At 45.4% G+C, this 238,130-nt stretch overlaps 3 protein-coding genes across 4 annotated transcripts; 1 reads left to right on the top strand and 2 right to left on the bottom strand.

Annotated features, from left to right (window-relative positions):
• The first annotated feature begins 7,896 nt into the window (after positions 1–7,896).
• Positions 7,897–87,336, top strand: CHSY1 (chondroitin sulfate synthase 1). The gene is made up of 3 exons (XM_059823731.1): positions 7,897–8,162; positions 17,336–17,831; positions 83,755–87,336. Exons 1-3 carry the CDS (start codon positions 7,897–7,899, stop codon positions 85,345–85,347), a joined length of 2,355 nt encoding a protein of 784 aa, XP_059679714.1. The 3' UTR covers positions 85,348–87,336.
• Positions 87,337–97,776: 10,440 nt separating this feature from the next.
• Positions 97,777–174,676, bottom strand: LRRK1 (leucine rich repeat kinase 1). Its single transcript, XM_009807808.2, has 33 exons — positions 174,610–174,676; positions 156,311–156,474; positions 155,255–155,426; positions 152,703–152,882; positions 151,932–152,080; positions 143,077–143,303; positions 142,417–142,544; positions 142,002–142,165; positions 141,162–141,299; positions 137,286–137,398; positions 136,083–136,159; positions 132,599–132,728; positions 131,952–132,064; positions 130,896–131,110; positions 128,702–128,866; positions 126,430–126,602; positions 124,279–124,399; positions 123,865–124,024; positions 122,910–123,186; positions 119,723–119,894; positions 118,116–118,279; positions 116,743–116,882; positions 114,910–115,159; positions 113,302–113,468; positions 111,989–112,186; positions 111,036–111,313; positions 110,655–110,849; positions 109,681–109,832; positions 107,960–108,077; positions 106,515–106,631; positions 100,615–101,450; positions 99,908–100,009; positions 97,777–98,017 (listed from the first exon to the last, which is right to left on the bottom strand). Exons 1-33 carry the CDS (start codon positions 174,674–174,676, stop codon positions 97,840–97,842), a joined length of 6,000 nt encoding a protein of 1,999 aa, XP_009806110.1. The 3' UTR covers positions 97,777–97,839.
• Positions 174,677–181,067: 6,391 nt separating this feature from the next.
• ALDH1A3 (aldehyde dehydrogenase 1 family member A3) lies at positions 181,068–218,195 on the bottom strand. Of its 2 annotated transcripts, XM_059823725.1 has the most exons (13): positions 218,097–218,195; positions 214,414–214,518; positions 208,305–208,445; positions 205,919–206,048; positions 204,172–204,233; positions 201,293–201,421; positions 198,763–198,876; positions 195,561–195,663; positions 194,365–194,549; positions 188,813–188,977; positions 186,440–186,597; positions 185,181–185,255; positions 181,068–183,729 (listed from the first exon to the last, which is right to left on the bottom strand). In XM_059823725.1, the coding sequence occupies exons 1-13, from the start codon at positions 218,193–218,195 to the stop codon at positions 183,657–183,659; spliced, it is 1,539 nt and encodes a 512-aa protein (XP_059679708.1). In that variant the 3' UTR covers positions 181,068–183,656. The 2 variants fall into 2 exon arrangements, with proteins under 2 accessions (XP_059679708.1, XP_059679709.1); XM_059823726.1 differs by lacking the exons at positions 201,293–201,421; positions 204,172–204,233; positions 205,919–206,048.
• Between the last annotated feature and the right edge of the window lie 19,935 nt (positions 218,196–238,130).

Genomic DNA, 238,130 nt, shown 5'->3' with positions numbered 1-238,130 from the left:
TTGGTATGTAAACTTCAATTTCCATTGTTGTAACATAGACCAGCATATGTAACTTCAGGTTTTAATCTTTAATAAGGAAAAAAAAAAAATAGAGGTGGGGAAGGATATTTTGAAGATCTGAAGATTCTTCATCAGTAGAGAGGACTACATTGTTATCTTACTTGTGCCTCAGGGGGACATTTTCCCCTTGTGTTGGGGAAATAGGCAACAGGCTGAGGTGTTGTCTTCAGAAAAACAACTGGGGGAGGTTGTTGTCTTAAAGAAGCAGAATTCCTTGTGTTGATAAAATGGTAAGGATGGGTTGGTTTAATTCAGTAAAAACGTTTTAAGAAATAAAGAAGCAGGTCTGAACTGAGCATATGCTAATCTTTCTCTGTGTCTCAAGACTTGCTTCTGGCTGGGACTGGGGATATGGATTTTTGCCCAATTCTAAGATTTATTAAGACATATCCAGTGAGAATGAAGTGATTTATATATTTCTGGAAACGTCAACCTTCTCTCTCCCTTATTTTTATGATTTTAATCCTCACGTCCCTAAGTTCTTCTTGATCAGACACTTCTAAGTTACTGAACAGGGTGGGAGGAAGAACCTCGGTTTGTAAGACTTCTCTTTTGGCTCCTGCAGCCAAGCAGAGGGAAGACTTTTTCCTCCAACTTCAATTAGAAAGCTCTCCCTTGACCACAAACAAGTATGGAAAGGTGGTTGCTTGTTGCTTTATAGTGTAACAGTGAAGCATGCGGAAGGCATTAGGTGAAAGTGAACTATTTAATGAATCCATTGTTCCTGCTTTGGTATGAATTCTGAAGAACTTGAATTATGAAAGATCATATTAAAAAGCCTTCAGGAGATTTTTTTTTTCCTCCCCACTTACAGCAGTTATGCAAGAAGCCTCTTACTCTAATGATGCAGATGTTCTGGAAATATCTTTATCTGGAAGAAGCTAGCTAACAAACTTAGGGTTCATACAATGCTAATAAACTGCTGTATAAAGTTACTTAGGCACTGAAGAGTAATCTAGTTTGGGTGTTGAAAAATCTTAAATCAAGCAAGTATTCAGAGGCACAAAAAAATCCTGAAAATGTTAGTTGCTCGAGAAATGCAGCTAAGTATTTTTCATTGCCTTTCAGATGATTTATACTCTGGAGGAACAAAGTGTTGTTTTTTTTTTCTTTAAATTGCAGCTGAGGTCTAGTTTATGCATAGTTCTCTTAAGTATTCATCAGGAGATACTGAGCATTGGAATTATAACTGAACAAAAAACAGTGTTCTCACTCTCATAAAATCTATTTGGCTTTATTTATGCCTTTCAAAAACATTGTGAAATGAGGAAAAGCTTTCAAGAATGATATTGCATTGCTTGCTTAGTTGTTTAAAAAAAATACATTTCTTATATGGGAAATTTTTTTAATAATGAACAACAGAAGATGGACTTGAGGGAGTGAGGGCAAACAGGGAATCTGTTAGCAGAGCTGATCCCAGGTGTTCCAGAATTACCCGTGTGCTATTCAAAGACCAACGTGAATGAAAATGATAATTGCACCAATAGCTGCAAGGAACTGCTCTCCTAGCAGAGGCTGAATGCTGGTCTGAAACATTAGTAGTAACCAATACCATCTACTGTGTTTTATACACTTCTGTACTATTTTGACTCAAAACTCAAGGAATTAGGCTGTTCTGCTGTTGCTCTGTGCCCAGTCTGGTTTCATCCTTCAATACTCGGCTCAGGTGTTTGGATTGGATTGTTTTTTCTTGGGTTTTGTGTCTTTTTCCCCTCCCTAGGAAGATGACTAACGAGAGCATTAGCATTCAGAGAGCTCTCTGCACGAGGATGGCATCCAGTGTGAGAGTCTTCCGTACGTTTTACCAGCAGCGCTACGGTTAATGGCTGCGTTTAAACCATCCTAACGCCGTCCTTCATGCCTCCTCTGCTCAGTGAGGCAGTTCCCATCTCTGGCGGTTGTGGTTTTTTTTCAAGCCTGGCTGCACATCAGCACACATCTCTAGATCAGATCAGATCCACCCTTTGGATGCTTTTTTGCTCTTGTACAAGCTAAAAAGTGACACCTTTTCAGGGATCAGGTTAGCCAAGAGTGGGGCACAGCGTGTTTCTGTCCACGCTGTCACTGAACACAAACTATATAATTTCCAGCTGTAGAAAAAGCCGGTCTAGACTTGGATGAGCTGAAGACTTGCGTTTTGGGTTTGTGTTTTTTTTTTCTTCCCCCCTTTTGGAACGAAAGCTTGGCTTTTGGAACAGCTCTGCAACCACAAAGGAAAAGCATACGGCTGCTGGCTGGGTGGTGTCCTGGCCCGCTTGCACCGTTGTAGCTGATTTTTGTGTGAGCTTCCAAGCCAGCTGTTCCAAGCCTGACACACACCCTGCCTGTATTCCCAGCTCCAGAGCCAGCGACTTCAAAAACTTCCATCAGTTTTTATGAAGCAACCAATGGCTGCAATGGAGTAGGTCTCCTCAGCTCAGTTTTGGTGGTGAATATACACATTTTTGTTGCAAATTCCTGTTGCGAGGGGCTGGCAGGTATGCAGCTGCTGCTCTGATGTCTGGGGTTTTTTTATGTGATCATTCGTGTTTTGAACTGCATACCTGCTAAAAGGCATTTTCAGCACGGAGCAAGATCTCCACTGATAAATTAATAATTTCATTCCTCCCTCTGCGTCCACCGTAGTTTACTAATCAAGATTCTTTCTGTGCGCTGCTTACCGAGCTCAGCTTCAGAGCTGGTACCGCGGGTAACATTAACATAGGGAAGGCAAGGAAAAGAACTTTAAAAATTCTGTTTAAAGAGAATGGAAGGAAAATGGATGTCCTGAAATACCTGGCCTTTCAGTCTGGTTCTGGTGCTGCCTGCGTTAAAATGGGGAGCTACTGTTAGGCTGGCCGACAAGATGCACTTTCAAAAAAGAAAAAAACCCCAACCTGGGTGCTAAAGCTTTACTTTGTCACGTACTAGAGGGGTAACGTTCCCCGTCAATTCGGCTCACTGCTTCTTAGGTACTGTAATTGCCACTTCGTTAGCTGTCCTGCTTCTTGGGTATATCGCATCTCCGTGCTCCCTACCGCCAGCCGCCCGCTGAGAACGGGAGGCTTGAGCAGGCGACTGGGGAGCTGTGTGGGGGGCAGGAGGCTTTCCCATCCCCTCCCGGGCCTCCAAAGGCCCCATCGGGTTCCCCGGCCGGGAAGGGCGGGGGCGCCCCGGGGCAGCCCCTCGGCCCCGGCGGGGCGGGCGCTGCACTGCGGGGCCGGGCCGTGGGATGGCGATGTCGGTCTGGCTTTCCAGCCAGGAGCAGCCGGTGACATGTGTTGTCCCTCGAACTGGCATCTTCTGAGTGATTCAGCTGGGAGAAAAGGTGGGGACTGGGCCGTGGCAGGGCCAGAAGAGGATGGGGAGGAAAAAGAAGCGGGTGCTGGAGCTGGGGAAGGAGTTTCTGCATCATTTGGGAAAATGCAGCGGTGCTGGAAATACTGTGACAGAGACAAATGCTGCTGGTTGCCCAGCTAGATTTTTTCCACCGTGAGTCTGTTACCTTGAATATATGAAGTATGTTCATTTTCCAGTGCCTGGGTAGTTTCTAAAGTATCAGCTTAAGCACTGGAACATTCATAATTAAAGTTTCTGGAGCACTTGGGAAGTGGTTCACTTCTTTAATGATTATTTTAAAATAGGGTCAATAATACATACTGCAGAAGGTACATCCTGTAAGTATTGGAGTGGGCTCATCACTGTGGAAAAATTGGAGATCAAAACCGACGGGGAAAAAGAAGTGGCTATAAGGCAAGCTAGTCCTGCTTTCCTCTATAGGGTAGAGTCTCCAATGTGGAAGAAACTTTTTTCTTTCGCTATTAAGCTTCTTTATTCCAAAAGGACGACATCTATTCCATACGCACGCAGAACAGTTCACCGCTTCAAGGACTTGGCTTTTTCATCTTTTAAAAATAGGATTACTGTTTTGTTAATCTGATTATGAATCTGAACTGCGCGGGCCTGTTGAGTGGGCTCTCGCCGGCTGGTCCGAGTGCTAATCTCACTGGAGTGAGTGGGATGGGAGCGCGGAGATGGAGCACACACGACGTGCATCCTCTGCAGATTTTGGAGAGCCCTCAGAACATTTCCTCAAGCAATCCCACGTAGAATAGAAAATATGCTGCATAAAAATGTGTTTATGCTTATGTACAGTGTTAGATGAGAAAAATACCGTGCCTTTTAGTAGCCATAATATATCGTGTCAACTATTTATTGAGACTAAGAGCTATATTAATAGGGGAAGGCACTTAAATGTGATTATGCAGTATGACCTTTCTCTGCCAAGCAGATTGAAAACATTCTCTAGGCAGGTAATGGCAGGGTTATAATTCAGTTGGAAGAACTAAGCCGTGCTCTTCAAGTTTTCCCTTGATTTGCCTTTTTTTTTTCTTTTTTTCCTATAGTGGAAACAGCAACTGCTTTATGCAAGAACAGGGGAGGGGGCAGGAGCAGTAAAAGGGGCATTTGCCCACCTAACACTTTTGAACGTGAGTTTGGCATAATAAATAAAATAAATCGAGGCACTTTGATGTGCTGAGGGAGGTTCTGTGAGCAGCATTCCCAGGTGCTACCCCCTCTTCACAGCTGGACGTCTCTGCCTTATAGCCGGTGGCGTGATCTCGCGTGGCGGCGGTTGGAACTCTGAACGTGCCTCCTCGCCGGGTTAAATCCTGGCACCAAGAAAGCGTCCGTTCCTTCTCCTGCCTCTTCCCCAAGCGCTCTGCTCACCCCCTGCGTGCGGCGAGGTCTGGGACTGTAATGGCTCTGGGAGGTGCAGGGAGGTGGGAGCGTGCCAAACGAGAACTCGGGGCGGTGGAGATCTAACGCGGGAGTGTGCTGCTCCGCTTCATCGTTTCCATGTGTGCTGAAGTCGCATGAAGTTTTCAATTCTGATGACTAACTTCTTTTCTTTATGGGAAGAAGCCAACTGACAGCTCCTCAGCCCCAACCCTTCTCTTTTTTTATTGCCTTTTAACCACGCCAGCTCTGCCTTTTCCTGTAATTCATAGGCCACAGTGGCTTTCCCTTGAATCAGGAGATTTTTATTGCTGATTTGGAGCACGCTGAGAGTAATCCCGTTCCTGCTCATGGACTTGCCACATCTCCATCTTTTGGAAAGGAGTGGCCTTACTTTTTATTTTCCTTGAATGGCTGTCGGTGTCCTGTATTTTAGGACCTGATGATCAGGCTTGAGGGGAGAAGCAGAGTTTGACGAGATCCCTTTTGAAGAAGCTTTTGAAAGCGGAGTAAAAGATCCACATGTGCAGAGTGGCACAGGCTGAGGGTAACTCCAGGCTTCGTAGAAAGGGATCAGGGCGCCAGTAGTTAGAAATAATAGCAGAGCATTGCAACTGCCTGGAAGTCGAAGGGAATTACAGTAGTGGTTTGGGGGGGATTTCCCCATATGGAAGGGATGGAAAGGACGGTATAGCAGAAAAGGTTTTCTTGGTATAAATAGCGGTTTGGGATGTTTTTAACAGGGTGAACTGAGGTGGATCGTGGGTCCCATTCCCTGGGGGAAGGTCCCAGACAGGCAACTTCGCGCTCGCTTTGTCTGAGAAAACGTGGGGCTTCCAGCCAGCCCCAGCAGCCGGGCGCAGCCCTGGGTCTGCCCTGCGCCTCGTGCAGGGACGGGACGTTTGGTCAACCTTTGAGGAGCCCCTTTGGGGATCTTCATCAACCTCTTCTCTGCCTGGTAGCACACATGAAGCTGTTGGGAAACTGCTACCATTCACCGCACCCAGGCTAGTGCTGCGTTTCTAACCCTTCCCCGGTGTTTTGCAGCTCTCGAAGGCACGCAGCCTCGGCCTCAGCAACTCTTCTCGCCTTCCAGCCAGCTTTTGCCAAGCGATGGTGCTCCTGTCCTGCCCTGGCTTTCCCCACCTCCCGACTGTTCCAGCTTGGACTTTTCTTCCTTTCCCTCTCTTTTGCTGTTTAGTTCTTTTCTTCTTCTTCCCGCAAACATACATCTCAATCAATTACTTCTGTGTTCTGCCTGTGGGCAACTGAAAGGAGATCTCCTGCTCTTCTTTCCTGTTACTTGCTTGTATTTCTTCTCTAGTTTCTATTTATATTTAATTTTATTTTTGTTTAATGTCATAAATCATGGTGATACCTCCCTTGTGTTATTTGTTGCTCCTGCCATCACAAGAGTTCATCGGTGCTGACCTCTATATGAGGATTGCACCATCACAAGAGCAATAAAACCCACACAAAAGCATTTTTTTCAAGGCTGAGTTCGTTAGATAAGCAGATTGTGATATTACCTGCTAGTTCCCAGAAGTGTGACAGTTACTTACTGTACAAGGGTTGTAAAAATCTGTCATGTATGGCTCTCTTTGACTTATTCATGTACAGTATTACTGTGGTACAGCGTCCTCTTTTGCAACGATTCTTGCTCAAGAGCAGGCTGCCGTTACGCCGAGACTTTCTCCTTCTCGGCTCGTTGTGGATGACACCATAAATAAATTTTAAAATGGGAAAGACTGGCAATTGGAGATGCAAAAGTGGGTAGGAAATGGAAGAAACCACAACGATAAGCAGGAGGTCAGCGGGTTGTACTAGATACGTCCCTCCTGTAAAGACTGGAGGGGTTTTTTTCTGTAAAATGTCAAGGGTTTGGGGCTGCAGTATTTGAAGCTGAAGCACGCTGTAGATGAAACGCAGGTGGAGAGTTAGTGTGGACAAAGAAAGAAGAAATCTTCACCCGGTACAGCTAACGTCTTCCCTCTGTCGAGCAGTCATTAGAGCCTCCAGATGGAAATAAACTGACCTATTTCTGGTCGGTTTAATTAGCAAGGTGGGAAAAACCAGAGAGCTGCCTGTGCTTTCATTCCCCCTGGCACCAGAGCACGTGCTGCATGAATGCATCAGCACCAGGCCAAACCAGCGCTGGAGGGCTGCTCCCCAGTGCTGTGCGTCCCCCCCCGCTCCGCACGCACCCGCGGGCCGAGGCCGGCCAGCTCTGGGGCTCGGGCAGCTCTGGGGCTCGGGCAGCTCTGGGGCTCGGGCAGCAGGGACCCGACCGCGCAGAGATGGCAATGGTGCATTTCTGGCTGCCCAGGCTGGGCGTGAGCTGTGCTGGGTCTCTGCGGGGATGAGCGATGGACCTCTGCCAGCAGGCATGGGCGCCTGGTGCCTGTCCCGGGTCGGGGTACCAGTCTCCCAGTGCCTTCCCATCCTGGACCGAAGGGCTGGGCTGGAGTCCCAGTCCCGGCTGCTGAGCCAGGGCCCTGTCCTGGGGCCTCGGTGCAGGGCGCTGGGCTGGGGGCCCTGTCCTGGGGCCTGGTCCCCGTCCCTGCATCCCAGCACCCATGCTCTCTCGGGCTCCTGTCCCAGCCTCTTGGTCTGGGCAGCGGTTCTGGGGTGCTGGCGCGGGACGCTGGCTGCGGCGTGGCCCTGGCCCGGGGTGCCGGTCCCTGTCCTGTGGTCCCGCTGCAGGGCGGTGCTTTGGGAGCCGGTCCCCGTCCCGGGGTCACATCCCGCGGCTCGGTGCCCCTCCCTACCTCAGGCTGCAGGCCCCCACCGGGGTCCCTGTCCGGGGTGGGGGCCGGGGGCAGCACGCCCGCCCTCCCCCCGCCCGCGGCGGCCCCGCCACCACCGCCACGGCCGGGCGGGGCCACCGGAGGCGGGCAGCGCGGCGCGGGCCGCACACGGCGCCTGTGCCGAGGGGCAGGGCCGGGGAGGCGGGCGCCCCCCTCCCGCCCCTCCTTCCCTCCCCGCCGCTTCCCGTCCCTGCCCCTTCCCCCATGGCGGCGCTGGGCGACACGGCGCGGCTGGCGGCGGCGGCGCAGCGCGGGGCGGCGGCGCTGTGAGGAGCCGCGCGGGGCCTGCGCGGCGCGGCGCCGGGCGGGCATGGCGGGCCGCGGCCGCCGCGCCTGGCTCAGCGTCCTGCTGGGGCTGGTGCTGGGCTTCGTGCTCGCCTCGCGCCTCGTCCTGCCCCGCGCCTCCGAGCTGGCGGCGGCGGCGCGGCCCCGCCGAGCCCGCCCGCAGGGCTGCCGCCCGCCGCCCGCCGCCGCCGCCCCGCCGCGCCGCCCCGGCCCGCCGGCGCAGAGCTTCCTCTTCGTGGGGGTCATGACGGCGCAGAAGTACCTGCGGAGCCGCGCCGTGGCCGCCCACCGGTGAGCGGGCGGGGGGGGGCGGCTCCGCGCGGCTGCCTTCGGCTGGGCTGGGGTCGGCTGGGCTCGGGTCGGGTCGGCTGGGCTCGGGTCGGGTCGGCTCGGCTGGGCTCGGGTCGGCTCGGCTGGGCTCGGGTCCGGTCGGCTGGGCTCGGGTCCGGTCGGCTGGGCTCGGGTCCGGTCGGCTGGGCTCGGCCGCCTTCGGCTGGGCTCGGCTCTCGGCACGGCCGTTTCTCCTGAGGAGCGGCTGAGGTAAGAGCCCCCGGGCGGGAGCTCTCCCGCGGCGGGGCCCTTGCGGCCGGGATCCCCCCGCCGGCCCGAGGACCGCTCGCCCTTCCCCGGGGTAGGTGTGAGCGAGCCGAAGGGGGCCCCTCAGAGCCGGCTCTCCTCAGAGCCAGCTCTCCTCGCACCAGCCCGGGCGCAGGGTGGGCAGCGCTGGGGCACTGGCCGGGCCAGGGTGCGGGGTGAGGGGAAGAGAGGTGCCCCGAGCTCTCGTCGGCTGCCTGGACCGGTCGGCGGAGGCGAGAGGGGTCGAGTGGAGTGGCCTTGATGCTCCCACACGGTCTGGTTGAGCCGGTGCCTGGCAGACGGACCCAGCGGTCTTGCCTGAGGGTCGGGCAGCTCCTCCGTAGCGAGGGGGCACGTACCGGGGGAGACGCGGTCGTCGAAGTGCTTCCCTCAGTGCTTCTACCTTGGGTATGGCCATGTCACGCTGGTGCAGTCCTTGGCTGCTGCTTCTGAAGACAGCCGACAGCCTAATAATAAAGTTTGGAGACCGCTGTAACCCCCTGGATAGGAAAAATAGACCACTGCGCCAAGACGAGAGCATGTGCTTAGGAATGAGACCCAGAAAATGCGTCTGGGAACAAAGAGTAAAATCGGCTTCTGCTTGCCACATCTGTTGCTAAGGCTGGACCAGGTAGCGAAACAGCTAGAATGGGGAAGGTCGGCTTCCATGAAAGGCTCCTAGCTTTGGGCTGGTGAAGCTAGCACAGGAACCGGGGGCTGCGAGCCACGTGTTTGTTACCCGAGTACACCTATTTTTGGGAGCAGGGGCAACCTTTGTGCTTTGCACCGCGTGCCACTCGCCGTAGCCCGTGGTCCCCAGCCATAGCTGGGTGTTGCCATGAGTGCCGCCTGCTAACGGGACTTCTGTCCAAAGCCTTGGCAGCGTCAGAATAATCATCTCTTCTGTGAGATGTGTCTGTGGCTTTGGAGAAACTCTCCGCTCTGCTGAAATATGCTTATTGCTCCGGCGTTCGTGCCAGCAGGCAGTGCTGAGAGGCTGCTCAGGAAGCCTGCTTGGGAAATCTGAAAGAGTTAAGAGCTAAAATGTCAGCTCGGGTATACCCCAGCTCTGACTGCGCACTGCACAGCCAGTGCCATCAGAGGAGCAGCCAGGAGATCTGGGGCGGCTCTTTCTCTAATAAAACATCCCCTTTAGTCTTGTACTAGAACAAACCCTTCTCTATCTCCTGCCTGCCCAGGTTGAAAAGTACTTGGCCCTATTGGGTGGTAACAACAGGATGGCAAAAACCACGTATGACAGACCATCTGCTCTTCTCCTTGCCCAGCCCTGGTTTTGGGAAAGGGTAGCTCTCTTTACATCAGCATCAAATGCAGTAAAATTGCTTAATTTGGGCAATCTGAAGCATATTGTCCACCAATGATGGTTTTAACGGAAACTTAATTCCTTCTTTCAGCAGTAGACCTGTAATTAAGTTACAGAGTGCGTGATTGATGCTTTGAAATGAGTGAAAGAATCTGTTTCTTCAGGGTTAGGTATTCTTCTTCACCATGTGGGACGGAGCATTTTGGATTGCAAATCTCCGGAGCTGCGTAATTTAAATTTACATACAGAAAGGCTGGAGTCATGTTGGGACATCATGTAACAGGTTTTACGGCAGAATAGTCTGTCTAGCGTCTATCAGATTTTGCGTCAAGTATTCAAGAAAGGGAAATTTATCACAATATTGTCTAGAGATAGGTGTTAGTTGTGGAGCATTTCACTTTGCTGGTGTGGGAAGGATTCTCGTCCCTGCCTTTGCCCATGCTTGCTGAACAGTCCCGTGCTGTGAGAGAGCTGGGTTTACAGAACCAGATCTGCGAAGTCTGCTCACACTACAAAATGGCTAAAGATGCAACTTAACAAATCCAGCTGGTGGAGTCGGGCTCCTTCAGCCCTCAGAAGGAGCTCTGAGTATCGCTTTTTACTGCACTGCTGTTTTGGCTTAACCTGTAGAGATGATGTTGGCTCTCGGAAGGGATGAATAAAGAGACCTCTTAACGTTGCGGTAGGGCTAAATGCATTTTTCTCCCCTCTGTTGGTAAAAGAATCGAGCTAATGTCTTGGTGACAGGAAGACATCTTTGGGAGAAAGTGGGGAGGGGGGGAGAGGAAGACAAACCTGAAATCTTAAATGGCTTTTGATTGCCATGAAGTACTCAAGCAGACAATTGCTGGGATTACTACATTGACAAAGCATCCTGGTGAGCTGAATCGCTGGCACAGCCAGTGAAATGGGAAGCTGCTAGCAAGGCATTCCCGGGGTGGCAGCGTGTGCAGAGCCTTGATACCCGGCTAGCCAGAACACTGAAAGGAATTAGGGATTCAGAGGCTGAATACCTCCAAATTGCTGTGGCTCAAAGGCCATTTACAGACACAGCTAAAAGAGACCGGAGCGGAAAGCATTTGCTGATCCTTGCTGCTGTGAATCCAGATAGGGTCTAACAAGAGGGGAAGCAATCCACTTCCTGAACATCAATCATGAGCAAAATGACCACTGCAAGGCAAAACGGGCCTGCTGGATTTTCAGGAGACGCTGGCTCTTTGAAACAGTCGTGCTTTTGTAGTCTGCGAGGCAGAGAATAAGCTTTAGATCTACGGGTTTTCGGAGGGCAGATTTGTAGCTTCAGCAGTTATTGCATCTGACAGCCAGGTTAGCAGAGCTTCCCTTCCAGGGGGCCGGTGAAGTGCAGCAGCAGAAACTGCGGGGTCACATCAAAGGACAAGAAGTAGTCAGGAAAAGAGCTGTGCAGGAAGGAGTTAAGGTACGGTTGGGGTTCAGGGAAAGTGCAACAAATGCGCTAATGGTTTTGCAGTTGAGGGGAGTTGTCCTAAAAGAGCTGCAGGAAGGAGAGGATGGGAGTAAGCAGGGTCCCAGAAGATTTAAGCCTGCTGTCTCAGGAACAGAAATATCAGGCAGTTAACTTTTTTGTGGGGTGTTTTTTTTTTTTTTTCCGTAGCAACTAGATTTCCTGGGAAACGTGGCAGGATACTAGTATGAATGCTGTTAATGGCGAGATGTCAGAGGTTGGCCTTTGCCAATATCTCTGCAGGAACACGGTCACAGTACTTCTCAGTTTGGACAGTCCCCACGGCACCTTGAAGTGCCATGAGGTGACATATGAGGACTGCGAGAGGTGCCGTTTTGTGGTACTAGTGATGCTGGGGCTTGTGGTAAGCCATCCCGCTCCCGCAGCAGAAGGGTGCCCTTTGGGAGGCTTCGTTCTGAACGTGCTGCCACACTGTTCCTGGTGGCTTATAGGAAACAGACTGCACTGGAATCTAAATACCTGAGTGCTTGGAAAAGCTTAAGTGAAAGGCAGCCAGAAGGATTTGGGGTCTAAAGGAGTTTGTATTATCTGTCTAAGCCTGCACTAGCTGCTGCAGAAATGTAATACAAAACACATTTTTGTGCTTCTTTTAGATTCAGAGCCTAGGTTGAGGCTGTTGGGTGGTACTCGTTTTTGGTCCTTTCTGGTTGCTAGTAAGGTAATACAATGGATTGTGGAGTGTGCACACTTACGTCTTTGGAGGAGGTCGTGGGAAGTGACTCTGAACATCGTGACAGCATGATACGTGTTTTGCCCAACGTATTGATCATACCACAGTATTGCAATAGCGAGACCTCAGTGTGTCCTGCTCTTGTATCCTTTAGCAGAAGTATGACATACTTGGGCTTTCCTATCAGTAAGCAGTTACCTAAAATTTGCAAGAATGTTTATGGAACAGTATGAAACAAATGCAGTGAAAGCAACTGGCTTTGGTGCATGGGGGATAAGGAGAAACTAAGTCACCTACATACCCCAAAATAACCATACGGCCCAAACCTCTGGGGCATTGGGCTTTGATCTTAGTCTGACCCACTGAGTATCGCTGTGCCTATGGATGATGGATCTGTTTCTGTCCCTGTTTCCACAAGGAAGGTGGATGGATATCCATGGGCTGAAAACTGGCATAGCTTTAAATTGGAGGATTTGGATTCAAAGGACTTTAAGGAGCTGTGGAAGCCGCTTGGGTTCTCCATTAAAGCTAGATACCAAGCTGTCCTACAAAAATTTGAAAGGAACTCCTCCTCAAAATCTAAATTCCATAATGCAGATCTTAACTGACAAGCTCTTTTAAACATATCTGGAAATTTAAAAACCCGTTGTTTTTCTGATCTCTCGTGACGGTCATCTGCAGTACCACGTGCAGAAGCAGCGTGCTGGTTTCCGTGCGCAGTTCTTCTGCCTGAGCTGTGGTTCACTGCTTCCCCTGTAGCAAGCGTTGCTGGAAAGATGGGACCTTGAAGAAGGCTTACACAAAACTAGCCCTAATTCAACATGAAATTTAGCTGAACCATGTATTCAAGAAGTCGGTCTTTTAGGTCCGTTATCTTGCTGAGTTCTTCACAAGTTATTATTTTCTTCAGCATAATTATCCAAGATGACTATTTCTCGAAACTTTGAATGGTTTCTCCGATCTCCTCTAAGGGAAGTTCCTAAGCTGCAGACAAAAAACAAATACATTTTTTGTAATCGTCTCCATTTTGGGTCTCTACAAAGGGAGCACTGTCTGAATAATGCCGCTGACTATGCTTCTGCTGAGTCTGCGGAGCTGATGACAAAGCAAGGTAGTACAAATAAATAATAAACACTGGAAACGGAAGATAAAACATTCCAGATCTGTGCTCCTCCTGCTCCAAGCTATGCTTTTTAAACTTCTTTTTAAATGAAGAAATTACTTACAGCAACATTTGGTAACTATAGTAGTGGTCACTTTTTAGCAAATACTGGGGTTTCTCAGCCTCTCTTTGTGCACACAGTTTTCTGTATTGCATGAATACCTGTACCAGCTGTGACAAAATCTTTGCACCAGTTTGCTTGTGACTTGCTCAGATTAGGGTACACATAGGATATCCGGCGTGCAAAACCAGTTAAGGGATGGTGACATTTAGTTGGTAGCCACCAGTACTGGAGCAGTCCTAATGACCTCTACTAAGAGGGTTCTTCTAAGGAAACGTTACCTAATTTTTCTATGTTTGTGTTGGTTTAAATTGCACTTTGATTCCCTTGTCAGCGCTAGCTTCTAGTTTGTTGGAGTTATGTGCCCTGTGCACTGAGAGAAACCAGGTCGCACACCGTCGTGCATGTTTTCAGCGCTGCTCCTGGGGAAGGTAATAGAGAGCCTTGCTGTCCTGATTCATGCACATCCTCCTGTTTAACCAAGCAGATTCAGATTACACAGAAGAGATAAGGTTGGGATCTGTCAGGGCAGTTCAGTTGCCAGGCTTTTAAATGACCGGTTCAGTACATGTATCGGTTGTATTCAGAACCTGATACTTCTCTCTGGACAGAGTTGAGATGGCCTTAAGTTGGCTGAGGCCACCAGCGATCACTGCAGGGGAGGGGGACTCTGCAGGCATAGATACAGGAGTCTGGTGGCAGAAATGTTGTGAACGCATTTCCTTTGAACAGCTGAGGATGACGGGGAGCCCTCATGGCGGGAAGGAAGGTGTCAAGTTTTGGTAAAAATCTTGTCCTTGGGGTTTTTTTTATTATCAAACATACAATTCATTTGCAGATGCAATCTGCAAGTCTTATGTTGGAGAAGTCTTGACAAGAAAGCAATGTCAGGCGGTGGGAGTGGGTGCTGGTGGGGCCACAGGAGTAGGAAGGTGTTGAGGCAAGAGCTCTGTGCCTGAGGAGCTGAAGGGGGCAGGTTGCTGCCCATAACCTGAGAGCAGACACCGTAAACTGGACTGGAGATAGGAGGACGGGCAAGAAACATAGCTGTTAACACACTAATCTGCAGAATCACTTGTGATTGAGCCAGGTCTGATTCTTTGCAATGCCAGATAAAAAAGTTAAAAGTAGCTTTGATCGGAATTCATCCCTGCATTTACCAGTCCTTGGTTCTGCTCAGAGCTGGGGTCAGAAAAATGTACTTACAGTTCATCTTATAGTCTGTGGTTTGGCTTCTTTGGCTGAGCGCAACAACATGTTTCCTGAGCAATTTGTTCTGTATTCTCTCCCCAAAAAGGGGCCGCGTGGAGCAGTGGGCTGTGGCTTAGCCATAAGGAGCAGCATATGGTGACTCCCATTGTTTCAGTCTCTGCCGAACAGCACTTGCGTTGACACAGACACTCAGGCAATTTTTCGATGTGGGAGCGTATTTCATCTGAGTTTGAAGAAACGCTCAAAGCCACAGTCACAAATGACACGGCGAGTCATCTCATCCTAGAAATTGCATTGTTGCAGGAAGTGAACACTTAGTCAAGCTGTGCTGGGGCACAGCTGGCATGAGATCCCGAGGCTGAAGGAATGTTGCACGTCCCACGTATGCAGGGATATTTCTCTGGTTTACTCCTGTTTTAGTATGAAACTTAAATATGGCCTACATCCAAGAAAAGATGGGACCAGACTGGCTTTGAGCTGAGGGGTTTAATGCCGTATGAAGGCTGGAAATCAAACCTGCCGGGGTTTGTGCATGTACATGCATTTTATTCCACCCTCATTGAATGGGAACTCTATCTTGACAATACTTAAGGCTGTCCTGAGGTGAGGGAACCTGGGTAAATTTAAACTGGGAACCAATGGAAGGGATAGTGGTGTAAAAAAGAGAGTTGAAGACTGCTCCTGAAGAGTCCAGAAAGGAGCTAAAGCTTGGAGTGACAGAAGACATCCTGCGTTTTCCATACTTCGTAATCGTTACGAAGGCAGATCTTTCAGGATATCCAGAGCAAGCCTGAAAATTAATTGTTTGCTTTTTAATTAAAAAAGTCAATAAGCAGAAATTTCTGTAAGAGTTTAGCTTATAACTTCACCTGGTGATTGTCTGGGAAGTGTCCTGTGTCTACCCGAAGCTGCATTGGGAAGTGGTCACAGTGGATGCGAGGAGCTGCATTTCTCAGTAGCTTCCTCTGCCTTTTCTTTCTATGAGATTAAAATTTGAATGCATTAAGTACCTTTAATGAAGAAGTCTTTTAAACTTAGATTGGGAGTTGATTGGAAAGAGCAATTTACCGTGTAGTCTTTTCATTCAAGACTTGATGATTTGTACATGGAGTGTGGGTGTCAGAAAATAAACAGCGGAACTTCCTTAATAGTTAGCAAAAGTTCAAGATATGAGCGTGTCTCATTTTAAAACGGGCAGTTTTCCATGCTTTAACAGGATGTGACTTTATAACCAGTAGTACTGTACATTAATCGCATCACTGATGATTAAAGGCCTCATCACCTCTGTTGTGAAGTCAACAGGAATGTTTCCTTTGGCTTTACCCTGTCCTCTTCTGGGAAGCTGGGATCTCAACTTTTCCTATGAAACGCTACCCATGGCAGCAAGAAATCCAGAAGACAAAGCTTTTAAAGTAATTGGGCGATATTCATTACACAAAGCTGAATTAGCATGTGATGGTGTCAAAGTTGATGTTTATTTAGTACTAATTAAATACCTTTGCATTTCCCAGTGGAACTTAAGGAATAAGTTTTTCTGAAATATTTTTACATTTCAGACTTTGTGTGGTAGCTAATTCTGGAGACTTCAAATTTCAGGTGGTCTGTACTGCCCAAAATCTGCTCTGCTTTTGGCAAGAAACCTATCTTGAGAGGCATCTGGTAAAAGTGACAGTGATGCATTGAAGCAATAGTGCGTCCTTTACCTTGAGAGTGCTTTCACTTTCAGTTTTGAATATAGTTTATATTCTGAGCATGGTCACCAAACATAATTAGAAAATATTCTCCCCCATACAAAAAGGGGCAAACCCTCTTGGTTTACCAATGAAAATAGTTTTCCGTGAGTTTCTGTGAAGGATACGTGAACTCTGCTTTTCCCCGGGTAGAATTTGAGAAAATGGTACTGAAAGCTTAAAATTCATCATTTTTAGGGCAAGGCTGTAACAGTTACATGATTGAAAATCCTCCCTGGAGGAGGTTAAGTGTTCTGCAGTCTGCCTTGAGGAATCATCCTACATCTCTTCCTGCAATGTAAGTGACCCAGTTTGCCCACGCAGATGGGTTGGATTTGGCAGAGAGGAGCACGGAAGGTGTGGAGCAGATGTCTCTGTGCTGCTTTGCACAGAAAAGGCTCCTCTTTTGTGATGTTCCTTTGCTGAAATCTGGTTTGAAGTGTGCAGAAAGCTGCTGGAGGTGCGGGTGTTGGTAGCACCAGGTCATCTCTTGGGATTACGTGTTTCGCATGCATGTCTTAGGACTACTTTTCTACTAGTCCTTTGCTGGTATGGGCAGACCCATTTGAGGTTACCGTTGCTACGATGCTCTGTGCTTCTCCGGCTGTCCCAAAGAGGCAGGAGCATTTTATTTCTGTCAAAGCCCTACATGCTTGTCCATGTAGCATCTGGAGAAGTTGCTGTTTGGTTGGTTTCCCACAGGATACTGATTCCTCGCAAGTTCATGTGAAATTTGCATCTATTTGCTCTTTGGAAGTCAGTACTTTTGAACGCACGTTTGAGCTTTTGGGGGGTTTAGAGGGACTGGGAGGTGGATACGATGCTGAATAACTTGCAGGGAAGCTTTGGAGGCATTAAATCCAGTTGTATGTGAATTGTTTGCCCATCTTGGCTCCCTCTGGCTTTGCTCTGCACCTTGTGACCAATAGCTGTTAGACCAATACTAAGTGTGCTTAAGAAAGCCTGCCTGCCACTAGTGAACTACTACTATTGTATTATATTTCTATCAGATACAGCTGCAAAAATGATATTCAGATGCTTGTCATGTCAGAATTTTTTGTGTTATACCAATTGCTTTGTGTGCCATGTGAATGTCCTTCAAGGCATTTAAAAAGAGTATTTTTGAAGCAGATGAGGTGTAGTTCCTTCGAGTGGTTTCTGGTAGCACTCTCTGCCTGCCTTGTTTTGCATACTTAATTAGTCCTTATTGTCTTTTTCAATCTAGAACATGGTCCAAAACCATTCCTGGCAAGGTTGAATTCTTCTCCAGCGAGGGTTCGGACACCTCTATTCCCATCCCCATCGTGCCGCTTCCAGGTGTAGATGATTCTTACCCACCCCAGAAGAAATCTTTCATGATGCTCAAATACATGCATGACCACTACTTGGACAAATATGAATGGTTTATGAGAGCTGATGATGACGTTTACATCAAAGGGGACAAACTGGAGAACTTCCTCAGGAGTTTGAACAGCAGCGAGCCCCTCTTTCTTGGGCAGACTGGCCTTGGCACCACAGAGGAGATGGGGAAGCTGGCGCTGGAACCAGGCGAGAACTTCTGCATGGGGGGACCAGGAGTGATCATGAGCCGGGAGGTCCTGCGGAGAATGGTGCCCCACATTGGCGAGTGCCTGCGAGAGATGTACACCACCCATGAGGACGTGGAAGTAGGAAGATGCGTACGGAGGTTTGCGGGAGTGCAGTGTGTATGGTCCTACGAGGTAAGGACGAGGGTGCAGAGGATGAGATGTGTGTTTTGGGGGAGGTGGAGGAGAGGGTGGGAGAGGCTGGCAGCAGGGGATTGCTGTTGTGCGGCTGTGCAGCAGTTCCTTCAGAGCTCACCTCCCTTTGCAACTCAACCATCCAACTGTACAGTTTCTACGCTTTTTCTTTTCTACAAGCATCACCCTGGGAGACACTTGCACAGATACAGAAGTGCAACAGTAAGGAGGGAAATGGAGCCTGACATTAGGCACGTTGGGGTGAGGAACATTCATAATTGGTAACATGTTTTTATTTAGAGAGAAAGAGAATAAGCTTAAATCAAAACGGCCATGGGTCCCTGCAGTCTTGACTGTCCAAGCCTCTTTTACCTTCTTTAGCTGGGTATGTCATGATGTCAGTGTGGAAAATAGATGATACAATTACTGTGCAACTTGCTGCAGTTGAAATGTGCAAGGCTGACAGATGTTTGCCCTGACAGTGACAGTTTTTTCCCAAACTACAGCCATGGCAGAGATGTCTCGTGGTGGCTGGCACTGTCACCCTCCACGCTGAGCTGCCTCACAGCCTGCCCACAGCCCAAGTCCGCTGCTGCTCAGGGGACTCGCTGGCAGCCCCATCCTGCAGACGCCTGCTGAGCAGGTCCTTGACGTCAGCAGAGACAAGCCACTGCTCTTACACTGAAACTCAGGGTCTGCCCGCACTGATGTGACTGAAATTTGGCATCTTGGGGAAAAAACGACAGAGTCCCCAGCCTGCTTGTGGCAGAGTTTCCTGCTGCTGTTCCTGCTGGATGCTGGGGGCTGGCAGCTTCTCCCAGGGGTGAGGGGTGCTTCTCCTGCCCGGGCACGCTGGGCTCTTTGAAGTGAGTCCTGGGTGTTTACAGACTGTCTGATTGAAAACACCTGCTGGGCGTGAGCTGCAGTTTCTCCTCTAGTACCGGGGAAAATCCTGGTGGGTCTGCCTTAGAAATAAGGGGGAAGTTGAGAGCAGAAGAGAGGGTAAACAGTTTGTCTTTTTACACAAACATTTATGGCTTGTACGCAACTATTGCTTTGTCTTTTTATGAGATGTGGTAAAGATGGGGATTCTTCTGCCTGCGTGACAGAAGAGCTGTGGTCACGGATGACAACAGATACTGCTGCAGACCCGCTCTTTCACTGGCAAAGACCTGTGTTAAACTTTTGACACCGAATTTCTGCCCCCAAAAGCTGTTGCTTCGCTTCAATTCACAGTTCAGTGACAGGAAAGCCTCTGAGGAAGGGGAAGGAGGTTTCCAGCTGCAGTAATTCATTCATATCTTTTGCGCATAAAGACTTTCTGGACTAACAGTAGCTCTCCACATTCCCTGCTTACAGACCTGGAACTAGTTTATGTATTGCCAGCATCGTGGTTAGCCATTCATAACTAGTCAGTAACTTTTTCCACAGTTTTTAGCAGCATAAAATTTTTACTCTAGACATTCTGAGTTGAAATAACTTCTTGTGTGAATGCCTGTACCATGTGGCATTTGATAACTTACTGAAGGTCAGCATTTTGGTCCTACTGAAACTGGCAAAGACCTCCTGAATTCAATGTGATCAAATTTTGGCTTGAAATAGCTAACATTAGCGCAGAACTGTACTAGGAATGCTATCTGACTGAGTTCGATTGGGCTTTTCTCAAAATCAGTTTTGTTTGATCAGCTTCTGTTAAATTATCCATAGTGCTGGATTCTCCCAAGTGCCATGAATTACTTAAAATTGGTTTGTGTGAAGTGTATAAACTGTAAGATGTTCAGAAGTAACCCATGAGTGTGAGATGTTAAGGCTCAGCTGTTTTGGAGAGAAGGAAGAGTTTCAGTGATGAAAGTACGCTGCTTCTACAAGGAATAGTTCCACTCTCATTTAGTTGAGGCTTTTCAATTTAAAAACCTGTCATCTTTTCCTTTTTTTGATCTGGTCCTCTCATTGCCCAGACAACTAGATTAAATGTGCCTGGTATTTTATTTAAGATAAAGGAATAGCTGTGTGAAATAACACAGCTGTTGTTAACGGCTGTGTTAGGAAAGCTTGGTGTAAAAGCGACGTTTTCCACATCTTGTACGTTTGTGAACATCAAGTAACAGGCCACTGTAAGTGAATTGGAAAGTGTTGTATTTCAGTGAGCTTCTGACGGTGCAAAAAGTTTATCTGTGCCTGCTCTGCTGGGGCAGAGCCACCACATTCTTCACAATTCCCGTGGAAAGGGAAGCAGCAACAGCATGAGGCTCAGCAAACAAAACCGCGTTGGCCTCAGAGAACCCAAATCTCAAACTTCTCCTTTGCTTCCTGCACTTCCTATTCTGGAGAGTCTCAAGTGGCAGCACAAACGAGGAGGTTGGGTCTTTGCAGTCACCCCCCAGCTCTTTGATTTTTGTTCTTAGTGTCTCGGACGTGGAATGCCTTGCTGGACCTCAGTGTGGGTGGTTTTTTTCCCCGCACTGTTCTTGCGGTGGGCTCTATGCCCAGAGTCGTTTTACTCATCTCCATGACTGTCACTGCCCCCTTTCTCTGATTTTAGGAGCCCACAATGTCTTTACTGTGCTGCTCATCTTCCCTGCTCTGGCTCTGGTGGTGTGCCCAAATGCGTCTCCAGGCCTGGCTCTGTGTTTTTTTTCTGCTCGCAGCAGTCTGTCTCAAAACCCTTTTTTTTTTTTCCCCTTTCCTGTGTTTCAGTCACTTCGCTGCTCTCTGCGGTGCCTCTTAGACCACTTCATTAGTGGCACCGGTTATTGCCCGTTTCAAGACTTGTAAAGATTTGTTCACGCTCTTCCTGCTGTCAGGAGCTTTTCAGCAAATACAGTAAAGGAATTGACGCCACGGTTCTTTGGACTTCCTGTTTCATCTCACCCCAGAAAAGAGGCAGCAACAGTATGTGCAAGCCTGAGGAGAACTGAAGCTCCCTGGGCTCTGGGGAGCTTTGTCTGATGCACCCAGGCTGCTGCTGCAGGAGCATTTTGCAGCCCGTGATGGATTTTAGGCTCCTGTGACCAGGCTTGTAGCTGTTGCCCTACTTGAGACAGATCAAGTGAGTCACAGATGAGACATGCCTCTTAAAATGTAAGTTCTTTACGGCAAGGATTATCATCGTTGTAAAAACAAAACCGAGACTGTTACTGCTATTTGACAAATAGCTGTAAAACTGAGCCCTCTATAGGGTGGAGCAGCCAAAGCTACGCGTTTTATGCAGCAAACTGGCAGAAAAAAATCATGAGAAGAATGGAGCTGTGAAATCTCTGAAGCTTACAGATGGGAGCTTGACAGTTTATGAAGCGATATAGAGCGCATTCTGTCCTCTTGAAGAGGGCAAAAGGCTTGTACTGAACTTGCTAGGAAGTGATTCTGCATTTCTAGTGAATATTAGTATTTTGGACTTCTGGAACACTGCTGGATGTTTTTCTCAGAAAAAGTTTACATATTTAAGTTCATTTCCTTCTCTCGTTTCCTCCCACCAGTAGTTCTAGTTTGTCTTGCGTGGATCACACAGACATGCTAGTTTTGTTTTCTCATGCACTGCCATGTGGTGCCATGTGCAGTCTTGGCTATTCAGCCTGAGAATGGGTTTCAGCTTTGATGACAAGCTCTCTCATTTGTGATTTAAATGATCCCAACGTATTGTTGATCTCAGTTTTCATTTTGAGTCTAATGTTTCCTTTAAATGCGTCTGAATTACGAAGCCATTGCTCTGTACTTTAGTGTTGTTTCAGCCTTGTTTCGTAGCTGCTGCTGAGTATTGTTCTAATTTGTGTTTAATATCCTCACCTTAAGAGCGCTGGTAACTTTAATACACGCTCTTGGTAGCTGCTAGAAATCAAGGCAGTGCTGATACATATCCCATTATTTTCTTCAGTAACAAAACCTTCTGACACACATTGCTTTCCAGTGATACTAACTGCTTCGTGTCCTACAGTGCAATAGAAACGGCTGGATCCAACGGAGCAGCTCACGCTACCTCTAACTGCTGATGCAAATGCCCAGATATTTTGTCTGTTTTTCCTTCTGTTCTGGTTGAGGTAGTGGGAGAAATTCAGTAAGAAGCAGCAAGTGTGTCTGTGTGGGAGCGGGCTGTGCTTTCCCCCAGACCAGCAACAAGTGCTCTTAAATGTCCTGAAGTGAGACAGGATTTTTTTGTAATACATGGAAAAGAAGCTGTGACAAAGGGAGTGATCACATCAGGAAATGCGGGCGTCAGGGAAGAGTAGGTCCAATCTTTTGGGCGTTGGCGAGGGAAAAAGTAGGGCAGTGGTGACTAGGGATAGCGGGGGGCTTCTGGAAGAAGGGGGGTTTGAATTAACGTGTTGTGTGGTCTTTCATCTAGAGTAATTGAAGATAATTGCTACTCTGAAATTCACTGAAGTTAGGAAAGCCCTTAAAGTGCGCATTATATCTGCCAAGTACATTGGCAGTACCAGAACATACCGTTTCTGGAACAGACTCTCCTATGGGCAAAACTGAAGTTTATGGTTTTCTGTAAGATAACCAGAAGTCAAAAAAAAAAAGTCCTGCAGCAATTGATCACAACTGAAGTACTGGGGACAGATGTAACTCTTAACTGCTAACCTTCAGTTCCCTTGCTTTATCCTCTGAGAAAGAACCTTCCTTCCTTAACGAAAAAGGAGATTCAGCCTGTTCCTAGCTGGCTAGTGTACGAGATACAGCACGCAGTGACTTCAGCAGCAAGAACTGTACACCTCAGAGCAGGACAGGATGGGGTCTGTGAGGAGGTCCTTTGGGCAGGTGCTCTGAAGCATCTCGGCTCACCGCGGTCTGTGCAGAGCAGCAGGGTTGGATTGTGGTGTTTGGTCGCTCTTGCTCTGTGAACCCTTGGACTCCAGGCAGCAAATGTAAGACTCAACTTGTCTTTGTGGTGGGAGCATTCAGCAGCACTTCTGAAATCAGATGCTCTAATATATATGTGTTGTCCCAGCTTCAAAGCTTGTACATTTTTTTTTTTTTAATATTAGAGCATAGAAACTTGGCAAACCCTGATGGCAAAGGATACATGCATCTCTCCATGTGCGTGTAGCCCATTGTGTCTCTCCATTCAAGAAACCTAGGATACAAATTGTGTGTGTGTGCGCGAGAGGAAGGATACAAGCATGCTCAGTGTTTTATGGTGGATGTTTATAAATCAGCTTTTCTTAAGCACTAAGTTTTATCTTTGAAACACTTCAGAGATGTCTGTTTGGCTTCGGAGTAAGTTGAAAGTGGGTGGTCATCTGTTCTGGGGATGGATGGAGACTGAGCCTCATCAAGGAAACCAGGAATGGTATTTTGTCAGAGGACAAACAGATAAGACTAGAGAATAGCATTATCTGGGCAGGGAAGGCGATGCATGGAGCTCAGTGTGAGACTAAAATACGTGACTGATGTGACAGGGAGTCTGTGATGACAGTGGGGGAGGCAGTGTGGTATGACCACTGTGGTCTAATTTTAGTAGCAATGTTTGCTGAGGAGGAGAGCAGAGAGGTCAAAGGAGAGAGCAAAGGCTGCAGTTTGGGTTTGTGAAACCAAGGTGTGGGTTAGGAGGGTTTGGAATAGGAGACAGATATCTCAGATCTGTACTGAAGTCCTGACCTAGCTCTTTCACTTCAGAAAGTAATTAAATATTTGAGATCCAAATATTTCAAAGAGGGAAAACTGACTTGACATCACTAAGTCATTTCTTAGTGACTTCTGAATTCAGGTTGGTAAAGGTTTTTTGTTTGATGTAGAAATCAAGAACCACTTTGTATATAGCTCCGAGTGTTACACCCAAGTCACTTGAGTCTGGATCTCTCTGGCTTTCTGTTGGCCATCATTTTAAAAGAGGAAGGCTATGTGATATGCGCTTACACATACATGCATTTCCAGGCTGTAGAGACTGTTTGAGACTGACCTAGTTTAGTGAGCACACGGTTAATCTGTCCCTAGTTAGCTGGATGACTTGATCTAATGCCTAAGCTGAGGGTTGATGAAATAGGGACTTCGATGGTGGTGTGCAGACCCTAAGGAAGCTTCAGCTGTGAATCCAGCAAACACAAGTATTGCTTTTTTCCCCCAATATTATCATGTCGAAGTGCAGTGATTTGATTAGAAATTAGGATCTGTGCAACCTGTTGAGTTTAGGGGGCCATCAGGATTAGTTGTTATCTTGAGGACGAGTCAGGAAAGGCTAATCCTTCATTGCATGACAGGACAAAGAACTCTAATAAAATAGCTCATCATCCCAGTTTCTTAATTAAGGCACGCAGAAGATACTTGAGTATTTGAGTTTGTTCTGTTAAACAGCAATGGGGCTAGGCAGAGGGAGGTAAATGTAAGACCAGAAGCTTTCTAATGTATTTTTTTCTTCTGAACTGATGGGAAAGCCATCCCTCTTTTGCAGGGTAGAGTCTTACTTTATGGCTTGCTGGAGCTGTGAGACTCAGTACTTGGAGGAAATAATGTGCTGTGATCAGAGCTGCACATTGCACTGCCTCTTGTAGGTGAATCCTACCTGACTGGAGACCTTGGAAGGACATGGTTAAATTCCAAACCTAATCAATATAAACCCCAGTCATACCTGTGTAGTTAGTTATCTCCCATGGGTCAATTATGTCTGACCAAACTTTGAGTTGGCAAGTTTCGTTTTCCATTTTATTTAGTGCTTATCTCTGCGTATAAAAGATGAGGGTGGGAGAATAAACCACTTCATGGCTACCTCTGTATAAACAGAATCTCTGAAATGTCCCACGTGGCTAGACAGTAAAAAAAAAAAAAAAAAAAAAAATTGCCTTTCTCAGCTGAAGTGGACATGAAGTGTCTTCAGCTGGAGCTCTCAATATGGAAGTTTTTAGCTGATCTATATGTAGAGGGTAACTGTGACCTGGATGTTTGGGGGCGGGGGGTGTTAATTGTGTAAATTTGGAAAGAATATTTGCTTTTCTCCCCTCAGTTTATTAGAGCCAAGTTCTATGAGCAGCTTAAAGTGCCAGCAGCATGGAAGTGTCAGAGCCTGTAAGCATGGGAGACAAAAGCCAGACTTGTTTGGTGATGGGAAATAGAAATTAAGTGCTGATGTGGGGAAGGGGCTTAATATAAACTAGCTGAGGTCATTGAAGGGATGGTAAACACATGCAGCTCACATGCTTTCAGTGCTAGCTGTATTATACTTGGAGTATAGTGTTTTGAGAAATAATAGGATTTTTTTAATAAAAACAATTGAGTTATTACAGAGAAGAAACAAAAGGTGAATCTTTTAAATGGATGGATATGATGGGTTTTGGTGTAATATCTAGTTTTTACTTTTCTAAAATCGATTTAATATAAAACATAATTTACTTTTGAACTTTGAATGAATGAACACAGATAATTATCCAGAGTTGCTTTGGACAGTGGTTATAGCCAGCCGTGTCGGTGTGTAGCACTAACCTGCTATGAGGGCTTTTCTTAATGCTTTTGGAGAAGACAGTACATAGCAGGCTAACGCTGCCTTGCCACAGCACTGAACTGGCTGCTCCATGAGCGTTTCCCTGTGCTCTCTGGGCTGACAGTGTACTCGGGCAGTCTCCGAGGATGCGTTTGTGATCTGTACTATTATGTTTTGCCAGTTCACCATGTTTGCAGTCACTGGTCTGGTGCTGGGAGATACTATTGTAAAGAGCTGTTAACAGCAGGTGACTCCTCACATCAGCCCAGGAACTGCCAATACTTCTTTTGCTTCCCAGTTGCCTACTCCTAAATTCACTGTCCTCGATGGGCTGTGTGGTCTCCCAGTGCTGACAAGACAAAAGATGGCATTCAGTGTGCTGCCGTATTTCTTTTTTTATAGCTTGCAGCTGCAATAACTAATGAGAACTGTGTATCTTGTGTCTTCTTGTACCCAAGTGCATTTAACTTATGTCAGGAAGGAGCTTGGCTTTTTAGGCTGTGGTGGTAGAACCGTTGGTTCGTGGATGAACAGGGAAGGTGCAAGATGACAACCTGCGATGCCCAGTCCTTGCAGCAGCCAGGTAGCAGTTTAACTCGGTGCTCTGCGCTGTTGTCTGATGGCTCTGTGGATGGTGTGGGTATGTAATCTGACTGCATGGAGGATTAATTGTCCGGGATTTGCCTCACCTCATTTCCTGTAGACACCTCCCAGCTGAAGAGCTGCTGCTGCTGTTTTGTGTTCTAAACCCATCTGATTTGGAGCAGAGAACTTAGTTCTACTTTGCTGGACTGTTGTGCCATCCTTAATTGATCCTTAAAATGCTTAAAACATTTTAGCGCTAATTTCCTGTGTTAAAAGCTTATCTGGACTCCTGGCGCTGGGAACTTTCATGGTTATCAGCTGGAGACCTCTTAAAATCTTGCCAGAAATCCTGATTGCCTGAAGGGTGGGGATTATCTTCCTGCATGCCTAGACCAAAATGACCTATATGCGTCACATAGAAGTTGGGAACATAATTGGAAGCATTTGGGGAACTAACTGGTTTTGCTTTCTTAAATCCTGAAATTTCAGGCTGGAAGTGTATTTGGGGATCCTTGCAGAGCTGAAAGTTAAGTTCTGGTTATTTCTGGTTAGTTTCTTACATAAAAGTGAATTTCTGCTGGTGTCCTCAGTGAAAGCAAGTTAGATGTCAGTGGTTCTTTCAGATGTGTTTTGAGGTAGTTTAAAATATTACTACAATAATGAAGCAAAAGTAAAAGTTTTGACTGATTTTTTTTTTTTATCAGTGGGTTTCTTGAGTACCAGTTGAACTTCATGCCAGTTACTTGCAGCTTGTGTGGTAATGGTGACTTTAGTAAAAGAGTCAAAGCCTGCATGTAATTTAAATTGCTGTTAGGGACCCAAAGTGTTTTTTAAGACTCTTTGAATTGGAAATGTCTGTTTATCCATTTATACTTTGTCCACACTGCAGTGTTGTACCCTGATGTGGAGTATTGCTGATAAAAGGAAAGCCACTACAGCGAGCTCTCCTTTCCAAGTAAGCACCGCAGCATTTTTTTTGCTTCACAGCAAGCTTTGCAGTCTGTGTAGCACCGTCTTACCTGTGCTGCTCCCAGGGCTGCAGCGTAGATGAAGCTCCAGCGATCAGCTTCTGTGCTTGGTGGTCTGATGTCCTGGGAGCATTGCTAGGGTAGAGCAAACAGCTTCATTTAGCGTCTCTTCTGGCTTATAGCTGAGAGCACAAGTCGGTACAGGGATGGGAGCCCTAAATGTTTATGCAGCGCTGTGAGATGAGGCTCTTAGAGCCAGTGCTTTAGGGTCATTAACTTCGAAAGAGGTTTAGGAAAAGGCGCAACATGCTCTTGTGTAATGAAGAGAGCACAGGTAGGGTCATGCCCAGTGGATCTAAGCTCCATCCAAGTCTCTGGGTTTAATCCTTCCTACTGAATGGCTTTAGGGAGCTCCAGCTGAGTGCTATATTTTTGTTCTTGGAAGCAGCCTTCAGAAGCATCCGGCACTCTTTGTGGATTAAGCACAGGTTCTTAGACAGAGAGAGGCTAGGATTAGCAGTGAAATAAATGGGAACCCATAGTTTGGACTCAACCAGCAGTTCATTAGAAAGCAGAAAAAGGGTAGTAGAAAGCTCTTTGCAATTCCAGAAGTGCTATGGTCCCCTTCTTCCTGCAGCAATAAAGAGAGAAGTACCTTATGAGACACCTCACCTACCTTTGGCTTGCCCCAGCCTCTCTGAGTAGGCAGCCAGCACTTGGATGCTGCTTCCTTGCCCACTGTCCTCTTGGCCATGCTCAGACCTTGTGTCGGTGTGCTTTCTGAAAGGCAGGCACAGGTTTGTTCACGAAAACTTGTTGCCTGCTCTTGTTCATGGTTGCCACTTAAGATTGGTGCAACTGGTTAGAAAAGTGCTCTGAGAATAGCAGCCGAGTATTAATGAAGGTTCCTCTGCTCATAGGCCTTCAATGGGTGTAATTACTTGGCAGTAACTTCTTTAAACCTTATTTGAATTAAAGCTACATGTTTTGGCTGGTTATGTCACCACTGTATTAGTGAGGAATGCAGGAGAGAGTGCTAGTTTGCATTAACTGAGCTGCCTTAATCCTTTGTAACCATACTTCTTAATATGAGTTACTGTCTTACAGAGAGAGAAAACATTTGCCGAAGGGACAGCAGAGTTCACTCCTCAGCATCTCTGCATAAGGGCAATGTTCTTTGTCCTCAATAAGGACTAAGAAAGTTCTTAGTAAGTGGGTGTTGAGAATTAATATTACGTGTAATTCTGCATAAATACTCGATGGGGAACTGTCTGTATCTTAGGTCTGAGTTTTTTATAAATCTTTTTCCCTATAGTCCCCCTCAATGTATGGGTGCAGAGTAGCTTAAATGCTTGACCCGATTTTTTGTAATAGTTTCATACAACCTTCAGACTAGAAGCTTCACTAAAACCAATTTTGTGCGACTAGAGTGACTCCAGAATGTACACCTCTCATGTTCATTGTCCAGGTCAGCAAAAATATTGTTCCCTTGCATGAATATCTTTGCTGTCCTGACAAAAGAGAAATTTGCTTAACCTTATCACAGATGACTTGTCAAGAAACCTTACCCTTACTCTACCTTACCTTGTTTGTTTAACCTTATCACAGATTACTTAACTGACATACTTGGTTTTATATCCTTCTCCTATTGAAGACACTTCCTAACATCTTTGGCCAAGGGGAACATAATTTAAAAAAAAACCAAACAACCAACAACTGAGAGACAATAGCAGATTTAATCTTCATAAAGCAGCAGGGCTTTTGCTTCCCTGGGAATGTTTGCGAGCTGTCGCTTTTCCAGGTTTTCGACAGAGCAATTTTTCTTTGACGTTTTCAGATAATCTTTTTTTCCCCTCTCTGACTCCTTAGAGTTGAAATGTGCACTGTAGCCTCTGCAAGAGCCTTTTGCAGTTGCACTTTGTCTTGCTGCATTTTACTGGGCCCAACTGGAAGCCACCTCTGATCCTGTGGAATAATGTGCTTGCCTGAATCCTGAAGTTTGCCGGTAGCAGCATCGCTGCTGCGTGTGTTTGTACTGAGGAGAAACTGTCCACGTGGTTTCTTATCTTTTCTAGGCCAAAAATAACACCATAGCTCCTGCAGCCTTAAAGAATTAGCCTAATTGCAGAACTGGAAACTAGGGTGAAGATGAAAAGGATATTTCAAAATATATAAAATAGGAGCGGGGTGCCTAAGCATTAGGATGAAGAGCCTTTGTCTGGAGCTCTGGACGGTGAATCAGAAGTGTTTGTGATGATCTTTTGCATGGTCTCTACCGCAGGGATGAGTCTCTGCTGAATTGCAGGTCTGCTCAAATTTAACTCAGGCGGTGCAGTTCTGATAAGAGAACTGCAAGCAAGGAAGATGGAAGGTGAGGGCAATGTCATCTTCCTTCTGGTTGTAATGTGGCTCCCCCAGATCCCTGATGTGGCTCTGCAGAAGCGAGCGGGTCATTTCTCCAGCCCACGGCATCTGCTGTGTGCCATCTGCCCTCGCAGTTCCTGGTGCAGAGGAAGTGTGAAATGTGTAACCCCGTTTATTCTGCTAGGTGGTCAAGGCTGTCTCCTTTACAGAAAATGCCTTGTTTCTGTTCAGCCAGCACAAAGGCTCTTTTATAGCTGCCTGGCTATACATCTGCTGAGGTGCCTCAGACTGTTAGCACTGGTTACTGTTTGAGGTATGCAGGCTCTGAGGCTGTGATGTACAGTGATATGTTGTTTATATGTTGCCTCCTTTTCCTTTTGAGGATAGGGAGCTGTGCTGTGTCCTGCCCTGAACAAAGCTGGTGTTAGTTATGGGATGGAGCGGTAGCCTGGAGATTTTCCCTTTAAAAGCAGGACTGGAATCCTTCTGTTTCACACTTTGAATTAAATGTCTGAATTTGGCAATGTGACTGCAGGACAATAGAACCTTCTCTGGGGAAAAGTGTTTTGAATTTCCACTCCAGAGACAGACCTGGCTTGAAAGACAGTGTGTGCACCAGTGCAGAGGGACCCCTATCCTTCACTTAACGACTGGAAAAAAACCCCTGACTTCCTAAAGTCTTTAAACTTTATTGCAGCCTCTGGATTAATTTCCCTATTTTCTCCACCTCCCCGGCAATATTTTTTCTCCTGCACATGTCCTCATGCTCATTTCACAAAGAGACTGCTGAAACCAGTCCTGCCCAGAAACGCACAGTCATCTTTTGAAATGTAGGGGAGGGAGTGAGAGGAGGCTCTGTAAGCTGACAAAGTCCTGGTGAGTTCTGAATCTCTGATGTTTGTCTCCTTTGGCCTTCAAACATCTTAAGGTTTGCCATCTCCTGGCTCCTGTGTTTGGTTTTCTATGTTGGTTTTCTTTAACCCCACAAAGCCAGATGACGGCTCTGCAGTTCCATTCCCAAATAGCATTCTGATGCTGTCACTGCTGGCTTCTTAACTCAAAGTAGAGCTTGGGTGGAAAAAACAACTTTTCATCAAATTACCATGAGATAGGTCTCATGGGATAAAGGAAGAGAGAGCACAAGAGGGATGTGCCCTGTTTCATGTTAAGGTCTTTTGCTTTGACGTTGGTGTGCTCTTCTGCTCCATTAGTGTGGATGGAGCAGAATATTGAAATCTGGTAGCGGAGTGTGGCAAAAGGTGACTTGGGGCAGGTCCGTGGTATGTTCCACCACCGAGTCCCTGTCCCTCGAGAGCAGCAGCTCTGCCCTGCCCAGGCCCTGGCGTCAGCGCCCAGCTCTGGCTTGCGAACATGTGCCTGTACTTGCTCTCCTCTCTGGGGAGTATTTCTCGTTGAAGATCTGTTTAGGCTTTGAAGATGCATTTAGGCTTTTTGTGGCCTCTTTCACAAGAGGGTGAGAAGTTACTTTTCAACTTAATTTTAGACTGGCTGTCATTCTCGAGCAAGCTTGAAGAAGTGTGGTTTTGACCTTGCTCGCAGGGAAACTTGGAGGAACCTGATTTCCCAGTACATTGAGGGAACTGTTACCTCAGGTCTAGAATTTTGTGCTTCAGCATCAAAGCGCTTTGCAAACCTTTCCCATGTTCCTTCCACCCTGTGGAATGACAGCTCTCCCCTCATGGCACGGGGTTATCCCCAGGGCATGGGAGGAGGTACCGTCAGGGCAAGGTGTAGAGTGTAAGAGGTCCTGCCGCTGTGTCCTGCAGCCAAACCACACCTTCCCTCCCCTCTTTCACCAGTCACTTCAATTAAAATTCCACCATCAGAGCTGAAGTGAGGTGAGGCAGGAGCAGACTTGTTTTCAGGAGGGAGAGGGAGAGCTGAATTTTCTGCCGGAATGGGCCTCTTCCCAGAGTGGGCTCAGGAAACGTCCCCTCCCCACCAGTTAGGTGCAGAAAAGTCACAGGTAGAAATTGCAAAAATAATCATCATTGTCTGCCTCAGTTCCCAGAGGGCATCAAAGAGTGAACAAATTGAGCTGGAAGCGAAGAGCCCTGCAGAGACAAACCTGCGGTTCTCTGTCAGCCTTTCTGAACCATGGCCCAGAGCACTCATTGAAGATGATTTCTTAATAAAGCTTGGGGGAGCCGAGCTAGCAGGCGTGCGGATGAGAGTCTTTGCCAGCACCTGGGAGCAAAGCGGAGGAACGGGGAAGAACCTCCTGAAGGTGAAAGGGAAAGCGAGAGAGCCAGAGTGAAACCCAGGGGGGTCTTATTAGTGTGGTGGACTCCAAGTAATTTCAAATATTCTAAACAGAGGTCCCATGAGTAGAGATACAAGGGAATCAAATTCCTTTGGCATTTGCAATATCAGGCTGGCTAAAGCAACTGCTCTTGTGCAACGCTCTGCTGAGCAGTTACGGAGCAGATGTTGCTCCTTTTATAACTGCTGCTCAAAGGGAACCAGTTTCTCGCCACGAGGGAGAGTCCGGCTGTGTGTGTAAATTGAGGTGCTCACCTTTGCAGTGGGTCAGCACAGTGATAAAAGTTGAGGTCGGAAGTGCTGAGAGTGGAGGAGAAGCAGTCATTTGCAGCTGCTGAAGAAACTGTCTCCTTAAGGAGTGTGAGGACAATGTGAACCTTAAATGTGCTTAACCTTAGTTGTAGGCAATTTCTCTAATGAGAGTATGAGAGCTGGGAGTGTGGTGAGGGTCTAAAATTGGCGGAAATTGGTCTAAAATAAGTGCGAGTAAACAGTAAAATGTTACAAGATGCAAGCTAAGGAACGACCTGCTGTTTTTGCTGTCTCTCACTGTGACATACTCTAATACTTAAAGCCGGAAAACATATCTGATGGGCTACAATAATCTTATTTTTTCTAGACGTAGAACTCCCCTACATCTGTCTCCCCTAGGCAAGGAGGAATACCTGCCAAGAAAACAATGCACTCTGAGACTCAGCTGCTTTGGCATGCCAGCAAAACCATCCTGCACTAAAGTGACAACTGAGATGCTGATGGGACGTGTTCTGGTGTGGCATCCGAGTTAAATCTAAGTGCAAGCGCTCATGCACCTGACTGGTGGCCAACATAGAAAAAAACACTGAGCAGCCTGCATTGTAGCTGGTATAATTTCATGCCTAGTTACCATGCAAAACAGTCAACTCTTCATCCAAAAAACGAGGTTTGAAAGTGACTTCTTAGAGTATGTTTTCTTCCTGTCCAAGCAGAGAGCATGCAATGAAAAACAGTGGCTTGGATTCTGTTTTCTTTTGTAGCCAATATAACGTCACTGGTTGTCTTTGTGTCTGCCTCTCTTTGTGTGGTGGGACAAAAAAGCCGTGTACAGTTTGGGGTTGGTGCCAGTTTTATCAATATGATGATTATATGCAGAAGAAAGGAGCTGCAGTGGTTCTTGTGGTGCCTCGATGGTAATTAATAGTAAAATATGTCCATTTCTTAATATTCTGGTTAGACTCCCGCAATTGCCACACATTGCGTTGGAAAGCACTCCATTTCATGTAACTGTGCATGTTCATGCACTCTGTGGTTAGCTAAAGTAAATGTTCACATCGTTGTGTGTGCTGGAATATAAGAGAATCACTGTAAAATATTCCAGACCTGTTCCTGAGCATTGTCACTTGGATGATGCTACCGCGGGGTTTTTTGTTTTGTTTGTTTTTAATTTTTAAATCCCCAAGTGTTTTGTAGAGTTGCTGCAGTCCTTTCTACCTCAGTCTTTGGGAATAAAACCATAGGTATAACTTTGAAACTTGGAAATATCTGTACAGACTCAGTCCTGCATCTCACACCAGACAATAATGAGCACTGAAAGCTAAACTGAGCCCATTGATATGTTGATGATCAGTACTTTTTTCTTTCTGATTAACATTCAACCTGTGTCTTGTATAATGTTTCAAACAAACCATGGGATTGTCCGTTCTTCTTAGATCCAGTTGCCTGGTGGATTTGAGCCCATCCTGCCAGTAAAGTTGCTGGTGCCATATCCTGTTAGGGCAGTATCCATCTTGGCCCGAGGTGCTGTGGTTATATGTATGATCCAATTGGGATTGTTTTTCAGTCCCTGAGAGTGGTCCTGGGCTGAAGGTGATAGACTGACAGCGTGAAGCGAGTTCCTTCTGCGTTTTACCTGCTGCGATGAGTCTGTAATCCCGTAAGGGTTGCTGTGTCCCTGCTGGGAGTCTGCGTGTTGTGCAGAAAGTGCAGAGGGCTGTGTGCTGCAGCCTTTGCTTTGGAAAGCTCACGTGCCAAGAGATTTAAGAGAGGCGCAGTAAATGCAGGGCACCACACAGTACTGTGGGCAGCATTAAGTGAACAAGAATAGATGGAGGTATTTTTAATGATGTTTTAAGTTAAACTAAGTTCAATTTGGACAAGCAACCTGGTAAAGAGAGAACTTCTTGTCTGTGCTTTAGGGGAGCTTCCTGGCTGCCTTCTTGGTCAAGCTGGCTGCTTTGTGTCCCCCTTAGCTCTGATCTGTCCCATTTGCTTTGTCACCTCCTGTATATGCTCCCATGGAGTGGCCATCTCAGTTCTTGATGGGACCAAGGGTGGGTTCCCTGTAGGAGCTCTGCTGGGGCTGAGCCTGGGCTCACTGGAAACTGCAGCCACAGAAGGAGGCAGGCCCGTGGGCCAGCAGGCTCTCTGGGGTTGGCGATAAGCTGTCCTGTAGCTCTTGGAAGATACTTGCACAAGGCATGTAGCAGGGAAGGCTGGCACCTTCTGTCCCATGCCTTTGCTATAAGTTGCCAGCTTTTGGCAGTTGTCCTTTAGTCTTTGAGAGTGGGGACTCAAATGTACTGGTTAACCAGGCTGGGATGGCAAACCTCCCAGGTGTAAGGTACGGCAAATGTCACACTGGCCTCCCGAAAGGGCAAGAGGAAGGATCTGTGTCAGGTGGTCAAACACACCTTCCCTCCTGCCCCCCCCAGCAATTCAGTTGAAGGTCAAGGCTGAAAGGTCCGCTTTTCGTGCCAGGATAGCCTGGGAAACTCATTGCCATGTAAAGTTAACGGAAGTAGGAAATTCATAATATCTGAAGGGGAATTAAAACATAAGGTCATGCAGAGAGCACTGGGGCCTGCTTTTCTGTGGACTGTATGCTTCAAAACAGAGCTACCACTGCACAGAGCTTCATCTGGTGGGTAACTCCCTGCTTTCCCAAACCACAGCAAATTTAACAGAATAATAGTTTGGAGAGATGATAGATCACTATATTTGTTTCTCTGTCTTCTATTTGTGGGGAAATGCTGGAATGATTAGGGTTTTGCACATGTGCATGTAAGATATATATATCTCTCTCTCTATATATATATATAGATATATGCACCTCTGCACCCTGAAGGGAGAAGGTGCACTGCAGTCGCTGGTGGGGAGGTGTTCTTCCAGCAGTTCTCCTACATCTTGTCCCTGGGAGCTCTCAGGAACTGGAGCTGTTGGGAGGAGTGGGGAAATGAGGAGGGCAAGGGGCAAAAAAATGTGTGAGGCTGATCCAGGCTTTATTTCTCGCCCTTCAATAAAGATGACCTTTGCTGGCTTGATTGATTTAGGTTTGCTGCAAATCCCATCCACTCAGCAAGCTGCTGGAGGAAACTGCTGATAATGTCTCCAGGTAACAGTAATAAAAACCCAAGTGGTTATAATATTATTTCATTTATAACTGAATGAAATACATAGGGGATGGCTGCAACAGAGCTGTTGTATGAAAGGGCAGGCAGGTAGTTCTCTGCTTGGTGGGGGAAGAGCGAAGGCTGGGGAGTGGCTCAGGCTTTCCAGTGTTCTCCATAGGCACAGCTCAGGATGTGTTTTTGTTTGGTCGTTTGTTTTAAAAAGACTTCTAGGAAATGCAAGATGAAGTGGTCTTTGTTTGGACTGGCCATACAATCCCCTCACAAGCAAACACTTTATCATGCCAGTTAGGCTGTGATGGGTGATGTATTACAGTAGCAGGCTTGTTACTCAGTGTAACTGCTGCTGCCTTTATAGCCAGAGAAAACCAGGTGGTGAGCTTGCTTGAAGCAGTTTAACGCTAAATTTGCTGTTAAGGCCCTTTCAGGGGAAATCCTTGTGGCAGAAGGCTTTCACATTTATTAATTGGTCTAATTTCTCTACCTAGTGAAAGAGGTCTTAAATAATTCCAGAAGTAAAGAATCAGGTCCAGGTAAATTTATACTGAATGAGATAACATTATAACGAAAGAGAACACTGTAGCAATACAGAAATGTCTTAGAAATGCCTTTTGTAGTCCTAAAATGGAGTGAAGATACTTTTTTTTTTTTCTCTTGCCTTTTCTCCCCCCGCCTGCCCGCCGCCCTCCCCCAGCAAAACCTTGCTGAACATGTCTGGACAATGAACGTTATTTTGTAGGGATGAACACACAATTTTGGAGGTTAAACTTGCTCTGTAAGGTGTTTGCACTCAGATAAAGCTCTTTTATACATGACATTTCCTGCATTATAGCAACTAGCTTTAAAAAAAGTGATTAAGGAAGACTTAACTTCACATAAGCAAGGCTGTACTTAGCTTGAGCTTCCTTTTTAAAATGTCAGTGTCACTTAACAAAGCCCTTAATGCCTTCCTCGGCATTCCTGCCAGTCCCTTCCCAGACCTGGTGTGTGAATGAGCTTGGTGGGTGCAACTGGGCAATTCTTGCTGTTCTAAGTTTGGGGACTGCCTGTCATGCCTGTGATAAAAGTGTATCTTTATGTACTCCTCAAGTTGTGCGTCGTACCCCTTTGCTACAACAAAGGCCTCTGGTTTGTAACTCTCTGAAGAAGCCTCTCAGTCAAGGAGAACTTCACCTGAGTAGAAACTCAACACAAGGCTTTTCTCAGCCCATCTTTCTCAGGAGGAGCCTATGCATATTGTAATTTTTTTAAGAAATCCTTTTATCTATTCAGGAGTATCACCATTAGGACTTTACCTGCAATGCATGGAGTAGGCACAGTGCAGCATCTCACCCTTTGCTTAACGTGAGCAGCTGTGTGTCTACTTACTGGCTCGAGTCACTCCTCTCCATGCATATAGTTGCTTTTTTTTCTCTTTTTTTTTCTTTTACAGATAGGTTTTGGCCACTGCTTTTAAAATTGTTCAAATTTCCATCTTAACTAGATGAGGCTAACCGCTGAAGCTGTCTTGCTTTTAATGCTATTCAGGATGTGTCTTTTTTTAATCTTTTTTTTTTCTTTCCTTCTTCAGGCAAGTCTACAAAGAATACTCTGTTTTATGTGCTTTATATGTATGATTTCTTCTTAAAGGACGACTCATTTCCTCTACTTCAGAGGTATTTTCTTAAATCTGTCACTTCCTGTCTCTTTCTTGGCTGTCTGATTTGCCAGTTTTTACATTTTTTTGTAACTGTTCTGCTCATTAACTTCTCAAATCCTTTGGGAATTGCGTTTTGCCCAGGCGAGGTGAAACTTCATTTTTATTCTCTGGCAAGAAATATTTGACGATTAATTTAATTGCTAAATTGGCTTCTAAGCAGAAGCAGGCTTGGAAAACTGAAGGGGAATTAATCATGCCTGCTTAACAGAAGGGACTTGAAAACGTGGAGACTGTACGAAAGACGTCAGTGAAAACCGAGGTGCACAGTAGCTAACAAGCTTTTAGTATTTTGTCATACTTTTTTTGATTTCTTGCTGGCTTTCACTGCTTTTTGCCTGCTTTAAGAACAGACCGTTCCCTCCCGAGAAGAGAGCAAAGTCTTCTCATCTCTGGAAAGCACTAACTGGCTGTAAGGGTGAAACCTCTGGGCTTTTGAGTAAGCATCTGAAAATTCACATACCAACACAAAATTCATGCACAGGGACACCCACAGACGGAGACATGCAGGTCCTTGTGCTGCTTTTCAGAAACTAAAAATGTGGTCCACAACCTCTCTATAGGTTTGGAGAGTTAAGACGTATTCCATGAGTTGGTACATGAATGAGCAGCAGGAAAAGCTCTGATCCACTTCTTGTAGCCTCGGTGCTCATGCACAGTACTGAGGCCTTTGTCCTTCACCTGTCCTGCCGCAAAAGAGCTGGTTTTGCGCTCTGGTTCCTTGTGTAAAAAAAACCTCATACTTACAAATGTTTCTCTTGCACCTTCTAAAAATATATACCTCAATCGATTTGGATTGAACTATCTTTAATGTATACGCAATAGGAAATTAATTCTGGTGTAATAAGAGAGCTCAGTTCAAAACAGCAAGCATTTAAGATTTTTTTTTAAATTTATTTATGCTAAAAGTGAAATACAGATGAGTTACAAGAGTTACTTCTAAATAAGACCTGGCGTAAGGTTGAATTTTCCTCTGATGTAAATGGGTGTAACTTGATCAGGTAGCAAGGTTATGCTGAATTACATCAGCTAAATATTAGGCTTAGAAATCTCGTATGTGACTACATACAGGTACTACAAGAAAATAGTAGGGTCTAAAGGATGTTTTTGTTCAGTATTTTATTAAAACAAATTGAGTCTCTTTTGAAAAAGCTTCTGCCTCCAAGACTACATGTCTTAGTTACAGTGAGCTCAACTTTATGGGACTCCAAAGGCATTATTACAACTTCTGTAATTACCCAAAATAGCTGTTCTGTACATAAGATTGGCATGACTTTAAAGCTCAGTGTCTTGGGCTTTTGCAGGACTAGGCTCCAGTAATGACTCTTCCATTATCTACTTCAGAATCTCCCTTTGAAATGCATAAAGCCCTTTATAAATAAGGGGGGTGGGGTGTCAAGCTGTAAAATGACTGATTTTTATTAACTATATAAGATCTGCTGTTGGTAGCAGATGTCAATAAGGTCTTGCATATACTGTGACTTGGGAAGAAATGGAACTTAGGAAGCAAATTTTGTGCTTGGAGAGGTAGGAGAAGCAGTTTTATTGTGGGTTGTTACCTGTTTTGCCTGCTGTCTCCATCAGCAGGGGAAAGATTAGCACTGTTGTGGCAGTATTTGGATATTAGATTTGATGTTTGGAGCTTAAATTATGTGGGGGAAAGAAATGAGGAATTACATGTGTGAAAATGTTCTTACATAGATAAAACCACTGAAGTTATTCCATACATTAATAAATGTCGCTGCCTATAAAATGTTAGAGTCTCCAAGATGACTGCAACTTGAAGAAATAGCTTTCTGCAACCCCTAGGTAAAGACATTGAGGTTTTCTGCATCGTTTGCCGTGTGTTAATTCAGACATGCAAATAATGACTGAAGAACCTTATTTCCTAGTGCAGGAAGTATTTTGTGAAGTACAAGCAACCCGGATTTGTATCAGCATTATATTGCTGATTTGAACATGGACCTGTACTTTGAAAATCCTTTTTTGCTGGATAAACTGGCTCCAACTGCAAATCTAGTTCCTCTACTCAATTTTAATTATTTTTTGCATTCGTTTTTCAGTAAATGTTAATACTCTGAGAACTGCAGTATATTGATCATTTTTCCATTATTTATATAGCAACTTAGCAGAGCCAATATCAACGTAATCAGTTTTGAGCATTGTCATTTTTTAAGTGTATCAGGTGTTACGAGGCAGGTGTAGATGAAAACCCAGCTGTGGTTCATGCAGTCATTCTGTACAACTGATTGGCTTGATACTTACACGATTGAAGAAATTAACAGTTATCTTGTGCACATTGTCATGTAAATTGATATCTAAAATGCCTGAGTTGTAAATATGCATTAATTGTATGCACAAATTTCTGAAATACCGTCCTGCTGAAGTGTTGGTAAAGCATTGGGCGTCTGATATGGGCTCTCACCTACAGATGGGAAAAGTAACAAGAAAAAATAATTATGCTGTAAAATTGAATTTTCCTAAATGGAGTGGGGCAGGGTGTTTTTATAATAGAAAAGAGTAATTGGATTTGAGATGATGTCTGTAAACTTTACTTTTCCTCTCCCTTGAAATCTCAAGGGAGAACCCAAGACTTCCTCCTTGCTAGTCCTGTAAGTGCCGTGTTCTAGACATTTCTGTGCATTTCGACCACTTTTTCAGTGACTTTTTCATTAATCACTTGGGAGATCTGTTTTTTCCCTTTAAGTTATAACCAAATAGTATCTTGTCTTGGGCTCAGGGAAGAATACCTTGTTTACACTGTTAACCGGTCCCTTCACATTTAGATTATTGCTTTACAAATATTTGTAAAACATTTTAGTAGATCATACCTTGGCTCATTTCAAACTAATCACATTACTCTTTTCCTTTGTCCATCTGTCCACAGTCTGCTATATGCTTGGGTAGTTTGTTGCTGTGTTGTTTTTTTCCCTAACTCTTCTAGTTTTGCAGCCAGCTTTCTGGCAGGAACATCTGCAGAAGGTGCAGTATTGGAGTGAATGTATGATTTTTAGCTCCTCGGCCCTGGACGTGGGGATACCATTAGTATATCCCAAAGCAATAGCCTTTTTGCTGCGCTGGTGATTAAATTGCTTTCTAGCTCAAACTGTAAGATGTAAAAACACTACGGCTCTCCTTTTGTGGGAAAGTCTGTCAGGGGCTATTAAACATAATGGTCCAAATGCAATCTCCAGCTCAGGAAACTCTTCGACTGCTGTCTGCTGCAAGCTGGAAAGCAATATGAGGGCAAGGACTATCCTGTATCTGCCCTGCTGCTCGGATGCTTCCCGGAGGAATTCACAACTGCCCGCTGTCAGACAAGACGTTAGCCAGGTGGGCCTTCAATCCAGCACAGCGTGGCTGCTATATGTTTATATTCTTAAGTTCCTTCTGGTGCCGCCTCTGTCTTACTGAGTTGTCCAAATTGTTTGCCAGCTGGCTTGTAAACTCTGGATGAATGTCATCTGGTTTCACGGCGTCAACGGGATGAAATGAGATGAAATACATTCACTGCTCCTCTGACCCTTTTTTTCCAGCACTATGAGCTTCTCTGTTTCATGAGAAATGTGAGTGAAGGCTTTTACCGGCTCGGTGTCACCTTTTGGTTTCTTCCTCCGTATTTGAGTGATGGGCCCCTCTCCAGAGCTTTCCCTCCCCTGGATGGGTTTGTGTCACTGCTGCTCTTTAAACTGTTTGTGATGTCAGTGTCCTAAAGAGCATTGCTCTTTAAAAATTGTACTGCTACTCTGCATCCTGGGGTCGTCTTCTCCCATGTACCTATTTCTCCACCGGTTTTTATTTCTGGTGCTGTTCAATCTTTCCCTGCAACGAAATGACTTGTGTGTCGTTTTCTTTTTGCTCGTAGTCGATGTGCACTGCTTCACCTCTGTGCTGTGCACTGAGAAGTAGCATTCAGTTTACTTCAGCCCGTTTTCCTCCTGTTATTGCCACCTGGAGGATCTTGTGAGCTTGTTTAACAGCCTTCAACCTCTACTATCTACCTGTTAATATTTTTCTTTGGATTCCTACCATCCTCTGGAGCATTGCCTCTTACTAATTGAGAGCTAATGCTCAGTGGGTCAAACATCGTAAAGGACAGCTTTTCCATGAAGAGCCTCTTTAATTGCTCGTGGGAGAGGATTATATCTGTAGTGTTTCCTTTCCCTTTGCCTAATGCAGGTTCAAGTATTGCCCTTCTTGCTGGTACATGAGAACACTTTAATAAAGGTTAGTGCTTTGTATTTGAAGGTAGTGAATAATGAAGTTTTGTGGTATAGGATTATTTTTGGTATTAGGAAAAGAAATGGGCATCTGAATGTTTGTATTCCAGCAGTATCAATCTTAAGTTTATGCAAGCACTTCTGACATGTTGGCGATTTGTTTGCTTTGAGAGAAAAGATTACTCAGAGACAATAGACTGAAGGGACCCTCCTATATTAGGAAATACTAAGAAAGGCCAAGTCAGTGGCTTCAATTCTTACCTGCTCACTGGACTTCAGTGGTTTTGCAAGCAGTATTCTGCATGATTGCCCAAACCTGGTACCAAGCTGTTTGAGTGCATGCTGTCTTCCGATCTTTACCAACAGATCTTGCACTTTCCGCTTCTTCTGTGTCCTGGGAACATGAAGTGTTCAGTGGAAAACTTCCTTGATCAGACTGTGATGCTAATCTTGTCAGTTGAACTTTCAGTTTACAGATGGGGCTGGGTTGCTTTTAGTTAAAATGCATTGTCTTGTTTCTCTCCTCTTCCCTCTCTTTAAATCTGCCCTGTCCTTTACAGCACTCCAAAGGGCACTGCGGCAGAAAGGGAACACCTGAACAATGCAACGTGAAGCCAAAAGCTTTTTAAATTTAATTAAATGAATTTCCTCTCTTAAAGAAATTTGGCTTGGGGCTAGAGGTGTGCAGGTGGGAAAGATGGAAAGACACATCTGCATTTTCTACTGATGTCTAATGGTTTAAGAACAGTGCCTAGATGGTTCGTTTTTTCTGGCGATCAGTAACAGTGATGAATCAGGGTTTCTGGCTCTTAGAGTTTTTGTCAGATTTGTGTTTCTTCTCCCTCCTGCAGGAAACCTTTCCATGTTTTGAATAGAGTCACACGGCTAGTTAAACTGTGCCTAACCCACAGTGCTGGGTTTTGACCCTTGCAGTTAGTCGGAAAACCCCAGCTGGTCTCTGAACAGGCAAGGTGGATGCGGGAGGACAGCACGGCACGCTTGCTGGCTCAGCCCCGCTGGGGGAAGAGCTACCTTCTTGTCCTCGTCACCCCTTGGAAACCCGCTTGCATACAAACTGGCGTCCCTTTTGTGCAAGGGTGATGTTAGACAGCAGCTTAAGGCATTTCTGAAATAGCAGACACATGCGAGGAGTGGAACGAATATCTAGTGTCTCAGAGAAAATGCTTGGTAGTTATCACACAGTGATTAGTTTTCAGCTGGATCACCTCTCTGAGCTGGCTGGTGCCACAGCTTCTTGTGCCAGTGCTAGGAGAAGGAAGATGGGCCCCTTCCAGCAGCATCAGCTGCGTCTTAAATAGGCTCAGGCTGCTCCTGAACCCATCTGAGTGGCCTTTCCCCACTGCTGCACTTGCCCCAAAGCAGCGATGGACCTAACCTGCTGAGCCAATGTATCTTGAAATGGTTGCTCATTAAAAGCTAGGCACCCCTTAAATGCTGGTGTGGCCAGAAAGGCAGGGTGCTTTCCCCTTGGCTCCCTGAAATTTTCATTTGTTCAGAAAGTGATTTCTTTGGTATGAGTCTGTAATAGTATTAACTTTTAAACCAACAGCTTAAATTTAATTAGGCTTTTGACAGAGGCAAAGGCTTTTGTGATTCAAACACTCCTGTAGTAGTTATTAATTTTCAGAGTTTTGTAGACACTTGGATGTCACTTATTTCAGAAGGTAAGGAGTATGTCTTCATGGAGTCTTTTCTACCTCTGATATTGTTCAAAACATCTTATCTTGTCCTTAAAGCTATAGGCATTTCTGAGGAAGTTAGGCTGGTGTTCAGTCCAACTGTGCACTGCTCATTCTGTTTGTGTTGCGGGTTTTGTTCTGTTTCTCGTGTGGAATAAGGGAAGGATTTGGTAGTTCATCCTGTCTATTAAATTGGTGTCACGGAAGTGAATATTTAAATTGAAGGCTTTTTTTGGTGAAAAACAGTTTTGAAAAGTGAACAGCTTAGGAGTTGTTTCCTAAAAATTTGTTGTTAATAATGATTTTTGTAGTTGGAACATGATATCTTTATTGTATTGCCTTGATAATGTCCTTTTTGCTTTGCCTGCAACCTTTAAAATCAATAGTATTACTTTGCCTTATGAAAAGGTAAATAGCAAACCCCACCCCCCCACCCCCCCCAATTTTACTGGTACTTGCATTCCCATAGACTTTTCAAAATGCTGGAAGTTTAAGGACAGAACAAAGTTACTTCTTGTTCTTAATCTTTTTTTCTCTTCAGGACTATAGCTCCCACAACAGAATCAGACATGAAAAAGGGATTTTTGCAGCAGTGCTTTGCCTTTTCTGTATCTTGAGCACAAAGATAAGCATGTTTATGCTTGAACATGACGACACTATGGAAAGTAATTGTTCATCTGATTAGCTCTATTGAGACAGAGCTTGCCTTCCTGTGCTTTATGGGTGTTCATCTGCCCGGGGCAGCGAAGGCTGTGCTACTAAAGCTTCTGCCTCATTTCCATTCTGCAGCTACTCAGAGGATCAACAAGTTTGGACAGCAGACAAAAGGCAAGCCTGCAATAGTCCCTTCTGCACGTCAGACTTTGACAAGGTTGTGTGTTTGAGGAAGCTGGAGGTAATAAAGGCTGAGCCGAAGACACTTCTCAATATCTTTAGGAAGACCCGCATGCTTTTTTTAATGTTGCTTGATTATTTTGTTGTTTTTGTTGTTGTCTTGGCTGATTTTTTTCCTTGAAAAAATGGATTTTTATTTTCACCTCTTTTTCTTTTAATCCAGGCATTCAGGAAACCTGAAATTGAAATTGGCTTGTATTGATGGCTAGATAGAGCTGAGAAGCAGACAACTGGAATTTCTCTCTCAGAAAGCAAGTATTCAGTTAAATCAGTAAATCCCCCTATGACAGTTTAATCCTAAACTGGAGTATGAAGTCTCATGCAATGAAACAAATGTCCACAATGTTAGGGAGGACTCTCAGAAGCCTCATTTAGCTGCTGGAAATAAAGACACGCTAACATGCTGCTCATTCCATAAATATTTCCCAGCTGTAAGCCATAATGGGCACATACATTACCTTTCACCACAGTTGTGATTAAAAATGGTAGGATTGCTAAACCGTCAGCGTACCAAGTCTCTAAGAATGTGCACCCACGTGAGGTGGTGCCTTCCCTCTGCCCTGAATTTTTGCCACAGCTGAAATGCAAAGCTTGGGGCAGTAAAGCATGATATTCTGTCTCTGCAGGGTCAAGCTTAGGAAAATCACTTGTTCTTTACCTGGACTCCGTATTTGCGAACAGCAGTGTTGTGGATGAGGGTTTGTGCTTAACGTATTCAGTCTGCAAGACCACCACATTAAACGATAAAGTATGATGGAAGGATCTGTATTTCCTTGGTTAGATTTAATCTGTTTATTATCAGTCTGTAGCCCCATTTTCTCTCTATGTCCTTTCCAGATGTATGTGTTTGGTTTATTGACACCAGTGCTCTGTGATGCTGAAGTATTACCTCACCTTTTGCTTTGTGCTCTCTGCTCTGCCTGTACTTGCCTGTTGTGTGTCACCTTACTTTTGCTTTGTTAAGTTTGGAGGTCAGAAAGAGGTTGGGGTTTTTTTGTGTTTTCTTGGGTTTTTTCTTTTTTTCTTTTCATATTGTTACCAAGCCTGATGGGTTCTCATCTGGGGTAAGAGAGAGCCTTTGGCCATCCCAAGACTATAAATTATAAACCGAATTGTCTTTAACTTGCAGATTTTGAGCAAATCTTTCTTGGAGTAGCACTGGAGGTGGTGATTAGAGCCGAGGTTGGTTGTCTGATGAGTGTGAAGTTCTCACAGCTGTCTGGCAGAGCTGTCTGCTTCCTGCAAATCCTTGTTGTACAGTTGGCTCGAAATCCATGGTAATAAAGTATCTTTTGACAAGTTCTTTTTCTTTTTTTCTTTCCTTTTTTTAAAATTTTTTTTCTGTTATTTCATCCTTCTCTGACTCTGGCACATGATCTCAGGTCCTGCCTACATGACAATAAAATAGGCCTTTTTTTTCTGACAGTGGGTATTTCTGACTGCTCCCCAAATCTCCTGCTCTCCCACGGGCAGGGAGAGCATGCCTCGTTAGAGATAGCTCTGCCCAATCTCTAATACAGTTTAGACAGTCTTTCATCTGGCTGATTAGATGCATGGGAGAACAGTTTCTTATACCTGTCCAATTTGCATTTCCGATTTCCATTCTATGGAATGGACATTTCCCAAAAGTCATACAGGAATTTTATGGCAAAACCTTGCCTGGAACCTGTTTTGGACAATGGACCTTGTCTTTTAGTTTTCCTCTTTGTAAGGGATTGCTCATAAAATGCTGGAGAGGCTTATTTAAATTCATCCCAGAAGTTTTGCCTGCTGCAGAAATTTCAGATTATTCCAGACACTTATCAGGAAAAAACTTTGGAAATAAAAATGTATGTAATTGGATATGTGCGCAGAGATCCCTGCAGGGTGTGTGTTTCAAAGACTCTTGTCTCTGCTGTTAATAACAGCCCAAAAGATCTCAGGCATCTACATAAGGTTTTTTTACTAAGGGGTACAGCGAAAAACATATATAATGTAATTTAATACAATGTTAAAATACTAGCCAAATGCAAAATTGACCTCTCTTATTTAAGGTACTAGATTAGCCTGTAGGTCCTCATATTTCGACTTAGTTTTGGTTCATATTTTTTAAGGGAGGAGTGAGGGAAGCTGGTGTTTAAAACATCTCAGTTTCTTTTATTCATGGTTGTCTTCCAAGTGTTTAACAGTGGTAAGTCTGACTGCAGATTGTCTTTACCTGGCACAGATTTCCAGTGTCGCTAGCTCTCACTCTTCAGGCCCTTCTGAAGGGTGCATGTGAATATTCTGGTAAGGACCTCAGAAGTGTTTCTTAGAGTTAGGTCTGCTGCAGCCTTGCCTTTTCACAAGGACTGAAGTGCTGCGGTCCTCCTCGCCAGCTTTGTGTGGCACGCAGTCAGGCTGAGTGCCTAACCGTCCGTGTAACGCTGGGCAGCCTCTCTGCGTCTGGGCTTGGAAGCAGAAGCGGCTGCTTGGCAGGGAGATCAAACTCTTTTCTGAGAACTGCATGGGTGTGAGACCAGACACAAGGATGGGCACAGTTCTGGGTTTCCTTCTCTGTCCCTCAGCTGTAGCTCGCTGTGGTCTCTGCTCCTTCATCTGAGAAATCACAGAAGCGGGTTGTCAGAGTGCTGATGTTGTTTTCCTCTTCTTTTTGCTGCTTGAGCTATCCAACCATGCCTAACTGTTGGAGAGGATCTTCTGACAGTACCGTAATTTGTTTTCCTTAGGTAAGGTGACCAAATCCTAGGGGCAGTTGGCCAGGAGGGTGTATCTGTAGTCTTGCCAGTAGAGCATGTCTTCAGTGGTGGTGGCCATAATGTGAAACCCTATCAAACCATTAAAAGTGACCTTTGGTGATACCCTTAGTACAGCTCGTAGAACAGCCACTAGCTGTCCTTTGTGGTGATTAGATTACAGCAACTGAAACGTCTCCAGTGATCAGACATCTGTCTCCTTTAAAAGGCTGTGCCATGTACACAGAATGGCTCATTCAGAAAGCCAGCTGAGATGTTCGCTGCCTTGAGTGCATCTCATGGTCCTGCAGCATTTGCTACGGGAAGGGCACATGGCCGGTATCTGCTCCCGCACACTGCGGTCCCCAGGTGCAGCAACGAAATTCCAGGCTCAGGTACATCACACTGAGGTCGTGTTCCTCCCAGTGCAACTCCAAAATGACATTTTGTTCATTCCCTCTTTCATCCTCTTTGGGGATAGTGGCATGTCCCAGTACGTCATGCATGTGGTGACAAGTTTCGTAAGCGTTGCTTCCCCCCAGCCTAGCTACAAGGCAACGAAAAAAGGGCTCTTTCTGTGAAGCTTTCAAAGAAAAAGTCTGGAGGAGTATGAATCTTCTCGGTGTTCAATGGCTACTTAGCTGAGCAGTGGTTGGCAGTTCAGCATGTGTCCCAAGTCTCAAGCTGTTAACATCTAGTCTAATGTGAGCTGGTGAAGGACATGACGGCTGACATTATGTTGTGGGACAGGGAAGCAAAGGTTGGTGAGAGATGACATTGTACGCTTCCCATAAGTGGATTTAAATTTTCTCATTGTATAAAAAAAGGATTTGCAAACATTTTGGTGTATTCAAATACACTGTCCAGAGGTGTATTCATCATTTAACGAAGTAATGTTGAAGTCTTGACAGTTTAAGGATATAAATGAGGTGAGGTTTAGAGGAGGAGCCAAGTTTTCTAATTTTTTTTGTATTATTTAGTCTGAGCAGAAAGGTTTTCAGGCCAACAGCCCTTCTTCAGGTTGGAAAAGAAGACTTAGATGCCGAAAGCTTGTCAGTGTCTTTGCCCTCCCAGCCCCCGGGCTCCTTGTTTGTATCTGTTTGTCTAATAAAAGATATTACATCTCCTGAAAAATGTTTCCTCACTGAACATTTAAACACACTGGTTTGGATTTGTCAAAACTGTCTAGGCGAATTAGGCAGGTTTCCATAACACTCCTGAACAGCCTTTAAATTATGAGGATGGATTTGGAAATGCTATCCGATTTTTTTAAGTGGGTGGTGAAGTAGTATGGACAATACACAGGCCTTTAATATTTTGGTTATTGAAAACTTCTCTCATTTTGAAGTCTGGATAGAGTCTATTTAAATGCTAGTCCTGCAGCAGGTCCTTGCTTTGCTTTTCTCCCTTTTAATGCAGCTGGGCTTCTCAGTTCCTGGAGCTTCTGCTGCATCATCTAGTGTTACCTGCAGCTCTTGTTACGCATTTCTGCAGAAATCTTTGGTGAATAACAGCACTAAATAAAGCAAACTCCCCAAACTCTTTATTTTCCACCAGATAGCTGTGCGTTGCTGTCTTTTGGAAGCACTGAAACATCATCTTAGCCAGCAGCTCCTAATGTAATATAGCACCAGTTACTCGCCTGCTTTACGAGGTGGTGTGCCCTGATTAGCATTTGCTGCCAGTAGACTTGATAATCCCTCCAGAACAGACACATCAATAAAATTGCTCCCAAAATACCGTGGACATGTTGCAAGGGATGTGAGTCCAGCCTGCGCCAGGCCTGGGGCTGCTCTGGCTCTGTCGTCAGTGGGGAGAAGGGCTGTGCCGAGGTGTTGTGCTGGGGAGGGCGTCCCCTCCTTCCAAACATACAGATACTGTGAAATGTTCAGGTTCTTGGCTATTGGGTTTTTAGTATTGGCTGAGAAATCATATTCTTGACCACTCTTTCTCAAATACTTTCTGCAGGTGAGCCTGGAAGTGCTACTTTAAGGATCATGAAGCCATTAAAATTCTTGTGATAAATTCTGACCTTTAAAAGAAAATGTATTTGGTCATACTCACAACATGCAGGGAATGAAGAATGTGGAAAGGTTAGTGCAGCCCTGAGTTTGTTCCCTTCCACAAGTGCGCTGCAGGAGAACTAACCACCCTGCAAGGAGCTGGTTCTTGCTCTTGCTGCACTGCTTTTTTGCATTAACAAGTAATCTTTGTCAAAGTGACAGTGTACCAGAATCTGTGGTGTATGAGACAGCTCAACTAATCTTTTTTTTAAAATTTATTTTTTTTAACCTGCTGAATGAAGGCATGTATTAGCTGGATCTGGTTATCTGGCATTGTAAAGATCTCTCTTTCAAGCATGTGGTGGTCTGCTTTTCAGTAGCATTACTGTCTTTGAAAATGATGTTGATACTTTGGCGGCCCATTGACAGATCTGATTTTTTTTTCAAAACGTGGGTAGTTACAGGCTCACAGATAATGGCTCCTGTGGGTGCATCTGTAGTGCAGGCTGCAGGGCGGTGTGGAAGTAGGGGCCTATGTAGGAAGGTACAAGAAACAAATGGGCTGTGGCAGTTGCATACATTTGCAGTAAGCTTTCTTCCCTGAGCTAAGGCATTTCAAGTCAGTCTGGGTGTTGCTATGCGAGGCTGTAAATACCCGTACTTGTTCTGCGTGCCTTAGACTTGCATCCCGCCATCAGGGAAAAACACCACACGACTGCAGCGAGTTGCGGTATAAAAGGGTTTGTATTTGAAGAAGCTGAAGGCATCTGATTTTTCTCGTGCTGCTTCTACAGGCCTCCTTTGAGGGCTGCTGTTTTCCAGCAGTAGGTTTGGCCTCGAAAAGGCATTTGCTAGAATTGGTTTTAATTATACTTCTCCCATACTTAGTTGATTTGTTCAGTCTCCAAACCCTAAAGAAGCACACTTAAAACTATCACAGGCATTTCTGTTGCTTGGCTTCTTATGTCCCATTGATTTCCAGTTCCACGCAAGCTTGCAAGTGAAATATAAAGAGTTTTGTAAACTTTATCCAGTATCTCTGAGAAAAATAGAAAGTTAGTAGACTGAATTCAGTGGTGCTGAATATCTGTTTGAAGGTAGAAAATAACAGACTTCCAAAAAGGTGCTCCTTCCTCTTAGACGTCTAGACAGAGTAGGGCGATTTTTAATGGGAATTTGAGAGCAGGGTCCTTCAGACTGTGAGGTTTTTCCTGTGAAATCGTCTTGTATTTTTTTGGTGAGGACAGAGGGCTTAGTCTTTAGTTTCTGAACCTCTTGACCCGGAGGAATTTGGCCTCTTCCCCTGCCCGCAGTGGCCAGTTGCTATCCCATCAGACTGGGAAGACTCCACAGGAGATGGGTAGGACCGTCACTGCTCGCTCCTCTGCTGCCGAGGCAGTTTTTCTGCTAGGATGGCTCTTTTATTTTTTGAGTCCCTGAACTTCTCAGGAAGAAGTGACTGTAGGAGTTCAGTGGAAATGGCAAATTTAATGGTTTCTAAAACTAGCAAGCATCTTACTTCTTCACATCCTACCCTCTGTGGAGGTTTCCTGCTGGTACTGTTGATGACATTTATAGCTGTTGCTAACCGGGAAAGGCAAAAAAAAAAAAAAAAAAGAGACTTGTTATTTTTGCTGTGATAGCAGTATCAGGGCATCAGTTTTAGGAAATTGGAACTGGAGACCTCTCTTACTAGCTATTAGTCTTCTTGTCCTTCCCACACATGTTCCCTCAAACTTCTTCACAGTATTCTGTCACATGAGGTTTTGAAGCACTTGATTATTCACTTTAACCGCACTAATTGATTTAAATGCACTTACCTCTGTAAGAGCTAAAAATCTTATTTCTCTCCTTAAGCAAGCTGTTTTCACCTCTCAAAGCTACCATAGAAACTCCAGAATTCAGATTGTTCAAAGATGCCAGGGAAAAAGAAACCTTCACCTTCTGTTGTGAGTTGAAGGGAGTAAGGTCTTCTGCTCCCTGGCCTGTTCTTTAATATCCAAATGGATGCTTAAAGGCTTTTTCTACTTCTGAGCTGTCTGTGAAGGGACCAGGAGCGCTGTGCTCTTCCCCCACATGGGAGGTATTCCAAATGTTTAAGATGGTTTGAGAATGAATGTAGAAGAAGCCACATAACAGACTGGTAGAGCAGGGAATAAATGTGCAAATGTTTAGAAATGCAGTGTTTGGTGTACAGTTTTCTTTAAAAAAAAAAAAAATCAGTACAAAAGACTGAGGAAAATTGCCAGGCAAAAGGAGACTGAAGATCACAGTTCCTGCGTGGAGTGGTGTTGAAATCTGCAAGCTCTCTTGAAATAATGGGTTTTAAAGGGAGACTTACTCCAGACCCCCACCTTTCTGATGGTTGCGCATGTTGCATGACCCGTATTTTTAGCATGTCACAGCACTTATGTGGGATTTTGTTCTACTGAAAGCAGTCAGGTTCACATAACACCGCTACAAGCAAAATCTCTTCCCTGCCTTTGCCTGCCTCTTGGTTTGAAAGAGAGCTAAGTGAAAGAGAGAGCTGACTAAAACCATGTGCACGCAGCCCTCTGCAGTAGTGGTACAGCTCTTTCTGCACGCACGCTCAGCTGTGTTTCGTCATCTTTGCTGCAGAGGGAACAGTGTCTTTTTAAGGTCTGGCTTCTGTGGCTGTTTGAGGTTTACCCAACTTCTTTTTAGAAGGTGCTGTTCAGACTTGCTATGAAGCAATGATCCGAAGGGGGTGTCTGATATTTCTAATTAAGATACAGTTTAAAATTTGGTCCGACACCTTCCTGCTTTTTTACGACTTGGTATGGTGCCAAACTTTGTCTTTACTCAGAACAACCCTGCAGAATTTGGAAAGGAACTCTTTTCTTCGCATCTCATTGCCTCGTAATTTATATGGTTTGCTTAAGAGTGCTCTGTGTTGTTGGCATGTATTTCTAGAAAGCTGTATAGAAGGGAGTGCGGTTCTGGAGACTTGTGAAAATCTAGGTAGGCTTTGCTACTCACTTGAGAAGATGTCTAGGGGAAGAAAGTGGTTCTGGTTTTGAGCTCACCCTGTCATCCAGACAGCACAATTTCCTTAGGGGTCTCAATCTTTCCTTTTTTTTTTTTTCCCTTTTCTTTTTTTTTTAATTACAATTAGTGCATTGCAGCGGCAAACTGCTAGCACTTTTCCCCCCATCATTTCTTCCAGAGTCTTTGCTTTTGTTCATGCTTTTAAATATTAATATAAGGATTAATTCCTATGGTAACACCATGAAAGTCTTTCTTGGTAATTACTAAAGGTAACACTTCTAGTTTTCTCACTGTGCTGCTCCTGAACCTCTCCCTAATCTCCTTTGACTGAAGTGGAAGGTTGCTACCAAGACCATACCAGGATGAAAAGGCGGGGGGAAGTAGTGGCCCAGCTTTAAAATTTGGTTCTTGCCAGTTTTCAGCCCAAATCCTTCCAGCATGACAAAGGAAGACTGATCTCTTTTGCTGTGTGGGCACAGAAGAATAAAATTCTGTGTTTGAACTTTAAATGGATTTGCTGGCATGCACTTACAAGATGTTAAGGCTTTGACAGAGGGACCTTTAACTGAAAGGAAAAGGAGAGATGTGGTAGTTTGCTTGGCTTCCCTTCCCAATTAGATTTTGGTAAAATTAACTTGATTTCCCCCCTCCCCTTTTAATTTTGTTACATATGCAACTGGAAATCAAATAATGGGCGTGTGCAATTCAATTTCACCGCTGGGACAGCTCCTTCTAGATTTCCTATATTGGTCAGCGTGGTGCTCTGCACTCTGGGTGAAGGAGCATCATTAAGTCCTGGCAGCTTATGACTTTAACTCTTTTGTGTCTAGAATCTGAGATATCTCAGGGAAGAAGTGCTGCTGTGCCGTTCTCTAGATCTCTGGCACGTTTGTAGCAGGGGCCAGCACACTGCCATACCATGTGTGTCCTACTTACTGGTGCAACAGAAGGACCTGAATTTTTAATCACAATAATGTAATTTGTCTTGCTTGCAGAGATCAAAAGGTTCTAATTATCTTGGGGAGAGAGAATGCAAATTTGAAGTGAAACAATTTTAAGATTGTTTGAGGTTTTTTTTTAATATGCTGTCTCAAGCTTTGATTTGACTGGTCCACTCTTTGTTACCTTGCTGTTTCCTTTTAAGTCTGAAAACAGTAATTGCTGTGATAACACTGTCATTACATGTTGTTTTACAGTGTTATTTCCTCATGTGCTCTTCCTGCAATGGTTCAAAGCTCATTTAATTACACCAATTACAATGTGAGGCTGATTTTCTGATCCATATCTGATCTGAGCTTTGTACTTTCCTCACACCAAGAAAAGGACCTTTCAGGTGTCTGCACTGGTGGCCTTTTCTAACAACTCAATGCAATGGGTGAGGCTTTGGGCAGACTTGGGGTTTTGCCATGTGTGTTTGGCGAGTCAGCTGTTTGCATTTCGATTTTTCTGGCTCTGCGAACGCAAATAAGGACTGGGGGGGCGGTGTTTATTGGATGGAAGTCTAGTTTCTTACTGAGTTTATACAGGTAGTAGTTTGGGGACCAACTGGCTGGCAAGCAGCATTGCAGATGAGGGACGTGGGGTCCTGGTGGGCAACGAGTTGCATGTGCAACATCAATATGCCCTTGCTGCAAAGATGGCCAACGGCATCCCAGGATGAGTTGGGCAGAGCATTGCCAGCAGGTCCGAGGGAGGTCATCCTTCCCTTCTGCTCAGCCCTGGTGAGGCACATCTGGAGTGCTGGGTCCAGTGGTGGGCTCCCCAGTACAAGTGAGACACAGACATACTGGAGTGAGTCTAGTGACAGGCCTTGAGAAGGGTGTGAGGACTGGAGTATCTGGTGTGCGGGGAGAGACGGAGAGAGCTGGGGCTGTTCAGCCTGGAGAGAGGAGGCTCAGGGGGATCTCATCAACGTGTATAAATACCTGGTGGGGTGGTAAGGAAGATGAGAGCAGCCTCTTCTCAGTGGTGCTCAGTGGATGAGAGGTAATGGGTCCAAACTGGCATACAGGAAATTACATGTAAACTTAAGATAAAACTTTGTTACTGCGAGGGTGGTCAGACACAGGAACTGGGTGTCCAGAGAGGCTGTGGAGTCTCCATCCTTGGAGACAGTCAACACCCAACTGGGCAGGGTCCTGAGTAACCTGCTTAAGCTGCTCTCCTTTGAGCAGAATGGTGGGACTAGGCGATTTCTAGAGGTCCCTCCCTGCGCCATTCATTCTGTTACAGTTACTGAAGCTTCTTAAATGGCCTTTGGACTGGAGTTTACCATTTGGTAAACCACTGGAAAATGCAACCCTTTCGCAATCCTTTTGCAATCGGCGGTTGCCTGTTGGATGTGCCAACACAACTCCAATTGAAATTGCTCACATGTATCTAAGAGAAGGAGTCCAAGTTGTTGCTCATAAAACATTTGAGACTTAGGGCTGTTGGCTGCAAATTAGGCAATGCATTCAAATTTGGGTTGCATGCGGTAAACCTCTATCTCTGTAATAAAGGGACAGGGAACCTTTTCATTGCTAATGGCCCAGTAAATGTTTTCAACACATTTGACGGGCCACATCTTGACACGCACTTGTTACTGTGTGTATTGTGCTATGCATAATAAACTAAAACAAATAATATGGCTGCGAGCCATATGTTCCCTGTCTTTGGCTTACTACGGCAGAGATTTTCAGAAGAGATTGAAACCTTCGGCGTCCTTGTATGTGTCATCTTGCTCAGTCATCCCTGTTCGTGTCAAGTAAAATTGCACTTGTTCTTGGGGCTTGTGGTCTTGAGATAGAGGCTGAGGCGTTAAAAGTTACAGGTTGTCACTCTTTTAGCACCATTACACACACAATTTTCCCCCATCACGCCTAGTATTTGCGTGTTCTGCACCGACAAGCATCATGCGAGTCCATTAAAACTGATGGTCAGCACATGGACATTGAACATTTGCAGGGGGGAGACCCGAAACCTGTCTTCATTAATTTTAAATATTGCCTCAAAAGCATTCATACACAACTAGAGCAGTACCCGAGGAGTTCATCCTGCCATCCAGGCAAAATTACTGCCTGCGGTAAATAGGACTGATTGTGGGAACTGCCTTTCCTGTAAAGACACATCAGGGTAACAAGCAGCTTGATGGGTAACTTTCCTTTTTTGCCTCCTGCAGTGCTTTGAAAGCCTGGGTGGTCACTTGCAGTGTCAGCATCTTCCTTTTTTTAAAAAAAAAAAAAAGCAGGGGGGGAAAGAACTTTTAAACAGCTGTCAGTCCAAGAGGCCATAAACGAGAACAAAGCACTCACAGTGAGACGTGGCGGTTAGTGCCTGGATCCCGTGCATGGGAGCCCTCAGAGGTGATGTCCTGAGGGCACTGGGGTGAGCTTTGAGTCAAAACACGTCCCTTTGGGGCCTGCCTGCAGCACCACGTGTACTGTACTGCCCAGGGAGGTGTTCCTGTGCTGGGGCCGGCAGTGCAGGGCTGACACAGGGATTTTGCCTGCTGTGGCTTAAGCCTCCCCAGCCCAGTGTCCACTCCCTGGAAGGCAGGATGCGTGCCAGGGCAACAGGGCTACAGACCTCAAGGGCCACCAGCTTCCAGCCTGCAGCTCCCAGCACAGTCTGTACAACTCAGAAATGAGCCTGTTTTGAAGATCATAGGAGAAGCTGCAGAGGAAAACATACAGACATATCTGCATGGTGGAGGAGGGAAAAAGGTGTGTTCTTTCCACCTCCATCCCCTCTTTAATCTTTCCTCTGCAACTGTGGGCTCTCCTGGTTTGGGCGAGCTGATCCATGTGTACATCTGGGCTCTGCTCCTCTCCTCGATAGCCCTTTGTAGAACATCAACTGAAAGTGTTGAGCCGAAAACACGGGATGTGACGTATGGTTGCAGTTGCGTGGTGGGTTGCAGAGGCAGCTCACAACCCTCCCTGTTTTAGTTTTGGGGGTTTACCCCTCCTTTCTCAGCAGATGAAGCAGCCCCTGAGAGCAAAGGGGCTGAGGGGTTACCCGTGTCCTGGCTGTGCTGCTGAGTCTGAAGCCCTCCAGCAACCATACAAAAGAGGGTGTGATGTGGAGCAGTGCCTCTTTACATCCCCTTTAAGGTGAACAACTGTCCTCAAAAGAAGTCCAGTGCCTCTCTTTCCTTTCTTTTCCTAAAGTAATGAAGACTGTAAGGAATACCAGGGCTTCGCTTGCCAAATCTGATCATTTAAGTGGTTTTCCATGATGCCGTGTTTTGTCTTCTGTTGATTAAATGCCTATTTACAGGGGAGAAAACCATTATGGACTAAACTGCCCTGTTTTTTCTCTGATGACATAAAGACTAATTTGTATATAGTCTAAAAGTAAACATGTTCCAAACTGAGCTGTTTATAACCCTTATGATTTAAATATATTTAATACCTTTACAGTTTGTCTTAAGCAGGAAACAACACAGGTTCAGGGGAAGGCACACATGTTGATATTGTCACGTTACTTTTGGCTACCTACCAATAAACTTAACATTACGGGCACCTTCAAGGCAGGGAAGTGCTGTGTTACCCAGATTTGTATGCATGTAACAGTGTGTGTGTGTATTTATCTCTTTTTAAATGGGGAAAGTGAATCACAGAGGAGAAATGCTTCAATCTGGTGTCATAGGATATCGCATGGGGATTTAGTATGTGTGTGGGATCCTTTTAGGCTGAGGAAGGATAGAGGGGATCATACAAAGACGATATTTTGAAGCAGGCTGTTCTCATTTTGCCTAGAGTGTGTGTAGGGCCTTCAGACAGCTCAAGACTGGGCTGACAGAAATGTTGTGGAGTTTAGGAGGAAAAAATGTCAAGTTCTGCACATGGAGTGGAATAACGCCTGTGTCAGTACTGGCTGGAAAGGACCGGGGGTTGTGGTGGGCACTAGGTTGAGTACAAACCCAGAATGCAGTTATCACAAATGAGGGAAAGTGTTCATTATCTTCCTTGGGAGCCTGGCCAGCAGCGTGAGGGAAGTTCTGATCCCCCTCTGCTTGACAGCGGTGAGATGCATCTAAAATGTTATCCTCTCAGCTTAAGAGGGTCAATGAGAAACTGAAAAGGATTTAGCAGAAGGCTGCTAAGATGGCTGGACACCCATGAGTCACAGATGTCCTCCAAAGAGAAGCTGAGGGAGCTGTTTTCTCTGGTGAGGAAGAAGTTAAGGGGTCACCTAACAGCCACCTACAACTACTTGAAAGAGCAGTTGTGAAGATGATGGAACCAAACTCTTTGGTAGTGCCTGACGGTACAAGGATCAATGGCCACGTAATGCAGCTCAAGAGGTTCAAAGCTGTGCCAATAGCCCTGCTTCAAGCAGAAGGCTGGGCTAGAGCCCTTCAGAGGTCCTTCATAGTCAAAGCTTCTGTAATCTTGTGAAGAGCTCACTCAAACTTTAGGGTAAAATGTGCAACAGCTGTCTACCACTGTGGTCTTGAAGCAAACAAAACCTGATCTGGCGAGCCTGAATGTGGCTTTGTTCTGGTGTCTTCTGAGTGACTAATGCCGTGAGGAGGTGGGAGGCAGGCTCAGACAGGGAACATCTGGGTTGTCACTGCATGGCCAAATCGCCTACAACTTCAGTGTTCTGTTTGACCACTTGCACCTATTTAATGTGACTCTGGTTGTGGTGGGTTTAATGTTGCATTTTATTGAAATCTAAATTGTGGTGAGCCTTCTGTAGGTAGGTAGGAGGCTGTTTTAATCCTGATCTGAAAGAATGTCAGGCAGGAGCTGGTGCCTGAGGGATTAGAGCAAGACATGTTCTCTGGGCTTGCCTGCAATGAGGACAGCATTAGGATGCTTTTATCTGGGTTGAATTTTTAGGCAGGAGATGGTGAGGAGGTGAGACAGATCTTGTTTTCACATGCAACATAGATACTCCATCGCAGTCCCAGCAAAAATTCTGTCTCGTGAGTGATACTTAATTCGACCCTCTGTACTACTACTAGGCAGAAGCTCTTGTGTGTATGTCAGGTTAACACCTAACAGCTTTTTAGGTTAACACTTGTGCACGTTTCTCAGCACGCCAGCAATGCATGTGGTAAAGAAAGCATCTACTAAGCATGTGTTTTTGCCCTGTCAGAATATTGCTTAGGGCAAAATAGTTTCGTTTAGGGTTTGTCAGCTGATGTCAGGGTATATGGGGTCTGGTTTCTTTCCTGGGTCAGCTGTACCTTGTCAGGGCAGACTGACAGCTACTTCTCCCCTCTTGGCTCATGGAGTAAATTCTTCCCTCGCAGGATATGACAAATTTTCGTGGACTTCAGTGTGAGTTTGTCATACCCTGTGGGAAGAAGTGGGCCCAGAACAGATACTGCTCCTCTTGAGATTTTCCAGCAAGGATGCGTAAATCTATTTTGTAGCATTTCCACTGTTTGTGGTCTTATCCACGTCATCGTGTGGCTGAAAAGCCTGATTCCCTTACGTAGGAGGTCTGAGCTCGGTTGCATCTTGGATTCTTGGTTGTGTCTTGGGTTTTTGATATGAAACCGGTAAGCTGACCTTCAGGCTGAATATTTTTGGGGAGGGAAGGGGATGCAGAATTACTGTGCAGTTGGTACATCTTGCATTAATTAAAGGTGAAGCTGTGCTTGAAAATACACTATTAAAAGGCGCTAAGGAGAAAATGGCTGCAGGAAGGCAAATCTTGGAGGCTCGCCACACTGCTTCACTGAGCAGTGTTGGTGAATGTCTACGCGCTGTCCGGTATGGTACCGATGGCTTAATTTAAGACTCTGCAAATGCTTGTAAGACCTTCCTGAATGTGAAATGACACAGTGGAGCGACGTTGGCAGTGCTATTCTGCTTTGGCTTTATTTTCGACTGGCTGGCTTAAACTATTCCATCTACCGTCGTGGCTTTTCATGATTCATTTTTAGAAAGTGCAAGCACGGAAAGCTGTCTGTCTGGCTTACTTTACAGATTATGTCCAAGATTTTCAGTAGCTTAGATATGACCACGGTCTTACTTCCTTCTGTCTGAAGGATGGCCGCCAGATTGAGAAGTAGCATGCATCATACCACTGACGCACATCGAGGGAAATCCGGGAGCTGTCTGCTGGAACAGCTGCTTGCCCTTTTTTTTGAAGGAAACTAGAAAAAAAACCAGGACGAAATTGAGCAACAGTGTGCAATACTTGAGCTACCAGCGCATAGACTGATTGTCTCCACCGCCTTCTTAATCAGACATTTGATAAGCAAGTTAGAGCAGCACTTGAGAATTTTGAATATAGTTGAGATGTCCTAGTTTGTGAGGAGTTTCAGGGCTGTGCCTGTGGGCAAATTATTCAGAATAACGATAATTCAGAATTTGAAAATTCCAAATCAGGGAGAAAGGAAAGGAAACCTACTCAGGAGCTGATTTTTTTTTTATTATTTTTAAGTGGAAAAATTCTAGTCAGCATGCTCTTAATTGCAAGTGATGCACTTTAATATGTTTCCTTCAGCTCATGTTGCTGAAGAGAATTATGTCCAATACAGAGAATCCTCTTTATCTCACCGCTTTGTCTGGAAGAAAGGGTTCAGTAGCTGATCTAGTTCATGTTGGAATCCCTTAGCTCTCTTTCCGAGGGGCGGGCAGACAGTAGAAAGCACAGAACGATGAGAGAGCAGCAGCGAGATCCTTTGCAGTGTCGCGGCGAGGGATGCTCAGTGCTGCAGGGAAGCGGGTATGTTAAATGAGTAATGAAGTCCAGCTGCTGTCAGCCCCTCTGACAGCCTGTCCAGCGCTGTGTGGTAATAAAAGTCATTTATGTCAAGACGGTAAAACAGACCGTCCCTATTGCACCATGAGTCAACATAAGGAGAGGTGTTGAAGCATATCCTCTTACGTAGTACAGGCTAAAGCAAGCTAATGAGATGTGCACTCAGCATTGCTTCCCAGCATTAAAGCCAAGGGGGACAACAAAGCCTGATTTCTCCAGGGTTTCTTTTCCCCTACCACATGCTTTTGCTGGACAGTTGTGAAAATATCAGCTTATGAGTATGAACACTGGCACTGGACTTGTTTAAAAAGAAAAAAAAAATAAATCACTCCCTTCTGATTAACCTCTTCTGTTTTCTGCATCACCATTGCTTAATTATTGCTAATGATTATCAGGGAAGTTAAAGGAGAGGCATTCATAGAGTCTGTAATGAAATCTGCAGTTGGACAATAGAGGAATAAAAACTCTAATTATCCAGGCTGGGAATTTAGCTGTGATAGTAAGGCTACGTATTCAGCAGTGATTATATGCAAGATCACATGTCCTTCTGGACAGATCTTTAGCTTAACTGGCTCGGTGGGAGGCATCTGGGATCAAGCTAGAATGCCATAGTATGTAGAGTAATTCGAGCTAGGAATTGCACATGCAAGTTCTAACTATTTTAAAGGGGCATTTTCTGGAGCATTTTGTGGATGGGAGTGTTTGAATTGATGGTCAGCAAGGACATCGCATAGCAGGGAATTCCACTAGGGTTGATGCTACAGAGACACATATATAAAATATTGTAAGTGTATAAAGCATAGCTTGTATGTGTGTTCTAGCATGTGTGCTTTGAAAGGCTTACGGTCCTGGAAGCTGCATCTCAGCTTCTTGAAAGTATAAATTTTCAGGACTACTTCTTCCAGTAAAAAATCAGGTGAGTAGTCTAGACAGAGGTGACGGAGGATTTCCCTCTGAACAGGAACCCAGTAGAAGCTAGAAACTGGAGTGAGTCTAATGGGAGAGGACAGGGGTTGGGCCTCATCTTTTCTTATTTCTTTTTTTTTTAATACTGTAGTTAGCTGGCAGTCCATCCAAAAACAGTTGGCTGTATTAATTCTTCCGAAGTGAAAGCTTTACATGGGTGTAACTCTTTCTTTTCTTTGGCAGCTAAAGCATTTTTATTTCCAAAGGCAGAAAAGTCTGGGTTTCTTTTCTTTTGGTGCCATTTCTAGGTAACGGAGCTTCAGCTAACCCAGCACTTACAAACATTTTAAATGAAATTAAAAAAAAAAGGGGGGGGAAAAGGGACACAAATGCAAACTGGGAAAGTGGGACGAGGGCAGTGCTGCAGCTGGCTGCTCAGCTGGTCGGCACAGAAGGGGCACAGTGGGAGGCGTCGTCATAACGTTTGAGAAGAAACAGGGTTTTAAAACTTCCAAGGGCATGCTTTTTATGTAGCACCCATTAACCCCTAAACCTTGTTGCTGCAACATGCTGATCTGCCAAAGCCCTCCATGGGGTTAGGAAGGATTATGGCCAGATATCAATATTAGCCTTGGCAGCCATGCTACAACAAAAAAATGTGCATCAGTTGTGAGCTTTCCTGTGCTAGGGAATAAGTTAATGAGTCAGTGGGCTTAAGAGTGACTCTTTCAGCATAGGGATGATGCTGAATGGAAGTGCCCATTCTCAGGAATCCCAGATCCAAGGAGATCTGGACCTGTTTGCTACTCGATGCTCCAGATGGGACTCTGCTGCTGATGCCCGTGTCTGTCAAGAGCTGGAAAGCAAGTTTAGTGCATGGGGGAATAAGGCGCATCACAGGAGATGCTGGTTCAGTACAAGCTCACGATCGCCACGGAGACCCCGCAGAAATCGGACAAATCAGCCATGTAATGAGCAGGTACACGTGTCCCATCACTGCCTGTACGACAGCAGTGCAGTGGGGAAATTGTTCACATGGGCTCCTCCTCTCTTTTTTCCCCCATGATTTCTCTCCGAGAGCTCTCCTGGGGCAGAAGAGGCTTTGATACTAAATAATCTCTTCAGATCATGTTTTTTTCCTTGCCAAGGTGGCTGGCGAGGGGTTTTGTCTCCTTTCAGTCACACTGCTCAGGCTCCTGCGTCGAATCTTTCCTGGCATCTTTGCAGTGTAGCTGGGGACATTGCTCAGGTTGATGGGTCCCTACCCAGATTTCCAGAAACTGGCAGTCTCTTTCTCAACTGTGAGATGTAAAAGCCTGGTGTCCCAAGGCAGTGCCAAAACAGCAGATCTCTTCTGAAGCCTTCTGCATCCCAGGGGGGACAGGTTGGTTTGCTCTGTTAAAAATAAGGTCGTGCCAGCTCCGTGGGGAGTGAAGCGTCTGGGTGTGCAAGCTCTCACATGGAAGACCTCGTATAAAATGTGCTTTTTAAGCTGCAGTGTCCTATATTTCTCCTGTCCCCCAATCTAAAAATGTCCTATGGGCTCAGCAGGATGCTTCCTTGTAAAAGAGGACTGGGCGTTTGAATAAGGCTTCACAGTTATGAGGAGGGAAGTGCTGTGGGTTTTGTGTGTTCAGTGTGGAAATCCTCTGATTTTTTTTTTTTTTTTTTTTTTTTTTAAAGTACCTAGAGATCTTGTTAATGCATTTCACCCTCCTTGATGTCCCTAGGAGCTGCAGTGAGTTTCTGCAGGGGCTCGGCCTGTCTGCTGGCTCTGCGGGGTTTTGGTGCTCTTTCTGCGAGGGGTATTGTGTGTGGTCGACGTGTCTGAGATCTGAGAGCTGAAGGAAGTGAAGTCTGTGTTTGTGAGTTGAAATACTTGAGGAGAAATAATTGACCATAATCTGACAGCAGATCTAGCTATGCAGAGGACAGCTCATCACCATGTTAACAGAAACGGGCTTTCTAACGGAAATGGAGCTGATGGATGTTTTCTAATTATTCCCTTGTGTTGCAAATGTTAGAGAGCCAGCTTGAAATCTCTGCCCAGAATTCAGAGCCTTAATTTGTTTGACCTTTCCACTGCTGCAGACACAAGGCTGTATGAATTGCAGTCATCTCCATTAATTTATCTATTGTTCTGGGGATGCAAATAAGCGTGTTCTTCTGCAAATACTGTATGGAAGATGGTGCGATATAGTTTGGCGTTAGGCAATACTACACACTGTGTTTGAGGGGGATGCTGAGCCATGCCTTACTGGAGGGTGATCTTCCAGAAAGGTTGAGGGACGTCCTGGCTGGCTGGAGCTGGAGTTTTGTTCAAATACACTGATGCTGGAGAGGCTTCTCTCCATGTCTTTCCTAGAAATAACCAGATATTCTGGCAGATATATTTCTCAAAGAAGTGCCTTGATTTTTGTCTTTGGACATTTTGGACATCCATTTTGACAAAGAATGGTACATTTCAGATAACATGTCTCAAGGATGTATAATGCTCCAGTATCATTCTCTTGGCTTGAAAATATTATTCCAGCTAATCAGCCTAAAACCCCTTTGAAAGGGCATGTTTGTTTTTCACTAGTTTATCAGGGAGACTTTTTAGGCTGGCCTGCTTTCATGTTTTAATGAACGAAATACATAGCTGCCAGGCATCTGCTAGTTCAGATGGATGTCCTGGTACCAAACGTGTGTGCATGTGTGTCGTTCTCGGTCTGTGAATCACCAGTGGGTGCAGCAGTAATTTTTGGTAACTAGGAGGCAGACGAAATTGCTGGTTATGATTTGAAGTCTTGCCCAAAGCAGAGCAAGCAAAAGGGATGAATTAGGGACAGGAATAGTAGCATAGCCTTTTTTTCTTTTTGTGTGCAGGAAACCTCAAAGCATATAATAAACTATTGCCATTTTTATTACCAAAAAAAAAAACCCACCCCAAAAAACTGAATGCAGAGATAAAATAAGAAAACCTCAAGCTTAATGGTTTTGCCAGTAATAAAAATACATCACAGAACAAAAGGCTGCAGAGTGTTTTTTTTTATCTTGTATTCAGTACGCTGGATTGAAAAGAAATTGGCAAAAGTATATTTTTAAAGTCCCCACCTCACTTCTAGTTTCTTATTTTTGCATGGGAGGAGTGCCTTCGTGGCTATACAAGTCAGCAGCCAGCAAGAATAGTGGTGAGTATGGGAAAAGATATAATTAGGATAGCATTAATTACTTTTATCAGAGGATTTATTTTACAACAGCCTTTTAATTCAAGCTGCCCCACCATAGTTCAGTGCACTCTCCAGCGATGTCTGTTTTCGTCCTGGAAGCTACACAGGGCCTGGCTGGGGACTCACTGAAATCCGCCACTGCTTTTTGACTTCAGTGAAAAAAGAGCCATTAAATTACACGAACGCAAAGCTCCTTCGGGTTGTTCTGCACCGGTGGGACTTGTTTGAATCCTTATAAATACATTGAACTGACGTTGGCACTTTAAGTAAAGCCTTTCATCTCCTTTCTATATAATGAGTATATCCTTGGCCACAGCCAGTAATCTGCTTCCCTTCCCTTCCCCCCTGTTCTGAACCTGCTGCTTCTCATTTATTGAGGCTCATCCCGCTGTCTGCCGAGCTTCCCCACATCGCAGTGCAGCTGAGGCATCATGCGCTGCTGGCAGGTCTTGCAAGAGGGGGGAAAAAAATGGTAGAGAACACTGTTTGTCTCTGGACGCAAATCAGGCTGCATTTTAATGACAGTTTTCTGAGTTTTGGTGCATTGCACTGATACAGATTCTCACTGCGTGTCTTCTGCTATCTGTTGGAAGAGCCCAAAGAGTTCTTTTTCCTTATCCTCTTGCTTTGGGGGTGGGATCACAGCACCTTTCTAGCACTACTGGGATGTGGTGGGGCATGGAGGGAAAAGCTAAAATCTTGAGTCAGCATTCCCTATCCACTGCTCTTTTAAAATCAAACTAGGATTTTTTTGGTCTCCAGCACTGACAAAACTCGGAGGATACAGCAGTACTGCACAGCAAAGTGCCTTTCAGGGATATCTGGACCAGCTGCGGTGCTCCACCCAGAGTAATAGTCTAAGCAAAGCAAAATGCTACTTAATCCCAAGTCACTTTTTGTGCCCACAGCTTAACTTGGAGTTCCTGCTCTCAAATACTAATCCTTTGGGGCTGAGGCTTGGATCGCTTCAAACTGGTGTCATTACCGAAGCGGTATAAAATGTGCAACTGGACTTGCCGGTGTCTGGAGGAATATTGTGTCCTTGCAGGTTCATGGGAGTTGCCCGTCCACGTTGATGGGGAGACTGCGACTGCTTTCAGTTGATTTTTGGCAGCGTTTAACTAATTGGCCTTGCACAGCGTTTGACAATGGTTTTTCCACGAGGTGCGGCATACGGCAGTGCCCGGAGCTGGCTGCTCTTGTGCCGTTACTCATTATGAAACTGGATGCTTGCGGTTGGCACTGCCGCGCCATGCTCCCCATGGCGGGGAGGGAGGGAGAGCAATACTGCGGCTGATACAGATCCACCATGCTGCAGCCTTGGAGCCACAGCTCTAAATTCGCTTTTCCTGCGCGGAGCATAAGCGATTGGAAAAGCAGGCGGTGCTTGCACTTAGAGTCGTAGCTTGCAGAGCGCTTACTCATGTCTCCTCCTAGACTTTGCTCGTTTGATCTTGCGTGCATCCCAGGCTGTTAAGTTTCACCCAGGTATCTCTGTATTAACTCAAGAATTTCAGCTTAATCCAGTTTTGCTCTGGAGAGACAAGAGAGAGGTTAATTCCTGATCTTTTCCACAGACAGATGATTCATTAGACGAGAGGTACTTAAGTGGTCCTAACAGAGAGGCATATCCCACGTTGCAGTAGGAGAGCACTCTGGGGGAAGGATTTATTCTCCCATCTGTCCTGGGATAGGAATTGTTCCTGACAGCAGCTCTCATGACCAACAGTGACCTTCAGCATGGCTAACTAGCCAACCCTCTTAGAAAAAAGGACTGTATCTTATATAGGACTTGGTCTGGTGTGAGATGCTCAGCAACTTTTCAGAGCAAAGCACCCGTGCCCCTCTGATCTCCTTCACTGATATCTTTTGCTACTAGAAATACATTTAACAACACCAGATCTTCCCTGATCCTGGCAGATAACTGCTGAAGCTCTGAAATATCAGATCTAGTAAGAAAGGTTTATTAACAGAGCGCTGTGAGCGGTAGGAACAAACTGAGCAAGATAAAGGCAATTGCGTAAAGTAATGAGTTATATGGAGAATTTGTGGGTTCCAGTCCAGATGGGATGGTCACGTCTAAGCAGCTGGGATCCTCTGTACACAGAGGCCATGCAACAGCTCCCAGAAACTATATTTAAAGTATATTTTTTTAAAAAAAAAGGTTTTACATCTAATTTTGAAGTCTGAGTAGTTGGCCAGTAGTGTATTATCTTGCCCACTTTCTTCATTTTGGTGAAGCTCTTCACAAGTTTAGCCACTTTCACAGTGTAGTGCCCCTGTTTTCAGCTCTTGGATCTTGTTACACCTTTAAATCAATAACGAAACCCCATTTCCATATTGTCGGGTAGTAACTACGCACACCTAGTGTTCAAATGGTGACTTGGCCTTTGTAAATGCTTTTTCTTCTTAAGCTAATGCCCATTCAACTAAAGAAAACGAAGCAAATCCCAGCAGTCTTGCTTGCAACCCTCTCTTTCCCATTCCTGTGCTTTTTAAGAACATCCCACCCCGTTACTCCTGCGTCGTCACAAACCACCCTGCAATGGGCAGTACACGTGGTGACAGTGCTTTTGTGCGCCAGGTACTGAAGCAATGTTGGTCTGTCAAAATGTGCCTTTGAATTTGCTTTGCCCAAGAGAAGTAGGTGTCAACAGCTCCTATTGCAGTTTCTCGCTGTTAGAGTTTTTGTATCGACTAGTTTGTCATTTGCTGTTGCGTTCCCTTGGGTAGCGGAGGCTAATTCTGCCCTCCAGGCCTGTTCTGAGGTAGAAAAAGTGGCATGTTTCTACTGCTGATTCAACGAAACAGTGACACACAGCAGCACTGCTCCGCTTTACGGTCCAAAGTGTGTTTGAAATGGAATAAATCTTGCAATCCTGTTAAAACCATGCCAGAACACTTTTCAGACTTGGTAAATGTTAATAGCAGGCTGACATGAGTTTCTTGCAGGCTGTCATCTCTAGCTTTAGCCACCTTGGGCAGGAGGATCTGCAGGAGGTATATGGCCAAAATCTGTGAGGCTCCTTCTCTCCTTAGGGGGGAAAAGGAACCGATGGTCAGATCTCCAGGATTATGTTTAGTATGGTCCCTGTTTAAGCCACTGATCCAGGAGCAGAAAGTCTGTGTTCCCAGATCTTTTAGAAGAGTCACTTTTACAGGATGAGGTTGCCAGGTCTTCGAAGACTTCAATTATCATGCTGTAATTCCATCTGCGACCTTAATAAAGATGGTATCTTGAGGGGTGATCTGCTTTCGTTCTCCTTTTGCATACTGTGGGCTGATACACGAATGTTTGCATTTTTGGCATTCTTGATTTTTAGGTTTTCTCTTAAAACGAGAAGAGAGGCTGTATGAAAGTCAAAGGAAGTACAGTCAGTCGTCAATGCAGTCGGGGTAGAATTTGCGCAGCTGCCAAAATGAGGTTCAGACATTTTACTGTGTGATACAAAATAAATGTTTAATTCATAGTACATAACACTTTAAATAAATATCACTTGGCCACCCTCTAATGAGGATATGCTTGACCATTGACAGCTCGTATTCTGGGTGTAGTTTCTCTGACTAGTTTTTATGGCAGACTGTACATTTTTAGAAAAATAACGTTCAAAACACAATTCATTTAATCTTGTCTAAAATGAGCCTTCAGTTTAGTAATATCCCTACATTTAAATTGCTGCTTGAAGACAGCCTTCAGGATTAAACCTGGCTTTTATAGAGCAATAAACTGCAATGTCGTATAGTGGGTGGTAGCAACATATAGCTACTGTGTACTTTTAACTAAAGACCTTGATGTTTCTCCTCCATTTTCCTTTCTTGAGAGATGTTTGCTTATTCCCTGCATCCCATGCCATGCTGGTTCCTCCTGCATGCAGGTTCCCTAGGGCTTTACACTCTGCTTAAGGAGGGGAGCAGTTATTAAATTTTTGAGCCTGGCTGCACAAAGGAAACAAAAGTTTGTTTAGTAATTAGTCTGTTTCTTGAGGGAAAGAATAATGCCTGTCTCCCTGCTTTTTGTCCGATAACTAGATCCATCTCTTGGACTAACCAGCCAGAGGTTACATTGATACTGTGCCCTCTCTTTCTGGGAAGACAAGGGAAGAAGGTAGGATTAAATGAAGGAAGATAAGGGGGGAGGCAGTTCTCAACCAGCAGCAAATGTGCTCTGTGGGGCTGTGGCCTCCTGCAGTCCCTCCGACAGCTTTTCATATCAGCTCCCCCTGGTTTTATGTCTGCCGCGGGACCCACACGATGCTGATAACTGTTTGGCTATTTCAGTTTTGCTAAGGAGGGCTTGGCAAGTGATCACACACCTCTCCCAGCCGTCTTCCCGGACTGTATTTACAAAGGGGCTGTAGCTCTTCCATGTAGTTCTTGCGCGGAAAGCGTTGCCCGTTCTGCCGAGGAAACCTGCTCCAGAAGCTCGCTAGCACCACTCCCCCATCTTCAGGCACAGTTGTTTCTGCTGCTTGTGTCGATGCCAGGACTTAAACATCAGGGGAACCAGGATGTTTGAACTGTGAGCTAATCTACTCTTTAAAGATGTTAGATAATGTAATAAAATAGCTCAGCGGTGCATTGCAATTACCTTTCACATTTCGTCATCCTTCTAAAATTTTTGTCTTCTGAAACTAGGACTATATTTTTAGTACAGTGCAATCAAAAATGTCTGGCCAAGAACCTGATATAGTACCTAGGAAAATGGAAGTATTCCTTTAAATGTCTTCCAGAGCTGTGGTTTCCTCTGAGTATTAAACTCCATTTGTTATGTCCTGATTACATACTTTGGTCTGGATTATATATGGCTTGGATTTATAATTCCATATATATAGACAGTTTGATCTCTTCCTTGTTTTTTTAATAGCAGAACGCACAACCTAGACTTTTATTTTAGCATGATGTAAGCATAATTATTTAGTGGGCAAGAGAATAAAGATTACATTCTTTTGTTTGCCACTGAGGCTTACAGATTATTATTGTTTTTTTCTTCATGGTTATGACCAAAAGATTCATGCTATTAAAACTCTAACCATTATGTCAGGGTAATGGTTTCTGTAACTTGCAAGTGAAGAAGGAAACCTAATATAGAGCCGGCTAACTCACCAGTGGAGTGGATTTGGCATCATTCAGCAACGACACGAATTGGTGTATCTCTTACAAACCTGCATCTTGGTGAGTTCACATAGTTCACTCTTTCTGGCATTTTGTAGCACTCAGGGCACAAATTATTAGCAGTAGTCCCAACTACTGTCATAAACTACAACCCCTTACCATCTTCTGCTCTTTTCAAGTCGTCGGTATATCTCTCTTCCTGTAAAGAAATTTCCAGGCTGGCATTTATCACACAACTTGCTATCGAACGTGGTATCTGTGCAGACCTGCTGTATCATCCCCTGCGGCTCATAAAGCTCCAGCTGCCACCTTGAGCAAGTCATTGGCTATCGTTACTGCACACCTTCTCACGCCTGTGAACCATCTGATGCCTGTCTAGTTGCTGTCCTATGGAACATAAAGCAAAAGCAGAGCAGAGCAACTCAGGTAAATGTCCTTTCAAGACAGTTTCCGATCTCAGTACTGAGTGGGAGTTGCCTGAAGGATGAAGATGAGAAGGGTGTTTCGGATAGGGTTGTTTTCTGATGTGTGCTTTTTGATGTTGTGGGATTGTTTTACTCTCCCAATGTATTTCAGCCCTTTGACAAAATGAGAGAAGCTGACGTTTAATGAGTTGCATGGTTTCTTTCCCATTCAAAGTGGACAGGAGGGCTACACCACAGAAAAAAACAACCTACGAGGAGCCCAGGAAGCTGGGCTTTCAGGGCCAGGAAGACTTGCTTTGACCTACTTCTTGACTCGTTGCAAGTAACATGCTACATCTGCTAAGATGACGCTGTTACTCTGCTAGTGGGTCACAAAACCTGGACACTCATCCTTGCTGCCAAAGGGAACAGTGCTTTGCGTAACGGGAAGGCAGCAGCAGGCAGGCACCAAGTGTGCTGGATCTTCAGGTTTGGGCCACGTCACTGCGGTTCCAGCCGTGAAACCTCTTTCTTAGAAATCCTCCAAGTGTGAAATCCCAGACTTCAAGAACAGGCAGTACTTTTGTTGAAAATCAACGTAAAGCAATGAGCAATACAACATGTTTTGTAAATCACATGCGTCTGTCTCCTCACCCGTCCGAAGTAAGGCAAAGAAGTATCCTTTCTGAGTTGATGGATTTAGTGGAGTTTGTATGTGATTTCTTTTAATGTGCTTCAAATTAGTCATGGTGCTTTATTTCCTAGGCTTCATTAAGCTTGTGGTCTGACCACGTTGTGATAGTCACTCCTAGCAGTTTACTGAATACTAGTTTTAATATCCGGATATAGATTTCTTCAATATCCTGCAATGCATTTTTCAGTGCTTTTCTGGATGATGCTAATACCGAACAGTCTGTGATGCACCAGGCCCCCGAGCTACATTTTAAGGTTAGCATAATGCTTTCCATCTTTCATCTTTGCGCAACACAGACTGCTGTTATGTTTTGGGGTTTTTTTAGGACATAAACTACCCGAAAGGAGCATCTTGCTTAAAAAGTACTGTAAGATGACACAATGGTATTGTAAGCTTGCCTTTTCTGGTCTGCCATTGTGCCTTCTCCCTTCTACTCTCCCTCCGTCTTTGCCTATCCTTTCCTCCTCTTTTTTTATCTGTGGGAAATACCATAACGGTGCACTGTTTCCATGGAGAACAAAATGCCCGGGAGATCATCTCTGTATTCTTCTGCCTTAAAGCCCTGTAGAAACAGATGTCATACCAGGGGGAAAAATAAAAGTTCTCTTTTGACAGTTTGCTGAATAAAAAGATGGCACACTGAATAGATTGGACTTGATTTGTCACCTGTGTTCCTGTGGCACTACTGAATTAGCTGTTAAAATTTCTGTGAAGGTAGAAAACAACTATTTTGCAAGTCAAGAGGTCAAACTTCTGTCAGAGGCAGAGGGTTGTTATTCGCTTGTGTGTATTGAAGCAGTTTTGGACCAGGTGTAGATTTGCCTTCTCCAAACAGAAAAAAGCCTTTGAACATATTACCATTGCCTTAAAAATAAAAAAGAAAACTATCCCCTCGGGTGTTTGACAGGAGGCCAGACCTCAGAGGACAGCTGAAGAGAGAGAGACAGGTTTCTAACATCTGTTTCGGGTGGGTGGATTGTATTTGACTTTGGCATTCGCATCAAGGCGAGGCAAAGGCAGCAGAGGCATGGCTTGATAAAAAGCATGGTCCAGCACCCTGCTTGCTACCCCGCTGGCCCTTTCATTGAAAAAAAGCCAAACAGTGACAGGCAAAACAGCCAAGAAATGAGGGGTGAGAATCCTGGGGTACATGTATAGCTCTTTCTGTAGACTTTAGAGAAAAATACTGATAATGCTGGATTTGGCATCCAGAATCAGGTTGTTGCTATAGAGTATGCCCTTGATAGATGTCCTTGAGCGGAGTGAGAGCCTTCCTCCCACCCTGAGCTCTCTGGGTGCCTCTAGGCCCTGCCAGATGAGCTGCGTTTTGTTTTAAGATGCCAAGAGTGTGTCAGTGCCCACCTTGCTTTCTGACACGAAGTGCTGCCCCCAGGGCCGAGTCAGCAATGGGGAACATGTCCTTCTGCCACCAGCTGAGTCTCTTTGCAAAAACTTGCTCTCAGTAGCGGTTTTAAAGCCAGCTGTCGGCTGTGAGTTGCGAGTACACCTATTTGCTCATCGGGTTCACGTCAGAGCCATTATTAGCTCCAGCTCAAAACCACACTGAACTCGGGAACAACCTGCAGTTCAGATGATACAAGTATATCTCAGAAGAGTACTAAGGAAAACGCAGCAGAAAGTAGTCCTGTGTGTCCCTCTGAAAGCCCCATTGAAGGGCTCTGGCTCCCTCGTGGACGTGCCTTTGTGGGACAGCAGAACACAGTCCCCATCCATGCACCCTGCCCTCCTGGGCCAGCGGCCCGCCTGCGTCTGAACCGCGGCGATTTATAACGCCCCGAGGAAACGAGTACCCGTTTCAATGCAGCTTTAAGCTGTCAGGCTGTAAATTGTCTTGTTTCAGGAGCTACTTCAAAGCAGCCCTGCCTTCCTGCAGTAAGGAGAAGGCTTTTTGGCAAACTCAGCCTAAGTCATTTGCTATTCATGAGTCAAATCCCTGAAATGTCCTCGATCAACAACTAAAAATGGGTCATAAAAAGACAAGGCATCGCTGTTTGGTGAACGAAGCTGCTAACTCCACCAGCCTTCTCCATCTGTTGGCTAAAGCTGCTTCTGCTTTCTCAGCAATGGCTCTTCCTCCCTCCCTGCCTTCCTCCGTTGTGCTCAGCAGTGTCGAGCACCCACAAGGTTTCCCAGAGCAATGGGACTTTGACCCGGTGGTCAAACCCGCTCAGATGATCTCCATGTTTCCCTGCTCCTCCCATTGCCCCTGTCTCCCAGATGAGCGAAAAGTGTCGCTGGGATAAGGGGAAGTCACTACTGAAAATGTTAAAGTACCCCCAAGATGACCAGTGTCTGAATCCAGAGGGGCTGCAGCCTTCAAGGGGGAGGGAAGAGAAAGAAAGCTCTAGTTGGGTGCGAGCGGAGGCTTGCAGGCTGCTGGAGGGATGGAAGGACCGAGCAGCAGTGGCTGAAGGTAATGGGCACAAGTTTTGGAGCCAGGTCCGCTCTCCCGAAACTGCACCTGCGGCAGCTTGGTTGCAACCAGCAGAACAAAGGATCTTCCAGGTCGGAAGCAGAGGAACAAAGAAGACCCTAGGAAGGGACCAAAAAGCTCTCCATGTGTGCGTAGCTAATGTTCAAAAGGGCGTTCAGTGTGTTGTGTGAATAGCAAATCCTTCACCAAGCTTGGGAATATTTGAGGCAGTTTTTAATTTTTTTTTTCCTTTACATTTCTAATGGTGGCTAATGCATTTACATTCAGCATAACTGGGTTTATCAGTATCCACATCTCCAGCTTTAATTTAGGGCATTACAAAAGCAGCAGTTGAATATTCTTTTTGTCAAAGCTAGATGATGGATGGTGTACATCAGCGAAGCTTAAACACACCCGCTCAGAGGTGAGGCCGTTGGTTTGACAGACCATGTGTAATGCAAGAGGCACTTGGTTACAGAGTGCTGCAGAATTACACTGCTTGTTACTTTTCCAAACTGTGCCAGACAGCAAACTTCCAGAAAACCTCAGACCATATACAGTTAGCCAGCAACACTATGTGAAATCTTTAACCATATTTGAACGAACGGGCTAACTTGGACACCGCGAGGAGGGAAATGCCAGTCTGCCTGACAGCTCGTTTTAATAATGAGAAAGTTGTTCCACTGACAGGAAGACAATAAAAGCTGTGGCTGCATAGAAAGATGTTGCCTTTCTTCTAGTTCAGAGCATAGATGAAACTGCAGAGGAATGGGCTGGTCCCAAACCTGTGCACGTGCAGCCATGCTTTTCCCTTCGTTCCCTGCTTTTTCCTCCTTTCGCTGCTTTTCTCTTCTTTCCGGGGTGTTGAATCTGCACCCACCCTGCGAATCCTATGCAAATGAGGCTCCAGTTTGCGTTAGTAAATCACTACTTTCTCCTAAAATGTGCCTTATTTGAAATATATTATTCCTTGTGGTTCAGCAAAGCAAATAATAAAAATAGATGACCTTTGTAGTTAGAGCTATTAATGCACAATTTATGGGGCTTTCGATGTACAGGGCATGAAAGTCAAATTCTTGAGAGATCATCAGCCCTCTGAATGGGCAAACTTCCTCTGCTGTTCTCCCCGTTGATGAAGGAGCTGTATCTTTTATAAGCAAACTACTGTGTATTGCACGTATTTTAGATGGCAGAACTCTCTGAGGCGGAGACCTTGTCATTGTCTGGTTTTGGCAGTGCCATGTCTATGCTGGACGGTGTACATATGTTTTTCGGCGATGAGACAAAGGGCAGATTTTGCTTTTAAACTCAGCACAGCATAGTGGGCAGGCTTTAAGTCCTGTGTGGTAATGATACGAGCACAAGAAAAACACTTTCGCAATCATGGCATCTTGCTGTGGAAATTCTGTTACCGCATGATGCTCTTTACCATCGCAGCCTTCTAAAGCTGCGTTATCCCAGGGCCAGGGCTCAGCTGCAGGATCCTCCTGGGCTGACTGAAACATGTGGCTTCTCCACATAAAACAAGGGTTTGTGGCTTTATTTCCCTCCCCTCCTCTGAGCAATTACTAAACAATTCTTTTGGCAAAAAAAAATGTGCACGCGTTTAAAACGCACACTTCAGAACAATGCTGTGTGGCTTTAGTGAACCCTGGAAGCTGTCATCCTGCACAGCTCCCCGTGTGAAACGAGCTGGTGATTGAGTCCAGGCCCTTGTAGACTGTCTTCAAACCAGCTCCAGAAATGGTGGCTCTGGCTGAAAAAACAGATTGAAGATGAAGAACCGATCTGAGCTCGCAGGCTGATGAAAGAGGAGCAGTGAAACCATCCGCCTATGTCACAAACGTTACATCTGTATTGGGCACCGGTACTGCGGGAGTTTGTAAGGAACTCCATAGCTTGTTCTTATTTTCCACCGACAGGAATAAAAGGAGATGTTCTTTTAAATCCAGCTTAATTTAGGAGAAGCAGCCAGAGGATCACAGAGCGAGTTCCAGCTTCATTGCTGGATGCCTTGGAGGGGCGTCCTGCTGACACCGGTCCCGGGCAGGAAACCCAGCGCTGCCTCGTGCTGCCGGCTCCCCTCCCGTTCAGAGCAGGCCAGCCTTCAGCAGCAGCCAGCAAAGGCAGGCAGCCTTGCTGCAGCGAGTGGAGGGAGATCGTGGGCCTCGCTGGGAGGCTTTCTGCTTTTTGGGGGGCTGATATATAGTTAATCGCAGGCCCTGGTGCCTTGTACGCAGCCACAGCGGCTCTTCCTAAGCTTGCTGAGCTGGAGGGGTAGCGGGGACACAGGATGGCCAGTGGCCTTCAAACTGAATTGCTAACAGGGCTGGCTCTCAGATGGGGGGAAGTTTTCATCTGAAAGAAGTCAGCTGAATCCCCATGGAGCTCCCTATCACCTGCAAGCTCGGAGTCACTGCATGTCCTTTTTGCTAAAGGGCTGTGGGTGTTCAGTCACCTTAAGTAATGGGTGTCTTCAGCACGACCCTGGAAAAAGCAGTTAGTGAGCACCATGTTGGAGCGCTCGTTAAACTCCAGGCCTGGAGAGGAGAGGTGGCTGTGCCATCCAGTTAACACCACAGCTACTCAGCCATCACCTTGTCCTTTGTGGCATTGCAAACCAGGCGACACTGGTGAGGTGCGAGCGGAGCCAAGCGTTGATCCAGCGAAGCCAAGTGGATGGAATGAGCCCACTCTCAGAGTTTATTTAAATGCTGGCTTGCTCTGTCTTTCAGACATCCCTGCCAGCATGAGGTGGTGTGCAGCTGCCACCTCCTAGGGACAGGTCACCACCGATTTGGAAGGGGCTATGGTTTCAAGAGTGTGTCCTGAACAACGTCCCTCTTTCCAGCTGCTCACGTGGCAGAGACGCAACGCAGCAGCACCCACGAGAACCGCTGTTGTGGCAGCTGGGAGGAGGGCTCGCTAGCAGAGAAATCAGAAATCTAATATATTCCCAGTTTTCTGTCAATTTTCATTAGCCAATATTGATGCTGCTGGCAGAGAAGTGGTTTTACCACCGGTTGTCAGGAAAGCATAAAACAGACTGATTCCTGAATGCAGTTATGAAAGATGCTCTGTCACTTTGAGGCTGTTGCTGGCACTGCAGGTTCAAAGGGCTGCAGCTTTGACACAGGCAGTTCAGCAGCTGGCCTTGTCTTGAGGATTTTATTCAGCATTCCCAGCTCCCCTCTCACCCCTTTCCAAAAGATCTATTCCTGCCACGAGTCTTTGTGAGGGATCAGAAACAGCAAGCATGGCCTGTTGCCATGTAGAAGGGAGCTGTGTCCCTCCTCATCTAAAATGGTGCTGCTTAAGCTACAAGTGCCAAAAGTCTTGAAAATGAATCTGGTTTTGAAATACACCTCCACTTTTTTACACCCAGGGAAGAACTGCAGCAGTAGCTATTGTGAGGCCAACTCTTTGCCTAATTAAATTCACAATAATCTCCTGTGAAGGCTCAGAGAGATTTAGAGCTTTGCGCTGATGTGACTGCTTCAGTACTGTCCTTCAGCCCGGACCTGTTACCGTGACATCGTCTCCATGTAGGGCACTGTGTACCTACTCAGGGGTGGGGGTTCCTGAAACATCTTGCATTAAAAGAAAGCTGTGCTGGTGATGGGCTGGATCCTGCAGCCAGATCCACTGGGGCTGATCCTTCCTCCAGGGTTCTTGCAGAATCTGGTGTTGGCGGAGACCTGGAGACCTGATCTGGTGTGTGCTACAAAATCACTGCTGTCCCCAGCCAGTCTGGCAGAAAGGCTACACTGCTTTGGCTTTATTTCTGTTGTTGGACCGATGTTGAAATGATGCCTGGGTGCCTAGGCTGCAGCTGAGGTTTCTCCAAGCAGAAGGTTTCTTCTCCACCCCCTGTAAGCAGCAGCTGGTGGTGGCCTTGCCAAGTGTTTGGGGACCAAAAAGGCTTATCATCCATCATGGCTTGCAACTCCTACAAAACCACTGGATGTGGAAAGTAGCTCCCAAATAGGAATCTTTGAATTCCATGGACGAAAGTATTTCTAAGTGATTACATTACTGCCTCTTGAAAACACATGGTGGAAAATCATGCAGCAGTCCAGAAGAGGTCTTCTCTTCTGTAGCCTCTGCGCAGAGGAGGTTGCATCCCTCTAACGCTGTTTCCAGCATCCAAAAAAATATTTGCCAGGGTGTCAGAAGCTTTCTGCTCATCATCTCCATGAAACTACCCTCCAAGGGTCATGTGCGGCTCCTCTGAAATCTTAACACTTTGCATGAGAAAGAGCAGATACCGACTGCCAAGGCTGCGGCTCTTTCTTTCATGGGCCTGTTGAAATTCATAATGAAAACCAAGTTTTTCTTGTACTCTGCCTGTACTGCAGACTCTGAAAGTGTGGAGTTGACAACAAGGAAAAGAAATCCCGAGACGCAGTATATTCGGTGGGCAAGTAATTTGGCATCACCCCTGAGTCTGGCCTTTAAATGAACGAATCAGCGGCGAGTCGCTGTATTCCTGGTTTTGTTTGGATCTGGGACAGAGGCAGTCCCTCTCTGCTGGAGAGGGAGAGCTGAATCATTTGCCCCGTGGGTCAAAGCCTTAACTTGAGCAAGGGAGAGCCATGTGCAGAACAGCAGTTTGCACCAGGACTCGTAATTTGGAAATTATGCTAGAAACAAATTTTGAGCACACTTTCTCAAGAAATAGCAATAATTAGTCATTAGCACCTATGATCTTCTGCTTCTTTAATAGCCGTAGGATAGAACATTTGTTAATATTTAGTGGTGTTTTACTTGTTTTTGTTTCTGTTAAATCAGAACCTTTTGGAAGTACAGCCCGCAATTGCATCCAGCTCTCCTGAGGTTTGCACAGTTAAATCTAAATATCCTAAAAGGGCACGTTCTGTTTTATCTGGTTACTCCTAAGGTACAAAATGCTTTCAGGTTGTATTCTGGTTTATGCTTTAAAAACATGAAGCTGTGTCTCTAGAGAAGCAATTCCAGGCTTTATGGAGTGCACAGTGGCACCTGTGTAGTTTGTGTGTCAGATACACCCAAGGGGAAGGATGTTTCACTAAACGAGCAACTATCTTCTTTTGAGGGTGTTACGTGATTGCGCTAGTCTTTCTTTTCTTTACACAGGAGGTCTGATTCAACTTGTCTCCCTTGTCCAAAATAGGGGAGACCTGAGGAAGGGATCCTTGCTGCATGACGAAGAGGAGACCAGGATCCTGTATCGTCATTTAGACCAGGAAGATGAAGCTCAGTTTAATGCAGGGCCAGGAGGAGGGAAGTTCTCCTCTGCTTTGTAACTGGAGGATCTCAGTTCCCAAGTGCCGTGGATTGCTCCCACGTGTAGGTTTTGGGTAATGAGATTATCAAGCTCAAGGTCGGAGGTGAAATACATGATGCCAGTTTTGAAGGCACATGTATTTTTGCAGGTTTTCTCCTTTCCGTTGCCAAGCTGGGAATACTTTAAAGGCTGCTTGGTTTGAGAAATTGTAAATGAATAAGTAATTCTTAACCTCTTCTTGCTTAAACAAGAAGGGCTTGGGAGAAGGACAGTTGTTTAATTAAACAGCTGCTTGGTATTGTTAACAAAAGATTGAACTCCAGCAGTAACTCTACTAACTCACAGATTCTTTGGGAATTCAATGACCCTGAGTTTGCTGTGCTTGAAACTTGCCTTAGATACTTGGCTTCCTTTCTCGAATACTTTGGAGAGGAGAGCAGTGCAGAAGGCACTGCGAGGCTCTTGAGTGAGACAGGCGCTGTTTCACTTAGTATCATATAAGAAGAGGCAATTGTGTTGTATAAAATAAACTTCTTGCTTCAGAGCATGCCTGGAGTTACTGTACTCAGAGGTCGCAGTATATCACAGCTGGGTCTGCCTCTGCTTCTCTAGCAGTCTGCTATGGAAATTTTGAGTACTGGCTGTTCGGGATGTCCAGCTGATTTTCTTGCCCCTCTTTAATTTATGAAACAAAGCAAATGCAAACCAGTGGTACATGATGAAATCTGTGTGAGAAGTAACTCGTCTGAGAGATCATGTCATTTAATCGTGCTCCAGAGCTCAGGGCTTCGCTTGTCAGCTGATCTCCCAGCGCCGAGTGGTGTTTCCTGCATCCTTTCCTGTAGTGGCAACTGGGGAGGTTAAAGGGATGAATGAGTGGCCAAGTTCACTGGAAATGAGTGTTTATCCATTACTTCCCTGTGTTTGTCTCCGAAGTGGCAAAGCTATGTCAGTGCAGCTACAATTATTTCATACAGTTACTTGGGATGTGGCTGCAAAACATCTTTCATTTCACTTCAGCCAACTGACAGGAACTGCCCCCTTGCACCGCTACGGCTGCATCTCTGGAAGGAGGAGCGAGGAGGAGAGGGGGCGAGCATCCTGCGTAGTTCTGGCAGCAGAGCCGTGGAGCAGCATAAGGGCTGTCCCGGCACCCTCATTGCTCCCATAGGAGAACAGCTCTGCACCAGCTGCAGAGAGGGTCCTGTGTGCTCGTCTCCCAACTGAGGTGCTCACGCGGTAGGTGACGTTAGCCATCTTTCGAGCTTTTAATTAGTTGGGCTTTGTATTTAAAGCACATCTTGGGCATTTCGAGGCCTGCCATACAACATGTCTTGTCCATGATTGCTTTTCATGAGACTTGTGGGGCTGCGTTTTCTGGGCTGTGGTAGTACAATCTGGAGCTGTGAGAGAAAGCCCTTGGGGGCTAATCCATGGCTGCGGGCCAGTTTCTGCATAAACTGGTCTTATTTTTAAAGTCCATTTTCTCCAGTACACTTTTTTTGGCCTGCAAAAGACTTCTTCATTTAAAACGAAGAACATAACACTCTCTCCTTTCAGTTGGTCTTTTGGACACGAGCCAGTAGTGCCCACAACAGCTGTACCACAGTTTAAACATTCAGTCTCTAATGGTTTGGGGAACATTAGGGTTTTTAAGGCTTCAACAGGTCTAGAGTAAATAGTGGTCAATAAAGAGTAGCTCTTCTTTGTATCCCTACACTCTCAGTGCTCTGCGCTAGAATAAAGCATGCTTAGAATATAATCATTGCAAAATTAATATCCATGAAAGGTTCTTTTTTTTGAAAAGAATCATAGAGAAACCTGTTTCACTAAAAGAAGAGTTTGCAAGAGTTCAACTCACAAGAATCTGGTAACAGACATGGGGAAGTTTGCACGTAATGTCTGTTAGAGACGTGCACATTCTGGGCTTGTGACGCTCCCCACGTGTTTAATGGCTGCTACGTGGAAGGAGCAAATACATTACAGGTATTACTTTCTCTGTTGTCTTCTCCCACCCACCTGTTAATGATGTGCACAGGAGGTAATTACGATTTTTTTGTCTTCCTTATGGCATTCCAGTATTGCGTGGAGTCGAAAGCCTGCGTGTGCTGATAGGTAATATTTGGCATAGTGTTTTGGTTCCAAACGAGGTAGAAGCTACCTTACCAGTGATGGGCGATAGTCGGGCTTTGCCCTTGTTAGTCATCAAATCCAATGCCGAGGACTAGCGCTGTCTTAATGATTTAAATGGATTAATGTTGGTGGAGCTGTCAAATTGTATGGAGGGAGCTGCTCATTTCTTTCAAGTTTTGTAGATGTGGCTGAGAAGATGCAATCCACGTGGGGCTCCTTATCGTGAAGGAAAGCCTGTGGGCATCGCAGCACTTCTGCAGCATTGGGTCAGTGTCCGCAGGCACCTCAGCCCAGGAAGGGTTAAATTGCTCTGTTGGCTGCTGGCCACTTGGACTTCATTTACAGCACTTCATGCCACTGTGCAAAAATAGTTTGTAAGTCATTATACTCCCTGTAGGGAATTATTAACCCCCTCCGATACCCTTCCCTGTGTTTCCTACCAGTGTGGGGTGTACCTTGGTCCCTGGATGGGGGATCAGGGCTGCAGGATGCTGGCACGTCCCGTGCCTGCTGCATCTTCACAGAATCACAGAATCACAGAATCACAGAATCACTACGGTTGGAAAAGACCTGTAAGATCATCAAGTCCAACCTGAAAAACAAAAAAACAAAAAACAAAAAAAAAAAAAAACAAAAAAAAAAAAACAAAAACCACACAAACAAGCCACGCAAGCCAACCACCACACAACAACAACAAGGCACAACACACCAAAAACCAACCCACCCAACACCACACAGCACCATGTCCATCAAGCTACATCCCACAATGCCACATCCACACGCTCCTTGAATACCTCCAGGGAGGGTGACTCTACCACGTCCCTGGGCAGCCTATTCCAATGTTTCACTACTCTCTCGGTAAAGTACTTTTTCCTAATATCCAGCCTGAACCTCCCCTGGCGCAACTTGAGGCCATTTCCTCTAGTCCTGTCACTTGTCACTTGGGAGAAGAGACCAACACCCACCTCTCTGCAACCCCCCTTCAGGTAGTTGTAGAGAGCGATAAGGTCTCCCCTCAGCCGCCTCTTCTCCAGACTGAACAACCCCAGTTCCCTCAGCCGCTCCTCATCAGACTTGTGCTCCAGACCCCTCACCAGCTCCGTCGCCCTTCTCTGGACACGCTCCAGCACCTCAATGTCCTTCTTGTAGTGAGGGGCCCAAAACTGAACACAGTATTCGAGGTGCGGCCTCACCAGCGCCGAGTACAGAGGCATGATTACCTCTCTGCTCCTGCTGGCCACACCATTTCTGATGCAAGCCAGGATGCCGTTGGCCTTCTTGGCCACCTGGGCACACTGCGGGCTCATATTCAGCCGGGTGTCGATCAACACCCCCAGGTCCTTTTCTGCGGGGGAACTTTCCAGCCACTCGTCCCCAAGCCTGTAGCGTTGCCTGGGGTTGTTGTGGCCAAAGTGTAGAACCCGGCACTTGGCCTTATTGAACTTCATCCGGTTGGTCTCAGCCCATTGATCCAGCCTGTCCAGATCCCTCTGCAGAGCCTTCCTACCCTCGACCAGATCAACACTCCCTCCCAACTTGGTGTCGTCTGCAAACTTGCTGAGGGAGCACTCTATCCCCTCATCCAGATCATCAATGAAGACATTAAACAAGACCGGTCCCAAAACTGAGCCCTGGGGGACTCCGCTTGTGACCGGCCGCCAGCTGGATTTCACCCCATTCACCACAACCCTCTGGGCTCGGCCATCCAGCCAGTTTTTTACCCAGCGAAGAGTGTACCTGTCTAAACCACGGGCCGCCAGCTTCACTAGGAGAATACTGTGGGGAACAGTGTCAAAGGCTTTACTGAAGTCCAGGTAGACATCTTGCTGAATGCGAGGAGACAAGAGGGACGCTGGAGTAGGAGAGGGGGAGGCTTCATAGGAAGAACAATGGAAGTGCCAGCCTTGCAAGGCATTCTTCTGAAAAACAGGATTATCTAAAAGCCTGGCTACTGGGGTGCTTCTCATTAGTTGCGCTGCAGGGTTGGCCGGAGCGCAGGGTTTGTTACAGTTGTCACCTTTTTGGCTGGAGCAAGGTGGCCGTTAATAGATGTTTCAGTTGTGAATTGCTTTGTGTTGAAGCACCAGTAAAGTCTTGTTTTATTTTCAGTTCAGTTTTTGAAGTTAGCTACTTTTTGGAAGAGGCAAGAAGTAGTCTTAAAAGTTCCGAAGTTAGCCAGCCTAGCTAAGAGGTTACTCCTGCATGACAAGCCAGAGCTTTAAAATACGCTTGTTAATTTTATTTAGGGATGTTTGCTAGGGGTTCATATCTCTCCTTCCGTTGGGAAGTTTTATAATGTTTTCCTACCCATCGGTATTCTATTAAAACTTTGTTGTGTAATCTAAAAGCCTTTCTGCTTCTCATGGTTTCCTCTTGCAGCTAATTCAGAATGCCCTAGATGGCGATTTTGGAATAAATGCATTCAGGCTGCATGGTCTTGATTTTGTTTTCTTATAAATTCAAAACAAGATTTGAAATTAAGTCCTATTGTCAATTTTCGTTTAAATAATAGTTGCCTAATGACATGATTTAAGAATTTTTATCTGATGTCACAATACTCCTGGGAAAGCCTGTGTCTATAGTTGTATTGTAGTTAAAATGTCAGTGAAATCTCCAGCCTGTTACCATATGCATTTAATACTTCTAGTGAGAGATATATATATATATATATATACACACACACAGTGTTAGAGAAGATAGATCAGTGGCGTCAGTAAAAATATACATGTGGGTCCTGCAGTGTTGGACTGGTCTTGTTCTTGCTGTGTGAGCTCTCCGTTGTAATAAATTGTGCTTACAGGACTAACCGTAAGCAGGTGTGATTTGAGGTCTCCTGGAGCCCTTAACAGAAGCAGCGAGGTTCGAAGTGGACAAAAAATAAAGTGTTATTAGTAGAGGAAACAATATAGGGATACAAATGAAGAACAGTCTTTGGGTGAGTGGGAAAAAACATGCTTCTCAGGAAAGCATGAGGTTCATTCAGTTTGGATAACTCTCAGCTGAACGTAGGATTAGACCAACTAACCTCTGCCCGTAGCACTTCTTTAAATCTCTCATGACTTCTAAAGGGATGTACATCTTGACAGGCAGCTGATCTGTGGCTTGCCAAGAGGCCATCGCCAAGATGTTCTCCTTTGGCCGCGTTGCTGTATGGGATCTATCTAATAAGAGGCAGCCTCTGGCCCGAGTTGCTCACAGACAGCATGAAAGCAGCAGGAATCACTTGGGGAAGAACGGGCAAGAAGGTGAACTTGAGCAGGAATGGAGAAGGCGTGGGGGATTGGTGATGACCCATGAGAAAAATGTCCTTTCTTTCTCAGTCTGGCTGACATTCCTCCCTCCCTCCTTTGAAATGAATTACATTTATTCAGATTAAAATCCACGTGAGCAGTTTCAAGCATATGCGGCTTGTTCCTGTGCTGTCCACAGTGATACGCTGAATTTCAGGTTTCAGTATACGCACATCTGGTGTGTTAAGATAGTGGCAATTAAATCCAGGTGTAAGTTTATCCCTTAGATTCAATGTCTGTCCACAATAATGGGAAAAATGCAACTGAAGGCCTAATAAAACAGGACTTCTGCTGGGTCTCAACAGCTGGTAGAAGCATCACTCGCACTGTCTGTTAAAGGGAGGCTTTCGGTGCCTGTGATTTTCTTTCTAGCACTCCCTTTAATTGCCATCATATTTGACTCATTCTCTCTTCCATTTGTCTTTTGGATTTTAGCTCTTTGCTAATCTTTATAGCCGCCTTACATGTGCTTTATTGACTGTATTACCTATAGCAAATTCTGCTGCCAGTAACAGATTGGATCCTATATCAAATGAAGCTGTCATGTCAGCTCCTCTGGCAGGTTGATGACATTTGTGTTGTGACATCGAATCAGCCCGTGATCTTTCTAAATGTCCATTGTCTAGGCTGATATGTAACGAGGGGGTTTCTTTCTCTTGTTTTGTTTTGGGGGTTTTTTTCAGCTTCTTTTCCACTCTATCATCCTGGTTTCCACATGCCTTTCATTATATCAGCTACTGCCTGACCTACTGAAAACTGTAAAGCTGGTTTGCCTGCTTTTCTTAAGTTCTCCGTAAGGCTTCTGAATCTAATCTTAGCTCGCTATCTTCTTGTTTTGAAATAGCAATTTCCACTTTAAGGATGCTTTCATTCTAGTGTACATATGCATCCTGTATTACCTGCCTTCTGGAACTGCTGCTGGGAATCTCAGGTGCATTTGACTTTCTGTTGACATTCTAAAATGACAGGGGAACAGTAGCTTTGCCTTGCAGCACTTGAGATAACATATTTAGCATCTTGACTAAAACATTCTGTAAGCTGGATTTTTAATGCCTGAAGAGCATTTGGGTGTACCGGAGACAGTGTCATCATACTTGCGTACTATGTATATGGCATCCTTTTTTATGTTCTTTATTACTGTTATTCTTAAAGCCCATGGGAGGCAGAAGAGTTTTGTAGTGAACACTTCATGGGGTTTTTTTTCCTGGTGATGCTGTATTGTGAAAAAATGAGCTTACAATCCACTTGCTGCTCAGTTGTTTGGCCGATGGTGATATCTCTAGAATGGGCTGTCATAAATCCCAAATCCATGGTAGATGTTTCTTTTACCAGTTTACAATGAATAATCGTCTTAATTTCCTTGAATAGCAGCTGGTATTGCTACAACCTGTGCCTAAACCCGAGAAGAGCTTATTCAGAAAGCCTTCTAGCCCTGCGATCAAGGAGGAATTTTCTCCCAGTGGGGGCTGCGTGGGCTAACTTTCACAAGGACAACACTGCCGAGACACTAACTTCTCCTTTCTCTCTTCTAGATGCAGCAGCTGTTTTATGAAAATTATGAGCAGAACAAAAAAGGCTATATCCGAGACCTGAGGAACAGCAAAATACACAGAGCTATAACTCTGCACCCGAATAAGAACCCCCCGTACCAGTACAGACTTCACAGCTACATGCTGAGCCGCAAGATAGCAGAGCTGCGCCACCGGACTGTACAGCTGCACCGGGAAATTGTCCTGATGAGCAAATACAGCAATACAGAAATCCACAAAGATGACCTGCAGCTGGGGATGCCACCCTCCTTCATGCGATTCCAGCCCCGCCACCGGGAAGAAATCTTGGAGTGGGAGTTTCTTACCGGCAAGTATTTGTATTCGGGTGCCGACGGGCAGCCCCCTCGGAGAGGAATGGACTCTTCTCAGCGTGAAGCGTTGGATGACATTGTTATGCAGGTCATGGAAATGATCAACGCCAACGCTAAGACCCGGGGGAGGATCATAGATTTCAAGGAAATACAGTATGGCTATCGCAGAGTCAATCCAATGTACGGAGCAGAGTATGTTCTTGACTTGTTGCTTCTGTACAAAAAGCATAAGGGGAAGAAGATGACTGTCCCTGTCAGGAGGCACGCGTACTTGCAGCAGACATTCAGCAAGATCCAGTTTATGGAGCACGAAGAGATGGACGCCAAAGAGCTGGCCAGCAAAATCAACCAGGATTCTGGATCCTTGTCTTTCCTCTCCAACTCACTGAAGATGTTTGTTCCCTTCCAGCTCAGCAGATCAAAAGTAGAGAGGAAGGAACTCAAAGACAAGAAGATCAACATCCTGATTCCTCTCTCCGGACGTTTTGACATGTTCGCAAGGTTCATGGGGAATTTTGAAAAGACATGCCTCATTCCAAACCAGAACGTCAAGCTGGTTGTCCTGCTTTTCAATTCCAACTCCAACCCTGACAAAGCGAAGCAGATCGAGCTGATGAGAGATTACCGCTCCAAATACCCCAAGGCTGACATGCAGGTTTTACCGGTGTCGGGGGAGTTCTCGAGGGCACTGGCTCTGGAAGTCGGATCTTCTCAGTTCCAGAACGAGTCTTTACTTTTCTTCTGTGATGTTGACTTAGTGTTTACCACAGAATTCCTCCAGCGGTGTAGAGCCAATACAGTTTTGGGTCAACAAGTATACTTTCCCATCATTTTCAGCCAGTATGATCCAAAGATTGTTTATAGTGGAAAAGTTCCTAGTGACAATCATTTTGCCTTCACCCAGAAAACAGGTTTCTGGAGGAACTATGGCTTTGGTATTACCTGTATTTACAAAGGTGATCTTCTTCGAGCAGGTGGCTTTGATGTCTCCATCCAAGGTTGGGGCCTTGAAGACGTAGACCTATTTAACAAAGTCATTCAAGCTGGCTTAAAAACTTTCCGAAGCCAAGAAATTGGAGTAGTCCATGTGCATCACCCTGTTTTTTGTGACCCTAATCTTGATCCAAAACAATATAAAATGTGCTTGGGGTCCAAAGCTTCAACTTATGGGTCCACACAACAGCTGGCTGAAATATGGTTTGAAAAAAATGACCCAAATTTTGGGAAAAGCAGCAATACTAATGGCTCAGTGAGGACAGCCTAATGTCCAGCTATGCTGGAAAAGACTTTTTTTTTAATTATCTAATTTATTTTTGGGAAAATGTTTTTTGATAATTCACTTTTAAAAGACCACACAGGATATATTTTAGAAATCATCATTGTTTTCTTACAAAGCGCTCGTTTTGAGAAGAACAAGGCCGTTGGTTTTTTTGTTGTTGTGTTCTTGGTTTTGAACAAAACTGTGATCAATATTTGCCTTCAAACAAAAAAATTGTTTAAGAGTTATCTGACCGATCAGCGGAAATCTGACTTGAATTAGAATTTCCTTATGAACAAAAGATTGTTTCCTACCTTTTCCGTTGCTGTCTTCGTTGCTGGGATTCTGTAAATTGGGACCTGAGCGTGCAAGCCAAGTGACAAAACGCTGTATCTAAATGTTTTGTTGTGACTGCTACCGGGCAAAGATTCTGCTTCTTTTGTTAAGGATAGCCGTTACATTTTAATTTGCGTTAGAACAAAACAAATCAGTGTGGCGATGATAAGGGTATTAATCGCAGGAGGTTTTTTTTCCAAATGGCTGATTGTTTCAGTTTGAAAATACACTTCCACTTATTATGGCCAGGCGACTTCAAGGGAGGGAAGAAAGTAAGCACAACCTGCTGTCCGATTAGTCCTTGTGGCAATTTTTGTCTTTTATATTTGGTCCATATATACGGACGTAATGTTTTAAGAATCCGTGATGGGTTCTGCGTATTATCCTCAACCGCTGTCCTGTCTGGAGCTGAGACGGTGTGATCAAGAAATGCTGAAGCGTAATGAGGGAGGGGAAGAGGACGGGAAGTGCGAATCTCTTGCAGCAAAGCGACAGTACGCAACGAACAATTAGAGATCCCTAACGAGAACTTTGGAAAATCTTCTATACCGAGTGTACTGCACCTGATTGCATTGATTTTGTTCAGTCGGTTACGTGATGTTAATGGGAACAATTATTACATTTGATAACTAGTTTTGTTTTGGGATTATTTTTTTCTGTATCTGATAGACCGTTAATTTATTTAATATCCATTGTTTTAGGTTCTTGACCTTTCCTTGAATATCTGTTAGTCATTTTAATATTTTATATATATATATATGTGTGTGTAAATATATATATATATATTAGGAATGTATTGCATCTTCTCACTGATAAGGTAGTGTACATCATACTTGCAGTAAATGATCTCCAAAGATTACTTTCTAAAATATTTTTTTCATCGATCTTTTTTTCCCAAATTTCTTTAACATTTTTGGAATGACTCCAGTAAGCTTAGGAATTTTTTTTGGTATGCTAAGAGGAACTGGGGATGGGGAGGCCAAATACAAGGAAAGTGTGATCCCTATGAATTAACACCTAGCAAGGTAAGAGAAAAATACACAAAATAAAGTGCCTTAAAGCCAGAAAGGGAACCCTTTACACTGAGACTTAGACAGTGAATGGACATTGTCATTGAAGCAGATGATCTCTTGAGACCCGCCTACCTGTAAATATCTTGCTCAACAGAAACAAAAAAAGAAAAACCAGCGAACAATATATTTTTCTATCGTATCCTCCAGCACCATTTCGTCTCATTGCTCTCAGTTCCACTTTGCCTACTCTTTGGGAAGTGGAGACTAGTGAAGGAATGGAGAAAAACCGATGCTTAGGTTGTTGCCATGTCTGAAGGGATCTTACGGAGTAATTGCTATTCCAGTAGAAGAAATAACCATTGTTTACACGTGTATGGAATATGAACTGCAACTAGTGTAGAGTCGATGTCTTATAATGTTCATCGTTTTTTGGTGACAGTCCCAAGGATGTAGGTACTTGGATGGTTTCAGTGCATGGAAAATCTTTTTTTTTTTTTTTTAAAGACTTGCTTCTAAGATGCAATAAAGATTTTTTATTTGCAATCGGAGCTCCTCATGTCGTCCGCCTCAGTCCGTATCTTTTCATCCAGCATAGGCACAGCCATAAATGTAAAGCAGTTTTGGGAAGTAAGTCCAGATAAAAGGATCTCCCTCTTACAAAGGGTTTTGACCTCTTAAGTTGTGTTTTGGCCCGGGATAAACTTCATGCCACGTACCTTGGGGAAAGGGAAAACAAATCCATTCATCTGACTCTGGTGTACGCTCCCGTTGCTGCCCGCGCTGATGAGCTGTGCCATTCCCTGGGGCAGCTGGTCGCCTCTAACGGAGGTTTCTGACTTTTTCCTTGTGAAAAGATTAAAAGTGCTTGTGCTGTCTGAAAACGTCCGTAACTATACATTTAAAATGCATATGATGACAAGGCGTAATAATTTCATAATGTTTTGTGTATTCAAAAATAATTGTGTTAAGCACTTACTTTTAATAGCGCTGCCAGTTTTATCACAGTTGTTCAATATTGGTGTGAGGCTTTTTTATGTAAAAATTAAGTCCCAAAGCAAAAATCTTAGGGATTACAGAAGTGTTTCTTCACACAAGGGAAAGAAAAAGAAAAGCAACTAGTATTAGTGGCTGCAGAAAAGAGCTTGAAGAATATGAACCCTAAAGAACTGTACCAAAAGATGGGGGCAAAAAAGCCCTGTACTTATACGGTATTTATTCACATTTATGATTATGTAGGACTTTTTTTAGTCCATAACAGCTGGTAAAAGCAGAATGCACGTAAATGGAAAAAGCCATTTAATGAAAAGCACCCATCTGGTATTGGGGTTTTTTTGCTCAGTTGCCGCAGTTCTGATTCAGTTACCAAATCTGTCCAAGCAGCGTTAAAAACGAGTTTCACACCAACCTTGCAGGCAACTCTTGAGGCCCCACATCTTAATTGACCACGTATTTTATGGACTCGCAGCTTAAAAGTAATCCATTTTAAAGTTAAATTTCAAATTATAACCGTCTATGATAAAGTCTAACCTTATAAAACCCATTTTATACTAAAATAAGCGGTATTTGCTGCCCAAATTGTAAGGAGCTTGACCAGGTGGAAGTCATCGACTGGCAAGTGCTAACCCAGCCTCTGACAAAAATCCCCTCTGGGGCTGGAACATTTCATTCGCAGTTTACTCTGGCTGTTTGGTTCGGAGAGAAGTTTACTTCATGCCGAGAAGCCAGTTGGTGTTGGAAAACCCGGGAGGGTTTGCCTCTAGTCCATTAAAAAAAAGGTATGAGAAAATGAGGTGGTGTCATCCTGAAACTGAAGAACGTGGTGACCGAGAGTCGTTTGCTATATATTGAGATGCTTCTCTTCTTCATTAAAACAATTAAAAAACACGAGACACTTCTTTCCCTCGTTCTTCCAGCGTATGTAACGCATGTCAGATGCCGTGCTGGTCGCGGGCATGCTCACCGCAATAGTATCTTTGCAGCCCTTCAACACTTGGGCTTAAACCCTTCCACCTTTTCTGGCCAGCCATGGGTGCGAGCTCTGTCCCGCGCACCCGCACGGAGGATGAACTCTCGAGGCGGAGCTTGGACACGCTTTGCTGTTCTCGTCTTGCTGGGGCTCATGGTGAGAGATGGTGTCACACGGGGGTTCCTCGCCCTCGTTGGCTCCGCTCGCCCTTGCCCATTGCTCGCGCATGGCAGGTCGGTGGCTCGAGGCCCCTCACGTCTGCTGACCAGTGACTGGTGAGGGACCATGTTTGGAAGCACAGATGGGATGACCCATCACCATCCTCACCCTTCAGGTATCTTCGCTCCCCGGTCCCGCATTGCTTGTCAGGGGCTTGATGTCCCCACCCGGGAGCTCCCCAGGGTCTGGTCTCCGGCAGTGACCGTCCCCAGGGCTCGTCCTCCGGCAGTGACCATCCCCAGGGCTCGTCCTCCGGCAGTGACTGTCCCCGGGGCTCGTCCTCCGGCAGTGACCATCCCCAGGGCTCGTCCTCCGGCAGTGACCGTCCCCGGGGCTCGTCCTCCAGCAGCCTGGCAGCTGCTCAGCTCTGGGGTGGGTTATCACCTGCAGAAGATGGAGCTGATGAACAGGAGGGGCTGAGCTGAACATCACAGGGGGGGACCTGCAAAGGACCCTGAAGCCAACCTTGGTCCTTCCTTCTGGGGACGTTTGTGGGGTGGCTTCGGGAGCCCGGCTGTCCCGTGGGCTGTTGGGGAATGGCCAAAATTCACTGTGAGCCTCAGGCTGGGGCGTCTTGAGGCTGCGCTTGGCTCTTTGTTCATGAACGTTCATCAGTCGCTAGAGTTAAATCGCATGTGAAACTTCAGGGAGAGGCAGTGGGGTGGGGGGACACACGCTGGATTTATTACTGCTCTTTTCCAAAAGCACCTCCCTCCCGGCAGCTCAATTCTTTGCTCAAGGGTAAATGATAGTGAAAAGAGGCAAAGGACACCGGGAAAGTGTGGGCCCAGGAAAGGCGGCGTGGTACTTTCGGTGACCGTTGTGCTCAATGCGACTATTTACAGGTTAAATATTTATATGTAAGTTTGCAGAGTCACAGTCCGTGGAAGGATTTCAAGTCCTTTAGGCACAGTGGGGTTTTATTGCCCTGAAAAATCAGTGACCAGCTCCAGCCTCCACGCAGCTTCCCTGGACCTGGCTGCACGGTTCCTTCCAGCAAAATCAGCAATAAAGTCCCGCTGACCCTAAATCTGCTTAGGCTGAGTTTTTGTTGAAGCTCTAACGTTACACTGCAAATTATGAGCCTAAGTCGTTTCGCATGAATACTTGCTAAAAATACTCCGCTTGCGCAGCCAGCCTCACTCGAGAGCTTTTTGGAAAGAAAATCCTTCAGAGGCATTAAAAACGGAGAGCGGGTTAGCGCCTTGCCGGGGGCAGATGCTTCCAGGTCCCACCGGGTTCCTCCTCCTCTGCTCCGCTCCGGGACGTGGGGGTTTCTGGGCTGATGGGACACTGCCCACGCCGGGACCTGTTTAAACAAACGTTTTTGTACGCAGGGCTGCGGTCTCTGCGGAGCGGCGCGCTGGCAGCGCGAGTTGCCGTGCTGACTGGAGCAAATTCGGGGTTTTTTTGGTCCCAATTTGAGCTCGGAGGCCGTCTCCTCCGTGGGGCACGGGCAGCCTTGGCGATGTCCTAGACACCGCGGCCGAGGCACGTTTGGGCTGCAGTGCAGCCGCATCCCATGAGGTTTCCTTCCCCGAGTCTTTTATGGGATTTCACCTGGCTGCTGCTGCCAGAAGCGCTTTTATTCCTCACGTCCAAACCGCTGCCGACGCTTTCCCAGGTGCAAGAAACCCGTCCGCGTCCTTTCCAACCTCCAAAACCCATCTCCCGGCTCTCCTCCAGCCCAGGAATCTCTACCACCTTTTAAATCACATTTATGAGCGGGGTGAAAAAAATTGAATTAACATCAAAAAAATAACAGACCGAATACTGGGCTGGCTGTATTTACTTTCACACTTTAATTCAATAAAAATCTCGACTTTAATTGACCTGAATCGGCTCCAACATTTCCAGCACGCTGGGCTCCAGTGTCTCGGAAATCGGGGGTCCCCGCCGCGCGGCTGGGGGTGCCGGGAGGACTTTGCCCGGGTCCTGCTATGCCTCGCCGACTGTTTTAGAAAAGGAAGACAAAAAAACCCCAACACCTTTGTGCTTTATTGACTTTTCGGTAAGAGGGCTCATACAAAGGGCACAGTTTAAAGCAATTCCGTGATAAAACAAACCTCCAAAGCGATCGCGCTGCGATACGGGGCAGATAAGGGCTGTTTGCTTTGCCGGCGTGGGCTCTGCGGGCAGCGGGTCGGGCGGTTCAGAAATGAAAGGTGGAGCCGGGGGGGTTCCGCGCAGCGCCGCAGGACCGTGATGGCCCTGGGGAACCCGAATTGCCGCAGACGTGCAGCCTCGCGGGGTGGGTACGTGCCCCGGCCGGCCGCCTGTGGCCGAAAATCACTCTTCTGTGATTCCTCTGGTGCTGAGCACCTGCCCCAGGTGAGCTCAGCCCCCATCCCCTCCCCAACCCCATTCCTGACCTCATCCTCATCTTCACCCCAATCCCCATCCGCATCCCCGTACCCGCCCAGGTCCCATCCAGGCTGCAGCCTTCCCACCTCCCCACACGGCTCGCTGCAGCCATAAGGGATAGACCGTCACCACGGTGGAAATCGGAGGGAAACCCCCTTTTCCAGAGGTCAGACCAACACGTCCCTGGGGGGAAGGTTTATTAGGGCCGGAAGATCGCGCTCAAGTGTTTAATAGGATGGAAACCGGCCCAAATCGCCGCTGGTGCAATAACCAGACCCCGGGGTGACAGTGTGTGGGGTTGGGACCCCCATCCTGCACCTGGGGTGGGGGCTCAGCCCCGGAGCCGCGGCCCCGAAGCCGGGACCCGCAACCGGAGTGCGCGCTGGCGGGGGCTTTCCGAGCCTTCCTCAGACCTGCTGTGTAAAAGACCCTATTGTCAAAAAAAGAGGGAAAAAACCCAACAAAAACCCCACAACAGGACTGAACTGTATAGAGGAGCCCCCGACGCCTAAGAGTTTTTATAGGGAGCGGGGCCCCATGGCAGGATGCGGCCGCCTTAACGGTCCTTTCAGCCAACGTGTCCCCACACAGCCCTGTGTGGGGCCCTGGGGGCGAACGGGGACCTGCAGCCGTGCCGGGAGGGCCGGGGACAGCAGGTTTGGCCGGGGACAGCAGGTTTGGCGGCGGTGCCGGGTGTCCCCCGCCCGCGGCAGGAGCCGTTTGTCCTCTGCCGAGTGTGGCCAGGCCACCGCGGCCAAGGGAATTATTTTGGGGGCTGGTTCTTCTTGTCTAACCCTCCGAATAGGGCTGTGCTTTATAATTTTCGAGACAGCAAATGGAGAAGGAAGGGGCAAACGCGTGGCACGGGTTAGTCTGCGGCTCCCGCAGGTACGTGGGGTGCTGAGCTCCTCCCGCTCCCTGCAAAGCACGTGGAGATGGGAGCAGCCAGCCCTTTTTTGATAAAAACTGCAATGGAAACTGAAGGGTGCTGTCACGCCCCGCCGGAACGCAGCAGTTGGGGGCATGCTCTTGTGTGATCGCACAGGGAAGAGGTGGTGGATGGGGGCAGAGCCCTGATGGGATCCAGGCCCTGAGCTCCTCTCTGCCCACCCCACCAGCTCCCTGGGCACACGGCTGCGCTTCCCTATGTCTGTATGTCACCAAAGCCGCTTCCATCCCACCAGACTTCTATCCCTCCACCTCTGCACCCCTCCAAACCCCCATCCCTCCATCCCTGCATGCCTCCATCCGTCCCCAAGCGCTCGCAGGGTGGAGGAGGGTTCGCCCCGTCATGGGCTGTGGGCACCGCAAGTGTCTAACGAAGGGTCGGCCCCGGAGCCAGCCCCTTAGCGGAGCTGCTCTGGCCAGGGAGCAGGCGGAGGGGCAGCGGGATGGTCGCGGCACGCTGCCGGGGCTCGGTGGCACCGTGCGAGCCGGTTCTGTGCCGCGGCTCTGCCAGCGCTGGCCGGGGAAGGGGCAGGGGGGTCACAGTTTGGCATGAAGGAGGAATTAGCAGGAGCCGAAGCGCAGCGGAGCCTGGCCAGGTGCTGCTGTAAACACAAAAGCACAAACAGGGATTCTTGGTGTAATTTTGTTAAGCGTTGGTGACGAAGAGCAGCCACCTGCCCTGGCAGAGCAGCAGCCTTCTCCCGCCCAGGGTAAACCACAGCCAGGGCCCCGGTGCCGGCTAAGCCACCGAAGCCCGACGGTGCTGCCCATCCCACCGCCACGGGTCCGGGGTAAGCCGGGGACAGGCTGGCAGCCTGAAATAGCCACAATATTTCCTGTCCTTTTAACATTTGCTTAAAGAAAACTAATTTCCTCTGTCCTTTCGGCAGCAGAATACAAAACAGCCAGCCCTGCCCCTTTCCCCACGTCCCTTAAAGATCACCTTATTTTGTTTTCCTTACGCTGAAGCCGAGAGCCCTTGGTGTGGTGCGGGATGGGGCAGATTGAGCTGGTGTGTAAATGCCCACCTGCCCCCCACGCTTGTCACTGGGGCATGAGAGGTGAGATTTGCTCTAATATATTAAATAATGGTACTTTTTTTTGCTGCATTTTGAATGTAAGAGAGAAGGGGAAAAAACACTTGAGTCACCCATTGAGCTCTTGGAAAAATGAAGCTGAAAAAATGGCATTTTTAAGCCTCAAAAGCACTACGAGCTGCCTGGTCCTCTCCTCGGGCAGGGACGAGCGCAGACAATTGCCGTGTGGTTTAATGCGTGTGCTGGTCTTCAGCGGCAGCGTGGTGCTACGGCGAGAGCGCAGGGGAGCGGGAGGCAGCCGGGGCAGCAGCCCCCGCGCCTTCGCTGCTCCGGCCGGCTGAAGCCGTGCCCGCGCTGCTGGGACGCTGACCGGGGCAGCCGCCGCAGAGGAGCTGCGGAAGAGCCGGCCTGTTCAAGGGCTGGGGAAATAAAGTCCTGCTTTTAGTTTCTAATCACGCTGCAAGATTAGAAAATACGATCGGATTTGCTGCCCTTCCTACCCGGCTGCCTGATGCCCGGCTGCCGCTCCCGGAGCAGCCCGGCTCCTGCAGAGCTGCTGCTTTTGGGAACCACGGGAGCCGCAGTACGGTTGGAACAGTCGGAGCGACTGGGGCAGCACTGCCCAGGGCACCTATTTTCTGCCAATGGTATTTCATCCAGCCAGGACTGGGGAAATTTCTACCACCATTGAATTGCCCTTCCCCTGGCTTGCTTTGCAGGCAACGCCTGGGTTAGCTGGAGGGATGCGCCCGGTGATGAGACCCGCAGGGTGTAATACCATCAGCCGTGTCCGCGAGCAGCAGGATGGGACCGCGGTGCGGTGCTGCGCTGCTCTGGGAGCTGTCGCAGGCGTTTGGGCCCAATCCTGCACCGCTGCCCGGGGCAGCGTGAGCAATGGCACAAAGAACTGGCCCTTCTTCCCTCTTCTAGCAGAATTAGCTTGAATGATGCCCTGTTTTGTGCGCACGGAGGCGCCGGTTGGCTTTGGACAGCCCCAGGCTGGCAGGGTCGGTGTGCCCGCAGCGCAGGGAGGGTCGTGCTGGGTCCCCAAAATGCCCTGAGCGAGCACCAGTGTGTGGGGCCTCGGCGATCAGGTACAACCAGCAGTTTGCATCCATCACACCTGCCCCCGCCCCAAAAAATGACGTTCGGGCTGTGCCCTGAGCCCCACCAGCACCCAGGTGTTGGGCACGGCAGTCGCTCTCCACGCCAGGGCCTGACCCCGCATCCCACTCACCGCACCGATGCCAGCAAAGAAACAGCTAAAACCAGGCCTAGGGCTCAGTGTGCAGATGGTAATTATTTTTCTTTCTTTTAAAGCGGGTAAAGGACAGCCGAGCACTCCAGGGAGGAAGCCCGGGGTGCAGCGTGCGGCTCCCTGCTCGCGGGAGGCAGCTGGGCGAGGGGACGAGGCCGGGGGGTTTGGGCAGCCGCGGCTGAGCCGGGGCTCCGGCGCTGAACGGCTCAATGAATGCCGGTGGCAGCGGGTGCTGTGCCTCTCACTGCGCCCTTGGCGAGTAATGAATGGCCCCAGCAGCCGCCTCCCTCCCGCTGCCGGTGCGGAGGGTTAATCTCATTTGAGAGCATCCGTTTCCCTCCCAGTGCCGAGCCCTTTCTGTGCGCTCCCGCTGCTCCGAGATGGGCTGGGGGAAACCTGACGTTGACAAAATAGAACTAAGCTGTTTTCTCGTCTCTCCTCGGCCAGCTGAAGGAATAACCCCCTCCAAGGCCCCTGCTCGGGCTTATTTTTCGAAGCTGAAATGAAATAGGAAGGAGTGCGATACACGCAGCTATGCCGGGCCAAGTGCCCGTAACGGGGACTTTTACCACCGGCGTCCAGGCTCAGGCAGCCCCTTGCTCCTGGGTTTTTGGGGTTTTCCTGCCTTTGGCCTTGACCCCATCCCTTTCCCCAGGGATGGATGACAGGGGGATGGATGACGCCCCTCACCTGTACCTGCCATCATCAGTCCCGCCAGGAGCAGAACAGGCTTCACTGGTGGGAGGGTTGGGAAAGAGCACTGAAATCTCACTTAAACTGTCTGAACTAGTGGGGTTTTTTGGGTTTTGTTTTTAACGTCTGTTTATTTTTGCCCCTGGGGATTTGTTCCCACAGCACATGCGATGCTTACTTAATGGAGCCTTGTGCTAACGAGGTTTCAGGTTGGCTGAAGGGGGGGATTTTGTCCTGACTCCAGGGTAGCTGCATTCAGGCTCTCAGTCGCTTTTGGGAACTGACCTCCTGTTCCCAGGAGGTTTCGGGACACACTCACTCCCGTCCCTGTGGCAGGGACCTCTCGTGTCACCATGCAGCGACGTTTGCTTCTCTCCCACCTCCCCTTCCCCACCATCCCGACCCGGCTGGCGAGGATGGCAGCAGGGTTTTCGGAGCAGGAACGTCCCAGTGTGTCTGGGGGAGGGTGTTCGCGATGGCTGCGTGCAATAACAGCTCCAGAGCGCGCGGCGGCGAGCAGAACAAAGCCCCTTTTGTGGCGGGGCCTCGGCCGGTGCCCACCAAAGGCTTGGGAGATGCTCCAGCTGACCCCTGCGGGAGCTGGGGAGCCCGTGGGGGCACGGCCCCATGCTGGCTTTGGAAGCAGCACTGTGCCTGGGATGTTCTGCTCCAGAGAGACGATAAGGGGCAGCTGTGGCTATTCCAGACACTGTTTTCTCAAAGAAAACCTGCAAGGCTGGATAAAGTACAAGCCGGTTTATAGTCCCTGTTAGGGCTTCAAGGATCACAAACCAATACCTGCCTGTAAAAGGGGTCTGGCACCTGGAGAAGGCGACTGTGAGATGGTCAAACCCCAGCCCAGGTGAGGGGTCCGCGCGGCAGGCACGTGCATTTGGACTATGCAGCAGGACGGGAGGTAGGTGACACAGTTTCAGGGAAATGCAGTTAATTAGCCCTGATACAGATACAGCTATTTCACAGCTGAGCCTGAGTCAGGATAAGCTCTCGGGGCAGCTGTGAAAATGCCTGTCAAACCACGGTGGCAGCGAAGGGCTGAGCCACCTCTTCCCCGTGTCTCCGAGACAACGGGCAGGAAAGCTTGTCCTGGCAAGGGAGAGCAAACCAGGGCGCAGCGGTGTTGCCGTACCTGCTTCACGAACCGCTGGAGGAGCCGCAGAGGGAAGGAGACATGTAAGGCCAGGTAAGGAGACTGTACTTGTAAACCCGATCCCAGCTACGCTCATCAGGAGGATGCGCATTTTAATCAGCCGCTGCAAATCCCAAGCACCCTGCAGCTGATGCAGGCATGGGTTGCCAACAAAAACTGCCACCAGTGCAGTGTCATTGTGGGGAGGAATCTGTTTATTTTAAGATACACTGTTTCTGAAGAAGGATATTTTAGCAGCCTGCAACAGAAATGTGAACCAGAGGGTTAACCTGCCCGTTCGGCCTTGGCCAGCCTTGCCGATACTCACACAAGTTTCTTGGGATAGAAAAAAAAAAAGGTCCAAAATTCAAACTGTACACCTTTTTACAGGGTGCTTAGCCGGGCTCACTTTTTACACTGCTGTACATGCTTGGGATAAATAAGTGCAATCGTATTCAGAGCCAATACATCATCCCAGGCCACTAATGAAGGTAAAATAAAAGCTGTGGCGAGCAGAAGCTGCACAGATACACAGGCAAATTAGCTTATTGTGTTGCCGATACTCCAGAGTGTATTTACCAAAAGAAAGAGGAGAGGAGCAAAGACGGTTTATAAGCCTTCCTGATCACAGGGCTCCCTTCTCTTACACCAGGAAGTATCTGTCAAACCGAGCGGCTTTGCTTTGTATCAGCTCTATTTACAATTGACTTTGCAACAGTGCAATTAAATAGCTCACTCATGTACTGAGATTGTGCAGTATTATTGGCAGATTATTTTAGGCTCTCTCACAGTAACACTGTACCACAATAGCATTTAGGAACCAGAAACGCAGTGGCCAGCCAAAGCTTATTGCTGGTTCTTACACCTGGATGTGTCTACACAGCAGTCACAACAGGGGCTACACCTGCAGTAGCCTCTAACAAACTTGCAGGGATGCGGGTCGCAGCCTCGGAGCACAGGGCTTCCAGCAGATGCATTTCCCCCCGGAGCAGGGTGAATTAGCCCACGGGGAACCACACCGCCGGCCAGCAGGCAGTGGGGACTGTAACGTGCTCAGGCTCCCAGGAAAGAGCCCGCTGAGGTTAACGGAGCTCTCCTGGCTGACGATATACACTATAAAAGCAGCAGCAGCAGCCAGGGCATGCTGAAGGTGAGGAAGGAATTTAAAATGGGGAAGAAGAAACTGGAAAAAGAGGCATGAGCAGAACTGCAGCCACCTCTACCTTCTGCTCTCGACTACTGCAGGGGAGCGTGTGACAGAGCAAGAGAGCAGAGAGATGGCCCAGCTCCCGGGCTCGTCCCTGCCCTGCTCACACCGGTTTCTTCTATCTCCAAAAGCCCTGACGGGGCTCCAGCCACAGGAGCCCCGCAGTGCTCATTAGCAGCAAACCAGACGCGCGCTCCCCCCACGCACCCCTCATCCCCTCCCTCTCCGGAGCTGTGTCTCGGAGTCCAGGCGCGCTCAGAGCAGGACGCTTCCGCCTTCCATCGAGCCTCGGTTCCCAGCACCACAAGCACTACCTTCTTTTTCGCATGCAGGTTTCAAGCCTTCCCAGCTCTTCGTAGGCCTGGTAGAAAACGTCAAAGTCTCTGGCACTCCAGCCCCTCCAGACAGCCAGGCACCACTCCATGTTTTCGTTCTCAAAGCAGCACACAACTGTGTCCTTTGCTATGAGAGCAGCATCCACCAGCGTCCTGGGAGAGGAAGAACAGAGCAGAGAGGAGCATTACAGTGGAGAGCAGCTCTGCTAACACAGTGCGCTGCCGCTCATCTGGGAGGCACTGACTCACAAGCTTTCCTTTCCAGCTACCAAATCTCTTTTTATAAGCTGCAAATCCTTGAGAAAGGAGAACGTAACAAAGAGAGGGATCAGAAACTATGTCACGGCAAAAGCAAGCGGCTCAGTGACATGGGAAAAGATTTTTAAAGGGGTTCAGGTGCCTAAACATGCAGGTGGGTGCTTAAATCTGCCGTGACATTCTGAAGTTGCTGTTAATCTCCCAATTTGCTAAATCCACAGACTCTTTTGCCTGCTGCCAGCTGGGCATTTTCAAAACAGCCCGCATCATGCCACAGCTCGCAGGCTGCCCAGAGCCTCCGCAGCCTGAAATGCAGTGTGGAAGTGGGACAGAGCCCAGCTCTGCCTGCTCAGGGTATGAGCCCTGAGTCCAGACCAGCAGGCATGGCTACGGCATCAGCCCAGGGACCCACAAGGTTCGTGCAGAAGTCCTGCGTGACAGCATCGTGTTGCATGTGCTTCCCTTCATGGTCTCTAAGCGTGTTACCTGATCGAACAAGAGCGGTTGACGCTGGCCCTGCAGATACCCCGGAGGGAGGTGGCCAGGCAGATGACACTTGTGTCCTTGCAGGGTTCAAGGGAACCTTGCTGGGCTCTTTCTACCACTCCGACAGCAGATGGGGGAAGACCTGCCCCAAACCGTTTCCCCAGAAAGGCCCCTAGATGGGGAGCACTGGCAACAAGGGCTGTCCTTGGCAGCTGCTATTTAATCACAAATTGCCCCTAAGAAGCCACCTCCCTTCTCTCACCTCCCGGCCCTGCTCTGCACTTGGAGGGGCTTGGAGGAAGCAGGCACTACCAGCTGTTTTTTATCCTTCTGGTAAACCAGACTGAGCCAATGGTCACCGTGCCTGAACCAGCCAGGCTGAAAAACAGCAAAGCAGGACAATTCTGAGACAACTGTGTCACCTCATCTTAACTCCATGCTTAATTTGGGTAAAGCAAAATCAACCTAGGAGTACCTGTGAACAATACAGAGAATACTCCACTCCTAACTAACTGATAAAGACACTCAGTTAGCAAGTAGAGGGAATGGCAGGCACACTTTGATCTCTTGTGTTTGCCCGGTGGTAATAAATGATCATTTATAATCCTTAGCACTGCTTAACCTCCATTTGTTTGGACATAAATAGTACAATCCCAGACTGGTATTTAAGTGATCAGCAGGAACACCCCCATCTCTCCAGCAGCTATTTATTCACTTGGACTCTTGTTCGCTGTATGAAACATTTTAAATTAATGTATATAACTGCTCTCCCCTGTGCTCCAGGAGCCTTGCCCCGGCCCGTCACTGCCGACAGCACAAAGGTGCTCATTTAGAGCCAGAACGTCAACCTGATCCACGTGAATGCAGCCACAGACAAGCACTGCGCTCTGCATAAATACACCTCTTGTTCTTAACGCAGGGCCTGAGTCTGCCAAGCTCCACCGATCTTCTGCCAGGTGCCCTCAGAGCACCGGGAGTCGGCACCAGGCAGGATCAGACCGACGTTTATTGCATTGTGCAAGACAGTCCTGCCTGTCTCATTACGGGGGTACTTGGTCTCTGTGGCTTTTGGAGACCAGACCGTGGTCACAGTGCCTTCCCCTCACCTTCTGCCATGCTGTAAGAGCATGTACGTGCCTCAATGTGCAACCAGCAACCGCGTCTCCTCTGGCTGGGAGCTTCTCAGATGCTGCTGGATGCTGAGAAGAAGCTCCCAAGAGCCCCCGGAGCCTGCAGAGCCACCCAGTCCCCTTGTGCCCCTGGAAACTGGTGTGACGGGCACTGCCCAGTCAGCCTCACCCGTAGGGTGCCAGTTCCCCGGCCTTCAGCACAGCGATCACTCTGCCCCGCTGGGTGCCGGATTCCTTCTCCAGTCCGATAACGATGATATCCCCTCCTCTCCTAGAAAAGAAACGAGGGAGATGTCACATGTACTCAGCAATGGGGACTGCTGACAGCTGAGGAAGAACCGTGTGGGATATCCATCCTCTCTGCTGCAATCCCTCCCCCGGTTACACGACCTTCTGCAGGGAAGGGGGCACTGTGATGCCACCAAGGGGCATCCTGAATCCACTACAGTGAGAACCCCTGTGACAAGCAAAATCAGATTCCCAGTGGTTTCCATCAGCTCAATGGGAGGCAACAGGACTTGCCAGGGTTGCGTCTGAGCAAGGAAGCTGCCTGCTGTTCTTTGTTTCCTCAGTAGCTGGGGAAACAGGGCTTTGAGTCTTACCACCCACATTTCTGTTGAAATCAATCTGGCAAGGCCTTAAATGTGGCCATCCTGCTCAACACTAGGTATCTTTAAAAAGGAGTATAAAATTGATGTACCATTGTACTGGAACAAAATTTCTTATTGGTAACTTGAATGGTTACCATTCAAGGTAACCATGCCAGGTGAATCATACTGAGAATGCAAAAGCTCCTGAATTAGCCTGAGCTAATCTCACATTCAGCCCAGGAGGGATTTTGATGAAGTTGCTTTGGTAAGTGACCCACTTACTTACCTGGGTATCCATATGAGGTCTTTTACTGGAAGAATCTTGACAGCTTGGAGATGCTGCATGTTGTCGCCCGCAGGGATAGCCTCGTGATCCAGGGAAGGCTTCAGCTCATGAAATTTGTCAGACTCCTCAAAATCTGTGGAGAGTGGTGCGCTGGAAGAGCTCATGGGCGAGCTGGGTAGGCTGGAGGGGCATCGGGTTATCCTGTTAGGAGGCGAGGAGGAGTAGGAAGACACAGAGCAATAATCTGTGAGCGAGTCCTGGTGGTTTAGTATCTGGGTGCCAACCTCTGGGCTGTAGATAATGCTCATGTCCCCCAGTGGGTTACTCTCCATCGCTTTGTGGTTTATAGGTGCTGTAGCTGGGATGCCTGCCGAAGGCTGCTGGATTGTAAACATGTCTCTGAGGGGGCTGCAGTCTCCGCAGAAGTAGCGTGCGCAGAGCTGGTAGGTGGTAACATGATACATCACCAGGAAGTTGCTTTTATCGTCCAGACACCACACCACCTCCTCCCCATGACACTCCGAGTTGCAGGCAATGGATGTGATCACCGACGGCGGGCTGAATGGCTCCAGCCTCCTGCTGATCTCCATTGTGGCGCAGTCTATGATGAGGATGCCGGGGCCGTTACTGTACCAGACCTCTGCTCCGCTGTTGGTGATCTCCATGGCCTTCACGGGGTACGGGTTCTGCCGGGGGTCGTCATCAGAAATGTTGAATTTGGACCTGTTTGCCGTGTGGGAGCACAGGTAGGAGCAGCTGTCCCCTGGGATGCCCTGGGACACTGAAAATACTGCTACAAGTCCATCCGACAAGCCGGCCAGCACCACATACGAGTTCTGCAAGAAAGACAGCGGGTTCTCTATCTGGATTCTTTACTTCTCCACAACACAAGAGCTTTCAATCCCAGAGGCTCTGGCTGCCTCTCACAATCCTGCAAGTACACTAGTAACTTACCCCAAATCACTCGGCGATAACAGCAACATAAAAAGAAGTCATTACATAGAAGCTGCTGTGGAGCCATACTCCTCTCACCCAGTATTACCTTTCTCTGTATTGGCAAGGGAGGACAGACGGACCTGGCAGCCTGCCCCAAAGGTTAACAAATTCAAGCTGGAGTATGTTCAGAGACAGCCATCATGATCCTAGGAATCCAGCTGTAGAAACCCGGCTCATTTCCAAAAAGGAGTAAAGCTATTGCTATCGGTGTAGGTAGGAGAGGAATGGAAGAAATGCAGTAAAAACAGAAAGAGAGGGAGACAATCCTCTCGCAAACAAAAGCATACAGTGATCGCTCTGCATCCGATGTCTACTGCTTTGACAGCACCGCTCTTCCCAGAGATGTGCTCTTGGTTGGGGATCCCTGGCAGCTCAGAGACATCCGAGCGGAGGGCACAGACGTAGCAGCAGTTCAGCAAAGTGGCTGCCAAGTATTATGAACAATTCTGCAGGTAGTTAAAAACCTGCCCCTAAACGTATAGATAACTGACTGCAGGAGCCACGGCTGGCGTCGAGCTCCGATGCAGCACTCTGGAGCACTGCTGTGATGGATACTGTCACGTCCCGTGGACGGGAGCCGGTGAGAAGGCCACGGCTCGCCGGTTCTCTGACTCCTCCAGCTCATCACAGCGGCGCAAAATGCTGTTAAACAGACTGGGAAATGGATCTCTTGGGAACAAAACTCCCCATGACCTTGGGTCTGTACCAGAAACTCCCCCATCTGTGAAGCAGATAAAACAATACCTACCTCAAAGGCCTTTCTGTTTCCTCCCTGTGGAGCAATAAATTCTAAAAAAAGACCCTTTGCCCAGGGCTTTTTTGCTGTTGTTACAATCTGGCCGGACTAAAGCAAAGCAAAACGAACAGAACCAGACAGAGCACCGCCAGCTGAACCGACACAACCTCACCCCTCCGCAGCCTGGCTGTGGCGGAAAGCCTTGCCTCCCGGCATGCCGGGATGCCAGTGGCACTGCCCGCCTCTCCAAGATGGAATGGGGACTGGGCGTCACCCCTTGCTGCTCATAAATTAAGGGAAAGCCTGTGTCCTTCCAGCGATCTCAGCTGTGCCAGCCCTGGAAGATAGCTCCCAGGCTGCTTAAGTCCGTAGAGGCCAAAATCAGTATCTTGAATAGCTCCCAGATATCACGGGGCAGATAGCATAGGGGTAAGTATTAGTTTAATTGATAGCACTGTTTGCAAGGCTCATTAAGAGTCTTGGACAAAAAGACACTATCTACATACAAAGTATGAGTAAAACCATGAGTGTGCTGAGCCCATATGACTAATCCAAATCACGGCAGAATTTTACTGTAATGGGAAAAACTAGGGAAGCAAGTGGAAAGTTGTGAAATGGGACTTGGACTTTAACTCAGTCCAGTCCCAATTCTCTAACCACTAATTACAAGAAACCCAAATGGCCTGCAGTGCTCGGTGCCATGTCCCTGCTGCCATGTGGATCTGGTGCAAAGGCTCCTGGATATGGGTTTGCCAGGGAGTTGCATCAATAGGTTGGAACATGGCACGATGCTTTGCACAAGCTGTGTTTTGGGTTACTTTTTCTTTGGAAAGGAGTTCAATTATTTAAAACAGAACAAAACAAAGCAGAACAGCCCACACTTCTCTGGTGAAAATGGTCCAACTTTTTCAGTCCAAAGGACCCTTCACAATAGGTATTTCTTACTAAAACCGGAAAATTTAAATTGAAATGGGAACATCTGAAATTAACTGTAATGTGGGTATGTCTACCTGAACTGCTCCTAGCGTGACACAGGACACTATTAAAGTCTTCAGAGATCTCTATAATTTTGTCTCATTTGATTCAAAAATGCTTAATTATCCAAGCATAGTCTTCATAAACAATATTTTGATTTCTTTGATTAGTGTCAGCTACTGCAGAACAGAATCCAGATTCTCTTTTGGGTTCCATAGGCCAAATTTCCCCAGCCCTGAGCAATCGGCACCATAATCAGGCAGTGATCCCCACCCAGCTTTACCAGTAATACCGACTCTGCCAAATTCTAGCCTGCCTGGAACAGCACAATGGTGGAAGCAAATCTGGAAGATATTTTATGCTTTGGGGCATTTATTACTCACTGCCTTGGCTATCGGGACCTGTTTCTATCCAGCCACTGTTGTTATTGCTCTGTTTAAGACAGAAGGAGTAGGAACACAAATGTTGAGAAATGCCCTCAACCTGCCATCCCTCTCCTGATCGAGACGAGGGAGTGACCCATTTCACAGAAGAACACAGCAAAGGCCACCCACCCTGGCATGCCACCGACTCACCAGACTTTATTAGGTGCTGGTGCAACGAGTCAGGGAGGCAAAACTCTCCAAATCAGGGTATTACAACAGTGACCAAAGGCAGGCAGGGCAGCAGCCTCCAGAAACCTTAAGTAACTTTCTCAGAATTGATTTTCAACATTTGGGCTCCACATAAAGCCAACAAAAACACACAGCAACAAAACTGCATTTGAAGTCTTCGTCCTGCCAGAAGTCCCGCTGTGCCAGCAAGGAAGGCCTCTGAGCAGGGCTGTGACGGTATGTGATGTGCAGGAGATGAGCTGGCTCCAGACGTCCTGTCCTCGCAGCTAAGGACAGTGCGAGTCTCAGCCACTGGGACGGCCGCTGTGAGCAGGTTAAAAAAAAAAATACAGCCCCCAACACCACGGCCTCGGTCACCTCCTCCTCTCTTCCCTGCAGGGTCTGGCACTGCTGGCAGCGAATGCCGCAGCAGGCTGCAGCCGTTAAATACAGCTTTTGTTTTCCTGTGTTCCAGGTTTTTGCAAGAGGCCAGAGGCTCGCACCCATTCAGATTTCTCTCCCCCTCAACATCTCTTTGTAAGAATGCTGCAAACTAATTCAGAAAGCATCTTGTTTTGCTCTTTTTAACCTGTTTGTTTGCTTTTTTTTTTTCTGAAATGAAATTTACTGAAAATTTTACTGTTTGCCAAAAACAATGATACTGGTGACAGAAAGCATGCAACAAAAAAGCTTAAACTGTACAAGACTTTTCCTTGGCGGGCAAGTTTTGGATTCTGGGCCCCTCTCTGCTGCTTTTAAATTTCCATGATGCTTCCTTTGGATGAGAAACCAAGTTTTGGAAACTATTTCTTTTGGATCAGTCTTCCCAAGGCAGTCATAAAGAATTCCCCTTCCCAGCAACATCCCTCGGCAATTCTCTGACTGCTAGTTACCTCACATCTCATCAGCTAAAGGCTTTCTTCCCAGGGAAATGCGAGCAATTCTCTTCTCCGCTGGACAATAATGACTATGTGATAACTCTGACACAGCTTGCTGCGCCGTACAGCGAGTTTGACAAGTGCAAGCTTTCCACTTAGCTTTGTTGGAAGAACTGGCTGTTTCGAAAAATGGTTTAGTTTCTTGCCAACCTGGTCTGCACATCCCTATGGCTGCTGCTCTGGCTATTTCACTGCCAAACTCATTCATAGAAAGGAGAGAGGAAAAAGTAAGTTCAATAAACTAAGGAGTGTGTCAAAGGGATGTGGATTTCTGGAAGGTTGGGTAGGGTCGGGGGAGGAAGGGAGGTGTCTAGACTCAATATTACTATTGTAGGGCCTGGCATTATTTATGACATTTTCTAGGCAAGCCACAAACTGAAAATAGAAACCAGGAGACATAAAGCCACTCGTAACCCCTGAGGAATGGCTTTGCAAGCTGTATGACAGTGGAAAATCTGAAGGTGAAAGACTCGTTCGACTGTCCTGGACAAAACCTCAGGCAGCATGAAAAAGAAATTTGCCCTACACATCAGAAATGAAACTCTACGGCGGAGAAATGCTGCAGGTCTGGGAGCCAAAGAAAGCCGACAGATGCAGCCTCCCGGCGGGTGAAATTCATCCCTGTGCCAACTTTACATCTATGTCCTACTTTAGTCCTACTTACACCATGTTTGGAAGTGAAGCAGTACACCTTACACCAACCATCTGCCTTGGATTCAGTTTGCAGCGATGCAGCAGTCTGGGCAAATGAGCCAGAAATGGACAATAACGCAGAACGGGGATGTGGTATAAACCAGCTCTACTGTCACTTCAAGAGCTGCTCCATATTGAGCTTTTAGACACATACCAGTCTGCTGGCATTTGCAAAAACTACACAGCTACCAATAATGTTGGAACATAATTATATGTTTTTACTTGAGGTGGCTGTAAGCAAACCGGAGGTAATTTAGCTCGAAAACAGTTTTTATACATCTCACAAGACTTGCCCGCAATAGGCAGTCATGTCAGATTTCTCTTGCCAGTTACTGAATGTTAGCAATTCCGGAACTAGACAGATAGCATATAACTTTTGTTATTACTCAGAAGAGTAATTACCCATATTACCCATAAGAGTATTACCCATAAGAGTTGTATTATGTAAGTGTTCTCATTCAAAACCAAAAAAGAAGTGTGGCTGAGCCTAGATAATATTTAAAGAAGATTGTGCGCACAAATGACAGCATCCACACACAGCAGGAAAAGAATGGGTACAAGAGCTGGGATATACCCAAGTCTTGCATTAGCAGTTAACAAATCTCTATTCTAATTATTGTTTCATGTCCTCTCTACTTTGCTTGATCAGCCTAAACCTTGTCTTCCAGTGATGTGGAAACACAGCTGGAAAACTTGCTTGCAGAGGAATTTGATCTATTTTGACTATTTTCCCAGCAGGCTTGGAAGTGCCAGCTTTGATCCCCTGACTCAGGTTCTTGCCCACACCTCTGTCTTCTGGCAGAGGCACAAAGACCTGGAAACCTTCTCCTCGCGCTGCCAAAATGTTCCTGGGCATCGCAAAGTCCTTCAACACTAGCTTGTGACAAGCTGCGCAAACTCTGGCAGCTTGGCCCGGCAGCAGACAGCTTAGTCTCACTAATGCCCTTTTTCCTTTAGGTTCCTCCTTACCTTTTTGACAACCGGCATTACTAGAAAGCAGCTCACAGTAGCAGGAGTGTCTAAACCCTTCTGCGGAGTCTTTAAAGGACACATGCCCTGCAACCCATACACAGAAATCTTCTGGTCCTGTGAAAGAGCACATAAAACTCTGTAAATTTTAATAATCTTCCATGCTTTTCATATTTTGATACCTGAACAAGATCAAATTGGTTCCAAAACCGTTTTTTACCTGTATTTTTCGATACCCAAAGCCTGGATCTCTCTTTGTTTTCCCTGGAGAGCATTTGCCCTGTCTGTGGGTAGAAAGCAGGTACTGCCTTCCCCAGAATGAGCTGTGGGCAATATATGCACTATCCAAAAGCCACCAAAATCACCATTATAGGTGTTTTATCACCACATCTAAAAGTAACATTCGACAACCCTGACTGCACAAATCCCAAATGTGCCAGGACAATTGAAACATGCTGTATGTTATTTTGCATTAATCTGTCAATTCAAGGAAAGCTGGTATTACATTGTATGTGGAATTACACCTGCCCTACACCTCGTAAATCTACTAAACTGACATAGAGCGCTCAGTTTGGGGAATAGCAACACTTTTCATTTTGATCAAAAAGGTGGAAATACAATGCTTCTGAATTATGCTATACTTCCGGTTATGAAAAAATTAGAAATATTTGAACTTTACCTCTATTTGGGAACAGAAAAATTCAAAATATCTTATTTTCCTACAGGGAAAAAAATGATCTATATCTCACTCAGTTTCAGCATTCATGCTAGGGTGGGGCGAATTAACCAACACAAATTATCTATTCGGCAAGTATGGCCTTTTTTCCCCTCTCTGAAACACTGAACTTCAGAAACATTTCAGTTTGTTTCAGCCGATTTTTATTTGGTTTGTGTCAAACGATTGTGTCAGAACCAGCTGACACTTAACACTGCCCTTTTTGATGAGTGGACAGGGGCTCTGAGGGATAAATCAGTCGTGCTCTCTCACTCTTATTTTTTTAGCTGCAGTTTTCCACAGCGGACACAAAACTTGGGTACCCATTTCCCACCAACTTTCAAATCCCTCAGGCCTCTTTCAAAACCCCACCCTTAAACGCATGGTTTCTTTCACTGCTTCCCTTTATCGCTTACAGATAAGGACATTTCCCAGATGAAACCCTGGGTGCAGATAATGCTACAATCTGGAGAGTTTCGCCTCGGAAAGCCGAGGTTCCCACGATCGCTTTGAACACCAGGAGGCACGATTTTAATCTAGGTATCAGCTATATAACAGCTAGAAACAATACACCCGCAGACAGCAGATGCAAAGTCATGCTGCTCATCTGAGACGCCCATTGTCTCAAATACTCTTAGCTTTACTAATTTAATAGGCTCTTTCTCTTCATTTGTGTCTCTTCTAACGAGGCCCCTCTTGAGCGGGGCACTGAAGTGTGGGCAACGCTCACCTCAGTGGCAGCCCAGAGGGCATTCTGAAATTTTAGTTGGCAGCATAGCTTCATTCCTGGGCAGCTCATCCTCTCCACTTCTATGACTCCTTTCTCTGGATTCACCACCGTGTAGTTTCTGAAAAGAGCAAACAACAATTTCCTATAGCCGACATTCAGCCTGCAAACTGCTACAGGACAGTACTCAGCACTTTTGGCCAAGACGTAACACGACTGTCCAGATGTGGATGATGCTGCAAGGATCTACACCCCTCCAAATGGTCATCGTAACGGAAGAGAAATACAGATGTGCCACGACTCTTCCTCAGGGGGCAGATATGCAATTGCTTCTGTGAAGATTTAAACTCAGCTATCTGAGTTTGCACGGAAATGGATTAGGAGAACTTACGTGGTCTGTTACTATAATTCAGCTGTGAGACAAATACCTCCAGCTGAACAGGAGTATTTAATATCTGGGAGGTCTTAGCCCATCTTGCCCATTAGGTTCTCAAGAGAATATGTGCTCGTTCTCCAAGTTCACTGCCTCAGTATTATCTGGCTTCATTACTTATTCTAGTACATAAACAGAAGAGCATGAGTCTTCCAAATTAGAGCAAAGACCTGTAACCCGATAAAATAATTTATAAATATACCTAATTAATCTTTTTGTAACGAAAAGGGTTTTGTTTGTTTGGGATTTGGGGAAGTTTATTGGGCTTGGGTGTATGAACAATAAGTAGATATTCATAATCACATCTGTGAGCCCCAGATGTTTTACCAACTGTGGCACAAGCAATTACACATCCTGAAATCTGTCACATATAAGTAATTTGTTATTCAGCAGTCTCCAGCAACTGGATTGTCCAGTCAGGAAGCAGATTCACTGAGATATATTGCTGTGAATATTTGGACAACATCCATGTATTCAAAATACATCTGTGAGTCCCATGTGTTTCACCAGTTTTAGCAGGAATAGTTATACTGTCTGCACTGAACGACTGACCAGGCACCACAAATAGCAAAGCAAATAGTTCATGAACAAGTCACGTACCTTTCCCATTAGGTTAATGCTTACAAATAATGAACACATTAATATAAATTTCAAATCAGTTTGTGAATCTTTCCAAATAAGATTGGGGCTATAAAAATCAGTAATATCCATAAAAATAAACCTAACTAGCCATGGGTCACATGTGGCTGAGCAAAATACCATCATCTCAGACACAATTTAGTAACATTTAAAGCACATGCCTATTCAGTATAGCACACGTTTTACTGGAAGTATACACTTGGATGCACACACAGCTTCAGGCATGTGGTTAACTCCCGATGATTTCAACAGGATTTAAGCATGTGCTTAATTGCTTTGCAGAACAGAGATGGAACTGCACTCTCAATTAGGAAAGGTTTAGTGTTAAATGGCCTCATTAGGAAAGGCAGAACACGTCTGTTCTCATGTGCAAATGCTTCATCCTCTGTGTGTGAATCATTACACTGCCCTAATCTTCTCCTCATATTAACTGAAGCAGAGTTAAGCTCATTAAATATCCTTTATAAAGCAACCACTGTTCCCAATTAAAAGAGTTTGGGAAAACAGTGTTCACCGTATCCTTGGCATTCACCCAAATTCACTTTCACCTTCTTTACCTCCCTCCCAGAGGCATAAGTGAAGATGCTGAAGGATTTTTATTTAAAAAGAAAAAAAGAAAAAAGAAAGAAATTACTAATATGAGCCGTCTCACCTGGTGTCTTCTTTCCCATCCCAGAACACCACAGTGTACTCCTGTCCTTGGGAGCAGAAGAAGGAAGACTGCTTCCCACAGGATAGCAGGTACATAAATGTTGCAAAGGTAGGATCTTTCATCTGTCCTACCACAGAAATGGCCAGTGGACGCTGTGGGGAAAGGAAAAGAGAAGGACATATGTCACACAAGACAGCTGGAAGTCCAGATGAAATAAAAGAAACATAATAATCATTATTTATTAAGGCTAGAGGGCCAAGAAGTAGGACTTCTTTAATAAACGCTTCTGCTATGTTCTCAAATCTCACCAAATTCTCCTTATAAATCCCACCTCATTGGCTCTTGGTATCCTCTGTATCCCAGACACTGAAGCCAAACATCTTCTGTACTTCCATGGTTTGATGTGTGTTTCTCTTACACATTTTATTGATGTATTTCTTCAGGTTTATGAGTTTTGGAAGCTGGCCCACTGTCATGACAGTGTCTAGCTGTTTGTGAATCAAGCTGACCTCTGAAGGACAGCAGCTCTGAAACGCCAACTTGTAATTAATGAAAAATGTAATGCAGCATAATCCTTTTCTCGTACTTTGAACCCTTTTCTTCCTCATACTGCCTTTTATAATCTGAGGGTCTTTGAAGTCTTTGTAGCTACACTCACAGCATGACACTGTAGCTGTTTCTAGAAATTATGGGTAACGTCTTGCCCTGGTGAAATCAATAGCTTAACTGCCATTGACGTCAAAGGACCTTCATGTCACCGCAGATGTCTAAGGCCACCAATCTGCCATTGTTTCATTCAGAAAACTCTCATTTAAGTCAACAGAAGTTCTGGGCCATATCAGCAGGAAGGGTAAATGGGCAACTGAGTTGTTCTGCTGTACCGAGACAGAGCCTAGCTCTCCTGCGTGAAGAGCGCCGCCAGATCCCTGTAGCTACACAATCAGAAAACACCGGTAATGAGGGTTGTCTTGTACCTTTTCTGGCTTAGTGTCCCAACACTCCATCATGAGTGCCTGCATCCTATATAGTTGCACCTCCTCTGGCTGCCCAAGAACAGGACGGATCCCTTTAGACAGCTTCTTTGCAATCTGGAGCTGGTGTTGTCCTAGCACAGGCCGCTGACCAGACAGCAGCTCATACAGGACCATCCCATATGAGAACATGTCGACCTAAAGCCAGAAACAGTGAGAAGAAAACAGGGCAAACCTCCCTTGGTGGGTGGAGAGCAAGGAAGGCCATGGTGGGAAAGCTAGTGCTGCACACCATGCATGTATAAGGGAATTCAGCCCCGTGCGTGAAGCCAGCAACCCACCGCTGTCACACAGGGGCTGCACCCATTCATACACCACAGTTACCTTCTCGTCATAGACTATGCGAGGCCTGATCTCAGGAGCTTGGTAGCCCGGTGTGCCCTCCACTCCCAGAGCACCTTCGTGGAACGACTGCCGGGAGATTCCATAATCAGAGAGTTTGATATTGACGTGCTCTTTGACGTCCAGGGACCACACCAAAATGTTGTCCGACTTCAGGTCACAGAAGATGATGTTCTTCTTATGCAGGTAGGCAAGGCCTGTTACAATCTGATACGCTATTTTGTGTGTCAGCATATGTCCCAGCGGCACAAAGGAAGACCCTGCCACAAAGAAACAACCTGTCTTCAGTTCTTGTAATTGCAGTAACTGCTTTTTTTTTTTTTTCCCCTTTCTCTTCCTCTTTTAAACTCCAGAGCAATAACAAACAACGTTTTAAAACATCACTCAATGCCATGATTTGAAATGACACTGTTCATGTTACTATACACGTCTGACAGTTCTATTAGATTGTTTTTTTAAACCCTTTCACTTCTAGACCCCTAAATCTTCTGGTGAAAATTAGTGTTTGACTGAAAGTTGACACAAAGCCAAGGTGCCAGGAGGGTCAGATGGCCTCAACCTATCTTGGAATTACTGTCGTTCATTTGACAGCGACAGAAATACAAATAATTACGAGAGAATTTAGAGTGCCAGACACCCATCTGCAGGAGGAAGAACACAACATTACCCATGCAGCACTGAAGTGAGATGCACTTCTTATTAATTTGCAGAGAAATCGAAAATCCAGGTTCCAAAGTAGTTATGAAAATCCGGAGCATCAATTTTTACTAGGTTCCCAAAGGCACAGTTTAAGAGCAGTTCCATCCCTCCCACTTCCCCTAGTCTGGAAAAAAATCCCCTTCAGTAAATCAAGCAGTAATTTAAATGTTGTTGATCATTTGTCACTACCGTGACTGAGAGAGTGAGCTCTCCCAGGAGGGAGACCCTGTTTCTACCTTTGGAGTTTTCAGACAATACAGTGGTGAGGCTGCCCAGAGGGGCCAGCTCCAGGGCAAAGCAGAGAGGATGGATGATGATGCCAATGAGGGAGACAATGCAGGGGTGTTGCAGCGAGTGGAGCATGCTGGCCTCCTGGCGAAACTCGGAGAAGTTCTTCATGGCATCCATGGCTCTCAGATGTTTCAGCATCGTATCTGGCAAGACACACAAACCCCGTCTCACTCTCCAGCTGAGAAACCAAGTCAGAAACTCTTTGGAAGGTGCTAATCACTGAGCAAATGCTGCAGGAGGAAGGCAGCCTGTGGGGTTATGCCAACAGCAGGGCTTTAAGTTGCATCCTCATGTTGGTGCATGAGCCACTAACAGACATCCTGGCTATAATCAGGATATATGCCTCATGAAGCAAGTGCTCCCTTGGTCCTTTGACACCAACCTTGAGTGCGCCTGGCACACACTGTTGTCATGTATCATCTGGGTGATTTTGGAAAACTCATGCTGTGCTTTTTAAAGCAGGGACTCTCTGGGTGTGAATAGCACATTGCAGACCCTTTGGTGGAAGTCTTCCCTATTCTTTCCTGGCTGCCCTGCCAGAAGAGGGACCCTTCACAGTAATTGTCTTTCTGCCATGGGACACCACAGGCTGCTCAGGTAGGTCTGGTCTTTCCAAAGGTTATTTGTCACTGGGACAGCAGTTGGCCTCCTCTACCGCTCAGGGGTTCACTGCCTCCTTTCCTGACAAAAATGAGGAAAGTGAGGCACTTTCCACTTTCCTTTGTCCATGGACTGAGGCTCTGCTGGAAACCTGGGCTTGACAGACAGCCTGTGCAGTACGAGAGCCTGTCCCTGCCTGGAGGAGCTGGCAGGCTGAGAAGGGTTTCCAATTTGCTTTCTGTAGCTACTGGCACAGATGGAGTAAAAGAGTTATTCAAAGGTGGAGACCCACAAGTCCTTAGTGCAAACCCATGCAAATCCACACTTCTTACTGCCAAATAGCTTGGGAACAGGAGATTAAATCCTGCCTCCCACCCCAATCAAGGGCTCTGCCTTGGCACCCTGTGAGTCCACACATTGACCTGCAGGAGAGAAGCTTCCTGCAGTGCCAATGACCTTCATCGCTACAAGTGCTTTCGTGAAGGACTCTTTAAGATGCATCCTCCTCCTCCATGGAAACACATCAATTTTGCTATATATTTCAAAGCTGTATTTAAACAGGTGCTGCCAGCACTTCGGAGAGCGAAGGCTCTTTAGTCTTAGCTTGGGATCAGAGACTGCAAGAGCCGATTCCCGACACCAATTCTGTGTACTGTACCTGCAGCTGAAGTGGGAGAACCCTGGCATTTTTTAATCTGAAATCTTTTCACAGCCACTGGTTTTCCTTGGTATCGTGCCCGATATATAACGGTCCCACTTCCACCCTGGCCAAGAACGTTATTTTCATTTTCACTGCATTCCAGTTTGCTATTTTCCAGGAACAGTCTGCCAAAAAGAGATTGGGGCTTTTTAATTAAAAGTTTCAAAGACAGTGTAAATTCATGTTTTTAATGTGATTTCCATTTTCACAAATCCCTAATAGGTTCTTGTCTTATCAGCTGAGAGGACTGGATCACCTAAACTACCTTGGTCATCTCAATGTACTCTATGCTGGCTCGTGTTTTACAACAGACTTCTCTCAAAAAAAAGTAACCTGGGCAAATAAGCAGAAAAGGCTTTTCACTAATTTATCCCACAAGAATCAAACCGATCTGGAAAGCACATAAGCTCCTTTTCCAAGCAGATGACACAGGTACAGACATTTGTACCATTTATCTGTATTAATGATTTTTTTGCTTCATTTACCTCCTGTTCCTCTTTTCTCTGCTGAGGCAGGACAGGATGTTTATGAACAGCCCCACACTCTGAAACCTGATTATTCAAATCAGCTTACTGTTCCCAGGCTGCAATTCATCATTTCCCCACTCTCCCAGAGACTACTTTTACAGCTGTTCACACTTCAAACATCTCCACTCGCCTCGCACCCGTCAAATAAATCTCTAGGAGATAGTACTGCGAGGAAGGCTGTCGTGAGGAGCCGATGGGGTGTTTGCCCAGTAAAATGACCCCAAGAAAGGAACAGGGGCCGGGGGGAGCACAGAAAGCTCCGACAGCAGTCAACAGGACACAGTGTGGTCTAGAGGTCTCACGGCTCTGCATCGGGCACAGAAAGGTCTGAGAGAGTGTGAACCGAAAGAGACGTTGGTCTCCTGTCCTGCCTGCTGTCAGAAGGGCTCTTGCACTACACACTAATTAATAAGGGGTATAGGACTGAACCCATCTGGGAATGCAGTTAAGCAGCTTAAAGATTTGGCAGTGCTGCTATGGGTAGGGAAGAGCTGTTTCAAGCTGTTCAGGACTGCCACACTACTACAATAGATCCAACAGCCCTCAGCTGAGCAGGAGCCTTGTTTCAATGTGAATTCTTTAGTGGTGTCTATATAAATTCACTCACCTACAGGCTCTTCAAAACTAAAGGTGATTTCAGTGCCAATCTTGTGATGCAGCAGCACTTTCTTTTGGTTTTGCCATATTAAAATGTCCTTTCTGGGATCCCAGAAAGACTCCAACTACAGAAAGCTCTGGCCAGAGTACTGGGCAATGCAGGACAGCTGTGGCTTTAAAAAGGGACTTTCACATTGTACCATAGTGATTTCAAAGGACCCCCCGAAGTGATGACTTGGGTCAGCACACAGCAATTGTTTAAGCAAGTGTGCTGACCTCCAGGAGTGCAGCTTAGGATGAATTGCCAGAGTAGGGATTGAGAGCAGATGAATTTGCTTCCTGTGGTCAGTATGTTCCTCTAGCAGAGATGACTCAGGAAAAAAATCCAACCGAATTACATAGGTATACTGAAACTTAACCAAAGGCTATCAAATAACATTACCTGGCAGGAAAATCGGTCATGAAAAGCTCTGGGACCAGCTCTTGGAGAGAAACGGGGATGTCAGGGTGGTTAGGACATGTGATATAGTCCAGTTCAATGGCAGTCAGGACACAGTCCTCCATATTAAAGTACTGTGCATCCTCCGCCTTCTCACCACACTCATTCTCCTCTGGCTTGGAAGCTGCACAGATGTGGCAGGGCACATACTGCTCCATCAGCAACGTGCCATCACTCTCGGTGGCTGTGAGTGCTTCAGAGCAAGCAAGCAAACAGAAAACAACATAACCCACACAAACTGAGAAAGAAAAACAGCTCCTAGTGCATTCAAATGTCTACAGTCACTACCTAGATCCACTGGCTGAAAGTGGTCACACTCATGAAAGCAACAGTTTACTGCAGTGTATTGACGGGAATAAGTAAATAGCTTTTTGCAAAGTATACACAGATAGCAGGGACAGTACTGAGGAGACAGGACTGTTGACATAACTTAACAGCTACTCTGCTTTGGTCACAGATAACGCCCAAGCTTGCGAAGAAAATACATTCAGAACCAGTAGAAACTAGTAGTATATGAATAAAGCCTTGGAGAAAACCTCCTACTTGCTGGCTGTCTCCGTGTGAACTGCATACAGGGATCACTGCGTATGCTAAAGGGCATGACTGTGCAGTAGAAGAATGGCAGCTGTGAGGCTGCCCAGGAGCCCCAGCCACATCTGCTTTGCAAGCTGCCAGACAGCTTCAGGCAGAAAGCAGGCATGGGAACGGGAATGGGAGTGGACTGGGAGGCACAGCTTGCTGTGCTCAGGCTGAGTGCTTCAGGTGCAGGCTATGAGTAAGCACTCACCTGCAGCACCCAAGTTAGAAACACGGTCCCTGTGGGCTCCCTCATGGGCAATGTTTTCAGTCCCTCCAGGGGAAACGTGGATTCTACCAAGACTAAACCTTTGAGAGGTTCACACCTTTCCCACTAACTACAGAGGGATTTTGTGGTGACAAGCTCCGTTAAATGCCTACAATTAGGCAAGGGTGAATGCAGGCCGTAGCCTTTGATGTCATTACTGTTCTCAAGCTTCAGTGATTAACGTTATCATTATTTTAACCCAAAGGCAAATAAAATCTTCTTTTATCTTCATAACATGCTGAACATGAATATGTGAGAGTGCACAACTGTTTCCTCCAGAGAGCCTCCAATTAAGAGATTTTGGCACTGTTTTCTAGACCAGTGTGGGACGACAAAGAACACTTCAGATTTTGTTTTGGTTTTAAACAAAGTGTATTGGGGTTGCAAACAGCCCGCTGGGTAACAGCGGGATCTGTGCTGATCACAGGAAAAACAGCTGCAGGAGTCAAGGAAGTTACCTTGGCATAGAGTCCTTGGTATCATATTCACTCATGCCTCCCACATCACAACTTTATAAATATTATAGGGTGTTAGAAATGGTGGGCAAATGCTGATCCCAGTTGATGCCAAAATGAGTTCTGCCATCAAGGGACAGTGCCAAGTAGTTTGGGCCAAATCCTGTCCCTGCTATGAGCACTGGAAGAGTGTCTTGAACTCCTGCGGAAGCAGGTCCTGTTTGAACAGTAACGTTTCACCTGTGCTTACTGTGACCGACGGACTGAAAGACACAATGTCTAGACCAAGGTGTGCTGGCAAATAATCTTGATCTGTCTGCAAGTTATCAGCTTTTCTCAAACTTTATGGGCTTGAGATTGTCAGAGTCTGAGGGGTCTTCAATTAACACACAATATTGTGCACCTGGAGAGCTCTGTCAAAGAACCTTCTGTTAAAAAGACATAATACTGCACAGAAAATTACAGTAGTTCTCTTACCAGGAAACCACTGGTCTATCAAAGAGTTGACATGATCTGTGATGAACGCCATTGCTGAAAAGTCTCTCACTTCTGACTGGCAAATGATTTTAATTCCACCACTTTTTTTCTTTTTCCAGTTCACATCAGAAGACTCGACACTGTGTAAGAAAGCCAAAAGACAGCTGCATGAAGCTTTTGTGAAGTATCAGGGTCAACAAACTTTCTTTCTCGCGGGAAACCTGAGTTACATAATAACACGTAGTTCATAAGTAATCAAAATAAAAAGCAATCTAGAATTCTTGCACAGAAATGCCAGTTACTCACAATGGGTAAATGCTACAGAAGGTTAGACACAGAGAAAACTCTCCATCTGAGTATGATGAAGAGTTTTGACAGAAATGCCCCATACAGAATGATGGAGGGTTAAGAGTTTTAAAAATCAGTAATAAAACTCCAGTGGCCTAATAATAGTAATAATAATGATCATTATGATAATAATACTACTTCCAAAAATGGTTTGGAAAAGTTTATGGACGTAACAATTTTTGTGCGATTCCCACAGAAAAATAAAAAAAGCTTCAATACAAAGACCTGAGTTCTGTAACTCCCTGAATTACATGGGGAGATAACAGTACGACCACCACCATGGTCCAGAATTAAGGATTCCAGCCTGTGATCTGCAACGTCTGGGTCCAAGTCACTACTCAGCTGCAGACTGCCTAGATGAACTCAGGAAAGTCACTGTGCCCTTCTGGTCTCCAACCATGCAACAGCACCATTGGTTCCTCCCTATCTTGCCAGGGACTGGAAGAGCAAGTGCATCTGCAGGTACTACAAAGGTGGAAGTCTTAAGTGGCTGCCTACTCTCTGCATTTGTGAAAGAACATGGACAGCAGGTTTTCTCCAGGATTGCAGCCAGCAGACACTCTGCCTTGGCCAGCTTAAACCAGTTAGTCATAGTCCCTGTTGCACGCAGTCTGATAGAGCAGAAGTACCTCCATTGATCTGGATTACTGCCACACAGTGGTGAAGTTTTAGGATTCAGTGGAAAAAACTCATTGACGTAAGGAAATCTTTGCATGTGAAAATGCATGATTTTACACTGGCAAAGCGTTCTGCTCTGAATATCGCTTTCTGTTTTCAGGCCTCTTTAAATTTGTGGCTGCAATAGCACATAAGGTTGATATACTCAGAACTGCCAAACAATCGGTTATTCATCATTTTTGTCACCAGTTGTTACCAGATGAGTTATGTCTATTAGAAGAGCCTCCTCTTCTACTGATGAGTGAGCATATAGCATGAGTCAGGCCCATTCATCTCCATTCAGATGATGTGTTTCATACACTCTATTAGTCCCCTGTCACACATGCTGCATTACGAACACAAATTACCTAAGATAGCCTCCATCAAAGGTAACGAACAGACCTTCCTGCCAGTAAACAGTGTGAGTCCTTTTGACTCGGAACGTGCTGCAGCGGTTCCTTTGGGTGCCTGTGAAGCTGTAGATGGTCACCTTTTTGTTTCTCGTCTTGGTGTTCTTCTTGTTTTCAAAAAGCTGAAACAAGCAGAAAAGCACGAAAATCATTATATTATTGAAATTTCTCATAAGGATGTTGTTTTAATTGAGCAATAAGGTGACTTCTTTTTTTGGCCTTCTCAGGTGCTATCATACCTTTTCCATTAAAGAGCGACTTGTGCTCATAAAAAAATTTTTGCGATGGAATGAAAATACACGCAGTAGAAGTTGGTTTTGCAGCAATGGAAGTATTTTTCATGCCACTCAAAAAGGAACAATTTCATGTCAGTGAACAAAGTTAATTCTATAACTGTGACATTTGTTATATGAATTCTGCATTTGCAAAGTCTTATAAACCTAAAGAAGAGCTAAATGCTCTAGTGAATGATTAAGTCTGCCCTCAATGTAGACAGTTAACTTTTCCACCTGTTTCAGTGGGAGGAAGATGGCTTTTCTCCAATACACTTCAAACCAGCACTGACAGCAAAATATATTTTTGTTTTAAAACCAAAAACTTAATCTGCAGAACTCCACTGTACTCATTGCTCCAACGCTTATTTGTCTGCAGGCGGGTCTGATGCCTGAGCTCCTTTCCATTCACTTCAGCGAGGACTGGATGAGGTCCCTAGCAAAGCTACTCTGGGGTTATGTAGTGCCCATGAGGATGTAAGCAAGGGGTTGCCAAGACAGCCCGTTAAAACAGGTAAAGTTATTACACAGTTTGAGAAGCCTGGAACACAGAGCACCTTCCAAAAACAGGCATCATGTTTTCCATGTTCTGTACATCAATGACAGAACACAGTTTAAATGGATAGCTGTTAAGAAGATACCACAGTAGTACTAAAAATATTTTGCAGGTATTTATTATGGTTTCCAGCAGGGCTACATTTTCAGATATAGGCTGCTGCAAAAATATGCCTGTAACAACATCAAAGTTCACTTAGCTTTCAGAACCTTACAAACACTACTGTAATGATATGCATACCACTTGCACTAATAGGGTGCCTGCTTGCACTCATTATCTCATTAAGGCAACAGTTCTGTAATTTTCTTCTCATTTAAACCCATATAGATTCAGATAGCTGACTTTAGTGGAGCTATTCCAGATCTCCACTGGCAAACAACGTGAGCAGAATCTGGCCCAGTGGAATGGTCATGGACAAGAGCCACAGGCAGAACTCCAATTACTTGTAATTGGAAGATGCTGGAGGTACTGAGACCTTCCAGGGGATCATCTTATAAAGAGGCTGTGGAGAATGCAGGCTTTCTTCCCCAGTGCCAATTTGTTGTTCTAAATGACACCTACTGTGAAAACAGAATCAGATTTTGATTGCAGAGTCTCATGTCTCCCTATTTACTCAAATAATGTTATTGAAGTCTGTGACTGAAGCAAGCTGGATGTGAAGAGACACCCACTTACACTTATATTAAACAACAACTTTAGCTGTCGTCTTTTGCGTGCAGAGAGACACAGCAACCTACCTGGAGGTCCATCTCTGCCAGGCTAATTAACATTCGGGCTATGAATCTTTGCCAAAAGCCAACTGGGACAAAACTCATCTTGAAGACCCTTTGGACTGTGTTTGTGGTCTGGTGGCAGAGCCCGTGGATATCTAGTGCTGGCTTGGTAGGAAGCAGATGAGGGAGGAGGTAGCTGAAACACATCAAATTCAACAGCTCAAATTTTAGCTACAGCTTATAACAGTGAGTACATTGTTACTGGATAATAAGGCAATTCAGTCTCCAAAGAGATTTTTAATGGCACAGCCTACTGCATATAAAAAAGCTTTTAGACTAAAGGTGCTGCAGCAATACATGGAGAAATTCATTTACACTCTGGAAGCAAGCAGAGGCAAAACAGACATTACATAATTCAGCCAGGGCTATTGGACAGGGCTAAAATTGATGTAATGAGCAGGACATTTGTGTAATCACAAATTAAATGCATTAAAATATAAGAGTCATTAGAACAGCTGTGGTGTTGGGACTCATTTTTTGGTATCTTTACTACTCGGCCCTGGTAGTAAGCAGAGAATTACAGCTGTGCTCCTTTGTGGAACAGCAGATAAATGCAAAAACCACCTAGAGCAGCTCAACTTCAGTAAGCCCAGAAGGTGGGGAGAGGAGGTGTTGCGGGGAGGTGGCAATGAGGTAGTTATAGGCTGCAGGGACTGGACTGCTCTGGCTCTCATCCCCAGTCCCAGAATGAAAGCATCTTATGGGTCAACATGACAGGGTTTCCTGCTGTACCATACTGCAGCTGATGGACTCCCTACCACATCCCTGACGAACTCCAAGGGCAAAAGCTCACTTTGCCAGACTGATGCCAGCAGAGATATCACTGGTCTTGCTCAGTCTCCTCCTGCAATCAGGTTATTAGGTTCGTTGCCCAAGTGTGGAGGAGAGTCACTGCTATCTGAGTCTGACCAGTCAGAAGAAACAGAGCTACGCTGGTGTAGAGGACCACAAATTTTTCAAATTATTTTCAGATCTCTCAGTAAGCACAGAATATTCAATTGTCCTGATCTTTAGTATTTGGGAAGCCAAACCTTTTGGAAGACTAGAACTGTTTTGAAAACTATGAGCTTATGGCTTTCAATACCTGCCAATAAATCCCTTGACAGTGATACTCTTCTGTACCAAATACATTCTAAGATGCCTATACGATCAAAAATCTTATTTGCTTATAAGCAGAAACACTGCTGTTTTATCAGTGTTGAGCCTGAGAAAATGTGTCGGCATCTGGGCCTCATCATTGACGGGCATAATGACAGCAATGAGGCAAATGGCCAAGGGACTTGAAGAAAATAAGTGGCAGGGACTAGACGCACAACTAGAACTAATGCTGGGTCCAAATCCAATGCTTTAAGCCTATCAATGTTTTCTCTGTAGCAGCTGCAGTAGGCTGTAAAACCTGAAATACCAGCTCAGAAAAAACAGCCATCACTAGACAACAGCTCTCTCCATATGTCACAAACCATAACATCTGATGGCATTTTACATGACTGAATTATCTGTTCCATGAAACATCTTTGGAATGTAAAACTGATAGAAATTTCTCTTCATTTATAAATTACAATAAGAATGGTCATACTTTCAACCCTGTTTTAACAAGCAGAACAAAGCTAAATTACGTGTACCTTAGGCAGAAAAGTGGAGTGCATCAAACTAAAAGTTTTTTCTCTATAAAGGTAGTGGATGCATTGTATAACAGCCAATAAATTTTCCTCAGCACATCCAAGAAAGGGTCTAGGAATATAAGAAGGCCAGTGAGGCCCTTCTGGACCACAACTATATAGTGGATTATAATACAGATGGTGATTCAATGCTCTTGAACAACAGCCAATGCAAATTTTGAAAATATGTGAAACATGCCCCCATCCACCCTTTCAGAACAGAAACTGGCAGCTGCTTTCTCTACTGACTGCACAGAAACTCTATCTGGCAATCTAGACAATAATTGCAGAAGCACAGTAACAAATAACTGCTCTGTGTCTGGCTAGTACATTAAATTAATCCAACCTGCTATAGCTACAGCCCATCAGTGCGAAGGATATTCTGCTAATGTGGCTTGGATCGCTCTAAAAAAGATTGGGCAGGACATGAAAAAGCAGTTTCCTTGTTCCCGAGGCACAGACAATGTAATTGCCTTGGAGAAAAATGGCAGATAGTGACAAGGAGTCTAAAAGGCATTTTGGACTAAGCAGAAACATTGCTGCTTTATCTGTGTTAAGCCTGAGAAAATTTGTTGGCATCCGGGACTGGATAAGTGACAGGCATAATGACAGCACAGAGAATGCTGCACTTGTGCTGGCATTCAGAGCTCCCGAGAGGCTCAGGGCGATGCAGCCATGCTGTCCTGGAAGGGCAAGGAAGTGAAATGCAAATGCCACATCAAAAGTGCAATACAACTATGGTTTCACCGTTAACGCAACAACAGGCTGTCGCCAAGCAGATGGGAGAGAGAAAAATAGCAGGGAACTCTGCCCAGAGGAAAAGAGATTGGGGGGCAGGGGGGAGGAGGACTCATTAACATTTAAAGAGACTGAGGTTTCCAAGACCATTTCTAGAAAAACTATTGATCAACACCTATTGAGGCTAAAAAATTAAGAAAATCACATTGCTACCAAAGCTACACTTTCCTGATTTCACTGGAAATAAAATACGATTACTTTCAGGACTGACATAATTATTGATTACGCAAAGTTTTCTGCCATACTCTGGAGTGAGGATCCTTCACTGGAAACAGATGACTCCAGCCCATCTATATTTCAGGCCCGGCAGCCACGAGCCTCACATCCTCTCTCAGCTGCAGCTGTGCCGGCTGAACGCTTACAGCTTCCACCTGCTCATCCCCACATCCCTGGCGGTGTCACTGCCCCTGCGCGCTGGTGGCTGAGCCTGCCACCAGCCTCAATGCACCGAGTGGACAAAGACCTGCTTTGGGAAGTTTTCAAACTAGCTTGTTTGGACCAAAGGACGCTCATGCCAGGAAATACAGCCCAAATGGATGGGTGCCTTCCATTACACTGTTTAATGCACTCCAATATTTTCTCATCGCAAGATCCTTGTCAAGACAACTGCTTATAGTGACAAAACTTGTTAATATCCACTGATTAAATGGCCATTTTTCTCCAGCCTGGCTAAGCCTCTCTAATTATCAACATACCTGTTATTAGCCACGGGCAGTGCAATTTCAAACTTGGCCAAGAACTGGAAGTACTGCTCTTCGGTTTGTTCAGTGAAGCCTGTCCCAACCAGCAGCATCCTGAGATCCTCTGCTCTGATGACTCCATTCTTAGCTACAGACCTGGAGCTCTTGATGTTGAAAATCCTCTGCAGACACTCCGAGAGCCAGACGGGGTCAAGGAAATAGAGATTTCTCAGGCCGTGGCTTGTGTCTGGGAAGTGCAGTAGTGTACCCGTTTCTATGAGAAAATTAATTGCTGCAAAAAATAAAAATGAAGAATTGTAGATTATCAACAGACCAGCATTAGGAAGCCACAGTGCAGATGAGTAAGATTATAAGGCAGTCTGTGCAGTTTTATGCATACCAGATACAGCCATCATGTAGCCAAGCCAAGAGAATATCATTTATCTGTGCAGTGCTGCTATCTGGCACTCCATTTGTAAAACCCCCATCTCACCACTTTACAGTCAGTATTTATGTTCCCATCGCATCTCCCCTTTACCCTCCTCCTGCCATCCTCACAGGGAAGGGCTCTCCCTGGCTCCTGCAGAGCAAGGCCTCCGTAAAGATCACAGGACTGCGGCCCTACAGAGAAGACAGCCTTGAAACTATGGCAACCCTCATTCTTCACAGAGCAGAAATAAAATCAGACAAAGCTTGTAAAAAAAAAAAAAAAGTAATTCAATAGCCTTAGACCATCCTAGAAACTTCCCAGCCCTCTCCCCAAAGCCCCATTACTAATTTTATATCTCACCAGTTTCCAAAGTGACCTCTACACAGGTGCAGAGCACTTTGTAACTGTTTTTTTTGCACAGCAATTATCTGGTGGGCTTTTCATCTGTTCCCCCCCCCCCCCCCCCTTTATTATTCATGGAACATTTAAATTGGTCACACATATTGATTTCCAAGAAATTACTGGTCTGCTCTGACCTACCAGTTTGCAAGTCTTCATAGTCTTTGATATCATTTCCAGGGGTTTGCTCAATGATCAGTTCTATTTGTCTGTCTGTCAAATACTGTACATCATCATTCTGACTTCTTCTATGCTGTTCTGCAAGAACAGCTTCTTGAAGACTAAGGTAACTTCTTGGTATCTGCAAGCCACACAAGAAAAATAGCAGGATCAATATCAGACAGCAATCACTCTGCTGGAGATGAACTGGCTAAGTCATCTCCCCTTTACAGGGATCTTAGAGTGCTGTCTTTTCCCAAAGCCAGATAGCCATCTTATATACTTCACATGCCTCCGGCATCAGCAGTAACTCCTGAAGTTCACCTCCGAATCAAAAACCAAGCCCAAAAAAGGCCCACTTTGGTAAGGATCACCACTAGAAAGCACAGTTCTCACCAATCTCCCTGCAAGTTTCTGTGAGCAAATTGAGCTGCCGACGTCCTTCATGTTGCAAGTGACGTGAAAAATCAGTTGTCGGAGTCCATCGAGGCCTTCCAGAGTCTTACATGAGAGCTCACTGCAAAAGACATGCAAGGGTGAAGATTATCAAACCTTATCAGCACACTGTCTTCCTTTCCAGGCTCACTTTCTCTTATCAGAGACTTTAAATTTCCTGTGTCAGATGAATGGGAGGAAGGCTGTCAGTGAGCATTTTTAGCTTTGGAGAAAAATACAAAGAAGCCTGGAAAGGATATATTAGGTCAACCTCTGCTCTGCCGGCTTCATTCACTGTGCACTGCTCTTCTGTCCCCTATGCCCCATGATCTCTGGGGACTTCCCTGGTAGACTGACCAAAGTCATCACCTTTTTTCCCTTCGGTGCTGCACACATCCTGGAAGGGACTGCACAAAGGAGGAAAACACTGTGCTTTGGCAATCGCTGGAGACGAGTCCAGTTCTCCCCGCCTCAGATCAAAGAGGCACGGTGATGACTACCAGACACCTTTTCCCACCCTCATTCTGGCCCTTGCTCAGCTGGATCCTGTGATCTGGGAATTGATGCTTAGATCCTAAAAGCTGGCCTTCGTCATCTCTTTAACAGCCAAAAACCTGCTCTCTCCAGCTCCTATTATTTTTGGCCTTTTTGTGGGCTGGGTTAAGAACTGTTCTCTTCCACTTTCCACAGCAAAGGGTCTTTCTAACTGATCCCACACATGTTCTTGTGGCAGACAGAAAATCCTTTTCTAAAGCAATATACTTTATCTTAAACCTCAGCCATCAGTGGCACTGGGAAGCGTGCACTCACTGGGATGCTGAAGGACTACCACTGACAAAAGCACCCTGGGCTCACCCACACAAGGCTTTCACCACACACTCCTCACACTCCTCCAGCTGCCCGGAGCACTGCTCAGAGAAGCCCCATCCAGGTGGTCAATGGGGTGTGAAGGAGAGGCACGGGAGGAAGGAGGTAGGAAATCAGGCACAGCTCTAACTGGAAGGAAATGCAGGGGGAAAGGACAGTGTGAAGAAGGGGAACGTGCCGGATGTGGGGCAGGGTGAAAGACAGTCCCCTTGAGAAAGAATGATTGAGATCATGGTAGGATGCTTCGTGGTGATGGGAAAAGAAGCTTGAGGAGACCGAAGCACAAGGCTTTCTCTTTCTCACTGTGAGTCTCTGTGCCTCACACTGGGTCCCTGGTACTCCTCCTACCAGGAAAGAGACAGCTGGGATGCCCGACGCAGCACTTGCGTCTGCAGAACAGAGCGTGGGAGGTCTCCTGATGACTTTGCCAGGCAGCAGATGAAAAGCGCTGGGGACATTGCAGTGCTCTTCTTTACTTGCCAGCCGCCACCTGCTCTTGCCCCAGGCTTTGGTGATTTCACACTGTTTGGTGCCAGCCTGCTGCATCCACACTTCCGCTCCCCGCCATGCTTTGCACTCCCTTGGCTGACAGACCAGCTTCTTTCCCAGCCAGAGAAGCCTCCTCTCCCCAAGGGCATTCTCCGTCAGCCAAAGGGAGGGAGCGGCATCAGACTCAATGGCCTGACTGACACCGATCTTCCAGACAGCCCCACCCCTCCTTTATCACACCTGGTGAACTCAGATGGCACAGGTTTGGACTGCCAGGGGCTCAGGGGGCTGATGCGCTCCTTGCCCTGCCAACACTGCCACATGAGCTGCGTTCTTGCATCAGGTAGCAAGAGGTTCCCATGCAGCCTCCCCTTAACAAGCCCCACAGCACCCACCCTGTAACAGTCATGCAGTCAAGCTTTGCAGCATTAATTACTCAATCTGTACCTTCTCTCCTTGTGACTAATAAACTGTATCACCATTTAATGGTGAGAAAACTGAGTGGAGCACAAGCATTAAAACAGGCTGGCCAAGGTCATGACTTTGGAGCTTCCAGCTCTCAGACCCATGATCAGACCCCTGAGTAACATTGAACTTCTCTCTGATTATACCACATTATCTCAGTCAAAAATAGATGAAATGCAATGCTGACGAATCTTTAAATCCGTTCCGTTGCCAAGGAGATCAAGTATTACAAAATTGTTTAAAGTGACATAAAATAGAGTGACTGAGCTTCATAAAGGCACAAGTACTTACTGTAGGTGCTTGAACGTGATATCTGGGAAGCCGGTTGCTCTGGATCCAGAGGGAGACCGACAGAGAGCCAAGACATACGCCCTCAGAGTTGCTATCCGCTCAACGCGGAATTTAGTTTCAATTAAATCAAGGTGTGTTCCTACCACTAACACCGCTGAATTTGGAGCTTTGGCCTGTAAGGGAAAACACTGACAATGATCTCATCCAGATTCCATCGTGGTAAATTCAGTGAGGACATGTGAAAAGTATAATATTTAAGAGGGGGTAGTCATATACATTAGTAAAATGGAACATATATATGAAATAGAGGCAACCTGTCATGGCAGCTTGACAACAGCAACAAGTGATCTGGGTATTACGGAAGTCCTCCTGCAGAATATGGCTTAATCATCTGCTGCTACTGCAGAGCAGGAAACTGTCAGTTTGGGTTTATTACATCAGGGCTTAACATAAAGGGAGTTGCCATGTGGTATTAAGTTGTTACGAGTCAGCTAAATGATGGGAACTATGTCTGCCCAGATGAAGGAAAAGAAGTTAGCTTAACCTGTAGCTAGAAGAGCATAGCTTAACCTGTAGCTAGAAGATCTAGCTTTGATATCCTGCAAAAGGCCAGTTACACTCCAGAATGGTTACCTAGGGAAGTTATACAAACTTTTTCACTGGAGGTATATGGAGAGGTGAGACAAACTGCTAGAAATGTCTGAATCTACTTAATCCTGAATCAGTGCAAAGGAACGGATTAGATGATCTCATGGTTTCTTCCAGTCCTTCCTTGATTCTATTACAGGACTGGAACGTATCCTGATTTCAGGGTACACACTGCCGAATACAATGGGATTGCACAGGCTTAAGCAGGGATCAGCCTGCTGATCCAAATGACTTTGACCACAGAAGAAAATTCAGATGCAGAAATATATGCTTATTTGCAGTCCATCCATTTCTCTCTTGTGATGCCCACTGAAATCTCAAACCTGAATGACACCAAATTCGAACCCTGTGCAGACACAGGAGTGATGGCTGTACCAGCTCAGACCAACGGGCCCACTTGGCCCAATATTCTGCCTGGAGGCTAATGAAAAGTATAGGTACAGGGTAAGCATATATAGAGATTTTCCCTGGCGTGTTCTCCCAGTATCCAGTAGCCTGCAGCTCACCAACTTCCTGAGCATGAGACGGTATATCTGAATTAACAGCACTTGATGGATTTTTCTTCCACCAGTCTGTTTTTTCAACTTCTGACACCCACAGTACATTGTAGTTCCAATAAATTCCACAGGTTAGCTATTTGTGTTTAGGATACTTCCTATTGTTTGTTTCAAAGCTACCATCTCATTATTTCATTTCATCTCTCCTAATTCTTCATTGTAAAAGATCATGAACAAAGACTCCGTTGTAGTTTTCTCATTATCCCTGGTTAAGTCTACATGCAGCCCTCCTCATTTGCCTCTTTCCCAATATGAAGAGGCCTAATCTATTTAATTGCTGCGCACTCAGAAACTTTTCCATACTTTTAACCATCATGTCCATCTTTCTCTGTATCTTTTCTGATGCTACTATGTGCTTGCTGGGATGTATTAAGGACAAAGGCACATCATAAATTTTTGAAATATCATCATTATGCTTTTGGCTTTGTTACCTAGTTTGGATTTTTGATTGCTGCTGACCAAGCTAATATTTTTGTAATGTCAAGATGTTTCTTTTTTGAGAGGTACTAGCTTAGAGCCCTTTTTTGTGTATGCAATGTTAAGACAGATATCAAATAATAAACATTTACAAAAAATTATGAACATGGTATTGTAAAAATCAATCAACACCAATTAATTCACTGCAGCTCTGAGTCTCAGCTGAGAGCTCTCTGGGAGATACTCTCTAGCTTACCTGAATCTAAAGTGTTAAAAATATAACCTCAAGACTAATGTGTGTCTAACCCACACAAGAAAGCAAATGCTTCACACCCCCCTCAGAGCACAGTGTGGTCAAACACTAATTCCAAAATAAGTATGTTCAGCCTTACTTAGCAAGGGTTTATAAATCAGCTTTTGTTTCGTTCTCTGATGTGTGTAAGGGAGAACAAAGCAAATGATAAATTTAAACCATTAAATATAGCAATACGCCTACAGCATAATGGAAAATTAATTCCAAAAGCTATGCAAAATTCATAGCTTGCAGAGTTTTTAAAAGCAGACCAAAAAGAATCTGTAATATCATATATCTGTGTGCTGAGCTACTACTTGATAAATAGATACTCTGGAGTCGACCAGTGACTTCTTACCTCAATGTTCAGCAACCAGAACTGTAAGTTTGCCACAGCTTCTTCCCCCAGTGCCAAGTTCCATACCACTATGTACAATGCTTTGTCTGTGAAGAAACACTGATTGACTGTAGACATGCTTGCTGGGCCTCCGATATCCCAGACATTGAACTCCACTGAATCAACCTACTTAGACAAAGAGAAGTGTTCAAATCAAACGGTTGCAGTAAATCACAGGGAGATAATAGCTGAAGTATAAACCTACGCCTGCATAATGTATGACACAAGAAGGGTTTCAATGTCCTAATTGTGCCTCCAGGAAAGAAAAATCAACAAGCAATTGTTAAGCATGGCTACCACTTCCCCACAGGAAATCAAGACTAATTACTTGCTGCTAAAATGATAGAGGTGCCCTTGATGCTGGTAAATCTCCAGCTAATGCTGTGGATTCTCCAGTACAAACAAGGGTCTCATTCTGAGCCCTGTATTTCACTGCATCTTGAATAGAAACTGTTTCATCCTTGTCTGTGCCATGCTCGACAGGACCGTTGAAGCTGCTTATCTGCCACTGCTATGGGGAACAGGAAACCCCCTGCTGAAATCACTTCCACTGAGCTCAGCCCTAACTGAGCCAAACAGAATATAGATGCTCAGGAGATGGGAAACTTCTCAAGCCTTTCATAAACACCTCCTGCACATTGCCCAGAGGCTTCTGATGTGTGTGTCACACCACATACGGGCCAGAATTACAGCCACTGTAAATCAGACTCACTGATTTTCAGGGGAATGTGTGAATGGAGGCCTCTCTAGCTTTGTCTCTCTTCCAAGTATCTCAGCATCCATTCCTCCATGCAGCACAACAACAGCACTAAGAGGGAGCATGGCTCTCCGCTTAAATGGTATTCAGGCTCCCAGTTGCAATAGGGAGCACCTACATACCTTGGAAGCTCTGTCCCTAAATCACTTGGCTCTGCCTGTGACTGAGCAGGAAACCAAACCCTGCTCCAGCCACCATCCTAAGAGCATCATGTAACACTGAGTGGGCTCTGTTTACTGGTCCAGGTCCAAGCACTAACTGATCCCACATGACAAGTTACCCTATGAGATTTCAGCAAGGAGCTAAGTATCTCAGTAGGGCTCTGATCTCCTAGCATAGTCCCAGTTTGAAGTCTCCCAGAAACAGCTGGAAGAACTTCCATTTTGTTCAAACCAAGCCCTAACTAGCACCAGGACTGCTTTGTTCATCCAAAAGACATTCAGCTGCGGGTGCTTGTATGCAGAGACAGAGATTGAGAGGTAGGGACAAAAGCCTGTTCAGCAGCTTGATCCCCCTCCCGGTCTCTGATGCTGTCTAGGTTTTTATTTTATTCAATTGCTCTTCAACACAAAATGCACAAATCCCTTCTCCCACCAAAGTCTTCTCTTTAAAGAGTCAGGCTGTGCTTGCTCTTTTTCTTTCTGTCTCTGGCCTGGCACACTTCGCTGAACTCGGCAGGCTCCTCCACCCCTTCCAAAACAGTCTGGTGGTCATGGCTTTCATCTGGGAAAGGAGAGCCATGCATTTGCACACCCTCAGCTCTGACAAGACCTCAGGACCAATTCTGCATGCTCTAATCCCTGTGTTACTACGCAGGCAGTGGGCAGGGCCACCTACAAATGCTTGAATGAATTCAATGTTGTCCAAATGAGTTCAGTATGGGTTGACACACTCCTTGAATGAGCCATCTGAGATTTTGGTGTTTAAGGTATGTCTTACATCTCTGGATCATACCAGAGGTCAGGCATCCTACCTTCCACCCACCTTCCCCACCTAGGACAGTTCTGATATCAAGGGAGTCCAGCTTTAGGTACTGATGTCCCATTTTCTGGCCCCAAGTGAAAGGACAATCTGCTTTAGAGAAGCTGATTTAAAACATTCTCTCAGAATCAGCGTCCAAAACCACCCGAGCTGGGAGAGCCAGAATTTAGGCAGTCTACACATGGCTCGCTCTCTTTAGGATAAAGTTGAGTGCTCAGAAAAACAGAACTGTCCTCTAGTAGCAACTGGAAATGAAACAGAGGAATTGTGATGGGTCTAAAAACACCTCACTTGTGAGGTCTGGCTCACAGGTAATGGAAACTGTTCTTTGTAAAAGGACAGGCAATTTCAGCCCAAAAGGAACACTGCAGGGCTCAAACATCCCACTGGGGTTAAGGCTCTTTGATTGTTTTTCACCTTTGCTTTGTGTCCCACTGGCTTGGGGAGCTCCCATTTTGTTGTACGTATGGTAGCATCGCTGTGCATCATCTGAGGGACTTTTCCTGTCTGTAGGATCTCAATCAGTGTCGACTTTCCCTGTCGTGGAGGACCGATGATGATCATCTTCATCAGCTTACACTTTTCTGCTTTGCGCAGCTGTGCTCGTAAGTATGCCAGCACTGTTTTAGGGCCTATGGGGGGGAAGTGAACAAGCTTTATCTGTGGTTAGCAGTTTCAACTGTACAGCAGGACTGCACAAAACCTACTGCTGCAGACACATCTGCTGCATTAATATTTTCCCTGCATTTTCGCTCTGGGCTCAGACAAGCAGAGTATAAACAAAGAAACCTCTAGTGGACAAACCTGAGACAGAGACCCCAGAAAAAGGTCACTGCTCTGAGACTTTACAATGGAGCACTGTAAGAAGAAACAAATGCTGTGGCTCGTATGCTTCAGAAGCTCAAAGGAAACATAAAATACTAATTTAGTATTGGAAAATACTCAGTTTTTCCTTCTACTTTTATGTTTCCATTTAAAATTAGATTTAGGCTTCAACAGTGTGCTGGAGAAGGAATAATTCCTAATAACTTTGTTCCCACAGGATTTTCTTATTAAAACACACAAAAAAAGAAGACAGTATTGTAATAGATCCAAAAACCTACAATAAAGTCACTTCAATGTGACTGTGACTGCTGATCCTAAATACTTCAGTCTTTAGAAAGACCATCTAAATACCCTAAAATATTCAGGAAGCGAGCCATGGAATTTATCTGGCATGCATACTGCAAATGAAATATTGCATTTATAAGTCACCATTTTAACATGTGATCTATCTTAAATTGATCATATAGCCAGAGCTTAGCACTGATTATCAAATTTGCAAATATGCATAGGAGGTTTCCCTATGCCATTCCAGTTAACCGCAACAAGGGCTTGGGTGCACAGTCTGTTCCTGTTCAGGACCATTAAAAGGAAGTGATTTTCATTATATGTTCAGTCAATTTAATAAAGAACACACAGGATCAGCCTTACCCTCTTTTCTGATCTCTGCAGGAACGTTACTGATATTTAGTTCCTCGATATCCAGCTGCCAGAGATTAGCCAGCTGTCCAAGTTCTGGAGGAAGCTCTCGGATACCAGGGTTACTGTACAAAAACAAATAAATCTACCAACAACCAGGCTTTGTGTGTAAGTAGCTGCTCTCATGGACTCTCAGATTACACTATTCTCTCCTTGCAGAAATCTTCCATTAACATTTTAATAAGACTACTCAGCACTTTAATAGTAATTTCCATCCTAAAACTGATGTATAACCTCAATTTATCCTCTGAGGCAGACAAGTGTAATCATCTTTACTGGATAGTTGAGGAAATAAGGGCAAAAATGATGAGTTATTGACTCTAACACTATGGAAGCCGACAGCAAAAAGCCAGAATGAACTAGAGGCACATTAGATTCCCAAGCCTGTGTTCAAAGCATTAGATCATCTTCCCTAATTCAAAAGGCTGGCCTCCTCCTTATCTAAAGCAAATGATGGGCACAGTTCTAACAAGGGGCTGACTATTTCCAGCTTTTTGACTTCAAAAGCACTGGACAGCTGGGGTGGGGCTCCACAGAAGACTGGTCACTAAAACAACATGGAAATAATACTGCATAGCTTTTTCAGGACATGGACTTACTTTCCTAAATAAAGTTCTGTTAAACCTTTCAGAAGGCAAACGGACTGCGGGACAGAGTCCAGCTGATTGTCGTTCAGATAAAGGACTTCCAGAGAATCACTCAGAAATGCTGGAAACTCCAAAAAAGGACCTGGAACAAGACAGGAAACAAATTGCACCTTTAAAACATAACAGGCACCAAGGCTCTGAACCAAGAGCCTTCACCTTAACTTTGTAGGCAGGACGTGAGGTCATGTTCCTTGGCAGGAACTACCATGAAGCAACAGCAGAAAAGCAAATGGCCTTCAATGGTGATCAAACATCAATGCTCACATCTCAATTTTTTAAAATCATGGTGATGCGCGTGTTTGAAGGTGACAGTCTTCAGGACTTCTGGGGTGCTGAGGGAGGAACTCCAGGCCTGCCAAGATGATTACAGGTCAGAGGACAAGTGGCATTATGTCTCTTGCTGTTGTATAGCTGGTAATACCTTGTGAACTGCCCCTATTCCAGCCTAAGAGCTGGCAGTGAAAGGGCATACCAAGGGCGCAAGTGGTTCTCAACATGTTTTTTCCATGTTGTCTGAGAAAAGCCAGAAGCCAGTCAGAATTTATGTTCAGGCCCCCACGTTGCATCCCGGAGCAATTTATAGTGAATCAAAGTCAATAACAACAGAGAAGAAAACCCAAACTGCAGCTGACAGACTGCTAACCTATGTTGCCTCTAAAACACAGCTCACATTTGCCCCTCTGTTCTGTTTTAGACTGCAAAGTCTCAGGGCACTTCAGACTTCCTACATGTCTGAGCAGCAACTAGTGTATTTTGGGAGCAACCCAAGCAATAATAGCAACAACTGCATGGCTGAGTTGCTGCTGCTGGAGAGGTTGAAACAAAGGGAAATTCAGCTGGTTCCAAAGAGCATCATTTCGCTCCACAAATTACTCCCGGGATAGCAGCATGAAAAGCTGCCATGAATTGTGTTGCTGTCTTAAGAGTGTCACATGTATCTACCAAGAAGCATCCTGAAGTCAAGGAAAACTAGGCCACACAGGGACAAGCAGATTCTGAGTCTCTGATTAGGAAAGTACAACCAGCACCATCTGCTGCCTCCACGGTCAACAAAGGCAACTCCCGGAGATGTGAGACACACCCTTCCTCAAGGATAGGACAGTTGCATTTCCACCAAGATCTTCTTTCCCTACAGAGAAGACTTGAGGAACTGTAACTAGACTTAGCCGAAAAAGAAAGAAGAAAATGGAAGAGGTTTTCTCAGGAGAAAATTCCCCAGTTCTAATATTAACAGCATTTCAAGCCTGAGCTATGATCAGAAAAGGAGTAAGATAGAGTCCCACTGTCTGCAGGGTTGTTTTATATATGTGACAGGACTGTCTGGTGTGGGCAGGGTGTCACAGTCCGCCTTTGAGTTTTCAAATATAAAATCATCTTTGGGATTATTTTAGGAGAACAGCAGGCTTATTCATGGATTCAATTCACTTCCTTTCTGGCTCATCGCTGGACTTAAAACTTTTCATTGTTCCTTTTCAGTACGCACCTAGGCACAGACAGATTTAGTCCCTCTTGGACACGTAGGAGCAAACACCTAAAATAGTAGTAATACTCTCAATTCACCAAAGAGTCCCAGGCAGAAAGGAGTGTACTATATTGGAAGCAAGCTCGAGGTGTTTATGAATTGTAATTATTTATTCATGAGTTATTTATGATTTCTCTGGCTTAAGCTCAAATTTTCTTTTAAAGAACTGTAGAAAAATTAAAACAAATCCCATCTTGAAAATATATTTTTGGATGAGTAAACGCCACCAACACCACATGCGTGTGCAAGAAGTTATTCTGAGATTTATCAATCAAGTATAGTGAGCATCTATAAATTATTCTCTTTAAATAATCTAGACTTAAGTAAATAGCTTTGTTGGTAAAATCATACGAAAACCTGCCCCCCACCTTGCTAGGAGACTTCTGTGAGCAGCTGATATATTCCAGCTTCTGTTTTCTCTTGATGTTCTTTAAATTCTTGGCCACATCCTCTAGTCTCACCAAGCTATACTTGGCAGAGGAACAGAGAGAGGAAGATGAGCTGGCTTTGCTCTGTCTCTGTGGCTACTCAACTGTGGCACCAGCCAGGTGGGCTACTGCGTGCCCTCCTGCAACCTGAGGCAACCTCAGGCAGCTCGAAGTTGCACCAGGGTATTATGTGCCAAGGCTTTTCAAATGGGACTAATGCAGAGTCCATCCTCTTTTCCTTTATGCAGGGGGGTTATGCTGGGTTTGCAGCATGTAGAAATTTCCATTAGGACAGCAATTCCCTTTTATAGCTGGTTTTAGCTGCCTTTGCCCTCTGCCCCTGCCCTTCTCTCCCCATTGGGAAATGCTGCTGTAGCACTTCCCAGGGAAGCTCTGAGGATATGTCAGACTCCACAGATTCGCCAGACTCAGACTCCTTTTCCAATTCTTCCCTGTTCAGGATTTCACCAATGTCACAGCATTTCTATTTCCATTTCCTACTTGCAAAACAATGCAGACCTACCCTTTCTCCTCCTTAGGGTGCAGATACAGGACTTGCTGCACAGCAGCCTCTACTTCCACAGACAGAAAAATGAGGTAGGATTAGCCTTGCCTGGAGGTTCAGGTAGAGCCTCTGCCTCCCAGATGAGCAGACAGGAGGTTAGGACCTTCAGTCCTAACCTACACCTATGGCTGTACTTGGTGCACTTACAATTTTACCTATTCACATTGACCTGAGATCATGCACAATTTTCAGGGGAACTGAGGAAAGTATTTGCTGCAGGAGGGCCTCTCCCTCCCACGAGCAGCTGAGGGCTGCTTGGATGTGCGTCACGAAGACGCCAGCTCTACTCCACTCTGTGATTTGCAAAGAATGCTTTAGAGCAAGCCATTCTTCAGGCAGCCGAGAATGAGAAAGCTCTCAAGTGCTTTAAAATAAAACAAACAAACAAAAAGAAATGCAGATGAATCCCACAGAGAGCAGGAAGCAGTGCAAATATCTTCAGATATTCCTTTGTTCTCTCTGGGATTTCACGTGCACTAATCCAGAACATCTCTTCTGCTCTGCCCCAAACTGCGGGTGCAAACCACAGAGACAGGGGTAGGGGGAAACATGCAATTCACAAATTCAGCAACAGAAACAATCCTAAGAGTAATAAGACTAATTATTAGTTAATTTCCCTTCAACACACCAGTTAGTACTCTGGCTAAAAAGAATAACCTTCATGAAAAGAACAAAAGCTCAGTGAAAGAAACAGGTTTCTCTCATTCTTCATCTTTCTATATTGATGGTCCCAACCAGCTGCACCATTTCTTTAGAAGCATTTTATCTACACGTATTTCTTCTCAATTTAAACGCTGTTGCACTTAAAATTGCACATGGATTTACACTGATTTCCCTCCAGCCAAACTCCACAGAATCCTGCTGCTTCACCTGGCATTCTCAGCACTTGCTTCCCTGCATTTGCACTGCCATGTACCTTACCTGCCTCTGGGCCACAGCGCACCCTGCTCTTCGTGGTGAAAAAGGGAATCCGCTTTGTTTTGAATCCCTCGTCACTCCTGCGGGCAAAACAAAATTGTGACATGTGGAGAAAAGAGCTTGGACACAGCAGCTGAGAACTGTGCTGCAGCTGCGTGTCCAGGACACTATGTGGTGCAGTTTGGCCCCATTCAAGGCTGTGGGATTCACAGCACAGCTCTTACGGGTTCCTGTCTGCTTTTGAGATGGGATTGAAACCTGCCGAGCAATCACAGAGCTAGACTCCACCAACACTTGTCCAGGCCCAGCGGTTTTCTTCTGGCAAACTAACAGAGCTCTGCAAGGCAGTGCTTTCAGCTCCCAGGGCGAGAGCACTTGACCCCCGGCTTTACGGGTGTCAAGGTTAAGTAGGCTGTCAAACAGCAAATTGAACGAGCTTCATGAGGAGTGCTGAAGAACCGACCTGCTGCCATTCCCTGCTTTCACCAGAGAGTCTCTGACAAGATGACCCAACAACATGACTCTGGAAATGCACTGGGACATTAGTTTGTCTTTTGCAACTGACACAGCAACTCATAAGGACTCCAGAAAATTTGCTGGACAGGCACCCAAATGAGAAGATAGAAGTATGACACAATTCAATGCAGTTTTGGAGAAGATAAGGGACCTTTAACTCTCTACGTTAAATATCCCTATTTTAATTTCTAAATAGAAGAACATCACTCTTTTATTGGATGACCTTATTAACATCAGTCTGCTCTATGAACTTGCAGCTGGTTACACTTCCATTTAAAAAACAAAGATGCTTCATTTTTTTCCAAAACAATACTCCCACGCTAACTACAAAGTGCAGTCCAGCCAGATGGTTTATGGTTAAGATACGCTCCCCACAAACTAGTATTCGTAGTGATGAACCACACACTGGGTTAAAGAAATTTCTACATGCTCTGAAATTAAACTGCCATTATCAGTAATCTATCCACTTAATAAATGATATAGTGTGCTAAATGCCCAAAGAATCAGTAAAGGATAATTCATCACTGTCACAGACACACAATATACTTAGAGACAGGGTATGTGGGTATCAATGCCTTCTATGCAGGTAATTAATTCACTACTGACACCCTTTGTATTACACAAGGGATCAGGTTTGCTATTATTTCTTCAGCTTTTTATTCTCAGACAAAATTTGAAAGAAACACTTACTTCCCAAGTTGGTTTTTTGAAAGATCTAGTGATTTAAGTTGTTTGCAATTCCACTTGTCTTGTGAAGGCAATGTAACTAACTGATTTCCCAGCAGCTTCAGGGACACCAAAGCCTAAAAGAGGAATAGCCTAGAGTTAGAAGACAGAGTCCATCAAACACACAGAAAGAGGTTTTTTAGCATGGCTATTAAATAACAGAAACATGAAGAAAGTACATCTTATTCATCAGAACATCCTGTCCATGCTGCCTAGCATGCAAACATTTGCTTTTTGTCTCCAGCAAATATATTTTCTGCACGAAGCAACACCAGCATTAGTTCTGGGAGATTATTAGTCTACTTGCTGACAGATGGAATTGGAAACAACCCATTTAGGAGGACTTTTTACTTTTAGTGAGGAAGCCTTTCCAAATGGAAAAGAACAGTATGGTTTACCTACACAGTATGCCACGTACAGATGAGAAATGTTATGTGTGTGTGCAAGCTAGTGTCAGAGTGGGCTTACACCTGTTGTGTATGCATAAGATCAACATGCAAAGTGTGAACTATTTCACACAAGGTAAATTTTTAATTGCTTTGTTATTACATGTCTAATAAAGTGGAAAGGATTTATATTAACTTTTCAAGGTTTATGCAAGTTACCTATCTACTTCTTTTTTCCCTCACGCAGGAGATAGATAGAAATTTTAAAAACAAGAGGTGAACCTGATTTGTACAGTTAACCCCATACAGATAGGACTCAGCTGCAGATACCATGAATGAGGTTAAATACAAGCCTTCCTTTAAATTTAACAGAAGTATAAAACAAAAAAAATTAATATAAAAAGAAAAAAAAGAAAAAATGCAGTTCACACTTAAGATTTGCAAAGTTTATGCCCTTAAAAATAATGTTGAGGCTCGAATGGTCATTTTCATTTGGTTGAAAATCCAATTCTCCACTGAAAACCAGTCTTCTATGTAGAGTTTCCAACCAGGTTTATTCTGCAAGTCCCCCCATGAAAACTGAGATAAGCAGAATGTCAGCTGAATTATCTCATGCCACAAGTACAGCAGTATTAATGTATTATACCCCATGGAAATTATGTTTTACCAGCAGAGACTTCAGCTTCAAGTGTGTTAAATGTTTTATGTGCTCCGCATAATATAAAAGGTTTATGCCCCTTTTCATCAAGCAGGATTAACAATGTCTCACGAAGCCAGTCTGTTGGCCTTCCTCCCCTTTTCTCAGATTGGAAAAATATGAGGTATCCATGTGACACAAGTGACAGACAACCTGCAGTTGCTGGAATGGCAATTACCACGCAAAACGCTCCCTCTAGTGATAAAAGAGGGGCAGCACTGGGCCTCGGTGGGACTTGGGGAAGGTAAAGTAAAACATAAAAGTGCAGATACACAGAGTGAACCACTAGAGGAAAGGGTTAGAAAACCGTGCAAATTATAAAACCCTCCCTGCTGCTCGCGTCTTGACAGCCAATGCTTTTATCATCATTAGTCTTTGACTGGCTCGAACCTCCCGTTGGAAGGAAGACCCAGTTCTCCCTTGGCGCCTGGTGTCAAGCTCTCTCCAAGTATCAGCATGGGGCTGTTCAACGACAATGCTTCAGACTTCTCCCCCGAAATATCCCTGAGCAGGCGGCGGGAGGAAAGGGAGGCTATACGTTCCAGAATTAGCACAAACTTTGTTCTGTGTGGTCTAGCTGGGGTGCTTCATTTTCAGTGAGCTGTATCCATGTTACATGTCCCCTGCAAACACTGACAAAGGCCACTCTCCAGGAGAGCTGAGAGCCTGGTGAGATTATATGCAATGCTTATGTGCCTGCTCTGTAGGGGGAAAATTAGTGACTTTCAACTGGCTGTGGCTCTTCATGACTGTAATTCTGGACATCACTAGTCCTTGTTTTGCAATTGCCTCTTCTCTCTCATCTCTAACTTCTCCATTTTTGCTGCCTTTCAGGAAGAGAACGGGTGCCTTCAGAAGTGAGACAATGGCAGCAGCAGACAACTTCTTCAAACCTACTGTCGCAGCATGGAAAAAGGGCTCTGGTGCGTTAGATTGTACCACAGGGAAGAATCTGCAGCATCCACATTAGGCTGCCTTGGTCAGATCATGATGTGGAAAAGCTGACCAGTCTTACCTGAATACTTCCACCCAGAAGGGGTCAGGTCTCCTCAAGAGAAGCAAACTAGTCTAGAGTACTAAGATGTGGCTTGGAGCATGTACAGTTTGTTCCTTTAGAAAGCAACAGACAGGAAAGCTGAGAAGGCTGCTGCTTCCCTTAGCACCACATTTCTGGTATACACATCATATTAGTGACTGTGAGGTAGTCCTAGTCTTAAGACTGCTGCACAAACCAAGCAAAAGCCAGTGATAAACTACATGTCCCACCAGCCTAGGTCACAGACATGCTTTCAAGTCACAGTGCCTCCCTGCTTTCAGCTTTTCCCAGGGAGAAGACAGTTCACTGCTGTTCAGCACATTACGTGTAGGAAGACGTTAACTGCCCATTTCTCCTCCTTCCACATCTACTTCTGGAGAGGGCTGGAGTGTGAGTGCAGTCCTATTCACTGACATAAACTCTACAACCAAGGAATAGCCCAAGCCAGGGCTGATCTAGGCATGGGCTCTCACCTTCGAGTTGCTCACCACACTGTAGCCCTTGGGGGACTGAAAATACCTGCTATTTATTTCTTTTATGAAGGTAAGGCTGAAGAGATATGGATAAGAACTGGCATTATTTAAGGCAGGCAGAGTTCGCTAACTTTGAAGATGGACCATCAGCAGAGATTGCACTGAAGTCTTCCCTGATGCCCTGTACTGGTGCCAGCACATCCCTCTGCAGCCTCTGAGCAGCAGCACCCAAAGAAATGTGCCCTTGAAGCACCATCTAGTGTTTAATGTCTGTCATGGTAGCTCCCACCCACTGGGCTTATTTTTAATGCATTCAGAAAAAACAAGTTTCGGAGACAATAGTCCATTGCATTCATTCTATTTTGGGAGAAATGCCAACTGAAACCAAATGGTTACCAGAAAGCAAAGCCAAATCTGCAGGGATCATTAAAAACAGCTGAGGGAGCAAACAACCCTCAGCACTCTTCTTCCAGGCAGGAGCAAGAGGCACCTTTGCAGCAGACTCCTGAGGTCCAAATTGGACATGGATATGAACCATCACTTCAGCATCCTTCCCACAGAGGCCAGCAGTGAAAATCATGAAACTCCTGCATAAAGATTTACCTCTGTTTCTATCTCCATGACCCTGAGTTTCACAATGTGGAAGGGAAGCTTAGAGGAAACCCCCAAGTTCTGCTTCGTTTCATGCCGAAACTATGTGAAGCCACAAATTCTGAAGAATTTTGAAGTAACACTATGGATCTCTGATGTCCACTGGCAAGAATTATTTAATCTGCACAAGCTTAAAGGTAAGAGAGATGCCAACTAGCATTGTTTAGGGCATTCAAAGATGTTGCTTTCAGCATGGAAAGACTAATCCTTAATTACCCAACACTGGTGTGCCAGATTAAGAAAAAACATAACTCTGTGAGCGCACTTGAGTATGTCTATATTTCAATGGTTGGAGCTTGCAGTTACAATGCAGTGGTTGTCTTCCAAATGGCGCTCCCAAGATCTGAAAACCACAGACAGCCAAAGAGTTCTGAGAAGACCTGTGTCAAAAGCTAGATACCATATCACACTGGACGAGGGCCTGAATGTAGTCATTCAGGAGGTTACGGGCTGCTCAGAGGCTCTGCGCAATTGCTGTGTTTGTTAGCTCAAAACAGCAAGTAGTCTCCTACCTTAACCAGGCAGCCACTGCTATGACTTCAAGGTCTGAGTAGGTATTAAGAGAAATACTGTGAATTAGGAAGAAATGTCACTCACTTCGAGCTGGAAGAGTCCCAGTGGAACTTCTTTTAGTGAGTTCTCAGAAAAATCCACTTCTCTGAGGTGATTTTTCCAGAAAACAGTCAACGCATCAGGTAGGAATTCCAGTGAGTTTCTAGATGCTTTACAACATTTCTGGAAAACATAAGAAAAAACACCCACAGAGTAGTAATCATCTCTTTAAATAATGAGGTAGATCAGCTATCACATGTTTAAGGCATTAATAAATTCATTCTAGGTGATCTCTTTAGATACTTTGATCTAGATAAATTATTGTGCATGCAGGCACGCAGGATTTGCTGAGGAGATGCACTCACTTAATTGATGGGCAAATTCTTTGGCAAAAAGTATTTAAAAAGTTATTTTGAAAATTATCCCCATTTGCTTTTCAACCATAAACAGACACTTCACCAAAGTATACTGTTCTCCTGCTATCCTTGTAATAACAGGGAATAAAGCGACAGTGATGGGTGGATATAGATGCCGTAGCTAGCCATGGGTTTGGGCAAAGTTAACTTTGAATGAAGGCTGAGTGTTCTGTAAAATGATCCTAACAATACTTCTGCTCATATGAACTATAGAGAAAATGAATACATCCATATAAGACATGTTTCTAGAAGTTTTCCACCAATGCCATCAACATGGTGAGAACAGGGTAGAACCTCAGAAAGACTTGATCTGAGATCCATAAACTGAATCAGGCAGGGGCACTCGTACAGGAACAGAAGAGCCTTTTAGCCTAAGACGTCTGACAGCTTTTTAAGCACCACAATATATTTTTTGCATTGTTTCAACAGCTTTTTCAGCCTCTGACTCTGTCAGAGCAGTTCGACTTACCAAGGGGCAGGCCCAGGGATCTGGAAACACTTTCAGCTGATTTCTGGAAACATTCAGTATGTTTAGGGACTTGAAGCAGTATAGAAAAACCGTTGGAAGTTCCACCAACCTGTTGTCAGAGACGTCAAACTCCTGCAGCTTCCTTAAGCCAATCCAATTAGTTGCTAGAAAACATGAAATATTGTGGACTTGGTGTAAGCATGATAAGTCTGATCCAGCAAGTTGCTGAATACTTGCTAGATAAGAGTCAAAGTATTTAATGAGTGGTGAAAAATAACCAGGCCTTTTCATGTACTTTGGACAAAGGACTGAGAGATGCTAAGCATCTCTAGCTAATACTGGCTTTAAGTCGTTATTATAACAGCTTGGGGTTCTCCCTTACAAATCAGGCCTTGAAATGCAAGCATGTACGTACTGTTTTCCTCGTCAAATAACTTCTCCATATAATTTTTAGCAGCAATTAGTTTTTTAAGGTTTTTAAGATGTAGGAATCCAGAAGGGAGAGTAGAGAGCCTGTTGCTGGATACGTCGACCTCAAGTAACCTGTGAGTACAGAAGATACTCAGTCAGGCATCAATAAAATGCTAGCAAAGGCTCCTGTTGCCATAGACATCTATTTTACCAGGACAGCTTTAGATCTGAATGAAAGCAGCTGGAATGGCTCTCACAAGGCAAAGCAAAAAATGCGATTTAGAAAATTAACCCTTCGAGGGAGCAGACAGAAGTGGTCTGGATAGACAGCAGACCAGGTAATTGATATGAGCCAGCAAACGTCAACCTGAGTCAGCTCAGGGCTTAGACTTAGAGGAGTGGGGCTCACCAGAACTGGAGAAAAGCAGAAGCAACATGAGCCAATACAGGAATAAAAGTCCCTACAATTGTCCTGACAACTAACTTGGAAACACTGATAATGCAAAAGAGCAAATCTTAAGTTAAACCTTGCAGCAGACAGAAAATAAACCAAGAAGCTCCTGCATATGCTCTTCACTTACGCAGTTTCACACAAGTACAACTGACTCATTGGCACCTGCTCTCCGTACGGGTTCAGTTTTCTGTAGGCATCCAGTGCACATACCTCGTACATATAATTTCGTCGGATGACTGTACGCTGGGTAACTCCGTCAGCTGATTGTCAGCCAGGCTGAGCTTCCTGAGGTTTATCAGGCCCCATGGGATCACAGACGGAAGGGAGACCAGGCAGTTGGCAGAGAGATCAAGCTCAGTTATCTGACAGGAGATATCAATTAGCCAGTCCAGATCCACCCAGGGCAGTTTGAGATTTGACCAGTTCACGCACAAAGCCTGCGTATGTCAAAGAAAGAAGAGAAAACCACGTTAGTATAATCCCAATTGCTCTCAGCCTGTGTTACACCACTGGGAAGTTGGTAGGTCAGAGCACAGACCATAAAGATTGTTCTCACTTTCCAATCTGCTTCTAGGAATTAAATTGACTCAGAGATGATATCATGCCTGGATATCAGCAGTCCCCACCATATAGCTGCTCCTTGATCTCACTCCAAGACCACAAGCAAGTGCAAGCAGGGGACTTGGACTTCTTCGCCTGTCCATACACCAGCTCCAGTGTGCGCCACAAAGGGTGAGCTGCCCTTGCCTGAAACCAGCACTCTTCATCCGAGAGCTGGACAAACTCTAATGGTTTGTTCATCCAACAATGTGCAGTGAGTTTCCATGGGGCTGGGCTCCCTGCCCCACAAGACGCATTCACACCCTACGCTAGCAGCATGATATGGACAGATCACGGAAACCCATCTTAAAACCAGACTCCACAGCCCGAACCCTATTCTGTCTCTTGGACTTGGCCTGCATCGCTGCTCAGATCTCCAAGGGACTCTGAACATCAACAGAGGCCAGGCAGGTCCAGAGGAACCCCTGTGGATTATTGCTTGTGCATCTGTAGAGAGGACAGAGACAGATCTGCTGAGTATAGTAATGACTTCTTATGAGGAGGCTTGTTGCTGGAATAATTAATATATGTCCAGGGACTGCTCTTCCATCTTAAACTTTCCAACAACAAGCAGCCAAACCATTCTGGGGAAGTTTTAGGTTTTGCAAAAGAACATCTAGGAAAGGCAAGGAAAGGCAAACGCCCTCTTGTAAAGCATTTCTAAACACTAGAAATTTGCTCGGTATCATTTAGGAAGACATTTTAGTATCTGAGAGACATGATTTTGGCAGTTGCCTCCTTTCTAAATAACGTTCTACTGCTTTTGACAGTAAGGCGAGGAAGTCGTTTTATCTTTTGGAAAAAAAACAGAAGTTGTTGTGAAAGGCATAACAACTTATTTCAGGCTCCAGCTTAGACAGAAGAAAATGTGAACGCATAACGGTCGTCAATGCAAGTAAACAACCCAAGGCTTCATTTTCAAGATCACCTCATTGCATTCCAATGAGATCTGCATTCCAAAATACACATTTTTAAAATGTTAGTCTGAAAACGTTTTCATAAGCTCTGTGTTTTTGACATAACTCATAACAAAGACAGCCTCAATGAAGTGATGGTTAATTCTCCACCAGGAGGCAGCAAGGACCCGAGAGCAAACTTAATTTGCTTTCCAGTTCCCAGTATTTAGCTCTTAAGACTTTTAACCCCAAATTTAAAATTAAAAGGAACATATTTTGGAAAGGGAGTGAAAGAAAAGGGAAACAAAGGTCTATCTCAAATGCTTATTTGAGACTCAGAACTCCAAGTAATGTAGATCACACAGTGCAAATGTCTAGGAGAATGGAATAAAGGGTTAGCACAAACAGTTGCACTTTTAAGAAATTGACAGTAGTCATACTTAATGCAGACACAGTGCTTTTCAAACGTTCACTAGTGAAGCCTCAGGACAGCCCTGCAAATATGAATGGAAATATTATGCCCATTGTATCACTGGGAAAACCAAGACAGAGAGCACAAGCTGTTTGTCTAAAGCTACATTCACTGTCATGCCACAAGGCATCCATATAAAACACAGCAAGCCAGCAGCAGCAAGAAATCAAATTAAGCAGAGTATCCACTGCTACTGCAAAATATACAGTATCTAAGGCACACTGCAAAGGTTTCATACTGGCACCAAATATATTCTGCTTTACTGTTAGATTTTCCAGGTCTGTATATTTAACAGCTTCCTGCTTACAAAGTCTTGTTTTAAATTCGGTATGTAGTTTTCTGTAATTTTCTCTCACCTGTAACAGCCCAAGAGCTGTTTACATCACTGGACAGCAATCAGTTGCAAGTTATGGTAATAGAGAATATAAACACACAGGTCAGATTCCCTTTTCCATCCCTAGCTACCCCACAGTTCAGGAGAGATGTAGGGATGTGGTACTGATGCTAAGGTACTGGAAGATCTTCCCAACATGAGGAAACCTCACTGGGGAAGAACACATTTGTGCTGAGACACTTGATTATTTTTTTCTGATTCCTTGAATTGCCCCAAGAGCTCACAACAGAAGCCAGATCCCTAAATTCAGATAATCACAGAATCACAGAATCACGAAGGTTGGAAAAGACCTGTAAGATCATCAAGTCCAACCATTACAAAAAAAAAAAAACAACAAACCACACAAACCCACACAAAAAAAACCACCCACACCACACAACACCATGCCCATCAAGCCACGTCCCACAATGCCACGTCCACACGCTCCTGGGTGACTCCACTGCCTCCCTGGGCAGTCTATTCCATTGTGATACCACTCTCTCAGTAAAGAAATTTTTCCTAATATCCAGTCTATATCTCCCCTGGAATGCAGAAAACCAGCTCTACACTACAAACAAAATTCTCAGGTAGTATTGATATCTGTCTGGCTACTTACATGCACTTTCAGGGCACTACCCTGCCTTAGAATATTGTTACTTTTTTTTTTAGAGAGAGAATTTTCAGCTGGTTTAGCTCCCAGCTGAGGTCACCAAAAACCGACTTACAACGGTACTGATGCAAGAGGAGGGAGGAGTGCATGGCTGGGGAGAGGAGGAGGGCAGCATCACTGTAGCTCCATCCTATATCAGCTAAAATTGTCCCTGATAGAAATACAGCTTAATCAGCAATGAAATTATCTTACTGATGTCGTTCATACCATATTGTGGTTTACAGTGATGCCAGCAAAAGCCGTTTTATGTCAGGACAATTAAATCTACACCATGACTTCGGCTCATACAGAAACAAAAACATCACCCTCCTACCTGTTACAGTGCTGGGTAAAATCACATGTTCCGTGTTAGCAAAACCACATACCACAAATCCCCTGGCCTAGGAAAGAGTTAAGAAAGGGTCTGATCTCCAACTACTTGTGCTTTATGTATATTTTTAATAGGAATGGCCTCGTCAGGCTAGAAGGGAAAGGTGTAACAAAGATCCAGCTACTGAAAGTATAATATAAGCACAGTCTGTCTAGATATGCAAGAAACATTTTAACAGGGAATCAGCCATTTTAACAACTAACCTCATCTGGCAATGCATAGTGTGTCCTGATCCTTTCTTTCCAGGAATGCCAATTTTTTCCAAAAGCTATGCTGAGACTCAGCCAAAATGGGGGAAGAAGGGTTAAATCAGAATGAATAGGGGAAAATCCAAGCTTTTAAGCAGCAGTTCCAGACAGCATGTCTATGGTCTTAAAGATTAACTGCTAGTAAGGAAGGGACTTCCTGCTTACCCATATCGTTGTCAAGACATGGGGTATGGTACTGCTAACACAGCACTGAGGGTTACAGAAAGGTGGATTCGCCTCAGCCTGTCTATCAGACCCATCAATTATCTCCTGTAACCATCACAAAGACCTTGCTCAGAGGGAGTCTAAACCTCAAAAATGAAGCCTTGGAGATCAGCCATGCTCTTTCCTCTGTTTCCCTTTACAGCTTGCCATCTGCCAACAGAGGGTAACAGCAATGCCCTTCACGGAGATCTCAGGCAGTGGCTGAAGCAGCTTTTTACTGACCCCATGCTACCAAGGTGGTAGATTGATCTGGGATGAAGATCCGGCTGTGAGACTAAAATTACTTTTCACTCTGCAACAAGGAAAACAGTGACATTGCACTCAAAGGTGGCCTCAGCACTGATATAGCAAGCTGTTAATTATTATCGCATGTATATTATGATCACCAAAGACTAGCACTGCATGGGGCAGGACACATAACAAAGATGCCGTCCAGAGGAGATTCACCCCGGAAGCTCAGGACAAGTTTCAACAAACAGTACACCGAAATGGAAGTGGTGGCATCCTGGCACTTTCTACTTTGGCAATGGTATCGCCACAACGGCTGTGGGTGCATAGGATCTGCACCATGGCCTGAAAAGAAAACAGGGAAGGAAAATTTTCCTGGCTTTTTTTTAAACATCTTTTAGGATCTGATCTAAAGTGGAATGCTCCGCAGCACCTTTCCTAAGATAAGCATCCATGACCAGAATATTGAACCCCATGAACTATTCACATACTTTACATAAACAAACAGAGGCAAGAAAATTGAGATTTACAGCCACAAATCTGGGCAAATATTCCATGCAAAGGCTATCCACGGGTCCTTCAGTTACACAGAGGATCCATATAAGCATACAGGGCTTTGAAATTCTGGCAGTGATGGGAACGAAGGCCTGGAGAGCTGGCTTGCTTGTTTGGTTTCCTCCTCACAGGAGAAAGCAGGCACTTGTGGTTCAAATCCTGATTTCAGACTCCAGAGCTCCAGATTCCTTGTGTGACACCAGTCACTGTCTCAGGCTACCCAGACTCTGTTTGCCAGCCCATGTAATGGGACAACAACATCTCCTCTTCTCCCAGGGCAGCCAGGAGTAAAAACGCACCTCTCTTTTCTCTTCCTGCTTAATTAAACTGTGCCCAACAAAGCTGCAATCAAAAAAAAATCAGAAAAAAGAACTGATGGTGCTTATCCCCTCCCTCAGTTCCTGCTCTGTTTCAAGATGATGCTCTTTACAGTGGGCTCAGGCTCTTATTTCAGTACAAAAAAGTACTTGTCCTTGAGTATACCGATCAATGCAGTAATAATAGTATCTATAGCCTGCTTTTGGCAGCTGTAAGCAGTACCATGCATCTCTGCTGCTTCTCATTTCAGACTGATACTCATCTCTATTTTGCATTTAGATTGCTGTGTATCATTTACCTCAAAAATGCAGAGCCATGGCCTCACGGTATTTAATGTGATAGAAAGATACCTGTAGAATTCATATAGTGACTTCTAAAACCACAGACAAGATTGTGAAATCCAACACCTGCTATGAATGCTGTGGGGTAGGTGTCTCCATCTCCTAGGCAGTTTTTTTTGAATCTCAGCAGTAAGTGCCTTGCACTCAGTCCTCCTCCCCATCCAGAGCCAAGGACTGACAGTGTCTCTTCTACCTAAGTGCTGCAAACTAGAGGATCAGCCAAGCCCCTTCATCTGACTTAGGGACAGTGGACCAAATCCATCTTGGTGCTAGTAACCTGATGTCAGTGGAGTTTCCTTAGGGATTTACTTGGCTCAGCACTCTGTGGTGAAAACATAATTAAGTGAAAGAAAGCCTGACAGCAATGCCATAAAGAGAGGGGATTTCCTCCCCAACTCATACTTAATCATCTCCACTATCTTCCCAGAAAAGCCCATTTCTTTGATGCCAAAGGTCTATGATTCTTCTCTCGCAGAGAGAAGGGCAAGCAAAACCTCTGTAGACTCCTCTCCTGCCAAGGAAAGAACTTCTCAATATGAGTCCTGAAAACTAAATGGAAATCTTCTACTGCAGTGATGTCAGGGGATGCACTGAAGAAGGCAAGGGACTGGAAATTGTGCAGAAGCAAGAAACCCCACTGCTCTTGTGCGAACAATGAACTATGAATATGAAAAATATTTACTTAGATTTGAGACAATTTGGTAAGGTGATTAAAAAAGGCTGTTGTGCATTTCTCCTAAATGACTTGACATGCACCAACAGAACCTCGCTCTTGCCGTAGATGGGATATTCTGAGGATGGTGATCTAATTCCCCCATCAATAATGCTGCTGTGAATCTTGAGAGGAACTGCTGCAGATTTCTTTACCAATGGTGATGTAACTGAGATTAGCCAGGCAGTGGATAAAGAAATCAGAGGAGGATCACACATACACATTTATTGTATGCTTGTGTATAAAATTCTTGGCAAAACATTTCCTAGGGAAAATGCAGCAGTTTAAGCTCTTTTCTGGTCTGTAATGGGGAAAAAAAAGATATATCTCATACTGCACACACTGGAAAGTTACATATATCTCCATGCTGATTACACCTATTGAAGTCTGGAATTTGTGCCACTTTACTGCAGGGGTGTTTTTTGGCATTTGTTACCTGTTCCTGTAAAAATGGAGCACTTCCTCTCTTCAGCAAGACAGTGGTTTGCTGTGGGGATAAATTTATGCCAGGGAAAAAAAAAAAAGGAGAAACAGATATTAGAAAAGTGAAATGTAACTCCTCTTGTCTCAGAAAAGGCAGCACTATGCACAGCGCAATGGCTGCCTGGAAGGTGTGGCAGCTAAACCGAGCTCTCCAACCGTGTTTTATGTATAGCTGGTAGTATTCACTACTGTGAAATCAATTGGAGGTCAACTGTCCAGTGTTTTCCCTCAGAGATAGCACAGATGGGACAAAACCTTTTGAAGCTCTGGGTTCTTTTGAAATGATCTGTGCTCGGTCTGCCCTGTTCAAGAGGAGAGACTTTTTGACATCCAGCTGGCTGCCATACACATTGCAGTCTCCACACAAACCTTTTTTGCTTCCTCCCAGTGCAAAATGCATCACAGTGCTTACACAAGCGGACTTACATTTGTGAACCTTACAAGATACGAAGAAAGCACTGAGGCAGCTTGTTTGCAGCTGCCATGAAGTCGTGTTTTAAAAAATTATCAGGGTGCGTGACTATCACTTCCCAGAGACCTGAGCTCTGCAGACAAACTAGGACAAATCTTCCCGAGTTTGGCCCAGTCTGCCAAAGTGAATTCAAAAAGAAAGCAGTAAATAAGCAAACATATTAAAAATAAAGAGCTACTAGAAGAATCAAGGTCAAGTTTCTGGGTCTGTTTTTTTGTTTTTTCTTTTTCTTTTTTTTAAACGAGGCCCTTCTGGCAATTAGCTGATGTTTTAAGACTGCTCTCTTCTTCGCTGAGGGTGTGACAACAGCAAAGCTGAGTCATTTTTACAGCAGCTAAGTTAAATACTGCCAGCAAGTTCACATGGAAAACAGACCTCTTCCCTGTGATTCAAACTTTTATTCCAAGTTTATTCAAGCTGAATTATCCAGTTACTTGGATTTTTTTCCTTCTAAAAGGCATGTAGCTCTATCAACTCTCATCCAGAAACATCTAGGATTTAGCTTCCTTTTGTTTACCTGTCAATGAAACTAAGAATCCCACAGGGAGGGCTCTAAATCTGCTGCTTGAACCTAATGAAGTCAAGCTCATACATGCGGACTGTAGTCCCTAACATTCGCAGTATCGTCAAGAATCCAACGAGACAGGATTTTGGCAGGAAAGCAGAGAATGGAGAAGTTCATAACACTGTGAAAACTTCTCTGCTTATTTTTACTTAACACCAAAGCAGAATCAACACCCTGCAATGCTAAGAGCTGAGCAAACAGTACTCAACTGGCAATGGGATTCACACAGACAGAGTCTTGATCAAAAAATGTCCCTCACAATTTTTCACCGCGTAATTTTTATGACCTGATGAAAACTATAACTATTGAAAGCTCAGGGCTCTGATGCTCCTATTCAATATTTGTTAATCTATATACTGAGGAGAAAAACAAAAAATGCCTGTTAACTAACATGCTGGATAACAGTAGAAATAATATGAAATAGTACGTGCTTCCCTATAAAGCAGTAACAGTGTGTGCGGTAAGAAGTTTTTCAGTTCTGAATAAAGGAGACTTGGATGATAGAGATTAAGAGAACAAAGAATATAGCCTAGTTATACAAAGATATGGGATAATAATTACATGTAATAATACCCTGCATAAAAACAATGCCACTCATCTGTAGATCTCAAAGCATCATCATCATGTATTAAGCCTTCCAACAGCTGTGAGATGTGAGGAGTTTAAATCTCCCCATTTTACAGTGGAAGAAATAGAGATGCAAATGAATTACCCAAATTGTCAAAAGGCTGTCAGTGGCTAAGTAGTGAACAGAGTTTTTGCCAACCTAAAAAGGTTTCAATTGCTTTTTGTTGGCCTCTGTGTCCCATCAAAAAACATTTCTGTGGGGCAAGTGCAGTTAAACTAATATGACCTGATCACAAATGATACTCTCCTTGCTGTTCCAGAGAGCCAGATCTGTCCTGAGCGAGTGATAGTAAAGGCTACCAGCCATCTTTTACTAACGAGGATCTGAAGTAGGGAAGATATTTTGAGCAGACGTAAGCTTGCTGTACTCACACTCCATGTTAACAAAAAGCCATATGAGCCTATCTGTACGTGCTGTATCTGAGCTATCAGACGCAGGGGAAGAGAAGGGTTTACACACTCAGCTCCGTGCCATGCTAACACTCCGGGACAGCACAGAGCTTGTAGCATTACCTTCAACCAGGATGCACAACAGAAACCTAAATGAAGTGCTTATCCTAGGGTCCCAGAGGAAGCCTGTGGTAATGCTTACTTCTCTGGAAGACTTGGAGCACAAAGTCAATGCTTCCTTTCATAGCATATGCCTGGTTCACACGCTGATGTTAAAATTGCCAAGTGGAAGCTGCCGCACACAGCGTCTTGCACAACGATGCCTCATGTTTTACACCTCACAATTCAGCACTGGCATGAAAGCCACTTCCACAGCTTGTTCTCTAAGTGGGTAGCAAACCACAAGGCTCTTCGCTGAGAAGAAGAATCACCAGTCACATGGTATGCAAAGACAAATATCGATTATTAACATGATGCTCCTTTAAAAGACGTCTCTTCAGACAGATAAATGGCTACTTACTGTTTTTGCTGGAGCACTACCTGGTAGTGGGCTCGTCTCAATGAAATACTTCCTCAGAAGGTGTTTGCTGGATTCAGGACTGTCCATCAGGATGTAGGAACAAAAGAAAGCTCCATTCCGTAATAAAAACACGGCTACATCTTCATTCCCTTTAGAGAAAAGACAGATTGTCTGCTTTCTTCTTCTCATGCAAATGAACCAACAAGGAGCTGAACAGAAATCCTGGGAAATAACCACTTCTGAAAAAAACCATGGGGGTGTGCAAAAAGGGAACTGAACTGTATAGACTGTTTCCTCCGGTGATAGGATTTAGTTTGGTCAAACTGAAACAGCAAAGACACTATGTAGAAGCACTGGCCCAGGCTCCTTCTTTTTTCTCTTTTTATCCTGTGTTATTAAACTATACACACAGCTGTGCTTTGAAGTGTAAATTATTCAGCCTAAATCAAGCATGTGTGCCAGAGTGTCCGTAACAATAATGCTTTTACTTGCAAGGTTTCTATTTTTGAAGGGTCTTTTCCCTAGGAGTTTAAAGAGGAAAGTTCAGCCTCTCAGCATTTACAGTAATCTAACTTAGGAAGGCCCTGACTTAAATTTGGCTAAGTCCAAAGATTCAGAGCCAAATTTATTTTAATTTATCCAACTGGAAATCCAGAACAATTCCAGGCAAGCCAGTCCACAGTGATACCTTCCTAGATGGGAACAACTCAGCCCACTCTTTAAAAGACATTGCAGAAAAGGGGCAAAGTTTTGAAGCATGCAAATACATACCTGCCTTTATAGCGGCATACAGGGGCAACCGTATAAGAACTGGAAACTCATTCTTCCTGACTGCACAGCTCTCTGGGTCAGCACTGTATGCACGAATCAGGAGTTTTACTATGTCCAAATGTCCCTGCTGGCAGGCTATGGCCAGCATCCAGTTCAGGAGTTGTTGGCAAGTACTAGGACCTACTAAAAAGATACGGCATTTGGTTAGTTGATGCCACTGGGCTGTGATGTGCAAGTGTCATCCACAAATAACGGCTATGCAAAGGGTATAGGGTGAAGCCCCTGAGCACAAATGAGCAGACTGCACTGCTGAGTGTGTTACTGAAGAGCCCTAAGCTGGTCAGGCACAAACTTTTCAGCTTTGCTTAACTGTTCTTCATTACCTACCCAGTTAATGGGCGAACTTTTTTGACTGTCCCTGATCTAATCATGCATAAGCTGGCAACAGAGGAAGGTTTTGAGGATGCCTGCTAGGCTGCCAGCAGAAAAATCAAACATCTAATCCCAAGCAGAGGTGGCAAGGGATGACCATGACTGTCATTGCATCCAGAGACAACAGGCCTGATCCAACAGTCATTAGAGCCAAACATCCAGGATAGGCCACTTCTTCCAAGTTCATGAGAGGGGATACAAACAATGGGGAAAAAAAGCTGACTTTTCATGCTACTGGATAAATAAACCAAAAATGTTTCAGACAACACAAAACAATTGTTTTAGTTTGTTTTCACTGCAACCTGAAGTCTCCCACAAAAAAATTTCATTTCCCCTTGAAAGATTTCATTTTGGGTGAATTCTTTACTATCAATTCATAGCAAGCTAGACAAATGTCATTTAATGGTAAAAACTAAAATACCATGTTCTGATTTATGCTTGAATTTACTAATGTTTTAGTCATCCCCAAACTGCTTTTTTTGCTGAATTAATGTTTTGCCTGTAGAACACTGCTTTCCTCTAGGTGTGCATAATTCTGCGCATGTAACTAAATGCCCATCAGAGGATTATTTCTGCCAACAGTAAGCAGTCCTCAAATCTTCCCTGATTCACAGTATCACCTCCATTTACTTTACAAATTCACATTCTCTTTGAAATGTTTACAGAAACGACCACAAGCCCAAGTTTACATGTCAACTTTTTTTTGCAGTTTCTCCATGTGGAAATTACATTGTTCTTTGCATTCTTAACAACTTGACTAAGTCACTTGCCCTCGTGTTGCAAAAAACGGGCTCCCCTTCAGCTGTAAGCCACAAGAAGTTCACACTGAGCCAGACAGAATTACTGCAGTGCATTAGCCAAATTGCAAATTCATGCAATTTATTCCTAAACCCTGTGATTGGTTTCTATTAACTTCCCAGGGAAACAAATGGAAAATCCTGCATAAAAACTTCTAAAAGCTGCTGTTTGTATGGAGCACCTCCCCTGACCCCCGAAGCAAGGGTTTAAGGGAATTTGGCCAGTTCTAAACTGAGCTAAGTTTCCAGAAACTACTTAAGTAATTTTTCATTATTGAGAGTATTACATTAATATAATTTAATTTTTGCTACTAGGTTACAAAACCAGCGTTGTCAGTCAGCCTCCTTTCTGGCTGAAGGAAATATTATGTTTAATTGCATCCCCCAAACTGGAATGTTTCTTTTGCTTATTAGTGCCCTAACAGTTTAAGAACATCAAATAAGCAGGTTTCCCAACAGGTTATTCCCGTTCTCACTGAGGTCACTGGCAAGTATATAGCTCTACTGAGGAGCTAAAGCTATATTCAGGTCAAATATTGCAGAGGCCTAGCTTAGCTGTTGCAGTTACTGCAGCGTCTGAGGTCAAGACTGCGATTCGCCCTGTGCAGGACTGGTTGACCCTGAATCCATTGAGGGTCCTGGTGAGAAGCAGCTGCCATGCTCGCAGTACACTAAGAGAGCAACAAGGCACCCAAACACAGTTCCTGGTCCTGACTCAGAGTAATGCTTTTCCCCCCCGCCACCCCAGCTGCCTTAAGAATTATGTCTGGGTCTAAAAATGTCTCTGTTCTGCTATAAAATAATTTTTAAAATAAGATGTAACTAAAATATAATAATGATTCTAAAGAAGGAATTCCCCTGAAAGTCAAATCAAAATGCCAACAAACGAGCATAGAGCGTGTTGCCAGCTGTGCACCCAAACTATTACTCGCCAGACAGTCATGCCGCACTCTCACTCCAAGCACCACTGTGTCTGCTGGATCAGCAGAGTGGGATGATGCTGTTTCCTGAAAATCCTCTAATTTCTCTGTGGGGTCTGGGACGTTACCCAGCTGTGAGGGCTGATGGGAATGAACTGTCTAAATGGCATCTTCCTCCACTTCCAATTTGCAAACATGGAATATTTTTATGCATATGTTTTTCCCCCCATGGGGGAAGTTTTCTTCAAACACAGCAGAGATTAGATCCCTCAACACACGTTCCCATGACTAAGTCCCTCCCCTTTGAAGGAACGTGAAATAAATAAATAAATGCCTGCTTGAAGCTATAGCACACAGCTACCGAAAAGCTTGAGAAAAGGCGGAGGCAACGCAATAGGCTTACCATGCAAGGAATCCAGCAGCTCTTTCACAACATCCTTATGTCCAAAATATGCAGCCACCACAGCTGCATTGTCATCATTAGGTTCAGTTGGTAACACCACTAACTCTTCCTTCAGTAAATATCTCACTGCCTGTAGATCTCCATATGCTGCTGCAATACCTAAAAGCTGACACTGGTAAAGAAAATATAGAAAAATAAACTCTCTGTAAAGGGAGCAGGCAGAGAAAGAGATCATTGCTAGAGCTACGTATTTATTTGTGCCCATGCAAATGCATACCCACTGTCACTGTGGTTAACTGAGAATGTCATAAACACTAGTAGACATTATAACCATTGATGTCAATATGTTAATTATATTAATTTCCTGGTTTTTTACTTTATAGTTTTTTGTATGGCTTTACCACAAAAGTGCCTAAGGCACAGAATGGTGAATGTAAATCCATTTTTCATGGACCAACAGAAAAAGTATTTGCACAGCTCTGCTACGAGGTGTAGCACCTCCAATTTTGGACATGGCCAATAAACCTGGACTTGACACGCAGGTACCCTCCCGAAACACTAAGATAAGCTCTGTGCAAAGAGCAGGCTCAAAATGAGGGCTCTGAGGCAGAGCAGTGCAGAAGCTGGCACAGAGGATATAGTTCCAAACACAAGCAGCAAAATCTTCCCAGGGGGCCATTAACCATCTTTGTACTGATGGGCGAATACATTTTTTGCTAAGTCTATAAACTGCTTCCTTTTTATGGGGAAAAATCTATTTCCCTGTTTCAGTGACCACAGCACCAGCACGCCTCCTCGCACAGCCTCCTGTTCCTACATACATTGTTCCTGTGGTCTGTATCATCTTTCTGAACAGTGCTTTCAGGGGCAAATACTGTCCCCAAGCATATGTTCTTGAAGTGCCCCACACAACCGGCCATGTCTGGGACCCTGCAGCACAGATATAACATATATAACTGAATGGATTTTCTGCATGAGAAATGACAGAAGACAGCAGCTTGGCATTTTTGTTTCTTTCCCAATAAAATTTGAGAAAGAATAGTAACCTAACCCTACCTTTTCCACTTGCAGTGCAGTCTCCTCACACGATAACTTAATCAACTCTTGGGCCTTACTGGTGTCTCCAGCTTTGTAAGCATCCTGAATGCTTTCTGTCACAGGTGTCTGAATTATGGAGACTTCGCCGACTGTGGACTGTTTGCCACCCATGTCCACAGTTCCTGCAGTAAAATTAGAAAATAGGGGTCAGGAAGAAGTACCTGTTCATTACCCTGCACAGCTGCCATGTCAATGCATCCTGGCAACAAAAAAGGGGGTGAATTATTTTCAGTGGAATATTTACTGCACACAATTAAAAAAAGAGGGAGAAACCTCAACACTCAGTTGCCTGATAAAAGAAAGTGATAATATGTTAAAGTACTTTCCAATAGGGACATGAAACTAAAAGGGACAGTGAGTTCCCCAATTGCTCTTAGAGGTGGTTTCCAAAGGATGGTGTGAAAGCTCACACACACATGGACACGTATGCTCTGTGGCAGCCTGCCACACTCGACCTCCTGCTGCGGGAATCAGGGAAGAGAAGGGCTTACGTGAGATTGGCACCTGCAGTACTTCTGAAGAAGCAAGGTGTCTGCAGGACCTGCAAAACCATTCTGGTATTATTAGCCTTGCTTCAGTCACACTTCATTCACCTCCTGACAACAGCCTAATAAAACCCCACTGTACTTCTCCAACACTTTCAACCAGAGCTTTATACACCTCAATGAACATGAAAGAAAAGAAATTGGGAATATTTTTATTCTGGGAAAACAGAGTATAAAAAGATTATGCAACATGCCCAGTATCACCCTGATCAATTCTGGAGAGTCTCCTACGCTAGACTTTTTTCTTTTTAAATGCCTTTAGGAGCTGGTAGAGTTTTTACATGTCAAAGATTAAAAGCTGCAAACCATTAGAGAAGATGCTTGTGGTGGGTGGCTAACAAAGAGGCAATCACGGAGTCTCACACCCACCCACCCCCCCAACTACCAGGACAGGGAAAGCTCCAGGGAAGTCACTGAATTGCAAGATGTACAGGTCCACTCCTGAACAACATGCAAGACAGAGAAAAGAAGCACTTTTCACTTGAAAAGAGACCATTTCATGCTCACTTTTTCCTGCTAAAACATTATTAATTATTATTGCTTATTTGCAACTGGTTAAATAAAGCCCTTAAGCCCACAGATTTTCATGTACAGTAACAAGGATTTTTCAATAGACACATATGTCATGCAGGGCCTAGTTTAATGCAGCCTGGAAAAATAAGTAAATTTGGAACAATCTATAACTGTCAGTAAATATCTTTGAATAATGCAGTCTGAATCACCAATAGATTCTGAGTAACACTTATCATCAATTATTTAAATGAAGCTCAAATCACTCAGACATTGGAGACGGCTCCAGAGATTCGTGCCATTAAAAATGTGCCCACATCAATAACCTTTCTCAGATGATGCAGAACGTGTGAAGAACAAGCAGCAGAAATCAAGGCAGATGAATGTAGTGTTAAATTACAGCATAATAAACAGCATCTGAGAGTTCCTGTTAATAGGTGCAATGCCTTCATAATTTTGTACTTTTAGGGGGTACGTGGGAAAAGAAATTCATCCAGCATTTGGTCCAGTCTTTTAGAGCAAACCACCCACCTGTAAGGGATCTCTAAGAATATTGCATATGATTTAATTCTCTTTGTAATGGACACCAAAGGTAGGAAATGCAAACGATTCTTAGGCAAGTAACTGTTTAAAGGGTGACAGAAGAGAGAACTTTAAAGCAAAATAGTTCTCCAGTCTAAACAACTCAGAACTGGACAAAGCAAAATCAAGAAGCATGGATCCAAGCAAACACTGCAGTTACTGGAACATGCAGCCTCCCCGCACTCGGCGCTCTGTGATGAAATCCTGAACCTAGAGAGAAGCACTGGAATTCCCCTCGGAGGAAAAAATGCCTCATATCGGAGATACAAAACAGCTGGAAAGCTGAGCAGGAAGCCCTGCAAATCGGGGCTGACAGAGCACAGCAGCTTTAATCCAGTTACTAAAAAAATGCTGAAAGGAGGGACAAATTTTACTTCCTTCCAGCCTCAATCCTGATTTTGGGGACTATCACTCAAGACCCGTACCTGCAGCCATTCCACATGTAAAGACACATCCTTTCTGCCAAAGAGTTGAGCAGGGCCATCTTTCTTTCTTTTTAAATCATGGCCAGGGAAGATGGAGGTATGAGTATCTCATGGTCAGAGATTAATTTGGGATGTGGGAGATCCTGGTGTCACTTCCTCATCTGTTAGAGAGGTCTCCACCCAGTCTCTCGCGCATCCTGCTCTTCTTACAGGAGCATTTTCCACCTCTCCTATTGGAACTGCCCCACTGGGCAGAGAGGACTACCAAATCAGTTGGCCAGGGAGCACAAGAAGGACCACAATGTTGTAACTGAGGGAAGGAGGAATGCCACAAGCTAGACCCTAATCCCAAGACCACTTCTGTGTTTTACAGAATGACTACTTCATGAAACTACTTGGCTAATGTGTCATGCTTCCTCTTACATTTTTGGCCCCCTCAAAATTTCTTAAGTCCTTTGTAGTGTAATGGCTTAGTTACAACCACTGCTACCATCACCACTGTTTGGAGAACATGGGCTGGCCATCAGCCATCGCGGTCTGCTCATGTACATTAGGTGTAGACTTCTGAGCACTCCAGGAATGGGAAGGCCACAAAGTGCTGGCTTTGTGGAGTTTACATGCTCCCAGAGTTAGCTGGCAGTTTAATCAGAGTCTTTGAGATATTAATTTTAGTCCCTAACTAAATTTTAATCTTGTCTTAGGCAAATAAGAACTTTTTATTGATCTAACCAAAACTGCCCAGTTTTGAACATTTGAACATCCATCAAGTAGAAGTCAATAAAAGCTTCACTGAATGAAAGAAATCTGGGAAATTCTACTGTTTGAAACCAATATATTTATGTTGAAATATTCTTGGCAGTAAGATAATGTCGCTCATCATTCAAGTTTCTTATGTAACTGTCACCAAAACTTCTTTCTACGATTGCATTCTGCAGAGTAAATTGACGTCCTGCCTAAAACCTGAGGAAAAAAAGCTGCCAAAGGTCTTCAGCGAAAAAAGACCTTGCAATTGAACTAATTACTAGCCTGGAAAGAGCAAAACTGGTGAGATACAGAGTGATAAAAAAGCTTGACCTCAACCAACAGCTGTACTCACATGCTTCTGTCAAAGTTAACTTGAGCTTTCAAAGGTTAAATGGGAGAAGGTAGGTCATCCATTCCTAAGTTCCCCAAAACCACAAAAACCATCTATTGCAAAGCTAAGCATCTCGCCAACCAAATTACCCAATTCACAGAAGACTTCCTGGTGACTTAGTAAATGATATATTAACTGCTGAAATACAAATGGAAATAAGAAGCAGCATGTTTTATAAGCTTAATTTATACTCACCAGTAGGAAAAAAAAATGAGGAAAATTACATTCTACTGACTAAAGACTGTTTTATTTCTACAAGATGCATGACTGAACTATCATCAGTACTGGCATTCATGTAGGCTGGGAATAAAGTTTTGCCAATACATGCATCAGCCATTTTTAGCAAAAATCAGGGCTGAAATCCAAAGAAATTCTGCCTATGGTTTTAACCCTACAAATCTCATGCTCTTTACCTGAGCTCTTCCTGACTTTCATAATAGGGTCACCTCACTTGCATATAGCCTTGAACAACAAGATATAAAAGCAACACTGAAGTTGAATAATATTGAACCTCTATTTTTGGACTTGATCATGCAACAAGCTGAGCATTTAAGCCTGGACGTAACAAAGTGCTTTTAATTCTTAGATTGAACGGATTTAGGAACTGGTTTCTGCACTCTGCACAATAGGGTCTGCATGACTGATTGACAATGCACATTGCTATATGCAAAACAGCACAGCAACTTATGATATTCTATCAGCATTTCTTGGATATTCCTGTAATAAAAGGCTACTAGAAACTCCAGAAGCTCTTACACACCCATTCTGATTTCCTTTAGTTTTTGCTTTATTGCACACAGACCTGGGACAGAGTTCCTGTGTTGGCACAGGTTACTTTAAAACTGCTGCCCCAAATCAGCACCCCTCTTCTGAGCTTTCAGCAGGAAAGCAGATAAATGAAGCGTGTTTGAACTGAGGTGGTATGGTGTGGGTTCATTTCTCTAACATGTTTTAATGTCAATGAAAATAAGGTCATGGGGGTTATTCCCCATCATTCAGATGATCTCTGCATCATCTTTAACTTCTCCGTAGACCCACGGCTTCTATTCTTTGCTTGCTTGCTAATGACCGTAAGCAAACCAAGTGCTGTTTGTAAGGCGAAAACGGAAGGCATTTGCCAACGTTAAAAAACCATCCTTCATCTATTCCTCATGCCACTTAACAGCTTATATCAAAGCATCTAACTTTGGAAATATTTCCCACTATTGATTTCAATGTTTTATACTTTGGAAGTAGCCTTTAAGCTTGGCTTTGCAGTAACAGCCTTTTACAGAGGCTAAGAGCAAGACTAATTTTCTTTTAAAAAATATTCCAATGGAAACAGTGGTTATCAATAAAAAAAAGAGTGTTATTTTATTGCCATTCAAAGGTTATAGCAGTATCAATTTTAAAGTGCAACAAACAGACTGCTATCCCAACTCAGAGAAAGAAAACAAAAATAGGTCTTATGAATAATAAAGGATACAATGAGAATTTCAGAGTTATATGTAGTTATATCCAGTCTCAGGCCTTGTAATTACAGCAGGTGAAAAAAAATCTATAATTTCTGAATTGATAGTATGGCATTTTCAGTAAAAAGGTGAGGGTTTGCAGGTCAATGCTGTGAATCAGCAAACGGCTGCATAACAAAACAGCACACTGTATACATTATTATTATCTTTATATCCCAAATCACTGCATTCCTGTTTCTGACACATAACCTTACAGACTTGGTAAGTGCTACATTAGTCCCTTTGATAAGGTAGGAGTTCTTTGGCAACTAACTAGGATATTTCTATTTAGCAGAGAAAGAGAAATGAGATACTTAACACAGGATAAAATAAGGTGGGAACCTAACTTACTCCAAAACAGAATTACAATAATAATAGAACTTAAAAACTGCTACTGACCTTGTCATAATGTGTGCAGGTATTTCCAGAGATGGAAGCAAATCAAGATGATGACTTTAACACAGCATCCCATTCAGCAATGCTCAATTAAGCTATTAATTCCTTGGACTGTTAGCCACCCACCTCTGCTTCAGCACACACAGCTCTTACCGCGTCCACTGGATGTAACATCTTTTGGCTTGCTGTCTGCTTCTTTGTCTGAATTAACTACTATATTTTAGCATTGACAGTTATTTTCATCTCCATGTCCCCTTACAGCGAAATCCAAGCCTCTGGTGCAGAGAGGATCTGGTGATGGGGGTGGGCAGGGAGGCCGCCTCTCCGGGCTGAGCTCAAACATTAATTCCTCAACAGCACCAGATGGCTACAGCTAACCTTTACCAGCTTAATCTTTTGCCATTTTGACTTCTGAGTGCTGCCACAGAGCAAATGAAAAATAGGACAGAGACAAGGTTTAAAAAATGTGCTGGATATTTGAAGCCAACCCACTCAAACACTTAAAAACTCACAAGCGTCGCTGAACATTTTTCAATACTACCCTACAGAAGCTTTGGCAGGCTGGTTTGCAAAATTAATGGAAAGACATGTTATTTCTGAGGCGCAGAACTAGAGTCTCTGTAACAGACTCACGTATCTTCTGTTGCTTTGAAAAACTTCAGATTAATAAACTGAACAACAGCCAACAGGAAGCCTCCAGTGATTTCAAAGGATGATGGATCTGTCCTACATTGCGCTTTCCACTTAGATGGGTAAGAAAAAAATTTCAATCCTATGGAAATCTTTGAGATACTGAAAAATAATACCCTTCCCAAACCAGGAAGAAAAAACAAAACCCTGGATTCTTTAATAAAAAAATATAATTAAATTCTTAAATCAGCCCAAGTCAGTAAAAATGCTTTATGAAACAAAGATACCTTTTGTGTTCCTTCTCTAATTAGCTGACACTTCAAAACAGGGTTTCATTTGTTGTTTAAAAAAGTTAAAAGGTTTCATTCATTTCAATAATTCATTTCTTAAAAGATACAATCATGGACCAAGGTCTGCCCCCAGGAGGGAAGTTGTGGACCCACATATGCTCAGTCCACATGGCCCCATAGCCAGGACCTGGCCCAGAACCATGCAAAGGAGGATCCTGCAGCAAGAAGCCTATGATCTATTTCACCTCGTTCTCAGATTTAGGCAAAATACATATGGCCCAACCAATTCCACTACAAAATGCCCTCAGCAGGATTCAAAAATGGCCAGAACCACTTATAAACCCCCCTGTGAGAAGACAAAGAGAGAAAGTTATGGTAAAGCCAACCGAGAGATAACAGGATGGTTTATCCGGAAAATTCAGCATCCCCAGTGGAGAGACCACACCAGAATTGGGCCATGTCCCTCTGACCCTGATTAATATCTCTTCACGACAAGTGAGATGTGCCAGCTTCTCAGGACAGAGAGGGAACCCTCCACACAATTTTTCTGCCTGTTTTTTGTGGTTCCATTTCACCCAAACATCCATTATTTCAGCTAATTAAAGGAGTGGCTCTACACTAAGATCTGCCTGCCAAGGCAATAGAAAAGATGATGTATTGAGTACAAAAGAAACCCGCACCTACAACATAGCTTACAATCAATGCTCACTGCCCCAAAAGGAAATTTATAACCCCACAAAAGACCAGATTTGAAACATGGAAGAATGCTTCAAAGACAAAAATCCAGCACTGAAGGGATCTTTTTCACTATTATTGCATAATCTGGAATTATTTTTAAATTGTTTACATGCCAGTACCACGCAGGCAAAGTGCTAATCTGCACTAAACATTTTCCAGCAAGCATACAGGATTTCATAAAGGGCATGCTGACAATTTTAGGTACAGCAATGCACAGTGACCAATTATCACCACAGCCATTGGAAATTTTCTATTTAGAAACACTCTTAACCTGCAAGGAAAAAAACATTTGCTAATGCAAACCTGAAAGGAAAATATTAAGTCCTGGATGGAAAAATGCTCTGGACTCCTGCCTTTATGGAGCTCCAGAACTGAATTACAAAAAACCAGACACTTCTGAAAGCTTTAGCTCTACACTTACACAATCGTTTCTCCATCATCCAGGATAATGGGGGAAGAGGGGACAGAAAAAGCCTCAAATACCAGTTACACTGAGACTCAGCAGTCTTTAGTGGGCATTATCACAGATGCCTGAATGGCTGTGCGAAGCTGTCTGTCTGTCTGTCAGAGCCAGCACTAAGCTGGAGCTGAAAAGCTCTACGAGATCTGAGCAGGCTCCTGCATTTGTGCATGCACCTCCCAGATCCCTGTGACTCTGGAAATTATTTGTGTTGCCCAAGAAGTTCAAATGAAACCAAGCTGGTTATTTGTACTTTGCTGAAGTACTGAAGAGGTTACACAAAGCCATTACAAGGCATTGAGCTTATAGAGAGCACAAAGAAATACACACTGGAATATGACTGTCAGAGCAAACCCATCATGTCAGCATCCAAATCACATTGGAAAGTGCAAGGTAGCTTCAGGGTCACTAACGATACCTGCAGCTATCCAGGAAAAAGGAACAAGGGCTACTACATGTGATTGCCTGGGATGTGCCTCTTCTCTTGTGCTCTGCAGGAGGACAGATCTACCTTAGACACGATGCTCCCCACAGGCTATATTAAAAGTGCACGCACCACTTCCACTGTTCCTGGGCTATGCCTGATGGAAGAGAGACAGCAGGGCTGCAATACTCACCGCAGAGTCAGAGCGGAGGCAGCTCATTAGCACCATGACTGGGCACCCACCCTCTCCTCCCACCTGGGCTCCGGGGCCTGCAGCCGGCCACTCGTGTACTGATAAACCCTACACAAATCCCCAGCCAGCTGTGCACACCAGCACACAAGGCTCCCATTGCTCCACAGCCCACTTTTGGTTTCACCCTCTCTGTTTATAAAGCTTTCTTAGCTGCAACGGATAACACCAAGACAACCTCGACATCCTGAACGAATGGCAGCAGCCGACAGCAAACACAGGGCTGCTGCCTCCTCCTCCTCTCTCTTCTCCTTCCGACTTTCCACCAAGCAGCTGGGTACCGAACACAAGCAGGCAGCCCTTCGCTAACCCCGCCACCCCAGCTTACCAGCACGACGAACTGGGCTGCTGTTGATGACAGTGATGGTTTTACTCTCTCCCCTGAGTACATCTGTCAGGCCTAAGCAGCTTCAGGTGCACATGTTCATCCCTTTCAAACTGTAGGAGCACTCAGAGCATCAGTGGCCACAACACATTTCTCAGTGGACAGCTCGTTTCATGAAGGCACCATCATCCCTGGTAGGCACCCTACTAGCCTTTGGAAAGGGAAGGAACAGGACGGGGCTGACCTCTGGCAAGCACAGGGCAAAGGCTGGATCTCGCAGTGAAGCAGGATGCCCTGCAACCCTCCTGTATTGCCCTCTTCGGGGTGCAAAGGATCAGCAAAGACCACAGAGAATTATGATGGTGCTAATTTCCACCCCAAGGGAAAGAGCTTGAGGGAACCGAGAAAGCTCCAAATGGCCAGAGAGCCTATTGCCATATTGAAATACAAATGACTCAGCTCTCAGTGAAAGTTTCTATTTTTGTCTTTTGGCCTCAGTGATTTGGTTCCAATCCTACAGCTTGAATCATTCAGAAATATGCTTTTGCATGCAAAGCCATCTATGCCACTCTTGCTTTCCAAATTTTAAAATGGAAGATATACATTAAGCATGCAAAAGTATGACTACGTTTTTGGATTTTCTTCGTGTTAGTTTTCAGGGATGGCTGGAAAGACAGGATTATTAAATGATGAAAGGTGTCTCTAGAGAGACCATTCCTGCCCAACTGAATCAAACATTGTAGCCATGAAACCAAACCAAGACTGGATTTCATTTGAAACTTCATAAAATAAAATTTCATGGCTAACTTTCATTTCTTTTGAAACTTTTCCTTTTCCCTAATGTTCAAGCTTTCATCAGAAGGGAAAAAATTCCATGCATCAATGTTTTCTCTCTTTCAAAGAAATAATTTTCTCAATGTTCTTCTAAAAAAAAAAAGTAATTAATTATTCACATTGGGGAAGCACAAAGTCATGGCCAGCCCCCTTCTGCTACATCCTCCCTAGACATATATTTAAAGCTAGCTTTAGCAAGAAGCAAATGCCTTTAGGCCCAGCTGTGAGAGGCTACATCTGGAAGAGTTCAAGGAGGGACTCCCTGTGTGTGTGTGTGAGGGGAGGATGGGCCCAAGGTCTCTGCCCAGGTCTCTTCTGAGTCCGAGTCCTCTGCTGGCTCCACCAAAGACACAACCAGCAAAGACACATCCAGCAATTCCACAGCTTGTCTGAGTTGAGAAAAACAGCTCCTAAGCTTATGTTTCACTTCAATAACACATGTAAACACCCTCCTAAATGGAAACACAATTTACGACACTCCAACCCAACTGCTGGTCAAAAGAATAGCACAGAAGCAGCCAACATCTGTCTCTCCAGCTCCATGAAACTCCATGGATGCTACCAGGAAAGACAAGCCTCAGTGGGGCTTTCAGAGTAAGCTGATGGAAGTGGTAAGATGAAGCTCATAGCTGCTCCATCAGGTCCCCTTGGGCCACAGCAGCAAGCCCAGTTCTCCATCGCTCCATCACATGGCAGGGGTCCTGGGTATCTGCTGTCACCTGCGTGGCCACCAGTGTCCCTCCTCCCTTCCCCAAGGAGTATAGCAGGTCTCTTACAGAACCTGGACATATGAAGATTTTGGAAAGGCTGGCCAGATAGGAGGAAAAAAGGGAAAGCAACATCAAAAAGATACGTAAAATACCTCACATGACTCCAGTTTATCATGTTCAAGGAAGATTAAGACAATCTGGAAGAGGTGGAGAAGATGAACCAAAGAAACGGACAGTTTAATTACAAGACTATGGGTGAAAAGAGCTTGGCTTGTTGAGCCTAGAAAAATGAAGGCTGGACGGGGATAGGAGCACTGTCTATAAATACATCCAAAGGGACACACCAGGGAAGGAGAAGAGCTATTTATGTACAGGATATGAATACATTTTGGCTGCCAATTAGAAGAAAGTTTAAAACATTGGAGAAATAAGGCTTTGGAACAGTCTTCTAGAAAAGGCAGAAGCAATAGACAAGTCAACTCGCTTAAAACAGGCCTTGCATAAGGTTTAGGAGTGTGACACCAGGACACTGACCCACACACTCTTTCCAGTCCTACAGCCTGTGTTTCCCCCATTATGCACGTGCAGAATTTAACCCAGCTACCAAGCACTAACAGTTGTAACACATGAGACAGTAACAACTTCACAAGCTACTTTGAGGGAATTTTGTAGAAGGCGATAATAACTTTTATTAAAGGAACTGATAGATCAAGGAAAAAGCAGACATCTAAGGGAAAATTTGGCAAGGCACGTTTCACCCTCTTCCCACCAATCTATGATGAACTCTGATCTACTGGATCTGAGAACCTGGCCCAATCCATGCAAATTACTTTCATTTGATAGCTTTTATTCCCAGCCTGCCATCGTGTGAAAGGTCCAACGTGCAAAACATTGGAGAATTGTGACCATGATTACAGGCCCACTTAAGGAGCTAGACTTTTTTGTTTTTCAAGCTACATTTGAGATCTAAAAAGGGATCTTGTCCATTAGTGTTACAAAAAAAAAAAAAAAAAAAGGAGTGTTCCTGTTTGATGCAAAAATAAAAGCATTTTCAAAGGCTCTTTGATGTGCAAGACAGAAAGACATGCAGGCAGATTCTAGAGGAGGTCTTGTCTTCAGCAATTACCAGCACTCTTTTTGAATCTTACTCCCCAGACAGAATTTTTATGTGAAGTAGATAATCACACTGCAGTGTATCAGCTCTAAACCTTGTGGCTTTTCAATTAAGCAGCAATAACCTCTAGTCAAAGCACTCCTTAACCAAGATGGGAATAAAACAAATAACCTCCCAAACCAACTAACTGCAGGTGAAGCAATTCCAAAGACATACATGCTTTTAAAAGATTTCATTTTGAGCTCTTCTCAGGCAGCCATGCCAGTTTTCCAAGTGATATTCTCATCATTAATGTGATGTAATTTCCACAGCGACCACAAACATACCAAGAATATTTGAGCTAAATTTATCCAGACTTCTTGTTTGAATCACTGCTTTGGTTCGTTATTTTCCATGATTTTCAACTATGCACAGAAAAGGAGTTGCAGACAGCCTGGGACTGAGCTTTCCCCAGGAGTATCCAAAATGCCAACCTTTATACTTGGGAGCCACATATTGACTATTAGAAATGAAATTAAGCTGCTCCTCCAGCTCCCAACCCCAGGTCCCTGCTCCTTTCACCCTTCGCCTTCCTCCCGCCCTTCCTCTAGTGGAGTGACCCTTTCCCTCACCCTTGGGTGACACAACATGGGTCTTGTCTTTGCGACCGAGAAGTTCCTGTAGCTCACCACAGATCTGCCGCCCTCCCCAGCCAGAGAGGGTAAGTCAAAAAAGAGAGGACCTGCACCAGATTTCCCACTGCTCTGTGCAGCTCCATGGCAGCAGACCCCAAGTCCTGCCTGCCTGTCTGGAGCAACACATCCCACCACCACAAGTACCCATGCCAGGAGAGCTCAGGCTAGGGAAGGTGACCAGGCACCTTCACCACCATGTCCTTGCAAAAAACACACAATCTACAAAGACATTACTGGGTTTCACCCTCTCTTCCAGCAGGCACAGCATGGCTAATTATCATACTGGGAGGGATTGAGTATTTGCAAAAACTGCAGCATAACCCCTGGGATTTTACTGTATCAACTTTGCTATTGTTCAATGGGAATCTTTTTCAATTGTCATATTTTAACATGGTCTGACTACGTCCTTGCTGACTCCATTTCAGATTCATCATCACACTCACTGAATTTGTAATTTCTGAAAGTACACTTTTTTTTAAAAACCAGAAACTGCCGACCCCCAGAGCCCCTCTGACTGCAGGAGGGCTTTTTGAAGGTCGAGGGCCTTCCCTAATACTTAAAGACTTCTTTTATAAGTCCTCCATCTAAGCAAGAGCAAGGCACAAATTCAAAGCATGGACACACTTCTGTTGTGAAACTATCAGCAGCTTATATAAAAGGGCTGCTGCTGTGGTGATACATAATCATGCAAATAAGCAATTGCTGACCCACTAATGAGCACACAGACTTGGATTAAGGAAAGGAATTAAATATCAGCCTAACATGATGTAAAATCTGAAACAGAACCTATTAAGAGACAGACTTCACCTATACAGCAGACTGAGAGCTGAATGGTATAAAATCGATCCCCCACACCCTCATCTGCAATGCAAACATTTCCTCCCAGTTAGCTGCCTTCTGCCAAGCAGAGCCCTGGCAGCCCCTTTATCGATCACAGAAATGAAAAACAAACAAACCGCAGACTTAATGCTGTAAGGATCCCTGAAGATCTGATCCCAAGCCTATTATGTCAGCGTGAAGACTTTAATGGGTTTTGGATAAGGCCCCCATAGGCTTTGGAGAGGATAAGAAAAATAAATTTATAGCACTTTCTTTAATGCAAGTATAAAATCGCCTGCAACATCACTGACAAAACAATAAATCAATTACAGGCCTGGTAAAGACTGAGTTGGTGTGAACACTCTCAATTGCTTTTTCCCACTGAAATGGAGGACAACAGTTCTACAACCACAGTGTCAACCCTCACCTAAGGGCTACCTTATAATCACACATTAGTAACGTCATTAAGGAGTCCCTGTGTACAGGTTCTAAGGGCAAAGGATTTTCTTTACTACCTTACCACCTTATCTTTGCTTTTTTCTAGGCTTCTTGATAGAGTTGTCAAAAGTTACATTTTAATGTAATACACCATAAATACATTTTAACTGAAAGGTGGAAAAATAAAGCTGTATAGCAGCAGATAATGCCTCATACAGCTCAGATAAAGATCAATGTTTTACTACTGTCGGTAAATCAAACTGGCTTTCAGGTTGGACACTGCTCAATTAGCTTCCCAAGGTCTGCACCGCACTGCTGGCACTCCCAGCAGCTCTGCCCTCCTTGCTACAGCCCTCAAGTTCAAAAGCGGACTGGCTTTGATGGTATTTATCAGGAAAAAGCTGGTCCTGCCACTACTAAGACCTATGTGCTCCTTTATATCTTCTTGACTCCGGAGGGACGCAGCACCCATAAGCCAAACTCCCACTTTCCACATGCACAAGATGTTTTTGAAGACAAATGTTTCTTCCAGATGCCCCTGTTTCAAAATACAAGGGACATCTTCTAAGGGGTTGTCTGAAGAACAGTCCTTAGTATCCAGACTCTGAAAATCAGTTCAGAGTGTCTTAAATTAGGTACCTAATTGTAAATGCCCCAGCATTCATTGCCCTTTTTGGAAATCCAGGCTCAGTTCAGTGAGATGGTGCAACACGCAGCTCTGCTACAGCCTGCACAGGAGAGCGGGCTTAACCACATGCGTTTTCTGCTGCAGACCAGCCTTCCGCATTAGCTTTTGGCCCCATGTGAGATTGCACCACTTCTGTATGAAGTGTGTATTTAAATATGTTTAAAAATACAAGCCTATTACTGCTTCACTAGTGTACTTCCTATTCCTGCCTAGCATTTCCTACTTCTCCTTCTGCAGGGCGTTATGCAGTAAGACTAACTCACGTAAGATACCTGTTTTATTTTTTGCCTTTTTTTCTTTGCTTGTAGGAATACTTTCAATTTGCTGTTTGGACTCAAATTAACTCGCAGCTTAACGAGCAGGAAGAAAACCAGAAAACTTTCAAGGCTCATTCAGTCTGATTATGATTATACAGAACTTCAAGCAACCAACACACTTTGCAGGTCTCTAGTGCTCTGTGCGCTCAGATCACCTCCCAGATGCTCTTCTTGTCCTTCTCACCACGATGCTGTCACAGCAGACTCAGGGTAATGTTACTACAGGGTAATACGTGGATGGAAAAAGCAGGACAGAGGGTGCGAGTACTTCTTCCCTGTTATACAGCACAACGTGCCATAGAGGGGGCTAAGTCAACGTGCCCCAAGACCTAGCTGCTGGCCCTAGCCCCATGCACACAGCTGATGTAAAGATTTTAAGGTTTACACGGTGATTTCACAAGGAGCAAAGTGGTATCAGTGCTGCTGTCAACACTGATTTTCCCTTACTCCTCTATTCAGCAGGAAAGATTTAGAAGCAAATGCAAGTTCCTGCCCTTCACATTTAAGGCAACAAAATCAACTGTGCAGAACTATGAGGAGATGACAGCAAAGGTCTCATCTGGAGGCCCTGTACATGCACACCCATGAGTGAATGAGCTCTGCCTGCTTTTATTGCTATAAAGAAGTCAGGTTCTTCCTGTAGACTTTCAATTTTTAAGTGGATTTCACACTGCCACACTGACAGCCTGGAAGGCTCGAGTTATCCAGTAAGTACAAAAGGGATAGCAAGGGCAGAGTCTATGAAAGTTTCCACCCCTCCACCTACAGTCCCATCACCTCCTCAAACTGATGCCCTACAAGACGACGGCCTCGGCCGCATTTGCAAATGTCCTGCCCTCATGCAAATAGGGGAGCGACGCTGGATGCACAAAGCAATGCCCCAGGAGAATAAGCCGTTTCATTTGCTATTAGCTAACCTCAAGCTATCACCATTCAATCCGTTGTGAAAACTTTCCATATAAAATTGCACTAGCTCCTGAGCAGTCCCTCCTGTTAAAATGACGCGTTAGCTCTTCCAGTTAAACTCTTCTTACTTGCACTGGAGACTTTTCTATGATTAAGGAAGCGGTGGCGCAGGCAGCAGCTTTCCCTCTGAGTCAGTACTGAGCTGAGCCACGGCCCGGGGTGGGTTGCAAAGGTCACTACCATTGTGGGTAGCTTCTTTCTGATAAAATATAAAGCTCTGTGAGCTGCAGGGCTACCACGGCACTTCTGAAGCACAGCTTTAAGAGCCACTGGTGCACTCCAAATGCCAACTCAGGTCATCATATTCTGGTTACTTGTTTGCTCCCTCATTTTAATATTTAAGTCTCTTTTCCAGGCATACTGCACATGTCTATCTGTGCTTCCCTGGACAGTTGAAAGTCACCAGCTTACAACAGATTTGTCTCAAAAGAAGCTGCGAAGGCTCATTTAGTTAATATCTGTAAAGCTACTATAAAATTTCAAACAACTATCAATGGCATCGTTGTCCCTAATTATGTAATATTATATACATTACAACATAGCACCCCTTTTCAATGCTCATTTCTAGATTTAGCAGGAAAGAAGAGACACCCTCTGGTGTGTTTGAAGGATAATCCAATTCCACCTCTGAGACACACACAAGTTGGCATATGAATGCTCTGCAACTTCAAATAAAATTCTCAATAAGAGAGCGATAAGCTGTTTAACAAAAGTGCCCTTACATTTCAGAAGACAATGATTGCTTTTCTACATCTTTGCTGAACTACCTCCTAGAAACTCACGTGAGAATTAAATCCTAGCTGTAAATTTCATAAGATTCAAAGAAACCAACCAGCCTGTAGAAAGGAGATGAATCTCCATGCTGTTCTAGGCATTCATACAGTGATTTCTTTGGGTTTCTATTGTATTTCCTACAAGATTCATATTATGTCACCTCCACTATATTATGTAGAGCTCTTTAACCAAGTTTAAAAAAAAACAAGCCCTGTGCTTCATCAGAGACTGCAGCTGTCCCCGTATCTCTGCTCACTTTCTTTCTTTTAATTAGGACAAGATGAACAAATCTAGGGGAGGGGAAGCAGGGTTTAAAGAGGCAAGGGAGATGCTGACTGCACCCGAAATGGAGCAATTCTTCTGCACTTCAGTGACAAATCCTCTCTGTGGACCAGCGGGTGCTCACTGGCATCACCGAGTCAAGCCCAGCACCATCCCTGGAGGGTAGACAGAGTCCAGTTCTGAAACACAGCTCACCTGCTCTCAGGGTAAGCGGGCATCCTGCTGGGATACAGGCAAGATCACTGCCTCAGCCAAGAGGAATAACAGAGGAGACACGAGCAGTAAGGTGAGCCCTTGCATCATATGTTATATTTGCTAACTACAGTCAGTGATGCTGCGAACCTCTTCTCCACATGAAGACCTGATGAAATGTATAGCCGTCAGGAAAAAGAAGCCCTAAAAATCTTAAAGGCTTTCAAACGATGAGGGCACCGGGTGCACATGGTACCCCCTGGGAAGGTGCCTCCAGCGCTGTGCCGGCCATAACGCCATGCTGATCCAACTGACCCGTCACGGAGCCACAAGCACTACTGTGCAGTTTGTTAAACCCTTCACATCCACATGCCTGTCCTTCCTGCCCCCAAAAAAAGACTCCAAGCTTTGCAAGCACTAATGAGGTCGTTGGCGTTAAAGAAATTATCTGTGATCTCATTCCACTTCCCAGTGGTTCCCATTGAATGGAAGCAGGAGGCTGCATTGAGATTGTTAATAAATGCGCGTAAACAATAGGTTCAAATGTGGAGGCTGAATGAGTCACCGCGTTCCTGCGTTCAAGCTGTGTAATAGGATCCAAATGCAGAACAGCTAACTTAGGGAGTGGACCAGCTAGCTAATGACAATTATTCTTGGCAGAACTCAAACAATCCCGAAATAAAAATTAGTTTAGACATGTACAGCATGCTTATAAGGAGCCAATCCACCAGGGCAGTCCTGGATCTCAAGCTTTCCTAGGATGCCTTTGCCAGTCTTCCAAAACTGTTTATCAAATAAAATAACCCAGACATGTAAGTACAGAAGAGTTATACCAGTAAGATTTGTACGCCTCCAGTTAACCAGTTTAACTGAATATATTTACATAACAGAAACATGTAAGAAAGTCTCAGAAAAACTGAACTCACAATGTAGAAAATATACCTGTTTCACTTTTCACTTCATTATTCACTCATAAACTAATATGTTTATTCACTGTATCTTTAAACAGTGAGACAAACTTGTCAAATTACTATTGCAGAATAAAAATTTAGCCATTCTTAACACTTGTGAATCATTAGTGCAGATTAAAATTCTTGTCATGGTTTATAGCTTACTATTCAAGTGGAGATAATTTCTTCCAGAGAGGAACTCAGAAGATAGAATTTAAGAATTTTAAGAAAATCCAATAAACAAATGCCCCTGATTATTATAGAAAGATACAATGCTAATTAACAAAATCCAACAAAAACTCAGTAACACAGAATAAGCAGAATACATACGGAGAAAGGAAAGAGTTCCCAGAGCTCCCTGTGACGCTGGTGAGAAACGTCTTCAAACAAGGTAAGGCAGCCTCTGAATAAAGTATCAGGTTTTGCTTCATAGTTGCTGATAAAATCCAAAATAAGGCTGCAAAAACATTAGCTTCTACTGAAGCCTGCTTACTCACTACAAAGCGTCAAACACACCTTCATCCCACACTTAAAACGCAGATGCTGCCTCCTAATGAACTGCTTGTTGCAAGGGGGGAATACCGTTATACAATAACCAGAAGGCTATTTCTTGATGCAGAAACATAACTGGGTTTTGACTCAGAGAAATGCAGCAGTGCCTAGGAGCTGAGGGTTTCAGCGATAAAAATCATCCAAAAATAATTTGGCCATTCAGAAAAAAATTTAACAAGAAGCGACATGAAGCGTATGTCCCTTCTGAAAGAGAAATTTCCACCTATGGATTTATTACATTACATAAACACAGATCTTCTAATCTAGCCCAACAATAAATCACTGCAAGACACTGAATCACAGCTGACAGTAAAACTGGAGCAGGTTAATATCTGTTCAGCCTGAGAAACGATGCTCTGATTTTAGCAGCTTTCCTACCCTGAATACACACTGCTTCAGTGGCTGGGAACATATTTGCATTCACACGCTGAAAAAGCACAGATCTTGTAAAACATATTTAGGAACTGGTGAGACGTGATACATATATTGACTTATTCCATAGGCCTTTGGAGAAAATTGGTCTTCAGAGGAATGCTATTCTTATCACCTGAGTAGTTCAACATCATTCTCCTTGGAAGTAAAATTCCTTGTTCTATACTGTAAATTTTCAAAGACTAGGGCTCAAACCACTCAAAGTTCTTTCATGTATTTAAATTTCATCAAAACTCAGTGGCAGCTAGCTGCTGAGTTCTCTTAAAACCTTTCACTCCGAACTGAACAGGAAAGAAAAGAAATCCTCCTATTTACCATTTTGCGGATCCATGTTGAGCTCTCTGCAAATAGCGGCTTCCTCAGTGCCCACACACCAGTACATTCTGGGTCACAGTTGTGAAGATCCAACAGGCAAACTTTCTGCAGCGCTTGAAATTGAATAGTGTTGTCAAAGCTGAATGATCTCCATCAAGTAAATGCAGGAGCAGAGCGATTGCTAGTAAGCACCATCCTGAAGAAACATCATTTACTCTGTTTAAAAATAAACAGCAGAACAAATTAATCGTTCCAGTATAGAAATTGCAAGATGCTTATTCCTCTGCATTCTACCACAGTTGTCTAAATATTACTTTGCAGAAATGCACTTATCAACCTATAAATACAATTATTTTCATAATACCTTTGTTAAGAGCGTAACGTGAGTTAACAGAGGAAACTAACAACGTCTCCACTACAGAAAGACAATGTCCCCAATTTTTCTCTGCCAAAGTTGCTCAGTCTTTGGGCAGAGGGTGTGGGGGGTGGACAGGGGTCAGAGCTGCAGTTTCAGATTCTCCACAAGCTAGTGTAAAGGCAGAGCATTGAAACCATGCAGTGCAGCTGGAAAAATCCTAAACGCAACCTCAAAACCTTTCCCATCCACAAAGAAGACTGTGGCTCTTGTAAGACTCCACTGTGAGAAACTGAAAAATACTGATGTGGTTACTGAGACAATCCTCTGTAGAAAAGACAAGAGGGCTAAGAGAAACACACCAGCTCCTTTCCCCTTTGCCCAGCCCTTTTCTCTAGAAGCATCAGGCTTCTTCAGACATGGTCAGGGAGGCAAACCAGGCCCTTAGTAGCTCTTAAAGGTTGGCTTCTTCTGAACTGTCTTGTGTAACAGCCAGCAGAAAACTGCACAGCTCAGTCTCCCAAGGCATTTGCAACTCCTTACCTCTTCAAAGCTGCACACCTGTAATTTCCTCTCTTTTAATGCATCTTCCCCAGAGGTTAAAACTACAGGTGAATTTGCAGTGTGTGCCCAACCAGCATCAGCGCTCATTCATTTTCTGCTTTCAGTTTCAGTCAGTAAACGTCTCTCAGATGTAACATGATGCCCCTCACCTTGGACTCTTACTAGTTTTTCTCACATCTGGTGCATGATGCTCAAGTTTTGATTGGAGGCTCTAATTCAGCAAAGCACGTAACCCACCTCCCACTTCGGCCAGCGAGACCCAAGAACATCCCTAACTCTCCCTGAGCAGAGTTGGCTTCCTGAGTTGGGATGAAAGGCCAAGGAGAATATAAAAATACACTGATCCATCATCACTCTCCAGGAAGCTTTCTGCTCCTCCCTCGTTACATAGGGTTTTAACCACCAGCCGGCAATGTTAAAAATCACTGCATGCTACATCAGTTGTCTCCAGGCAAATATTTGAATTTTAGGTGCACTTACAGCAAAACTCAGCTTCTGATTACCCCTACTTTGTGGTGCCTGGCAGCAGGAACCAAAACTCACACCCCAAGCACTGCGCATGCCCCTGCGCCCTGCGATCCGGGCATTGGGTGCCGCCACAGACTGCAGTTTGGTTTTTTGGTGTTTTTCAGAGGTGGGAAAAATAATTTGGGTGCCATACGGCAAATAACGATATGGATTGAGAGACCTGGACCAGGCTACATGCAAGCACTTTCAAACACACCCCACAGCTAAACACCTCCTTTGCAGCAGGATGGCTACAACTCCAGATGGACGCAGATGCCCAAGCTGCCGAGCATCAATTCCTCCCTCCCCATCACAGGCTGCAGCGGCAGCTCCTCTCCCAGGTCAGGCCCTGGTGGCTCTCGCACCCCAACGCAACAGCAGTCGAGGACATGTAAGATGCTGAATTGGGCAGCTTTCAGCCACACAAGGAGAGGAAGCTGTGGGCTGCTGCAGGAGGCTGGGGTGGAGGTGGTCCCTAAGCCCAGATCCATCCCACAAACCAGTGAACTGGGCTATGTTGGTGGAGGACCAGATTCAGCCCTGAAACGCGCTGAGTTTCCACCAGAGTCAGCTTGGCTCCTAGGCCGTGCTTCCTTTGGCCACCCTAGCAGGCATGGCTGCTGCGCTGGGACCCCACATCTCTGCCGTGTCATGGGTGCGATACCACAGGCAGAGGTGTCAGGGAGGCTCTCACGCCTCCCAAAAGCTGTCCAGGTTGTTAACTCTGAAAATGGATGGGACGTGATGCTTCCAGCAGCTGCCTCCCCTGCACTCTTGCTATAAATGCACTGAGCAGCTACAGTAAGAATCAATATTTCCACATGCAAAGAGCAACAGAATAGCTCTTTTTAGCAGATGCTGGTTTCTGAGGCATTTCCTTGCTGTACGGTGGGGGCACACCGTGTGCACTCACAGCAACTGTACAAGAAACACTGAATGGGGGTCAGTATGGACCACAGAGGCTTGAAAACCATCCCACTCCTGATTTTTAGGTTTCTACGCAGGCTTTCCTGCTATATAGTGAAATTTCCCTGAAACTTTCCTCCTATATAGTGAAAGGAAAAAACTTGCAGGAAAAATAATAGCATTGTTTTGATATCAGTTCCTTCTAACTGCAAGTAGGACACTAAATGCTGTAGCCATGTGTATTACTGCCACGCAGCACCCGTGTAAGCAGTATTTCCATATTTCAGGACCTTTGTGTATATAATAAAAACTCCCCTACAGTGTTTTTACCTTAAGCAAGATGTACTCAACTGTAACACGTGCAAACACCATGTTTTAGTTTGATTTAGGGAGAGGGATCCTATGGGCTCTGCAGCATCTCAATCGGAAGGAGGAAGACCGTGAAGAATACACCTGAATGCTGATTCACATCCCATTTCACACATTCTCAGTTTCTCTCCCGAGACCTGCTGCTGCCAGCTTTCACGTAGTGTCCCAGCACATCTGACCATGCCTGTACCATCCCGAGCACCTCCTCTCCGCTCCAGCAGCCCGTTTGGCCTCAGCCCGTGCATCAGGCCTAAATGCAGCAAGACACCCAGAAACGCCACGGTTTGCCTGGATCTCTTCCCAATTCACAGGAAACCCGCCAAAACTTCAGTTCTTTGCTCAAACCACCTGCTGTTTCCGAGAAGCCCATCTGAGGCTGGACGCTGTGATGGGCATCACCACGGATCTAGAGAGGCCCACGACAACATGGGGATGGAAATGCGCTGCGGGTTCATCTGCCTGCCATCGCACAAGGCTGGCTGAAGCCAGACCTGGAACCGAAACACCATGCCCAATGTCCACCTGGAGAGACCCCAACTCGGCGGGACGTGCATCCCTCGTCCTTTGGTGAGCTCTGTGCAGACAGCAGCGAACCAGCCCCCTTCTCCCCACACCACAGCCGCCGGCTGAGGAGAAATAGGGCATTACACCCCGATTCGGGGTGTCTCATAAGGACTTCTGGTCACTTGTCGCTTGCCGCCTGTCAGCTCAGCCAAGGGGCTGAGGGCCGCGCTAGGGCCCCCGCCACGGCCGGGGGAGCCCGGAGGGAACGGCTCCCAGCCCGGCCCTGCTTACATAAAACCGAGTTTGTCCTTAGGGCGAGTCGCGAGAGTTTCCTCTCCCCGCCGGGCCGGGGCAGCCGCTCACCCGCCTGCCCGGGCCGGGGAGGGCAGCGCCCGCCGCCGCCCTGCGCCCGTTGTCCCACAAAGTTCCCTCCGAACTTTTATTTTTTAAATAAAAAGCTTTCCCCCCCCCCCCCCGCCCCTTTCTCCACATGAAAAGCCCCGGCGTGCCCCCGCAGCCCCCACCCCGCCGCCTCCCCTCACGGCGGGGCAGGTGCCCGCGGGGCGGCCAGGCCGAAGCGGCAGCAAAGCCACGGTACCTCCTGCGTCCCGGGGCTGGCGGGGTCCCTGCGGCCGCGCCGCCGCCTCCTCCTCCTCCGGCGCCGGCCGCCCGCCCGCCTCGCTCTGCGGCGCGGGAGGCGGAGGGAGGGAGGAAGGAAAGGGAGCGGGGCAGCGGCGCGGCGCCTCCTCCGCCACCGGCCCGCTCAAGGCCCGCCTGGCTCCTCGCGGCCTCTTGCCGGGGGCGGCTGAGGGTGACAGGCCGTGGGCCGCAGGCCTCGCACAGCCCCTCGCCTTCCTCCCGAGGGCAGACCGCTCCCACTGCCTGCCACCGTGTCCTGGGCATGGAGCCCAGCTGAGCGGGACGGGGAGGGAGAGCGTGAGGAAGGGCACAGCGCAGCCCCTCTCCTGGGCTCCTTCCCCAGCCGGGACCCACTCGTCCATCGGCAACGGCTGTCCGCCTGCTCCCCGGACAGTCCCTACGCGGGCCTACGCTCTTTGGCTTTGGGGTTTTTTGGGAAAAACCAGGCTGGGGGAGTTGGAGGGGCTGAAGCAGGACCCTCTCAGCTACGGCGGGTTGTCTGCAGCGCCTCCCCCTCACAACCAGCTGCCATGTAGCTCCCCGGGCACGGGCACCAGGCCGGCACTACCCACCTCCTCCCAGCACCGCTTCTCGACAGGGGCCTGGCCTTACCGTATCAGAGTTGATCCGAGATTTCTTTCTTTGAAAGTTGCTCCTTTCCCAGACCGCGGTGTGAGTTTGCTCCTCTTTGGAAACGCAAAGCGAGGTTGCCCCCTTTCTTCCAAAGGTGTTAGACGTGCTGTGCTCCAGCTGGCGCGCTGGCCTTGCCCACGTCTTTTCCCCGTCACAAATCCAGGTACCAGCAACTGCTCGCAAGCCTGGTACTGCTCTATTTTCCCCACCCATTGGACCTACTAAGAAAAGACCATTTCTGCATGCCTTTTGCTTTGTTACTCATAACAATTCTGTAAATTACGTACAGAGGGTTTTTTTTTTTTTTTTCCCTGGTCCGTACCAAGAAATGGGGCTCTGATGATTGCTTGAGGATGGAAAAAGCCATATCCATTCACTGAATGGCTGCTGCAGTCCGAGATTTGCCTAAGGTATTTCTTTGACGTGATTACTGAGACATAGAGAGGATGGGTCTTAACTGGTGCTTTTACCTGTGTTCAGGTCCCCGTTAATCTGCTTTTAGCTGCAGCCACAGTAGTGTTACCTGTTTTTAGCACCCTTTCCACCTCTTACCCAGCCTGCTGTCTTTTATGCCTCACAGCCTGGCTCTTACCCAGACCTTTCTTACAGCTTTCTTTGCACAAGTGTTTGAAAACCCATTAAAATATCTTTTTTTCCTTTATTTTGGCAGAGAGTCTAACTTCTCCTAGCAAGAATTTCTCCACACATTCAAGCTAATTTCCACCCCCCGACCTCCCCCCAAATCTCATCCCACCCTTCCTGGCTTATGTCTCCATTGATTATATCACTCACAGTAATTCCTTTGTATCTCCAGCCTTCCCGCTTCTAAAGTCTAAAAGCTTCTGAGTGATGCTGTTAGCAAGTGGAAAATTCAAGCAGTTTGGCTTGGCCTGTGTAGGGATGTGACAGGTATTCCTCACATGCATATTGGATGGGAAGAGAGCTAAAAGACAATGGTATCGGCATGTTCTTGCTCTCTATCTACGTTGCAGACAAGGAAAATAAGACAGGAATGGGAACGCATTTAGCAGAGTCATACTAGTGATGGATGTGTCTCAAAGGGGATTAGGAAGCAGCCAGGCCAAGGCATCGTGGTCCATGGTCCCTTCAAATTCTCTGTTCTGAGGCTCACCTCAGAAGGCAAAAAGGATCCATCTGACTTTGAACTGGAAGAAGATGTGCTTGCCCTTGTCAGCTGCAGCTCTGCTCTCCTTCTCCCTCCACTTACTGTGAATGGCACAACTTATAAAAGTGACCGCTTAAAAGGGTAAGCTATCAGACACACGCTCCAGCTTTTACGTGTAGATCATTGACCCCACTTCGGCACTGTTTTAAAATAGGCTATTCTTCACAAACTGCAGAAGTGACTCCAAGTTCAGATTCCTTCACAGTCCCCCTGTGAGGTACTGATTGCCCAGATACACACATGCAGACATGCACTCTGCGTTCAGTTCTGCCACGTGGAAAAGGTACCTTGAAATTACGTTGTCTCTTGTGAGTTCAGTGCACGTTTCCGCTTGGGGACTACTGCTGGGTCACTGAATCAAGGGGAACAGACAGAATGCTGTTCGAGGAAGAGCCCCCTGTAACTAGAGCAATACAGGACCATTTTGTTTTAGAAGCGTGAAACAGTAACCCTTTCCAGTGTTTACTTTTATTGACACAACGGGCCAAATTCAGAGTGAAATAAAAAACAGTGACAGGAGGACTGAGTTGAGTGGAAGTTGCTTGCTGATGGAAGGGGTTTTAACACGTGCATTAGAGGGGCTGGAATTATCTTAAAGCACTAATCAGTGTAAATAAAAAAGCATTCAAGTTACTCCTCTGTTAAAATGAGTAAAGTCAATAGAAGTTTCCTGCTCTCCCACCTTCCTTTCTGAGCAATATCAATATGTAGCATTTAGAAACCATTTCACAAAGTTAAACATTTATTAGAAACAAGAACTATTACAAAAAGATACCCATAGTCTAAATATATACATGAGGTTTAAACATAGCATTTTCATGTACCTTTAGCTATAAAAATACATTAGATTAACTGTATCCTAATTTATAAATATAGTTCTTTTTTTTTAAAAAAAGTAGTATTTCATATGAAAGCCTTATTGTGCAATGAAAGAATATATACCCTCTAAGGGATTATTTTAAAGTTAGTGTCTAGTGTTATATAACTTACAAAATTCAGTGTGTAGAGTCAAACCCTGATTTATACAATAAAAGATACATTGACTTTTTAAAAACTTGATAAGGGAAAAAGAGAGGTGAAATATATATCATACATATAAAGCCAGAATACTAGGACTTTAAGTATTTTGGATGATTTCAGTTTCAACCACTGTTTATCAAAAATTAATAGAGAGATACATCAAGATAACCAGCCTTTTACTGTTTGCCTTACCTCCCTACTGTCTGACTGCAGCCCTAGAAAACTGTCAAGTAGGCAAAAGTAAAACGTTTGTCTGAGAAGATGTTTGCACTCTGAGTGTTTTACAAAAATAGAAACTTATTTACAGTGTTCCCATTTGGCCTTTCATGGGGAAGGGAGGACATTTTCTTCACTGGATAGGGAGATTTACCTGTCTCACGTATCCGTGGGAGGACAGGCACCTAGTTACACACAACTGTTGGAGGTATGTCATTTAAGAAGTTAGGCAGTGTTGAAGTGCAATTTCAACATTCACTAACTAATAAGGAAGTTTAGGCTCATGCAAACTTTTTCCTTACTTATCGCCACCCACCTTCCTTCCTCCTCCAAAAAAAGGTCCACTCACGCAACAGAACTTGTTACTGACGGTATATCTCTGAGCAAAGGAAGGTACCGGTTAAATTCTTGCTTTCATCAGAGAATAGAGGTTAGACCTGCATTTCTGCTTTAAGCCCTGACATCTGGAAAACTCCAGGCAGCAATCTTTACCAGTGCTCCATGGAGATCTGTCAATATGCCATAAGGAACCTCTGTTGGTTTGCTTTCAGAGGACAATCCCAGTGAGATCAGCTAAACTTCCCAACAAGCTGACACAACTAACTCCTGCATACTTACAGCTCCTGCAGACATGGAACTTCCCGTACATTTGCCAGTGGTTCTCTAGTACAGAATCGGGAGGAGGAGGAGGGAAAACAGTGAACCCAGGAGCTGAAGACAGCATGTGGCTTGTCATTAATCTCATAGTAATGTCTGGGCATGCGAAGAAGTTACTGCAGGAGCTACTAAAGCATGAACTTGGTGTGACAGCCACTCCATGGATGCTATTCATGTACGTGCATGCTTATACAGCTGTAAGCAAAGAGACGATTCAAGACATTTCATTCCTCAGTGAAGGATCAGCTACTCTGTGCTTGCCACAAGATGACAGCACTCATGAGGACAATTACTACAAAGCTGCTGACACGTCCAGCCGTAGCTTATTCCATGGTAACTGGTTTGTACACCCACACCTTTAGCACTCAGTGTGTGCTTGGGAGCACCTGCCTTTTCATACTGTACTTCCAGAAATGTATTTTAAGCCACATTCATACGGGATAAAGAAGCAGTGAGAAGAGCTTATAAGTTTTACACTCATAATTATAGCTCTGGCTCAAAAAATGAAGAGATCTTCACACAGCCTGAAAGTTACAGAGAAAGAGAGAGCAGGGCAGCTTCTTGCAGCTCTTCTGCTCCCTCCTCCAGATCAGAAGGACTAGCGTGGGATGTTTTCTGTGGGGTATCTACCATGATACATGCTTAGCATTCAACTCTGTGTCATCACGGTAAGTACAGTGCAAAATCCTCTTGCAAAAAGTGCTATAGTGAAGGTTTGAGATACGATTGTGACTCATTCAGAGCCAGAAGGGTTAGCAAGTCAGTAACTTGCATTTGCAGCATGTGTAATGTGTGCACACCAAAACCTCAGGTTCAAAGGATACTTTAAAGTCTAGCTCTGTCGGGTGAAATACTGGCCCCAAAGGAGTCCTCTGGGAAACTCCCATAAATCTCATTCAGGGCTAGAATATCACCAATATGGAGAATGCATGTATCTTTAGAGAGACCAAGATAGCTCTTTCAAAGAGAATTTCTTTACAGATCCTTCCATGAAAGCTTGCACTCTCATCCCAAACTCCAGCTGCAGTCTTCACACAAACTCCACCAACTTCAGTCAAGTTGTATTAGCCCTCCCACTCAAGTCCATTTATGCCAAGTGAAACCCATATGCCTCTGAAGATGTTTAATAGTCCGTGCTAACGGTACCAGAAGTCTCTCTAACATGCCATTGATGTCCAAGTCCTTCATGGGTACAGTTTGAAAGCAGATGTCCTGCAAACACTGTGACTGACCAGCATTTTAGTCACAGGGAGAAGACAGATGTACAGCCAGGGGACTTGTAGAGTACAAGTGTGTGCTATGCTGTCAGTAGGGTCAGTTAAATCAGTTTTCAAAGAGCCAGTTGACAAAATGGAGTCCAGTAGATTCAGTGTTTCTAGAGGAATAAAGTTAGGTGTTTCCATTTTCCTTCCTACCCCTCCCCTCCTCCTTGCTCTGAACACGTCCCCCATGTGTCACATTCAGAGTGTCAGCATTTTAGGCCTTCTGTTTTCATGGACTCTTCTGGGAGAGTTTAATGGTGACTGTTTTCACTTCGGTATATTCTGCCAAAGCATATTCACCGCTGGAAAAGAAGAGAGGAGGGAAAGGGACAAACAGTTGTAACGTGTTAATGTGTACTTCCCTAAGATAAGAGATTTCCACACAAGTGCATTTTAGCCTCTGATTGACAGCTGCTGTAGATGACATCAGGCCATTAAAACAGGATCTGAACTAACTTACACCAGCTATCAATTTGGCCCACCACTTCTAATAATCGCTAAGTACATGCACATAAGTACACACAGCTACACCCTGTTATAAAAGAAACATGGAATGCTTCTGGTCACAGTAACCCGCAAGATGACACCTTGTGACTCTCTGCCTAGTGAAAACCGGGTACTATCGTGAGAACCTATAGAAGAAACATCCATGTGAACATAGTTACCAGTGCTTGGACAGGAATTAAAGTTACTTTTTCCCTGAAAGTAAGCTTCTACCTACAAGATACCACATCATCAAGAGGGCACAGTCGCTCCCGAAGTGCATACTTATGACAGACCCCGCCACTGCATTATGTCTTGGTTGGTAGAAACTGGCTCTATTCCCATGCCTTGCCCAAGGGATAAACCCCTGACATCCTTTAATTAGCCAGACAGTCAGGCAAAGTAAACCATAAGGTCTCAATATATTATGTCCCATTTGAGGATTCATTCATTTTCTGTGCTTAGCAAGTGAGGCATCTGAATGTCTCAGAGCAGCAGATGCACCAGAACAGCTACTGGAAATGGTTCCTGGAAATAAGTCTGGCTTATGAAAGAAAACGTTCATTAGATTCCTCTGAAGAGTCTTCTGAATGGTGTAATAAAACCTGACTCTCTCCTATACAAGAAGAAAATTAAGATTGAAGTCAATTTCTCAGCTCGACCTCTAAAGTATAGCGTGACTTTGGTTTAAAAATTTCTGCATTAGTAACTGATTGGAGCTAGAATGTCTGGTAGCCATGCTGCAACAGGTCAGGCTGGGAAAGAGGGACAGAGGGTCCTTCTGTAATTTAGCAGCAAGCTTGGAAGGTGGGAGGTAGAATGATTTTGGAGATCATTCCTTGTTGTTCTAGCTCCAACAGTAGAAAGTCAGAGGCGGGAAGAGGTCCAGCTAGGAGCAATGACACAGCAGTCAAGGGAGGCCCAGGTACTGCCACATAAAGATGGAGGAGGTTTGGGGTGGATACCAGTGTCCTCAGCCAAGGTGCCATACTCCTCCCTTGATCTAAAAATCTAACTAATAAGGAAAAATGCTTGCAAGTAGAATTGACTGAACTGGAGTTATTAACAGCTTATAAAGCAGATGAAGGTACGCCTAATGGCACTGCTCACGTTCTGTGCTTTACATCCATGCTGCGCTGGCTCAGCACCTCCCTGTGCAGCATACTGCAAGCCTGATAATTTAAAAGCAAATTCAACAATGTTTTCACTGAGTCACAATTGTTATTGCATTCACTACCCACATATAAACAAAATATTGAGCAAAACTTACAGTTCTCTGCCATTGCCTGACATTTTAAAGCCACCAAAAGGAGCCTGTGCATAAAGCGCATTGTAACAGTTGATCCTACAATAAAAACATCAATTGTAAAAAAACAATTCAATACCAAGGAGAAGCAAGATGATGATAACAAACACAATACAAAAAAGGCTGAAATCTGTCAGTTTTCTCTTTATACAGTTCATTCACTTGAGAAATCAGATTTTAGCAATAAAATCTTATTTTGCAACAGAAACAGAAAACATTTGAGTGGTACTCAGTTTGACCCACATCTCACTTCATAGTCTCTAATGGTTGATGCTTGAGCTGGAATTTATGTTGTGTTCAGAGCTGTGCTTAAAATAAATAGTCCAACTTATTCCCTAGTTTAATGAAGCACATTCTGAAATGAACACGTTTACTCAGAAAGCTGTCTGAACACTCACAAGCAGGCCCCACCATCCACTTCCAGGTACAGAAAAAAGTTGGACTGCATTAGACAATTGTGTTGCAGTAGAACGAAAGCGCTAGCCCCATTTCCATAGACACTAAGTAGAAAAAGCTAATGCAGCATGTCAGTAAGATCAAATGACTGACAAGAGACAGGTATGGCTTGGTGCTGTAGGACTGCACCTTCACGTATATACACCACATGTATCCTTCAAAGCCCAACATCCCATTTTTATGTCAATATTACACAGAGGCAGATTCTTCTGGCACCAGCTCTTGAAATCAATCCTCTGTATGCATCAAAATCAGGAATCAGATCAAATTCTTATCTTGAGTGGGGAAAAAAAAAATCAGGATTCTATCTTTAAAATGATTCTAATATAAAATAAGAAATTCTGTAAGCAAAAAAAGCTACTTATCTTTCTGACAGTGGTGTGATGCCATCTACTGTCCATACTGATTTGTGCATCTAAGACCCCATCTGATGCTACCTAAAGATCATAAGAATTGCTTTTTTCTACGTACAGGATTTTGAAAGGCATCATGTCTGGTGGAACTTACTACAACCCCTACGTTTTCAGAGTTTTCCAGACAAAGAACTATATCGATTGAACGAACAAAAAGTCCATTTCTCGTCAGACTGTCTGGCCCTCACCACCTTATTTTAATGAATGGATGTTGCTTCTGAGCAGAATATCAAGAATTACGTAGACTACTAATACATCTTACCTCCAGCACTTACACATGATTCCAAATCATACGTCCCTCTCCTCTCCCAGGAAACAAAATCCCAGCCCACACTTAGGTCCTACACTGCTTACCAGACCGTTCCCGATTGCAACGCAGAAGCTAGCGTTAATGCTCTGTCCAGATTCTTTGTGAACACTGCAGCCGTAAGTCCATACTCAGTACTGTTGGCTCTTCTTATGACCTCTTCTATACTCTTGAACTTCATAATTGGCTGAACCGGCCCAAAAATCTACACATATCAATCAAACATTAGTACAGGAAAGCCTTTGCTAATCATGGTAATTTTGAAGTAATCAGAGTCAGATGCCTTGTTTGGATGATACTATATTTAAAGTGTCATATCCTAGCTGTCTAGAAGTCACTGATAGAGTCTCTTAAAAACTACTAATTAAACTGACTTCAAAGGAAGTACAGTGATGCGCTATAGTGGTTAATACATGCTAAGATCCAACAACTAAAGGATCATCTATAACAACCAAAATAAGCAGAGTTAGATCTGGACAAGTTTCAAGTGATTCATCCTTACTCCATTTACAACTCTCCTTTTGAACTCAGAAGTTGAATATATGCAAGAAGTAATATATTTCAAGGACCGCAAGTCTTCTTCCTTGGTTTTAACTCTGATTTTGTCATTGTACGCAGTTTATTCGCATGCAGTGCACCTACCACGCATGTGTTTGACCACAAAACTGGCTTTCCTGGTTGCCAGTATAAAGGCAGCAGGCATACACAATACTTCCTAATTTCTGGGATGGAGTTTCTTGTCAAGTACAGTATCACAGGTGGGGGCCCTTTTCTGGCCTGCATGGTCTTTCAGTACAATAAACCCCCACCGAAGGTGAGATACAGTCTCACTTGTGCCACCTTGACGGCCAGGCTAAGCAGTTTCCCTGGCCTTTAGGCTCATACAAGTGTTTCTAAATTTTTTAGTTTTGGGAGATCCAGGTACTTAACTGAAGTCTTGATCCTAGGCAAAGGATGAACGTGCATTTGCAACAAAACTGCAAATGAATGAAACTGGTTAAGCTTCATGAATCATGACTTGGGATTTGGAGTCAGTTCATTAAAAAAAGGCCTGTCATGGGATTTTCAGCCCTTACTCCCTCTATTTTTAGAATGTAACTCATGCCCAGACTGACTGATATCTTTCCCAGATTCCTTAGAGATTCTGTGGCAGATCTGAGACATCTAAACATTTTGCCAGGAGTGAACAGTAAGCAGCCCCATAAAAAGCACTAGGCTAAACTATAAAATACAAGTGCCAGTTACACTTTGGCAACTACATATTTTCCATTGGGGAACATGATGAAAAGTAGATTAACTTGTATTTCAAAGGAGTATCACAGGATCTAATCACATGCAGCTTGTTAATTTTTTCTGTGTAGGAATAATGAAAGCCAGAGTATTAGATCTGCACTTTGCTGGCTTTGACCATATCTTTGTATTTCATATTTCACCATGAGAATGGAATCTGGGATTATTTCAGACGCTAAGGCTACTTGAGAAAAGTTCTTCAGTGGCAGTATAGCAGTGCCGTTGCTTCCCTCCTCACCAGCTTCAGGTCCCAGAGTTCTTGTCCCACCTTTCTGGAATAAAGCAACTCCTTTTTTACAAAGTAGTGGAGCAAGAACACACATTATACTGTCCTCCATCACTTTGAATCAGCATGTACCACAGCTGAGCAGTTTCAAGTCCACTCAGTAGGAGATGCGTAAGAGCACACAGCACACACAACTGTCCGCCTGCGTAGAGTGGGAGAGCTTAACTCTGTCTTCAGAAAACCTTCAAACTTCAGGGCAAAGAATACGTAGAATTGCTCCAGCCTGCCACAGTTTCAGTTATTTTTATTCAGTTATTTATATTTAAAATCAAGGATTCAGACAGAAACCCCTCCATCAACCACTATTTCTTATTCAGGAGCAGCATTTATAGCAGCTGTATCTAGGTAAGGCATGTGCTTGTATTTTGCATTATATCAAGTTCTCCTGAAATGAGACCCAAAATCTTTAGGGTAGTATCATCTACTACGTTTTTATCTGGGTTTGTTATTGTCCAGTGAGTACACTCACAGGGGTGCTTCCCTTTTGGAAAACTGAACAAAACAGGGGCAAGCAGCAAGGCATTAGAAAGAGCTGGCAAACGGACACCTATTAATTGCATAAAAATTGCTGCTAAAACGTTTCGACAGTTCTTTTGCCTGTTCTGCTCTCCTCCTTCACCTCTCACAATTGCCCCTCACATGCACGTATACTCCAAATTGAAGCTCACCTTGCAGATACTTCATTAGTAGAATGGATTTCAGCATTAGGCAGTTGTTAGGACACTGAAATAAGTGAAATTTCTATTCTCCTCTCAGGTTTTCACTTCAAACCACGACCATACCTCTTTTCTTTCCCATTTACAGTAGTAAATGCATATAAAGGTTCAGGTGACTTGTACTGTACCTCTTCTTTGGCGATACGCATGTTGTCAGTGACCTCCGAAAACACAGTGGGTTTTATAAACAGGCCTCTGTCTTCAATGGCAAGACCCCCACACTCCAGCTTAGCCCCTTCTTTCTTCCCACTTTCTATGAGCTCCAGGATTTTATCAAACTGTTTTTGGTCAATCTGTCAGACACAAAAGGAAAAGAAACAGACAGCAGCGCCTTTATTATCACTGTTCCAGAGACCGGAGTCATGGTATGTGGCCCAGGGGCACGTTAGCAGGGCACTGTCAAACCAGGTAAGCTTACATCTCATTCGGCAGTCAGGCAATAAGCAGGCTGAAAGACAGGACACGGGCATAGCCCTGAGCCACAGAAAACAGAAGGTGAAGTTACATGCGATAGTTTCATCTGATCTAATAGTTTGCTGCCACACGGAGGGGGTCTCCCCACTTTCTCTTCCTTTGCATCCTGGATATGCCCTCCCATGGCTCACCTCACTCCAGCTCTGGGACTTACCAACCTTTTCCATGCACTAATTTAGCTCAAGAGCACCACAAGAACAGCCTGAGATGGGTTTTGGTGGGCTAGCAACCTCAGTCAGCTCAGCAAGGGATCTGACCAGCAATCAAATCAGTGCAAGGGAAGGAGAATCAGGGTATATAAACTATTGTTGACTTTACTGTAATGTGCAGGTTCACCCACAGCTATCTGTCCCCAGCTGGAAGAGCCCAGCAAGTTCTGCCTCCATCTCTTTCCACACACTCACACTATACGAACAGCCTCAAAGACAAGCCCTATTAGTGCGGTGACTTCAGAACAACTACTGCACTGAAGCCATACTTTTAAGATCAGAATCACCTTTCACAGATCTTAGAGACTAGTACCATGCCAGCATCTTGTTCTCTGGACTGGGAGCCATATCCTCACTGTTAACTACCGACCTTGTCTAACTCCTCCCAACCCACACCTAAATGTGCAAATCTCAAGTAACAAGTACTGTTGTGTTACTAGCCTTTACACTAGGGGTTTCAGCAGAGGTGGGGAAAGGCCAGTCCAGTTACAGGACACTGAAGTCACACAGCTGTGCAGCCCCGCACCAAGACTCGGAGGAGATGTCACGTTCTCCACAAGTACAGTGGGTCATGTGCTGGGAAGAGGTGCAGAAGCCCACAGCACTTCTGGTCAGTACTGGTCCTCCTGTTGTGCTCCCCATGCAGCAGTGTACTGCAGGTATTGTCAGGTTTCAAACAAACAGATGTGACTATTTGCATGATACATAATTAAGTGATGGAACACCTCATCACAGCACACTGCTGATGATAAAAGCCTTATGGAGACGTTTAAAAAAAGTAAAACTAACAAATACCTCGACAAATTTATTGAGGTTCAAGGTGCCCTGGCAGCCTGGGAGGTTATTCTGAATGCCAGGTACCTCCAGATGCTTGTACTGGTTCAATACCCCTCCTTAGGCATCTGTTTTTATTTCAGCAGGGCCAGTTGCCACTTGGGATTGTTTACATGGAGTGTTCCACACTCGACTCCTCCAGATTACAGACTATATCCTGTCCCTAGTTAATCCTGGCCACAGGCAATCCAAGTTTTCATGCTTTCAGACAAACATCAAAGCTTCAGGAGGATGTTCTTGTGGTACTTCTGGTACACAGCAAAAACAGAGAACAGCACATCTCCTGCCACACAGATGTGTGTATCACATGCACTGTAGCCAGCTTGTGCTAAGTGCTCATGTTCTCTCATGTGTTAAGATGCTACCCAAGAAAACACTTGATACATGCTACTGCACAAGGAAATGTGTGCCCTCATGTAGGATGCAGTGTCACATAGTAAGTTTGGCAGGTGTCTTACATATTGTCTGTTTGTCTGGTTGCTTAGCTGCCAAATGTAAATAATTTGAAAATATCTGCAAGTGCTTTCCATCCTGGCATGTCTGTGATCCAGACCAATCCAGTTCATCCACTTCACATCACAGAAAACAAAACAAGGATATTTATACAGCTGTAACTTGTTGCAAGGCAAACTATAGTTAGATGAAAAGACACTGGGGAAAGAAAACATTTGTAAAAATGACATGCAAGGGTGGAACTGTTTGTCATTGTAACCAGAGCTTGCAAGGCTTGTTTAAATTCTGTCCCCTACTCCACTATTATTTATGGTTCAAGCACTGCCTTCTATAAAAAACACATGATCTGCTAGAGCAAATTCTATTATTTGTCCATCTAATTCAAAAGAGAGGAAGACTTCTAAGGATCACTGCAATGCTGAAAATCTGAGAAGCCCCAAATCTTCGTATCTTGCTTTGTTTAAGCCAAGACTGCAAGGAGCAGTTTTTCCTTTTCCAAACCGAGCATTTGTAATCCTACAGAATAACCTCACAACTGTGTCCAGCTGACTGTTGGACACATACTCTTTCTACTTACATATTTTACTTTCATGCTTTAATCCTAAAATACACAAATACCTACAGTTTAAGGAAAAAATTCACTATCCTAAAAATCAAACAATAGGTTTGGGGCTGAAAAACTTCTGGCTAGCAAGTGCCACAAGGCAGCCTTAGTGCTTATTTCCTTCCTGTAGACCAGGCCTTATAGTCCACAAATCCCAGTATTTGGGGTTCTACAGCAACAAAATTAGTCTAGTCTTGTTCTAATCTAATCACTGTTCTAGTCCACCAGGACGTTAGTCTCATCTAATGCAGCCTGCTGTTCACAATTGTATAATGCACTGGTTAACCAGTTTGCCATCTGTGCAGATTTACTTTATTACTTCCTATGATACAACTCACAGGAATCCGAAGTTAAAAAATGCCCTTGGTCTGCATTTGAGGTTGGCACTCTACTCACACAGTCCTGGTCACACCTCAGGTTTCTTGTGGTGTCCTTTGAATTTCAGCCAGCCAACACAGCCAGACACATGTGAGTTTTGGAGAAGTCTCATCAGAAGCATGCCTCATTTCTGTTTAAATTTAATACTGTTTAAATTTGACCGAATTCTGATCAGAGCAGTGCAGTTAGTATCAGCATAACCCAATACTGCAGCTGGCACAGTCTTTTCCCCACACCCATGCCACGAGCATCCATGCCAGTGCACAGTAATCCACATCAGAGAACTGACCTGAGTAAAACCTTTCTTCCTCACTTCCAGCAAGGCTGGATTAGACCTGAGTCAGCCAGTTCCCCAATCTAGTTCATAAATGCAGTCCAATATAGGAACGAACAGCTGCAGACAGAACCACTTTTCCAGGACTAGCTTACATCAGGTTCTTGTGGAACAGTATTTTCTGTCACCCCATGCTGTCCTGCACCAAGTTGTCTCAGCAGCTACTTAGAGCACTATGGTCAGCCATGATGTGGCTTGGTTTCACGGAGCACCAGCTCAAAGCCTGGACTGCAGAGGCTCTCCTATTTTAGACTTTCTGAACTCTCTGTAAGTTGCAGGTCCTGTTGTCTGGCTACAAGCACTTGGAGCTGATGTAGGACCAAAAAGATCATGGGCTACAACCACCGTCAGCCTAAAGGCTGGCTCCAGCTCCTTCCCACTGTCGGCGCCTAAGGCAGTGATCATCCCAGAATGGCATCTACACAGCAGCATGTGGCCATTTCATATGTTCACCCTGACCCACACAGAAGGAGAATGAAAGCAACAACCTGGATCTGAAGCAACTGAGGCCTGACAGGGAGAGACGAAGAAGACGAAGAAAGATTATTTTTCCTGGTGATTCTTCCCTTACCCATCGGTTCAAGTTAAAAAAACCCTCAGAGCAGAGCAGGTTACTTCAGGAACAGAGGAAAAATTTGACCTGGAAGCTTCACGTTTGAACAGTAATTTGTGGGCAGGTGTGAATCTTCGCTACTTTTGGAGATATTTTAAGCCCTTGTGACACTGCACCATTTCTCTCTTCTGCTTGAGTTTGTGTGTGTTGCATCTTGCAGCATAGGCTCCAGAGAAGGAGCAACCATAGCTGCAAAGGAAGTGGTTGTTCCTTTGCACTGGCAGCCACATGAAAGCTTTGGGATTAACCATTTCCTCCCACTCTCTCAACACCTTCCCATCTTGGGCTTGACAGTTGCATGCAGAGAAGTTCAGGTGTATGTGTGGGTGTGCTATCTCTCCTAGCTACAAGTGTAACAGGTAAGCCAGAACAGGGAAAGAGGACAGACGGGCTATATTTAAATCTGACCAGACCCTGCTATTCCAGCTTACTGTTAACCTTAATTATAGCTCTGTATGCAGAGTCTCCCTTAAGCCACAGCAGTGATACCAGAACATGGTGCTCTGCCATAGTGCTCACTGGGAAGAGCTCTGACAGCCTAGCAAGAGCTGGGAGCATGGACGAACTGAAATAAGCAGCCCAGTTCTACATGTTCTGCTCACTGCAGAGTATTTCATCCTTTAAAACTTTACAACTACTCCCTATGATTTCAGGGGCTGGTATCTGTCAGAGCAGCCAGGTGAACATGGTCCTGACAGGACTAACCATAAATGCAGCTCACTTACTGCTACTGCTGGATATGGTTTAGGAAGATATTATATTAAAACAAACAAACAAACAAACCTGAAAAGCTGAGAGGCCTTAACAGAAGGTAAGAGCAGTCCCTGAAATGGTTTGAGGGTCAGCTTATCTCTGCTGAAGCAAGTTCCAGCATGGGATTATTTTCCTAAGATTGCTGAGCAGTTTGAAATCTCTTTCTAGGCAAGTTACAGGGATAGATGCAGCCCCAGCATGAACAGGGGATGTACATCATCTTATTCCCCATGCATGAGGACATGCAATGAAGTTTTGCCATGTATGGATCATGTGTAAATGGGCCTAGATCCAGATAAGGGGATGCAGATGTCCCCACAGTAATTCCTTCTCTGAGGTATACTATATAGCATCAAGGAAGAAAAACTCACAGTGCAGTACTGAGAATAGGAGGCCTAGGCTATAGATTTCTTGGATTTCCCCTTTAATTTTGGTAGCAGTCAGTGGCCCTGTTAGAAGATCTGACCCAAGGATCATCTTTGTCCACATCTCAGATTGCTTTGGAAGGAAAAAATAAGAGGAAGGCTCTGGAAGCATTGACGAAGCTGGTCATGACAGCAGCTTGGCATGGTTCTTCCTTCTAATTCAGCTGAAACTTCTCCAAAGGATCAGAAAGGGGGCAGAGGAGGAGAGGGAAAGTGGGGACTCAGGAGTCCCTGGACTCTAACTACTTGTCATCACCAACACAGCCAAGTAGCTGAATGGCCATTTCTGCAGCTGCACTCTTCTGTGCATTGCTATTGCTCGCTGCAACATGCTTTATATTACCGTACCAGGGAGACAGCCCCTTCCATAAAGCTGGATAAGAAATGAATTAAATACATTTGTGTTTAAAAAAATTACAACATAACATTTCAACAGTTGTGATTAATTGGTATTTAAAATAGAGAGAAAAATAAAGCCATGATACATTACTCACCCCTCAGCGCTTTTGCTGGGACCATATTCACAAGGATAATATTTACACAAGGAAAATTAAACAAAAACACCACCAAAAACCAAACAACTGTTCTCAGGCACACAGTTACCTGGGGCCCTTGTTCAGTTCTGGCATCAAAGGGGTCTCCAACGAGTCGCTTCTTGGCATACTCCACGCTGCGCTTGACAAACTCTGGATATATCTGCTCCTCCACAAACACTCGCGAGGCAGCTGTGCAGCACTGCCCTTGATTGAAGAACACGCCTTGATGGGCACATTCCACTGCCAAGTCCACTGCAACACGGCCCAGGAGGGAAAAGCGTTACAACATGCACAGTTCCAGCCTTCCAGTGTTTCCAGACTTGTTTTTTCCTTTCTTTTTTGAAAGCCTCCTTAAAAAATGCTGACAATGGTCCACACCCATTGAAGGCACTCACAAGACCTCATACTGCCCCCAAACCAGATCTCTTATTATTTCTACCCCCCTTCCTGCCTTTCGACTGAAGGTCCTGATATTTTCTTCCACAAGGACTCACTGAGGGCAGCAACCAGTTTTTCTCGCTGTGGGAATTCAGATGTGGATTCCTAGATACCGTGCATTGGTTCCTGACGACTACTTTCAGTAGTGATTGTTTAGAAAGCAGTGTGGCCTTCTGTTGTACAGCCAGCTCAGACCAGGTCCTTGCAATACTCACTGTTAGCAGATGGCACACATACCTCTGGCTTTCAACCTCTGCTGTGCTGTCCAGGAGAGTGGAGAGTATTTTCCCCAAGCCAAATAGGCTTTTCCAACCACTTTGATGGTCACAGGTTACACGTATTTCCTAGCGCTACTCACTAATGCAACAAAGTCACAACAGAACATGTGAAGTGAGTCCTGCAGACCCCCAGGACAGAGGTGAAGGCTGGATTAGATCAGGTCCTACAAAGCTCTCCTGTCACAGGAATGCCTGCACAGAGGCTGCATTTTAAAAAACTGCTTTCCCCACTGCTTGGTTCAGGCTCTGCTAATGAAAAGAAAAGGCACCACAACAGCAGAAACACACAAATGCAAGATTTATCTGCAGCTGCAGCCATCCTCAGGGAAGGCAACAGTATAACGGTCTGCTCATTTGCTGTGGGAATGGTCCCTGTGCTGGGCGAGAGCTCCAGCTAAGCAGATCTGCATTCTGCTGTTGGACAGGGGTTTGGGGTGGATGCAGTGGCAAACACCAGCCCTGCTAGCTGCCAAAGGAGAGCAGAGGCACACAAAAGCACCACACTCATAGCATCTTACAGCAAATAAACACAGCAGCCAATACTTACAGTCTGCATCTGCACACACAATGCAGGGGTTTTTCCCTCCGAGCTCTAATGTTACCCTTTTGAGGTTGCTTTTAGAAGCAGCTTCCTTGATCAGCTTTCCAACCTGTAGCATTGAGACATAAAGAGGACATGAGCTGTTTCCCCTCAAAGTCTTAAATCAGCATGTCAAATGTGATGCTAACACGGGTAGAAGAGCCTGCTGTGTGGCTGAAGCAGGTAGAAGTCAGGGATAACATTCTTCAATGATTTGAGTTTCCTACTGCTGCGATGTGTGGGGTAAAAACCAACCCCAAAATTAGTCTCTGTTTTAGGCAGATCTGAAAGGGTGGGCTATGTGAGAGCACTGTGGGAACTGTGTCCTGAAGTGATCTGGTACCCAGAGCTGCAGAACAAGGCATTTCCCACTCAGTGCAAGCAGAGCAACACTGGCAATCAATGGGGCTCCAAGGTTTATGAGTTTTACTTTTAAAAATAGGGAATTCAACTTCTTAGAGTAGATCTTGCCAAGGCAATGATAAGAACTCGCTGTTCCTATCTTATCACTCCCATACCAGAAAGCCATGTAGAGATTTTGACATTTAGGAGAAAACTACTTCTTTCTGACAGTTTAAGCTGAGCTGCTCCATACACAAGAGTAGCCGACACATGTTCCTTCCAAGGCAATACCTGAGGATGTCAACAGACAAATTCCGTCTAGCTCTGCTGTGGCACTTTCTGCCCAGGAACCTGCTCTGACCATCTGGTTGAATTTATCTGGCCGCCCTCTGATCCTCCCCTGAAGGGAAGGATTTACTATGCTTCCAGAATTTAATCAAAGTAATGTCAAACTAAGGGGTTTTTTCCCCCCACAGAAAAATTGTTTCATATCAAATGTTTTCCCCAAATTCTGACTGACTGTGCTATTTCTTTTTTATACTGGTAACACCAAAACAGCAATTTCTCTTTCTGTTTTAGAAAATGGAATTCCTCATAAGAAGAGCATAAATCAAGCATCAGAATCATTCAGTAATCTAATTTTGTTAGAAATAGTAGGAGTTAAAAATATTTGAGAGCTTCAATTGTTAAGGCAGGTTATTTTTTTAAGTGTGGCCTTATATTTGAATTTCCTTATTTTGTAACTGGTTTTCTTGTATTTTACCTTTGCACATGGCAATCTTAACTTCATTTCTGCTTAGAAGTACTGTTGCCTGGAGCGGAGCTGTGAGCAAGGAAAACATGGGGCAGCTGGCTGGCAGTTGTAGGTCTGCATTTCTCATGGTCTGCCTTTGTAACTCGAGCAAGACTCCTGAACCTAGCAGTGCAGATCATCTCTAGTCACTCAGCAGCCTAGTCCTAGAGACAGCAGAAATAAGTGATGCATCCTGCTGCAGGTACACATAGCTTCACAAGAAGCATTACTACAAGCTAGCTGGCCAAAGAGGAGTAAGTTAATAAACTAAGGGAAAGCAAGAAATCTAGATGGGAAAATTCTCGGAGTTTAAGATCAGTATTTCCAGGCTGGCACTGAGCCCAAGCTGGGGCTTAAAAACTAAGTCAGAATGTATTTTGAATTAGCTTCACTTCCTGGCTCAGAAACAGTAGCATTATGCTGCAAATACTGCAGAGATGCAGCTGAACTCACAGATGGGTGGAGGGGGAAGAAAACACTTCTAAATTACACATGCATTAGCAAAGAATCTGTCTCCCTTGGTGTTTCCTGCACACCCGTGGATTAGGAAGACAAGCACAGCGTCTATAGGTGTTTTTTGCCTACAGGCTCCAGCAGCTGAGATTTTCCTTCTGCCCCTAATCCACTGGATACTCCTTTTTCATTAAAAACCCAAACAGACCCATGTGGGCTGGATGAATCTATAAGCTCTATTGTTTTCACACAGTCAGTGTCTAATCTGGGCTAAAAGTTTCTGATCTAGGATTTGGAGAGAAGCATGTATCTGGGTAAACTAGATTAGACCAACTATCAAGAGAGTAAAAGCTCATTGTGAACTTTTACTTTATTGCATTCATGTTTGTTCCCATGATCCCTATATAGAAACAGAGGCTTAACACACCTTCTCCTACGGGATAAACAAAGCAGTTAGCATGCACGCAAAGCCACTAGATGGTACTGTTGCTAAATGCAGCAGCTTTTGAGTGTTTAGTGAGTTACCTTTACCGACCAGGAATACCATTCAAGGTAATTTGTCATCATTATGCAATTAGATTACACTCTGCAATTGTGAAGATACACGTAAGAATGGATGAATTTGGCAAATGCTCAGCAAAAAGAACGTTACTCAAGGGAATAAAAGAGAAGAGACCATATTTGCCTCAACTGCACCCATTGGTGTCAGCATTTCCATTCTTTGGACACTGCCCCTTCTTCAGGGGGTGCATATATATTGCAAAAAAAAAATCTAGAACAGTGAGCAGAAAAACATTCTCATTTCTAAGCAAGCTTTTGTTTGAGAATTTGCAGCAGTGACTACTGGAGACAAATTTGTTTGCATGCCACAGCTGTGTCCAATTCTGTGGACTACGCCAAGCCATGCGCTCCTTTCCCCGAGTAGGTACAGAAGAGGACGGCTGTAGGTGTCTGATAGTGCAGAGGTTTCGCTTCCACCCCTCTAAGCAAGGCAGCTGTAGCTATTTACAGTAAAAAAACTGAAGAGAAGGTGCTTTACTGTGCAGGTCTCAAAAAAAGCTCAAATGTTAATCCCATCCACGTCAGCAGAGGAAGCCTCGGGCATCCAGCCATGTTTTTATTTAAGTCCTAGTTCCTCAGAGGTAACTAAAGCCGAGGAAGCATTGTTCAGGGCTCTGACTAACACGTTTTCTGGTTGCACATGCTTGCAGGGCAGGACTGGCAGGCAAACTTGCCCAGAAGCTCCATCAGGTCAATGACATGATGTCAAGTCACTGCCAGCCTCTCCTCTAGACTGTCTTACCTTATGTCAGAGCATCTATTACTTACAGTTCTTACAGAAATGTGGCGGTTTGGCAAACCCCAGCTTACAGAGATGCGGGATTATCACAAGCACAAGTATCTGAATTAGACAAATCCCAAACACTTTTGAGAAATCCTGTCACATGCAATGTGATGGAAAATGGTGTTGGCAATACAGAAATCATTGACATTTACTTGGTCCAGTCTTACGTGTATGGCAGTTTTAGAAGAGAATGCAGAAAAGAACAGCAGGTGTTTTGTGAGAAATCCATCACCTACCTTTGTTGATCCAGTAAAAGCAATTTTATCAATGCTGTGATGGGTAGAAATAGCAGCTCCAGCTGTGGGGCCGTAGCCTGGCACAATGTTCACCACACCTGGAGGGAAACCCACCTAAAACAGAGGTTAAATACAGCTCTGTAACGAGAGATTTTGAGCACTCTGGAGCTGATCTGCACTCTTGAGAGCTACAGTTCAGTTCTCAGGAAGCTTGAATTAGTTGCACTATATTCCTTGCAATTAAAAATTGCAAGTTGCAGACAAGGAGCCCATACCAGATACATCACGGTTTTCCAGACTTTCCAGTAACATGGCTGCGTGCTACCAGCTGGAGTAGATGCGGGTGAAACTAACAGCCATGCTTAGGAAATGCCAAGTTTCAGTATGAATTCTTGGAGGAGTCCCAGTTTCAAGTCAAAAGAGAGTGAGTCTTTCGGCCAAACTTGGCCCCCAGCTACTGCTGTGCAGCTGGAGCCAAGGGGTAACTGAATGAAAGTTTGTTTTGAACAAAGGTTGACATTTGTGGTTCTTCAGGGGCCAGAGGGATTAGGAAGTCAGTAAAACCTCACTAGATGATGGGGCTAATAAAACAGGAATACAAGAGCAGATGGTAACAGACTTATGCCAGTTTCCACCACATTTACAACCTAGATTAGCCAACTAGTAATTTTGCCAAAAGACACAAATGGCAAAACTTTAGGTGAAATTCTAGTGCAAGAAGAAGCGTGGGACTTACTGGTCTGTTTTTACTTCCTGAAACAAGAGTTTCAAGGATTATGCTCTTCTAGGCTAGCCCTCCCCTACTACTGATTGCACAAGGTTGTTTTCCCCGCATTTTGTAACAATGGAATTACAGGATATTAAGCGTTCACTTCATTTCTTGTTGCTTTTTAACATATAATCTCAATAAATGCAGTTGCTCCTTCCTAATACAGAAAAAATGGAAGTAATTGCTTATGTACTGCCTTGCAAAAACTATCTTCATAAGGGTTTTTTTGGGTTTTTGTTTTTTTTTTCATAAATTGGAAGGGCAGTCCGATTTCTTGTATGGATGTGAAAATGATAAAAGTGAGTTTAAGAGAGTTTGCATCTTGGCCAATGAGTTTTCAAGAAAACACTGCGTGTCAAACTGTGCAAGTAATGGTGTTTGGGGTCAGCAGCAAAAGCCACAAGGAAGCAAAAAATTGGTTCAGGTCACCCTGAGCCAAAAAGTTTTTCCTGTTTTTCAGCAAAAATGAAAGCCAAAATATTTCGGTTGGCCCAAAATTATTTCATTGAACCTAACACATAGCTTTGCTTGTGTGTTAACATCTTCTGCATCCTTTTAAAGATAAAAAAACCCCAAAACTATTCTTCTGAGAAACTGCAAAGAATTTAGCTAATTTTGGGTGGAGAAAGGAGCATCTTCAAAATAAAGTTATTCTGCTCTAATTACATTTCTGCCTTGAAGGGCAACTGTGAGAAACAGGCAGCTTAGAATTTCAGCTAAAAAAATTAATTTCATCAGAATTGAATGGCTTATGGGGGGGAACACTACGCCTGTGTTTGAGGAGCTGTATGTCAGAGTGAAGAAAGCAGTGGTGTGGCAGAGCTAACCAGAAGTCATGAAAACTGCACCCTATGCTCACTTGTCTTGTGTAATCTTATTAAGTCAAATAACTGCAGGAAGATACTTAACTGGTAGTATTTTTGCACTGCCTTCCCTGACGGAGGAGCCCTAAGTGTCAATTATTAAGGTATCCTTTTATTTTCTCCCAGGCTAAGCCAAGAACAAACAAAATCATCGTTATCATTAGACTGAGCCTAACAAACAGACTTTTCCAGCTGAGAGGCAAAAGTGTATCTACAATCCTCTTAGTTTTCCTCACAATTAGTCACATATGTAAATATAGGAAGCTGACATGCTGACCGGTCCTGGAAGGTACTGTGCACCTCCCACCACCTCTGTATGATTAATAGATCTGAGGGCACCTGAGATCCTACCTGACAAGCCCTAAATCAACATCTTGAAATCCCAACCTATAATATTCCCTTTACGTCAGTATCGAGTTGGCTTTAAAGGCCAGACATAGCTAAATTGTTCTATGAACCACAGAAATTATGAAGAATTGTTTCCCATAGCACTCTGTCTTGGTTGAATTATCCTACTTAAAAACGGTACAAGCTCAACACTGCTGTATAATCACACTCTTTTTTGTCCCATTGTCTAATAAAACTGAGCTGTAGTCTTTCCCTCCTTTGGGAGAGGGGAAAACAAGGCAGAATAAAAGCACCATTTTTTTTCCTCTCTGCAGCTTCCTAAGAAAGAAGAAAAACCTACAGGTTTTGTGATCTTTGCTACCTCCCAGCTAGCCACTGCTAGTCACGAAGGCCTTTGTAAGAAAAGACTGAAGACAGAGGTTGTTCTCACTTTCCCCTGTGAGGCTTTAACATCTTTCAAACCTAAAAACCTACAGAGCCATTTCAAAATACAGTCTTGCTTATGACCTTAAAAGAACAGTACCTAGATAGGATGTTCAGATTTCCTTACCTCCTTGATCAGTGAGCCAATGTACAGTGACGTGAGAGGAGTTTGTTCAGCTGGCTTAATAACCAAAGTGTTTCCACAGCACAGCGCTGGTGCCATCTTCCAAACCAGCATTAGCAACGGGAAGTTCCACTGCAAGAACACAAGGCTGGTCAGATGAGCCCAGTACAGTCATCTACTCACTTCCACGCAGCATTTTTCCCCACCTACACACAGCTAAGGGAGAAAGAAGCAACAGGGAGGACAGCCACAAAGAGAAGCGTCTGCTTACAATACTGAGTTTGCTTGGACTACGGAGTATAACTTCCTTGATTTCCCCCTGAGACCCCAAATATTGCTGGCAGTCCTCAAGCTAATCCTGCAAGTTGGACAAACCACTGCATGATGTGACCTCATTCTTTACAGGAGTTTGATCACACGTTGCATAGGATTTTGGCTTTTCACAGAAATTGTGTTGGAGGCAGTGTCCTTATGCATCACTTTTGCACAGCATCCTTATGTGGGGGAATTACAGGATGCAACTGCTCATTTAAAAAAAACTCATTTTTCTGTGTTAGGTATTGGATGAGTAGTTAGGAGTTATACAACATCATTCAATTCCAGGTTTATAACTAGGAAACTGCAGTGGGTTGTTCAGTCATGGAAATGCAGGGGAGGTCTTCTACTCCCTTCAAATTGTAAATTGCTCCTTTCCAATTAGTTTTCTTATTTGGTATTAGGAACCAGGCCACATCAGTTTCCTCTGTGCTAATCTCTTTCATGGTCATGTGTATTTGTAGATCTTGGAGCCTAAGCAAGAAGTGGAAAATCTAGCTCACACCAAATCTTAGAAAGGTCATTTGGCAGCAGAAAGGATTTCTTCATTAAAAATAATTAATGCTGCTTTAGTGATGATGGAAGCAGGCCAACAGTAAGGGGACTTCTTGTCAAGACTCAAGCCAAGGGCCTTCAGCTATCAACAAAGAAGCCAAATATGTTAGGAATCCGCAAATCCACACTTACAAATAAATTAGCAGTGTAGCTTTTAAGAGATGAGTTCTGTTCTAACCCAGCAGCTCTGAAACAAAGCAGAATCTAGTCTAATGTGCTGTTCGTCAACTTGCCTCTCCCTCTTTCCCAGACCTGTTTTGTTTCAGCGATCTTCTCCAATGGCCACATTGCATGATTTGCCCATTTGTCTTTTTCTCCTAAGCCTTCTTGAAGGCCTGACTTTGCAGCTTGAGCCATCCACACCTACACTACTTTTCTACACTTTCAGAGCGTGACATAATTCCTTTAGGAGCTTTCCATTGCAGAATGGCTGGCGAAAGTAACAGTAAAGGACTCCAGGGCTGCCTCATGACATCACCTTGGGATAAAGCTCAGTCATATGCTGCACTTTCTAAGAACTTCCCTTGCTAAGAACATTGGTTTAAATATAGTCAAGCTGCAGGAAAAAGGGAGGATTGTTAATTGGTCTAAGGAAGACATATGCAGAATAGTGACAGAATCTCTTTAAATCAAGTAGGAATTTACAAACTCACAGACTGTTGGTGTTAGAGATCACCCTGGAAAAAAAAATGAAGGGGATTTGTTCTAAGTAAACGGAAGACAGATGTGGTTTTGTTGACCCCAATTATCCTTTTCACAAATACAGTGTTGAACTCGAGTCAAATTTGGTTCTGTACTATCTATTCTATTTACTGCTGATGTAGGGTCAACTTGAAATATTAGAAGTTTCACTACACCCCCCTATAGTGGCCCTCCAAAGCATCCTACGTGTAGGCTTTTAAAGGGATAGTTTCCAAAAGCATTGCTGAGTGCCAAAGGTGGCTGAAGTGTGACCAGGAGATGTCTTCTAACTGGTGATCAACGTGAGGCACCTGATGTTTTGGTCTTAATTCACAAATTCTAGTTGCTCACAAGCAGTCACATTGCTTGTTCAGCCAGAAAAGCTGTGCAGAAGTCATCAAGCCAAAAGTCTCATAAGTAGTACCGACCATCTCCCACTTTGCCTCACCCAGACATTGCTAAATAGACCGTACAATCTTATCACTGGGGATATAAGCTCAGTCCTGCTGAAGCAAAAAGCAAAATTTCGCCAGATATCCTTGGGAACTGGTCCAGACCTGGTATTCCCAGGGTCCAGCAAACCCAATACCCCACATGCATTTATTTCAGTCTCTCCTATAACCTTATCCCAAAGGTCAAAATCTTCCATGGACTCTTATTGATCCAAGTATCCAAACAGAGAATCTTGGCACATCACCATTTGCCTCATGGCCTGTAGGATACCACGTTCAAAGCATTTTACAGCCAGACAGGAACAAACTATGACTCCCATGTAGCTGTAAAGTCTTCCTGTCTGTCTGTCTAAACAGAGCAAGCAACACACACTAAAACTGGAGGTATTCCAAGAACTAGCCACACTGTCCCCTCAGCAGAGAATGAGACCTCAAGGAAAAGAAAACTCTATTCAGTGAGATTTAATCACAGAAAGCTGAGAGAAAAGCCGGGGGTTATTAATAATGGATATGATTTAAAACTCAAAACTATGCATCAGCACTAGGCAGCAAAAAGCTAGCACACATAATGACAAGATGGTTGTCCCAGCAGTGCAAGAGTCAGAGAGCTTGGACTGGTCTCTGGTGACTGGTGTCAGCCTTAGCGAGGAACAGAGGATCTGATTAGGAGACCCACCCTTCCATTGCAGAGGACTTTGTGTTGCCAAGAGCAATTGGCATGGGGGTAAAACAAGAAACTACATCAGGCAGCTGAGATGGGAGTTTCCTACAGAACAGCTGTGCTTAACTAGGAAGCAAATGGCTGCAGCATAAATGGGGAGTGCACATGTACTTCTTCCAGTTCTAAGGGAGACGCAGGGCACCATCACTACTACTTACTGGAGTTATAGCTCCACAGACACCCATCGGTTCGTGCCTGGTGAAACAGACAAAATTTTCATCTGCAAGACAAAAGTATAAAGGAAGACAAAACAGTCACAATCCTTGCTTCTACAGAAAGAGTGTAAGACGACTGCACACTAACAGTTTGGGGACAGAATTAAAATCATATTAGACCAAGAACCCTCTATCTGTTCACCTTAACTCATGGCTCTGGGACACCCCAGGTAGGTGAAGATCTATTTGAGAACAGGTCTTGTATTAGCTCAAAAGCCAAACACTGCTCACATTCACAGCGGAGCCTTTTAAAACCAGGGGTTCAATTCCTTCTGCAGTTTCCCTGTGTTGAGGCTAAGATGGAGGATAACTTCCTACCAGGCTCAGCACAAATTTCATTCAGATTGTGTCTCACTGGAAGAGGCAAAGCACATGTTTCCCTGACGGGTAGAGTTTTTAAATCCATTTTGTACAGGAATCATATTCAGTGCAAAAGGAATTGCACTTCTGGTAAGAAATCACAGAAAGATTAAACTCTAGGAGTAAAGTAATACCATTCATCTTAAAATACCGCTATTACTCTTTCAAAGAGAAAGCAGGAAGGACATTTTCCTTACAAATTCATTCTTGCCAAAAACCTTGTTTCATTGAGAAGATCTGACAGAAAACATGAACATTTCTAATTACAGTTTTTGGAAGTGATCTCAAATCAGGACCAACGAGCAGTGTCCAGGCAAGCAAAGCTTCACGTTACTCTGAATGAGGTTGACAGATCTCAGTTTACATGACTGACATCCCTCCCTTTGCTGCCTTCACAGACTGAACTAGTTCAGCCCTTCAGAGCCCTTCCTCTGGTGACTAATTTTTGTCTGCAGTGTCTGTCCTTCGTACAGCCTCAGCAATCACCCGCATACAGGGACAAAACACACTGATTTTGAAAATACACCATATTACTCATCGTGCCACATGGACATCCATTGTCTTAACTTATTCTTCCCAAAACCGTATTTGAACTTATATCGCCGAGCCAAAACGTTCTCTCTGTCCCTGCCACAATAGTGCAGTGTGACTGCTCTGTCTCTGCAGTCTAGGAAACACTTTGAAAGAAATTTCAAGTGTCAGAAAACTTCACAGGGTCCCTCCAAGAGCTCAGTGCTTTGGCTCCTGAGAGGAGTCAACATCTCAGACCTTTCTTTAATAAAAGTTAAGAAAAAGCACTACGTGATCTCTCTAAACATCTGTGAGCCAACACTGTCAGGGATGTAGGAATATCAGTGAGGTGGGAGGCACTGGTGGATTCCACATCAATCCTCTGCCACATCCCTCTGGCATCTAGGACAGCATGAGCTCTGCTGCCTTCATACAATTCTCCCTAGAAACCTCTGTCCTTCCACTCTTTGGCATCTTAATCAATTTCAGTGATACTTAATGAATAAACTCCCCTATAATGTGTGGCTTTTTTTCTTTAAGAGTTAGTGTGAATTTAAAACCAAAAAGGTTTCTCTGTTAAAAAAGCAACAAAGAGCCCACCCGTTATTTTCCAGAGATCTATCCAGGCATTCACATTGTTCTCCCATTAGCTTAAATCTTGAAACACATCTAGTTAAAATGCATCCTGAGATAGAAAGGAAATGTAAGGCTATTTTTGCAGGTTTTCAGAAGCCAGCCTTTCCATGCATCTCCCTCCCAGCAGGCCTCCCTCCCTCCCTGATCCCAGCCCAGCTCTGAAACTGGGTCTGAAGGAACTTACCCACTGGGATAGTTCTGCCCTGAATTTTATCAGCCCATCCAGCATAATATCGGAGTGTTTTTATACAACCTTCCAGGTCAATGAAATAAGCCTGCAGAAAAGGTTTTCCTGTGTCCATTGTTTCCAGAGTCTGAAAAACCAAATCGCATGCACTGTCAGAGAAGTCATTGTTTTTTTCTTAAAAAAGGCTTTTAGAGAAACTCCTTCTCAATTTTATTTTGGCTTGTGCTGCAGACATGGGGTTTCCTTCCCTCACCTTATATTTAAGGAATGAGCTTGTTAATACAAATAAGGTGGAAGGGACGCTAGACCCAATAACCCTGGTACATACACAAGTTGCTTTGTTCAGTGATCACAATGAAAGCGCATCTTCCAGAAGCCCTCAGAAGGTGGCTGTGGGTGGGATACAGGGCTGTGGTCGGGATACAGGGCTGTGGTCTGGGGCACCAGTCAGAAATTATGTGAGTGTCATGACTTCACCGTAACTGACCCTCCGATGCAGATGTTCTGGATTCCAGATGGTGTCACTGAAATCAGTCAGACCCACTTTCGTTTTATTTGTAAATCTATTTTTTTCTGCCTCAGAGCCCTAGAACCAACCTCTGAAAAGCCTCTTTTGTCCACAGGATGATAGAAAACACATTTTTTACAGAGTTCTGGTAAAGTAACCTTTGGGCTCAGATCTGTGCAGAGACTAAGGCAAGGGAGAAGTTGCTTCACTAAAGCTGCAATGATGCTGAGCAGCTCTAAATGATGTCCAGTCTCAGCCTGTGTCCTTCTCACTGTTCTGGACATTATGTCAGGGAATGCTTTGTTCTCCACTCAGGTCATTAAATGGGATATTGGTGCAAATAGCCAGCACATCCATAAAGGAAGTACTATCCCCTGGTAGATTGAAACATCTTTGTTTACATATGAAGTCATACCCTGTCATCTTCCACAGACTTTAGGGTCCAAATAGCACTCAAACAGACATTCCCCTTGGAATGACTAGGATTGTTATCCACTCTGAACGTCTGCTAACGACTGATTTTTGTAAGTCATTACTTAGCGTGCAGCCAAGGCAGCAATGACTGGTTTTCTGCAGTGAAAAGAAACAATGCCAAACAAACCCTCCCAGATCAGAAGGACAGCAGAAAGCTTGAAATGAGTGTCCTGGTTATGAAAAAAGAGAGTCCTCTGAAGTCACATCAAAAAGTGAGCGGAAGATGAACAGGGTCTATTTACACACACATTTTTTTCCCCCCCCTTTTATTTGCTGGCCAGAACTGCCTTTAGACCTGGATTTTTTGGTTTTGACCTTCTAAAACTGGAAGCTGTCATGTGGTTAAGAGACACTGTGTTGCAGAAAGAGACCCAGCTCAAAGTAGTCATGCAAGTACAGGCTCCTAAGCACAGCCCATGTATGTTAAGTCCTACTGACCTCAGTGGGACATCAGCTCAGGAACTTAACCCATCTAACAGCATTAAATGCCATTCCCCTGAAGATAAGCAGAGCCGAAGTGCAGCACTAAACTGGTGAGTGCTCAGGTCCAAGATCTTAGGTATGGACTGACAGCAGGTCTAAGCTGAGATATGCTAGGATCTGTGGGTGTGATTTGGAAAGATGACCAACGCCCCTAGAGTCTAAAGGCTTCTACCAACTGCAGCACATTTTAGCTCGGGTCCTACTCCCCTTGTTTTGCAGTAGAAGGACTCCTTCAGGACAGGATGGGGAATCATTAGCAATAGTTCTTCAGTGCAGAAGTCCAAGTTAACACAGCTTCACGGTTATAAAGAGATTTTTCTGAGCCAGTACATTCAGTAGGGAAAGAAACAGTTCCCACTTACACACATTTTAAACTTTGGATGACAGCCAGCAAAAGAAAGCTTCTCTTTCCAGCCCCCCATTTTAGGGGAAGCAATTTGCAAAGAAGTCAAACCAGCCTTGTGTTTTTGTAATAAAGAAAGACCAAGTCAGTTGTGGTGGTTTGGGTTTTTTGTTTGTTTTTGTTGTTGTTTGAGTTGTTTATTGTTTTGGGAGTTTTGTTTGCTTTTTAAAATAAGAGCTGGGAGACAGCTATGAACATTGATGACTTAAACCAAGAAAGAATGTTTATTGCTTTGAAAAATTAAGCATTAATATCTGTAATCACTTCAATAACTAGCTAAAGTTTCGGAGAAGTCAACTATATAGAATAACTAATAGCCTTCTAACACCCCTAAAAATCATCCTGTAGCAAGAGGAAGATAAGCCATGACTCCTGCATGGACTCTTCTGCCCTTCATAAAGGAAGAGAAAAGAAAAACATCAGGTAGATATGAATGCAGCAAAATCAGAGGGATGGAGCCGAGTTATCAGCCAACAGTTGCTGGTTTATCACTGCTCACCAATCACAGTACTTACTGCCAGGATGACTCTGTCTCGCTCAAGAAGATCAGCCAGCTTGTGCAGGAGTCGGCCTCTGCTTAGGGCATCCATCTGTCTCCACGGAGCTCCCCTCTGGAATGCTGTCTTTGCTGCTTCCACCGCATTATCCACATCAGGCTAGAGCAGCCACATACAGAAGAAAACCTTAGGTTACAAGGAAGGAGCTGGACAATGGTACAGAAACCCCATCAGGCAGCTTCCTACATGATGCTGTGGTGGCTAAAACCAAGCTGGCTGACAAAACCACTTCCACTTTACTCCTGGATTTGGACCCAAGCCTGCAATAAGTTCTGAGTTTGGCCTGCGCTGATAAACAGCCTTGGGGTCAGAGTACCAACAGGGTCTTTCAAGGGTAATTTTATGCAACTGGTTTGTTTATACAATAATCCAGAATCATGTTCCTGCCAATACAGGTCGTGACACTGAGGGAAGATGGAGAAACAAGATCCCAATTCTGTTCCCATTACAGCTTCCCTAAGCATGACAGGCCGTTGGCCTGCATGATTCATCCTCCTCTGAACAAGTGTGGGAAGGAAAGTCCCCCATGACAGAGATCATGGTTTTATCCAGGTGAACAATCACAGCTCAGGTCCCACCATTCAGTCCCACTGGAACCCATGCCAGTAACAGTTAACACACTAAAAAAGCTCCCTTAGATCATAGATCACACTTCCAGAACATTTCTACCAGATGGGAAGGGTTTTGTTGACAAAGGCATTTCACCTACACAGACTTAGTGCCACTCTACCTTTGTCTCCCAACTACTTTACCATGCTCTGGACCAAATCTGTTTTCCCAAGTTACTGCTCAGGTGGGCAGCAAATTCTCTCTCCCCACACCACCAGCCCTAGAGAAGCTTCATGCATTTGCTCTGGCCACAGTACGCCTTGGACTCCTCCCTTCTCCCCACATACATTGATTTAAAGTCAAGTCAAAGGCAACCTCTCAACCAATGGGAACACTGCCATCAACATCCATGAGGCCAAGACTGTACCCCAAGCATACATAAAGCATACGTCACCCTGGCTTTGGACAGAATCCTGCTCTATGTAATGTCTGGCACAGCCCATGCCTCACTTTAGCTGATGGAGAACTTGCATCTCACAACAATATGTGGCTCAAGGGGGTGGGAAATAAGGGAGGGTTTCAGGCCTTGATCAGTCCTCATAGCACTTCGCCAGTTGCTCTCATTTATGTCTTATCTCAAGTCTTGTCTTGATACAATTACGAAGTAAGCCTCTGCACTGATCCAGCAAGGTCTGGCCATTCTCTCCTCATGTGGAAATGTGTGGTGCTCAACCAAGAAAAATGTTATGGGCACATGTTGCCTTCTTACAGCAAAAGGTCATGGAGAAAACAGCAAGTCATCACCCACTGAAATGGCACCTTACACTAAATTTGGCGCTGTTTCTTTACAAGAGGATTACGCAGCTTTAAAACAGTCTGACCTATATTGTCAGGAAAAGAACCCCACCCTTTTGGAAAGGCACTGATGGGGAAACCATTGAAGGAAACTTGAGCAGTTACAGGGGGTTAAGAATGGCTCTGGTCAAGCAAGGGTGCTGGCGAGGCAGAAGTAGCGAGCAGCCACTGCGCACAGGCAGGCGTGTCCTCCCTGCGTCCCATCACCCATGGGCAGAATGGGCCTTCAGAATGGTTCGCTTCAGTTGAATTGATCAGGATTCAAACTGGCATGTCACAAGAGCCAGAAGGCACCACCAGCCACTGCACACTTGTGTAGTCCCAATCCTGCCTGATGGAATAAGGCTCAAGCTGAAAGAAGGCAATATTTTATGTGACAAAGCAACACAAGAAGTGTGTCAGGTTTAAACTAGTTTTCCCTTCAGAGCAATTAGTTAGCTTCTGTGACCAGGCTGGGAGGACCAACACGCAGAGCATTGGGTCTGCAGTGGCACAGGCCACAACGCAGCATGCCCCTGGTACTGAGAGACTTCCCACCACCCTGGCACTCACAGGAACAGGGATGAGATGGCTGCGCAGGCAGAGGACTTTGGTGCATGCCCAGATTTTCCCCATCCTCTAAAGATGGGAGCACCTGAGCCCTGCTGCAGCTCCTGCAAATACTAGTTGTCTTCATTCTTGTCTCTTTTCTCAGACATGCTGGGTACACATAGAGGCTTGGAGACTGCAGTCACTATCACACAAGCAAAAAGGCTTTCCCAAAACACCCTCAGGGGCAGCACCACCAAGTGAGATCTGGTGAGCCTGCACAGCCTCAACAGGCCTGAGAGACCAGCAAAAACAAGGAAATTCTTCAGGAAGGCTGAAATGCCATTCTTAATCCATCCTGTTATGACTAGGCATTAGGGGAGTCTGAATGGCATGTTCATTGCAGGCATGTTGCAATAGGTAGGCACAATGCGTGACAAAGAGACTCGTAACTGTCAAGGTGCCAGGGACACACGGGTATATAAAATCACAAGGAAGAGGTCCATGCATCCTGGTGCTCAGTTCTGTTCTACACAGATTTACCAAGTATTACATAAAAAGCTCTGCTAAGAGAATATTAGGATTGTAAAGTCAAGCACCGCAGCGTTGGGAAATGCTTGCAAACCTTCATACCCACCCTGGATGTTTGCATTATGATACAACCCCCAGTTACACAACTGCATACTATTTTCCCCTGAACAAACTCACACCATTCTTTGTTCTAAGCTACCTCCTCCACCTTCTTCCTCTACCTCAAGTCCTGCTCATCGTTGCTCCATTTCTATCCTGCCCCTTTTTCCTCTCTCCTGCCTCAGCAGCAGGGTGCAGAGCACAGCAGAGACCATCACCTCAGTGGCTCTGTGAGTAGGGAAAACACCTGCAAAAAAGCCTTGCTCTGCTTCAGGCTTAGTGTGTACAACACTGCTTCGGTTTGGCCAATAAGGAGACACGCCAGGGATGGAGCACACCCAGTGGAGACTGTCTTTCTTGACTTCATTTACTAACTTCTTTGAAAAGCCTCCACTGTGCACTTCTTTGGAAAGGCAGGAGCATGCCACAGTTTCTCAATTAGAAGAGGTTCAGAACTGACCCGCTTCCCTGCAAACAGTCTACACATTGGCTCAACAGTTAGAGCAATGCAAAGTTCTAAACAGCTACAAACAGCATCTTAACAGCCCGAAGTGTCCAAAACCATTATCAGGGGCATTGTAAGTCTGCTGTAGGGAATAATATTCCTGCAGGCTCTTACCTCAGCCTGCCACTGCAATCTGAGGGGGGCAGGATGACTGTGAACAAAACCCTCTTACAACCCTTCAAAGATCCACATGAGAAAGTGAACTGCTTAGAAATGATCATGACAGATGCTCCACAGAGTCAAGTCTGCTCAACAGTCACAGCTGTGGACCTGCTGCACACACTCTGTGGCAGCCAGCTGAACTGGGTACTCCTTTGAGGAAGGAGCACCTTTCTCCCTGCCCTTGATAGCTGTTAGCAAGCTGCTAGAAGAAAAAAAAGCCTGTCTTCAAGTGTTATTGACAGCACCAGAGAAATGCCAACAGCACAGATATTTTTGCCTTCACACGGTAACATCAAGACAGGGTGGAAGTTCTGGGGCTGTACTGTTTGCTGGGGGCAGAAGTCTAATAAAGCAAGCTATTCCTTCTCCATTATCAACATGGCAAACGCTTGGACACTAAGCCATTACTTGGGAGGCAAAAAGTCTCCAAGCATCTAGTGGAAGCATTTGCCATTTTATTTTCAGTGCTTCTTTTTCCACACAAGACTTCCCTTTATCCCCCAACTATCCCATCAAGGGCAATTCTGTAACTAAAGAACAAACAACAAAACCTTTGCTCCTAGCCTCATAAAGCATTGGCCAAGTTTCAGCACCAGACTAAATTGTCATCGCTGAGATATCAGCTGCCAAATTCCCACCCCTCACGTGCAGGCTAAGCAAAACACACTCTGCACAGCCAGGGAGGGGCAGGTTTCTGTTCAGGGCTGGGGAAGCAGAGCCCTGCTCCCAGCCTGCTGCGAAGGCAGAGCCAACCCTGGCACAGCACAGCTGAGACCAGAGCCAGTACCAGGAACCACCATCCCTGCAGCAGTATTGACCAGCACAACCAAGTATGGTGGCACGCTGGGACAAGATGCTGGAAAGCGCCACCAAACACAACTCACCACTTTCTGTAGTAACTCCAACAGACTGGAGTTACAGACCTAGGAGGTGATGTTCAAACAGGGCAAAGGAAGTCTCAGGGGACTCAGTTTGCCCAGAGGACAGGGGGACATGGTCAAGTGTCACTAGCAACCAAACAGCTAGTTTGGGATGCTTCTCACCCCTGACTCTGCCTTCTAACTAATCCAGATCCAGGTCTAATCCCACTCAGTCCCTCACAAAAACCTACTTAGAGCAAAAAAATAAAAAGAAATCTGTATGATGTAAAGGGGTGGAAGAGGCTTTTGGCACCCAAGGTGCAGCTAACTTAGAATAATTGCAGGCAAGAATGTATGTACTGAGGAATCGGACACCTATGCTGATTATCCATGGGCACAGGGCTCCACTGACTGGCCCCAAGGAAAGGTTTACAGTGACTCTCCTGCAAGCTAGAAGCTGAAAGCTATCCTTGAATTCAGGCAGGGACAAGTCTCAAGGAGGCAAGCTGCAAAACCGGCCTTTTAGATCTGCATAACAATTTTCTTTAACCAAGTCATTAAGAAGCAGGCTTGAAATACTCATGTAATGCTCTGTAACTGCTTGAGGAGACACTTAGCTCAGGGAACAATAGCAACGTCGTGGTTTCTGCCTAGCAAAATACAGTTGCATCAGAGTTAGCTTCAACTCTGCTATTTACATGCCACTGCAGTTAAACACAGTTGTCTCCTACTCAGTTAGTATAAAGGAATTACACATAATGTTTGGTTCTGCCTCGATCTGTAGCTGCCCCAAGGATGCACAGATTCCCCATGGCAATAGGTCTCAGAGGCTGCTTTAGTACCATCCAAAAAGGATGGCTACCTTACACACTATTAGCACGCAGGCTGGAGATCTGTATTGCCAAGCAAGTTTGCCCCCATCTCCAGAAGGGTCAGGTTCTATACTCTACACAGTGTAATACCAGAAAACACATTGTCCCTGCTCAGCTAGTATCACTCCTACTACGAAAGGCTCTGCAAAGCAGCTACCTGGCTGGAAACCAGGCACTGAGCCTCACAAGTGCTGGACAAGCTTAGATACCAAGAAAAAGATACCACAGTACAGGCAGAAGTGCCCCACGCTGCTTGTCACTTACTGCCCACAGCCATAAGCAGCCAAAGCCCTGGTACAGCAGAGAAGCTGTGAATCACCTTCTGTGACACACTGCAAAAAGCCAGCTCTTGGGCCAGCTCTCTCCCATGGGTCAGGCCAGCTGGCCCATACGTGATCAGCTGTTTTGAACAAAAACTGTCACATCTGACTGTTCCTCACCTCAGACTGTTACCAAACCCAAGCAGTTATGCTCCAGGCTACTCTACTGTGCACCAGGGCCAGGGACTACTAAAGTTCTTGAGAGATACTGGTTTGGTTTTAACTGAGAGTTACCACATTTGTGCAGGAGGCCAGAACCCATGACACCAGTTGGAAAAGCAGCACTACATCTCTAGCAGAAAGTGGACAGTGTTTGCATGATAGAGCTTAACTTCCCCCAAGCACTCAGGTTATTTGTCAATTGCATTTAAAAAAGGGCAAGTTTCAGTTCAGTGTCTCCAACAGGCTGCTGTGCAGCTTGTATATAAACCACTCCCAACAGGAGGCCCAAGTTCTTTCAGGGATGTGCATACACCATCATTGCTATTTCCTCAGACTGGCTGCTTCTTTCCAGTCTATAACCCGAGAATGATGCTGAATCTCATTCCTCTGACAGTGTTTGGCAGGCAGTTCCTACCAGGGAAAGTGACTCTGCCGAGTTGGACAGGACTGATCCCACCCACCCTGTGTAATTCTTGAGCAGCACATCTAGCGTCCCAGACCTCCAGCTCACAGTCTGGCCAGATGTAGGTCGTTGTTAAAAGCCAGCTTTTCCTCTGTGTGCTTCCCTACAAAAGGAAGTCCCTTGGAAACTGTCTTTTGCACTGGCTTTCCAACAACACTTACCTTGTCTCCTTCCTCAATGTCACAAATTTTCTCCAGCGTTGAAGGGTTGTAGGTGGGGAACTTCTTTCCGCTTGTAGACTCATGCCATTCATTGTTAATAAATATCTGAAGAGAGAGCAGGAGGAGTGGGATGGGGAGGAGAAAGAAAAAAAACTGATTTAGACAATGCAAAAAACCACGAGTACTCCTCAAAGGTCCCAAGGCTCTTCAATTTCCACTGATGGCAGAATCAAGTCTGTTCAGTCTCTCTCCCAGGGAGACTGTTTGTGATACAGGCAGCATTTATCCAAACTAGAACCTGAGCCAGAGAACAGACAAAAAAGCCTTCGTGCACCCAGTTAGTTTTGAGCAAGAGGAAGACAGAGGATGGGGCCCACACAGTATAACACCATAATTTGGCAATGAGAAACGGACAGTTTTTGAAATACATCTCCATGGGAACAGCAAGCAGACACTGAGAGAAACTCGTATGGTTCAAGCAAAAGGAGCCCCTTGTTACATGCTACGTATGAAATGTCAGCCTACAATATTACTTGGTTGTTTGTATCCTGTTGTGGGCTACTTCCATGACTTGCCCCCCCAGCACTGTCCAGAGGAGGGTAAGTACTGGCTCAGTTCTACCCCACCATGCCTTGTCACAGGCTAGATCGAGCCTCTCACGTCACTTGGAGTTGTCTGTGACAAGATTTAAGTGTTTCAAAATATTGCATTTCCAGAGCAAGAACAAACAGTCCCAGTGTTGCGTAACTGAAAATGCATTAAATACTAGAGTGTTGTTACTCACTGTAAACAGAACATGAATACCTATATACAATTAATTGATTCAACATGCATCTTATCCACACTGTGATCTAACTTGGCAGTGTTATGTTTTATAAATATACTTTAAGTAAGATTAGATGAAGTAATCTTTATTAGTAGCCTGTTAGCGGCTGTAAGCTAGTACTTTTACTTGGAAGTCATCCACATTTGCAATCTTGTTTATGAGTCTCTACACACCACCAGGAGATTAATGTTGCATCCCTTACATTCGGAATTCCCACTGCTTTGGGTCATAGTTTTCTTTCCTTGGGCAGCTTTTTTCCTGAAAGGAGTTTATCTTGACTATTTCTGCAAAAAGCATCCCAGATGTAACTGGCGTAGAAGCTACATTTTTGGACCCACCTGTTTCAAACAGGCCAAGAAAGAGAAAATTTTGCCAAAAATGTGCCAAGTGAAGTCACAAGAAAAGATACAATGTTAGAAATATTAACTAACTGGACACAAATGCTCCCAAAACACCGCTATTATCCAGTACTGCATTTTAATTCTCTACAAAGAAAACAATGCATTTTAACTTCATTTTTCCTTTGTTTCACTAATAAAGAAAGTCACATTATAAATGTGGGAGATATGACAGGAACTGTAAAATTACAGCATCAGGTACATGCTCACAAATGAAGGACTGGGGAAGGATACCATTTTTCCTCTGCATTCCACATTAATTCTATGTGAAAGGGCTGGGATGGGAAAGCAATGTTCCTGTAAGAAGTAGTAAAACACCAGAGTGACAGGATCAGGCTGTTTTAAGTGTAACATGTATGCTGGCATCATTCTGGGAATCACACCAGATAGCCCGAGTCTTTGGTGCCAGGACTTGAAATCAAACAGAATAGTGTATCGGCTGTTCATGCTTCATACCCAGGATTTGAGACACGGGATTGTGGACAGATCACTTCCATCACACATCCATGACAAGCATTAAGCTGCTCTACAAGTAAGATCTTTGTTGAAAATTTTTCCTCTCCCCCAGCCCCATAACTGGTAGAACCGAAAATAAAAATCTCCGCTAAGCAGAGGAAAGTGTGCCGTCAGCTGTAAACATCTGGTGAAACTCAGAGCTTGTAGAAAACCCCTCGCAGTTTTATGAAAACTGACTGCTGCTCATTACTTTCTCAGATGCACCAGGAGCATCAGATCAAATGTCAAATTCACACTTTTAATTAACATTGGTTTCCATTTTTAAGAGGTTACCTTGATACCTTTAGTGCATAGAGTGTCTGGCAAAACTCTGGAGAATAAAAACGCATGTTTTAAAGCATGCATGACTGCAGGATCAGATCCCAAAGGAGTATTTAAAAGTGTTCACAACAATAAAAATAACAAAAACCAGAACATTTGGATGTTTAAGAAGAACTCTAATGGCCATGTCCATTTTGGACGCAGGAAAGAGCTGTTTGTGCAGATTACGCCATTCTGCAATCAGCAGCTGCAGATCCAATTTGCTGCTAAATGACAAGTTTATCTTACAAAGTAGATAAATTCGGGATGTTAAAAATTAATCTAATCCAGTGATTACCACTAATTGCTAATCTTTGGATGCATAATCCAAATCAACACCTCACTGGATAAACTATCACTGTTTGCTGCTTCTCACTGCAAGAGAATTAACTTCAAGTTCTGCCTTTTTTTTAATACTCAATACAGAAATGTAACAGTAATTAATACGCTCATTCAGCCCCTCCAGCTCTTTTAGTCCAGCCACATAGTTCAAATTATGGCAGTCAAGGCTGCCTAGCAGCATAACCAGCCGGGATATTTTCCCCAGTGCGCAAGACAGCACGTCAGGCTGCTGCGGAACAAAAAGCGACTCGGCTATCGCAGAGCCATGGCTGTGTTAGGGAGCAGGGATTTCTGCAGCGGTGCTCAGCTCCACACCAACACCAGCCTCACCTTTGAGGGACAGGGTTATCAAGCTCGGGAGCCTTTGGTTAAATCCGAAAGGTCAGGAGTGACCGTTTAAAGGTCTTTTAAAGGGAAGATCAATGGAGAACGGAGAGATATGGGTTTGTGTGGGCATGCTGCCTGACTTCTCATCTTGTGGGGAGGCCATGGAGGAGCTCTGTTGGGATGGCGAGCCACCAACAAGACATGCGTGAACACCACTCCTCTTCAGGAACTGCGGGGTGGCCCCAGTCCCATCACAGAGCCCTTTCACAAGGCCCAGTCCTGCAGGACGCTGGCCCTCCTCCACGCTCCCTGCACTCCCCAGGGCCCAAACCCACCGAACCCCCTCCCAGGAGGGCCCCATCCCACCACAGGAGAGCTTCACACGGGGTCAAGGACAGCGGACCAAAACCCAGGCGAGCAGTTTCCTCACAGACAAACCCCTTCTCACCTCTGCCCAGGCTCGCCCCATCCAAATCCAATTTCGCTGAGCACTAACGCGATGCTAAAAGCATTTACCGGGTGGGTTTGTGAGCGCGTGGGAAGATGGCCGTCAGGGTGACCGGGAGGGGACAGGCCAGGGTGGCACCACGGCCCTCACACGGCAGGCCTGCCGCCGATCAGCACCGGGGCCTGCTGCACAGCCGGGGAGAGGGGCCCTCGGGCACCTGGGGCAGCACAACAAACACTGTAATTTTTTGTTTTCTAAAAAAAGTTGGTTTCTTGGGCTTTAGAGTTTGGGGCAACTGCAGCTCCCCTAGAAACGCCACGGTTGCCTGCTTGCTCCAGTCACTCAACCGCCCTTACACCCCCATAAGCCTACTGTCTAGGGCAGTAGGAAGAATAAAAAAATTAAGAAAAATGATGGCAAGGGAGAAAATTTTATGTTAAAAAAATAACACTCCACCACCAGCCTGACTCCAAGCACCAGTAACGCCACGGCGAAGCCCACTACCCGGCTCCCCTCGCCAGCTCACCTTGGTGTACTTCACCTCCAGGCTCCGCAGGGGCCGCGGCAGCGGCGGCACCTTCCTGTCCGGCTGCCCGTTCTCCACGGCGCCGTTGAGGGCGGCCATGGCCGCGCCGTCGAGCCCGCGCCGCCCTCTGCCGCTGACAGCCCGCGGCGCCGCCTTAAGAGCGGCGCGCGCCGGGCGCCGCCGCCCGCCCCCATTGGCCGCCGCCCAGCCCCGCCCCGCCGCGCGCCCCGCCCCCGCCCCGCCCCGCCGCGCGGCCGCGGCCCTCAGGTAACGGGCGGCGCCGCCCCGCCGAGGCACCGCGGCCGCCGGCGGGTCGGGGGGCGCCAACGGGCCGCGCCGGCCGCCTCGGGGGTCCCCGCGGGGCTCCCCGCAGGGCCGTGGCGGGGAGGCGGCCCGGGCGCCGCGGACCTCGCTGCTCGGAAGTGGCCGTCGGTCAGGGCCTCTCCCCGGGCGAGGGCGGCGAAGGAGGGCGCCTTGTCGCGGCCGGACGGGCTTCGGGGAGCGGAGCAGAGCAGCCACCCCGGCTTCTCCCCGGCGGGCGTGGGAGGGACGTGCCCTCAGCTGCCTCCGCCGCCCGCCAAGGCCCGCGCGGAAGTCAGTCAGGAGAGGAGGCCGGCCCGGGCCTCCAGAGGAGTACCCCCGCTCTCCCCAGACGTGGTGCTGGGGAGCGGCCTGTCTGGAAGGCTCTCCCCTCACCTGTCGTGTTACACCCTCTACCTCCAGCTGCAAGGGCCCTTCTCCGCTCTTCCTGGCGCCCTGACTTCCTTACCCCGACCTGCTGCACCCCGTCCTTCGCTCGGTCCCGCTGCGGAGCTTTCCAGGGCTGACCAAGAAGAGAAGGAAGCGTTCCATCAAATGTCTGACGTGCGGCTGACAGCAATTCCTCCGCATCCTGTGTGCATACGTGAGTCTGGGACCAGTTTGACCACCCCGGTTTGACGATCCCAGTCAAAGGACTTCAGCCTACCAGGGCAGGACCGGGCCCTTCGGCTGAAACTTCCTGCAGCGATGAGTAACCAATATACTCGAGTCCCACACAGTCAACCTCCAGCACGGTGTTCATAGTAGCGTACTCCGAACAATGAGAAAGATGCTGTCTTTCAAGAAGTCCTAAAGGATATGGAACATGTCTAAAGTGACAGATCTAGGCTCTGTGCCTGAACAAGTTCATTATGTATTGCTTAACTTCATTCTGAATAAAATATGTGTAAGTCTTTGCAGGCTGGGGGCCAGGACACTAGGAGCACCCTTACACCCCCACACACATGGAAGATAATACAACATATTTTCCATATAACAAGTGGCAAGATGCCAGAAGTTATCTTACAAAATGTTTCACAGAATCTGTAATCCCCAGCAATAGTCAGCACTTTGCTGTTAGAATGCTTAAAAATACTCAACACTTCCAAAGGCAGATGGCCTGTAATACCATAGCGGCATAAGGGTTAGTGCTGATTCAGAAGGGAAAGTACCACCAATGAATCAAACCCCACTTCCTGCAGCTTGCAGGATATTCTTGGAGGTCCTCCGCCCAGGTGAAAACCTATCTGATGGTGCTCGGTTCCTGCGAGCTGCCAATAACATCAAGGAAGATTTTCTTCCCCCCACAATCCACATATCTTTACCAGACAAATCACTGCATCCATGTCTATTAAACTGTCCATACTAAAGGACTCATCCTGCCTAGCAATAGAAAGTTGAAGTTTTCTCTGCAGATGGGAAGGTGCTTCAGTTGTAAATAATTTGTGGAAATAGCCTTGTACGCAATGGCAGAATCAAATGAGCATTTTCAGAAAATAAAGGGATGCATTACAACAGCAGAAGTGTTTCTTTCTAAGCTGTTCATTTGTAACTGTCCAGTTGCTATTTCCCACAAAAGCTATGAAAGTATCAAAGTTAGAAGAATCTCTTAACCAAATCCCGACATTTTCCCAGTCCCAATCAAGAGGAGTTTGGATCCAAACTGTCCTTGGATGTCACCAGCAAAACTACGAGGTGACTGACAGGATTCAGCAAGTCATAGTCAGAGACAGAAAACATTTCTGTCTCTTCTCTCTGGAAGAGACATGGCCACTGATCCACTTTAGGGCCAGTGGCATGGTCTGGCAACAGAACTTTTTTTGGCTTCTAGTAATTTGCCATTTCTGGTTTTACCATAATGTATCACCACACTACAGGCAATAATTTGATAGTTTGAATCTCAGGGAATGAGAAGGAAATTGTTAACAGAGGCGGCACAGTACTGACAGAATTTATCCATTTCCAACTGTCTGTATTTTGCCCACAGACGTGCTTGACTGAAGTGGAAAGTACTCTTGTAATTAGAGGACAAAATATCTGGACAAAGGGAACGATGAATAAGAAGTTCCAGGACAAGCAGCGTCTAAAGAGTCATTCCAGTGGGTTATCTTGTGTAGAATGATCTTGTCTTTCATCTCTCGTGAGGAAGATTTTTTACAAGAAATTCCTGGGGAAATTATTTTAGGCATTATTGCTTCTTCGATTTAATGTTGGTTCACTGTGAGACGTATGTAAGGCAAAAGTTCCACATGCAGCGTTTGAGGATGTATAAGACTTTTAAAAGGCTGTACAAAGTGAATGAATTGTGAGTCAGTGACATATGAATGAGCTGAAATAATAAACTTTAACCAATATACATAGCTGTATGCAGTATTTCCCCTAGTAACATCACAAGAAGAGTAACAAAACATTCCACCGTCAAAGAGTTTTGTGGACACTGACTGGTCCCTTGTTGGGTAAACTCAGTCCTACCACAAACCGCAACAACTCCACCAGTCTCAGGAGATGTGTCTTTTGTCGCCAGTGCTTATATCGGATCCACAGAGGTGGAGACACTCGCTCCTCCAGACTGCTGAATGGTGAGCTGAGCGGGAGATGCCCTAAAAGCAACAGCAGATCCCCGATCAGAACAAGTGAGAAACGTTTTCTATTCATTCCCATGCTCCAGGAGGGCCATGCCACCATTCAGAGAGAAACACTGAAAAAATGGGTTTTACCTAAATTTGTAACAGTTGATAAATGTGTCAGAAACAGACGCAAGAGGAGAAGCATCTGTTAATGAAAGGTCACATTACTATTGAGTCACCCTGTTATGTTCTCCTGTTGCAGCAGTGTTTGCAGAGATGTCTGCAATATGTATCCTTAACCTGCTGCACTGACTGCGATAGCTGTGAATTCCCCGGTGCTGTGCTTCTCTGCAGAGCCGTATCTCACAGAAAGTTTCTAGACTGTGAGTACACCAGCTCTTCTTTGCCAGCCAGCACAAAGATTGCCTTTCCTCTGTTGGGTCAGACATGAACACTCTTAAATCTGCCACCACGAATTAGACCTGAGCACGCTTTTCTGTGCCAGCCTGTCTGTCTGTGCCAAGCGCGGTCACAGGACATGTTCATGGTATGATGTAGCTGTGTCCCTATCTGCTCTGGATGCCAAGGGTCTCTGCAGGAATTAATTTCTCTGACTTCCCCACCTCATTTAACCATAATGAAGCAAATATTGCTGGTGGTAACTCTTCCTCCAAATACATTCTGCTCCTGTATACATGTCTTATGTCCTGGCTCCACACCAGGAATGCAGAGGGGATCAGCAAAGACATCTCGAGATCAGCTGAGAGTGTGATGGTTCTAGACAACTTTGGCATCCTGCCCCATGGATGAAGACAGATTTGGCAGTGGGGCAGATGCTCACCTACAGGACCGTGGTTTGCACCTAGCCCGGTCAGCAGTGGCGTGGCCATTGAGAGCTGCTATACAAGTTGATCAGTTCCTATTTCAATGATATTTTGCATCTAGACCGCAGCCTATGCTTCAAGCCGACCAGAAGTCCCATGGCTGTGTAGAGTAGTTAACATGGCACAGAGCCAAAGCTTGTTCTGCTTATTTTACATATACCCCGAAGCACATACACGCACAAACATAAATACGTGTGCGAAACAATATACTCTAAAAGGCTACTGAGGCTGTACACTCCAGCATTCAACAGCTAGGAGTGATCAGAATTCGCCTGTTTGTACGCATCCTGATGGGCTGTAATTGAGTTATCCATGCCCTTTTCCTGCAGGCATCCCCCTCACTCCGCATTGGCAACGGTTGCTGCTCCTGAGAGAGCAGCTCCCCTCATGATTTATTCTTCTCTCGTTTAATGTGCAGCGACGGGGCTTTTTATTGCCTGTTATTCAAACTGCGCTTTGGGCACAAAATTATTCATTTCCGTATGGTTTTTCCATGGTGCTCATGACAGCAGTGTCTGAGTGTTTCACACACGGCATTTCCTTTTCCAGTAACCTTGAGAGGATGCTGACCCTGTATTATCGGTGAGGAAAGAAGGCAGGCGGCGATGAATTAAAAAAGGGTCTTCGTGATTTTGGATTCCCAGTGTGAGTCACGTACAGTCTGAGTGCTTTAGATGATAGGCGTTCGGAGCTCAGCTCCCACTGAGCTCAGCTACGGCAGTAATTGCGCAACAAGCCGGGTCTGATGATCTCCCACCTAAACACCCGGATAAGGTAGAACGCGCAGCCGACTGGGCATTGCTCCCCAGTGACTTTAATCTGGGAATTCTCTTAATTTTCTCTGCCAGATTTTGTAAACTTACTATTCCTGTAACTTTGTTTTCCGTGTGTATTTTTCGAGGGTTTGTGTTCATTTTTCTAAGCAAACTTGAAAATCATAAATTTCATCACCTTTGATTAAATTCACCACGATAGGGGTTAGCAGCAGGATGGATTGTTTTGAACTACGATATGATTGGCATTTTACAGGCTCCCTCGTAGCAGTAGTGGACTGTTTAATTGATACGGGCTGGCCATCTGAAGGGAGTGAGACATATGCTTTGCCAGCGGGTTTTGGTTTGCTTTGTTTTTCCAAATATTTTCTGGCTTCAAAATCCCAAGATCCATTCCAGACCCCAGAAGCAAATAGGGTCTAGTGAGCTCCCTCAACCTGGTCCCCTCTTACGGGGCCGGCTTCTTCATTCCAGACACAGAGAATACAAAGATGGAGAAACAGTCCCTTAGATAGCCATTGGAAGAAGATATTGAGTAACAAAGGTACCTGTTTGCTTATTTACCCGTCTAAACAATTATGTAGCTATCTGATGATAATTACGGCTCCTTAAAAGTTTGGCTTTTACACAGGTTTTTGCTGAGTTCATTGAAGCCAAACCTGATCAGTTGCCATACAAAACAAATAGGAGAAATGGTGATAACTGAACTGCTGCCTTCAGCTGTGAAAGACATTGCAAATGACACAAAATTAATAAAAAGTCTACCATTTTATACCAAGACAAGTTGTACTCAGTTTATCAAGGTATTCACATGCAATTTCAAAAGGATTGGAATCCAGAGAGATGCCTTTTTAAAAGAAAAAGAAGATCAGGCTGTCCTGAAGATCCTTTGGAAATCGTATGTATTATGTGGGGGTTTTTTAAGTTAATCCGACCTTACTTGGGCTGTGCTGAATGATATCAGTGGAGAAGGGTTGCGGGCATTGGATCTATCTTGGAGTTTGAAGCAGCCTTACCCCATGCACTCAGCACTCTCCCAGTATTTGTATCGCCCTTCTCGTGCCCTATAGGTTAAAGCTTCCACTTTAACTCATCTGGGGCTGAAGAAGAGTTCCTTTTCCCATTCCTCTCCACGTCCACAAAATCTGCCAGTAAAGGTGAGGAGAAGCGATGCGAGATACTGTGAGATGCTGTTTGTGTAAGCATTTGTAATCCTAAATAGGACCTCATGATGCAAAGCAGGACTTTGGTGGCTCAAGACAAAACACAGCCTTTTTATACTTTGCACTGTAATTACTTCATGAAGCAAAATCCTCAATCAAATTAATTTTCTTCATGCATATCATAGGTATTAAACTGTGACTGTGCACAAGGACTGGCCTTCCCTTTAGTTTGCCTGGCTCCAAAAGTAAATTGGAAAAGTTAGCAGCAAGGAAATAACAAACAGCTGAACGTTTTGAAGCCTTTTATATTAAAACAACTTCTATTTCTTCTTGCCTTCACTTCTCCCTGCCAGGCCTAGCGTTGGAAGATGAGGAGAGCGGGAGCAGGAACAGAAGCAAGTGTGCGATAACCTACTAAGATAGTGCCTGTGCTGTGAAGAAGTTCAAGGACCTGTTTCGTTACAAACCATTCAGTGTGTCTGGCACCGCGGAGCCGATGGGAACCACTCCCTGCATTGATCTGGCGATGCAGACCTGAGGATTATTTGCCTACAAACAGCTATTGTTTGCAGGGTTGGCAAATGAAAAAACAAATATGTTTGTTTTCTCCACAGATCACATTGCTTCCTACTTTCTCTTGACAAGAGGCATTTGGGGCCGGTGCCCGGGTTTTGGAAGCGGTGGTTGCCTAGTCGGGAACTGAGGAGCCTAAAATGTGCCGCCTTCTTCTGCTCCTTCCTCCCTGTCTCTTTGCTCTCACTCATCGTCACATCTGTTCTGGGCCCGATGCCCAACAATTCTGCATTAACGCCTCAGTACACACAGGCTTGCACAGCCAAACAGTTTGCAATTCAACGTACCGAGTGCCGTAACGTCTTCCCGAATCAAGCTCCTGCAAACAACTTCTGTTTACGGGAAGAATCATTTGCCTCCGTAACGCTACTTGTGAGCTGTGCCCAGCTGACTCTAGCCACTTCGGGTCTTCCCAGAGAAATGGTTTTGCAGGGCACGGTCACGAATCTAGAAAATACAGAACAGAGCAGGTAGACAAACACCCTTTAAGAAGATTCCGTCTCAGGCCTTGATCCTGCAAACTGGCACGGGCTTAATGTTAAGCACATGAGCAGTCCCGGATGACTTCAGCAGAGCTACTCACATGCTTACAGTGCGTAGCATTGGCCAGATCAGAGCCTTTATGTCTAATTGCAAAATAAACGGCAAGTTTCCTGGTTCTATCAACTGTAATGAATTGCTATTAACAGCACATTTTAAAATAGCCGTGGGGCAGATCCCAGGCAGACCCACTGGGGATAAAGTGATGTGGACTTGTTGCAACAGAACCTGGAAATACTTTTTCTTGGCCCAAGCGCTGTGCCAGTCCTACGAAACGCTAAGACTGTGGTGAGGTTGTTTTCATAGGCTTTTTTTTGTGGTTAGTCTTTGCACAGTCCCTCTCTTTTGCACCTTTTGGGTTGAACTCTGCTGTTTGAACCGGGAGTTGGAAAACCGCTCTCCTCCTGACCTTGGGGGCACTTTCTATAAGGATTTGTTGATTTCCCAACATACCTTGACGAGCCACAGCGGAACAAACCAAGTCACGGCCCACGTCCGCCGGGCTCTTTCGCACCGGGTCCGCATCCGCAACCCGGGGCTGCGGGGTCCCATCCGTGTCCCCTCCGGCGAGGGGTCGAGCAGCACAATAGGCGACATTGTGTCCCGTCCTCCCGCAGCAGAGCCCTCGCTGCCACCAACGGCGAGGCGGGGGACAGAGGGATCTGGGGGCACGCAAAAAGGAGAGCGAAACCCACCCGGGTTTGCATGCTTGCATTGCACGCCTCCTAATGAAGAGCCAGCCCCGGGCCCTCATTAGGAGGGCCTCGGCGTGCAGAGCCCGCCGGGGCCGTGCCCCCGTCCGCTGCCCGTTCGCAGCCCCCGCGCCCCGACAATACCGGCGTTTGGGGGCAGAGCCGCGGTGCCGCCGCCGCGCTCAGCGGGCGCGGAAGGTGGCGCGGCCGCTCCGGGCTGGCGTTTGCACCTGGGGCTGCCGCGGTTTAATGGACTTTAACACATGCAAACAAGAGCTTTTGTTGGCGGGCACAAAGGCTGCCCCCGGCGCGGGGCTCTCCCCAACACTGCCGGCATTGTTTCCCCTCCGCTGCTTCTTGTCACCCTCCTTGTCAGAGTTTAATGAGGACAACGAGATTTCGCAGGCTCATTTCGCACTTCAGCAACTTTCTAACACTTTCCTAACGAGGGAGAAGGGGCGGGAGAGACCGGGGGCGCAGGGGAGGAGCCGCCCCGGCCCGGCTCCGTCCCCGCGGGCAGAGACCCGCATCCGCGGGGCCGGGGCTGAGCGGGGACCGGGGCTGACCCGGGGCGGGGGGCTCAGCCCCTTCCAGCCCGGCCCCGGCCCCTCGACGTGGCTCCATTAAACAAGCCAGAACGATTAATCTCGCCGGGTTTACGCTCGGCCGGGAGGGTGGGGGTCCCCGGGGTGCCCGGAGGAGCAGCGATGCTGCGGGGAGGCGATGGCCGCTGGGACCGAGGCGGGCAGCGGCTGGGACCGTCCCCGCGGCTCGCAGCGAGGCGCTTCCCCGGAGCAGGTAGCTTTCCCCGGCACCGGCTCCGCGCTTTCTCGGCGGGAGATCCGCAGTGTTCCCACCTCCCCGCGGTCCCCGCTGAAGCCCAGCATCTCTCCTAAAGGCGAGGGGCGCAGCGGGGTGGATGCTCGGCTCCTCTCCCACGCCCCCCGGGGCAGTTTCTCCCCGGCCCGGCGCCGCTGGGCACCGTCGCGGCATCACCGAGCAGGACCGGCCGCGGTCGTGCCGCCGGCGGACACCGCTCAGCGCTCTTCGCTGCTCCGGGGAAAAACGGGGCGCCGCGGTGCCGGGCGGCCGCGGGGAGCCGCGGGCGGGGGGGGCGAGTGCCGGTAAACCTCCCGGTTTTGCACAGTTAAAAGCAAACCCGTGGCTTTCCCGACGGGCCGCCGCCAGGCCCGGTCCCTCGCGGTCTGTTAAGCGGTTTGGGGGTTCGGGGAGGGCCCCCCCGCCCCAAACGCGGACATCCCCCTCGGGCTGGTTTTATTTCTCCCCCTCCAGACAGCCCACGGCCTCAGGCAGGTCGCGGCTGCGGTTTTCGGTGTTTTAGGTGGAGATTTCGGGGAAGGTTTGCCTTCAGCCTTTGCAAATCCCCGTCTCTCACTCCTGTTCCCACGGCCGAAATCTCCCCTCTGCTTTTTTTTCTTACTTCCCTCTTCTGTGCGTGTGAGAAATTTGGAAAACTCCAGAAGTCGTTTAATGCAAAGGGATTTTAAAACACGAAAGTATGCGGTGAAAGAAAAAAACCCCACCCCAGCCGCTTAATTAGATATGTACCGAAGGAGCCATTACGGCCTGCTGGGTATAACGCAGAGTTTGTAAGTTCTGTGGCCACAAAGAAATTCAGTAATTGCTTTTTTTCTCCTGTACAATGGGATGGGTTGAGGATGGAGTGTGATAAACTGTTCCTGGGGTTTTTGTAGCTTAGCCTTTGGCATTCGTTGGTAAATACCAAGTGAATAGAGACTGTGGAACCACAGTCCCTTGAATTAGGGACAAACATTTCCTCTGTGCATTTTAAATAATGCTACTGCCAAATATTTTGTTACCAGAGATCATTATCCTTTGAATGAAAACTCGAGGAGTAAAGGCATTGGTTTTGTCTTTGCTGGTGTGGAACAGACTATATGATATCTAGAACAGCAACAAGCTTTCACAAATTGCTATATGATTTCTACTGCCAGGTTCTGTGATATTGGATACGACATAAAAATAAAAAAGCCGGGCAGATAGACACAGAAACTCACAGAAACCACCTGTATATTTTGTTTCAAAGGAAAATCTCAGCTATTGTCTTACTGGCTCTGGTTCTGTTAGGCCTTGGATCTGCTTAATCTTTAAAGCTATTCAAACAAATTGAATGATACAAGGCAAGTCTCCTATAATTAATCCGGATTCTTGAATTTTGATACAAACTTTTATGTAACCGAGAACTTTCTCCCTTTTCCTTCCAAAGACACTAAATAGACACTAAGTCCTTCTGTCAAGAGCGCTACCACGAACAAAGCTAAAAGGAACAAACCTGGAAATTTTCCCTTTGCGAGGAAGAAAGGGAGGAATATTAGAAAGAAATGCAAACATAAAGTCATGGGAGAGCTGGTACTGGTGTCTGGACAGAGACCAAGGCTTAAAGTGGCCAGTACGCTGCAAACTGCCTGAACACGAACACGGGAATCATGGTTTGTCCCAGGTAAGGCTTTTGCAGGATGTTATTTTGTCAGTTTATCTGAACCTCACAGGGACTCAGCGCTGGCACTCAAAGGTCTCATTTGAACCTTTTGAAATGTTTCTTCTTTCACTGCTTCATTTTCACGGAAATGATGCTATCGTGTATGGAAGAGCTCGTGACGTTAACGCTGAACTGCCAGTGCAGATGATGAAGCTTCAGCTGTCGTCTGCCCCTTCTCACATTATGCAATTTGCTCTCAGTATTTGGCAGAACTACTCCAGAACGAATATTTTGCGGAGCTGTGCATCCTGCGATGAGGCATTGCTGAAATCCCCCAATGTATGACTCCCTTGTAGGAGTCAGTATTTTATCTGGATTACTGGGAAAGGAAGAATGATGTATTTTCTTTTTTTTTTTTTTTTTTTTTTTTTTTGTGACGTGGGCTGTCTGGCCTGTGACTTTAGTGGAAAATCAATACGCAGAGAAAGGCCTGTAGGCCTGGACCCGCTAAATAACTCATAGGTTGCAGATACAATGTCCACTGAGGCCACTGGTAAAATCCTCACAGATGCAGCACAGACTCCATTGGTGTAGGCAACTCTCCAGGTTACCCCACGGCAGATCTACGCCAGACAGCCCCTGCTTTCTGATTCTCCGGCTTTCCTCTCTCTGTGCAGATTTTTCTTTTAATCATGTAAAATACAGCAAAGGAATGAAAAATTCTTGTTTTTTGAAGCTGATGTACCTGGCAGTGATGGTTTATACAGTGCAGTTCTACCTTCAGGTGTATGGAAATGACCCTCTGCCCTCGGGGAATTACCTGCTGCGTTGAATGAGTTGGGTTTCCTTGAGTTTCTGAGCAGAAGTGGGTCTGACTGTCTTTTCACGGACACAAACACAAGTGGTGATGACTGTAGGGACAGAGCAGAAAGCTGTGCCCGGGGCCAGGCTGGCGTGCAGCCTTGTCCTGGGTGACATCAGGCGATTCCCTCTCTGGTGGATGCCCTACCCCTCATGCCAGTCAACAGTTCCACCCTGTACTCTTCGAGGTGGAGTTCCAAACCATGCCCCCAGGATGCCAGTGCTCTGTGTCAGCCCTTCGCCACTCACATTACCAGTTTCCCCAGAAAGGCACGGTAATGCCCGAGGCTTGTTCTCTGGTCTCTACAGAGGTGTCACCTCCTCGAGGTTGTCTGAAGACCATTTGGAGCGAGGCTGTTCATTTTAGGGTGGGAAAGGAAAGAAAACACAGGCTGGGCTAGTTTCCCTGGTCCCCATGGAAGAGGGGGACAACCCAAAGTTGCCCACGCAGTGGCCCAGACGGGATGGTTTCCAGGTGCCAGCAGCTCCCAGGTGCTGCTGCCGATGCCAATGCCACTGGGTCTTGTCACAGCTGCTCAGCGCGCCGGCCCAGAGAGGCCACTGTTGATAACACTCTCCAGGTGTTCAGCCCGAGAACAAAGGGCCTTTTCAGTGGCTGCTGAGAAGGAAGAAGCCTCCTTGCTGGTTGCAAAATGGCTTTCCTGGATGGCAATATTTGGTTACAGTAAGATCTGTTATTTCAGAAGAAGCCTCGCAGAAGGGAGGGTAATTTGACTCAGGCATGTAAAAAACCATTGTGGGGACTCCTGTCTCCCTCCTTCTGCTCCCCAAAGTACTGAGACAACATTGAGTTGTAATGTTTCATATGAGCAAAGTAAAACTGGAGTCTGGGACCAGAATGTGTCTCGTCTTGTTATGGCCATTTACATCAGGGTGAGCTAGTTCATCATCCTGAAGGTACAGGGCTTCCTGCAGAGCCACAGTTACTTCCCTGCCTGGTTAGCACACAAACCAGTGTCTTCTGAGCACAAAACCGAGCTGAGAAAAGCTGTGTGCTGGCATGAGCACAGTCCAGGGGACACTTCCCCTCAACTCAATCTGTGGACCTGAATTTCAATGCTTGTGTTGGAACATCTTCATCAAATGGTTTCACAGCAAAACCTGCACTGTTTGCACAGGGAAACCTGAAAGATAACGTGGTCCTGTGGACGAGGGTAAGGAGGTGGGTTTTGCTATATTATTTCCCAAGTAGATTCGTCTTGATCCGTGTACTCTGTGTGTTTTGGCACTGGAGGGATTTCTGAAGAGGAAGGTACTTGTGCGTGCGACCATCGATCGCAGCCGTCTAGAGGTGGCGCATTCTTCCTTTCCCACACAGCCAGCTGCCAAGGGAAGGAGCACCCCTAGTATAAGCACTGCCCTGACGTTATCCATATGTTTTCAAAACCTGTGGTCCTAGCACCCGCTGAAGGCCTTCTGTGTCCTCCTACAACTCTCACCACGCTTATTATCTCCATGAGATACTCCCTGCATGTTCCTTTACCGTGGCTGCTCAGTCTGCCCCTACGTTTTCCCTATACCCCGTAAGCTGTCCTCCACAACAGCGGGGACGTGGTGCCCTCTGATATGTAGGAGGTGACTTATTTAAAATTATTTTCCCCACTTCCTTCAGGTAGAAATGAGAAGGACAATCCAAGGAAACTTCCCACACTGAAGAGGCGTTTCCCATCTATGAAAGAAAAACAGAGGGATGCTGTGTTCGCCCCAAATGCTCATGCTTAGTGGAAAAGCAAGGACATGTAACTTTTTTTTTTAATATCTGCCAAGCCCACCATGGCAATTCATACATACGTACATGTATATTTAAAGCTGAACTTCTCATTTTAAGTAGAAGAACACTAGCTCAGAAATAGCGCTTTTCAGTCAAGCAGTACTATTTCCTATTAGAGACAAGGCTATCCTAATTCTTCAAATGCACCAGCTAACATCTATACAAATAATGGGATTTGGCTGAGTACAGTTAAATATATTTGATTACTTCCCTTTTATCTAGTTCTAGGTTTACTGTACTTTTCCTTGGATGGCAAATAAGAAGCCCTTTTCTTCTAAGTGACAGCAGGGAAAAGAATCAGGTTGCTAATTTACCTGAGACCCAGGAGTGTGTAATGATAGATGTGTGCTGGAAACTACAGAGTGGGCTTTCCAATTTTGGGGGGAGGAGAGAGGGAAAGCGTGAGATTCATTAATTTTTCAGATTGATTGCACTTTTGCTGATGGACTTTCATGGTCATAATTACATGCACAGCAGGAAACAAATGCAGTGAGGAGAAGATCAACTGGCAGGAAGCTGGGACCTAATGAAATGTGTCATACAGGAAGCAATTAAAATGGAAAATCACTGTTCTCCAGACAAACAAGGACACATCATGCTCGGGGGTACTTACAGTATCTCTCTCAAAGCGAAGGTTAGACTTACCTGTAGTGTTGTAAGACGTAAGCTCTTCATGAGTAAGCACACGCATGGTCCAGGACAAGTTTGGTTAAATAAGCAGAAATCCTGGTGCAGATGTTCAATGTTGGTCTTCAGAGATGACCAGCATTTGGGTTCAGGAATCAGAGACCACCCTGGGGAGCCACAGCCCGCGAAGTGGCTCCATGCCTCTGCTGTCACCAGGTCTGCATGTCACCAGTGCTTCCAGGGGCATATGTCGCTTGGTTCTTCACACATCAGTAAACGGAGCCTCTCCATCAAAGTCTTCTTGGAGATACGTGAAGGAAAGAGGCAGGTGAGGAGGGAATTGGGAGGATGGATCGCAGGCAGGCACTGCAGGGTCATGCCTATGGTTTAGGTTTGTTTCAAAATGGGTGTGTTATCTGCCCAAAGATAAGAAAAAGCCTAGCACACGTCCACATTTCCATGACGGCCAGCTAAAACGGGCTTAAAGCACAAGCAGCTTTGGGTGAAAAGTTATTCTCTAGATAGGAAAAGGATGTCACAGACTTGAATCTGAGCCTAAGTTAGGTTTGTAGTGTGGATGTGCTGTTAGTCTGATTTAGGAAGAGCTTATCTCCTCCTCTCCCTTCCTTTGTCCTTTTCAGGGATTGTTTGTGGGCAGGCCAAATTCAAGCCAGGCTTTCACCTGGAGAGGTACGGAGGTTCAAGCCAGGCTTTCACCTGGAGAGGTACGGAGGTTCAAGCCAGGCTTTCACCTGGAGAGGTACGGAGGTACATTCACACCAGAGAAGAGAAGAGGAGTGCTAGAGGGCAAGATGAAGCGATCTATCCAAGTCACTCAACAGGTGAGTACTGGGGCAGTTCGGGTGATCTGATGCAAAATTATCTGATTTTTTAAAAATATTTTAATATTGCCTAGTAAATGAGACCTTCTTTTTGTTCCTTAGAAGATTCAACATACTAGTTCTTCCCCTGGCCCTTTTTTAGCTGGTTCAGTTATAAGGTTGGTTATACAGAAATGCACAAAGATGCCATAATTTCCTGTAGGCATGTTTGTGTGTATTCTATACTGACAGCAGACCCTGTTTCCCTAAAACATCCACAGCATCCCCAAAGCGGGCAAGCAACTTTTGCCTTTGTTGTTTTGCAGAAAGAAATCGCATCGCGACTTTCAAGTAGAAAAAAAATTAGAGAAATAATAACATGACCCAACTGCAAAAATATTTTTTTTCATGAACTATACCAATGAATTGGAAATGCAAGTAGTAAAATGAATTGCCAAAAGTATCAAATATATGTGTTTTCAATAACTTTTTTTTTTTTGTTACCTAGTAAAATATTTTCCTGGAGAAGGGTTGTTAAACCCCTCTGTGCAATATAAAGGTGCAGTGATGTATTGTCTCAGAAGTGGTTTAATGGAGTTTTGGGGTCCCATTTTTGTACATATTTTCAACACACGCAGTGCGTGATCAATTTGGATTTATAAAATGCTATATATTTCTTTCTAAGCAATGATCTTAACTTTTAAAGAATGTTGCTTAGTTAGGAGTGCATGTGTGTGTTTGCATTTTGGCAAGGCAGCAAATAACATACAATATTTATGTCATTGGAGAGAAGTATTTTGTGCATTTGCCAAACCCCAGTCCTTTCTAAGAACCTAAAGGTATTTGATCTGCTCTAAACCACAGTCCTGGGAGGAGGATTAGGTGTGCGGGAGCAGTGGGCAGAGGGAAGGTCTGTCCAATCTTTGCAGTGTGAAAGGGCAGGATTTTAACTGAACAAGCCAGATCTCGTTTCAGCTCAACCTCTTTGACTCTGTTTCACTGAAAATCTGTTTCAGACTTACCTGTGGCTTTACTGCCAAACCCCTGGGTTTTTGCAATCAGATTTCTAATGCAGGTTGGGCTGCATTGGGTGAAAGTCCGACCCCAGGTCTCCTGCCATAGCTACTGCAAACAACCCAGGGAGGTCAACCCTCCGCGGGGAGCCTCATTATTAAATGTGAAGAGCAAAGATGGCAAAAAGATGGTGTCTGGTGTTACACCAGCATTTCCCCCTCTGTAGCTGACCCACCTCAGCCATTTTACCGGGAAAAAGCAACAAAGAGCTGAGAGTACGGAGATGGGGAAGATGGAGGGGGTTGTACGATCATGATTTAGCCGTATCCTGATCTCTATTACTCCTGCTTCCTTTATCCATTGGTGTAACAAAGATCAGGATCTGTCCTTGGCTGCCTGGTATCAGCTGCTGTTTACTCGTTTCAAAAGGCGAAAGCCCCATGCCTTGCTCACACCCCAGTTAGCTGTATAGACCCGTTGCACTGAAATCTTTGTGCCAAATCCAGTGATATAACGTTTCATTCAGAGAATTTCTCCATTTCCCCCCCTTCTCTTTTGCTTTATCTCTTCCTTCTATCTTCAGCCTGTCAGGACTTTCACATACCTGCGGCTGACAGCTAAGAGATCAGGAACTTTGATGTTGTAAGGGATATTTTATCTCAGGTAATTCTCACCAATTCCTACCTTATTGTGTAGGATATCCAAGGACTCCGAGAGTGAGCAACGCCTTTGTCTGGTAAGATCAGAGCAATTTGCAAGCTTTTCTGGGAACAAGGTCCAATAAAGGGACTTTAGAGATACAATCTGTCAACCCCATTGAGCAGCACTGTGACAGCAGCCTTATGATTATTGACAGTTTAAGCATCGCCCAGGACAGAACAAGGCTGGGGGTATGCAGTTATTTGTAGTAGGACATTGTTTGCTAGGGAAGCAAAGGAAACCCTTTAGACCCAAACTCACCAAGCTTTTACCGAGTTTCTCCCTCACACAAACAACTGACCCTACTTGGAGCTGCTGCTTTTTGCCAGGAGTTTGGGGAAAAAAAAACCCTCCGCGGTGCCACCTCTAATTCACAAAGGTGACCTGGTTTTGTGGCACTAGCTTCAAAGGGTCGACCCAGTACAGCCAGTCCTGAACCTGCAACCACTGGGCAGAGGGTGGACTGCCACCCCGGTGTCCCAGACTGTTGCCTGTGCTGCGTGGCTTTGGCATCACGGGCAGATGCCATGCAACTGTGAGGACGTGCAAAGCCTTTTCTGTTACCAGTCCTATGGTAAGTACCGTGTGGAGCAGTAGTAATGAGGGCTGCGATGCCCCGAGCCCTGTGTTTGAAATCCTCTTCTTCACCCTGTACCTTGTGCTATTCCTTTAAACCTCCTCATTCCTGGTAAGTCACGCTGAGTTGGCACAGGTTTTACCTGGCATCAGCCATCCAACATCTCTTCAAGTAGCCGTGGCATGAGGCTCCCTAGAAAATGATTCATGGGAGATGCTCAGTGGGTCTGTCCTCTGTCTTCACTACCCACCAGCTGGCTCACCTCGCTGGGGTTTCACTGTCTTCACCATACTTGATTCTTGAGGAGTTTCCCCATTATTCAATGTATTTCTGAATTATTTTTTCTCCCGCACTAGGCAAACATTTGCTTATTTTATTTGCAAAGACATCAGTATCTTCTTTTTGAATAAACACCCAGGCTTCACATCTTTATAAACATATTAACAAAGACCCCAGCTCATCTTCAGTGGCCACAGCTTGGTCTCTCACAGCAATTATTTTGGGATCAAACCTTTCTGCAGAGGCAAGTAACGGGACTGTATCCATCTACCCCATGTCTGAATCCATACCCTTGTTTTCTTAGTCATCAAGCTGATATTCATATGCTCTCCTAGTACACATTTACACTTCCTGAATAATTGATCTCTGCTTACTGATGATCAGATACGTGTGTCAGTGTGGATCTTCATGCCAACATACAATCAAGCCTTGGCTTGTTCCCCAAGCTCCTTTTCTCTTGCCACTCTCTGAATCCTTCGTCCATCCATCGCAGCACGTTCTCTGCCCTCATCAAGGATGTTGCTGTCCTCACCTAGCATTTTGAAGCCAACGCTGTGACCTTGGGGTAGAAATCCTCCCGTGGCTCAGCGGTGACTTTGCAGAACGAGTTGTAGCCCAAACGTCGATGATACCAGTCGTGCAGTCTTGTTGGGTTTCCAAGATAAATGCTGAACCCTCTACAAAGCGGCTGGCAGGTAGGCTCTTCCCAGCCTCTCCACTATGCCTGCCGAACACGCTTCTCCTGATGGCAGAAGAGACCTGCCCTGCAAAGAGCTGTGCAAGGTCGTGCCCATCTGGCAGAGGCACCAGCAGATAGCGAGCAGGGCAGGCAAACGTCTCACCGTTTGGGCGGAGCAAAGGGGCTGCGAGCAGCTAGACCACCAAAGGATAGGATGCTGTAACTGCTGACCGAGGTTGATGCTTTGCCCCAGGATTGCACGGGTGCAAATTTTGTGATTTCAGTGTCTCTGCCCTAGGGTTTCTTTATTCTTGTAATGGGTGTCTTGGGGAAAGCAGATGCCGGGAGGCAGGCAGAAAGCAGCTGTGGGTGGTGTAAGAGGAGAATCCTGCCAGCCCACGTTGGGCATGGATCTCGGCTCCTGCCACCCAGGGAAGAGCCGCCTGTGGCCCCGGGAGCGAGGTGCTGGCCGTGCCTCTGAGCGCCTACCCGACAGGAGGCTCTTGCAACAGCTCCACCGTGTTTCCTCAGTAATGAATTCTGATTCGTTTTCCCAAATCGCCTCATAATGACTCAGTTTGAATGTAATGATGCAATCCTGAAGGGAATTGTTAGCTCCCCAGCTAGGAGGGTCGGCCACTTTCCAGCTCCAGCCCACGTGGCTGCTGATTGCGGCACGGTTTTGTGTAGCTCTACGTACCCCGGCTCGGCGCGTGCCAGCTCTCGGGTGTACATTCTTTCTAGGGATACCTCACCCCATCCCATCACGGCTCATGCCAGTGTTTCCCTCCTAGTCATATAGGTGCGGGACAGAAAAGGCCAATCTGTTTTTGATTAGGTGAGAGCAAACGTGGTGGTGGTACCACGCTGCTGAGCTGGTGGGGGATTGCAGTTCAGTCCCTCTTATCAATCCCTGGTATGGTCCGTCCTCACTACAGCTCGAGGACCAGATGGAGAAGGGACTTGGGGAGAGTTCTGCAGAGCAAACACCTCTTCTGCTGCCTGCTACTCGTGCAGACAGAAAATCGGACCAAATACACATAAGAAATAAAAAAGAGACTTTTCAAGCCATCACTGGCATCATGTCTACATTGGGAAACGTACAAGAAGTTCATCGCCACGCAAGATCCAGCCCCAAATTCAAATATGCCTCCCAGCGACAGCCTTTCCCACAATAGTCTGAAGCAAATTGTGTGTGGGCAGCTGAAATGACACTAATTTGCACCTTGCAATTCATTATGCGCTCCAGACTTCATGATCCTGTTGAGGTAGAAGCCTGGCAGTGACACCTTTTCCAAGAGTTACGCGCTGATGTCATTTGTACATTTGTTCACTGGAGTTTGATTTTCCAGATTGTGCTGCAACTTCAGCGCAAGGTGTTAAATGATTTACTGCAGAGAGACAGTGGCAAGGCGAAGAATAAAACACAGGTATGGTTAGTCCCAAGATACTGTGACAACCAGCTAGTGTTAGAAAACAGTCCCTGCCACCGCCTCACACTTTTATTTATCAATAAAAACAGGTTTATTTTGTTTTATTCTTAGCAAGGCACTGGTTCACTGGAGACCACTTAAAATGAGATTTATCTTCCTTGGAATAACTACAGACTCTTGCATTTGTAATTCATTCCCCTCCCATTTCTAATCTCATTTCTATTGAATGTATTGTTTTTCTTTCCATTATTTATAAAATGAGATCATTAAAATGAATATTGGAACTTGACAGGTTTGGGGCAGGAAGAAACTTCACTGCAGATGCATCCCAAATGTAATACCTTGGATTGCTGCAGAGCCTTTCTCTGCTAAATGGCAGAATAGAGCTCTTTCTTCTGCCATTTATTTATGCTTCTGTTTTGACACTTTGGGGACAAAAGGAAAAAAGAAATTCTGACTCCTGGAGCCTACGGCACTTTCTGCAAGAGGCAGCCCAGCTAACACGACAGCATTTACCTGTGCGAGTGCTTCAGAGGATGAGGCTGCCGGGTTGGATTCTTCTGCTTACACCGCTGCAAATAAGAGGGACCCTCCCAGCCGATGCGCCCGACCTGCTGCTGTCAGCGCCGCACCTCGGGTGCAGAAGAACCCCGACCCCTGCAAGGGTTGCAAGGTTGGGATCTGTAGCTCCACCGACTCAGCTAAACCCAGAGGGTAAATACATTTTGCCTAAAAATAAGCACAGAGTCACTCCCTGCTGTCCCTCAGCTGTTATTTCGGTGTTTTTCTTTCACCTCTCCATGGGCCCAGACCTTCCCTGCCCTGATAAAATCCCACAGAGCATGAGGTGGGGTTTGGGAGGGATTTGTGGGCGTCAGCCCCCAGTTTGCTCAGCCCCGCCGTGCGCTGGGGGTCCCCCCGCTCTGCTCCCAACCCAACCAGTGCCAATTCTCTTCCACTCCTTAAAGAGCGGCCGCTTCTCACCCTGAGTGGGCTGGATGTGACATGGGTGAAGCAACTCCTGATGGAAAGAACCCATGGGTCCTCGAGGATGCTCTCTTAATGCAGGTTATCATCCGGCCCTTGGTAACACAGCAATAGGCTCCAGGTGCAAAGAAGAAATTTGGGGAGAAGGGTTTTGGGGAACTTCTTTTCCTCATTAAACTTACACTTGGGGGGGGGGGGGGAGAAAAAAAAAAAGAAAATTCTCATCTAACAAGACTTAAATCTAGAGTAAATCCATTGCAAACTGCAACTTTACTCTGGATTAATACTGGTGTAAATCATGCTAAGATTTGG

The sequence above is a fragment of the Gavia stellata genome, chromosome 13 (genome assembly GCF_030936135.1).
Source record: "Gavia stellata isolate bGavSte3 chromosome 13, bGavSte3.hap2, whole genome shotgun sequence".
Classification (NCBI taxonomy): domain Eukaryota; kingdom Metazoa; phylum Chordata; class Aves; order Gaviiformes; family Gaviidae; genus Gavia; species Gavia stellata.
Note: the sequence above shows the minus strand (reverse complement) of the source record. Positions and strands in the feature narration are given on the sequence as shown.

Excerpts from the sequence above, each read along its gene's own strand:
- CHSY1 (XM_059823731.1), top strand. The coding sequence starts at position 7,897 with ATGGCGGGCCGCGGCCGCCGCGCCTGGCTCAGCGTCCTGCTGGGGCTG. Across the intron at positions 8,163-17,335 it reads CGCGCCGTGGCCGCCCACCG|AACATGGTCCAAAACCATTC; the intron begins GTGAGCGGGCGG and ends TTTTCAATCTAG. Across the intron at positions 17,832-83,754 it reads AGTGTGTATGGTCCTACGAG|ATGCAGCAGCTGTTTTATGA; the intron begins GTAAGGACGAGG and ends TCTCTCTTCTAG.
- LRRK1 (XM_009807808.2), bottom strand. The coding sequence starts at position 174,676 with ATGTACTGGTGTGTGGGCACTGAGGAAGCCGCTATTTGCAGAGAGCTC. Across the intron at positions 124,025-124,278 it reads AGAAACTTGCAGGGAGATTG|ATACCAAGAAGTTACCTTAG; the intron begins GTGAGAACTGTG and ends TGTGGCTTGCAG. Across the intron at positions 106,632-107,959 it reads CCCTCTGGGCTGCCACTGAG|GACCAGAAGATTTCTGTGTA; the intron begins GTGAGCGTTGCC and ends GCTCTTTCACAG.
- ALDH1A3 (XM_059823725.1), bottom strand. The coding sequence starts at position 218,195 with ATGGCCGCCCTCAACGGCGCCGTGGAGAACGGGCAGCCGGACAGGAAG. Across the intron at positions 206,049-208,304 it reads GAGACAGAGTCATCCTGGCA|ACTCTGGAAACAATGGACAC; the intron begins GTAAGTACTGTG and ends TTGGTTTTTCAG. Across the intron at positions 186,598-188,812 it reads TGCGTATCGCCAAAGAAGAG|ATTTTTGGGCCGGTTCAGCC; the intron begins GTACAGTACAAG and ends TGATATGTGTAG.